Raw genomic sequence first — 288,358 nt, forward strand, 5'->3', positions numbered from 1 at the left:
CCATGAGGACGGACCTGACACAGGATAGCCCCTTCAGAGTCCAGAGGACCATCGCTATGACTTTACCAGCTGAGGATGCGGTTTGAACTGTTTCTTCGGTGGAGTCGCGCCGTGGCACCATCCATGGATTGCCGTTTTGTTTCCGGTTCGAGGTGACGAACCCACTATGTTTGACAAAAAATTGTCGAGATCGCCCTTGTAACGCGCTAGCAATTCCGCACAGATGGTCCTTCGTTGCTCTTCATGATTTTCTATTAGCCGGCGAGGAATCCAGCGGGCACACACCTTCTGAGTACCCCAACTGGTGGGCTACCAACAGACGTCCAGTTGTGCAGCAGCGTGTTTGATAGCGATCCGTTGATCACCTCGAATGAGAGCGTCCACATGTTGCAACATAGCAGGAGCCGCAGCTGCGTGCGGCCAGCTGGCATGTCGGAGATCGGACAGGTTTGCGCGACCTCGTTGCGATGATGACAGACGCGTCGCCCAACGACTCATCCGGCTTTTGTTCACTGCCAGGTCTCCGAAAACCTTCTACAAACGCCTATGACTATCTGCGAAGCTCTGATTTTCCGCTGAAGGAAACTCAATGACAGGTGTCTGCTTGGAAGTCACCTCCGTATAGACCCCATTCCGATGATTCCGTACAGCGCTGCCATCCATGAAGCTGTAGGGGCTGAATCGGGAATATTCCACGACGTGCAACAACAAATTACGCATTTTTTTCAATCGAAACTGGCTAAGAAAGAAAGTGTTGCATTTACTTATTGAACGCCCCTCGTAAAAGATTTTTCTGACCCTGGTTTCGGCGATGCAGATATTGTCACGTACTGTAGTAGTAATTTCTCTCGAAATGACTACGCTACACGCTGCTGACTAGCTGGATAGACTGAAGGTAAGCGAAGGCAGGAGAGCGAGTACTCACCGAGCATCTTGCTGAGATCCGCGTTGTGGAGGTCGGGGTTCTCGTCGGCCAGCTTCTTGCGCTCCACCTTGGCCCAGACCATGAAGGCGTTCATGGGCCGGCGGATGCGCTGCTCCTTGAGCGCCTTCTGCTGCTGCTGTTGCTGCTGGTGGTGGTGGTGCTGATGGTGCTGGTGGTGGTGGGGCGCCATCTTGGCGACGTCGGCCACCAGGTGGTACTGGTGCTGGTGTTGGTGCTGGTGCTGCGACAGCCAGTCCTGGGGCGGCGGCAGCACGCTGGGCAGCATCTGCGCCACCTGCGCCTCGTCGCCGCCGCCGCCGTAGTGGCCGTGCGCCTGCGCTTGGGCCTGCGCGTGCGCCTGCGCGTGCGCGTGGTACAGCTGGTGCTGCAGCTGCTGCAGCGACGGCGAGCCCGCCGGCACCGACACCGGCGACAGACCGCCCCCGCCCCCGCCACCGTACACGGGCGGCGAGCAGCTCTCCGGCTTGCCGTACTCCTCCATCATCCTGCGAACGAGAGACCAGCTCAGCACCGCTACAGGTCCACACCTGCTGGCACAATTAAATGACATGTTTCGGATGGTTATGAAACAAAGTGAATCCCGATGCTGGCACATTGCCTGCTGCCCAAAACATCTTATCTCCAACTGATGAATTAGTCAGCATCCACTATGTCAAATATTCACTATCGAGAGACTCTGTCAACCACAGGCCGTTAGAGATGGAATATATGGGATCCCTGGCAGACGACGGTATCGATCTACCAGCCATTCACACACCACCGAGGTAAGGAGACATTCTTTTCGAGGAGCGCTTGTAAGTAGGCTGTTTAGGTTTTTATGTTGGTAACGCCACGTAGCGCTCTGTTTGAAAATCACTGACTGTGCTGTGTGCAGTCTGTGGCTGGTTTGCATTGATGGAATATTTGGTATTGTTGTGTTGGGCAGCTGGATGTGAACAGCGCGTAGCGTTGCGCAGTTGGAGGTGAGCCGCCAGCAGTGGTGGCTGTGGGAAGAGAGATGGCAGAGTTTTGAGAGCGGACGACCTGGACGTGTGTCCGTCAAAGAAACGAAATTTGTAAGACTGGATGTCATGAACTGATATATATATATATATAAAATACATTGTTTGTTCTCTATCAAAATCTTTCATTTGCTAACCATGCCTATCAGTAGTTAGTGCCTTCAGTAGCTAGGCTCCTTTATTTAGCTAGCAGCATTGGCGCTCGCTGTATTGCCGTAGTTCGAGTAACGAAGATTTTTGTGAGGTAAGTGATTCATGAAAGGTATAGGTTATTGTCAGTCTGGGCCATTCTTTTGTAGGGATTTTTGAAAGTCAGTTTGCCGTTGCGCTAAAAACAGTGTGTGTCAGTTCAGTGTTGATCAGAATAAGTAAAGAGCGAAATGTCTGCGTACGTTCAGTTCTGCTCAGCTGTTTGAAAATCAAATAACGTAGACGTTTTCCAGCACAGTAAAATACAAATTTTCCTAAGGGGATGTTTCACACTATTCAGAAAATTTAAAGAATCGGCATTTGAAGATGACTGCAGAATGATTCTATTGCGACCAACGTACATTTCGCATAAGGGCCACAAAGAAAGAGCAATTAGGGCTCATACCGAGGCATATAGACAATCAGTTTTCGCTCGCTCTTTTCCCGAGAGTAACAAGGAACGAATTGACTAATAATGGTACAAAAGCAACCTCTGGCACACTGTAGAGTCGATAGCGGAACATGTACAGAGATGGAGGTGTAGATGGAACCAATGCGGACACAGGATGCCAGCCCAGGGGAGTCTGTCTGGTCCGCCCGTGAATGAGTGGCTTTAGCTGAAAGCTGAAGGCCTCTATGGACAAACTTTCTCGTGCTCTAAGAGCGGAGCTTCCCCACCCACTGAGCCCAAGCTCGTTGGTAGGCTGCTGCTCCTATGGTAGTTGTGTAGCAGGCACCATGTTAGCGAAGCAGGGTGACTTCTTCATACAGACTGGATAGGAGTCCGCGGACAGGCCACAGAAAACAATCTGCAGCATTATGGAATAAAGAAACTGCTGCAACTGTGGGAGACCTTTCTTTACACACTGCCCTATTCACCCAAACTACCCTCTGTTGTGCGTCTGGTAACAGGATGGTCGCTGGTCATAAGAGAACAGAGTGCAGCTGAACGGTATAGAAAATAACATCTTGCCAAATCCAACGAAGTGTACATCTAGCCGAATATTGGCCTGCTTTTGAAAACAGCCTGCGCGACTTTTTGTCGCTGGGGGACAGAGTTTGCTGACCAGACTTGCGATGTAGAGAGCAGTACACAGTACATACATTGATCGAACGTTGCCTAAAAGAGTAGACAGGGAGGAAGGCCACGCGCAGTTTTCCGATAAAAGAAAGTGTGGAAAGAAAGTGTGGATTTGCTCCCACTGGTTTGAGCCGCAATTTTTTCCGAGAGTGGAAGTTTCTAACAAACTGTTAATATTTTGTTTGTCCTGGAAAATTTAGAGATTGGCTAGTGAGCAAATAAACTTTTCGGAAGAGAGAGGGGAAAGGTTTGTTGCACAGCTTGCCACTGGAAGTTCATCTAACAAACTTTCTGAGTGGCAAATCGCTATTTTTTGCGGGTTGTCTGCGGGGAGGTCGGTGAAACATTGTTTCGCATAACTTTTTCTTAGCGTCGTTGTGCAGGCATTTCATCGTTAAGATTAAATGAGGATTTCTTCGTAGGCATCTACGCAAACTCTTCCGCTTGGGCCTCTGCACGAGTCTATGGCTTAGTTTCTGTGGTTGTCTTGGTGACGGAGACTTCTATGTAGGCTCTTCTAGATTTCACTTCGCGTCTTCATCTACCAGGGCTGTACTCCAATTCCCCTTAACACAGAATTACGCTAAGTAAGTGAGGAACGAGGGTGACGAGACGATGGTAGGAGCTTTTCTTTCGAAAGTTCAGGTGACCTTTGAGAAGTGCCTTCTGGTAAGGCACAGAGGATTCTCGTCATCAAAGCATCTTCCTTTCCTCTCTATTCTCCATTCGGTAGCAAATTTTTCCACAAGTTGTTAGGAATTACGTTGTGTTCGATGGCTCACTATTGATTCAGGTATTTGGAGTTCCTGCATGTGTTTTCATTTACACCACGAAAGTCGATGAAGTCATAATGTCCGAAATGGAACCGAATGTTTGATAACAGTTGTGTGGAGAGCAGGTGAATTACCAGATTCTTTTCTCTACCGCTTCCCCTTGGACTTCGCTGCTCAGTGGTTGTATTGAATTAAACGTGTTGTAAGTATTTTGTGTTCCAATTTTCTCTTATCTCCGTTAGTTTGGAGAAGTTACTGTTTCATATATAAATCATGTCTTTGTTTTACTTTTGCACCTTTATAACTACAAAATATGATCGAAGTCAACTTCTCTTGGATTTCAGCAGAACGATGAACACCATAAATCTATTACGAGTAATTGTGGCGAGGACCACACCCCAGATTAATTTGTCACGGCCATTAATTTCCAAGTCGAAAAATGGTTCAAATGGCTCTGAGCACTATGGGACTCAACTACTGAGGTCATTAGTCCCCTAGAACTTAGAACTAGTTAAACCTAACTAACCTAAGGACATCACAAACATCCATGCCCGAGGCAGGATTCGAACCTGCGACCGTAGCGGTCTTGCGGTTCCAGACTGCAGCGCCTTTAACCGCACGGCCACTTCGGCCGGCAATTTCCAAGTCGTTTCCGTTGAACGTCGTCCGTCTCATCACGTGACAGTGAGTCAGAGGGGGGAGGGGACGATCTGCGTACCGAGGATGTTCATTCGATACAGAACAGAGGCACTGTTTTCATTTAACCATACCCCAGTAGCAACTTGCAAGAGTCCTTAGTGTCTTTAATGAAGTCTGCAAGCATATCATTATCTCTCTAAAACCTGCCTCCAAGTGAGTTGGTGGAATGGTTCAGACTTTGGACACTGGACTATTATCCGAAAGGACAGGCGCTTAAATTGCCCTTCTGGCGAATTTGACTTAGCTCTCTCGAAGTTTGCCTGAATCACTTTAGTCGAATGTCAAAGGACGGCTGCCTCCATTCTTTGCTCTTGTCCACTTATAAACTGGTCAATCAGGGTGGATACTCAAATTTGAAAAAAAAAATCCCTCAGAATTCCAGGTATAAGGAGCAAGATGACGTAATAAGAAGTTCCAGACAATTATGGTGATTGAGAAGTGGAGGGAGACGAGCATTTCACAATAATGACTTGCCTCTCGGCTGAGATAGTTTTATTTACATGGAATAATATTCATTAAATTAACATACTTCCAAAATATGAAATATTTTAAATTATGTTATTTCGAAAACCTATGAAATTAAATTCCAGTGCTAGGTTAAAAACACGGAATTCCCTGAGGTTTTATAAAATTTTTGAAATTTCCTGAGATATCTCTGATTTTTCCAGGTAAAATGAAATTCTCTGAGAATCCAAGCATTCCAGAAGAATCGCCATCCTAACGAGGTATACATAACGTTAGACAGGTACATAACTCCTTTCCCTAACAAAGCAGAAAAGTGCTAATAGATAACCGAAAACACCTCTCTAACTTCCGAGACACAGAAATTGGTCCGTCACGGCCCATTCCATATTTATTTCAATCATCGTGTCTTGCTATGTTATTAAAATGTTTTACAGATGCTGATTAAGTGGTTGGAAAAAGAATACACTGGAGCAACTCTTCTTTTATTTCATCTAGATATCAGCAGCCTCCTTCCTTTCCCCCACCTCTTCTTGAATTATTACAGTAAAGTGTGGATGCATGAACCGAATGTATCGGTAGTCGTGAGGGAAGTTTCGCTTTCTCAGAGCAGTGTAGTACAAGCTTCGCTATCACTTTCATAGACATCCAGTAGTGCAGCTCGTTGACGATTCAGAGCTTTCATGCTCTTATAGCTCGTGCGACTGCCTAGGTCCAGGAACGGAAACCACCCCCACCATGCTAAAAAAATAGGCCCCGTTACCCAATGGGCGACTCTTGTGTCTGCTGCCGATCCGTTCCTCGAAACATAGGTTCGAAGTAAGTTCAGGTTGCTTTATAAAGGTTAAATGTTGATTACTGTTAGGAAATGACTCGCTTACCTCATTTACGTGCTCAGAAACGTTTTATGGTTTAAATCGCGATATTATTTGATTAAATCACAGTGGACGTGTAGTCGTGCTTGGTTTCCGGCTCAAACCTGACCACGCACTTTCAGCATTTCCTTTTCTGGCTTTAATAATTTCCTCCCAGCACAATAATTAATATGCACCAGTTCGAGAAGTTTTAAACTCATTGGTCCGAGTGATTTCAACGAAATCATCATGTAATCAGATTCGTATGACTTGAGTGGGTCCCTAGTGCTTTGTTCAGATTGCGGAAAATCTAGGACTAGAAACAAATTGCTTTCAGGTACTTATTAGTAGTTTATGTGTGCGCTATTTATTAAGTTTATAGTTGTTTCGTAGGCATTTTACCGTATCATGAACAGGTCCTCAGTGTCAGCTAATCACCACAGGTGCCGCGCGGGGTTGCTACGTGGTCTTAGGCGTCTTGTGACGGTTCGCGCGGCTCCCCCCGTCGTAGTTCGACTTCTCCCTCGGGAATGGGTGTGTGTGTTGTCCTTAGCGTAAGTTAATTTAAGTTAGATTAAGTAGTGCGTAAGCTTAGGTACCGATGACCTCAGTGGTCCCATAAGACCTTACCACAAATTTTCACCACAAGTAACAAAATTAATGGTTTTCTGTCGGAAAGTGATTTCATTGGATTGAGCAAATCATCATAAGTAAAACAAACCACTTTATGCTTGGTGGTACTTTAATAATCGGAATCTATAAAATTTAATTCATTTTTGCTGGAACACTCTGAACTACACTTCCCTCCATGTAGTTTCCACCTTTCAGACCACGTGCGTTTTTTTAAAATGAGTTAGTGAGCTGAAGCTTCCCATAATTCCCTCTCATACTAGTGATTCCGTAAACCAGGCATGGGCAATCTTTGGTGACCCGCACACCTGATTCATGCACTTACTTAACCTTGCGGGCCGTCTCGTCCCGAGCGACAGAAACGCTCCTAGAGCATAAGGCCAAAACTATAGCGTCCGTGACGCTAATTTTGATTGGATAACGCACGGATAAGAATTGCTTCCCTTTCCCGACACGCCACGCAAACGAATCACGTCTAAAAACACGTGTCTTTGAGAATATATTCATTTTATGTTACCACGAATTTCTCCCGCGGGTCGAATTGAATCCGACTGCGGGCCGGATGCAGTCTGCAGCCTGCCTGTTGCCCAGCTGTGCGGTAAACTGTTAATCAGAATTATTCTTCCCGTGGAGATTCCTGGAGTCCATACCGTATCCTAATCTTCTTGTGCAGACATTTATGCTCAAGAAAGTAATAAACGACCCCAACGTATGCGATGGGGCCGTTCATAGTTAATATTGTGGCTACCCATATCGTGTCAGGAGTGCTTATGAAGTAATCAAAATTTGATTGTGATGTGATCTGCTAAAGTTCTCGCTCTCCACATGATCCGATGATCCGCCTCCTTTTAGATTTCTCCAAAAGATCGTTAATCAAACCATTCAAAATCTTACAGACGTTACTTTTGTCAGGCAGTTTTGCAGAAAAGGAAAGATTATTCCGACGTGACAGATAAGATACCCAATGTATGAAACGCCACTGTCTAGCCTTAGCGGAACCGCGGCGACACTCGTTGTGTAATTCAAGAATGTAAGTTTTCTAAACTTCTGGGCTTGGTAAGAAAGTTCGCTACTGGCTTGTGCGGCAATGAAAACACAGTGAGCAAGAACCACAAGAAAAAATATGAGTAATTTCCCCCCTCCTTTTTGAAAGATCAGTGTCTAAAAAGTCCTAGCTATGTGGCAAAAAGAGGTTATTTAAGAGATTATAACACTCTTCATAACGAGACAGATCTTGAATAACTATGTTCATCAGGAACAATATACGACATGCCTCTTTTAAGACATACCTGCAATCTTGCAGACGAGAGAGAGAGAGAGAGAGAGAGAGAGAGAGAGAAAGAGAGACCCGAAATACCCTGCTTATATGACGCATGTGCTCACCTCCAAATCAGAAACTTACAGTGGAGGATTCCAGATAGCACAGTAATCCTCATTCTCGGATGAGAAGATAGGAACATAAGAATAGCTAAGTGAAAGCAGAAGAAAATGGATAGATGTCTAATGTTTACCAACGGGAGATATACGAAATACAGCGCCTTTAAAACTGAAGAAACTGCTGTTCTTCCTAATGATTGAAAAATTATTGTAACCGCGCCATATCGTGCAGTAAAAATACCGTCGAACTAAGCCAATGATATGATGATGGCATTGTTAACATTCACGATATACAGGACGCCACAAGAACAGTTGACGCTGCAACATCACGGTTAAGACTACAGAAACTAGGATTTGTACTACTCGTAAAGAAACTCTAAATGGCCTAATTATGCTGTCCGAAGAAAACGCGCCAAGCTGAAGCCTTCATACTTTACCAATTTCCCATGTTTCCGCGAAAAATTTCGCCATGAACCTTACTGTCTTCTTTTCAGAAGCTCTCTAATCCCGCTAGAAATAAGGCTATAGCATTTCATTCAGTATTCATAGTTGGTGCTATAGCTCGGTTCATAAAAGAGTTACAAATTTTAATGGTACAGAAAACTTGTCATATGTTCAGGTCCTTGCCGTTCAAAGCCTACATACATGGAGTCGTTTAAAAAAAAAGAGTCCGCGATACAAGGAATAGACTGTGTATTATTTGTTCGATAGCTAACGCCGGGAGCTCCGTGAAGACTGTTCACTCACAACGCTGTTGTATACATTACAATTCAGTCACAAAATGCGAGAATACTTGCAGAGGACGAGCTTTTACCTCGAAGATTGGCAGCTGACTGCGGCACGCAAAAATAGAAGTAAAACTCAGGCAAAGGTTTCCTACAATTTCGGCGATTAATCATTGCAGTTGGACTCAATCGCCGGCCTCTGTGGCCGAGCGGTTGTAGGCGCTTCAGTCCAGAACCGAGCTGCTGCTACGGTCGCAGGTTCGAATTCCGCCTCGGGCATGGATGTGTGTGGCGTCCTTAGGTTTAAGTAGTTCTAAGTCTAGGGGACTGATGACCTGAGATGTTGAGTCCCATAGTGCTTAGAGCCATTTGAACCATTTTTTGGACTCAATCATCAAGTATTTATAAGTACCCATTCGGAGCAACTGAAGGTGGAATACAGTTGTAAAGAAAGCAGATGCCGGACTGCATTTCGCTAGAGGACACATCAACGGAGAACGTCTCTTATACAACTCGGACCTGACAGACTCTTGAATTAATGTACAGAGAGCTGTCTTTCTGTACACGGGTTGCGCATTACTCGGTTAACTGCCAAAACCCCTGCTCGATATTTCCTCAGAGTTTTACGCGGCGCTGCGTAGTGACGTATTAATCAGAGCGCTCCCCCAGAGTGGCAGCAGCGGGGAGCCGGACGCAACAGGTGGCGTGTAATTAGTAGAGCGAGGGCGGCGGGGGCGGAGGGGCGTCACGCTGGCTGCCCCCGGAGGAAGCACCGCCTCCGCCTCCGCCTCCGGCTCGGCATGCAAATGCCGCCCCATCATCCTCTGCCGGAACAATGCAACAGTTACACGCCGCCCAGCACCGCCGGCCTGGGATCCAGATAGCCCCACTAAGTAACGACGGCCACTGCCGGCCAGCTGTTTGTTTTCCAATAAACGGGCGGAAAATACGAGCCTTGTCTGCTGGTACTCGCATTCGCAGGTCACATGCGCTTCCACATGTCACTAACATCAATCAAAATAATGCAGCCTTCACCTCGACGACACATAGTAAATTTTCCCGGCAGTTATTCATCATTGTCAAGTAAACAAAATACGAACTTATTGGTCGGCGAAGCTAAGTGATAATCTGGCCACGGTCGCACCACCATACTGTCATGCCCGAGAGACAGGGAGGCGGAAATAACACTGGCGTACACTCCTGTATCCTGACAAGTGGAGCGCTGTCACACGCCGCTCGTCTATCACCACGTTTACACGTCATACAATTTGCCGAAGGTGTAGATCTATTTTCGAAACACGAATGCGATGTTAGCTGTCGTGTTTAAATGTTATGCCTGGATCTATTTTGCTAACCCGATCAAATGCCGGTATCCAAGTGTCAAATGTCTAACGCTAATGGATTGTGCACGTAAATCGTTGTTCCGATTTAGTCAACTCTGTGAAGGGAGATTATCAGTGCTTTCGTAACATATCTTTCTAGAAGAAAGAGAAGGTTGTTCGAGAAGTGATGTTTAAAAATCTTATCCATGCGAGACTGTTTTATTATTCCTGCAGATCACGTGCATTATGGAAAATAACTGAGAAGCGATCACTGCCTGAACATTACTGTAATCAAACATTTTGGAAACTTAGAGCGACTAGAAAATGGGGAAAGACATTGCGAAGAATCAACAAAAAGTATTTCGCATGATGCTCTAGAGCATTAAAATTAGTAGCGTTACCTGAAGCAGTGGAGTAGCGTGACGAACTAAAGGTTGTGAGTTCGAATCTCCTCAAGTGCCTTTCTATTTTTAAATCTTTATTAAAATCACTTTATTTATTACTTTTATTCATTTAATGTAATTGCTGCGTCATTTTAATAATCGTATTAACTTTTTTATTTGTCCATCATCTTACAGACGATTTCAAAAAGTCGATCCCACTCCTCCCATTGTGAAGTGAATCTTTGGCACCAGCAAATGACTGCGCACACGAGCGTTTGCCAGTCAGATAAAGGGTAAAATAATTTACAAATTAGCTTGCTACGAAAGATAATAACGTTTCCGCCAGTTAGTTTCGTTTTGTCAATTTAGAAAATATTTCAGCTTTTGTGTAGCTTGCTTCGCCGAAGAAAGGAAAAATGTGATTCTGCTGAAGTAAATAAAGAACACTTCACCGTCCATTTCTGACATTTCTGAGTGACAGTTTCGGTTTTGTGTATGTGAATTGAACCCTTAACGAAAGCCATGTCACCGCCTACATGAACAACATTTAAAGGCTGACCGAAATTTTAATTCGCCGATAGTCCTTGTGCACTGTCATTTTGCCAACATTTATTTATGGTGTAAAGCTTGTAAATCCACGTTTCATCCAAATGAATTACTGACCGCTTTGTTCTCCTGCTTCATTCTTTCGTAAAAACCTACTGTAATATGCCCTTTATGGAACTGTCTCCTCTCGATCACACATAACAACACGTTTATTTTGACATCTTTTAAAACCAAATCTCATAGACAGAACCATTTTTCAATAAGTTTCCTTGCTGGGTGTAAATTTCAGTTCTGTGCGACAAAAGCTCTGTATTTTTCGCAGTGTTGATATTTCTTTATATTGTTCTTGTTAAGACAGGAGGGAATGACTTCCTCTTCATCTCAGAGTAACACTTGCAACCTACGTTTTATTGGTTTATTTCTGTTTTTCTTTCATGTCTCTGTTAATTACTTGTTCATATAATACAATATTATATTCAGAAATATGTGATACGAAAAGTCAATTCAATAATAAAATGAACTATGGAAAAGTGAAATGAAAAAATAAAACAAAGGGAAAAATAATTAATTTCAGAGATTCACGGTGCGTAGGTTGACTTTTCTAATCGTTAACCTAACCTCATCTCTACAATTGACATTATTATGGGAAGATATGACACTGTTTATTAAGAAATTCACTGCATTTATCTTGGAAAAAATTAGGGTATATTCAACGGTTTCGTAAATATTTCAGATCATAAGCTCAGTGTCTCACTCTGAACATGAAACGCTTCAGCTGTAATCAGACACAGTTCGTGGACGAATCAATTATGTACAGCGAGTTGCCGGCCGCTGTGGGAGAGCGGTTCTAGGCGCTTCAGTCTGGAACCGCGCGTCCGGTACGGTCGCAGGTTCGAATCCTGCCTCGGGCGTGGATGTGTGTGATGTCCTTAGGTTAGTTAGGTTTAAGTAGTTCTAAGTTCTAGGGGACTGATGACCTCAGATGTTAAGCCCCATAGTGCTCAGAGCCATTTTTTTGTACAGCGAGTTCATGTTGTAGAAAAGTGTTGCCAAAAGCAGTAAGGCTTACATATTTTCATAATGTACATGAAAACTAGCATATGACCCTCAAAATCAGCATGTTCTGCCGACGAATAAGCGTTCGTGACTGATCTCCGGTATATTCGCAGTGACATCAACACGCAACTGTTTCTACTTACTCAGCGGCAACAACGCAGCTGTATGCTGGGATAGGAAGTAGCGAGCTGCACACAGCACATTGAGTTAGCTGCAGTTCTTGTTGTAATACAATAAGGATTCGACAAAAATATGAATACGCCGAGCATACGCTTGAGCATAAATACAGATGTTAGCTAAACCTGCAGATTGTACCTGACCACGAACGCCACCTGTGCAATACATTAAATGTACTCCAAATTGCGAATATGGACAACCATCAGCTGTACAATGGAAGGGCGACAATGAAAATTTGTGTCGAGCCAGGGCTCGAACCCAGATTTCCAGCTTATCGCGAGCGGTCGCCTTACAATTAGGGTATCCGAATACGACGCAGAGCCAGACCCAAACATTCATAACTCGTCAACTATGTGTCTACAGCTTGCACTCATGCATCCATTATGTATTTTCTCATACAGGCGAGACATTTTACTCGAATGTCGCATCCCTGGTGTCGGCGGATAAATGCGACATTGCAGTGCCTGTGTTATTCCGAATTACGATGCGCTGTTCCTTTAACATGCATCCATTTTCAAAGAAACATCGCATAGTAATTCAGAATAATTCAGGCATTGCAACATCGCATCGCACCTGTGCAAGTCCTCAATACGCAGCAAACGTCAATCGTGGTCAGATCAATGTTCTGCATAGTTGTGAGTGTTACGTGATTTCGAACGTAAGCAAATTGTTGGTGCTCGTATGGTGGGTGATTCCATAATCAAGGTCGCCGAAGTGTTTGATGTTTGAAGGGGCACCATATCGGATACATGGAAAGCGGAAATACATCATCCGCTAAGTCACAACGCGGACGAAAGCCTTCGTAGTGCGAGAGTGGCAGACGGTTTTTGAAAGAGATTATGACAAAAATGGGGAGGAGGACAGCTGCAAAAGTCACTGCAAAACCCAATGACGCACTCGCGAACCCTGTCAGCATAAAGAGATACACGAAGTGGGCTCCATAAGCAAGGAACTGCAGGGACAACTGGAATTCCAATACCAGTAATCAGTGATACAAATGCCCGTAACAGGAAAATACGGCGCAGAAACCATAAAACCTGGACTATGGAACAATAGAAGAACATCATTTGGTCGGATGAGTTTTGTTGTACACTGTTTGTAACTTCTGGCCGAGTGGAATTGGAGATATTGCAATACAGATTAAGCCGCGCGGGATTAGGCAAGCGGTCCAAGACGCTGCAGTCACGGACTGTGCGGCTGGTCCCGGCGGAGGTTCGAGTCCTCTCTCGGGCATAGGTGTGTGTGTCTGTCCTTAGGATAATTTAGGTTAAGTAGTGTGTAAGCTTAGGGACTGATGATCTTAGCCGTTAAGTCCCATAAGATTTCACACACATTCGAACAATACAGATTAAGCCAAGCCTGGAAACAATATGAGGATCAGTGTCCAGTGCTGCCTCAAGAGTAGCAAGAGATTATAGTTCTTCTCCCCGCAATTACTTAATTTTTGTGTTTTTAAGGTAGATGACTGACATAATATGACGTTACATGCAGCAAAAGAAAGGAGCTTTAGTCAATGCCTTTGTTTATAAACAGTGGTAATTTTATATACGAATCGAAACACGAACAGGAGAAACATGCTATTTTCGCTGAAAGAAGCAATGAGAAGCATTGTCTCATTTAAGGCAGTTCAGTAAATAAGAGATACACAGACTGTTACTAATTAGCGAATTTTAGGCGGAGTTCCTCGAGAGAGTGTTTTCTCCGAGACTCACCATATCTTTAAATACGGCTCCGGTTTGCATGGATGATGATTCTTGGAATTCAAATTGGCCTGTAAACGGTGCAACGATTTTGATGCATATTTATTTAAATGTAAGTCTGCCTCTTTGCATGATGTAAGTATTATAAAATCAAAACAAACGTTTCGACTGACCTGCAATAGCCTCCTTGTGGCAATGAAACTGAAGCAGTTTTTCCGCATCGAATGGAGCTGGTGCTACTCTGTTGAAATGTTTAATTTTATTCCGTAGGTCTTCATTTCGCTTGTAGAATGACGTTGCGTAATGAACGAACGCATTTCGCTGGATCCAACACTGATAGCGATTGCCTACAGCAACTGAGTTACATCAGTACAGAGATGAAATCAAAAACCTTTGTTTCAATTAATTTAGTTAAAATCTTTCTTCCGATTTCTGTCTTTCAGGCGATAACGACTTACAGTAATACGATAAGGAAATGAAGTCGATGGTTGTCAAGTTGTACGTGTAGCTACACGTGTTCCGTAGGCTGTACATTCTATTCTTAACGAGCTGGCTCTGCTACTACGGTACACGTCTCCATTTATCAAGTGCGCTGTGCAGACCATGCATCACGCTCGAGCGAGCGGTGATTGCCTTTACATCGCATCTCGTCCGACTCGCCAGCTCGCAGTATTGTAAACGCATGCTGACCTGTGTGATCATGTGTCGTGTGCCAAGGGTCAGGCAGTAAGTCCGAGGTCTAGCTTTGGCATTAATTCTATTAATTTCTCGACATCTGGCAGAAGACTGATGAACTAATTTGGGGAAGGAATTAATGTGCTAAGTGGGCAGATAACTATCTGCAGTTCGAAGGGACTGTAGATTTTTTTATCTGCAAACCATGGGATGAGAGGTGTTTTCAGTTAACCTAAGCGACTTGGGAAAACAAAGTGAAATATAGAGTGTAAGATGGATTAGAGATGCTGAACTCCGCTGTGAATACGATTCCTAAGGTGCTATTGGTCCAGCCGATGTGTAGACGACGCAAATGGCACGCAGGTTTCAATTACAATTACGTCATTACTTACAGCCTCTTTTCAGTTCCATATACAAAATAATGAGACGGTGGGATATGGCTTGCTCATTTAGTGGTGCTGAAGTAGATAAGTCTGTAATGTACCAGGTGGTTATAACTAACGTGCAGCTACTCACAGAGGTTCAGTTTGGGCAATAATTATAGTTGACAGTGAACCTTAGTAGATATACTACTGCGTTAATATGGAACCGATTCATGCTGGAAAACATCAGTTCCAATTTTGCCCATCAGTTGCAAATATGGCGCGGTACAGCATCTCGTCCACGTCTCCGGTGCAAATATTGAACAAATTGTGAAAGCGTTAATAATAACATCAACTTTATGCCTTTCTGACTTGTTTGACCTTTTCTGTCCACGTCCCTTTCCTAATCCATCGCTTATGGAAAAATAGCTATGCGTCTTTCTTGCATACACAGCGTCAGACCTGCACCTGGTGGTCAACATTGGAACTAAATTTTTTCCAGTGTAACTCAGGCCTGCGTTACCGCATAAGAATATCTACCAATTTTCGCAGCCATACGGTAAATACAGCCCACGCTGGACCCCTGTGAGTACATGTACTTTAATGATAACCACCAGTATAAGAATTATGGTTTAAGAATTCAGTATGAACTTACGGAATAGTGTCACTTCTAGAATATTGTTTTCCTGCTGTAACCAGTCTGCAGAAGGCTCTGACCCTAATAATTAGAGTGTATTCTGCACGAATCATTGTTTGCTTTGATGTAAACGAAAATGCTTCGATACCATCGCGTCCTCTCTGTATTCTCCAGTTTCTAGATTATCTCGGGAAATATGGGTACGGCGTTTCATACATATTTTGGTTGATCTCGACACATTTCTGTCTAATTCCTCCATTTATCAGTATCTATCTAAAATTGAAATACGAAAAAATCGTAGCGAGTGCAACTTTTCGTGAGACGAATTTATTTTATCCTTCTCTTGCGCTAGAGATGATATTGCTTTGAAGGCAAAACGGGCAGCTCGAAGATTCTATAAATATTCTAAAGAAGTAATTTCCAAGAATTTTTTTACTTACTTTTCATACTGAAACCATAAAAATGATCAAGTCTACATCTATTATCATTTGACAGAATTCGATCTAATAGCTGTGAACGATCTGTTGGCGTGTCAAATAATTCGCTTTCATTTACACACACATGGGGTCTGTGTCACGTATGGATTCTCGAGACATATACACTGAAGCGCCAAAGAAACTGATATAGGCAAGCGTATTCAAACACAAAGATACACACACCAAAAAAAGTTTTGCATCACCCAGTTCCCAGAACTCCTGAAGACAGACGTTGGCTGTGGATACTGTATCACGAAGACAGTCCCTTTGACTGTTCAGAGATGTCACTAAACCCGCTCAAAGATGTAAACAACCATGCATGAGAAGCGCCTATTAGACGGAGGGGGTCCGACAGCCGATCAGTTCCAGTCATTCCACCAGGAAGGAGGTACACGGCTCATGTTGTCTGTAGTTCAACCATGCCTCGACGGTTGGAGTGGCACGTCTAGATACGACACTGACAGGTGACACGTACGTAAGCATTCTGTCTGATCACATGCGTCCATTCGTGTCCACTGTGTATTCCGACGGACTTGGGCAGTTTCAGCAGGAGAATGTGACAACCTACACGTCCAGAATTGCTACAGTGTGGCTCCAGGAACACTCTTCTGACTTTACCCACTTCCGCTGGCCACGAAACTCCCCAGATATGAACATTACTGAGCATATCTGGGATGCCTTGCAACGAGCTTTTCAGAAAAGATCTCCACCCCTTTGTACTCTAACGGATTTATGGAAAGCCCTGCAGGATACATCGGGTCAATTCCCTCCAGGACTAATTCAGACTTTGATCCATGTCACGGCGTGTTGGGGCACTTCTGCGTGTTCACGGGGTTCGTAAACGATATTAGGCAGGTCTACCAGTTCCTTTGGATCCACGGGCCCAGCCACTCGCAAGGTGCATTTTTCAGAGTGACACCATGAGCAGTGCGTGGGTGCCGTTTTAGTTCCCACAGATGCGACACTGCACGAATGGGGACAGGTGGGCAGTTGAGGAGAAGCAGTGTACGCCTCATCTCAGAGCAGGCAGGCCGCGGGCGCGTGCAAAACCGCGGCCAGCGCAGCCTCCCAATTAGCAACGGCTGAGGCTCGGCTGCGGCGCTTGCGAAAGGCGGCTGGCTTAATGAGAGCCGGGCCCGGGTCTGATTGCGGCACGTCCGGCACCAGAGGCTGACGCGGGACACCCGCCCCCACCCCCGCCTCTACTCGTAACCTCAGCTCTGCCTCCCTAATTAATACACAGCACTACCCCCCACCGTCTCCCCTCACCCGGGTCTGCCGATGGTGCCTTGCGCCACGAATGCGCTCAGCAGCGCTATGGTCCTCAGATACCACACGGAGGCGAAACAAGCGCTATATCATTGTACGAGGTGCAGAGGCGAGCGAGTGTGCTGGGGCTTGCCCCAGTTCACTACTAACAGCACCAAGCATTATAACGCGCCTGTGCTCAACATCCAAAGGATTTCACATTAACTTGAGAGTGAAATTAAAATAACTTTTCCAAACTTCGTCAGAGTATGCTCAAGTACACTCCTGGAAATTGAAATAAGAACACCGTGAATTCATTGTCCCAGGAAGGGGAAACTTTATTGACACATTCCTGGGGTCAGATACATCACATGATCACACTGACAGAACCACAGGCACATAGACACAGGCAACAGAGCATGCACAATGTCGGCACTAGTACAGTGTATATCCACCTTTCGCAGCAATGCAGGCTGCTATTCTCCCATGGAGACGATCATAGAGATGCTGGATGTAGTCCTGTGGAATGGCTTGCCATGCCATTTCCACCTGGCGCCTCAGTTGGACCAGCGTTCGTGCTGGACGTGCAGACCGCGTGAGATGACGCTTCATCCAGTCCCAAACATGCTCAATGGGGGACAGATCCGGAGATCTTGCTGGCCAGGGTAGTTGACTTACATCTTCTAGAGCACGTTGGGTGGCACGGGATACATGCGGACGTGCATTGTCCTGTTGGAACAGCAAGTTCCCTTGCCGGTCTAGGAATGGTAGAACGATGGGTTCGATGACGGTTTGGATGTACCGTGCACTATTCAGTGTCCCCTCGACGATCACCAGTGGTGTACGGCCAGTGTAGGAGATCGCTTCCCACACCATGATGCCGGGTGTTGGCCCTGTGTGCCTCGGTCGTATGCAGTCCTGATTGTGGCGCTCACCTGCACGGCGCCAAACACGCATACGACCATCATTGGCACCAAGGCAGAAGCGACTTTCATCGCTGAAGACGACACGTCTCCATTCGTCTCTCCATTCACGCCTGTCGCGACACCACTGGAGGCGGGCTGCACGATGTTGGGGCGTGAGCGGAAGACGGCCTAACGGTGTGCGGGACCGTAGCCCAGCTTCATGGAGACGGTTGCGAATGGTCCTCGCCGATACCCCAGGAGCAACAGTGTCCCTAATTTGCTGGGAAGTGGCGGTGCGGTCCCCTACGGCACTGCGTAGGATCCTACGGTCTTGGCGTGCATCCGTGCGTCGCTGCGGTCCGGTCCCAGGTCGACGGGCACGTGCACCTTCCGCCGACCACTGGCGACAACATCGATGTACTGTGGAGACCTCACGCCCCACGTGTTGAGCAATTCGGCGGTACGTCCACCCGGCCTCCCGCATGCCCACTATACGCCCTCGCTCAAAGTCCGTCAACTGCACCTACGGTTCACGTCCACGCTGTCGCGGCATGCTACCAGTGTTAAAGACTGCGATGGAGCTCCGTATGCCACGGCAAACTGGCTGACACTGACGGCGGCGGTGCACAAATGCTGCGCAGCTAGCGCCATTCGACGGCCAACACCGCGGTTCCTGGTGTGTCCGCTGTGCCGTGCGTGTGATCATTGCTTGTACAGCCCTCTCGCAGTGTCCGGAGCAAGTATGGTGGGTCTGACACACCGGTGTCAATGTGTTCTTTTTTCCATTTCCAGGAGTGTATATTAATGTTAGCACTTAAAGTTTCAGAATCATCAAATGAATATGCTAGGCAAAATATACGATCTTAAAATAAAAAGTTGCGCTGAATAATATAACAAGAAAGCTAAAAATTCGTCAAGATGCACATGTATGACGCAATTGAAAGTTACAAGTCTCAACTTGATCACAGAAATATTTTGGTTAAAATCGGTGTTTTCACAAAAAATTAAAGTCACTAAATATTAGACTCAGAAACCAGAAAATTCGTATGTAGCCTCAGTATCATGTAAAGACATTAAATACGTCATAACAACAAGCTACCTCTATAAGTTTCCAAGTTATTCACTAAAAGCCAAATTTAAAAAGAAAATGTCCTTATTCATGGTAGATTAAGTATCATTTGTATTTGTAACAGATTCTAATTACAGCACACGATTACAATCATGAAATAATACAGCTGTGCCAAGTTTCAACGTTGTACTGTAAATAAAAATGGTTACAAGTATTCTTAAATATACAGTTCAGAGGTGTGTCCTATTGTCGTTTCTGTTCCAAAAATTCTAGCCGGTAAACTTAAAATGCAATAGAGCTAAACTTAACTCTGTTTATACAAAAATTCAGAAAATAGTAAATTGTTAAACGACGGAGCTATTGATTAACGGATGTCCGAGAAAAGGCCATTTAGTTACTGCTACATGTACCTAGGGTGGTTGACAGCCAGAGTGGCTACGGTAGGACACACTTCGCATCCAGATCTGCGTCATTCAAACGTGCGCGTGCGTTCTGCCTCGGATGATGTCAGAGCTGCGCAGACTTGAATGCGTTTTTGATATAAGCACAAACTCACGAGGACTGTACACCGTTCTGGATGACTCAGATTTCACGTAAGTAACTGTTTGTGTGCCGCCCTTAATACTGACAAGATTATTTTCCACTTTTAAGGCGAACAGTTAACTTTTGATGATTAGAAGTCAGCGCGATGGACCAGTTTACCTCGAACTTCCCGTAGAGGTCGCCTCTGGATTGTTAATAGGGCTGTTTCCGATGGGGATATTAATTACAGTACTAAGACTTATAATTTTTGCATGTGAACTTTTACAGAATATCAATCAGTTAAAATTCAGAATTTTTACTCATAGTCATAGTTACTAATCGCGCTGAGTAAATAGCAAATAGGAACATTTTCTTTCAGTGACCACAAAGAGTAATGTGGACTTGTAGACTGGAAATTATGGTCAGGATGTTCTCCATAGCTTTCTGGTTGACCGCAGAAATAGTTTCCAGGCTCTTCTAGACGGCGAAGGTAGTTGGAAACCACGCACAGACAGTTTGAGTCTTTTCATAACGACTTATCGAAGTAATGACCAACTGATTATTACCCACCATCCCACAATACCTACCCATACTGCACCACATTTTCCACCGTTAGAAAGAAGCTGTCCCCGAGTGGTTCGGCCATGTGCAAAGCCCGCAATTCCGTAACGTGATTAAATTAGTAGCGAAAGAATCATTTTACTGGCTTCCGCCATTGCTGTTCTCAACAGCAGTCACCACACTATTTTTCATTTAAGCCTTGTCATTACAAGACTAAACGCCGTATCCCATCACTCGATCGGGAAATTTACCCCGCTTGCCGCCTTTCCCTAAATGCGTATTGCTTTCAGTCAGTTACTCAGAGTAACAGGGCGACAGTACATGCTCACACACTTGCAAATACGCTGGCTTCCGTACGAACAAAATGTTTCTTTCTGACTTCACTCAACTGGCAGTCATATATCTACATACATGGGGGAAATTGTAGAACGGATCGATAAATACGAGGAATTATCACATTGTTTGAGATTCATACACTAAGCTGACGAAAGAATAGGATACCTTCTAATATAAAGTCGGACCTCCTCGCTCCCGGCACAGTGCGGCAACTCGACATGACATGGACTCAACAAGTCGTTGGAAGTCCCCTGCAGAAATACTGAGCCAGGCTGGCTCTACAGCCTTCGATAACTGAGAAAGTGTTGCCGGTGCAGGATTTTGTGCACTAACAGACCTCTCCATTATGTACCATAAGTTTTCGATGGGTTCATGTCGGGCGATCTGGGTGGTCAGAGTACTCGCTCAAATTGACCAGAGTGTTCTTTAAAACAATCGCGAATATTGGGTCCCATGACGTGGCGCACTGTCATCCATAAATATTCCACCGTTGTTTGGGAGCGTGAGGTCCATGAATGGCTGCAGTTAGTATCCAGGTAGCCGAACATAACCATTTCCAGTTAATGATCCACGTAAACACAACCTACACCATTATGTCGAGTGGCTTAACGACAACTTGGGTCCATGGCTTCGTAGGCTTTGAGCCACACTCGACCCCTACCATCAGCTCTTATCAACTGAAATCGGGACTCACCTAATCAGGCAAGGCTTTTCCAGCCGGCTAGGGTCCAACCGATATGGTCAACAGCCCATGAGATGCGGGTGATTCCGTGCTGTTAGCAAAGGCACTCGCATCGATGTCTGCTGTCATAGTGAATCAACGCCAAATTCCGCCCCAAATGGATACGTTCGTCGTAAATCCCACATTGATTTCTGCGGTTATCTCACGCAGTGCTGCGTGTCTGTTAGCACTAACAACTCTACAAGAACGCCGCTGCTCTCGATCGTTAGAGGGAGACCGTCGGCCATTGCGCTGTCCGCGGGTAAAGTTAACTCCTGAATTATGGTATTCTCGCCACACTCATGACACTGTAGATCTCGGAATGCTGAATTTTCTAAGGATTTACGAAATGGAATGTCCCATGCGTCCAGCTCCAACTACCATTCCGTGTTCAAAGTCTGTTAATTGCTGTCGTGGACACAATCAAGTCTGAAACTTTTTCACATGAATCAGCTGAGTACAAATGACAGCTCCACCAATTCACTGCCTTTTTATATTTTGCCTACGCGACACTATCTCCATCAGTACAGCTGTGCATATCGATACCCCAGGACTCCTCACCTCAGTGTAGACCCTGCAAGGCTTTTGTCGAAATCTGTACGATTTGCAAGGTATTCATTCAGCTTGTGTTAGCATATACGCGTCAATGCACAGGTTTCATTAGGTTTCATCACAGTAATGAGAAAGTAAGGACTGGCGGAGGAAGTCCCATATCAGCAAAACGGCTCTCAGCAGTTCTACAGGGAATTTTTAGATATTCAACGAACAAGCAGTAAGTGTTAAACCAACATATGTGAAGCAACATTGTCTGTATTATTTGCCTCTAGTGTTGAAAAATATCAACACCGAATGGAGCAACTTAATAGTGCGAGTTCTAAAGTAGGCCACAAAATCAATTGGGTTTCGCACTGCTGAAGACAAAGACTGAGGAGAGCCGGCTCCTGCCGTCCATGAAGCTGTAATTGACGTTCTGCGTAACAACTTATCAAAGCACGGCAAGTACTGCCACATACAGGTCCGTGATTTGTACTCCCATTCACGTGAAATGCCTATAAGGACGATAAGACAGTTAATTACTCAAGACCTCTACAGTACTGCCTTCAGCTATGATGATATCAGACTGCATTCGACGAAAACTACGTATCCCTCCAGTGGATGAGTAATTATGCATACAATACATTCTCCACTTCACCTCTTGCATTGAAGCCTGTAATGTTCTCGGGTTTCAGAAAATAAACATCCCGGCATAATGGTTAAAAAGTGCGAGTGTCAAACAGTCACAAAGAAACAAGCCAATTGTTTGCTTAGAAAAATACAGCTACCACTCTCCATCCACCAAACGAAGTCGTATTTCTTTGTCAAAATACTTATCCAATTTTCCAATGGTCCTACAACCTGATACGTGGTAGTCGCCACGAAGTAACACACTCGCCTTCGGAAATCTGAGCGGCCAGAAATATCTCTCAGCTTCTCTCCACTGCTTACAAAACTAGCTCACCGGAGTCAGCGACGGAAAGAGACAGTGAAAAGACACTTCAGCGGACAGAGGTTCAGTTCCCCGTCCGAAAATTCTAATTTGGGTTCTCCGCGATTTCTCTAAATCTTTTGAAAATGACACAGGCGATTCCTTCCGCAGTCCGACATAGTGCTCCTTGTCTAATGACCTCATCGTCGGCAGTGTATTACACGCTTACCTCCTTGCTTTCGTTGGTTTCAGCTCTCCGTAGATCTTAGACCCACTCACCAAAATCTCGAGTCAACTGGAGGTAATTGTTTAAACATTCACTGTTCCATCTGCACTATGATTACACATTGATTTGTTATGCATAACAAATAACGATTCTCTTTGATTCTGTCCTGCCGTGTTCTGATAGGTGTTGAATCCGAAAACAAAAACGTGGAGAAAAGGTTCCACAGATATAAGTGAAAACTTTCTGACATCTACATCAACGGAGAAACTTTTGCGAGAATGTTCCCTGTGACGACTGGGAAGATATCCCGAGAGCCAAACAGCACTCAGCTTAGAAAAAAATACTTGCTTTCTACAAACGGTTGCTTACAGAGAAAGCATACCTGCTCGCAACCAGACCGAACGCCTAAAGTGTGGAAACGCGTGCTGCGGTATCTCTTAAGCCGTCGGCACACGGACCGTGCATCCGAACGTTGAGCGTTGAGCGTGCCTAGTTTCTGACGTCATAGCGTGGAATAGCACGTTCGGGAGTCTTTCCGAACGTGCAGAGCAATATGTGGCATGTCAGATATTCTGAGCGTGCGTCTGAGCGTTGACCAATGAGATGCCACAACGCCACCTACGTCACACGCACGCCGTCACCCTTCAGTACAGAGTTGTGAGGCGCCATATTGGCATTCATTTCAAGCCTATATGTATATATGCCGTTTCTGAGCACCAGCAAATTGAGAATCACTAAAAAAAACCGTTGTTAACTGTGTGATTCGCTCCAATAAAATAATGAGAAACATCATATTCGTGGCAAAAGAATTATTGTAACTTGCGTATTATGAGAGTAGGCTATTTGAAGCCAGCGACACACTGAAGATCTACCCAAAACGCAATGTTCTTGGTACAATTTGTTATAATTAAACTTCAATTAGTAACATATCTACGATTAAGGTTTTCTGCACGAGTGAAGATTCTATGATTAGATGTCTGGAGTATGTTATTGCGGTAGCGTAGTGACTAGCGTCACTGCCTTGAAGATTATTTTGATGGGGCGGTGGTTCGTGTCTTGCCACTTCCAAATTTTTTCCCTAACATTCGCGTTTTTATTGGGTTCTGCTACTTCATTATTAGTTTAATATAAGTATATACAATAATATTTGATGTTATGTAAATATAAATTCACCGTTTTTCGAGGGGTGACTTTGTTCGATTGGCTTAATCTACAGGACAGCTTGCGCTACTTGTATAAAGATATTTTGCTCCTTTTTCTTTTTCGCTTCGTAATTCATGTGTTGCAAAGATTCTGCTACTGCGTAGGAACACTGATCAAGTAAGACTGACCTTGGGGTTTTACTAAAATGTGGGAATGATGAAATAATGTTTATCTTATGCGGAGAAGTATTCCAAATTTGTACCGCACTGTTTGTAGTGGAACTTTTATAAACCTGTGTCCTTATTGATTGGACATTATACTTTCCTTTTCGGTGGACGATGGACGAAATGTGCGTTCTAATGGAGCTAACATGGGAATTTTACGCGCGCCCGTTGAGTAAACAGCGTGATTTACGAACTAGAAACATCCCTCAACTGCCGCTGGAGTGCGTCGCGATCGCGTTTACCACGTTCGGGCCCGCGCACCGTATGCACAAGTCGCATCGTTCCTGAGCGTTCAGCAGCACGTTGAACTTGACACGCTCGACGTTAACGTTCGACAGCACGGTCCGTGTGCCGACGGCTTTAGGCTGCGTTCACAGCGGCGCGGGCAACGGTCGTCAGACACTGTCGCCAGAAGTAGTCCGATGACACCGGCCGTTAACGTGCTCATAGTGCGTCCGATCTCCTCCGACAGTTTTTGGCAGGGTCGAGGAGGTGAGGTGGGGTTATGTTAGGTTAGCTTAGAATCTATTCTGTGTGTGAAGTGGCTTAGGGGTAGATACCACGATGCGTATGTGCTTGAACATGAGTGCTGCATAGCGGCTTCCTGCTATCAATGAGACGCCGAATGCATATGAATGAGCCGGCCGGGGTGGCCGAGCGGTTCTAGACGCTTCAGTCTGGAACTGCGGGACCGCTACGGTCGCAGGTTCGATTGCTACCTCGGACATGGATGTGTGATGTCTTTAGGTTAGTTAGGTTTAAGTAGTTCTAAGTTCTAGGAGACTGATGACCTCAGATGTTAAGTCCCATAGTGCTCAGAGCCATTTGAAGCATTTTTGAACCATGTGAATGAGCTTTCCTGTCTCGTAAAGAACGTGGCGAGCATTATACATTCTGTTCTCAGTTATCTGAATAACCAGACGAGTTTTACGAATACATGAGACGACGGGAGAAACGCACTCTTACATACCCGAGATAATTCGTGGTGACCTTGAAAAACAAATGATAAACCCTCTGCTTCGCTGTATTTATTTAAAGTTGTGCAGGAAGCGCAAATTAACCTTCAATAGCCGTTATGTAGCAGACGAGTGAAAGACAAGCGTAAAGTGTAGCCATAAGATACTCTGAAAACATATAGCTGCAAATACATATCGTACGCCACATTTACAAGCTACTTCATACTAACAGAAACATTACCCTAGTGGTACAAAACGCCAATATGGAGTAATAATAATTTGTAGACAACTAATGACGAGCTACCACAAAAAACATCCAATACAGTAGCTATAAGCATATAAGATACGCCACCCTTTTCACTTGAATAATTATTTTTTGAGGTTATAATCTATGCCTAAAATTTCCAATAAAGACTTTGTCTATTTGAGGTTTCGAATAAACCTGCGATTCCAGTCCATAGATTCCGAACTCTATACCGATTATGATATTTTCTCCGTAAGATGCCACAAACTCACTCTTTCGTGGACTAAACTTATTTTTTCACGCTCTATATTTCGTGTTCGAGAACGTCAGTCGATTTGACAGAAGAAAACTGATTTGAATTTCACCTATTGTCGTCCCAAGGCGGCACGTTCGGGATATAAGATCGGCTACAGTGTGACCGCGTGCGTAGTGGTGTACTGATTTGAAAATATTGGCCGTCTCAGGCCGATGTCGGTCGTCGGAGGAATCCACCTATATCGGAGTCACTGCCCGCGACGTGGCACTTTGTACTGCGTGGTCAGAAGTACGTCAAACGAGTCCCCGAATTGAACTGCCGCCCGGCAGGCGCTGGGTGCACGGGAAGGGAAGCTGACGCAGCGGCTGCGGCTGCGGCTGCCCTGCATACAGGAAGAGCAGCAGCGGTCCCAGTGAGTGGCGCGCTAAATGCGGCCAGGCTCGGCTCCGCATGCCCGCCGCGCCGCGTCCAGCGCTGCTTTTGGCGGACGGCTCACGGCCCGCTTCCGCTGTCCGCCGTCTGCTATCTGCCGCACGCGCCGCCGAGCCGAGACTTCACAGCCGTTGAGGAACAGCGAGGCACAGTGCTGCGCTACACACTGTAGCTGTACCAGGACCGAGAAGAGTGGCTGCCATTCTCTGACGACACCAAGCACATACGAGGGCAACTTGAAAAACGATTGGCCCGATGTACTTACTTCTCGAGACGTTCTTCTTCTACACTGAAGCGGCAAGGAAATTGGTATAGACATGTGTATTCAAATAGAGATATGCAAACAGGCAGAATACGGCGGTGCGGTCGGCAACGCCTATATGAGACAACATGTCTCTGGCTGTTGTAGATCAGTTACTGCTGCTACAATGGCAGGTTATTAAGATTTAAGTGAGTTTTAACGTGGTGTTCTAGTAGGCGCACGAGCGATGGGACACAGCATCTCCGAGGTAGTGATGAAGTGGGGGTTTTCCGTACGACCATTTCACGACTGTACCGCGAATATCAGAAACCCGGTAAAACATCAAATCTCCGACATCGCTGAGGCCGGAAAAAGATCCTGCAAGAACAGGACCAACGACGACTGAGGAGAAGCGTTCAAAGTGACAGAAGTGCAACCATTCCGCAAACTGATGCAGATTTAAAAGTTTGGCCATCAACAAGTGTCAGCGTGCGAACTATTCAACGAAACATCATCGATATGGGCTTTCGGAGCCGAAGGTCCACTCGTGTACCCTTAATGGCTGCACGATATAAAGCTTTACGCCTCGTCTGGACCCGTCAACATCGACAAAAAAATGGTTCAAATGGCTCTGAGCACTATGGGACTCAACTGCTGAGGTCATAAGTCCCCTAGAACTTAGAACTAGTTAAACCTAACTAACCTAAGGACGTCACAAACATCCATGCCCGAGGCAGAATTCGAACCTGCGACCGTAGCGGTCTTGCGGTTCCAGATCAACATTGGACTATTGATGACTGTAAACATGTTGCCTGGTCGAACGAGTCTCCTTTCAAATTGTATCCAGCGGATGCATCCTGCATGTCAGCAGGGGACTGTTCAAGTTGGTGGAGGCTTTGTATGGGGTGGGACGTGTGCAACTGGAGTTAAGAATATATGGTACGTATGTTACGTCTAGATACGACGCTGACAAGTGACACGTACGTAAGCAATCTGTCTGATCACCTGCATCCATTGATGTCCATTATGAATTCCGACGGATTTGGGCAATTCCAGCAGGACAGTGAGACACCCCACACGTCCAGAACTGGTACAGAGTAGCTCAAGAAACACTCCTCTGAATTAAAACACTTCCGCTGGCCACCAAACTCCCCAGACATGAACATTATAGAGCATATCTGGGATGCCTTGCAACGTGCTGTTCAGAAGAGATCGCAGCCCCCTCGTATTCCTACGGATTTATGGACAGCCCTGCAGGATTCATGGTGATATTAGGCAGTGTAGTTAAACTCCTTTCTTCCGTTGGTTTTTTTTTTCCTAATGCTGGTTGTGCGACTATGGAAATTTCGCAACACAGCCTTCACAGATGCTACAACTCGACACCGGGGTTTACTACCTTATATTTTCTTACGTCTGAAATGGGTGGAAGTCAGAAGGCGACAAATAGTAGGTCAGAACCTTTTCTTTTTCAGCTGCTGAAACATCTTCGTGGCAGATGAAGTGCTCTGTCCAAAAATTGTTGTTATTTCCTTTCGTTCGCAATCCATGACTTTCTTCTAATATTCTTTTATCTGCAAGTAGCTGGTGTAGTATTAACCAAACTTTTCAAAGTAACCAGTAGCAGAACTTTTCGTGCCTCAGAAAATAAAGGCAATAAGCATCCGACAGATGTCATAGGCTTAATCTCTTATGGTGCAGAGCCAACAATTTCTCCCTCTACTTTTCTGGCGCGATGTACAGAGACGGTGCATCATCCGCAGCAACAAATCGCAGTACAGAATCAGTTCGACTGTTTTTAGAATGGGTCAAACATTAAGGACGCAACAGTTTTTGTTTTTGTTTTTGGTCAGAGATCAACAAATGCGGGACTCATCTAGTACATAGCTTAATGGCATATGTATTGCTGATTTGTTCTCTAAACGTAGCGCGTCAGTTAATCTAACATTACTGCGGCGTCACCTCTGCAAATACGCCTTCAACCACAGACGTCCAAAACCGTCTCGTACAGATGGTTCAAATGGATCAATGGTTCAAATGGCTCTGAGCACTATGGGACTCAACATCTGAGGTCATCAGTCCCCTAGAACTTAGAACTACTTAAACCTAACTAACCTAAGGACATCACACACATCCATGCCCGAGGCAGGATTCGAACCCGCGACCGTAGCGGTCACGCGGTTCCAGACTGAAGCGCCTAGAACCGCTCGGCTACAGAGGCCGGCACGCCTCGTACATCTCCTCCATGTTTTCGTCTGTTGTTGCTTTCTTGAGGCATACTTCACGTGGATCCTTGACCCAAGTACGGCCACAAATGAGTTTAGCCGCAAGTGCGGTACTCTAGCTAACCAATCCCAACGGACCTACACACTAAACGATAGCTTTAGACGGTTGTGAAAACGTAAACTACTTCGTAGGCCAAGTCAAGAATTGCATTATTTTACCACTTGTATCAAAAAAATATAACATATTCGTTTCAACGTTACGTGACAATCGGTTTGGCACTTGAAAAGGAAAGAAGACCAGAGAACTTCTTACGTTGCGAATGATAATGAAAGTGAGACATGTTCGTAGGATCTCTCTATCTAGAAAAAGCATTTGATAATATAAAATGGTGCAAGATCTTACAAATTCTCACGAAAATATGTGTAACCTACAGGAAAAGACGGATAGTATACTACATGCGCAAGAACTACGTAGTAAACGTATGAAGAGGGGACCGGTAACAAAGTGATAGGATTGGAAAGGCAGAGAAGCAATCTTTCACCCCCACTGTTCAGTCTGTACAACGAAGAAGCGATGACGGAAATAAAAGAGAGGTTCAGGAGGGAACTAAAATTGAGAGGGGGAGGATGTCAATGAAAAGATTCGCTGATGGCATTACATTCTCATTGTAAGCGATGAAGAAATTCAGGACCTATCGAATGCAAGGAACAGTCGGATGACCACCCACTTTACAGATTTAGACTAAATGGAAATAAGACGAAAATTATGAGTGGCAGAAATGAGATAAATGACAAAGTTGATGTCAAAGCAGGGGATCATGAAGTTAGGGAATTCTGCTACACTGGAAGCAAAACAACACATGACGGACAAAAGTGTGTGAAATCTTATGGGACTTCACTGCTAAGGTCATCAGTCCCTAAGCTTACACACTACTTAACCTAAATTATCCTAAGGACAAACACACACACCCATGCCCGAGGGAGGACTCGAACCTCCGCCGGGACCAGCCGCACAGTCCGTGGCTGCAGCACCTAAGACCGCTCGGCTAATCCCGCGCTGCTGATGGACAAGAGCTATCGTTCCTATTTTACTGGTTGCACACTCCAACCGTCCAAAAAGGTACGAGGCTGATTTTGCTCCTGGCGGGTAAGATATGTTAGCGCAGTAACAACTTGAGCCAACAACTGTAAACAACAGAAGTGAGTCTATCAGTCAGTTGTGTACAGGCAGTGTTAAGAAGTAAACGCGCGACCGTACTGTGCCAACGTTATAACGTCACAAATTGCAATGGAGCCAACGTCTCCAAATAAAGTGTTCAAGAAATTCTCCAGAATGTTTTGAAGATAAGTGTGTGCAAACTTTGTACTGCACACTTTGACTTTACTGATCCGCAAAACGAGGGCAATTCTTTGTGGGAACAATTGTCACAAGATAAGACTTATTGTTTTTATTGTGAACCTACCACTAAGTGATAAAGAACAGAATTTCACATGAAGGGTCAACGCTTTGATGACATAACCGACATTGAAGCCAATGTGATACGCGAGTTGAAGATCATCCCACAGAATGACTGTTTCACGTGGTTGTATGGACGTCCTGTGCTTTGTACTCAAGTGGGGGAAGGCTTTGAAGATCACCTGAAAAAGCATAAAAATAACCATCAAACCTTTCTCTATGTTTTACTAATATAAACTCGAAACTTTTTGGGCTGATGGATTAAGGTTAATTAAACTCCAAAACGTTTACTATGTGTAGCTTCTTGGTAAGAATGCTGATTTGGGGCGACTGTGTATTTATGGAGTGTTTAGAAAGTTAAATTCGTAAAAATTGGAAATTTGTGGTAAGGTCTATGGGACCAAATTGCTGAGTTCATCGGTCCCTAAGCTTAGACACAACTTAATCTAACTTAAACTAACTTACCCTAAAGACAATACGCACATCCATGCCTGAGAGAGAACTCGAACCTCCGACGGGGGGAGCCGCGCGAACTGTGACAAGGCGCCTCAGACAACGCGGCTACGCCGCGCGGCAGCTAAATTCGTGCCAACAAATAAGATTCAAATCGATGTGACTGCTGTATGTTGCTTCTTAGTCACAATGCTGATTTGAAGCGATTGAATTTAAAAGTCTAAATTCGTGTCAACCACTAAGACTCAAGTCGATGCCTGCTTACTGTCAAACTACTCGAAGAAAGGGAGCTTCTATTCGCCACGAGCACTTTTGCCTATGTAAAATCGTGCGTGCAGCACTGGATACGTCATTCTGCGGTGGAAGTGTATGGGAGAGGGATTATCCCATTATTATATGGCATTAATTGAGATGGTTCCATTTGAACAATTCGATTTCAAGTTTCACAACATTTACAAGCAATTTACATCGCATTCAAATATCATATATTCGCTGTTGACGTATTAGGCCCTGCATGGTAAATATTATGACTAATTCTGCCTTACATGAACGGCAATTTGAATCCCGTTCAGTAACTCCCTGAACTACTTGGCGTTCAAATGCCACACAATTACTTTATCGCTGTGGTGACAGTAACAGAAAAATTTCAAATTCTACTTTGCCTAACCAGCAATAATTTGTATAATCACAAATTTGACATGCAGTTCTACTAGTTACAATATACCACGTCACAACAATAGAAAATAATAAGTTGTTTGGAACTGAGAATAAGCTCTTCGTTTCAGTGTCAAACTGTAAAGCCGTATTTATGTACGGGAATGTTTCCTCAGTTACGGGCTATGGACATGCGTTTGCTTGCGATAGAGAAATGCAGCGCTGTTTTGCATATCATATCAGTCACGGAATCCCTAAGCCTTGTTACCGACGAATTCCACGTAGTCGAGTCCCTTTGCTGACAACAACGGATTTACAGTGTGTGTGTGTGTGTGTGTGTGTGTGTGTGTGTGTGTGTGTGTGTGTGTGTGTCACACATAACTTTCCTTCTGCTTGCTTATTATTGGTGTTAGAAACGTAGCAGAGGCTTACACGACTAAAAGGGAGTGTGTGACGGCGTTAGAGTAATATGTCCTTCAGTTCTTGGGAAAATATTAGCATGGCTCGAAGAATACAATCTTCTTAGTTACTCAATCATGATATAGCCTGCTAAAGACCATAATTCCTCTACCTGTCGCAAAACGAGTAAATGCGTGCGTGCTTGAGTGCTGTTTATGCAAGAATGATTTTGATCTCCTAGATATGAGCAAAGTGACATGTCTATATCAGAGAACTCAAGAAATGAGGTTTGTCCACCTGTGGTTGTATGCGGATGTTTTGTGCGCCCGAATCGTAGAATGGAATGTAGTACCAATCTGAAGGTAACTTTCCGTTACACAGGTTGTACCACGTAATAGATTGCTCTAATATTTCTCAGGCGTTTCAACATATTGACGTGAGGTTTTACACGAGTTATGTAAAAACAGGGAAATATTTTATCTATTATCGTGTAACAACAAATGAATCTGTACAGTGAGTCATTGAGCGAAAACAGCCACAGAATGAGGATAACGCGAAGGAATGTTTACTGACTGACAAAGTCCCGTTGTCTTTGGAGTGCCATATAAAGAGCGTAAAAATTGCTCTGTATCGGCTGTCTTTCGACTCACATACATTACATGTCCCAAATCTTAGAGAAAAATTTCACTTTCGGTATTTATAATTGCTGTATCATTTAATAACCTATTTCTTCTTATCTCAATGGACATGGAAGTACTGTATAACAATCATACAGAAAAATACTTCTTACTTTAGGTTCTACCACGTCCTGAAAACCGTGTTTTAATACCTGAAACCATTCACGAAACGTTAGGTTGCTCATTTATGTGAAGCATGCCGTTTATACAATCGTTACGGAGCCTACTAAAAGCCTTTTCCTTCACTTCACGTGTCTGCTAATCAGTAATTTACATATGATCAATTTTTTAAGCTGTAGATAACTTTGCACTTGGTCAGTGAGGAATCAAGTGTGCGTCCGTGATTGGTACAGCATCTGAAAGTATGGCACACAATTAGCGCTGCTGTTTATTTAGTAGCTTAACCAAGGAATTCATATGTGGTGAAGTAATCATTGTCACACAGAAGTACACGACTCTTTACAAGTCAACTTTTGTTCAACATAATTACTATTCTGTTTTCCATCTTCCCTTCTTAACTTCATAACGCAACGATATAGAATTCAATGTTTCCACACTTTACTGAAAATTTAAGCTGGCACAAGTATTATACGCCACACATCCGTTAAATCAAGTAAGTGTATTCTACCCAACTCAGCCACAGTACGAGTACATTTTGTTGCACCTTTTCCGCGGCTTGTGCCTGCCACAAAAATAATCTTTGCTGATAATCCATTCGAGGACATACTTTTCAGCACGAAACCAAAAACGAACACTTTGCTTTATCTCGAGCAATTAAATATGCTTTTTTTATTTTCCTAGCGAAAAGTATGAGATCTACATCACATCATCGTATATTCTCGGTCATTACACACATTATTCAACTATCGTGTATACCATTCAGGAGCACAGCTTGCCCAACCGAACCGAATACAGAACAGTCTCACGTACATTCAGGTACGAGTGCCAGTACACATCACAATACAGAAAAAATACATAACGCAGACAGGGCATGAGGTAGCGATATCGTAATACTGAGATGATCTCCAATGAAAAGAAAAGAAATATATTTCTTGCTGATTAATGAATACTAACAATAGCATTATTCATATAACGAGCAGTCGTGGGAGTATGAGTAGCAGAGTAGTCGTAGTATTACTAGTTTTAGTAACTGTAGTCGGTGGACATAAAGATGCACAAACGTAAACTTCTTTGAGTAGCGTAAAATCTAACGCAAACTGCATTGAAACAGGCGACAGTCAGGCTATTAGAAGAAGGGAACGGGACGGCTTCGTTAGTAATAACTTGGCACGTCTGCACGACAGAGAAATGCAATCCGCCTTCAGGAATAAGATACAACTGCCTGAGAACTACGCCTGCTTCCACTCAGATCATCGGATATGGGTTCCAAGCTCATCAAGACTAGCACGTGAGCAAATAAAATCGCCTGCGGTCTCGTTTGAGAAGCGCTACCGGTATTATCCTGAAGTGATTTTGACAAACTAATGAAGAGGTTACTCCATACAATCACATCGCGAGTTCAATTGGTCACTTCCGACCACTTCTCCACAGCCCACAGCACCAACTCGTTCGTTTTTGGTTCTTTTCCAAGTTGTGACTCATGTTAATGGCAGCAGCACGCGCACCTGCAATGCTCGCGCACATGGCTGGTCGCTAAACGCTGGGCGGGTATTATTAATCGCTGCGGAGGCCTCGCAGCTAGGCGCTGGACAACGTTCAACGGAATTCCACGCACTAGTTTCATCCAGACGGTTATTAACGGTGCTATTTCTGCAGTTTGTACTTATCTGGTGTGTGCGATTAGATATCTGAGATAACGGAAATTGAATTAGCGTCCATTTACGTAGCCCTTCCATTACAAGTAGTTCATTAAGCCCACTTCATTAAAGTAATTCTCTCCTGCTACTTTTCGCGTGCTGTTACTAATCTCTCGCCTTCATCCAATATTTCGTTTCCCTGCCGCAAGAGCGTAAGTGGTGCTCGTCGTGATATTAAACTGGCGCGAAATGAGAGTCGAGCTAATGAACAGCAAAACGCAGTTCAGAGCTTGCGGCAAAAGAGACGAAAGAACGGCGGTAAAGCAGGGGGGGGGGGGGGGGGGCGAAGGTGGGGGGGGGGCACACCTGATTATCGCATGTCGTATACGGTTATCTGTTACTTTAGTCTTGAATGCACAGTTTGGTTCTCTTCCGGAGAACGTCATCGTCTTCGTGACGAAGTGTATTGACGCTTATCCGCAATGAAATATTCATAAGCTCGATCAGGCGATGTTGCTGCTCTTTCCTACGTCCTACGCCTTGTCTAACAAGACAACCGATTCTAATTTCAGGAGGAGCTCAGTTTCGCAATTTAAGGCAAAGTTACAAGAAAAGTTCTAGTGAAGGCTAATTTATCTCCATTTTTTTAATGAAATAAACGTGTGTTTATTGATACACCTTGGCCTGGGAACTTGCATGTGCTTCTTTCTCTGCAGCTATGTACTACATAACATGGATGCAGAAAAGCATGGAGCGCAAATGAACAACTTTACTTCAAGGAAACATTAGTTGGAAGTAACAGGCACTTAGTTTAAAGCAATAGTGTTGCAAAATACCACTCATTTATCATCGGAAGATGACTAGTGTTGTGATAATCTTACATAATTATTCTACGAGGCTCCTCTATTTAGAGCTGTTTGTCCACTTGCTCTCAACGTTTTGCTTATTAACTAAGATATCATCCGTTCTTATCCTGCATGAAATTTAGAGCATTAAGTGCATATAAAACCATTACTGAACTAAACTCTCGGCACACTTTTTGCCATCCGGTACGAGTTGGTCATATTAACAAGAGCGTATTTACTACTTTATAAGTCGATTTCATAGTTCGAAATAAGTCTTCGTCCTCATTCATTTCGCACAAATGTGTTATTCGTTAGTCTAGTCTTTCAGTAGATAAGATTCTTGGAAAGATCGGATTGTAAACCTCTGCCAATGAAAGTTCCATCTACTGCGGAAGAAATACGGTTTATGTATCTGATATCAGAAGCTGTGAGAATCTGAACAATAATGTGCCCTGTGAAAGGACGTTTGGTAAAGGTAAGTGAGTATTTTGTAGTACGTAGTCATCACTGAGGTGTGGAATTACCATCGATGAGCCGCAAAGTCACTAAACATTTCCGTAAAGAATGTATACGAATCTATACTAACACAGAGCGTTTGTGGCGCTTTTCTTTATATAAAATCGGAATATTGCCATTGGAAAATCGTTGTGGTCTTTCCATCTTAACTTGTTTCCGTGGGGGTAGGAGTATCCTGTCAAAATCCTTGTAAATCTGCGAGTAAGAGAAGAAAATGTTACTTTCGCTGGAGATCGCATGCTGCTTAATGGAGTCAAGTCCTCCTTCTCAGCCCTCGTCAGTAAGAATGTGTGTGGCCGATGAAGTGCTCCATGAACGCTTTACGCTGAGATTCTGCTATGTTCCATGTCGTCACTTTTATCTTAAGAGAAACAGGCCAAAGGTACTACTGCGCGAAACTGAACACTTCCTGATAAGCGCTCCGTGTATTGTTTTAGAAAAAAGGTAAATTATAGCTAACGCGCGCAAAACAACCAGTGCTTAGCAACTAGCGAACGCTCACTTTTTAACTCTTCATATCGAGAAGACAACAAGAAGAGGCAGCGTACTTTGCGCCTTGAAGTGTAAATCGTGTGTGGTACCGAGTCCCGCGACAACATCAGATATTCTCACTGGTCCTGAATCCCTTCATTTAATTTACTGATTGCCTTGTGCAGAGCTACGATGCTGATCCATTACTCAACAGTCTGAATTACCTAAAACTTGTAGCGGTTCAGCATATCGAAACGAGATTTTCGGCGAACGGTGAAACGCCGAAGGCACGTACGCTACTGTTGCTGCACGCTTTATTTTCTTAAGTCTTGCATCAACTGAGATACTGAACCGTATATAATGGAACTATATACTTCTTTAACTGTGTTGGAAAACTTTTCACGCAAGTGTCCGCGAGTTCGAAGTTCAGTGGCCAAAATGGGCTGTTGTAGCGTAAACTTCATACCACTTGCCGTCGCCGTATGCAGCATCGAGATTGGCAAACGGTACCAAGAGAAGACAACTGCCCCTTGGACCTAGTTTATACGACACATATAAAGGGTTACCTGTGATTGTTGTAAATGGAACCGAATCTTACCTTTTAGTGTGTCAGAAGGCGCTTAGGAAAACTATTGTAAATGTGTTCACGCACTCTCGTTCAAGGAAATAGCTTTTGTGGAAACAAGTAAACAATTGAAAGATTAATATTAGGGCAGAGACTGGAACGAAAGTCCCATTTTGTGTAATTTACACTGCAATAGCAGATTCGAGCCACTTTGTCTTTCAGTTTCAGCACATTAAACACAAATTTTTGGAGAAATTTCAACAACATTAACAAGCATTAAATTACTTCATTCTCATTATCAAAAGCGTTCGAATGCCTTCAAAAATAATAAGTGTACACCGTTTTATTAAAGAAACTAGCTTCAGTATCTCCATTGACACCAGAGCTAAGTTTATCGTCTATGTAACAAAATTACGCACCTTTCTGCTTAATATCAATTGGCGAAAACCTCGATTCGAAATATTGAACCTTCCACGAAACTGAAGTGCAGCAAGTTTTAGGCGTTTCAACCTGGATATTGGGGAGTTAGTAACTCCAGTGCAGGAGACAGCACTTGAAGTGGAACAAGAATAGTTTCGATGCTCCACACAATCATTTCCAGGTGTTTGGAAGTCACAATTAGTGCACTCCCCATTCTGTGACGTGTATGGTATCGTGACAGTTATTAACAGATAATAAGATCTGAGTTGAAAAGCAGGAGTGGAACCTGAATCGCCTAAACTTTGTGTAAAAATGAAATGAGGCATAAGGTTTGACTTTCCAACGATAAGGAAGTCGCTAAAGACTGTAGAGGGACGATGCGGAAGGAAACTAATGGGACTGTAAATCTTGACGACTGTGAAATGGCTTGAAATCCGCTCCTCCAGATTCTGACTGCCGTCCCTTAATCACTGCGCCACTAGCTCGATGTGTGTATAGCTAAGCTCACCGGACAAAAAATTAGTCACCCCTAGAGAAAGCATTACAAGCATCATTAAATACTCTGGACTTGATAACCGTCTGGATTCGGTTACAACGTAATTCCCCAAGGTTGTGCAAGTATGTCGCATCCAGGTTAACCCACTCGCTGAACATCTGATATGTAATTCCATCAAATTACGGGGATGCTGGTGTTGGCGCTTTACCCGCTGCTCCAATATGTCCCACATATATTCTATGGGGTTCAAATCGGGTGATTTTGTAGGTCAATCGAAATAATACGTTGGGGGAGTGTTCAGGAAACCAGCCAGATATTCTTCGAGCCCGATGAAATTTGCTGTTGTCATCTTTATGTGCCTGTGTGAGCAATGACATCATACGGGATGATCAACACCAAACGTTCATTGCATGCAGTTCCAGTTGCAGTGTTCTCTCGATAACAGGTTGGGATGCATCTTCATTCACTGCCTGCAGCAATTCCGATAAGATTTGGAAGCGATTTTGATACACAAGCCGTAAAACGCGTCTTCAGTGCATCTCAGTCAGGATCTCTCTTCGACTACGATTCTGATGTAGTGTTTCGTGGCCACGTTTGTTATACCACTGCTAGTAGTCACGTGGAACAGTGTGCCGCGATACAGCAACTTCACACACCATATGGCCATGGGCACGGCAACACACAGTCACTGTCTTTGCCACTCTGTCACGTCCTTACATTTACCCGTGTTTACGTGCGATGTATGTTTGAAACATAAATATCTCACTGATGGATACTGCCTTATGCTCACGTAGAGGCAATGCGTGAGCGGTTGAGAACGTGATTAGATGGTTGAGTTATGTGTAAAGGCTTAAAGGTTCATCCTTGCTTGTGCACTGGGTAGCCAACTTTTTGTCCAGTGAGCGTATTACACTGATTTGTGGATTGTGTTTCTCAGGCATCTACATCTACATGGACTCCCAGCAAACCACATTTAAGTGCCTGGCAGAGGGTTCATCCAACCACCTTGACAATTCTCTGTTATTCCAATTGCGTATAGCGCGCGGAAAGAACGAACACCTGTAACTATCCGTACGATCTCTGATTTCCCTTATTTTATAATGGTGATCGTTTCTCTCTATGTAGGTCGGCGTCAACAAAATAGAGTGTACCCACTCAAACCTCCCTGATTTCAAGAACCCACGAGAGAAGAACCACAGTAGATACGACAATGAAAAATGCACCACATTGCAGAGCATCTGAAAGAATTTATATTCCCGCGTCGGAAGTGCCAAGTATCGTCGCCAGAGTGTAGCATAGTCGCATGAAATGAAAATGGTGACTCCACAGCAGTGATCGCCGATTGCTGTGCAAAGAAATTATCGTTGTGTTTATGAATGTGATTCACCTGATGTGAAAACAATTCAGGAATGGCGACAGGAAGTGTACTGAAACATTCTGGAGGTGCATGTAACGGAGTTTCAGAAGAGACAGTGGAGAACATCAGACAAAAGTTTCTCAGAAGCCCACGTAAGTCAATTCGTCAAGCATCTAGGCAACTTGATGTACCTCCATCAACACTGCACCGTGTAGTAAACCAGCGTCTTCGTATCTGTGCTTACAAAGTGCGAATTCTGCAACATCTTGACACCGAACGACAAACCACGCCGACAACAATTGGCTGCGGATATGCTGCAGCGTATTGATATGGATGCCAGCTTCCTCGGAAGATGTTTATTCTCAGGTGAGGCAACCTTTCATCTACCAGGAAGGGTTAATAGGCATAATGTTCGGATTTGGGGTTCGCAAAATCCGCACGTTGTCATTGAACATGTTCGTGATAGCCCTAAACTAAACGTCTGGTGCGGGCTAATGCACGACAGGGTTTTTGGACCGTTCTTCTTTGCGGAACAAACAGTGTATCTGGACATGGAGCAGTTTGTGTACCCTCGGATACAAGACTTACAACCCAACATACTTTTTCAATAAGATGGAGCTCCGCCGCACTGGTCAACGGCAATTCGCAAGGTCCAGGATAGGAAATTTCCCTATCGTTGGATCGGACGCGGATGACCCATTGCCTGGCCACCACGTTCACCCGAGATTACGCCGCTTGATTTCTTCATGTGAGGATTCGTGAAAGACTGCGTGTATGCGACCAAAGTGGACGATATTCCTACGTTGCGACGTCGTATCACTAATGCGATTGCAACAATAACAAAGGAAATGTTACAAAGAGCTTGGCAAGAAATTGAATATAGACCCCATATTCTTCGTGCTACAAACGGTGGACAATTCTTTGAGATGCTCTACAATGTGGTGCATTTTTCATTGTCGTATCTACTGTTTTTTTTCCTGGGTCTTTGAAATCAGAGAGGTTTGAGTGGAACACCCTGTATTTTCGCATTCAGAGGAGAAAGTTGGTGGTTGGAATTTCGTGATAAGATTCCTCCGCAAAGAAAAACGGCTTTGTTTTAATGATGTCCATCCCAAATCCTGCATCATTTCAGTGACACTCTCTCCCCTATTTTGCGAAAAACGTGCTGCCCTTCTTTGAGCTTTTTCAATGTACTCCGTCAATCCTATCTGATAAGGACCCCACAGCGCGCAGCAGTATTCTAAAAGAGGACGGACAAGTGTAGTGTAAGCAGTGTCCTTAGTAGGTCTGTTATATTTTCTAAGTGTCCTGCCAATAAAACGCGGTCTTTGGTTAGCCTTCCCCACAACATTTGTATGTGTTCCTTCCAATTAAAGTCGTTCGTAATTGTAATTGCTAGGTATTTAGTTGAAATTACGGCCATTAGATTTGACTGATTTATCGTGTAACCGAGGGTTAACGGATACCTTTTAGCACTCTTGAGGAAGACCTCACACTTTTCTTTTTTAGGGTCAGTTTAGGCAGAAATGAGGGTTGCAGCCCTGCATTTCCTCCGCGACTGGAGCCACTCTAATACGTACAGCTCACAGCGAAATTACTCGCACCTAAAGAGGTGTTATTACGTGAACTGCGCGTAGCTGCGGTTACAGAGGCACTTGCTGCTACTGCCCCAAGCAGAAAGTGCCAGCCTTGCCTAGCCCCTGTACCTGTACCTGTCCGAGTCGCGAGCTCGCAGCCTGTGTAAATATCAGCGCAGGGCGGCGTGTCCAGCAACAGGTTTGCAGACTTTCGCAACAGCGCGGCGCGGCGCGGTGCTCATTTCTCACAGCTCGCCTGTTGCCGGAACAAGCGGAGCTGCTGTCCACGCCGCGTCCGCCGCGCGTCAGCAGACCAGTCCCGAGTGTCAGATGGAGACGCGTGACGTAACCGGTCCATCTCGGACTCGTACACCTTCCAGCTCTCCGCAACCGACTGGCCTGTGGCCCAGCAGCCTAGTTCAGAGTGTGATTCCAGACTTTCGAAATGGAAAATTGCACTGTAGCGCTGAAAGCTATTCCTCTTGAGCGATTCACAGCAGTTCATCGGGGAGCCGTCATCCTTTTCTGTAACCTTGTCTTTAAATACGAAAGATTCAACAAACAAATAGAGAGTTATTCAACTCATGGTGAATAAAATCAACTGCTGTTGTAATATCAAAATTCCTCTATTTCAGTATAGGCACAAACACAACACGGGTTTCATGACACTAAACCCATACTTCAGGCGCCACTGTAACAATTAGTGGAAAGTACGTAGGCCACTAAACAACATTAATTAACATCAGAAGGGCCGTTAAGTCTGTACATCAGCAGAACATACATAACGGCGTAAGACAAATGGTTCAAATGGCTCTGAGCACTATGGGAGTTAACATCTGAGGTCATCAGTCCCCTAGAACTTAGAACTACTTAAACCTAACTAACCTAAGGACATCACACACATCCATGCCCGAGGCAGGATTCGAACCTGCGACCGTAGCGGTCGCACGGTTCCATACTCAAGCGCCTAGAACCGCTCGGCCACATCGGCCGGCTGAGTATGACAAATCCGTACCAGTCACGTAGAAAAATTAATAAATGCATCCAGTAATATGAGAGAGCCTGTGCGAGTGAGGCATGAAAAATGTGGGTCGACCGGTAAGACTCTATATAACTGCGCCTGACTGAAAAACCAGGATTAAATTCATAAATACGAGTACCCACTCATAGAGGGAAAAGTATAACCTGACGACCTACTATGAACGAGCAGAAATGCGGCATTGACTCGAGAAAGCCATCAGGGCACAAATGTCATTACAAACAACCTAAATGCCAACTGCCGAACTGTAAAATGTAACTTAGCATACAAGCGCACAGGCAGCCGCATGTGGAGTAGCCCCCTCGTGCTCCATATACACTACATTACAAGGTTCTCACGTTTTGTCCTCTATCTCTAGGTGAACCGCTATTTTTTCGACACTGTATTCCATTGTGATTCACCAACTCCTGCCAACACCGTCGAATATTGGTATCTCTTCTATTCAAACGTCGAAAGATCCGCCGATTATTCCAATTGGCTTCTTTGAGACCAAATAGACGTCCTCTCTCAAATGCTGATATCTGAGTGTATTTAACTATCCAGCTGAGTACATGCAATTAAGCTCACAACGACTTTATGCCCTGCTATCGACATGTCCCCCGCTTACCATCCTAGCCAGCTGCTCGATGAAACTGTGCCGCAGCGTCACCCGTTCATCCATCTGCCGCCAAGATTTACTATTTTGCATTTTCCGTCGATACCTGTATGAATATCAATTTGCCACCGATTTACGTAACTTCTTCGTAGTGCGTCGTCTTTTTTGTTGTAGAGTCTGTTAAACAGCTACGCGAGTCTATCCATTTCGGTTCCCACTGATTCACTTCTCTTGAGGTTAAACGAATAGAAGTTTGAAATGCCGTATGTTGGATCGCGTATTTCATATCTGTCTCTCTACATCTGCGGGCACTTAGGAAGTCGACCTCTAGGAATTTTACAGGAATTCACCTTGTTGTTGTGGTCTTCAGTCCAGAGATTTGTTTGATGCAGCTCTCCATGCTACTCTATCCTGTGCAAGATTCTTCATCTCCCAGTACCTACTGCAGCCTACATCCTTCTGAATCTGCTTAGTGTATTCATCTCTTGGTCTCCCTCTACGATTTTTACCCTGCACGCTGTCCTCCAATACTAAATTGGTGGTCCCTTGATGCCTCAGAATGTGTCTTACCAAGCGATCCCATCTTCTAGTCAGGCTGTGCCACAAATTTCTCTTCTCCCCAATTCTAGTCAATACCTCCTCATTAGCTATGTGATCTACCCATCTAATCTTCAGCATTCTTCTGTAGCACCACATTTCTTAACTTCTATTCTCTTTTTGTCTAAACTATTTATCGTCCACGTTTCACTTCCATACATGGCTACACTCCATACAAATACTTTCAGAAACGACTTCCTGACGCTTTAATCTATACTCAATGTTAACAAATTTCTCTTCTTCGGAAAAGCTTTCTCTGCCATTGCCAGTCTACATTTTATATCCTCTCTACTTCGACCATCATCAGTTATTTTGCTCCCCAAATAGCAAAACTGATTTACTACTTTCAGTGTCTCATTTCCTAAACTAATTCCCTCAGCATCACCCGATTTAATTCACTACATTATCCTCGTTTTGCTTTTGTTAATGTTCATCTTATATCCTCCTTTTAAGACACTGTCCATTCCGTTCAGCTGCTCTTACAGGTCCTTTGCTGTCTCTGACATAATTACAATGTCATCGGCGAACCTCAAAACTTTTTATTTCTTCTCCATGGATTTAAATTCCATCTCTGAATTTTTCTTTTGTTTCCTTTACTGCTTGCTCAATATACAGATTGAATAACATCGGGGATATGCTACAACCTTATATTTCAGTTTTTAATCATTTAGGCAATATTTCTCGTGCATAAATGACTGAATGCTTGAAGATATGTGGAAGTCAGGTGGGGCGATGCCACGAGAATGAAGAAGATGAGCACGGATTTGATAGCAGAAAGGGCCATTGCAGTTCTTAGTTCTATCGTCTATTCCAGAAATCACAGCGTCTCTAAGTTGTCACAGCCGTAATTACCGCCTCAGTAAGGAACTTCGTGAACTACTGTCACTCCTCTCGTTACTCCTACGCTCCAAGAACAGCGCGCAGGAAAGGCGTCCGTCCATAAGAGCCCCGCTCTCCACATCTCCACGTGGTGGTCATTTCGCGAAATGCGTGCCGGAGGAATTTAGACGCGAAACGCCTCTGTTGTGGGCCACGGCCCTGACGGGTGCAAACACGAGGGGAGCTGACCTCGCACAGTCGCCCCAGCAGAGGCCAACGACTGCAGTGCCGGCATCTTCATAGCTCACCGCCGGTCTCGCTTTCCCACGGAATTAAGGAATGGGCAAACAATGAAGCGCGTGGCGACAATGGCACCTGCCCCCGTCCCACGCGCCACCGCCGCCTCCGCCTAGCGCGGCCGGGCATAAATCGCGGCCGGACAGTTTTGCGTGAACTCGGCAGGTACGCCCTGCTGCCGCCGCCGCTGCGCCGCGCACGTCAGTCGCCTACAGAAACCACGTCGCGAGGAGCTCCACCGCTCTATCGAGGTTCAGGAGGGCCGATACAGCCGAGAACGTTAAAATTTGCCTTTGAGACGAAAGAAAACATCCGGTGCTAACACGCTGGAAGAAACCCGTTCCCTCGACACTCTTCATACCGATGCAACTACCACGTCCTAATGTAAAATCTGATACAAACTTAAAGCAATGAAGAGAGAGAGAGAGACAGAGAGAGAGAGAGAGAGAGAGAGAGAGAGAGGGAGAGAGGGAGAGAGAGGAAGGGAGAGAGAGAGAGAAAGGGAGAGAGAGAAACAAACGTTAGAAGCTCTTAGCTTTGTGTTTATGTTGACAGTTCCTCTACACATTTATCAGACCTCTTTTGGTAGGCTTCGTACTCAGGTCAGTGTGCGTAAAATGAAAAGAATCATCTCGTAGAGTATGAGAAACGAAGTTATATCAGCCTCGAATCAGTATTCTTGCAATAACAATATTACATATACTGGGTGACAATTACTGAACTACATGAAATAAAATCGTCAGAACTTCTGAACGGTTTGCGTTAGGACCTTCAAACTGCAAGGTTGGGAGCGTGGCATAATGGAAATTAGTATGGTTTTGTTTACCGGCGAAGCCCACTTTCATTTGGATGGGATCGTCAATAAACAAAATTGGCGCATTTGGTGGAATGCGAATCCGTATTTCACGATCGAGATGTCTCTTCACCCTCAACGGGTGACTGCGTGGTGTCCAGAGCCCAGTCAAGGAATAATCGGTGCGATATTCCTTTATGGCACGGTGACTACCGAACGGTACGTGAAGGTTTTGGAAGATGATTTCATCCCCATTATCCAAAGTGACCCTGGTTTCGACAAGATGTGGTTCACGCAAGACGGTCCTGGGCCCCATCGAAGCAAAGTGTGTTTAAAGTCCTGCAGGACTGGCTCTGAGGTACCCAGAGGAAACTGGCATGGGCCTCGATTGGCCGCCATATTCTCCGGATCTGAACACACTGGCTGCCTTTGGGGATGGGGGGTAGCTGCTTCCGCTATGCACTAGCATGCGCAGAGACTGGTGGCTTCGTATTTTTACAGCGTCGGCCGCGGAAGTCTGCCATGGGGCGCGCGGGAACTGTGTAGCAGCGGGCAATTAATGCCGTTCCCAGCGAGGCTGGTGATGGCGGGATGAGCCCGGCCGCTCCCACGCCAGTTTCCACAGCCGCGCCGCTGCTTTCGCGAGTCGGCGGTCTTTCCCGTCCGTCAGCCAAGGCGGGTGGTAATCACCACTCACTCTCCCAGTGCGCGCAGGCAAGTGAAGGCCGCTACGCTCTCTTTAATCCCTATACAATGAGATTGCTGAAGTCGTGGTATACCTCCTAATATCGTGTCGGACCTCCTCCTGCGCGGCGTAGTGCAGCAACTCGACGTGGTGTGGACTTCACTAGTCGTTGGAAGTCCCCTGCAGAAATATTGAGCCACGCTGCCTCTATAGCCGACGATGATTGCGAAAGTGTTGCCGAGTAAGGATTTTGTGCACGAACTGACCTCCCGATTACGTCCCATAAATGATTGATGCGATTCATGTCGGGCGATCTGGCTGGAAAATCGTTCGCTCAAATTGTCCAGAAGGTGCTTCAAACAAATCACAACTACGGCCCGATGACATGGATCATTGTCATCAATAAAAAATCCTTCACTGTTCGGCAAAGTGAAGTCCACAATTGGCTGCAAATTGTCTCATAGTTGCCGAACGTAACCATTTCCTGTCAGTGCTCAGCTCAGTTGGACCAGACGACCCGGTCCATTCCATGTAAACACAGTCCACACCATTATGGAATAACCACCAGCTTACTCAATGCCTTGTTGACAAACTAGGCCCATGGCTTCGTGGGGTCTACTACACACTCGAACCTCACCATCAGCTCTTACTATCTGAAATCGGGAATCATGTGACCAGGCCACGGTTTTCCAGTCATCTAGGGTCCAACCGATATGGTCACAAGCCAAGAAACGGCGCTACAGGCGATATCGTGCTGTTCAACAAAGGCACTCGCGTCGCTCGTCTGCTACCATAGCCCATTAATGCCAAATTTCGCCGCATTGTCCTAACTGATACGCTCGTCGAACGTTCATCATTGATTCCTGCGGTTGTTTCACGCAGTGTTGCTTGTCTGTTAGTACTGACAACTCTACGCAAATGCCGCTGCTCTCGGTGGTTAAGTGAAGGCCGTCGGCCGCTGCGTTTTCCGTGGTAAGAGGTAATGCCTGAAATTTGGTATTACCCACACACTCTTCACAGTATTGATCTCGGTATATCGAACTCCCTTATGTTTCTCGAAACTGAATGTCCCATGCATCTAGCTCCAGATATCATTCCGAGTCTGTTAATTCCCGTCATGCCGTTATAATCATGTCGGATACCTTTCCCACACGAATCACCAGAGAACAAATGGCAGTTTCGCCAATGCACTCCCCTTTTGTATCTTGTGTACGCAATACTACCGCCATTCGCTCACGTGCATACCTTTGTCCCATAACTTGTGTCATATCAGTGTACATCCACATCTCTATTGTATGGTCTGTCGCGGACAGTATGTAGTGCACCAGTTTACGTTTTCCCTGTTCCTGTTCCAGTCGCAAAAGGAAGGTACGCAGGAAGAAAGACTGTTCGTACTCTTCTGCACGAACCCGAATGTTTCTAATTTTGGCATGGAGATGTATGTTGGGAATTAGTATGCTTCTCGACTCATTTTGGAAGGTAGGCTCTCGGAAAAAAAAATACCGTATAGTGGCGGAAGTCAAGCTGTCAGGACGGATCGCGGCCTGTGGCTGGATAGCTCACTGGGTAGAATGTTCTCTCACGAAAGGCCAAGTGTACGAACTCTAATCTCGGGTTTAATCTGTCACCCAGTTTCGTGCACCTCTTTGGAAACGTTTTTATTTGTATCGATCACAAGGTAAGGGTTCCAGGCAGACCGACGGAGATGAACCTTACATATGCATGACACCTTTGACGAGCCACAGCTGTACGAAATATTTCGAAATTAATTCGCTGACTGCGAATTCCTTGATATCAGCTGTGTTAAGTAGTCTACAGATTGCTACCCAAAAGTGTCACACGAAAATTTGTGCCGGGTCGAGATTCAAACGCGGATTTCCCGCTTATAGCGAGCGTCGCCTTAATCACTTCAGCCTTCCGAGCACGCTTCCTGGACCGACTAAAACTACCATATACCACACTGTCTAGATCCTCATATAGTAATCATGGTCAGGCATAAATTTTCATGTGCTAATGGATACTAGATCTTTACCTAATACAGCTGATATAAAAGAATTCATTCTCATCCAATTAATTTCGAAATATTTCGTACAGCTGTGGATCTTTAATAGTGTTTTTTCTTTCGCACATGTATGTAAGTATTACCAGGCTTAGGCGGGCACAATGATAACAATATTGATCTCGATTCTTCGTTGTCTCTTTCTCCGTGTTGCGGTAATCCAAGTAATGTCGCGAACAGTAGGTGAAGATTTAATGGACTACTATATAAGGATGCCTACAGAGTAACATACGGAAGTTTGGGTCCGTCCGGGGACCGCTTACAGATAGCGGGGGTGGTTAAGGCGACTCTTCTCGGTAAACGGGAAATCCGAGTTAGAGTCCTGGTCCAACACAAATTTTCATACGTCATGTGTAACTAATACAGGCGATGTCAAGAAATTACCAGTCAGCGAATTAATTTTGAGACAAGAACCTGCCGAATAAGGATTCTGTCAGCAACGTCTTTCGCCACTTCCAATACATTTCAAGTCTGGCATCTGCCACCCCAAGGTTACATTTATATGATGATTTTACCTTCTCTCAAAACCTTCACTCATCTATCTTCGACAGACTATTTCAGTGGAAGAAAGAGGTTAAACTATCTACTTCAGATAACTAGTTTCACACACAAGATCACATTTAAATTAATATAAATAAATTAAAACACTGCTACACAGTATGCATTATTTTTGCTACACCTTCCTTGGGCAATCTATGATTTCAGACTATCATTCTTCAGCTCAAATACTAGCGTTTAGTACGCTTAACAATCACATTACATCTAATTTTAATTCTGGTAAAATAACGGCAATTTTTTTCATGTTTTATCACTTACACCCTCATGTCAGTACGGTTCAACCCTATAAATGCGTTGCACGCAGGAGAAACCACTTCATCAGCGACCACTGTCGTGATTGTGATGCACTGAATCATGCACTAAATTAGCTTGCTGCCTAAAGTAACGAAATACAAAACATAAACTGAATTAAAAGTCGTAAGTATATTGTGTAACACTTACGTTTCTACTTATTAGTTGTAGAATATACCTCAACCGATAGGGGCAGTACGTGACAAGTGTTACGCGTGGATCTGACTAAGTTTATACACCAGAGTGTAATATAGCACCTCAATTCTCAGCCTGTTTTGTAGCTTTGTCTCTGTTTGATATTTTTATTCGAATATTTCCTTCCCTTTATAATTGTATCACTCTGGTTTACAGGCATATTTATCTGACAGATACTGTTACCATTGTTGTTGCTATTAAGACTATGTTTTACTGGCTGACTCATTTTTACAAAGTGTTTATACATTTGTGACTGTTTAAACAACACGTTCGCAAGTGCCACATGTTACGTCAGGGATATCTGTTAGGAAGGTTACTTGATGAGTTTTATTGATGACTGTTATGTCAGGTTGGTTGAATTGGACCCCAAAATCTGGTACATTATTTTGGCAACCTCACCACACCTTTTCATACATTCTGTTGGTGCCACGGTTGTACACCCTGATGTAATGTGTAAAATCATCTCCATCTTTCCGTTGCTCCTTCCAGTATTTTGACTACTGTTGTTATTGATTGGGGTGGGAGTGGCCTGGTTCCTTGTCAAACTACACATCCAAAGGCACGGTGTTCAATTCTCGGTCTGTCAAGGAATTGTTTCTGCCATTCATTGCTTCTTTCCCCCTTGGCAATGATTTGTTTATCTGAAAAACGGCGAGTTGCTCCCTGGTCTGGAGTCCACTTTAAACTGTAGGGTTAGTCAATTCAAAGGCCTGAGGTAGGCAACAGTACACCACCACCGATAACACCCTGTCCGGTAAAGCACTGAAGTGTTTGCTCCAAGAAACTTTTGTGTTAAGGGCAGCGTTACCTTTCACGAAGACAATGATATCCTGTGCCTACTTCGAGTTGGCAGGTAAAGAACTGTACTTCGTAAGGAGTACATTAATAAAACTGTTATAAATTTCCAGCTTAATCTCCTGCTTCTACAGCAACTTTTGTTTTCACCATGCAATGCAAATTGAATATCTTTGCCTCCATACGACGTCCCTTTGCTGACGTACCTCACTACTGGAAGACAATATTAGCCTACTAAGTAACGGAAGAGAGGATGGGGGAATTCCAGAAAGAAACCAGCAATATTTAGTTTCAGATACGTCATTGTACTGTCGGAGTAGAATTGTTGCTAAACATCTCACACAAACCTTTAGAAATATAAATTCACAATCAGACTGATGAACAAGCTGTATACATAAAATATACAGACTTGATTTTTACTTTTCGTATGTCATTTATCAAACTGATTTCAAACCTGAAAAACATTTTGCTCTAACACTTCGGGTATTGAAGAAGTAGACAAAATTCTATTTTTCAAGCAACACTGTTCAAACAAATTTTTCATCGTTTATACAATTTTTCATGCGGAATTCCAATGAAACCTTACTCTGCAATGGACCCACGGCCTGACATCCAATATTTTTGTACATATTCATCTCATAAATAATGCTGGACCTCAAGACTTCGAACGGGTTCTGGCACTAAAAAGGACCAAGCAGAAGTACTAGGTTCACGTCTTGAAGAACTTAATTTTCTTACAATGGGTACAAAAACTCCACACTTTTGGTAGAGACACAAAGACCTTTCGCTGTGTTTTGCAATGAATGGCACTAGTTGCTACTGCACAGATACTGTGTCATAAGCTTTGAGGTGAACATGGCGTTGAAGCATGGCGAACGTTCATCGACTTGTGAAATTTGAACATTTTGTTGATGTGGGACCAGCAACACTTTTATTTCATGAAGTGTTTATTACAGAACTGTCATGGCTGCGGTACACATGTTTTGGCGATTAGTCTCGTTCCGACTGGTTGATTCTCAGGCCTGACCTAATGAGGCTGCACTGAAAGTGCCTGATCTTAATGACAATCATCTAAAACTGACAGTACATGCATCACACAGTGACAGCAGATAAATGTCACAACGTACATATGCTAACTACACAAGTCAGAATCAAACACATATTGTGGCATTTACCTACGGTCACTGTGTGATGCCAATTTTAGATGGTTCTCATGATGATCACGCCCTTTCAGTGCAGCTTCAGTAGGTCAGGCTTGATAACGAACCACTCGGTTCGAAAATAGTCGCTATAATGTACGTACTGCAACTGTGGCAGATCTACAATAAAACTGTTCAACGAGTTATCTGAGCCGATCTTCAAGACAGTATTATTACACAACGGAAACTATGCGCCACTACTGGCTGGTTATTCTGTCCGAAGAAGACATACGAAAGCTTGATACTACTTCTTGAGCATATTGAGAATAAATGGTATCGTCAGTATAATTGGCGTATCTTTGATGATCTGAATCTAATCACAATTTCCATGGGAAAACAGATAAGGTGCAACGAGTACTGTTGTTTTATCTGCAAGTGATACAGCAGAGATAGAAAGAACAAACGGTCGAACAGATGAGGAATGCAGCCTGGAAGTGTACTGTTTGTTTGAGAGCGGCAGTCAAGCACCACTTTATGTGAAGCTCGACTTCATGAAGAATGTCGTAAACGCACTAGACAAACATCAAGCAGTTTTTCGGAAGCTGATCAATAACTTTCCTGAGTTGAGCAATTCGGAAGTGAAAGAAGATGTGTTCACAGGTCGACAAATAAAGAAGGTCACCGCTGATAGCCATTTCCAAGGTTTTCTGACGGATGTGAAAGGCATGCATCAGTGGCACACAAATCAGTAGTAGTCAACTTGTTCTAACATTACATATCTGCTAACTGTGTAAATATTGTGCAGAAGTGTATTGATGCAGGACTGCAACATAACATTCTAAATTCATCTCGGCGAATCACATTTTGAACTCTTCCCCAAGAATCAAGGCTGGATAGCGACGACACTGGCGAGCGTTTTCATGCATTACATGCATTAATACTTGTTCCATAGACCATGAATACCACATTTCGTAATGATGTGGAACGTGTCACTTTAACATAACTTTTCTTTACACAAAACAATTAATTTTTTTACTGTTACTACTTCATATCTAAAACTTCATCATTGAATAGGAGGAATTGTCAATCAGAAATTCTTTTAATTTGTTTTTAAATGTTGGTTGGCTATCTGTCAGACTTTTAATGCTATTTGGCAAATGACCAAAGATTTTTGTGGCAGCATAATTCACCCCTTTCTGTGCCAAAGTCAGATTTAACCTAGAATAGTGAAGATCATTCTTTCTTCCTAGTGTTGCAGCTGTGCACTTCGTTGTTATTTTTTAACTGGGATGGGTTATTAATAGCAAATTTCATAAGTGAATATATGTATTGCAAAGGTACTGTGAATATCCTGAGTTCCTTAAATACGTGTCTGCAAAGTGATCTTGGGCGGGCTCTAGTTAGTATTGTGATTACATACTTTTGAGCAGTGAATACTTTTTCTCTTAATGATGAATTATCCCAAAATACGAGGTGCGACAGTAAAGTAATAAGATTTATTTTCTTTGCAAGATGTGGCAACCCTGCAGGCTTGCATAGGCACAATATCTTTGACCTTGGTGTATAAGTTGCTTCTAGTCCAAGCGGCACATCAATGCAACTGCTCAGTGGTGAGTTGTGCTGTAATAAGTTAACATGTGTTTGTGTCTCTCGTCACGGAAATGGAACTGCATAATACTGCGCAACGGTATGCCATTTCTTTTTGCGTTAAATTGGGTGAAAACGTGACAACTTACGGTTAGCCTCAGAAGGCTTTTGGAGTGAAGGTTATGTCAAGAGCTCAAGTTTTTCGTTGGCATAAAATGTTCAGTGAAGGCAGAACGAATGTTGAAGATGAAGGCCGCAGTGGACGACCATCAATCTCAAGGACGGATGTCAACTTGGCCAGGATGTGTGAACTCGTACGATCTGATCGAAGATTATCCGTGAAAATGATTGCAGAAGAACTGAACATCAATCGAGAAACGGTTCGTCTAATAATAACTGAAGATCTTGGTATGAGAAAGATTTGTGCAAAAATCACGATACTGCGCCATCCCATACTGCTCTGTCAGTACAGCAATTTTTAACCTCAAAACAAATTTCAGTACTACCACAGCCACCTTATTCACCAGATATCACTCCATGTGACTTTTTTCTATTTCCAAGAGTGAAAACAGCGGTCAAGGGACACCATTTTCAAACAACTCAAGATGTCCAAAAAGCTGTGATGAGGGTCTTGAGGGATATTACAGAAGATGAGTTCCAGAAATGTAACCATCAATGGCAGAAGCGCTGGGAAAAGTGTGTGCAATCAGAGGCGAACTACTTTGAAGAAGACAATACTAAACTTGACTAAAACGGTAAGCAACATTTTTTTTCACATCAGTCTCGTTACTTTATTGTTGCACCTCTTATGATGTCATATGAAAGCAGTGAATGAAAATAGGCGTAGTTAGCTAATTTACTGATATGTTTATCACCAAAATTTGCAATAACCCTAATAGCATAAGTAGCTGAACCTAACCGTTTCAACAGATCATCGATGTGTTTCTTCTAATTCAATTTCTCATCAATGCACACACCCAGAATTTATGAATATTCTGCCTTATCAACAGACTTTTGTTCATAGTCTACATTTATCAATCGTGTTATGCCATTTCCTGTACAGAATTGTATATACTGTGTTTTCGCAAAATTTAGTGAGAGTCCATTTGCAGAGAACCACTTAATAATTTTGTGAAAGACTTTATTTACATTTTCCTCAGCTGATTCTTGTTAGGTGTCATTACTATACTTGTATCATCAGCAAAAAGAACTATCTTTGCATCTTCATGAAGCGAGAGTGGCAAGTCATTAATATATATTGAGAACAATAAGGGACCGAGACTGAGCCCTGTCAGAGGAGTCTGCCGATTTCCGCAGGACATGTCGGTGGTGGAGTCAGGCTGTCAGGGTCGGTGCCTCAGTGGACTGTAGCGAAGTTGGCTGACTACTACTGGACATTTCAGCGTGACATGCTATATGTTCAGCGCAAACGCATTACTACAGCTGTTAACGAATTCAAACCAAAAACATCTAAAATTAGGGAAGTATGTTCCATGCAAGAATGTATGTACTTTAGATGTGTATCATACATTAACCTATTTTCATTATTACTAGACATTGCATTAATTGAGTGTTTCGTCAGTTCTTGATTGAATATTTTACACATTATGAATGAAAGAACACAAAACACTGATGTACTATTTTACAGTTGTAGAATATTACAGGAGTGTCGTGAGTTTTTTCTTTCATTGATCTAGTGGAACTACTGCCTGTGTGCCATTTGCCTCGAGACGTTTTACGCATGTGCAGGGTTATTTTACTGAACAGGACAAACTGCAGGGAACGATCATTAGGAGTGATTTAAAATGGAATGATCATATACAGTTGATCGTCGGTAAGGCAGATGCCAGACTGAGATCCATTGGAGGAATCCTAAGGAAATGCAATCCGAAAACAAAGGATGTAGGTTACAGTACGCTTGTTCGCCCACTGCTTGAATACTGCTCAGCTGTGTGGAATCCGTACCAGATAGGGTTGATGGAAGACATAGAGAAGATCCAGCGGAGGGCAGCGCGCTTCGTTACAAGATCATTTAGTAATTGTGAAAGCGTTACGGAGATGATAGATAAACTCCAGTGGAAGACTCTGCAGGGGAGACGCTCAGTAGCTCGGTACGGGCTTTTGTTGAAGTTTCGAGAACATACCTTCACCGAAGAGTCAAGCAGTATATTGCTCCCTCCTACGTATATCTTGCGAAGAGAACATGAGGATAAAATGAGAGAGATTAGAGCCCACACAGAGGCAAGCCGACAATCCTTCTTTCCACGAACAATACGAGACTGGAATAGAAGGGAGAACCGTTAGAGGTACTCAAGGTACCCTCCGCCACACACCGTCAGGTGGCTAGCGGAGTATGGATGTAGATGTAGAAGATGTAGATCAGTGACAAGATAAGCAGCAAAAGAGCGTCATATGGACATATGGCCGGAAACGCTTTTTAAGGGAGGTACACCAACGTGAAGGTGGAGTTGGACAGTGACCCTGATAGCAGAACCAAGCAAGTGGCCCGGCGGCATAGAGTGAGCCAGACGACCGCGTGGAGAGCTGTCGCTATCCGTATCACTTGAAACGCGTGCGGGCCCTATTACCTACGGGCTTGCCTCCGCAGCAAAGGTTTTGTCGTAGGTTTGTCGCACTGCCCACCCAAGTTTTTGGATTTCTGCCATCCATCCTATCCACGGGTGACGTTCACTTTACGAGGGGCGGTCATCGTCAACCTTCACCTCACTCACCCGTGGGCTACGGAGAATCCCCATCATGAGGTGGCAGCGAACCATCAGCACTGTTCAGCCTCAGTGTGTGGACGGGGATTGTTGGCGATCGCCGATCGTCTTTCAACAACATCTCACAAGCGAAGAATATCTTCACCTTCTGCGAGTAAAACTGCGTCCTCTGCTGGAAGACGTGCCTTTGGTGGTACGAAGGCTAATGCTGCTGCCGATACAACACGAAGATGCTCCAACTCGCTGACCTCACTGAGTGTGGGGATAAAACACTAGTCTAGGCAGAACATTCCCACTTGCTGTTGTGTTCTCACGTGTGCTTTCTATCACTGAAAGCTACAACTGATCTTTTGTCTCAACTTCAAGTGGCTGTACCTCCCTTGTAACTCATACGTCGATATGACCTTTTTTGCTCCTTATTCTTCCTGTAGTTTACTCCTGTTGGGAAAATCTTGCTGCATGATTGGTTAATGCCATCTATTTGGAGCAAAATGGGCTACATATTGAATATTAGCGTGATTCGACTGTCTGAGAAGGACTGCTAGATATCAAGATACTGACCGAAAACATTTTTATTTATCAGTATCATCAGGCGATTCTAGGACTTTTATAAAAATTCTATATTTTTTAGTGGGAACTATCTGATCATATTCCTGGGAGCAGTAACACTCGGATATAAAAGAGGTAGCATTTGACAGAGAATTCAGCAAGGAAGTTGAATGTTCTGAAGTAAACCTGAAGATGGTTGGCTCGGTGGGGACGCAACTGTCGTTGCGTGGGCGAAGCTTCCGTTACGCAATGCAGTCGCGACGTGGCGCAGCAGGGAATGATGAGCAGTACGTCGAGATACTGCCGTCCAAAGGGCGTCGGCGGGCCTACGTAGCTGCTACCACATCTCGACGTTTCATTCGGTATTCAGCGTACTCTCAACACAGAAGTAATCTGTCAGAGATTAACTAACTCTTATCACACAATGAAACACACAACCGGACGAGGAAATCGGCAAACCTTTTCTTCAGAATCGTTTTCTTTTTCTATATTAATGCTTCATAGATTACAAACACAAGGTCACTTACACTTAGACGAGGAAGAATTTGCTATTAAATATTAGCGGTTAATTTAGAATGTGTTGTGGAATTTCTTCACTGAGCTATGCAGGAAGAGAAGACTTCCAATAGTTACGACTAACGAATATCATAGCGCTATCACTAGAAATATGCCTATTTTGCGACATTTTGGATCGTGTGATTACATCTCCTGGTGTAAGTCCTTTGTTCACACAGTTTTACTTCTTCTTGAGCGAGTTAAGTTCGTAAGAATTTGTTACAGAGTGGATCTTAACAAACTGCGATTAACTGGATAAGAAAGAAAACTTCTCGTAAAAAGCAGGATCCATGAGAGCTCGCTTATATCTGTAATCGTTTCCTCGACTGTTCAAAATGTCTGCGTTCGTTTTTCGTTCAGGACCTCTGCCGCTTATGTCATCTACCTATGAGATGATCAACCTTGATGAAACTTGCTGTTGTCGTCTTCAGTCCGAAGACTGGTTTGATGCAGCTCTCCATGGTACTCTATCCTGCGCTAGCCTAATCGTCACCGAATAACTACTGCAATCAACATCCTTTTGAACCTGCTTACTTTATTCGCCTCTTGGTCTCTCTCCACAATTTTTACCCCTCACACTTCCCTCCAATACGAAATTGGTGATCCTTTAATGTCTTAAAACATGCCCTAAGAATATTTTCCTTGTTTTAGTCAAGTCATGAGACAAATTTCTTTTCTCCCACATTCTATTCGGTACCTCCTCATTTGTTACACGATCTTCAGCATTCTTCTGTAATTTCAAAAGCTTCTATTTTCCTCTTGTCTGAACTGTTTATCGACCATATTTCACATTCATACAAACAATACAGACATATACGTTCAGAAAAGACTTCCTAACACTTAAATCTATGTTTTATGTTAACAAATTGCTCTCCTTCAGAAACGTTTTTCCTGCCATTGCCAGTCTACATTTTATAACCTCCCTACTTCGGCTGTCACCAGTTATTTAACTGCTCAAATAGCAAAACTCCTCCATTATTTTTCGTGTCTCGTTTCCTAATCTAATTCCCTCACCATCGCCTAATTTAATTCTGCTATATTTTAATCCCCTTCTTTTGCTTTTGCTGATGTTCATCTTACACTGAAGAGCCGAAGAAACTGGTACACCTCCCTAACAACGTACAGGGCCCCAGCGAGAGTGCGGAAGTGCCACAACACGACGTGGCATGGACTCGACTAATGTCTGAAGTACTGCTGGAGAGAACTGATTCCATGAATCCCGCAGGGCTGTCCATAAATCCGTAAGTGTACGAAGGGGTGGAGATCTCTTCTGAACAGCACGTTCCAAAGCATCACACATACACTCAATAATGTTGTCTGGGGAGTTTAGTGGCCAGCGAAAGTGTTTAAACTCAGAAGAGTGTTCCTGAAGCCATTCTGTAGCAGTTCTGGATGTGTGGAGTGTCGCATTGTCCAGCTGGAATTGTCCAAGTCCGTCGGAATGCACAATCGACATGAATGGGTGCAAATGATCAGACAGGATGCTTACGTACGTGTCACCTGTCAGAGTCGTATCTAGACGTACCAGGGGTCCATATCACTCCAACTGCACACGTCCCACACCATTACAGAGCTCTACCAGCTTGGACATTTCCCTGCTGACATGCAGGGTCCATGAATTCATGAGGTTGTCTCCATACCCGTACACGTTCATCTGCTGTATACAATTTGAAACGAGATTCGTTCGACCAGGAAAAATGTTTCCAGTAATCAACAGTCCTATGTCAGTACTGAAGGGACCAGACGAGGCATAAAGCCTTGTGTCGTGCAGTCATCAAGGGTATACAAGTGGGCCTTCGGCTTCGAAAGCCCATATCGATTATGTTTCGTGAATGGTTCGCACTCTGACGCCTGTTGATGGCTCAACACTGAAGTCCGCAGCAATTTACCGAAGGGTTGCATTTCTGTCACGTTGAACGATTCTCTTCAGTCATCGTTGGTCCCTTCTTGCAGTATCTTTTCCCGGCCACATCGATGTCGCAGGTTTGATGTTTTATCGAAATCCTGATATTCAAGGCCGGCCGAAGTAGCCGCGCGGTTCTGGCGCTGCAGCCTGGAACCGCGAGACCACTACGGTCGCAGGTTCGAATCCTGCCTCGGGCATGGATGTGTGTGATGTCCTTAGGTTAGTTAGGTTTAACTAGTTCTAAGTTCTAGGGGACTAATGACCTCAGCAGTTGAGTCCCATAGTGCTCAGAGCCATTTGAACCAACCTGATATTCAAGGTACACTAGTGAAATGGTCGTACGGGAAAATCCCGATTTCATCGTTATCTCGGAGATGCTGTGTCCCATCGCTCGTGCGCCGACTATAACACCACGTTCAAACTCACTTAAATCTTGATAACCGGCCATTTTAGCTGCAGTAACAGATATAAAAACTGCGCCAGGCTCTTGTTGTCTTACACAGGCGTTGCCGACCGCAGCGCCCTATTCTGTCTGTTTACATATCTCTGTATTTGAATACGCATGCCTACACCAGTTTCTTTGGCGCTTCAGCGTATATGCTCCTTTCAAGACACTGTACATTCCGTTCAACTGATCTTCCAAATCATTTGCTGTCCCTGACAGAATTATAATATCTTCGGAAAATAGCAAAGTTTTTATTTTATTGTTCTTTGGTTTACTTTACTGCTTGCTCCATGTATAGACTGAATAATATAGGAATCATTCCCGTCTTAATTACTGCTTCCCTTTCATGTCCCTCGACTGTTTATAAGTGCAACCTGGTTTCTGTACAAGCCGTATATAACCTACCGCTCCCTGTATTTCACCCCCGATACAATCAGAATTTCAGAGAGACTGCTCCAACCATCATTGTCAAAAGCTTTCTCAAAATGTACAAAAGCTATAAAAGTAGGTTTGCCTTTTCTTAATCTATCTTCTGATATAAGCAGGGGATGAGTATTGTCTCACATGCTACTGCAGTTCTCCGGAATCCAAACTGATCTCCCCCGTGGTCAGCTTCTACCAGTTTTTCCATTCTTCCGTATATAACTCATGTTAGTATTCTGGTACATTGTCTTATTAAACCGATAATTCGATAACATTTACAGCTGTCAGCGCTTACTTTCTTTGGAGCTGGAATCGTTACATTCTTCTTGAAGTCTGAGGGTATTTCGACTGTCTCATACGTCTTGCACACCAGACGGAATAGTTTTGTTGTGTCGGCTATCCAAAGTAATCAGTAGTTCTTATAGAGTAATAATATAGTTCGAAGACCGAAAGCAATTGCTAAGGTTTTGCGATATTTCTACGGAGCACCTGCTCGTCGTCTTCAGGTAACGGCATCGACTGTTGGAGGGAGACAAAGCAGATCATGGGGTACACATGGCAGGAGATATCGAACCAATTCAAACGGCTCTGAGCACTATGGGACTCAACTTCTGAAGTCATTAGTCCCCTAGAACTTAGAACTAGTTAAACCTAACTAACCTAAGGACATCACAAATATCCATGCCCGAGGCAGGATTCGAACCTGTGACCGTAGCGGTCTTGCGGTTCCAGACAGCAACGCCTTTAGCCGCACGGCCACTTCGGCCGGCCAAGAACCAATTCAGAGACATGCTGCTAGGGTCTCGACAGGTAGTTATAGCACATACGAATATGTGTCGGAAATGATTGGGGAACCTAAATGGGAACCCTTGAAAGAATGACAACTTAGTTCTCACGAAACCCTGTTGAGTTAATTTAGAGACCCTGTACTCTAGGAACATTATGCGACTAGTATGTCGTTACCATCATATAACTCGTGTAGGTATAATGGGAACAAGTTGAGAGTGATTAGGGGGCATACTGAGGCACACAGAGAGTCATTTTTCCTTTGCTCAACACGCGAAAGAAAACTGTTAATATTGGTGTGATGAACGTTTTGCCACGCACTGTGCAGTGGCTTGTGAAGTGTTCGTATAGATGTAGATATAGTTGTCACCAACCACGTGTACGCATTCACCCAGTAAATGCCTTCAGCTGATAACAATTTACTTATCAATGTACTTCGTAGAAAGATGCCGATGTAGACCAATATGGCGGCCTATCGAGGCCTATGGCAGTTGCCTCTGGGTACCCCAGAGTCAGAATGCGGTCCTAAAGTGCTCCTCCAGGACACACTTTGATTCGATGCGGTCCAGCTCCGTCTTGCATGAACTACATCTTGTCTAAATCAGGGTGAATTTGGGTATGGAGGATGAAACCATCTTCCAAAACCGTCACGTACCATTTGGTAGTTACTGTGCCATAAGGAACATCGCACCGATTATTCCGTGACTAGACATTGGACTCCACAAAGTCACTCGTTGAAGGTGAAGCGACTTCTAGATCGCGAAAAGCGGATTCTCAGTCCTCAAAATTTTGCATACCGACGAACCCATACAAATGAAAATGGGCTTCGTCACTAAACCAAACCAAATATGCGCATGCCAATTACCATCATGCCTCGCGGCCAACCGTGCAGTTTGAACTTCCTAAAGCAAACCGTTCAGAAGTTATGACGATTTTATTTCATATAGTTCAATAATTGTCACCTTGTATGTTCAGACGCAAGAGTAGTTTTGGGCATACCTCAAAGTAGTTTTATAGAACCATTGCTGCTCACGATATTCATAAACGATATCCCAGTTCCATGAGGCTGTTCGCGGGAGATGCTGTTGTATTCAGAGAAGTCGCGACGCTAGAAAACGTTAGCGCATTGAACGAACGTCAAGGACATGGGGAAGAGAAATACTGCAGAATCCATTCAACTAAAACACTTTTAATGTGCTGCTGCGGTACATCATACCATTACATACCGGTACCATTACCGTTACCAAAGGGGTTCAATATGGTGCCCCTCAGTGTCCAGAAGAGTCTGAAAGCGAAGGATTGCATTCCGCACAGCAGAACTAAGCATGTACGTAGATATGCTGGTTATCTCTCTTGATATGCTTGAGATCAGCAAATGTGTGAATGTTCCCCTGGTAAACCACGTCCCTCAGGTAGCCCCATAACCAGAAATCACAGGGAGTGGGAGCAGGTGATCGTGCCAGCCAAGCATTTATTTATTTATTTATTGTTCCGTGGGACCAAATTAAGGACAAGTCTCCATGGTCATGGAACGAGTCAATACATGAAATTATAACACGATAGTAGAAACAGATAAAATGAAATATAAAAAACATATTCAGCCGACAAGTCGTAAGTTTAAATAAAGAAAATCAACAATCTAACACTGGAATTTGCTTAATTTTTCAGCTCTTCCAGGATCTCCTCGACACAATAGAAACGACTGGCCGATAATTCGATCGTTTCCAAATGTATTTCGGAAAAGCAGGTGAACCGCACGAGCGATGTGCGGTGGGGCCCCATCTTGCATGAAAGCTGTTAAGAGTTCAATGCGTCTCTTTCCTGCAGGGCGGGTATGACATGCTGGCGAACCATATCGCAGAATCGCTGGCCACTCACACTGCTTGTATTTGGTTCTTGAACGCCAGTCTGTTCAAAAAAGAACGGGCCAATGATGAACATAGCCGTGGTGCCACACCATACGGTGACACGTTAACCATACAGAGGAACTTCATGCACAGTGACTGGAGGTGAAGATCCCCACACTCGGCAATTCTTTGTGTTCACCTCTCCCGTCACAGAAAAATGAGCTTCATCCATCCATAGGATGGCCCAGGGCCAGCCCTCGTCAACTTCAGTCCTTGGGAGAAAGTGGAGAGCGAAGTCAACAAGTCGCTATGCGTCCAGTGGACCACGTGATGTTAAACGGTCGTGACAATGCAGGCACACAGCCTAACGATTGGGCATTGCGCGCAGCATTGTCTGCCATACAAACAACGATTTCATCAACCACCTGTGGTGCAACCTGTCGTCGGCCTCTTCCCAGAGCGACACAAAGTTACACAGTTCATTCGAACTTCTTCATCATGCTACGCACAGCAGGCGGAGAAATAGGACCCTTCAGTAATCCTTTCAGCTGGCGATATTCTCGAAGTGTAGCAGCAGCACTACTGTTGTCTTGATAATAGAGCTTCATCAATAATGCCCTGCTCCTTTTGTCCAATCTCATGCTGACACGTCAACATGTGCACTGCGACTGGTCAGGTACGTGAGACTATGAATCACGCTGACTGACACGGCACCTGGTGGCCGTAGTTGGAACTGAACGGTGGCGCTGTGACGCACGGAAATCGTGCACCCCATACTCTGGACATTAATGCTATCAACTTTGGTACTCGTGCGGTAATTAGTTTCCGTGTAGTAACGTGTTTAATTACAACCACGCGGTAGATGTAGAAGACGTACTGTTCGCTTAAAGAAATCACTGCAACATTCCGAATCGCAGAGTTCCGGCAGCTATTCCGTCAGTCGTGCTTGAGTGTCTGCTTCCCTCGTTGGTTACATACTATACCGTACGGCGAGCTTTGGCGCCGGCGCCTGGTTACGCAAGTGCGGAGCGGCCCAGCGCCCGACTGCGGCTGCCACCCTCCCAGCCTTCAGAGGCTGCCCCGTGTTTGCCGGCGGATCAGCGCGCTTTGCCCGGATTTCTCGTATTCCCAGAGGCCGACGTGCGTCGCAGGGGCTTCCCAGGCTGGTACTGCTGACGCCGTGCTCCGTGCATAACTCGCAAATCATAGTCTTACGTTTATTTATCGATCTGGCTCTTGTTATCGTGAGCGTAAGCCATCCCCATGAAGTACAGGGTGGTTCAAAAAGAGTGCCAGTTTTGATACATCAAATAAGAAGTTTATTTTTACAAAAAAAGTAAACATAAACAAAATACAAAAACATGTCTATCTAATCTTCCCACTTCTTGTATGAAAAATTAGAGGCATATGACCTCCTCCAGTGGGCTGGCATGCAAGAACTCTGCCCATGGAATTCACTATGACTGCATGACAGGTTTCCACATCAATTTCACTGACAACTAGTCGAATTTCCTCTTTCAAGTCATGGATGTTTCGGAGGTTTAGTGGTATACACCACTGCCTTAAGATGACGCCAAAGAAAAAAGTCACAAGGAGTTGAGTCACATGACCTTGGTGGCGATCGGGGAACAGCTCATGGAGAAACTGAATTGTTTCGCGAGGAGTATGGCAGGTGGCACCATCATGCCGAAAACATACTCGCCAGTGTCCAAAAGATAGCTCTAAGCGCTAAAGGACTTAACATCTGAGGTCATCAGTCCCCTAGAACTCCTTAAACCTAACTAACCTAAGGACATCACACACATCCATGCCCGAGGCAGGATTCGAACCTGCGACCGTAGCTCGCGCGGTTCCAGACTGTAGCGCCTAGAACCGCTCGACCACTCAGGCCGGCCTGCTTATTCACAAAACCATTTAAGTGGACGTGTGCATCATCACTGAAGATAATTTTGTTTGCGAAACTACCGTCTTCCTGTCGTCCTCTCGGAACTCAGTCAACAAACTGTCGTCTCTTCTGGTGATCCTTCACACGTAGCTGCTGCATCAGGTGAAATTTATAGCGGGGGAAATGGAGATCAAAATGCAAAATTCTCCGTTCTGAAGAAAAACTTACGCCCAATTGTTGGGAACGGTGACGAACTGATTTCACTGGGCTAGCAGCCGCACTGACACGAATGTTCTGCTCACTTTGGCCAGAACGACGACGCCAAGGACTGTTAAGATTTACTGTTGACCCCGTCTCAAAGAACTTTTTCATAACTTTGAGAACTTTTGATTCATTCGGTGCTTCATTACGTCCTAGAATCGCGCACAGTCGCCTGACACCTGTTGCATAATTTTCTCCATTCTGATAAATCGTTTTCACGATTACCGCACAAGTGGACTGCTCCATGGTTGGACACCTAATGCGAGAAAATGAAACTAAGTAATGCACCGCACTTTTTTTCTTCAACAGTTCTTCATCGAACATAATGAGAATTACAAACACGAAGAAATGGTATTTTATCTATAAATCCTATTTTTCCACGTAATCTCCGTCCCGTTCTATGGCCTTCCTCCAGCCCGAAATAAGGGCGTGTAAGCCCTGTCCTTCCCAATCCTTGTGCAGGTTGGGGAGCCAGTGCTTCACTGTGTGAATCACCTCCTCATCGTCGTCAAAATGTCTTCCACGAATGGCATCCTTTAATGGCTCAAAAAAGTGGAAGTCCGAGAAGGCTAGGTTCAAAATGGTTCAAATGGCTCTGAGCACTATGGGACTTAACAGCTGTGGTCATCAGTCCCCTAGAACTTAGAACTAGTTAAACCTAACTAACCTAAGGACATCACACACATCCATGCCCGAGGCAGGATTCGAACCTGCGACCGTAGCAGTCGCGCGGTTGAGAAGTCTAGGTCAGGGCTGTAGGGTGGATGAGGTGACACTGTCCAACCCTGTTTTGCGATGTTTTCAGCAGTCCTCAGACTTCCTTTGCTGATTGACAGATGCAGCGCCAACTGCCTAGTAGTAAAGCGTGTGTGCACGCGAGTCACAACATCAGCTCGCTGCAACATGTCAGATGTGATAGCCGTGAATGCCCTCCCCGACCGCTGCAAACCTTAGAGCTCCGCCGAACCGCCGTCTGACGAAATGAAATGATCGTGTGGCATTGTTGGCCGGGAGGCCTTATCTGCGGAAGTTCGGCCGCCGAGTGCAAGTCTTATTTCAGTCGACGCCATATTGGGCGACTTGAAATGATGATGAGGACAAAACAACACCCAGTCCACGAACGGAGAAAATCACCAACCCAGCCGGGAATCGAACCCCTTACCACTTCGCTAAGCAGGCGGGTCGCCTTCTGATGACCTCACCCTTCGTGCACAGTGACTGACTGTACTTCTGTCGACAGCAGACGCTCCATCGACTTTGCACAAGCGTTTGTGAATATTCCTCACAGTTTCTTTCCCTGCAGTGAGAAATTCAGTGACGTGCATCATCTACAGACGCCATTTTGATACTGTCCTGGAGCCACGCTATTTGTCGGAAATGACGAAAACTTGATGCGATCCCTGATAAGACTTTAAATAATACGTACGGTACGTAACGTTTCGCATTCGTAGCATTGTTTTCGGCTGAGAAAAAAAAATGCGGTGCATACTTTCTGGGTAACACTCGTATTTAGAGAAATTACGAAAAACTTGTATGGCCGCACGGAGATCTAAACCGTCTTCGTCACTAATGCGAGTCCAGTGTACTAACAGCTACGCCTCCCCACTCTATACGATGTAGTAACGTCCCAACAATAGCACTTTGTAGAAGTTGTTCCGTCATCCTATCAGTTTCCTTCATGCCCAAGAACTCACTCGCCTCTCAAGAGGCAAACAAAGACACTTGGTTACATCCATCATTACAGAGTACCTGAGAAGCTTTCCCTATTTACTTTATATTCTATTCTTTGTATGTCTCCACTGCGGCTGCCAATTTATCTATTTGTATATGTCATGCGGTACGTTAAACTATCTGTCCTTTCATCTGTTAAGGTTCTTCCATAGAGTTTTCTCCTGATGTGACCTTTTTAATACTTCGGGAATGGATTTTCTCTCTGCAACGGAGTGTGCACCGATTTGAAACTTCCTGGCTGTATAAAACTGTATGCCAGCTCGAGACTCGAAGCTTAGTACCTTTGCCTTTTGCGGGCAAATGCTCTACCGACTTAACTATCCAAGCACCACTCACGACCCGCCCTCATGGCTTCAATTCCTCAAGTAAATCATCTCTTGGGCATTTCAGTTCTTAGAGCACTTGCTTGAGATTGGCGAAGGTCCCAGTTCGAGTCCCGGTCCGTCAGCCAGCTTTGATCTGCTACGAAGCTTTTACTGCCTCTTGGTTTATCTGTCCACTTGATTTTTAACATTACACGAGGGCTCCACATTTCAAATGCTTCTAGTATCTTTTTTCTGTGGATTCCGCTTTCGCTCCCTTATGATGTCGTGCTCCTGGCGTACCCACGCAGGAACTTCTTGTTTCCGTATTAATATCTGATACCAGTAGCGCTTTCTTACTGAAGAAGGCTTTCGTCACGAGCAAACCACAGAGTAGAGCACCTAGTCCGGCACTTGTTTCCGTGCTGGGGGGGGGGAACGTCCTGAGGAGCTGCTGACACGTGTGTCTGTGTCGGGGAGCGGCGCCTTGTATTTTATGATCTCCTCGGCTCGCCGGTAGCATATCTCGGCCTTTTTCCTGTAGCAGATAAGGAAGCTGGCTGGCTTGCTGTTGCTACGACCCCTCGGAGAGCGTAATTACAGGCCGCGTGCGAAAAGAGACGAGACGAGACGAGAGGAGAAAGCAAGCAGCGCTGGGGCCGTCTTCCTGCGCACACAAGAAAGAACCGGCCCCCGCCTCGGCAGCTCGTTCGTCCGCCGGGCCCCACGTCCTCACAGGAGCGGCCGCAGGACCCAAAAGCAAAGAGAGCATACAAACACATCTTCGCGGTCGGTCGTTCATCTCGCTTACCGTCCCGTAAAACGTAGATGAGACGTGACGCTTTATGTTTATAAACGCGAACTCCCTCGATAAATACTTTGTCACCTAAGAAAACGTCCAAAGGAACTAACGTTCGCTGTTTTTGAATCCGTTTTCTCCTTCTGACTGGCAGTTTCTGATAAATTCAACGACATAATCACTCTTGTCTCGTGCGTACAGTGTTTGCTGTATACGAGTCACCTAAGTTTGAAATGGTTCAAATGGCTCTAAGCGCTACGGGACTTCAAATCTGAGGTCATCAGTTCCCTAGACTTAGAACTACTTAAATCTAACTAACCTAAGGACAGCACACACATCCATGCCCGAGGCAGGATTCGAACCTGCGACCATAGCAGTCGCGCGGTTCCAGGCTGAAGTGCCTAGAACCGCTCGGCCACAGCGGCCGGCTCCTAAGTTTCACTGGGGAAGAAAACACTCACGCTCATGAAAGGTTCTGCATAATAAAGCAGTTGCCAAATGAGCAAAATATTTCAACCAGCTATAGTTAATATGGGTACAGACACTTCATCTGCGTAAGATTGTTATTTTACAGAACACACTTTAGCAGCAATGCAAAAGGTAGTTCTCAGATTAACCTACGTACAAATGACAAAATCTGTAATAATGATTACAAGCGCAAGAAGAAGCATACGGAGCAGTACCACAAGGCGAACATTATACTAAGCGAAAGCACACAGAAGTCACAGAAACTATGGGATACCTCCTAATATCGTCTCGAACCTTCTTTGGCCCAGCGTAGTGCAGCAACACGACGCGGCACGGACTCCACAATTCGCTGGAAGTCCCTAGCAGAAATGAGCCATGTTCCCCCTATAGCTGTCCATAACTGCGAAAATGTTGCTGGTGCAGTATTCTGTACACGAAATTACGTTTCGATTGTATCCTATAAATGCTCGTTGGCTGGCCAAATCTTTCGCGGTCATTGTCCAGAGTGTGCTTCAAACCAACAGCGAACAATTATGGCTCGATGACGTGGCACATTGTCATCCGTAAAATTTCCATCGCTATTTGCTGTTTAGGCCGTCGGCCACTACGTCCTTTGTGAGAGGTAACGCCTGAAATTTGGTAGTCTCGGCACACTCTCGACACTGTGAAACTCGGAATACTGAATTTCCTAACGATTTCGAAAATGTAATGTCCTACGCGTCTATCTCCAACGACCACCGAGCGAGGTGGCGCAGTGGTTAAACACTGGACTCGCATTCGGGAGAACGATGGTTCAATCCCGCGTCCGACCATCCTGATTTAGGTTTTCCGTGATTTCCCTAAATCGCTCCAGGCAAATGCCGGGATGGTTCCTTTAAAAGGGCACGGCCGACTTCCTTCCCTATCCTTCCCTAATCCGATAAGACCGATGACCTCGCTGTCTGGTCTCCTTCCCCAAAACAACCCAACCCAACCCCAACTACCATTCCGCGTTCCGAGTCTGTTAATTCTCGTCGTGCGGCCATAATCAAGTCGGAAAACTTTTCACATCAATCACCTGGACACAAATGACAGTTCCGCCAATGCACTGTCCTTTTATACTTATGCACGCTATACACCGCCAGCTTTATATGTACATATCACTATCCCAGACTTTTGTCACCTTAGTGTGCATCAGTCTGCCGCGACGAGTGTGACATAGTGGGCGTTGAGGCTCGTTGCAGAGTAATGTTGGTAATGAAGCAAAAAAATTAGATCAGACTACGCCAACATTTTCACTGCAAGTGGCAAACTAGCTCACAACCGTGGGAACATTCAAGATCTGAGTTACAAGCCAAATGGGGAAGAATTATTTCGTTTTGAATTAAAGCTCGCAGTGACAGATGTTAACACTTCGAGTGGCCGAGAAAACGTTTTGCCGTTTGAGCACTTGAAAAAGACCAACGCTGAGTGCAAGTGAACGTAAAAGCAAGAAAATAGAAAAGAGTACCTTAGTGTGTAACTCCTAGGAGTGAAAACTAGGGCGTCGGCTAAATTATAAATTGCCGCCTAAGATAGGACCTATCCCATATTCTGAGAAGTGATGGGGCCATACGTGACCATAAGTGTAACTGATGGTACAGGAAGAGTGTAACTGATGGTACGGGATGTAGGAGGACAATCCGTGGTCCCTTTAGCCAATGCGTCACGGCCTCTCAGCAGTGAGTGTGTGTGTGTGTGTGTGTGTGTGTGTGTGAGAGAGAGAGAGAGAGAGAGATGGGGTCTCAGGTGTGGTGGTGGTGGTGGTGGTGGTGGTGGTGGTGGTGGGAGGGGGGGGGGGCGGGGGGAAGCAGTGAGGCAGAGAATGATCAGCCACATAGAGAGGGCGACTGCTGATGACTCGCCTTTCCGCCTTTTCGAGAAGGCCTGGCGTGAATTATGCATCAGCTCCAGGGGCGGACAGAAGTCGACAGCGACACTGGCATCGACACCGCGCCGTGGCTCCCGTACCGCCTCCTCCCTGCCCCCTCCCCCCTCCTGCTGAGATCCATATGCATGGCCACCTAGTGGGGATTCCTTACTCAGCACCACAAGGCAGTTCTCTCGTTTTGAAGGACTATAACTACCCATCAAGCCAGGTCGCTGTGCTCCAACGCGCAGTAACCTCCTTCATAACGGAGCTGTGCTAGTCATCTGCTAACATTCGTTTGAGTTACTCCTACATTTACCCACGCCGTTTTGACACCAGTTTACTAACAACGCGCCACCAACTGCTGTTATTTCGTACATCCTTAAACCGATGAGTAGCTCGGTTGAAGCATACGAATGGGTACTCAATTATCATCCAGCTAGTTTCATGGCGTTAGAGCTACATCTCCAGGAGCACGTATTTACTTCATAACTCAGCTCTAGCGATAACCAGTAAACGACGCAATATTCTCCATCCAATTTTAATAAAATGTTCAATCGTTCAAGAGGCCGGTAGTCACGTTATAAAACGGAAAATGGAAATGAGCGTACGGCATTGTGGGCCGGGTGTCCCACATTCGGGGAAATAATACGGCAGAATGCAGGGAACATCGTTCTGATAACAGAAGCCTTTTAACATTCGTTTTCCCAGTTCTGTAATTTGTAATCCTGGCCTGAGTGATAGGGAATGATTCTTTGAAGGTGAAGCTGCTTCTAGATTCATCAGTATCCTACAAAAGTGCCAAAACCACAGTCCTCTGTGTCTATTCACACGACAAAAGTTAGATAATAAATAAACATTTATCTTAGAGATGAAGCGGTCATGACAAAATTTTAAGGCTATGGATGCCCATACTACAAAATTTCCTGCGGAAAGCGTAGAATTGTAAATCGTTAAAATGTAAATAATACAAATAATAATATCTAAAGGGATCAGATAATATTAGCAGGGCTACCAGTTACTGCATTACAGGGAGATACAAAATATATGGAAAACATAGAAATCATGCCGAAATGTCTACAACAAAAATTCTATCTCAACCAATGTAAAACTCAAGTCACTAAAATTCAGTGATAAAACTAGAAAGTCTATATGCAAATGAATGCATCACTTTCAACAAAAGCCGCTGAGGGAAAACCTGGAAGAAAAAGGGGTAAAAATTTCGGAGCACCTAAGAATCAAAGGCGAGAATACAAATACGACAAAATAGAGAATCATGTCAGATAGCTGAGAAATTCACAGCATCCTTTATGAAGAGCAGACAGCTCTTACGGGAGCGTGGAAAGAAAGCTACATGAGAAATGGAAGGTAAATAAAAAATCACCTCATTATTTATGAAGAGTAGACTGTTTCTATGCAAACAAATATAAAATCTCACTGGTGAGAACAGCTACGAGAAATCTGGATTACACAGCTGGCAGGAAGACACTAATTAAATGGCTGAAAAAGGTAAAGGACGAACATCACACTAGGGAGGCAGTAATCGACAGGAAAGAATATACGAATATTATCAGCGACACGAATGATTCAAAGGCTGACCGTGCTCGAAGAAGATACGAATTGCCTTGTCGAAGGGCCACAAAGAAACCCATTCAGAAATAATGAAGAAGTACTGCGCTGAAGGCGGAATGACAAATAAGAAATATGTCCCACTAATGTGTCCTTTCTTTTGGCAAGAATATTCCTTAAGCTTCTTTCCTCATTTATTATTCCTAGTACGTTTTGATTTAATTTCTTTATCTGTTCATCTCGTACGTAACATCACTCTGTATTGCCACTTCAAAAGGAAAAAAAAATACTTTTCTCTGGTTTTCCTACGGCTTATATTTCTTTAATTCTCCACGTTAATAAGATGTTCAGTACGGTGTTTTAATAAGATACGTGTAATGCGAGGAGCGGGTAAAAATGTTCTCCGATTTAAATACGTATTTAAAACCTTCTCGACACTCTTTTCCATTTTCTGTGTCTTTTGGGTCCCAATCAGCCTATCATATTTCGATTCGTCCAGCTTTTCCTGAAATGTCTCATTTTCATCTATGAGCAGCAGGATATGCGCATCGTGAATAGCTAAGCGTCGCCCCTATTATCTAAGGAAAGCATCTTTGCATCCTAGACAGCGTAATGTTATAAGCAGCTTTTGGCCAGATGCGTGTTATACGGAACACGGTCTCTACGAAGTACCTCCGTCTAAGGGCTCCACTAAGGTGTCAAGTAATGTCATAAAAAGTCACGGGACCTACACCGCTAATTACAGTACTTAAAGACATTTCGTTCAACCTTCGTTTTCTCCTCCTACGAGATCACGCATAATCGTATGACACCAAATCACGCGGTGCGTGTCGTTAGGATGCCTATCGACTGGTCACGGATATTGCCTGATTACAATGTAACGCGCATCGCTGGCGGAGAATTTTACGCCGGAAGAGGACGCGGCCCGCAGACCGTGACGTCACGCAGTCTCCGCCGGCTGCAGGCCTACTTTGGGGCGCCGGCGCTGTCACAGTAATGGAACGGCGGTCGCTCGTACGCCGAAAACTGAGCCGCTTCCCCCGCCGTGCCGCACTTCTTTGTCTCTTCGGCTGGCGGACCGGTGCGCTCGTAGCAAGGAGAGCGTTTAGTGCATAATCTGCATACTCATTATTCGCATACGTCACGGACGTTTCTCGCATGAATATTTACGACGAGAGACAACGCTCCCCTGTTATTAATCGTGCAATAAATTCAGAAAATACCTCGACTTTATCGGCAGTACCATCAGAGGTTATCATGTGACCACCTCCCCTCCTTCTCCTCCACCCCCTCCACTTCCAAACGAAGCAGGAAAAGGCGGAAAAGAAAAACTATGCCCAGTAAGGAAAACACTACTTAAGACGCGAATATTACCATACTTTATTTTGTACGTAGCGGTAGATAAGACTTTCGGCCCTCGTAAAGGCTTAAGCGCGCAAAACGTGCAGAAAGAAGGGAGCGCGGATCATCCAACAAAGGCTGTAGGAACTGAAAGCAAACAGCGAAGGAAATCTGAATACCACATGGAAAAATATTACTATAATACGAAAGCAGTAATTTACAGTGTAATTCTGCAGTGAACGCACTGTAAATTTTATATTCCGCGACTTACTTTTCTTTTTCGTGGGACATGTGGGGTACATGACGTAAAAAGTAGGCTAATTTCGTACCGACAAACGTCCGAAAGTAGCCGGTGTTTGTAATATAGTAGTAGTAGTAGTAGTAGTAGTAGTAGTGGTAGCGTTTTTCATCCGTAGATGTCTTTTTACAAGGATATGGGACATATCAAAGTATTTACAGGTTTAGACCAATTTAAAATAAGCTAATTCGTATACACATACATTTACAGACTTCTAATTAGAGACAATCATTAGATTTACTCCTGGTATACTTTTTTTTACAAATAACTTATTAAATAATGTAATGCCACACTGTTCACTCATATCTCACTATCAGTCACTGCACACACTATACACACATTGTTTCATAACACCTCACTCACTAAACACACAAACACAGACACAGACACCCTGGTGATTTCTGGGCCATTTTCTGTACCACAACTTCCCATTTGCTATCCCGAAAAACTGAGTCAGTATCCCTCTATAATGAGTGAGATATTGAGCTCAGAAAGAGGAAGAGGTGTTAGTACTGTGGAATGCATAGCTTAGGGGTAAGTTTTTCTAGAAAAGGAAAAAAGAAGGAAAAAACATAGTGTGAGAAGGTGTTATGTGAAATGTTGGATGTTTTATAATCATTATAATTATTTATTTGTATAACATCTTTTTTTACGAAACCCCTACTCCGTTTCATCTAAGTAATCCTTCAATGTATAAAATGTATTGCATAACAGGTACTTTTTAGCTGCCTTTTTAAATAAGTGTATTTTTACAATTTTTTTTATCTCTTTTGGTAAATTATTGCGCAGTCTTATTTCTTGGTATAAAATGCTGTTTTGAGTTTTATGTTTATTTTTTCTTGGCAGATGTAAATTGAGTCATGGTCATGGACAAAACTGTTTGTGCAGTAATTACCAATGTTAATTTTGATGTGTACAACTAACTGGTAAATGTATTCACACGGAGCAGTTAAAATCCCCAGTGTTTTGAACAGATTTTTACAATGAGCTCGACTACCAATTTTGGTTACGATTCTAAGGGCTCTTTTCTGGAGTTTGAAAATTGTGTTCATATTTTGTGCATTTGTTCCCTAAAAAAGAATGCCATAGCTAAGAATTGACTGTACATACGAATAGTATGTAACTAAAAGACACTGCATGCTACACACTGATGATAGGATCCTAAGGGCATAACATGCTGATGACATTCTGTTTGCAAGTAACCTTGTGTTTTCACACCACTTCAACTGAAAATCAATATTGATTCCTAGAAATTTTGCATTTTTTACACAGTTCCTTCGTAATTTTGAGAGTTAAATGCGAATGACGTAGAGAGAAGCCTCTATTATGAAGCGCCATAATATTGGTGTCAATAACTGTGTTGTGTTTGTACTATGTTTTATCGCAGCACTATGTTGAGATTTGTCTAGTTTCCTAAATTGAACGTTAATACAACGAGTTCGTCTATAATATAAGAGTAAAATTAATCTTTAAAAATTAAAACTCCTACTTGCGCTCTTCAGCTTCTGGACTCTTTTACAGATTGAACGTGAAAGTAAACACGCAAGACAAAAGAAATAAGAAAGTGCTAGAGTGTGAAATTACTACATTCTTGTAAGAAATCATGGCAACGCAGCAGAAGACACATGTGTTTCCTTTGACCACAGGTGATAAATAAGTTAATTAATACTTAAGAAGTAATATAACTAGTGACTCAGCAGGGTTCTGTTATTAATTAATTATAACATTAATATCTCAAGGCAATTATACTTTTAAATTACGGCGGAGCTCCATAACTCATTTTCCTGATGTTTCAGTGGCAGCAACAAGCTACGTCTTAAGTCCTCTGCGACGCGTTAATTGTTCGCTGCTCGTGACTCGATGTCGTAGCTGGAAATCCTTGGCTTTTATCCCTCGAGCACCCGCTCGGACTTTACGAGACAGGGGACAATAAACTGCAACCTGATGCAGGAGTTTTTCGTGTGAAACCACACGCGCAAACAATAAGTGAGTGCTCAAGGAATATGGAGTCAAGTTACTGTCTTACGCGACATCACACAACATGTGAACAGTAGCACCGAAGTATCGCGATACCACATCTTTCATCCACGTTACAAAACCATTGTCACAGAAACTTTATGTAGGAAGGTTATTGTAAATGTTTGTCGCAACAGCGTTCAATATGTTGATGTTTTGATACAAAAGGGAGATTTAAAGCTTCAGTGATAATCTGAAACAGCTTTTGCTGCATCAGGTATTGTGTGTGTGTGTGTGTGTGTGTGTGTGTGTGTGTGAGAGAGAGAGAGAGAGAGAGAGAGAGAGAGAGAGAGGGAGAGAAAGTAAGAACGAGAGAAGCCAAGACGTATCACGCGTTTCGAATGCAGGCTCATAAGTAAGCGTTATTTACCAACTGTAAATTTCTCTAACATCCATTTTTTAAATTACTTTTGTAAGCAGAAATAATTTTGGATCGCACAATGAGATTTCGAAGAAACTACCCACAAAATTAAATTCCTGATCAATCCAATGGAATCGCACTATGCAGGGTTACTGTTACTAGCCTTTCTAAATCAAATCTGAACTGCATTTCAGGTGCACGTAGTAGACTTAAGGGCTGTTCCGGTCACTAATGTCAGCTTTCACAACTATACGATTGATGCGAAAGTCAGACACGTTGACAGTTCATCTTATGAAGGCGGAGGGAACTACTTGTCACTGATATAAGTAGAGACCTAAGCAGAGTGTTTGCAATGACTCTGTTACAATTTGGGTAGAAAAATATGTACTAAGCAAGACTACAGGTCCAGAAAACAATGAACATATAGATTGTTTAAGATCCTTTACGAAAAGGCTGCTATTTCAGTATCTCGGCGACTTTTACCGTTAACGTTAGAGCGCAGATCATTGCTTACAGCGATGTTATCCAGCTAGGCTCTTCTCAGGAAAGATCAGGGCGACTGCCAACTGGATGTGAATGCCTATGTTCGTTATATTTGCGATGTTAGACTATTTTATCACATTTCATTATCATACGCACAGCTATCCTGCATGCGTGCGGACAAGCGCAGAGATTTCCATGTCCTCATGGCTTCTTATCACCGTACACTGTTCCCCATATCTATCCTCGACATTAACGCTCTTGTCTCAACAATATGGCAGAAATACCCGTTCCCATGAGAGCAAAATCCCGTCTGTCCCAATCCATCGCTCAGTCACTTTCCGGAAGTCCTTCTCAGTAGCAGGAACCTGACTCTTGAATAACTTTGCGTGTTATATTAGAGAATTGAATAACATCTCTAGCTTCAGAAGGCAGTTAATGTCATATTTACTTAAGCGACAATAATGATTACCATATTCACTGTACGTACTCGTTACCCCTGTACATTCTTCTTTCCAATCAGATCTTCCACGTTCCCCGGGAATCTTAGCCGGTGCAGTCTCCTTAAAGTTCAGAAAATATATATCAGAAAACATATTTTGTACACCTATAAATTGTTTTGCCATGATCATTATTGTTATCATTGTCATTATTATTACTATTATTATTGTCATTGATATTATTATTATTGCTGCTATCATTATTAGTGGCAGTGGCATCATTAGTACAAGTACTGCCAATATTAACTTTATTAGTTCGTAGTTAGTATAATTTACTCACATTGTCACTATGGACACTCAAATCATTTTAATACAAGTTGCCATATTAAAATTGTTATTTCTTAGGTAACTATGATGTAAAGAAAGGGACTGTATGTACGAAACCCTGGTCCTGTAAGAGAGGGCCCTAATCAGATCACGTTAAATAGATAAAATAAAACTATTACCTGTGTGTTTTCGTGTCTGAAGTGGCTTATTTTTGTTCTAAATAAAAGTCACTGCTTGAAGTTATTCAGATATATTTTCACGCAAATTTTTTTCTGGTTTTGTGAGTATGGTGTATTATTATTATTGTGCAGGCGTCTACATGTAATATGAAAAAATAAAACAGTTAACTCGGAAAACAAACGTACAGATCAAAACTTAAGAAACCAAATCAGTTTACAATAGCAGCAACGTATAATCTCAACAAAGAATTCAGGGTGGCCGGTAGGCAACACTGCTGCGGCGAAGAACTGCTTAAAGCAAGGTACACTGACAATTATTTCGTGTATTTTGTTTGCATTTTTGGCGTGTTTCTCTTGAGGTATCCTATTGAAATACAATGCGATCAGTAAAACGCTGTAAAGTTTCCAGAAAAATGGTGGTATGATAGATTTTTTTAGGCAAACTAATGGGAGTTTGGAGGAAGCAGAAAATTTCTACGAAAACAAGGCGCGCACTTTACAATCAAGAACGCGAAACTTGGCAATGAAGACCATGACACATAGGAACCCTGATTTTGAAGAAACAATTTTCGATCGGATCAATAAATTGCATGTGAAGGAATATTACGCAAGAACTCCCAATAACAAAGCTGTAGCCAGTAAGAGGGAAATTAGCGGTCAGACATCTGCTGCAACCATTTTTTTCTTTTTAATTTTCTGAGGCATTGTGCATACGCGACGCTGGGGCTGTGGGGAATTCAAGGATGAAGCCTCGCAAGTTTTGAGACGAACACCTGATGATCGCTTGCTGCTTGATAACACCGCTCCTTGGTTGGCTTTAAGGCCCACAGTCAACGTCGTCTCATGATGATGATGCACACATACTTGATCGAAGTATTGTCACAGTTTAGGGTTTTCTGAGGTTACCCTAAATTATTCAAGGTGCACGTCGGGATGGTTTGTTTGGAAAGGTCACGGCAGTGTCGTATCGTAATAGAGTTCAACTTTGTGCTTCACCCCTAACGGCCCTCTCATCGACGTGACTTTATACCTTGAACTTCCATTCTTCTTCCAAACGTTATGTAGGGATGCAAAGTCCTAGCGAGTCATCAATACAACCTGATAATCATGGACACAAAATCAGCAGTAAACTACTAAATGTACTTGCAGTATAAGTAATGTGGTCAAGAGAAAAATGGAAGGTTGAATGCTTCTAATGAGAACATTTTAACAAAAACTCCTTTAATCGCTCGCTTTCGCCTACCCGCAACAATGTAAAACATTAGTATGCAAGGAGATATCCTATGTGATAGTAGAACTTTTGTTTCATGATCTTGCTGCGACTCATCCTAAAAAACACAATTTTTGTGTGAATGTATGTAGGCAGGAACAGTGCTAGGCAGAAACGGGATACCGCAACTGCAGAATCTAATTGGCAACTAGTACAAGCCACAAGATTCCTTCCTAGGTAAGCTCCATATATGAGAAAGGACGGTTGTGCTGGCTGCATAATGACGCCTACAGCCAAAGGTACGTCTCAATTAAGGAACGGGAAACGTGATTTGTTTCCAACACAAGGATCTTCGGCATCTTCGATTTCGCTGGCTACCATTCCATTAATAGAAGCCTATTCTGTCGAGGAGTTCCTTGAAAAATTAAACCGATTCTTGTCGTATTGTTGATTGCTTAAACTTATGGCTTGGCTTTTTTCAGGTTCATAAACATTTTATTTTTATCTGTTATTACTTTTATTACTTTTATGTCGTAATTTTATGTACTGACACGTTCCATGACATTGGAAATTTGCTCCTCAATTTGGTCCTACGGAACTTGACGTGTAAATAAAGAAATACATTAGCGCTGCTCTTTAAGACCCGTTTTTAAAAACAAAATATTTTATGAGAGTAGTACAAAGATATGTTGACTTACGTTTTCGTGTTTGATTTGATTAAACTTTTCTCGTAATACATATTAATACTTCTATAAACTAGTTTCTAAATTGTTTTATGTGATGATGTGCCTTTGCAGTTTTACTCTCTAAGCCTCGAAAAAGCCCGCATAGCTCGCATGCATCATAGAATATATGAATCGACCACAAACATGACAGAAAATGTTCTGGGCGATTTAAAAATGATTCCTGAGTTTTACATACAACACAGTAAACAACGTTTGTTTGCAAAACTAAACTTGAAGAGCAGCGATAAGTAGACAAATGCGAACGAAGATTAGTATTCAGAAATCGCTTATGTAACGCTGCACAATTAAAATGTCTGTTTGAACACAAATAAGTCTATATAATATTATATCAGCATGATCTTTGCCACGAATTAACACAGGACTGCAAAGACAGATATAACTTGGTAATACATAAGGCAATCAGCACGAAGGTCAACTGTGTTAGCATAGTAGTGGTGGACTGAAGCAACGCAGTTGCATTCCGACTGCGCCATTTGCACTTCCACATTTCAGACAGCTTTACGTTTCAGAGTAGGACGGAAATTACTGCTGTAAAATGGAGAAACAGCTGGAAAGAAACCAGATCAGATTTTAGCGTTCGTCAGATGACCAAGTCATTAGGCATGGAGCACAAGTGTCGAACTGTTGGAAGGAAACCGGTTGTGTCCTTTTCAAAATGACCATCCCGGTACAAGCGATTTCAGAAACCACTTAAAAATAAAATACAGATGGCTGAACGGAGAAATTAATTGCCGTCCAGCCGAACATGAGTCCGGCGTCTTAACCGATGCACCACCCAACTCGATAAGACAGCTGGGGAACACAGCTTATTCTAACGCCAACGGGGAGTATTGATGGAACCATTTCAAGACTGGAGGAAGATCAAACTCAGAAGTGGCAAAGAGCTCGTCGTTCTTTTGGACACAGTCTGTGACAATAGCCGATTCGACAACTGGATCCAACTGACAACGGGAAAAGTCTACGAGGGACGCTGATGGCCGATATTTGTTGTTGTGTATCTTACTAGAAATAGTAGGTCTGCTGTCACCTCCCCATTACAGACAGCGGTTGTTGCAACCACCTTCGTGGTGAGACAAGTAGGATTCATGGGTGTGGTATGGACGTGGAGCGAACTACCACAGCCGAAACGGTCGTTACACGATTCTGCATTTCAAGTGCTGAGCCAACGTATATACATGACAGCTGATAGTAGATGGCATTTCTCTTCAGTTATGAGTTCCGGCTGGGAAAGAGGCAGTACGTGTGCTTTAGTGTGTGAGTATCCATCACACATACGCCTTAGGGATGGCTTTGGAATAAGAAAAGTTGAGTGACTTTAGATGGTAAGGGGCGGCGCTGGGATGGTGCAGAATTAATTAAATGCTTAATATATATGGGAAGACAATTTTTTGTGGTACTAAGGGCGGTCAAGATGTTAGTTTGAAAATCCTGAAACAGAGTTTCAACAGAGACTTCTTTTATGCCCTGGAAGAATGTAATGGTTTAGGATCTACACGCACGGACAAGTCAGCCAAGATTAAGCACACATTGCCTGAAGCAGCTCTTACGCAGAGGTCGAAGAGCGCGCAGATCCAATTTCAAATTTTACGCTTTCGGCGCATATTAATGCAGCCTCCATTTATTCATTAAGGCTGGTGCGTATTAGCATCACTCGCTATGCGTGTCGTGGCGGGGCTGGGCCGGGCCGGGGTGTTTTCAAGTGGCGCATGCGTGGGACGCCTGGAGACGCACGACGCGACGCTGGAGGCAGGCAGGAGCCCGGCGGGCGGCACCGGCTGTCCACGAGAGCCGGGCCGGCGCTTGAGCAACAGGCGAGGGCCAGGCGATGCGCCAATCCCCGTCACCCCGGACAACAGCGTCTGGCTGGCGCATCTCTCAATCACGGCGCATCTTGCTGCAGAGCAATTAACACACAGAACAGCCCGTTCCCTCTGCTCAAACTGCGGCTTGCAGGAACTTTCACGGTATACAAAACCTGATCTATTTTTCTATAAATCAACGTCGTCCGGCAGACTCCCCTCGTGTTCGTCATTCGATTTCTGGTTAGCATACTCATTTTTGTGAATTATTTTACAAAGGATGCCAACGGCCTTGCCGCGGTGGTAACACCGGTTACCGTCAGATCACCGAAGTTAAGAGCTGACGGGCTTGGTAACACTTGTGTGGGTCACCGTCCGGGTCTGCCGAGTGCTGTTGGCAAGCGGGGCACATTCAGTCCTTGTGAAGCCAATCGAGGAGCTACTTGATTGAGGAGTAGCGGCAGCGGTCACGAAAACTGACAACGGCCGGGAGAGGGGTGTGCCCGGCTACATGCCCCTCCGCATCCACATACGGTGACGTCTAAAGGTTGAGGATCACACGGCGGCCGGTCGGTTCCGTTGGGCCTTCAAGGCCTGTTCTGACACTGTTTGTTTTATTTGATTGATTTTACTTATTCTATGTTAAGATAAGTACAGTTTCTGGAGGAGGGGTCGGAATAGGAGGAAACAGGATACAACATATCACCTTTCTTGCATAAGGGTAGACTGAACTCTACGACTGAGACTGAACAGTTATTTGCATGAGGAGGAAACAACCATTTTTCAGGCAAAAGGCAAGTCTGCGCCTTTCAAACTTTCAGAGATCGGACAGGTTTATTTTATTAGTGTTTTGAAGCATGGGACCTAGATCTCCAGTGGTTCGTTAAACGGTGTTCCCTTCAATCTGTCAACTCATCCACCCCCGCGGTCGTACTGCGCCGATAGTTAACTGCACACGTCCAAATGCGTGTAATGTGTGCCACGTTTTTGAAGACTTATCGTCTCCTTGGTTTCCTGACTAGGCCCCTCACTGAGCGAGGTGGCATTTTGCAATGCTGTTTCAAATACTCGTCCGCTTAAACAGATTTAAGCATTCTGTGATTTTTCCCCAAGTCGTCCAAGACAAATTCTGGAATCATTCCTTTTACGAGGATGCTGCCGATATCTTTCGCCATCATTTACAAATCTAATCCTGTGCTCCGTCTCTGACGATCTCCTCGTCGACGGGACGTAAAGCGTAAAACACTTAAGTTGCCTCTCTTCTTCCTAGCACCCTGATTTGCAATCCGATAATGGCTAGATGGTGTGCAGGAGCAAACAGCGGAAACGTATAAATTAAATGTAACACACAAACTTACAAATAAAAGTTTCTGCGTAATTCACTCGTTATCTTGTCACTTCGCTATCGATTGTACATCAACAGTCGCAGTCCTCATAATGCCGTCTCTTTTGGACGAAATATTTACACAAAACTTGTAATTGTTCGATATGGAACGTAACAATTCACAATTGTTTTTTTCCTCTTTTTAGATGCGATATGAAGAGTGAAGATCGCACGTAGATAATTAAGCTAGCAAATGGAATGAATTACTCTGTAACGAGTTATTAGAGAGCAAATCATATCAAAAACTTCGTAAACTTGACCAAGACAAGGCTAGTTACAACCTACTCTGTAGATAAGTGTGTCTGTCAAAGCAGTTACGAGAAGCCAGCTAGCATGTTCAGAAGACTGCTGCACGGGAAGGCGCAGAGAGAACTACGATTTCGGAAAATTATCACCGCACAAACGCATGGTACTAACTACTACTAAAGCGAAAAAGAAATTACAGTGACTGGAAATATGCTGTAAACAAGCATCTTAATATGTGCATCTGTACCGTCAGCAGCTATATATATAAAACATTGTTTTGACACTAAGATTACAAGAGAATGCATAGACCTCCGGAAAACAAACATAAAAACATACGTGCAACCAACGTAGTTCTCTATAGATACAAACATAAGCTGATGAATACTTAACGACATTCAAATACTACCGCTATTACAAGCGCACCAAACTGTCCACCAGCAGCGTCAACACATTTCAGATCACGACGTAATGCTGCTGAAAAAAGTTTGTTGAAGCACTGACTACTGTCGACGAAAATCTGTTTTAATCACATTTTGAACGTGATCCACGCAGTTGGTTTCCCGCAACATCCTTATGCGTGCTTGTAGCCTTAAGATGCGAACTGAGAAGCAGGTTGGTTTTAATGTGTAGCATATGCTGGTTCTATCAAGCCCAACGTCTTGTGCACATTGCTTGATCGACTTTTGAATTGGAACGGGTCTGCACCTTTACACATAATATTTCTACGTCATTTATTTTTTATTCCTACGGAATCTGGATGGCTACCAATGGTAGGTACGCGGTAGTAGGTCAAGAAATATCTATCTACCTGTCGGAAGAACAAGAAGGATATATCACTGACCATCAACAATGGGCTATGTCAGCTGCCCGCGTTACTAGTACTTGGTTGCGAGCCGTGATGTAGTGTAATTGTGGGAAACTGTTATGCTAGCCAACAATTAAAATCTGAAGACCATGGCTGAACTGAATTGTAAAGACGAAGTCACGTGGTCTACATTTTATGTGTGAAAACGTTTAAAAGGTACCTTGCAGCACGCAGTCCACTGTATTTTTTCGTGTGTTTCTGAGGCTCTGGCTAATTGTCCGTGACCTAATACGTTAGAAGTTCTTATGTTCGAACATTATCTCAGTCTTTTGTTTGCGAGAAACAGAAGGGATATCAATTTTTTTCAAATTTTTACCCATCACAGACAAGGAAACTGAATTTACAATTATTCGAGCACCCTCTTATTTTCCACAAACCGAAACGCACTTAGTATCACGAGTTAAGAATTTATCAAATGATTGAAACTGTTAGCCGCGCTGCTGCTTCGGTTACAAACACACGTCATTATTATCCGTGAGCTAGGACAACATTATCAATTTTCTTTTAAATCGCTTTGTGCTGCTCGAAATAAAATGGTGGGTTCTTTCTATTGACTGATTATCTGACACCAAAACACCAGCTGACTGTATTTAAGAAACATTTGTTAGTAAACCATCATACTATAAACTTATGATGTATTTGAGTCCACCTGTGGAGAATGAACTGTTTGGCATATCACGGTTAGTGATGTATGGTGACTGGTACCTCCGGTTTGCAGAAAGGGAACTGCTGTGATATGTACCTACGCGTCAATGCGATTCTGTACACTGTTCTACCAGCAGCAGCGACCAACAGCTGGACAATTAACATCTCCCAACAACGTAGCCTATTGCACAAAAATCTGATACAGCCAAACCAAGGACTTATCCGTTACTACAATAAATGCAGTATAATTCATAGTAATAGTGAAATTATGTGCAGAACTAGGACGTTACAAGACAGTTTTCTTACTGGTACATCTATCTGCCTAAGTAACCATGTTCAGCGGAACTAATTCTTCGGCCGTAAAATATGAAAAGTAAGAACCAAATTCTTTGGAAAATGTATGGTCTCACCCACAACAGTTGGAAATCTAAATCGCAGAACGTAATACACGTCGGAATTTTACGACATGTTTACAAACTGATCAACAAAACATTATTCTAAGATTGTTAAAATAATCAGTTACCGATAGCCAAGATTAATTTGTTAAACGGGACTACAGGATTTATGAGGAATGAACACTGCTAAAGACATTTATGCAAACCGCGTAACTTTTATAACACTAGTAGCTAAGCACAATTTTCCGGAAACTATTTAAAATAAATCCTGAGAGAAATAGAAATACGGAAGAAATGAAACCTATCGCCTCAAGTGGATGTTTGAGTGACTATTTTGAATAGGAAAAACGCAAATAATAATAATAATGAAATATTTCTAAGTGGTTTAATGATTTCAGTAAATCTACAAATGCCCACAAACAATATTTCGGCTAATTGACTGCCTGATTTCTCAGAATGATACGACAGCAGTAATCACAATATGCCAGCATTTGCTGACGGAATCCGGGTGGTTACTCTTTGCTGAAAAAATAGTTTTGCCAAGTATTTTTCATTGGCGATCAATGTCTTGGCGCATTCCTGTATGAGCTTATTCGTATGTCTACTGAACTAAAATGCATAAACATTTCTTTGAATTAAATTTAAAATCTGATTAATGATTCATCCAAATTTCAATAGTAAATGTCATCTCTTGAGAACAATGTAGAGAAGGAAGAAAGGGGTGAAGATTATCGGTTAGCTTTCTGTCGATGGCTAGATCATTAAAGACGGAAAACAGTCCAGGAATAACAAAGGAATTAACCTGCAATGTCTTAGGAAAGACAAGGGAAATCTAAAGCTAGACACACACACACACACACACACACACACACACACACACACACACACACACACACGCTCGCACGCGCACACTCACACATACACACGCGCAGCTATGTTGAAAGTAGAACCAACATCATAGCCAACGTAAATGGAATTCTATGCAGCTTATCTGCAATCAAGGAGCTGCCAGGGTAAATTAGACTGCTACAAGGTCGGCCACGTTCATCGCAACCGCTTCAGATTTCTGGCAGATAGCGCGTTATCAAGGAGCCAGATGTAGCCATTTATTAAGGCTTGTGTGCAGAGCCTATGCCCTGTTTTTGCTGACGCCGCATCGAGAGAGATAGCACATAGAACTGCGGTATAGCTACTTGTACGGCACGTGACGTTTCTGCCACAGAGACTGTAATACGACTAGTATGTAGTGCTGTTTATTGCATACCTCCGTTATGCGATGTTGCTTTGCTCTAATTCGAAATTTCGCAATTTCTAAACACACGATACAAGGACTTTTTGTCCGCAATAGTTCACATGCGGAGCACGAAGTTTCCACGACTATTTTAACAATGAAAAATGTGGATCAGCTGCAACAATCATTTGTTTTACATTTTCCAAAGATAAAACCATACTGTTAAGAAAGCACGCGGTTATTCATCAAACTATAAATGAATTCTGAAGTTTTAATTTCCATTTGGCCGGACTAATTTCCATATGGCCGGACGATGCAAAATTAAGAAACAAAATAATCTGTGTGTCAGTGAGAAAACAACAACACTTGTGTATGGGAAAAGGAGACAAAAGCAAGTCATTTATTTAAATTTCGGTATCACTCTTATTCAACAATACCATCAATTTAAAATCTTAAAAAAGGGAGAAGAAAGAAATGTGATGTGCGTCATAGACTTCAACTGTAGTTATATGGAAATCGTCGAATCGAACGGTAAAGACGACACAGATTTAGCATTCATCTGAATAATACTATTTCCATTCGCACAAGGAAACAGCTTGAGACATTTATAACTATTTTTTGGAAATATCTGGAAAACTACAAATCGAATTAAAAAAAGGTTGGAATAATTGTTCGTTTCGAAGACTGGCATCCAATGCCATCAAACTCGAATCCTCTGCCCAACCCCACAGAAGACGGGAGGAGGGGTGTGGGTGAATACTTCGAAATCTTAGACTGGAACCCTCATTTTTTATTTAGGATTCTGATTCTCTGCGAAAAGGTACATAACTATTGTACTGGTATTTAACTTTTTTTCCGTTGCGTGACAGATGGAATAGTGATAGATAAAAATCAAAATGAGTTAAAAACCTTTGAAAAATTATAGCATCTCAAGGAATACATCAGATTAGGATCTCAGAATGTAAGAAACGCAGTTATTCTAAAGTCTTTAATGAGGAACCGGTTTTTATAGAAAAAAACGTGTCTGCAGAACATATTGTCTTGTCTACATTATTGGTGCAGTTTTCTTCAAAGTTACTGCGTAACGCTAAAATAGTTTTCAGTTCATTGATGAACAAACAAATGAATTGTTTCAGCTGCTTTCCAGTTCAGCGACAACTTTGAAAGCAATTACACCAATAACGTGGACAAACAAATGTGTTATTTCTGGAGAATCAAGTCTGTTTGTTACAAACACGTTATAGATTTTAGGAAACTGCTTTTCTAACTTCCTGGGATTGTAAAATGATGTGTTTTCTTGAGATATTACCATTTGTCAACAGTTTCGGACCATTTTGAGTTTTGTCGATTTCAACGCCATCCATCACGGAAAGAAAGTTAAATACAAAAGTTATGTATTTTTTTCTTGGATAATCGGAAACCGTAATAAAAAGCTGAGGTTCCTAGTTAAGTTTTCGAAATTGATCCCCGTTCTGCCCCTGAGGGTGGGGCAGGGGGGTCGAATATGGTGTCATTGGATAACCCCTTAGGAAACGAACGACTTTTATTAAAACCTTTTTTTTAATCCGATTTGCAGTTTTCCAGATATTTCCAAAAATACTTTTAAATGCCTCACAATGTACATTGAGTGACAAAGGTATCGGATACCGACATGAACATATACAGATTGCGGCAGTATCGTATCACAAGGAATAAAAGGCCACTGCATCGGCGAAGCTGCCATATGGACTCAGCTGACTTGGATAAAAATTTCCTACGTGATTATGGCCACATGACGGGAATTAACTGACTCTAAATGCGGAATGGTAGTTGGAGCTAGACGCATGAGACATAAAATTTCGGAAATCGTTATATAATTCAGTATTCCGAGATCGACAGAGTCACGAGTGATTCGAGAGTACCAGATTTCTGGCGTTATCTCCTACTACGGGCAACGCAGTGGCCGACGGCCATTTACTAAACGACCAGCAAAACTGCGTGAAATACTCGCAGAAATCAATGTGGGACGTACGACTAACGTATCTGCTAGGACAGTGCGGCGAAATTTGGCGTTAATGGGCTATGGCACCAAACGATCGACACGAGTGCCTTTGGTAACAGCCTACATCGCCTGCAGAGTTTCTCCTCGGCTCGTGACCATATCTGTTGGACCCCAGACGACGGGAAAAACGTGGCCTTCTCAGATGAGTTCCGATTTCAGTTGGAAAGAGCTGATGGTATGATTCGAGTATGGCGCAGACTCCACGAAACCATGGACCCAAGTTGTCACAAAGGCAGTATGCAAGCTGTTGGTGTCTCCTTAATGGTGTGGAGTGTGTTTACATGGAATGTATTAGGTCCTACAGCCCAATTGAACCGACCATTGACTGGAAATGATCATGTCGGCTATTTAGAGACCATTTGCAGCCATTCATGATCCTAAAGATGTCACGGGGCCACAATTGTTTGCGACTGGTTTGAAGGACATTCTGGACAGTTTCAGCGAATGATTTGGCCGCCCAGATCGTCCAACATGAATCCCATCGAGCATTTATGCGACATAATGGAAACGTCAGTTTATGCACAAAATCCTGCACCGGCAACACTTACGCAATTATGGACGGCTGTACAGGCAGCGTGGCTCATTATTCCTTCAGGAGACTTCCAACGTGTTGTTGAGTCCATGCCACGTCGAGTTGCTGAACTACGACGGGCAAAAGGAGGACCATCACGGTATTAGGAGGTATTACATAACTTTTGTCGTCTCACTGTATATCAGAAGGCGAGCACTGGAATGAAGATTTGTACACAGACAATGCGCTAGTACGATAACAGATTAGTATGGTCTTAAAACAAACTAACTTTCGATGAGAGTCTAAGTAAAATATGTGCATTCGTATCAAGCTGTCGATCCCAATGGTTGCGCAGACTTCGTTTCATTACGAAATATCTTTACAACATTTTAAGTTACCTCAAGTGGCGGAGAGGATCGATGCGTAACCGGAAGGCTATGCTGTGGAATTTGCATTGTATTAAGAACGTAGAAGCTGGAGTGTCTTCAACATACAGCGCGTAAGACGGATAATTTAACGGCATATTTTATTTTTGGTGTCTATACTAGCGAAACATTTATTAATGTGTGTTTAATTTGAACACTGTGGCTTTAAGGAATAATGTCGTAACGACGAAATGCATCTCGCTTTGCTGACAACCCAGGCACCTTTCCAAAACGGTAGAGCGTTTATATGGGTGCAAGTATCGATTGTCGAAGAGGAAATCAGACAACTAAAACAGCGTTTGCAGGATCTATATTAGAGTGACATCGTGAGCAACCGTTTACGAAAACCGTTCTTGGGAAGCGTCATGTAAACGCAGTGTTTGGTTTCCCCACTGTTGTTTCACTCACCTTAATGAATTTCTGGGATCTGTTCAGGAACATCTGCCCACTTTTTCGACCATCATGTATCCTCTGTCGCGAAGTTGTTTCCACCAACTCCGAATTGTTGCCGCAGAAAGTGTATGTATATGTGTTTGGATCTCATGGGCCCTCAACGGCGAGGTTATCAGCGCCTGCTGCATAAGGAACACGGCGTCCCAGTTGCTTTCTAAATATAGTACCTGTTGAATCTTTTGGCGGGATTGCGAGCACATATCATTTACGGTCAGTCAGAAACGTTATATTCTATAGCAGCAGCGACAACACCGACAGCAACGACAGACAAATGCGTAAGTTTCCTGTTGATAACAAATGCAATAACACAGAAACTGGGGACCGATGACCTCTGCAGTTTGGTCCCATAGAACTTACCAGAAATTTACAAAAACATAGCAACGTCGAAACTTCAGCCATCCCTCGCGGGTGCCATTCGGTGAGGTATTTGGAGCTAGACGCTTGGGACATAACACTTCGAAATGCCGCCAAACAGCTTGCAATGTTGGAGGCGACACGGCGTGTGCAGGGCGCAGTGCGTGCGCTGCTGCGCTCGCAGTAAGTACAAGCCGAAGCGAGCGACTGCAGGTCCGGGACGGCGTCGTGGCCTCGCCGTGGCGGCGTCTGCGTTGTATGCGGCGCGGCGGGCGGCGTGGCTCAGTTGCCCAAGAATTTTTGCCGCCCATAGTGGGACGGCGCCGCGGACCCGCGAATACCAATGTCCTCATGTTTCTAAACGCTTATCGTTACATAATTCCAAAACGCTTCTCGCAACGAGCGACCAACCAACCAGTGGCCCACCCCCTTTTCAGGACCGCCATCACGCGTATCCGGCTATGGATTTAGCGCTGCATAAACATACGCCATCAGCCAATTCTTCCTTGTCGCGTGCGCTCGTACAAGTGAGACATTCGCAGCTGTTTACACTTATGCGTGACAAGAATGAGAAACGTCCAGCAAATTTGCTGGTGGTTCCTATAATACCGCACGGTGTAGTGCTATTCCTTGTCGAATTATTTTGCAACCATATTCAGTTACTGAAATGGAAGACTGTGTGTGTGTTATGTTGGTTCCTGTAATACCGCACGATGTAGTGCCCAGCTCTGAAACACCTGCACCAATTCAGTCATATTTGGAACACATGCGACTAAAAACAAAACAAAAAAAAAATTTAAAAAAAAGAGAGAGAGAGAGAAAAATGGCCTATAACTTAGAACTACTTAAACCTAACTAACCTAAGGACATCACACAAATCCATGCCCGAGGCAGGATTCGAACCTGCGACCGTAGCGGTCACGCGGTTCCAGACTGTAGCGCCTAGAACCGCACGGCCACTTCGGCCGGCCATGCGACTAAAAACCTGGGAAATAAATAGGAATAACAAAAGTAACACATCAAAGATTCGTAAGGAGCTACTAATTCCTGAACCCCTAGAGCGGTTTCAACCGCACTTGCTCGATATGTGCCTCACTCACATGCAGGCGTCGAAGTGGCAGTGGGAAGGTGTTGATAAGTAAACTAAATCGATTTATATCTGTGTATGAACAATAGTCTTGGTGGCTGGCACGCGGTTTGGTGGCCGTTGCAATGATTTTTGAACTCAATTGTCGGTAAACGGAACAAACAGAACTTTGGTACAATGTGCTGGAAATTTTTGGAAAAAAGTAAAAAATCTGCCAGGAAGTACTAAGCCTACGAGAAATCATTTTCCTGTTCTTTTATGTTGTGCCCAACTGCCATGAATAGCCGAGGAGGGGAACCTCGTCCGGTATAATACTGAAATAAACCGCGGCCGTTGACGTTGCCGGTAGAGTTGAGTACCAAAATCTCTTGCGATGTGCCAGAGTTGGTAGCAGCGTAACTGTCATTGAGGAGGTGTCAAATGATATGGAAAATCTATTCTGTAGGCGCAAGCGAAATACAAGCATTTGACCCCTTGATTCCGTACATAACGTAATTTACAGATTGTATTTTCCACATTAAAGGATGCCGTGGATTCAACAAGATAATATACTTGCGGATGTAAACAACTTTTGCCTGAATAGGGAGCCGTGAAAGGTTTCGAAATCACCGAGCAAGGTGGCGCATTCGTTATCACTGGAGTCCCGTTCGGGAGGACGACGGTTCACACCCGAGTCGAGTCATCCTGATTTAGGTTTTCTGTGACTTCCGTAAATCGCTGTAGGCAAATGTCCTTTCAATGGAAAGTAATTCGATGGCACTGATGACGTCGCCATTTAGTCCCCTTGCCCCAAGCAACCAACGAACCAAGCTTCGAAAATGACAGCAAATAAAGTAAACAAAAAACACAGTTAAATGGAAAATTAGTATGAAAGCAGCCTTTGTGCTCCACAACAAAAGGCTACAGAAGCTTCTCCTGTGAAACAATGTAAGAAATTATGTGCGAACGTTTCTACGTGATTCATTCACTTTAATATAACGTCCTTGAAAAAAAACGTGCAACGTTTTTCCTCCCAGAAAGATAGCTGAACATATTTACGATTAATCTGAAAATACAAGACCCGACATAAAAGAAATCTCACCGCCATTATTCCTAAGGAATTATCTGGCTTAGCCTACTGGTCCACGACAGTTTTTTAGACCTTCAATTTTTTTTTTTCTTAAGCCACGGGAAGCTGTTTCATGCACGATGAACTATTGATAGTAGATATGTTCACGTACTGCTGGTAGACTTCAACGTAGCACCCGTTTGAATTCACACACAACTGCTCAGAACATTCCGCCATGTCTCCAGAATGAGATTTTCACTCTGCAGCGGAGTGTGCGCTGATATGAAACTTCCTGGCAGATTAAAACTGTGTGCCCGACCGAGACTCGAACTCGGGGTCCCGAGTTCGAGTCTCGGTCGGGCACACAGTTTTAATCTGCCAGGAAGTTTCATTCCGCCATGTCATTTTCTGTACGGATGCGGAGGAAGTCCCCCGAATTTTCGATTCTGATAAAACCTGTCGCGGTGTGAAAAAGCATCTGGAGGTCGAGAAATGATCACCAAGAAATATTACGGACCAATGGTCAATTAGTAATGGGATCAGTGCCGTTTATCTTTGTCAGAGCTGTTAATAATTAAGGACAGAAATTTCGAGGGTCGTAGGTACCTCCCGTTCCGCACAATTAGACGGGTTGTAGGGATTTGCCTATGATAATCAATGTGTCCCAGATTACAAGGGCAGACATTTATCACCCAGATAACACAATATTACAGATGACGATCACAAGTGTGGTGATTTCAGACAGCAGCAAGAGTCAACGTGAATAGTCAATATGTACCCAGCCGCAGGCGCCGTCTAATTCTACCAGCGTATTGTACTCGTGAGAAAATACGCTTTAGGTTTAGAAGAATCCTATAAGCGCAAAATAACAAACAGCATATGCCAGAAAAAAGTGCAGTTATCACTAGTCATTACGAAAGCTACTCTGTTGTAATTTTGATAATTTAATGTAATCTGTGCAGGGGGTACTGCACAACTCCTAAATGATTGGAAAAATATGTCATATTTAAGAACCATCAAGGACTGCTAATGAAATAAACCTTTACTACCTACAAATTTTGGTCAGCCTATCATCATCAGGAACCACGTGATTGTTTATATCAATCTCTATGGCATATTTCTGCCTGTGATGCCAAAAACTGGGTTGCTGATATTGCTGCCAGTAAAATGCAGTATGCAGCGTGTACTTCACACAGGAGGACGGGACATGGGGCAGTGTACTAAGATTATTTAACTATACTAATGCATTTTCCTTTTGATTATATTAACATTAGATTACTAAACACTCGTAAAATTTACAGTTGTACTTGGTACCACGTGCGACACATGCTCTTGACTACTTTAATGGCATACAATGTTGTTAACAATGGCTGAATTATTTACTGCCTGACTCCAGTGGTTTGCTGGCAGTGGTACTTTTGTCGCAAATATTACGAATTTCTTGTAAATGTGTGCTTGTCGGTATATTAGTCTTATCACTCAGAATTTATCTCAGGGTGGCATCTTATGTGGAGTAACAAGCAGCCACAGTGCTACTTTATATCACATTCGCCCTCTTCAGTGCTAATCTCGTCTTTTGCTACTGAAGTTAGCGCAGTATTGGTGGTACAGAGTTTGATTTTGACGCTAACATACTGTGTGATTTGCTTGAAGAACTTCATCTGAGTAGCAGCAGTAAATCCTGCAAAAACAGCATCAAAAGAGAAAAGTAAGCTATTTTTGTCCTTCGAGCAAACGAAGAATGACGACGACACTTTGTAACCACTGTTTAAGAGCAATTTGTGCAGAACACCAAGCTAGGTCATGCTTAGATTGTAATAATAGTGTCTGAAGCTGAAGACTCTCTACCCGTATTGTGTGTAATGCACTCTTGGAGTTACAGTAATTATAATAATTTGTAACTAATGCATAACATAAATTATGACTTCTTTTTCGATACCATTGAGAGCAGTAAAACTGTCGTTGTAGGATATAAAACATACCATTGGAGACGTAATAACTGTAATTAAATAGTGCATAACATATGAATTACGACTTCCTTTGAGTAGTAAAATTTATGATGGTTTAGTAGCAATGTAACGTTTCCCCATATTACTGCTCTAGGGTTAATGCATTTTTGTTATTGACTGTAATTTCAATGAGGCAGAACGGTTATTTTATCCTTTGACGTCACACTAAGTAGGACACCATACAAGCCGATTTAAATAATTAAGGTACATGATGGTCATCGGTTGATCGAAAATGGTAGTATACAAAGATTCAATTAAAGAGCAGATCTTCCTTCAGTAACTTAATGACAGCACAGGTTCTAGGTAGCGCAAGTGTTCGGAGTTTCGCTTTCCTAGCAGTATTGTAAACTGTCTAGCTTTTCTTTTAGTTCAAACGGCTGTCCTCTGCAAAGCACTTAAGATTGCCGCTACCAACTTTTCAGGAATAAGAAAGATACGGAAATAAAGTAGAAAATAGACCATGTATAGGAGTATTTGAAGTTTTTAACAGAGGAGAGAGAGGGGGGGGGGGGAGGGGGATGGGGAACGACGCTCGCGGAACGTCACAGCGACTCAGCAGAATGCGTGTGGGCACAATCGTCACATAGCGAACTTGCGCGGCCCTGACCTTATGCACGTAATAGGACGGCGGAAAAACCTAGGCGCGGGGAGGTAGTCCCGGAATGCGAGCATTCCGCGTGTACTGTTAACTGGCGAGCCTAAAAATGCGTTTATATTGCAACATAATTATGAAATTGCGTCGTAATGGCCGGCGCCGCGAGCCGTCCAAGTAACGGGCTCGCGGTTTATAGGCTGCACCGGCGCGGCGCGGCGGACGCATAAAGCAGAGTTTCTTCCCCGGGGGTCGTAAATGCTATCGGCAGCGCGAAAATTACGATTCGCGGAGCCGACTAGGAGATAGCCGCTCCGCTTTTCACCGGAGACCCCTGCGCTGCTGATTTTACGCTGCCTCTCTGCAAGTCCGAGTGTTGCCCTCTGGCTCCGCCTTCGTAGAAAAGCCGTGGCAGTTTTGCGGCCTTACTTTCAGTCTTTCACGTAGCTCTGAGAAGGAACGGAGGTTGACATTATCGTCCTGTCGACATGGACGTCGTTAGGAATCAAGCACTAACTCAGGCGGAAATGGTAGATCGGCTAATCAGCCACGACCATTTCATTTTCCCTCGAACTATTCGTGAGTGACACTAAACGGGGCTGAAATGACAGTAGCCCACTTGTTGGTTACATGTTCCACAAATCATTTGAACGATTCTTTTATCGAAATGATGTGGAATGAATCAGTTCGTAGGATATGTATACATGATTAGTGTTAACATTAATAAACATATTATTATTTTAGTCCCACTCATGTAATTGCACTTATAAAACACAGTTTTCTTGTGTTGCTGGTGGTTTTCCTGACGGACTAGTTGCAAATATGGTTCTCGGGCGAGACGTCATATATCGTTCTGAAAATTCCACAATATTTCATCTTGTCCGAGAACCATATTTGCAAAGTTTTCTTCCCTTCTTTTTTTTTTATTAGCTGCTAGTTTTTATGTAGAAATTCAGTCAGTGCAACAGGATTTGTGCTGGAGAAATGATTTTAACTTGGATTTAAAACTTACTTTGTTACCTGTCAGACATTTTATGTCACTGTCTAAACAATTAGCTCAAAACTTTTTGCTACTGCATACTGAACTCGTTTCTGAGCCGCTGACAGCTTCACTAATGGGTAATAAAGGTCATTTTTTTCCCTCTAGTGTTGTAGGTATAGATATCACTTGTCGTCTAAAATTGTGAATGTATGACGAATTTTACGAGCGAATATGTCTGTTGTGACGGCGCAGTTAAAATGCCTAACTCCATGAAGGGGTGCCTATATGACGACCGTGGCTGAACACACATTATTCTTGCTGCTCGTTTTTATGCAATCATACTTTCTTTGTACTTTCTATGCACACCTTTCCACATACCACGTGGTCCCTTGTGAAGTATAGATTTATCACTATGTAGGCTCGTAATGCAAACGTTTGGGACCTGTCCTCACTGGGGGAAATTATTTTTTGCTACTGGCTCTCGACGTATGTCTATCTTCCATGGCGGTATTGAACTGGTGTGTTCACTGCGTATTGATTTCACTACCTGTTCCCTCGCCACCTCCACCTGTGAATGGAAGAATACCTTTCCTTCTCGCAGGAAACGAACGAGCTCTCACGTACAACACGATCTATACTATGCACATATTTTAACTTGGAGCATACCTTTGTTGCATCGCCGCGCGGGGTAGCCTCCCCCGTCGGAGGTTCCAGTCCTCCCTCGGGCATGGATGCGTGTGTTGTCCATAGGGTAAGCTAGATTAAGTAGTATGTAGGCTTAGGGAATGATGACTTCACCAGTTTGGTCCCATAAGACCTTAACACAAATTTCCAGATTTGTTGCATCTGGCGAAATGTTCAAATGTGTGTGAAATCTTATGGGACGTAACTACTAAGGTCATCATTCCCTAAGCTTACTCACTACTTAACCTAAATTATCCTAAGTACAAACAGACATACCCATGCCCGAGGGAAGGCTCGAACCTCCGCCGGGACCAGTCGCACAGTCCATCTGGCGAAATTGAATTTTAACTGCAAATGAGTGCCAAACGATCAGGATGTCTTAAGTGATGAAAACCGCCGGCAGATGGCGCAGCGTATCGGAAAATGAGCGATACGTTTGCTTTACAGAAGAGCCAATGATTATGACATACGTCAGCGACCTGTCCAAACTACTTCTCGTGTTACGCCTGATCTTAGCAGGACGTTCTAACCCTGGTGAAACAATCACGTCAGGTCGACGGGTTGACAGATGCAACGTCCTAGCTGTGTACAAGCATGTCAAGATCTGTGTCGCAGGGACCTTGGGGCCAAAACTACACGACAGACTCTACTGCAGTTTGCCGTGTCGAAAGCACCATCACCGCCCTATCAGTGCACAAACATTTTTTTCTATCAATTGAAGGTTTACTTTTTTATGCTTTTCTTGGGAGGCGTGGGGGATGGAGAAGTAAGTGAAGGAGGTTCCGCATTGAAGCAATTGTAAACAACGTCTCCAACGATTTTTTCGTAATTATAGTCGTTCTCTTAGATTGTTATCCCCTGGTTGTTACTATCGTATGGTCTGTAGTTGCTTTACAGAGGTGCAATGTTGTCGACTTATGTGATGGACCTTTCCCCACTACTTCTTATATTAGAGTATGAACTTAACACGGTGTTACAAACTTGGTGTGTAGGGAGAGAGTTACTGTACCTCGAAATTCCACCGGCAAATTCGACAATTCACGCGGGAGGCCTTACTGCCATAACTTCGTTGCATTCAACGTGTGTGCATTACGGATTAGGAATACAGAGCAGGTGATACATCCAAGCACATCCTGTGGGAAAGCCATAAAACTCTGCAGCTTAATTGTGAAGCAGCAGCGGGTACGTGCCGGACAGGTCTACGACGTTGTAAAAGACGGAACAGCGGATAAGCAGCCGAACGCCGCTACAGAGGCCGTTCTGCACAAATATTGTAGGGCGCCGCGTCATTGCGCTAACTACCGGCGCGGTACACGAGTGTCGTGCTGCTAATGGCCGGAACACTTGGTAGTTAGACGAGTACCTGCATACCTTGTCAGCTCGTGTTGGACGCACTGTTGCACAAACTGATCAACATTGTTGTATTCTGAATGTCACGTGCCTTAAAATGGGCACAGTAAGATGACAGCCGGCCGGTGTGGCCGAGCGTTTCTAGGCACTTCAGTCTGGAACCGCGCCACCGCTACGGTCGCAGGTTCGAATCCCGCCTCGGGCATGGGTGTGTGTGATGTCCTTAGGTTAGCTGGGCCTAAGGAACTGACGACCTCAGATGTTAAAGTCCCATAGTGCTCAGAGCCATTCGAACCATTTAGTAAGATGGCATGTGTATCTACAAGGTGCTGCTGTCCTAAAAAGGTACCTCAAATCACAACAGAATATGAACAAACAATTTTCATTTCGAGAACTGCAGCTCGGCTACTATCAGTTAATTTCTTTAAGAATACGAACATACTAAGGGAGCAATCGCTAGAAGTGCGAGGATCGAACGTATTATGTAAGTAATATCCATTTTGGTGTCAGCGACATGAGACCCATGTCCGTTCCCTAGTTTTACTTTGTGGAGCCACCGGACGGGGGAATAATGTCTGAAAGGAAAATGCCTGGAACTGTCTGGAAGATCACAAGCAGACGGAACAAGGAAACCAAAAATCCTGCACCAACATCTGTATAGGGAGCTAGCAAAAGAGGCAGCAGTTTGGGTTTAGAATATCACCGTCGCTCGTGAAGTACCTTCCAGACTGCTTTCGGGTGTTGTTCTAGAGACACAGATAGAGTTGACGCGACGACTTTGAACAGAGCCAACATGTACGGTATTGCAGTAAGTTTGTTATTCCGAATTACGATGCAATGTTCCTTCGGACATGCATGCGTGGCCGAAGCAACGGGCAGGCGACGACTACGGCTGTTATGAAATACGTGAAATGTATTCAAAGTTGCAAATATGGGCAATCATCAGCCGTATGATGGGATGACGACAACGAAAATTTGTACCGGACCGGGACTCGAACGAAGATTTCCAGCTCATTGCGAGCGGTCAGCTTACCATTGGACTATGCGAGCCCGACTCTAGGGCAGACCCAAACTTCGATACGTCGTCAGCCATGAGTCTGCTTCTCCAAAGGAATAGTGCATCGTAATTCGGAATAACACAGGCACTGCAATATCGTATTTATCCGCCGACATCGGGCACGCGACTTTCAGGTAAAATATCTCGCCTGTACGGGAATATACATAATGGATGCTCGAGTACAGGGTATAGACACATGGTTGAGGACATATGGAAGTTTGGGCCTGCCTATGAGTCGTGCACGGAAAAGCTTATGGTAAGGCAACCGCAGCGGGAAATCCAGGTTCGTGTCCCGGTCCGGCACAAAGTTTCATTCCATTGTCTCTATTCGCAACTGCGAATGCAATTCATGAACCACCATGTGACAAGTTCCCACCCTATTGGCGATATTTGTTTTATGGGCATAGTGTCTTGGACCACACCCTAACCCCCACAAAACAAATGTCAGCAATAATGCAAATGCTTGCCATTAAAGCCTGCACTCCCAACGTAAGTCTCACTGAGATAACAGTTAATTGCATTCCCGTAGTTTATGTAATTAACATGGTCTAGTGGTGTAATAAATTTAGAAGAGTAAATAATCGTTATCCTCAAATCACTACCAATCCAGTTTCCGTAACGTATCACTAGAAAATTAATTTAATTCAGTCATCTGGTCTGTATTGGTACAGTTAGAACGCTTCCTATTCAGTTAAGTTAAAAGTGGCCACCATTCACAGGCTCATTGTGGAGTTTAAGTGGCTGCAACCTGTACATATTATTGAGACTCCCTTTCAGTGTAAAGTTTCTGTACCATCACATGGACTGTTCGATTGGTAACAGAACCAGATCCATATATTTTCCAAACTGCCGTATGAAAGTGACCGTGAGACAAGAAGATTCTGTAGCAATTTCATTTTGGAACAAATTACTATATTTGTTGTTCTCTTCTCTTCCATTAACGACACGGAACAGTTTTGTTTAACACCAATTAGCATGATGTTACGATCTGTTTAAGCTATTGTCTGTTCAGTACCTTCTTAGAACACAATATTTAAATGATTAGATGTACTACAAGTGTAATAAGGTGATGCATGCACTATGTGTCAACAGTCGCCACTCAAAAATAAAAAAAAGTCTCCATTTATCAGTAAATCAGACCTATGCTCATGAGAATCAATAATATAATTTAGACAAACTAAAATAAGTAATAATAAGTAGCGGAACGGAAATTAACAATGAGCTAAGCATAAATATGGCCGAAGACGCAAAATAATTGTGTAAAGATGTTAAATCAAATCACAATACGTGAATGAAGTGAAGCAGATACCGAACTTAGACTGGAACCCTCGATCAAGTGGAACGTCATGCTGAGGATAGATCTCAAGATTCAAATGGCTTTAAGCACTATAAGACTTAACATCTGACGTCATCAGTCCCTTAGACTTATAACTACTTAAACCTAACTAACCTAAGGACATCACACACTTCCATGCCCGAGGCAGGATTCGAACCTGCGACCGTAGCAGCAGCGCGGTTCCGGAATGAAGCGCCTAGAACCGCTCGGCCACAGCGGCCGGCTAGATCTTAAGAAATTAAGTGACCATATAAAGAACGAAATGAGAGGAAGTAGACAGAATCAGCGAAGTAATGGTTGTATAGAAAGGTCTTCCCAGAGTAAAGGAAATGTCGGTGGTCCATTAATTTAATGATAGTTTAGGAAGCACAACAGCTGAAAAATATAGATATGGATAAAGATATATAGTATGTGCTATTTTCAGTTCACGTAGCGTAGCTGTCTGCAGCGATGAAAATTTAGGGCGGGATACAAAAATCAAAACATCCAGTGGAGAATGTTAATAGATTTTCAGATCATCAGTTATTGTGACGCTGTAAAAAACAGCCATGCACCAAAAGTCAGTTGAATAGCGTGCTATAATGCATGATATTGTCCTGTTGGAGGTGTTGCAACTTTTTCCTAGCACCTTGAATAATGATAGGGAACTTTTCATGATGTGGGATGAAAGGATGTGGAATCCACAACGCGGTGGCGCTTCGCAGATTTAACCAGTTCACTCACCAGGTATGCAGGAACCAGAACGTTCTGGATTACAGGAATACACATGCGATAGAAAATCAACCACTCAAAACTTGAACCGTGTTGGGAGTAGTATTGTCCCATGTAGATAACAGATAATTACATTTAGGCTGTTAGCGAGTCGACTTCTGGTTCAGCAGAATATGCGCAACTCGTCGTGAGCGTATTTTTGAGAGCAAGAGTGACAACAGCTACGAATACCTTAAATAAGGTATGCGGCACTGTACGGAAAAAATTAATAATACCTCAAATTCTAATAACGAAAGTTAATTTGATGTAGTGCTTCTCCAAAACTTTTTAACTTGAAACTGCGCGTCGTCTTACAGACATAGGAATAATTATTCAAGCCAAATGGACTAAAAACTAACAAAAGTAGGGTATTTCAGGTGTTAGATTTTTTAATATACTTCTGGTAGCAGAGGAGTGATTAGGCTAGTACAAATTCATAAGCTAAAACATATTTCCTTTAACTATAAGGAAGGGAGCTTGGTGAATGAATACATAGCAATGACATTACAAAGAAATGCCTATTTACAAAAAAGAACAACAATCGGAAATACAAGTTATTTTAACTACCTAAATCGTTATATGCGTCGTGAGGCAAGAATGAAGAGAATAACCAAACAAACTCTAACCTAGCAGTAAAACAATAGCACATACGGTTACAAACATGGAAACTCCACGGAAATTCAATAAACTCCATTCTGTACCAACACATTTACATAGAAACAAAGAACGAATGTCGGCCAGTAAGATTTACATATTCTAGGAAAGGATACGAAATCTGTCGAAGGACATTATTTTTATGAAATAACAATAACCTGAAAACTTACTCGATGTAACAATGCTGTGTACACGTTTTATAACTGACCGTAATTTCATTAAGCACGATTTTGGTTTTACCTTTCTGCATTATATAGATGTTTATTGAAAGTGTTGGTTATACGGACATGCTCCCAGGTATACAGACGATGCACGGTTTCAATACGCTACATGCTGACATATATTTTACCAATGGGTAAGCTGAGGATACTTGCTTTCTCAACTGAAACTAGTCATCCAAATTCAATGCTTAATAACGTACACAGTCTAGAAAATTATACATTTTTTTTCAATTTTAAGAGACTGAAAACAGTTTCCCAATCGCTGTCAGCTAATCCATATATCAAATGGGCATCTGCCAACTCTGCATTTGTCAACACTGCCATTGCACAAGCCAAGTCTGTGGTTAATTCTACGTAGTAACCCGTGTGGTTCCAACTGTCGTACTGATCGCTAGAGCAGTTGATGTTACCTGTAAACACGACGTAAGTCGCACGTCAACAGGATATGTAAAACAAAACACCGGCGGTGCACAACGTAACCAGACGTCACAAAGAGTGCATGTTCCCCATGATTCTAACGTTCTGTTCAAATGTATGTGAATCCCTAAGGCGCCAAACTGCTGAGGTCATCGGTCCCTAAATTGCACACTACTTAAACTAGCTTAAAGTAACTTATGCTAAGAACAACACGCACACACACATGTCCAAAAGAGGATTCGAACCTCCGGCGGAAGGGGCCGCGCAATCCTTCACATGGCGCCTCAAACCGCGCGGCTAACGTTCTGTGCTTGTTGGTTTCCCATGATTAATGAGTTGGAGAAAATGAGTTGTAACACAGAACGAAGCATTTCCAGACCAATTTTCATATAACATAATTTCTTCGTCTACGTGTGAGGAATATGTGCGGCAATTTGTGCCGTATATTTTCGCTACACCTTGTATTTCTGTCAGCAAAGGAACGATAAGAAATTCAATTCTTTTGTTGCAAATTATTATTTAACTGCAATGCTTTACGAGGGTAATACAACCTCCTAGCAAATGTAATTAAACATCTAGTCGCTGTTCCACTGCGTGGTATATTTTATCACACTTAGCTTTTGGCTAATGTTATAGGGATTTATTCGCTTTTCTGCCAACAATAAGAGAAATATGGAGGATATAAGGAGTACTTAATTAACTGTACTGTAGTTCTAGCAGTGAATCAAATCATAGAAAAATCTCATTGTGAAGTCTGAATCCGCACATTGCTCGTATTTTCAACATTAAAAACTTTTTTCTGAACATGTTTTGTTGTCACAGATTATTCTTTCTAAGCCGAACATTAAATAGGAAATTACTATCATACTATCCGTAATTTTCGATGTTTCTTTTGCACTTTTACTAGAAATTATTATCCTTGGCAGCAGTTGATCGTTGCCAGAGAAGGACGATGTAAACCGAAACACAGCTCAAAATTTAGATGTGATACAATAAAGCAATTTTTTTCTTTCAGCCTCTGTTGGAGTTTGTACTTTAATATTAGGCTGCTTTGTTCAGACCGTTTGGAAGTAACAAAGGAAGTGAAAAGATATGCTTTTTAATGCGGCAAAAATTTATCAGCAATGCCAGGGAGTCTTAATTTATGTGTCTCTAAGTTTTCTCCAAACAAGTAGCAGATTATTTTTCCACTGCTTCACCCACTGAAACAAGCCTGGCTGTACGGTATAACGTTTCTCCTCACCAACGGCCGTCGCAGGAAAGTCACTAAGCATGACTGTTAATCTGTTCTCGGCGATCGGCACTGCGCCTCATGGCTTCCGTTCGCTCCCTTACTAAATCGTTTTGACTGTGCCAGATAACCCGTAGACGTCACATACGCATGTGAGTACATAGATGGCAGTTATAGAATCAAATATAAAACAGCATGCAGTACACATCTAAATAGTGTAAGCACCACCTTGGAATGTCATCTAGCAATCCGTAGCTCCCCATAAAGTTCAATCACATAAAATATGTGTTATTTTACTTTTCGCGTCATGCTTGAAATGTTCGAAAGGAACTTTGTAACACTGTGTAATTAACCGCGAAGGAAACCCACTGTAGTATGGTAACATCGTGCAGCTGCCCGATTAATATCATGACCAGACATCTTAAATGTGCTCTGCAAGTACTGCTAGATCCCTCATCTTAAAAAAAGAATACGTGCTGTTTCCACTCCTCGCGCCGGGTCACGGTGGACTGCTTGAGATCCTGGCACACCTTGCAGCTCGTATCTCTTCAACAAGATCCCAGCTTGGGGCAGAGAGTGCCCGTTTGGAAACGTTTGACAGCGAAATTCCAGTGGCGCACTTTTTCTGACAGCCAAGGGAAAGGACCCCGAAAGCTAGATGTAACTGGTGGACTGCCGTAGATTTTAATTTGTTCTTGAAGAACACCTTACCGGTCAAAAATCTGTTAGCCTACTGTCACCATAGGTATAATGTATGTTTGTGGCAAAGTGTTAAATCGATTCCTTGCTTGACATGTGCTGTAACTTAACTGCAAGTCAATGAATCGACTCACAATGTAAAATCAAGCCTACTGAAGTTCAGGTGTGAACCTAACACCTGCTGGAAGAAAAAGCCAGGACAGAAGGTGGATATTGGTATTGGATTCAGCTAGAACATAAAAATTCGTCGACATGTCTCGGCGACATTTTAAAAACATTGTAAAACATTATGAAAGAATTAAGTATTTAAAACATCTGAACCAAATGCTGATGCCCTATACACAAGGGTCCGAACACTTCCTATTTTAGTCGGAGGAAATTCCAGTCCAGCCTGTGTGGTGTTGCATCGCAGTACATAACCCCAAGAAAGCTGCAGCCTGGGCAGATAAGCTACAAGATCTGTAAATAGGACGGCACAAACTACACAGACAACAGCTTCATATAAAGAAGGGAGGAAGATGCGAGTTAAACGTCCTCTTGCCACTGAGATCATTAGAGACGGAATACAAAATCGGTTTGTGTAAGCATGTTGAAGGAAAATGGCCGGTTACAGAAACCAAAAAAAATGGCTCTAAGCACTATGGGACTTAACATCTATGCTCATCAGTCCCCAAGAACTTAGAACTACTTAAACCCATCTAACCTAAGGACATCACACAACACCCAGCCATCACGAGGCAGAGAAAATCCCTGACCCCGCAGGGAATCGAACCCTGGAACCCGGGCGCGGGAAGCGAGAACGCTACCGCACGACCACGAGATGCGGGCTACAGAAACCACAGAAAACATCAATTTGGGTGGCCGGGCCGGGATTTGTTTATTTCCGATGTCTAGAATTCCTACGAAGAGAGTGGAATGCAGAAGTAACGTCCCAGTAGCTGCTGTTCAAATCAAACTAACGAAGTCGTGGCCAAGGACAAAATCGTCTTTAATGTGTTGCTCCTTCACAAGAGGATAAATCTCGCCAAGTAAACACTTGCCGCCCTGTCTGAAGTAAACTGGGAACTCCGAAACGTCTGCCTGTTGACGTGGCCAGGGCTAGACTTTAATTGTGCAGGTTGAAATTTAGGAGACCAAGATAACATGAAAGAGAGGGAATAGCGGAAAATTACGAGCGGTGTTTAATATAGGACACTGTTCAGCTTCCTGCCCATGTAAAGCGTCATGCGTCGTGACAGTCAGTGGAGACCATTCCAGCCGGCTAGAGGCACTCGTCCATAGTCTGCTGACCGTACCTGCCGTCTGTTAACACCAAATCCGACTTCACAGAAAGTCTAGAAGAGCAAGGCAGAGACACACACTAGGAAAAATTTAACAAGCGGACCGACTTCCTCGAACGTAGGCAGAAATCACCGAATGAATCAGCTTTCCCCTCATTCATACTTTCGGATAGCCATAATTTACTCATCTCTCTTCACAGTCGAAGAGTCGAGTCAAATACCGTTAGTGATGAATGTACATTTCAGTTTTATATCTTGCAAATTTTAAAGCTGTTAATGTTATCATAGTATGCTGCTGTTGTAGTTCTCAAAGTACTTCCATGACATGTGTGTTTTTAAAATATTCGGATGAACGCTTTCCATAAGTGATATTTCTCTGAAATGATATATTTTGAAAGTTACGCCAAAGCGATGTAGTAAATCGCTGATAACCTAGGAGTTGAGCGCCCGCAAGCTCCTTCCTCCTCTGATGAAGTAAACACTGATATAAAATATTTAGATTATTATAACTAATAAATTAAAATATTTTACATTTGTTACTGAGACATGCATCCCCCTCCTACTCCCTGGAACCGAACTCCGGATCTGCTCCTGCGTATGATGGAGACAAACTGAGCAACACCTTACAAACCGTTCTGAATGTGCTAATGCATTTTCAGTGGAGCATCTTACTGATGCAAGGACATGAACATTGGAAGTGGACATATTCTGGTTAATTGTTGCAAAACTTGATTGGTCTTATTCGTATTTTACCCAACAGTAATCGCTCTGCATGATTTAAAACTATTTCTACACAACGTTGTACAGGTTGTACAAGGGGCTTCCTGGACAGAGTTTTGCGCATGGCCCCGTCTACAGGAAAAACAAAATTGGTCCATATTTTTAACTCTCGTGGTAATTCGTAGTCGCATTTTCCGTAGATCGTTTGAACGATTCCTTTTTTCTAAATGATGTGCAGCGGCCAATTTACAGTATAGGTATACATGTTTGGTGTAAACATTAATCAACACATTATTTTTTAGCCATATACATGCGACTTTGAAACGTTTTTCCCTCAGGCAACCACTTTTTAAATAGAAATTCGGCCATGGAATAGAAGGAGTTTTGCAAGAGAAATGGGTGCAGTTAAAAACGCTCAAATACTTAAAGAGGCAACTACATGACATTTGCGGGTGAACACTCATTATTCTTACGGCTTGCTTTTGTGCAATCAGTACTTAGCTTCTATGTAATGAGTTACCCCTGAAAATTATTCCCTACCCTAGAACATTGTTCCCTAATACATTGCTAAGGGTAAATACGCAAAATATGTCAGGAGGTTGACTGGTCTGTGTGCAGTACTAGCAATTATATGAAGGACAGGCGGCCGGAGTGGCCGGCGGTTCTAGGCGCTACAGTCTGGAGCCGAGCGATCGCTACGGTCGCAGGTTCGAATCCTGCCTCGGGCATGGATATGTGTGATGTCCTTAGGTTAGTTAGGTTTAAGTAGTTCTAAGTTCTAGGCGACTGATGACCTCAGAAGTTAAGTCGCATAGTGGTTCAAATGGTTCAAATGGCTCTGAGCACTATGGGACGCAACTGTTGTGGTCATAAGTCCCCTAGAACTTAGAACTACTTAAACCTAACTAACCTAAGGACAGCACACAACACCCAGCCATCACGAGGCAGAGAAAATCCCTGACCCCGCCGGGAATCGAACCCGGGAACCCGGGCGTGGGAAGCGAGAACGCTACCGCACGACCACGAGATGCGGGCTAAGTCGCATAGTGCTCAGAGCCATTTGAACCCATATATGAAGAACAAAAAAGTAGCTGAATTTCATTGTTTCAGGAGCACAGTAATACGTATCTTCCAGTTCAAGTTTTCATCAGCATGTACATTCAAAAATTTGGAGCATTCTGCCTATTTACTATCGGTATTGCGACCACCACTTTCTGTTCACAAATCGCATCCACTCGGTAATTTACAATTCACGCAAGCGAAATGTGATTCGCTACCGCAACACACGTAACTCGCGCAATCGGCTCTTCGTCCGACTGGAGAGGGACCTGTTGAACACAAAACTCCTCACAGCAGGAGGAACCTGGGGCTGGGACAGTCCAGTCCGGGCACCTCGTCTTCCCTGGAGTGTGGCGCCCGACACCGACTGGTCCCGGGCGCAGCTGCAGACCGTGGTCAGCCTACAGCGCACTAGAAAAACGTAGAAAATATCGACTTCTTAGAGTGACGTGTAGACTGACGTTTCCTCGCAACACGGAGTCTATCTACATATTTCCGAACAAACGTTCGTATGTAAAATGTTGTCTACTTCTTGCCACCTGCAACCTGCCGAAGTGTGGAATACGAACTGTAAAACACACCGTACATCCATTTTTGCACTTACGTATTAGCATTCAGATGTAAGATTCAGCTGGGAGAAAAACAAAAAACTACCTAGGTTCATTATGAGGCTTAATATAATTATCGCTACTACTATTGTTTTGATGTTTTTAATGTATAATGCATATGTAGATAGCATCATTTACATACTTTCTTATCTCTTCTCGGATGTAAAACCTGCGCTCAGCCAGAGCCGACAGGTGTATAGCTTCAATGATTCTCCTCTTTGTTTGTCCAGTATAACTTACAGATCAGTACGTCAAGTGGGTAAGACCATAATTACACCTGTATACTGCTTCGGAAAGTCGATGGTGCGGGTCTTGTACGTTATCTGTCAGCACAAGTGGACAAAACAACGACACGCAAGAAGTCGTAAAACAATTTTCTTTAAATTCGCTAAGACTAATGTTTACTCTTTGGTTTCACGCAATGGAATGGCTATTAGTGCGATATCGAGACGGATGTACTAAAAAAATTATGTTTCGTGTATCTGAAGATGGGTCGTTCCTCACTCAGCACTAGCATTGCATTATAAGCAAACAACAGCAAAACGGGACATAATACTGTATTTCACGGGCCTGAGTTTTCTTCAAGTCCATAATGTAAGAAAATAATTTAAAAGAACTTCAACTTCACCAGCAGAAATTCAGGTTTGTCCGCCTCGGATGCGACGCAGATTGCCAAGCGAAGGGGCCCGGATTCTATTCTCGACCGGGTTGGACACTATCTGCGCTTGTGGACTGGATGTTGTGTTGTCCTTACGTTCGTAGCGTCATTAATTGGTTTTAGAATTTTGAGATAACTATTTGAGCACGTCCCGAAAGACAATAAAAAGAAAAAAAAAGAAATTTAGTTACGTCTTATGCTCTGGACGGTTCTGATAGCTTTTTTAAGCTCGCCACATCACACTGAGGAGTGTTTAGATGTTGTTGTTGTTGTTGCGATCTTCAGTCCAAAAACTGATTTGGCGCATGTACTCACGCTACTCCACCCTGTGCAAGTCTCTTCATATCTGCGTAGTTGTTGCAGTTTACATCTATCTCTTTACTGTACCCAAGTCTTTGTTTCCTTCTACAGTTCTCACCCCCATACTTTCTCCTATTACCAAACTGCCTCAGAATGTGGGCCACAAGTTTCTTTTTTACCCAGTTTAATTCAGTATCTCCTGATTATTTATTCCACCTACCCATCTAATCTTCAGCAATCCTCTGTAGCACCACACTTAAAATACTTTTAATTTCTTCTTGTCCTTATTGTTTATCGTCCATGTTTCACTTCCATAAAGGTTACACTCCAAGTTAATAGTTCCGAAAAAGAATTGCCCAAGTTTAAATTTATGTTCGATGTTAACGAATTTCTGTTTTTCAGTAATGCTACTCTTGCTGTCGCCAGTCTGCATATCATATCCTCTCTGCTTTGACCATCATCAGTTACTTTGATATTCCTAATCTAGTTCCCTTCATATCGCCTGATATGTTTATATTATATTTCATTATTCTTGTTTTACTTCACACTCTCGATTCCGTACAACTGTCCTCCCAAATCTTTTGCTGCCTAGGACAGAATTAGAATGCCATAAGCAAACTGCAAAGTTTTAATTTCTTTTCCACGAACTATAATTTCCTTTTCAAATTTATCCTTAACATCCTTCACTGCTTGCTATATGTACAGATCCAATAACGTCGGGGATAGGTTTACTACCCCGTATCACCTCCTTATCAACTACTGGTTTCCTTTCATACCTGTCGACTCTTATAACTGCATTTCGGTTTCTGTACAAGCTTTTCGCTCCCTGGATTTTTCCTGGTATCTTCAGGATTTCAGACAGTGCAGTCAACTGATCGTTGTCAAAAGAGTTTTCTAAATCTACAAATACTATAAGAATAGGTTTGCCTATCATCAACCCCCCAACGTCCGTAGGGCGGATAGTCAACGAAAACATGTTGGGCGAGGGAAAACAAACATTAATATATAATTAACAACATGATGGAGAATACGCAAGGCCCAACCTCCATAGTTGAAACCATAACTATGGAGATTAGGCCTTCTATATTGTCCACCATGTAGTTAACGACGTTTTATTGTTTACGTTTACTCTGGCCCAACGTTTTATTTACTGACTACCCGCCCTAAGGAAATTATGGCCGGCCGAAGTGGCCGTGCGGTTAAAGGCGCTGCAGTCTGGAACCGCAAGACCGCTACGGTCGCAGGTTCGAATCCTGCCTCGGGCATGGATGTTTGTGATGTCCTTAGGTTAGTTAGGTTTAACTAGTTCTAAGTTCTAGGGGACTAATGACCTCAGCAGTTGAGTCCCATAGTGCTCAGAGCCATTTTGAAATTATGGTTTTACTAAGAAGACTGGGCCTTCTGTGTTCTTCGATGATGTGGCTGTAAGTCACGAAACCGGTATGGCCTTAATAAAATTGGTTCAAAATACAGCTGTTTGCGGAGTTTTTGCTACAAATTGTACTACTACAGCTGCGGATGCCCCGACCAGGGAGTCGTTTCTTGAAACTATCTTCTAGGATAAGTCGAAGGGTCAGTATGGCCTCTCTTGTTCCTCAGTTCACCGGAACCCAGAATAATCCTCCGCGAGGTCGGTTTCTACCAGCCTTTCCATTCTTCTGTGAATAATTCGTGTCAGTATTTTACAATTATGGACTATTTAAGTGATGGTTCCGTAGTATTCACACTTGTGAGCAACTGCCTTTTTTGGAACTGAAATTATTACATTGCTTTTTGAATCCTGAGGGTATTTTGCCTGCCTCATGCATCTAGCACGCCAGATGGAATAGTTTTGTCCCGATTGGCTCTCCAAGGATCTCACAAGGAGACCGTACAAAGTTCCCGCACCGACTTGATTCATATTGACAGGATGTGTAGAGCACTACGATTCAATAAATGTAAACAGTAAGACGCAACTCTCAACCGTTTTCGAGAAAATCCAGTTTGAAAATTATACACGTGTTTACGTATTTAGTACGTTCGCTCGTACCGAAGAATGTCGCAGTCGCGCGTGTTACGCGGTTAGATTCAGGAGCTTCCTCCGACGTAATTATTATGACTGTGCAAACTGTCATTTTTGATTGATTCGTTTATTATTTTCTTAACCTTTATCTTGAAAAAACGAAAGATAAAACGTAGTGGAACTGGAAAAAAATGGGTACACAAGAACTTTCTATCAAATCATTATGGTCGATTTATTTATATTGCTTTACTACATGTGCGGCAGTTATAATGTGTAACCTACGGAGCACTGTACGAATCAAGATGATAAATCTGGGAAACAATAATTATTATGACATACAGCATTTTTAATGAACGACGAATCTTTGCATGTGCATGTTTTTTTGTATTTCTACTGCAAAACAAACTTTGGTTACATTTGTAAGCCGTGCTCGGTCATCACACAATTTCGCGGTGTTTTACGTGGGAATGAAATAAACAAGGAGTACCGAAAGCAAAAATCGATCCACAGACCTCTCAGTTATGAAGCTATACGCTTTCTCGATTGGCTGCGGAATTCTTAATTAGTGGCGACCGTACGAAGTGTGCATGCAAGCGTACAATGTTCAAACCCGATTTTCTCGAAAGCGGTTGAGAGTTGCGTCTTTATACTTACATACAAGGTGATCTCAAAAAGTAAGGTTACTTTATATTTTTATGAAAAAAATATTTATTTATTCATCAATACTCATGTTGTCCCCTTCAAAGTAATCCCCCTTGGATGCAATACACTTGTGCTAACGCTTCTTCCAATGCTCGAAGCACTTCTTGGTACAGCCTTGAGTACTTCCAGCGATGCCGTTTTTATTTCCCCCAATCGTTGAAAATCTTCGTCCTTCCATAGGTTTCTTCAGTTTTGGAAAGCAAGAAAAAGGCGCAGGGGGCCAAATCCGGTGAATATGGTGGCTGAGGAACGATTGTCATGTTGTTTTTGGCCAAAAAAATTTCTCACAAGCAACGATGAATGAGCAGGTGCATTGTCGTGATGCAAAAGCCATAAATTGTTGTTCCCCAATTCTCAGAAACGGCGCATAACGTCAAGGTAATACTTCTTACTGACCATACGATCTTCAGGCAAAAATTGATGATGCACTACGCCACGGTAATCGGAAAAAAAAACAGGGAGAAAAACTTTGACATTTGATCGAACTTCGCGTGCTTTTGTGTCTTGGCTCTCCGGGATGCTTCCATTGGGACGATTGGGCTATGGTTTCGGCGTCATAGCCGTAAAAACATGTTTCGTCACCAGTTATGACCCTTTTGAGCAAATCAGGATTATCACTAATGTCATTCAAGAGCTCCTGAGCGATGCTCATGCGACGCTTCTTCTGATCAAAACTGAGAAGTTTTGGAACAAACTTCGCTGACACACGTCATGCCCAAACAATTTGCTACACAGCTTCGACATTATCATCTGTTGTCGATGTGTTGGGGCGTCCAGAGCGAGGTTTATCACTGGCATTCTCTCGGCCATCTTGGAAGACGTTGTACTACTTGCAAAAATTTTTTTTTACTTAGAGCAGACTCACCGTATGCCACTATCGACATTTCAACTGTTTAGAAAACTTGATTCCATTTTTCACACACAATTTGATGCAAATTCTTTGCTGATTTTTTTATAATAATCGAAAATCGCCGAGCACACTAAAACGCGTCTAACCTTTCTGTCTGCCAAAAGCAAACGAAGTGTGCTGTACACTTGAAACTGTGAATATATGTTGGGGCATGTGTACCAACAGTAGACCATCCTCGGAAATTCAACTGCGCGTTGAGCAAGCTCTGGATGACTGCTGATAGCTGACGGCATCACACTGACGAGTGTTCGGCCCAGGGTCTGATGCACTGGGAATGGGCCGCAAGTAAACGGGAAGAGTTGTTGGTTCCCCGGAGATCAGCAGTCGTTGCCGTGGTTCCCGAAGCACAGGCTGCCCCGGCCCGTGGACGCCGTGGCGGGCAGTCTGCGATCGCTTCCTGGAACGCGCAGCAAAAACCCAGCGCGCCGGCCACTCGCTACCAACAGCACACACAGCCGGGCCGTTGCGCATGCGCCTGTGCCTCGGCCCGCACTCGACGCCGTGTAAAAACGCCGCCCAGCGGACGCTTCGCGGAAAGCCCGTATTCCCTCACTACTGCTGCGCCACTCCGTTTCCAAAAATGCAATTTCAATAAAAGCGGCAGAGAAATCACGACGCACGAGTTACCAGAGTGTGCACACTAATGGCTCCGGGACTGTTTTTAGGCACTAACCCCTTGCGACGGCGTTTCCGAAAGACAGATTTACCTGCGGTCAGAGCAGCAATTGGAATTACGTGGCGAGATTTATTTTGGTTACGTAGAGATCCCACCGCAACGAAAAGCAGTTTATCATCGCTGCTGCCTTCAACCGGCGGTAAAAACGGAACAAGTCAGCATAAAAGCGAGACATTCAATAGCACCATTTATCTTCGTAAGTGGTCAAACGCTGCATTTACATTTCTCAATTAGCTTTTTTCTGCATGTGGTACGAAACGCTCAGTTAGTTCGAAATCATAGAAAACAGTCGTGCGGCGAATTTATTGTGTTTCAACGTCTGACTTTAGACAGATTAAAGATCAAGCTGGTTTTACTAGACAGAATAGTACTACAGTTAAACTAGAAGACGTAAGCGTGAGTGTAGAGAGAGGAAGTGAGCATAATCTAATTTTGTTGTCTGTGATTTCCCGATGGTGTTTGAGTTCATTTCAGAATCAACAATTGTAAGATAAAGATACCGATTTTTAACAGCATTTACAATAATGTTGTATCGTTAATCAGCTTGGAAGAGTGGAACATTATGAACAGAGTTATGAAACAAGGCTCTATTCTACCGAAACTATTCCCTACTCCTGTTGAAGATATTTCTAAGTTACAAACAGCATAGAAGAAGGTAAACCCATCAGCAGATCTTTGAAACACATTCAATTTTCGGACTATATCATTTTGTTTCCGTTCACTGCAGAAAACCTCAACAGAGATTGAAGTAACACAGCAACAGAGGAAATCCGAGAGAAAGCCCGAAAAACTATCGCAGTAAAACCGAAAAAAATGTATTATCCGCGTACCAAATTAAACACACTTAGAATTAAAAGTGACACTGTTGCGCCACTTGAAGTATTCATGTACTTGGGGCTGTTGTAAATAATGAGCGGGTGGCTACCGATGGAAATAAGAAGGAAAAACAATATTGTTTGCAGTACATTTCGAAACTGAATGCCTGATGCAGTGCTTGAAACGAGAGCTTCTTAACCCGTGTTTATCTTCCAGCTTATCCCAGAGTTGTGGAAATGAGTTTGATGACAATGGAAAGAAGCGGCAAACAAAATTACATGAGGGAAGAGAATAAGAATGTCAGTGTGACTTAAGAGTAACAAATGGAAATGACATGCAGCACGATGAATTGATGGCATATAAATTTTGGATATTCTCTGCTGCAATCCTCACTACAATGGGTGTTCCAGGAGGAATGGTCATTACTCAGCGATATGACAGAACGTATAAGCGTGTGCTCCAAAAAGCATAACTGAAGAGCTATGAACACTTCATCTTTGATAATGTGAAATAGATATCTTCCATTGCAAGCTCTAGTATGGACGAAAACAAGAAAAAATTTGTCTGCAGGCATGGGTTCTGAAATGCATACAATAAGGGCTATGAGCACTTGTTCATCAGAAGAGATTTGTTACAGAGGATCCATGATGAAGTGCTGATAGCTCTTAAGTTATGCATTTTGGAGCCCACGCTTACAACACTTTTTGCCTCGAATGATCATTCGTGTCATGTGCCTGAATATTGACAGTTGCTCCTGAGACAGCTTGTACGAAACAACTTAAAGATTATGCGATGGATGTTATGCAGTCATCATCACATACCGCACAGAATGAAGCTGGACGCGTGAAGTTGATGACTGTAATTTGACATGTGACCGCGTCTGGAAGGGATGAAAACTTGCTGTTATATGCGATGGTGGTGATAATAAACGTGGTAATCAAGGCAAAAATTGTAAGGCCTATACAATTTTAATCAAACCGAATTTGTGTTTATGTAAGTTAAAAGACTCTCTTCAGAAGAAAAAGGCAGTCTGGTACAGATTCCGTCGCGCCGTTCTGGGTTTCTGTCTTTGGTTGGAAGCGGCTCCGCGTTGCCTCATTCCGACCTAGTTACAAGCAATTGCAGTGGGAGCATTAAGAACCGAGTGTGCCGCGCGCAAGTGCGCCGCAAGAAATAAATATGCTGTAACTGTGACAATTCCAAGGACGGTGATTTCAGAACCAACGTTATAGAGTAGTTTACTTCCTGGCAATAACAGTGGCATCTGCTACTTTTGTCGAGAAAGTGGAACTGGCGATGTCAAACTGCTTCATGTATACTGGCAGTATTATATCCGATCTAACTTTACTGTTGTTACAAGTTACCTGGTATATGGAGAAGTTTGCAGTTGGCCCCGCCTACTGCGGAAAAGGATGAAAAACATCCGATTATTATTTGCAAAATTCCTTTAGTTGAATCCTGAAGACATACTGGAAATCCATTGTTCTTACAGGCAGAATAAAGAGATGATAGCGACTGTTTTACATTAGCTATGAAATGTCGGCATTATCTATTGGCTATCTATTGGCTGCATCATATTGAATAGAACCGTATTTCACAACAGTCTAGAACTTGAGACGTAATAATACATTTTATTTCATAATTTACGCAAGTTTTATGGTATTCTTAATCCATGAATAATGCCAGAAATGACTGCCAGAAGTGATTGCTTTTTGATTCTTCTGTTTAAACTTTCAATCGTTTATGAAATATCCTGGAATGTAGGACAGGGAGCCGTAACTCATTTTCACAGACTCAGTCATCTGTCTGAAAACAGCGATGTCATTTTCGGTATTTGGGTCAACCCCGCAACTAATTTCTTACATTGAGGTCGTGAGAAACCACTATAAGCTTAAAAACGATTTTGACGTGCAATGACAAACACAATTTCCGAGTATCAAAATTTGCGTCCGTACGGAACTAGCAGCTTCAGGTAAGGTCGATTACGAGAACAGTATGTACACTAAATACAAAGTGCACCACTATAGAAAACAACAGTGTTCCATCATAAAACACCGTGAAAAGATAAAGGCTAATGAAGCGTTCTGGAGATGGCCATATAGGGAAATAGACTATGGTGTACACAAAACGCAAATCCGAGTCTGTTTAGTGTTACGCGTAATACAAAATTCACGGAGCCTGCATCACCGAATACGAGAATAATTATCTTTGCAACTGCTATCTGTATCCTGAAAGGACACAAAAAATATTTACCAACGCACAGTGTTTTGATTTGTGTCTCAGAAACAGAAAGTATCTGATTGTTTCGGAATGAAGTACAAAGTTTTCTGTAACGTTTAGCGCCTTATCTCCAAGTTATCTAAATATTAACGTCGAAGAAATAAAGACTGTAGTGTGGATAGCATGGACGTGGTATCGACACATTTAGAAAACGCTGGTCGTTGCCTTTAGAAAAATGGTGGCAAAAAGTTCTTTGCAAACCTTTCTCTTTCTCTCAGTTAGTTGATGATTATAATATTTACATTTCAGCGTCGAAAGCTTTCCATTCGCTTGTCTTAGTGTTTAAAATGTTCAATCGTGTGTAAAATTTTAAGGGATTTAACTGCTAAGGTCATCAGTCCCTAAGCTTACACACTACGTAACCTAAATTGTCCTAAGGACAAACACGCAGACCCATGCCCGAAGGAGGACTCGAACCTCCGCCGGAACGAGCCGCACAGTCCATGACTGCAGCGCCTAAGACCGCTCGGCTAATCCCGCGTGGCCCTTAGAGTATAATTGTGCCACAATTGCAGCAGTGGACTTTTGATGGCATCGGATAGGTTACACTTGACAAACTAAGACGAAACAAAAATTAATGGCGTTTGTAGGAAGAAGCTGATCAAGAATTAGGATAATCAGACACACCAAAGGGATTAAGGTGTATTAGAATAGGATAATTGAAGTAGGTGGTCTAAAACATGAACAGGTGAACTGTGGCGGAGAACACTGCTACGGAATTAAACTCACTTTGACGTTAAGTATAGTATATGATGTCACTGGAGTCATCGGTACTTGTCACTATCACACGAGTCCACTTCTTACGAGCAAGCCGTCACTGCATTAGCCAAGAGGTTGCCACCTCCTCCCGCTGCAACGTTCCAGCCGTTAAGTTTCGCGTGTAATTAAATTCTCGTCCTCGGAAGTCGACGCAGATGGCGACATGCGGCACGTCCGCCGGCGGGAACTCAGCTTTCGATGTTATCAGGTCTCCCGGAGCTGCTCCTTGGCTGTCCCTGCCGACTGCTTCAAACAGGGAGACCACAGCATGGTGACTGCGCGGTGTTCGTGTACAATTCGTGGCGGATTTATTCCTCTGCTTGTGTCAGCGCAGCGCAGTTCCCGGGAGGCTGTTGCTTTAGTCATAACGTTATCATGCACCACCCGACCTTCAGTTTAGAGGCTATAATACTGTTGTCAACAGTAGCGCGAACCGCATTCAACTCATTTTCACCGTAATTCTCTATCGCCTTCCTGCACAAGTTGCTCCGTGTCACTCACTGTCTCTACGTGTTACAGTTTCTGCCTGTTACCAGCGTGAAGCATTGTACGGAATAAATATCGTATGTCTGAAAGACCTACATTACTTCAAACAGATTGCGCAAAATGAATGTGACAGAAATTTAGTTTATGTCTTTATATTTATTATAAAAAACTTGCGATAAAAGAAATATTCAGGATTTCTGCTGCCTTGAAGTGAACGTGGTGGAGATGGAGATCTTTCCCCCTTTCATTCGGCGATCAAATACTGTGGCGAGCGTCCATTTCGGTAAAGCACGCTATTATTCTAGTTTTGGTCTGTCCGTTCAATAAAATCGTTCAAATGGCTCTGAGCACTATGGGACTGAACTACTGTGGTCATCAGTCCCCTAGAACTTAGAACTACTTAAACCTAACTAACCTAAGGACATCACACACATCCATGCCCGAGGCAGGATTCGAACCTGCGACCGTAGCAGTCGCGCGGTTCCGGACTGCGCGCCTAGACCACCGCGGCCGGCGGTCTGTCCGTAAATGGATACTCCAATGAAACCGACCGAGCGAGGTGGCACATTGGTTAGCACCCTGGACTCGCACATTGGTTAGCACCCTAGACCCGCATAAGAGGACGACGGTTCAAATCCGCGTCCGACCATCCTGATTTAGGTTTTCCGTGATTTTCCTAAATCGATGCAGACTAATTCAGGGACAGTTCCTTTGATAAGAGTACGGCCGACTTCCCTCACCATCCTTTCGTCTTCCAACTTGTGCTCCGTCTCTGATTACCTCGCTGTTGACGGAACGTCAAACTCTAATCTTCATTCCTCCTTTTTCTGCAGTGAAACGAGATGTCAAGGATGTTTCATAGCCAGGGAAACGAGTGTAGTTACAACTCTTAACGCTCGGAAGGAAAAGGCTTTTACGCCTGAGTAACTTCCCAACTTCAAGTTTGCTGTAACTTGTGTAGTGTCAGAAAGCAACTTCCATTTTGTACATGTTCGAGCAACAGCCGGTTTCTTGGAATAAAAATATTTAGGGTTTAACCTCCCCTCGATGACAAGATCATTACAGACAGAATTGAAATTCGGATAATAAAAAAATCGGGTCCCGTTTCCTTTTTGGAGTAACCACCCTGGGATGTGGCTCGCGTTATTTAGTTCCTTCATAGTGTTCTCATCCACTATAACTCCGGATTATTGGCCAGATTCCGCGGACTACGCTCACTTTTGCAACCTTCTGCCTTTTTTAAAAATTTGATTGCTGGTTACTGTTACGTTCTCATCCAAATTCTTACACTATGAGATGTGTATTCTTCCCACGTACGTCTATCGGCAAATCAGTTGATGATACCGCGGTTCATGCAGGATTTTAGGTTTATCCGTCTAAAAATAAGCGAAAAGTTTACTTCTTTGGCGTGTAAAATATTTCTAGTGTTATTAAACAGCTCTCTTACGAGGTTCAATCATACAGGTAAGTCTATGTGAAATACACCGGAAATTTATAGGCATGAACACTGCGATAGAAAAAGAAAACTTTCATTTAATTATATTTTGCTGACGAGACTGGGGTCACCAGAAGGTCTCTACACCCCGTACATAACACACTCCACTCAAAGATATTAGTAGATGTTTACTTGCTAATGCCACGCTGACAACTTTTGATGTGTAGCGATACATCTTCTACAGTCAGTCGTGTACCAAGTTAACTTATCGTTTCCTACAAACTGCCAACTCTAAGAGGTCCCGCTTCGACTTTGAAGCTCATTAGGATTTTACTTACGTTATCTAAAGTTGTCAGTTTTGTATCACGAACAGAGTTCTTTGCTCAGAGAATACAAACGATCTCAGCCGTTAAAACCCAGACATTAATATCCAGGAATTATCATAATCGGGCAGAAATAAACATATTTAGCTGCATAAAAATATGCAAACCATTCTCTGAACGACCATGATGGCTAGGATTGTAGAAGTTATCTCTCCAACAGCTGTGGCCGAGAGCGGCTTCGTTTCACCTTTAATAAACTAGATACAATGGTGCCGGACGTTCCTCTGTCGATAAAATGCAACTGAACTAGCCTGAATCGGTATAAAACTGTAATATTTCTGTAAAATATACTGCAATTAATTCTCAGGATTTTCCACTTTAAAGAAGTGAAACAAACCATTCTGCAACTTAAAAGTATTATTTTGACTCGAGTTCTTTAGCTCTTTATGTATGTTTATAATTTTAACATCATGTAATTTATGTTAAGTACCAGTTTTATTCCATGTACTCCATTTCAGTGTTGTAAAATATTAAGTATTTTAGATGTTTATTTTATAAAATGTTTAAAACATTATAGGTACTTTCCTTCTGGAGAAGATACGTTTAGTGGTACTGAAACCTGGTCAGCATTTTTGCAATAAATTTTTGCAACCGGTTGGCTGTATATTTTGTATATTGAAAATGTTGCTTTGATATTATGACTCTTTTAGACTGTTATGAATAAGGCCATGTGGTGGAAAAATGAAAACGCTGTTCTTGTGGCTTTAAGAAACGCTGCTCAAACCTCCTCTAAATATCCTGATTTAAGTTTTAACTTGATTTCACTGAGTCATTTGAGCCTAATCTTGACAAGCCGTGTTCACGGCTGATTCCCTCGTCACACTTTTACAATTCCCATTCGACGAGAAAGGTGTTCGTAAAATTAAATCGGTTTTACGGACTATCATACAGAGCTGCCAAGGAAAAATTTCGGGAGGTCAATAATTCTTACTTAAACCTACTTGCAGTGTTACAAAGGTGGTATGGGATACGAAATAACTTTCCCTATTCACAAAACCATCGGGCGGGGGAGGTGGGAGGGGAAAAACGAACTACTATAAAATTAGAACGCCTATGAAGTAAGTGTGATTTTACTTTCCTACTAATATTTCTAGCATTTCCGTGGTGAGTTGTGGAAGAATGTAGAATTTCATAAATTAGTGTGGTATAAGTCGAGTAGTTTTACTAGAGTTCCGTCTCGAATGAAATCGTGTCGAATGGAGAAAGAAGGCAGACGAAGACTTACAGCCCTGTATCGAGACGTCAGCGGTTTTCGTGGCACTCTCCAAATATTTGATGTAGTGCTGTCGATGCCGCGCGTTTCGAAACATTCCGGGGACGTGACGTCATCGTTTCTCTCCTTTCTTAACTGAGGATTAATGAAGCTCTCTCCACCAACGCCAAAGTAAACAGTTCACTGAACTGACGCACTGTTTCTACGGACTTTCGCCGATGTGACAGATGTCCAAGACCCTGCGTTGGAATTCCAGCTTCAAAATGTATATTAGCGTTTCTTATGTCAGATAGAGAGCTTTGTGATGTCAGTCATCAAGACAAGCATATTCTATTAGAGTTCGAAATACGAGTAGACCACAGTCGCAGAAGAACGGCAAAGTCATAGCGGTGTAAGGCACTTTAATGGTTTTGTTTCCTCACTGTAACTTGTCCTGCAATCGGGCCTTTTCATTTAATTGTGTGCACAAAATTTAACTGAGTCTCGTGAACTCTAAAAATGCATAATATTAGCGTACACGTCACCAGTGTCAGGCGCTTATTTTTAGCAATGATCACGACTGTTTGAGGATGGGAAAATACAACTTGTAACGTACTGAACATAAAATCACTGAATGTATCTTCTCGATCAGTCTATTGTCTATTCCTATTGCAAACGCCTGCCTAGCTATTAAGTTTCGCATAGCTTACTCCGTGGAACAGGAAGGATACGACATATTATGACTGACTGTGAGTATATGAATAGCTTGTAACAGAATCCCAGTGGATTCAAAACACAGGTACTCACTTCAGGGCAAACACGTTAGAACTAGTGTGATACATGGTCACGGTTCACGTGACCACGTTCCCGGAGTTCATCGACACCATAAACGGGGCTGAAATGCGTAAAAGGTTTTAATTATTCCCAAACACAAAAAAATCCAAGGTTTTCAAGTTGGGTCGGGGAGGCCATGGTATCGGTGGGGTGTGACTAATACACTTGTCAAAATGCTGTTTATTAGTACTTAGGAATCCGGAATGATGACACAATTAAAAAAGAGGGCAGTTCACGTCTTTGTGATTTAGCCTCACCTGCGGTGTTTCGAAATAAATGCACCTAAGACATTTCTGTAACATTAGCAGGGCTCCAGTTGTGCATATGTCTATGGGTGAAACCATTCTTTTCTGGACCTCTGTTTATTTGCATTATCTGCTCGTTTAGCTGTCCTCTACTGCCCCCTTTATCTGTACCTATAATAATCGAACATACAGTTTAATACCTGCCTGGAAACTGCCGTTGCTTAACAATTATTACCGATTAAGGCAGCCGTAACAGAGCATTGTCAAGCGCCTGCAAAAATATTTTCACCTAACTACGGGACGGAAGAACAACACACTGTTTATTAACCATTTGAGTACCAATGGTTTCTACCTGAACTCAGTTTTATTCATTTCTTTTAAGTACCAGTCTTTTCGCGTGAAACCACCGATGCTATTGCCAGACAGATAATTTTAATGGTACATGAGGTTCTTCTACAGGTGTAGTCCATTATAGCAGTCAATTATAGTGTTCAAAGCAACAGTCGGTGCCGAAATTATGTTACGAGTTGTAGAAGATTGTCATATGTGGTTTGTTTTTATAGTGATCATATTGAGGAGATCATTGACAGTGGAAGTGAATCTGAGTGTATACTACAGCTGTTATCAGTGGCTTCGAAATTCACTGGAGGAGTACGTACTTTTGATATAAATTTGAGGCCCATTTTCGCTTTTTGTTTTAGACGTTAGGAGTTCATGGAAGTTTCGAGGTCTGGACAGTATCTAGGAAAAATGCGACATTGCTTTCAAATACATCGCAAGAAATAATGGGGGGGGGGGGGGGGGGCTGAAAACTTTATCTCCCAATGGTTCCAAAGTGAAACCACAACTTTAAAACAATTGATCGTTTTCTTCTTGCTTATCATGATAGTAAAGATCAATTTTGTGAGAAATTTAAAATTTAATTTTTTGTATACTGTTGGGACTCAAACGGTTAGTATTAAAATCACAGTATCTTTTATTTAAGAAATTCGAGAGATACCGCATCTATTTCTGATTTTATAATAAGCTCTCAACAAAAATGAAAGAAACACCTTTCTTACTGGAACATGTCCCTCGTAAGATTAGCTACGGAGTAAATCGTGCCTTGTCATTCGGTAGTCAGGTGTACATGGAAGCTGGTTTGGTGACATTTTTGTCCGTAAAACTGGAGAATTACATGACTGTATGATTTCGTGACTTGTCAAATTAAAAGCCACAGGTAGAGACTTCATAGATATTCATCGTCACGAGGAATTTTTCTGTCATTAGCTCTTTTTATTTTGTATGGTAATGATCAGCCCGGTCCTAGAATGGAAAACAGTTCTCTTCTCACTCGTCGTGTTCCCCTAGGTTTTTTAATATCTGTCCCAACTTTATACAGATAGCATCTGTATTAGCCACAGCAAGCGACGTTCGCAGTACCACCGTTCAAGAGCATGGCTGTTCAAATATCTCTCTCTTAGTCCCTAAATCGCTCATGGAAATTCTGGGATAGTACCTTTCGAAAGAGCATGACCGAGTTCCTTTCGCATTCTTCCGTCCTTCCGAAATCCGAATTTGAGTGTCATCTCTGATGATCAGGTCGTCGACGGGACGTTTAAATCTGCTCTATCTTCCTTCCTATCACGTGACATTAAACTGATGACTAATCTTAGGGTGCATTTTTATATGTCATTGCGTTATTCAGATTTGTGGTACACTCCATAACAACAAAAATGTGTGTAATACTGTATTGCCATTTTGCTCTCTTCCATCTGCAAACTGATGCAGTATAATTACAAGTTCTGAGCTTATTTAGTCAGGCCTGACTTTTTTAGAGTTCACAACAGACGCTAGTCTGCACTGTTTTAACACATAAAGAAAAGTTGGAATTTTTATGTATACTGAAATAAATTTTAAAATTAATTTCTCTTTGATTATTTTGATTTACTTGTTAGATTTTCCTGAAGTTGTTTCACTAACGTCAGATAGCAGTCATGATGACTGATACTGTAATAACTGGTTTGTTTGCAAAATATTCTTTTCTTTTTTTGCTACCTGTCGGAATTTTCTTTTGATTTATTTTTTGCACGACCCTTTTCGGGAAATGATTTTCGTTTTAATTTATCGCGTATTATGATATTTATACGTGATGTTTTCGGTGCTTCTTTGTACTGTTGCTCTCAGGTTTTCTTACCCACTTCCACTTACCCATGCAGGATCAGAGGCATATTAAACATGTCACACAATGTACTGTTTATGTTCTTAAGTTTGCTATATTATACACTGTAATTGTGAGACAGATGTTTAATATCCCTGTGTGAGTTTCAGCGTAAGTGGAGTACACGGAAACTTAAGGTCAACAGAAAGATGCAGTATCTCACATACACAAAACATTACGCATGAGTGGCATCAAACACGAGAAACTCATTTCACTCGAAAATCGGAATCATTTCTCGAAACCTGCCACGCAAAATATTAATAAAACCAAACTCGTGACTAGCACCAGACAGTTATTTTGTAAACAAACCCATTGTATTACAATCGCAGGACTTCACGGTCCATTTCTAATGCATACCATAATAAAGATACTGTAATAGCCTGAACAGCAGATAGCTTACGGCAAATTAATTGATAAATATAAAGTAGAAGCCAGGAGATCACATAAACATAAGGGTACTTCTATATTTGCAAAGCACGAAAGACTATCTGGAATTTTACCTCTGGTTAACGCAGCAGCCTTTGTTGTATTTTCCTTCTTTTTTTCCAGTAAACGACGTGAAGATACAAGATACGGTGTCGGTAGCCTGTCTAGCTAGTGTGCAATGTCCGCTTTACTTTCTGGCTAAGCAGCCCGATGCTAAACCGATATGCACACGACTGATCTACATGGCGCACCTCGACTTAACCCCAAGCTACAACGGCATCTCGCTTCTCTATACACTTTTTGAGAACAGCCGTAGGGAGCTAGAGCATCGCGGAAGAGGGAACTTGTCTGTAACACTACGAAGCTTTTATGTAATGCCTAAGTATAATCTACCAAGAAGAAAAAGTATAACACGAACTTGTTAAAAACTAAGGTATCTCAGTCAGGAAAGAAAAAAAAAAAAAAGAAAAAGTTCTTCCTTTAGTCATTGCTCTTTTAATTTCTAAATTTTTTCAACAACTGGTACGATATATGTAAAGAAAATGCATATTTGATTCCAAGGGCAAATTTGCAAGAAAATAAAAAAAAAACGACCAACAAAATCAAAATATTTTCTACTCACAGTTATCAGAATAATCTCACGAACGAAGCTATCTTTAGTGCTCGTATTCTTCTCACGACGCAGTAATGGTAATTAAATTCAGTTGTTTAGGTGAGCAGAACATTTGTCTAGTTCGAAAAGCAGAAGCCCCGTACTTTTAGAAGTTTTCCACGTGGCAGCTTAGTAACTAGGATGAACTTGTTGAAGAGTGTGCTTTTTCTGGACATATATTACCTTAAGCGGCGTTTGTCTTTAATCACCTACGGCCAGGTGTAACCAACTTATCACTATGCTCCCATGAAATTTACAAAATGCTTCACGAGAACGATTAGATCTACTATTTTATTCATATGTTGTAAAACTTGTTTCGCTGTTAGCAGTCAATCTTCAGGAATAATATCTGTAGCAAAGGGCATGCATGAATTTAAGCTTCAGAGGGAGTTGTTGAACGTGAAAAGACAAGAAGAATATATCTTCCGATTCTACACGAAACCCACCACATATTCTGTACATAACATAAACTAAATAATAAAGGGATTTTATTTTTAGATTATTTATGTATATTACACTTAATTCAATTTACAATTGTGAATGGAATAAAATGGTGGTTACGAATTAACATTACACACGGGGACTTGTTCTGGAACGTCAAAGTGGATGTAGCTGTTCCGACTGATACACAGATCGCAGAACAATGTAATCTATCCCTCATATATTACACTTTTGGTAGAAAAAGAGGGTGATAAAATGTTGGGCAGCATACTTAACATATATATCCTAGAAGTATGAAAATAAACTAAAGCTGCAGTTAAAAGGAAAAAAGAGATCACATTAACTAAAATCGTAATTTACTATAAAATATTAGAACATCTAAGTCTCGTCACATTACATATGCAGATGGTGCGAATACAGAGAATAAATTAATAATATTCACAGATCCGTGTCGGACAATAAATGAAAGCATGCAAACAAAGCCCAAAAAGACATGACAGAAATTTTATAAGGGTGTTAATGTATGGTAGCAGGATATGTGCCAATGCATACAAGACAATTCAGGCCTCAGCAGTGCGATTTCTATGAGCAGCGCTGACGGCATTTGGAGTTGTGACATAACGTTAAAGAAATAAGATCCACGAACACAGATCAAAACTTAGTGAATATATATCCATGGAACAAGTAGTAAAAGCCTAGAACAGCATAGGTATCATAACAGGCAAATTTCTGATGCTTTAAATGGAGAATAAGAAGAAGATACCATTGTGCGGATAAACAGTTTATTATTAGTTACCAAGACACAAAATTCTCGAGAGAAATAAAGATGACACTGAAATAATTAAATTCCGTTAGATCGTAATTTATGAATTACAGTAGATCTAATTTGCCTGTTGTTATTTTTGCTTGCGACTTTTTGTAAGTACGAAAGCTACTTCACACATGTAGTAAGATCATTTCTGTGTCACAAATATAGCTAATATTACTCTCATCTGATTTAATTCTGTTTCTTAAACTATGTAAACAATCTGGGAGCTTGAACTGGAATTTAATTTGTACAAATGACGTTTGTTTACAAATTTCAGCGCGGAATAAAGAAAAGGCAGATGTGAAACTGAACAAAGACAAATCATTCTTTTTCCTCAGGGAAGTTGGAAGCGACTGAAAGTTGCCCTTGTGTTTTCCCATACGATTCTGGCCGAAAGTCTATGATACTGTAATACATGAACTCGCAAATTACAGGCAATTTCAAATTTTCGCATGAAAAAATGAGTTAAATCTCAATTTTTTTTCTTTGACTTTTGGGGAGGAAGACGAATAATACAAACACATTTAAAAATTGAACGTAAAAGAATTAAAGAAGCTGTGCTTCTTAGTTACCGTTTCAAATTAATAAATCAACTAGTTTACACAAACGAAGAATAATGAAACAGTGTTTCTGGAAACAGTTTCAAAATACTGGCTTCATTCATGTGTATAAGCAAGAACTTAACTTAGCTTCTCATTGTGCTGCTTATGCTGTAACACTGACAAGTAAGAGTAACAGGACTGATAGGGAGGTACAGTCTACCCCGAGCTAATTTTTCGTGGAACTAAGTTATTTGTTGACGGCCGTGAACATGAAACAGTAATTAATAGCAACATAAATATGAGTTACAATTGACACTTTTAGTGTTCTAAATTGATAAAATAAAGGTAGGTCATCTTGTTACTATCGATTCTTTCCTTAGTTTTTTTTCATGTCATTTTTGTACTAAGACCGCTACGGTCGCAGGTTCGAATCCTGCCTCGGGCATGGATGTGTGTGATATCCTTATGTTAGTTAGGTTTACGTAGTTCTAAGTTCTAGGGGGCTGATGACCTCAGATGTTAAGTCCCATAGTCCTCAGAGCCATTTTAACCGTTTTGTACCAATGTCGGTAAGAACCTGCTGCTCAACAAATGCTGTTACTTTCTTTTACATACATTTACCACGAAATACAGAGTTTCTTGATAAATACAGGTCATAAATACACAAACAGCAAGCGTGGAAGTCAAATACTGTGGACCATAGTAAATCCTTGTACAAATTGCCATACAAGTTAGCCAAAGGACCTGAAGCTGGTGTAACAAAAATTTAAAAGAGGTATTATCTCATGTAACAGTAAACGTAGAAGGAAATATGAAAATGTTTTTGTCTATAAATATGAAGTTTTTCATTTGGAAATATTTGAAAGGAATGGAAGACGGACTACACTGACGGAGGGTTTTGGAAAAGATTCTATGTGCAAGATGTGCATGTCAAGAGTACGCCAGAGTTGCTTTCAGAATGAAATACATTATTTCTCTCTATCACAAAAGTATGCCTGGTGCGCTCTCTAACGAAGACCGAGAAGATATTCAGATGTTCGTTGGATGCTCTAGTACCGATCAGAATGACAACATCTCTGCGAGAAATACTGATTACCGAAGTTAACAGCGAACATGAAACTGTTTTGCCCGTCAATTCAATATTTCAAACACATGCCGAGGAAATGACGCCAATTAGAAAATTAAATTTTGCTGCAGAATATTCAATAAGGTAGCTAACTTGTTCAGACTATCCACTGTTTAATTTATAAAGGTACGCAAATTAAGTGCAAGGTCTGTTGTACAATTAACTTTCCGCAACTTGTCAAACAAGCGTAAAAACGTTTCCTGCTGATGCTTATCTCGCAAACGAGATATCTGCTTATATACACAGAAACGCAGTGCGTAAATTACCCTTCATTAGTTGATGTTGAACATTTAATTAGTAAAGTAGCTAAACAGGAGCTATATCGGATACGCACGAAAATATTTTAAGGATTACCAATATTATAATCGCTGGTACAGGACTCATGACTTAAAATTACAAGTGAATAGTTGTTTTCTTTGTGTGTGTTGATTATATCGTATCTGATGAGAGCATGAAAGCACTTTACGAACGTTGCATGCTACCTTAATAGATCTGTAACATACCTATTCCTGTGTTTCATAAGAAATGTTCTTGAGTTGTTAACTTTCGATTACTCGAGATTGGCCTTTATTGTTTTCTTCATGGTTTATTCCTACTAAAATTTATATAGGAAGGCTGTTTTTTAATTCCAAACTCTTTTCAAACTTTTGTCTATCCGACTGGGGTATAAAGACCTATAAATGCGAACATTATCAGACGGAAATTCGCTCTTGCCTGGCAATGAAAGTAACATCACAAAACTTCAGTCAGGAGAAGTTAATAGTATCCGGCTAACGGAAAGCGCACAGTTTTCTACGGTAAATAAGGGAGATGATATTCTAAATTATGTAGTTTTTCCATGGCGAGTCCAAGAATAAGTGGCCTAGCAAAGAACTGCCTCCTTTGTAGCGAAAGAAAATCATCCTTTAATTTTCTTTGAGCTAGTCATCCCGAATGTTATATAAATCTCCACTGAATTCAGAAATGCAACAGTTCCCTATTTCAGCATAGCTTTATGTTGGACTTTAATCTGGCTATTAATTTTCAAGAGATGAACAGTGGCAAAATTTGCAAGATGAATTACCTAATATACTGAGATTCTCTATCAGACGTTTAAATGAGAAAACAAATTCATTCTTTAGAGACAAGTTTCTCAAATATCTGGTAAGGAACGAACGTATAAACAGCGCAAAATTCACAGCATTTGAACGGCCACGCTACGCTAGCAGTTATTTCTATTTCAAATTACTGTTTGCCTTGCACTTACACGGCCGTTTTATGAGGAAGTCCTCCTACAACGGAAGACAATTTTTGAATGACGAACGCCACAGAAAGTTATTTATTTTCCTTCCAGATGTGCGGAAATGGTAAACGGAAATGAGCGGTTTTCTGTTAGTGGCTTATGATATATCTTCATGTAGCGACAAATGTATGTCCAAATCCTTGGATCCGTGTTACATGTGCTTGTTCTGACTGAACCATCGGTACATAAAACATGATTGCTTGAGTGTGTGGGGATCATGCTGACAGGACATGAATACCTGAAGTTTTGTGATTCTTGAGTTTCTCCCGGCGTATTTGATAATCAAAATATCCACGGGTGTACTGCCGGTCTATAGTGTCCAACGGGCACAATATTTCGGCGATCATACATGTCGCCATCATCTGACGATGGCGACGTGTATGATCGCCGAAATATTGTGCCCGTTGGACACTGTAGACCGGCAGTACACCCGTGGATATTTTGATTACCTGAAGTTTTATTAATATTAGTTCTTTGATGAGACAGCCCGTACGCGTCACAATAAGAAACAGAGTGATCTAACAAGTTGCCAAGGAAGGCATAGAAATGAAACAAGGAAATGGTGGGGCGGTCGATAACTGGGATCCTACCGTCTTTTATGCAACTTATAAATTGCCAATGGGTATGGAGATTTATTCGCATAACGTTTTTAGTAATGAAATGCCTCTTTGAAACTCTGTGCGGTCACAGACTTCCTGCCTGAACGTTCAGCCGTTATTTACCCGAAAAAAAAGCTATGCTATTTATCACTTACTCACGAGAGACCAACTGGTATAAGTTCGACGAACTGATTAATGTCTCACATACTACGCAGACAGCAAATATTTCCGAAATGTGTTATATACATGTGTCGTCATTTCTAGTTCGTTTATTAGCTTATGATAAACAACTCGGAAAGATTAATTTTTAATTATGTTACCCAGAAGTTGTAACACAACATATACATGTCATATTAATACACTCACATTTCACCTGATGAAAGAGGTTTAAGCCTTTGAAACCCGCTGTGGAAGTAAATAAACAGTGGATTGTAACAATAAACTTCTTGTTCCATTCGATATATAGTTAAATAATTATCTTTTGTTTTGTGGATTACTGATGACACGTAATACGAATAAGTGAATCGTATTTAGTAAAAGGAAAATAAACATGCACTTGCAAAAGATAGAAATTTGTTAATATCTTTATGATAAATTTGTTATTATCCTTACGATAATAACAAATTTCTGTCTTTTGCAAGTGAATGTTTATTTTCCTTTTAACTAAACACGATTCACTTATTCATATTACGTATCATCAGTAGTCTACAAAACAAAAGCCAGTTATTTAACTATATATTGAATGCAACAAGAAGTTTATTGTTACAATCCATTGTTTACTTACTTTTACAGCGCGTTTCAAAGGTTTAAACCTCCTTCTTCAGGTGAAGTTTGTATGTATTAATATGACTTGTATGTCTTGTGTTAGAACTTCGGGGTAACCTCTGGCACCCTCTAGTAGAGGAATAGAATACTATTTCAGACCACGGCTCTGTGGAGGTCTATGATTAAAAACTTAAGATAAAGGAAATGTAAAAATAAAACAGCTAAAATAGAATACCTTCACTGGTCACAGGCTTTTTTCTCTACTGTAGTGTGTTTCTTATACAATCTCACACTTTGTAAACAAAGAAGGTGTCTAGAAACTCCGAGGCGCAAAGAACACATAGCAAAAAACAGAAACAGTATTTAAAAGTACAAAAGGAAAATATAGCAAAACAAAACCGGTAGCTCGGAGTAAGTCTGAAAGCATTGTGGAGATCTTTGGTTCAGATATGTTACAGGAAGAAATATGTTACAGTAAATATCTCAAGTGGTACACGAATCCTTTTCTGTCAAGTTTATATAGCTTAAACTTTGTACTCATTTATGTAATCAGGTGAACTGTTGAAAACAGTAAGTGTAATAATAATGTTACTTACTGTGGAAAAAATATGTAATAATTTAGGCCAGGATTCAGAGACGAAGGATGAAAGGAGTCACAAATCGGTAGCAAAATTTTGGTTATACCAGAGCTGCGGATTGTTAAGGTAACATGTTTATCTCTTATAACTAAGTAAAGGCTGAAGTAAAACATTCATTATGCCTTAAAATAAAATGCAGATATACTATTTACTGTATCCTCTCATGTGTATACTCCCAAGCCGACAGAGGGTACAAATGGTTGGTGTGTTGGTTTATTTGAGAGTACGGCCATTCTGTTGTTCATTTGGGACATATCATAGAAACCTAACTAATTTATAGTAATTGTGAAGGGGGGATTGACGCTCTCTCTCTCTCTCTCTCTCTCTCTCTCTCTCTCTCTCTCTCTCTCTCTGTGTATGTGTGTGTGTGTGTGTATGTGTGTGTGTGTGTGTGTGTGTGTGTGTGTGTGTGCTAGCACGCGAAGCAAAATTAATAATTTAAGCTGCTGGTGTTAAAAACAGAGATAATATTCTTGTATATTTTGTCGTTTATGATGCACTCAGGTTGTTTCCTTTGGTGCTTATATTTCTGAAGTGTTTTTGCCTTTACGTTGGGTGTGTAGGATGCTGATACTTGTGTGGCCAGCATGGTGTTCTGTTTCCTGCATGTGAGTGACTATTACAGCTGTGTGGAAATTTTTGTTTTTTAGTGCTACCATGTGCTCCTCGAACCTAATCTCGAGTGATGTAGCTGTCAGGACTATACAGAAACTATACATACGTATTTTGGATGAAACATTTTGTGCTTCCAGGCAACAGGTTTAGATTATCTCATAATTCACAGTTATAGGGCTCTGATTATCACTTTCGTTTTCGCTATTCTTTTCGTGTGTCCATTGGTGTTTCATGTAAGTACTAGATGAACACAGTACAGGTTTCTAATTGATAGTATGTCATATCTATGAATTTCACTGTATATAACCTACGTTGCTGCACACTATACGTGGCCGGCCGGAGTGGCCGTGCAGTTCTAGGCGCTACAGTCTGGAACCGAGCGACCGCTACGGTCGCAGGTTCGAATCCTGCCTCGGGCATGGATGTATGTGATGTCCTTAGGTTAGTTAGGTTTAATTGGTTCTAAGTTCTAGGCGACTGATGACCTCAGAAGTTAAGTCGCATAGTGCTCAGAGCCATTTGAACACTATACGTGGCCTTGCTGTAGGGTTGACTCTAAAGCCTACATAGGAACCAGTTACGCACGAGAAGAGTGTGAAACATAAACGCCACTGATGATCCGTAATATGCATAAGTGAAACGTGTTTTTAACCAAACAAAATGTATATTCAGCTGCAAAAGACAGGTAATATTTGCTCCTGTCGACGTCATAAACATAACAGAAGTGTCACCTGAGGAAGAATGTCTGCACATATTACAAGTAAGTTTAATTTCAAATTTAAAACATGTAAATAAATTAGGACGAACAAATATTCGAATAGACTGTTTGGCCTTTGCAGACGACTTGGTTATTCTAACGCAGGACATCCAAATTGCTCAGAAACAAATAGAAATTCTTAAAGAAACAGCAGAAAGAGTAGGTCTCCAAATCTCATTTGAAAAAACACAGTATATGACTAGCAACAAACTGGCACCCAAACTTTTGGAAACTAAGTATGGAAAAAATCAAAAGAGTTTCGTAATTCAAATATTTAGGTGAAACAATCGCAGAGACTGGTCTAGAAAAAATTGGAAATGAAATTCGTTGTCAAAAGATGGAGACAGCTTTTAGACTTACAAAAGACATCTACAACAAAAAATGTCTCTCGAGGTACTCTAAATTGAGACATTACAACACGGTCATAAAACCAGAGTGCCTTTATGGGGCTGAAACGCTAATTTTAAACAGAAAAAAGGACATTCAAGAAATCCAAAAAAGAGAAAGAAAAGTAATCAGAAAAATTCTAGGTCCAAAATATACTGAAGAAGGAACATACAGGCTAAGAGCAAATAGTGAAATTCAACAATACACCAGCATATATTCGGATATGAAAAAACGCAGATTAAAATTTTATGGGCATATTAAAAGAATGGATGCTACCAGACTAACTAAACAAGTAGTGGAATTCTACGAAAATCGAAGTAAAGCTAAATTTGAGACAATAAAATGGATTGCTGCTATAAAAGAGGACATGAAAGAGGCAGATATAAAACAAGATGAAATTCAAGACAGAAAATTATTTAGGCAAAAAATTCATGACTGGGTAGTTGGTCAAGCTGAAAAACCAAAGAAAACTGGAACCACATGGTCTGATGAAAGGAAAAGAGCTCATTCCGAGAGAATGAAAACAATTTGGGCAGAGAGAAAGTCTAAAAGAAAATAACTGAATGCCCCGTGATTGTACTTCGCGTGGTCCAGTAGGGCCCAAACGTGAATAATAATAATAAATAAATACACGACCAACCAAGTAAGATGAAAAGTTGGTAAGGGAGTATACTTAAATTGGCAGCCACTATGTTTCACAATACTGTAGTGGAAGACAATGGTTCACACGACGCATTATTATTGTTACTGGTAAAACTGCTGAAGCCGGCCGGGGTGGCCGAGCGGTTCTAGGCGCTACAGTCCGGAACCACGTGACCGCTACGGTCGCAGGTTCGAAACCTCCCTCGGGCATGGATGTGTGTGATGTCCTTAGGTTAGTTAGGTTTAAGTAGTTCTAAGTTCTAGGGGACTGATGACCTCAGATGTTAAGTCCCATAGTGCTCAGAGCCAAAACTACTGAAGCCGACTTATCCCTCACCTTTCACGAGCCTATGTCACGGAGACCGGCACCCACCGTGCACCCATGCAGCACCTGCTGCCCTCCACGGCGTTCGCACTCGCTGATTCGTTCCGGGTTTTCAGGAAGCGTTTGCCATGCTAAAGAGTGGAGGAAATGACCGGACCGCATGGCCCACTAATTGTGATGGCCTGGCCGGTTGTCGGTTACGCTGCGTGCCCGCAACACACTCCCGTCTCGCGCGATCCGTGCATATCAATTAAAAAATCCTCCGCAACGTTTCCCCCCGAGAATTACGGAAACACAGCACCGGCGGAATAAAGAGATTCAGACTGTGCATCCGCGTAGGGACTCATCTGCATGAAGAGCCGGTGGAGTTGCTGCCACAGCCAGAGTCGTTCCTCCGTACTGCCGGCTTCAGAAAACGGAGAGGTGGCGAACGTCAGTAACAAAACAGTCCAGATCCGAAAAAGTGGGTCCTCAGCAGTGACCTCTCTATCTCTTTTTTGCTGAACAAAAAATAAGTACTATCTCACAAGAAACTAGAGTGTCTTAGATCTTCTTTGCAACAAAACATAAAGCACATTTTTTTAGGTCTTCTTTCTACTTGTTTGATGCGCAAGTTCTTAGAAACATTACATTTCAGAAAAAGAGGTATGGAACAATATGACGTCACTGGCTGTTCTTCTGGAGGAGTGAGCTTCGAATTCCAGCCTGGACCTTGTAATGGTTCTTTATTTACGTGACCATTACGGCACTCCAACCCCATTTCTCGATACCAGTAATATCGTACTGCTTTTCTGAGAAGTAAGGGACATATTTTTGTGACAATATTCGCATTTCGTTTTATTAATGTATAATTACTCCGATGTATCGACATATTACAGTGATTTGGTTCTTGTGTGTATTCATTTCTGTGAGACTGTCATAATCTTTGACTTACATGTAACAGTTTTGGTGCGAATGCGCACAGAGCAGTCTTTGTTTCACTTTGCAGAAGTTAAGTTGTTATTTCGCTTTTTAAAAGATCAGTCAAGTCTAGTGTTTGGTTGAAGTGGAAATTAAATATATGAAGATTGATACAAAACTGTTTTCTTGATGATGTGACAATTAAGAAGAAGCATATGTGAACTTACAAGAAGTTTAATAAAAATGTGGATCGTGAACACTAGGTCAAAAATTATTTCTACCATATCATTGTTCTGATCTGGGATTGTTTGATCATTAAGAATTTTCTGAAAAACGCATTTGTTAGGTCTTCAAATGTTGCGAAAATACAGATCTGGACCTTCTAGCAGTCAAAATGGAATCACCCTAGAATCAACAAGATGAGCCATAACAACTTCGACGAAATCTACGTGGGAATCCATTCAAGATAAGTGCCAAAATTAATGACTTTTCTACAGTGACTTCATTATTTCCATTCTAAGGATACCATCCACAGTCAATAACTTTGTTGTTGCCCGATAAAGCAAACATATGCTGCGTGAGCAACATTATTAATCTGATTTATAATCTACTTTGCAAGGGGTGGTATTGTTAGAACCTCTAGGTTTGAATGATCCGTAGTCTTCCTAAATCACGTCACGCGATTTCTGAGATGGTCCCTTCCACAACAGCATGGTCAATTTCTGCACGCTACACACACCAGCGAAGGGTCGCATTGATAGAAGTGTGCGTATCTAGCACACATACAGAAATATGCAAGAATTATTTTCTTTTCGCGCAGCATCCGAGAGTGTAATGAGAAAGGAATGAATATGACGTGACGAGTGAAAATCTGAGTTAGACATGAGCCCGAACGCAGACATCTATCTTACCCTAAGAGCAGTCACCTCGACCACCACTAGACTGTCTGAACGCGCCTCCAGATTTGGCTCAAAACTGTGTTTCCACCTATGATTTTTGCACGCTACTGCTAGAGGTTCTCCCACTATGGTCTATGTGTCAATAAAATAGCATCACTGCAGACCGGAGACTGTGGTGACCACAGCTTATATACTATACCAGTCATCCCCACCATTCTCTCTTTTCATTACGGCGAATCTAACGGAATTGTATGAGTATGGGCCACAACTAATATAGCTCCAAGTCGCCTTTCATGTAAGTGTACAATAGCTTACATAGCACTAATGTGAATAGTTACCACGCTGATGCTTCAAGATGTCTACTAATCACTGTGGTAACGAAAAACATCGGTCAGTGTAGGCACCTAGCCACGATTTTGAAATGACAGAAATTTTAAGACATGTAAAGTGGAGCGGCTTCGCGAATTTATCGAAAACAAGGACACCTTTTGAGAGTGCGAATTTATATCTGCACAGATAACCGCGTCCGGCACAAGTGTTATCTACTTAAGAGGGCGGACAGCTGCCCTTTATCGAGATTATCTAATAACAAGATACAGGCGGCGAACGCAAGACGCTGTAATGACGAGTGAACCGAGTGATGCGTCATCTATTTAGCTTCAACGCGAGGATATAAAAAGTGAGCTAGATCAAGTACATGGACGTGCGAGAAACAGAGCTCCGATAAAAGCATATCATTAGGTCATCTATGGATAAAGCGGACTTGGGATGATACGGTGACCAGCCGCAAAAAACGTTCGATTGCTGTATTTCCATAATTTTTTTCCATAACTCCCTTGCTCTTTCTGCTCCCTACAAATTAGCTCGCCGCCGGCCAGTGTGGCCGAGCGGTTCTAGGCGCTTCAATCTGGAACCGCACGAACGCTAGTGTCGCAGGTTCGAATCCTGCCTCGGGCATGGATGTGTGTGATGTCCTTAGGTTTAAGTAGTTCTAAGTTCTAGGGGACTGATGACCTCAGATGTTAAGTCCCATAGTGCTCAGAGTCATTTTTTGAAATTAGCTCGCCGAATTCTACACGTCAATTTCGCTCCGTGGCTTAGCTTAAGATACATTTCGATAGTAGAAAATAAAACGAACGCTACGTCTAGATCTGCGCTCAACATGTCAATCGTAAGAACATCATAGGTGTAACGCAGACTCATAAAAATTCTTTGAAATGGGAAATGTTGAAAAAAAAATATCGGAACAACTTAGCCTACATGAAAGTATTAGAGACAGACAGACAGATACACACACACACACACACACACACATACACACACACACACACACACACACACACACACACACACACACACACACACAGAGAGAGAGAGAGAGAGAGAGAGAGAGAGAGAGCGCTTGTGCAACATGGTCGCATGATTCTCAGTGTCTGTTTAACATTCCTAAACGTGAGAAGCATTATCTAATAAAAAGTGGTTGTTTCCACTATATTCATGTGACTGAGACTGCAATGACGGTCTGCACCAGCAGAGGTAATTCTTTAAATGTCCTACGTAACACCTGTCTACAACTCTTCAACAAGTGCCTTTCAGTCTCTATTGAAGTCAGCCACAGATGTTTCTCACACTTGAATGATAACCTGTTCGTAGCAATAGTCTACTGAACATAATAATAAATAAACAATACTAAGGTTAAACATGTGTCGCTACTGGAGTGCCAAGCCGACGCATGTTAATAACTGAGAACTACGCAAAATTTAATTTTTTGAACAGCAACATTTCTTAATTGCAAATTCCGCACTGTAAATATTCGAATAAGTGGTAAATGCCTCATGTATCATACAAATCATAACGTGTGAACCATATTTTCGCAATAACATTTCTTTTGTTTGCGTGTTTTGGGTTCTTTCTCGTGTTCTGTGGATCTAGGTATTTCAGAACAAGTTCTCACGATCGTTTTTAAAGGCTGTAGTGACAACAAAAATGAAAAGCATTGCTAACAACCAAATTTTCATCGAATAGAAAATCTATTTGACTGTGTTAATCGATATGCATATCTCGTGCACTTAACGTATACCCTCTACTGCTTATGAAAACATACATTGCTTTACTAAAAACACAAACTGATTAAATTTATCGCATGTTTCTCTCCGAAGATGGGCTTAGGCTCTAAATCAGATACAATAGCACAAATCATTCACTCTGCGAAATTCTGTTAGGCGGAAACAGTTTTTTTAACTGTTTTAAACAATTTCAGACTTTTATAGCCAGTCATCATGCGGAAAAAATATGAACATTTCATTCTGACCTTATCATAGGCATGGAATTAAATTCTGGACTGCGCTCACTACCAATACCAGTGGATGAAAGTTCTAACAGGTGGTATTTGCGGCCTTGATGAGTATGTTTGCAGGGTCTCATACGGTGGTCCAAGGCACATTTCACTGTCCAACGTTTCGTCCCCTAATGCTGGAGACGTCATCAGAGGCTATAAACAAGCTCGGCAAGCCGAACTGTTTTCATGTACCCGCCTTGAAACACGGCCTAATGTCCAATTAAAAAAAAAAAAAATGTCACGAAGGGTGCACCACACTGGGAGCTGTAGAGCCACTGTGGGGATTCCGACTGTTTTGCCACTTCCGCTGTGCAAACCACTCTGCCTGATAGTTGTCAAGTAGGAAACTTTTTTGAACAGGGAAATTTCGACCATTTGAATAAAAAAAATTAGCCCTGCCCTAACTAAAATTAAGAAAAATTTTTGTCCTTCCTGGAAACTCTATCGATATTTCGGAATTTTTTAGGAGATTTAGACTTTAAACATCATAATTACTGCGAACTCAATAGTGACAAAATTACAAAGAAAACCGTTTTTGAAGGGAAGTTTGTAGATAGCAAACGCAATGCGGTAAGCAACTTTGGCAAAATTCGTTGCTATCGAGCTATTTTGGTAATCAACGAAAAACTAAAAATATTTTAGTGAGTCCAAAAGCTTACAAGATAAGTATTTTAAGTGCTTTTCCCCGCAGAAAAAAAACTTTTTTTTAAAAAAAACTGTGCTCGCGCATTATCTAAAATTAAAAACAGAATTTTGACGTTCTGAGAGACATTTGAAGAGATGTATTAATGTATTAGGTTGATGGATAAGCTGGTGGTAGGGTTTTTGTTTTGCATGTTGGTATTAGGGTTGCTATGGGTTTATTTATCATCCTTCATTTTTTGTTTATAGTTCACTGTTGCTATAGGAGTTTACATATCGTCATTGTGTCACTTGTAAACAGCGAGTGAAGTTGTGAACACTAGAAATTGGAGTGCCAAGTGGAGAAATCGGAACATTTCCGGCGTATTGTTCTGTTCGAGTTTGTTACAGGGGTCACAGCAGCAGAGGCAGCTGGAAACATTTGCGCCATGTGTGGGGATAATGCCATTAAACAGGGCACTGGAAGAAAATAGTTTTCTCTTTTCAAGGACTCTGCGTTCTGGAAGAACTTCGGGCTTTGATAAAGATTTTTAAAACACATTAATCCACAATGATCCACGTCAGTGTACTCGAGAACTGACAAATTTGATGAATTTTGATCATTTCACCATCCTGCGACATTTGCATGCAATGGGGAAGGTTCAAAAATCGGGTGTATAGGTACCGCATGCTCTAAGCGAAATTCACAAAAATCAGCGGTGTAGCCGTATGTGCCTCTCTGTTTGCTCATCAATTGGCTCGTGAACAACACCGACCATTCCTACCCCGTATCGTTACTAGTGATGAGAAATTATGTTTTTATGCAAACACAAGGAAAAGAAAGGAATGGATGAGCCCAAACATAGAAGCAACTCACTGTACGAAGACTAGCGCGCATTCGCAAAAGATAATGTTATGCATCTGGCGGAACAGCGACGGTGTAATATAGTACGAACTGCTTTTCCGAGGTGTAACAATGACTGCTTGCATTTATTGTCAACAACTGAGACATCTTGCAGACGCCATCAAAGAACAACGAACAGGAAGACTGCGTGAAGTGCTGCTACCCCACGATAACGCCAGCCCACTTTCTACTAGATTAACAAAAAACACCATACAGGAGTTGGGTTGGGAAGTCAGTCCGAACACACTTTATTCACCTGATCTTGCGCTCTTAGATTCCCACCTTTTCCGCTCTCTATCGAACAAACATCAAGGGACTTCCTCTTCTGATGAAAATGCGGTCGATGAGTTGTTCGCCTCAAACCGACGTGTTGTCTACAGTCGCAGAATCGAGAAGTTACCGCAGGGAGCGGTAGGCTATTTACAGTTTGTACAGGAACCAGATGGCATTTATAAGAGTCGAGGCGCATGAAAGGGAAGCAGTGCCTCTGAGCACTATGCCACTTAACTTCTGAGGTCATCAGTCGCCTAGAACTTAGAACTAATTAAACCTAACTAACCTAAGGACATCACACACATCCATGCCCGAGGCAGGATTCGAACCTGCGACCGTAGCGGTCACGCGGTTCCAGACTGAAGCGCCCTTAACCGCACGGCCACACCGGCCGGCGAAGCAGTGGTTGGGAAGGGAGTGAGACAGGGTTGTAGCCTATCCCCGATGTTATTCAATCTGTATATTGAGCAAGCAGTAAAGGAAACAAAAGAAAAATTCGGAGTTGGAATTAAAATCCATGAAGAAGGAATAAAAACTTTGAGGTTCGTCTATGACACTGTAATTCTGTCAGAGACACCAAAGGGCTGGAAGAGCAGCTGAACGGAATGGAAAGTGTCTTGAAAGGAGGGTATAAGATGAACAACAACAAAAGCAAAAAGAGGATAATGGAATGTAGTCGAATTAAATCGGTCGATGCTGCGGGAATTAGATTAGGAAATGAGACGCTTAAAGTAGTAAATGAGTTTTGCTATTTGGGGAGCAAAATAACTGATGATGGTCGAAGTAGAGAGGATATAAAATGTAGACTGGCAATGGCAAGGAAAGCGTTTGTGAAGAAGAGAAATTTGTTAACATCGAGTATAGATTTAAGTGTCAAGAAGTCGTTTCTGAAAGTATTTGTATGGAGTGTAGCCATGAATGGAAATGAAACATGGAAGAAAAATAGTTTAGACAAGAAGAGAAGCTTTCGAAATGTGGTGCTACAGAAGAATGCTGAAGATTAGATGGGTAGGTCACATAACTAATGAGGAAGTATTGAACAGAATTGGAGAGAAGAGAAATTGGTAGGTCATATTCTGAGGCACCAAGGGATCACCAATTTAGTATTGTAAGGCGGCGTAGAGGGTAAAAATCGTAGAGGGAGACCAAGAGATGAATACACTAAACAGATTCAGAAGGATGTATGTTGCAGTAGGTACTGGGAGATGAAGAAGCTTGCACAGGATAGAGTAGCATGGAGAGCTGCATGAAACCAGTCTCTGGACTGAAGACCACAACAACAACAACCACCCCAGTGTTGGCAGACTATTGTAAACAGTGAAGGAAAATATGCTATTGATGACTAAAGTCTCTGTTATCAGTCATGTTTATTAAACTGACGGAAAAATAGTACGAACTTACGCACCAGCTAACGTGACCTTCGGACTTGTTTTATTTTATTTTGGTTGGAAGAGACAGAGAGTTTAAGGCGATTTCTTATAGTCGTGGAGAACAGATTGCTGTGATAGTTGCCCGCGGGAACTCAGTACTTGTCACGACAGCATCGCAGCGTTAGATCTTGATGCCAAGTAATTTAACTCAAACAACAGTTGACGGGGCCAGTGTGGTTTTTGTCGTGTTCAACTGTACGTTAGCAGCTGGCTACCGATCCTCGCCCGGCCCCAGACGTGAGCCCGCTTCCTCTGGTATCGAGCGATTCCTCCCGCTCCCTGCGCCTTCCGCAGCCCTTTCCCACCCTCCGATCAGCATGCCCGGCGCGACGTCGAGATGCGGCGCCGCCGGCCCGACAAATTGCCCCACACTGCAGGCAGGCTGCAGCGGGGAGCGATCACGTGGAGCGTGACGATTGACGATCGCAAACGCGCGCCTGGCCGTGTGACGCAGCGATCGCTTTGGCTTGCGACACCTCTCTGAAACCGCAGAAGGCCCTGGGGGCTTTTTCACCTCGTCCTCGGAACAGCTGACTGAGAAGTGTCCGCTTTTTTACGCGGCTCCTGACGTAGAAGGCCCAAATGATTTAACAGGTAATTTTACGCCACCCTCGAGACACGGAGAGAAAAAACAAAAACAATAACGATGCACTTTAATTCTCAGATTAACACGAGCTTTTATACAAGAAATAAAATCAAGGTAATTAGGTTTTATAATGCTCGCGCCAGTCACAAAATATGCTTAAATTTGTAGCTAAGCATTGCGATTTGAGCCTCATAGTGAAGCAGTCTTTCAGATTACGTCAGTAGATGACTATACTGTGTTTATAGCCTAATATTCTAATCGTCGTTGAAGTTCGACTTCCCTAGCCCGAGTGACAGCGTAAAAATGTAGATTCTTAATGCTGGTTAACTTCAACATTGTCTTATATATTGTTGCTCGGAACATTTATGTTAAAAATTTGAGCATTACTATACAGTTTTTTATGGGAAGTTTCACTTCGTACTTAAAGCTCTGAATAACGAGAAACCTTTAATTACTACGTTCTGAAGTGTCTGCGTGATCGTGTGAAAGAACGAGTGCAATTAATTCATGACGTCTAAAATGAGAACATGCCCCTATGAGGAGTTCAAAAAACGACATTTTTATATAAAAAACACGCGTAAACCTAATGTCAAGACAAATCTTGCGATAACAAACAAACTTTTAGTTTGTCTACACCTACATGTTTCAAATGGCTCTGAGCACTATGGGACTTAACGTTTGAGGTCATCTGTTCCCTAGAACTTAGAACTACTTAAACCTAACTAACCTAAGGACATCACACACATCCATGCCTGAGGCAGAATTCGAACCTGCGACCGTAGCGCCAAGAACCGCTCGGACACTCCGGCCGGCGTCTACACCTACATCTATATCGACATGACTACTTTAAAATTAACAATTGAGTAGAGGAATCATCGAACCACCATTAATCAACTTCTCTATCGTTCCACCCTCGAACAGCGCGCGGGAAAATCGATCACTTAAATCTTTGTGTGCGAGCTCTGATTTCTCTTATTCTCTTATGATGATCATTTCTCGCTACCTAGGTGGGCCCCAACAAAATATTTTTACACTCTGAGGAGAAAGTTGGTGTGAAATTTTATGAGAAGGCCCTACCGCAGAGAAAAACACTTATATTTCAACGACGGCCACCTCAATTCGTGTATCATATCCGCGGCACTCTCGCCCCTATTTAGCGATAACGCAAAACGTGCAGCCCTTCTTTGAACTTTTTCGATGTCCTCCGTCAGTTCTATCTCGTGCCGATCGCACACCGAACAGCAGTCCTCCAGAAGAGGGTGGGCAAGCGTAGTGTAAGCAGATTCCTTAATAAACCTGTTACATTTTCTAAGCGTTCTGTCAATAAATAGCAATCTTTGGTTTGCTTTTCCCCACAGCATTATCTGTCTGACCGTTCTAATTTAAGTTATTCGTAATTTAGTTGAGTTTACAGCCTTTAAATTTGTGTGATTTATCATGTAATTAAAATTTAGTGGGTTCCTTTTACTGCTCAAGTAGATGAAATCACACTTTTCATGATGTAGAGCCAACTGCCACTTTTTGCACCATACAGATATCTTATCTAAATCATTTTGCCATTTGTTTTGATCATCTGATGACATTACATGACGGCAAATGACAGCATCATCTGCAAATAATCTGAACGGCAGATATTACTTCTGATTGTACTCGAAGACTTTCCGTCAATTACTCTACTATTCATAACACCGCAATTGTAAATGTCGAGAAAATTAGATCGAAACACTAAAAAAATCCCAATTTTTCATTTATATTTTTATGTCTGACTCAAAATAAATGATTGTGTTTTAAGTACGTAACACAGCTAGAGACACTTCAGAGCTATGAGCAAAATGGGTACAGAATATACTCATAAATTTTAAATTACAATTAAAAATGTCAAAGCAGTCCAGTACACAGGGTAAATTGTTCCACTCACTCACAATACCTGCTGTAGAGCACAATTTTTTCCGGCAATTTTACTTGAACGTTGACAGCGGTACACAGCAGTTTGGTAAACTCTACTGATTAAGAGTTTGCGATATGCACCTCGTGTATGAGTCTATTGAAAACAGTGGAAGAACGTCAACTGCTCTATGCTGAGCGGTTCTCGCAGACACGGTAAACGCATCACAGTAGTTTTACCTCCGTGAATAGGCACGTAGAAGAAAATTGATCTTTCCGCGTTATAGTGATTGAACATTACATGCTTTTTCACTATTGCGAAGTTATTTTCAAAGAAACAAAGATTAACAAACCGAATAATTACACTATTTTCCAATAACGAGTCACTGGAGACCATAGATCCTTTACACAGAAATACAGAGGAAATATCCAACCATCTCCAAAATTTTGTGGAGTTCGTATTCACTGTATAAAAGAAGTGAGGGACACACTTGATTTTCCGAAAAATTAATAACGCTGCCTGTATAGAAGGAGAAGGAGATGTCTAAGACGCATCACTAACGAAATTAGTAGAGTAACTGCACCTATTTTTAATCCTAATGGCCCGGGTTCGATTCCCGGCTGGGTCGGAAATTTTCTCCGCACAGGGACTGGGTGTTGTGTTGTCCTAATCATCATCATTTCATCCCCATCGACGCGCAGGTCGCTGAAGTGGCGTCAAATCGAAAGACCTGCACCAGGCGAACGGTCTACCCGACGGGAGGCCCTAGCCACACGACATTTCCATTTCCATATCAACGAAAATTGCTTTGAATTACACATTCCGTGGTTCACTAGCAGAGTATATTTCGAAAACACTTAATACCAGGTAAGAAATCCGATTTAATAGTCGTCAGAGATAAAACCAGCGTTTTTGATAAGGACAATGTTCTACAGGAAGACTGTTCTGCTGCAATTGCTGTGTAAGGTAATAAGTAACAGTTTTTAGCAGAGAAGTACGATGAACATATCCAAATCATTGAGAGGAAACATCAAAGAAACACAAAAAAGTTGGAAGAGAACAGATACAGACATAATAAAACTGCACATGTACCGTGCAGGGGAGACATTTTGAGAAGGAAACAGAAGATACAAACTCTTACAAAAAAAATTTAAGCAGTGGACGAAAAAATGCCCTTTTAGGGCATAGAAAATTTAATGCAAGAAACTGCTTAATGCAGAAAATGCGAAGAGAAAGTAGTATCTGTATGTCTGAGGTTGCACCACAGCGCTAATACAGTCATTGCTGTGAAACTGAATTTAATGGAAGTACAATAATAAATTTGACGTTGAAAATATGACAGTTTTGCAAGTTGTTTATGACATCTACGGATCTCTACAGTTGCAACCAGTCTCTTGCGAGAGCATTAGAGTCCATGTCACACTTGGTTTTATCAGATAGAGCGATCTAAACATTATGTCTGCGAGATCTCAACGAATGACTCATTGAAACTGTCACCATGCAAGACTCGATAATTATTCTGAAAAATAAGGGATTATGAATACATTAATAACGAAAGGGACAAATTATCTTGCGTTGCGACGGGTTCTCGCTAACTGTAAAACACATATTGCAATACATTAATTAGCGCACCTACATATGCTTTGCTACCGGATCTTTTCGACGAACACGCGTTATAAGTAATCATGAATAATTAAAAAACTGTTTTCGTAAACGCTCCTATTTCGAAACGAGAGTCACGTCGCACGCTGCAAATGCAATATTTCTGAAGAACAAAGTAAGCAACGACAGTGACAGCTCTTATACTCAAAAAATATAAACAGAAAATGTATCTCATGCTCTTTAAGAAGATACTGAGTCCCTACTCGAAAAACTGAATTGCAGAAAGAAATAATTCATACATATTTTATTTTGTAGGAAACTAATCCTCGTGCAACTGAATGTTTGCAAAATCTAGTAAGTAGAGAGTGGTTTACCACGCCGAGCGAGGGACAACATACGTAAATATAAGAGGTGAACAGACGTGTTAGGCTCAAAATTACGTCTACAATCGTGCAAGGAACGAAACTCATAAATATTGAAGCACTAGAACACAAAATTTTCAAGGCAGTTGTAATGAAAGTGAAACTTGCAAAAAAGGAGAACTATTAATTGTTAGTCGGCAGGAAAGTGAAAAGCTATAGGTTATAAAAAGTAGGCGCGGAGTATCCTTTAAGAAAAGTTGGTTTTAAAAAAAAATCAAGGATAGTGCACAATAGGAAAATCAAAGTACTTTTTTAATAGGAGCGTGCAACTGTGAAAGGTAAAAATTAGAAACAAAAAGCAGTTGCAGTGCTTGGTAATAAAAATTAAGTGATAAGCAAAGATCAAAACAATACGTTAAAAAGTCAGAAATTCAATAATCTTTTCGTAATAATGGCGCTTTCAATGGTAACAATACAAACGACGCATAATTAGTTTTTCTAAAATTTAGGCGTTTACACTGAAATACGAATTAACCTGATCGTGAGGTTGAACGGTGCTGTTCTTGCATAATACTGGAATATTACAAGGAGCGTGCAGTGAACACTGCTTATAATTACTTGTTAGTCTCACGCGGGACCCGAACCGAGAAAAATGTTTATCTGAGACAGACAAAAAGCGTTTTTGTTGGTGCGGTACTCAGAGTAAAAAGAGAAAAAAATATTCTGTGAAGCAAACTAGTTTGAATTAATTTCGTTTGAATGGGAACACCTGGTTGCATAAGTTCTCGTTTATAGCTCGTCAGGAGAGAGGGTGATAAGAGAAACGTGACGTGAATTTTGTATTTGTGTTTACACTGAGATACGCGGCACAGTAGGCAGACGAAAGCAGGCTCACCAACATACTGCCCGCAGTCCTTTTAACGTTGCACGGCGAAATAGCGGGCGCAGCTATCATACGCTGCCTAACACAGGAAAAGCCTCTTCCTGATTTATCGGTGTAACCAGACGTATTGATTTATTATCATTGAACTGGTTCTGTCGGTGAACCTTTGTGAAATTTCGAAGCGAGCTGATTTTATTCTCAGAGAAAAGACGTAATAAATTCGCATATAGTCCTCTGTCGCGAGTGTGCGTGGTGGGTGAGAGAGACACCTGGTGGAAACACATGACGGCAGCCGGCAGTGAAAGTTCGTGGCATTAACGAACAAACAGGACACAGCATAAGGCGCGTCTCGTTTGGTTTCTTATACCCCGCACAGCGATTGATTTCCCACTCCACTACTTTGGAGCAGCTCACTTCACAAACTACAGTGGTAACTTTCAAATTGTTTGCGGTCGGCGTTAAAACACTGTTTAATTCTCCAACACGCTTAAAGAGTTAAATACAGATTGCGTTAAAATGGTGATTTCACGCGACAAAGGCGCCAGGCCGATGTTGTTGTACTTAAAATATTTTCAGATTTATAATTCGTACCTCGTAACATATCGCGTAGTATACCGTCTTGTGTCAATGTGGAAGCAGGGCCGCTAACTTATCATCTGGACAGCAAACAGGTAAATTTTTCGCACTCCTATATTTACTTATTTTTGTAATAGAGTCATAACACTTTAGCGAAGTGGAGCCTTCCTTTTGCGGAGATGGTTGTACAGAAGTATAAACGTATGATGTTCCTACTAGTACAAACTTGTTGGTTAACCAATCGAGATTTACACCGTTGAAACAAATAATTTGAAGGGAACTTTGTGGTGCTACTGACAGCGCACTCTGCAGTACACTGATTTTTCAGACAATGTAGCAAGAAAAAAAACGGAGTTGAAAGTAACTAGATTCTACTGAGAACCTTAAGGCACTGTGACGGTACCCGTTGCAGCCCATGTGCAACGGACCGCGTCTGTCTTTGGCAGATGTGTGTCTGCTCTACCAAACACAGTTGCTTCCAACTGTGCCACATGTAGACTATGAAAGGTGTTTTGGATATTTTGGTCCGAAAAGGTGTTTTGGATATGTTGGTCCGAGGGCCGCCAAAAATGGTGTAGGGACTCGGCAAATACTACTGTGACAATTGCAGGTATGAAACCACTGTAATAGCAATGCATCTACATTGTCAGTATTATTACTCCTTTAAGGAAAGGGAGTGCTGTTTGGGAAATCATGACATTTATCATACACGAAGCACATTTTGAGTCGTTGTTCTACGCCAATAGCTAAACGCTTGTGGTCCAAATCCGTCTTCCCTAATATCGTTTTTGCAATTAGCTCTGGGACTTAGTTTTTTTCCCACGCTACTACCCCTTTATCCCCCTCTCCCACTTTTGTGCATACATGCTAGATCTCAAATAGACTTCCGTCTACAATGATCACACAATAGACGGCTCCCCCTGACTTTCCATCGCTGCATATCTATTGTCGAATATCGTAAGCAGTAAGGATGTGAGTTTAACCTCGCGTGTGCCAGGCACTGTCGGTTACTCAAATTCACATTTTAGGACGCAATTCTGACCACGCGAGTAGACCGGCCACCAGTAAACAGTCCCTACCAGCGATCACGGTGAACATGCTTTTCTTCTGTTGTGTAAGCCTCTAGAGAGTCTGCAGTTCTAAAATTAAAATTAGGTTTCATAATACCACTGCCCGTCACAAAACACGCATCGTTATATGTTGAGTGCGATTTGTTATTATCATTAACACTGACATTCAGTATTGCACACAACCTCAATCCCTTTAGCTGTTTCTTCTTCTGCGTTCGTCACTGTTTAGAACTCAGTTAAACAATGTATTCCGATCCGTTCCAACTAGGTGCAAACAACCTCATATCTGTGTATACGCAGTTTATACATGTAACTCGCCACTATCTGCATTAACATTACACTTGCTTTTTAAGTGCACTTTTTATATTAACGCAGATAATGGCAAATGTAGCTTACATTTTTATTGTTCTGAAGTTCAACCCAGCCAAAAACTATATGAACGTACAATGCAATTGCTATGTAAACAGATAATAAAGTTACTGAAAAAAGACTAATTTGTCACGATGCGTTTCTACCTTCGGCTCATCGTCAGAAGAGTTTTGATTGTATTAGAATATGTCCACAGTTTGATTATAATCTTAACTCCGAGGTTCAGAGACGTGTGGCTGTTAATATCATCTGCCAGTGGCCCAACAACTGACACGCGTTGCAACTAAATAAACATAGTATAAAACACAAATATTTTAATTCACAGTGTCTGTAATTTTACTAAACAGTGTCCTTTAGACAGACAAAAAAAAAGTGTATTACAAGTCTCGAAGGGACAAAAACACGATAACTTCTCTTCCTGTTGCAAGAAGCACATACTGTGGCGTTAGGGGATGTGGACAGCGTGGCTTATGCAGGTCGGGAGAGCGTGCACGGATAGCCGATGTGGTTAAGTCGGCTGCTCGCGATATATAGGAATACGGGTTCGAGTCCCAGGCCGACACAAATGTTCATGTGTTACTAATAAACAGTACAGCTGACGTCAAAGTGATTTTGCACTTAATGAATAAAATTTCATATTGTCCGAGACTGATGCAGGTCTTCCGATACGGTCCCTTTTCAGCCTCGGAGGTATAGCGAACCCCGCTGCAGACCTCCCCAAGCAAAACGGAGCAGGCTCTGGAAATTATGTCAGAGACCAGCGATTCAACAAACAACACGTCACAAGCGCTTATCGTGTACTGGAAAAAGAAACGGAGAGTACAGTCACGAATGTTTTGTGAGTGGTATTGCAGTGTGAGACTTAATTAATTGGCTTCGAATACTGGGAGACGTAGATTCCTTTGAACACGCGCTTGCACTCTCCGCAGATCAGTGTGTCACCAAGTGTCGGGTGTATAGGTGTGAAGAGAAGGAGTGTCGGCTTACAGGAAGGCGGAGGCGGCGTCGTGGCGCTGGTGCAGCTGCAGGAAGAGCAGCGGCGCGCCGCCGGCGTCCAGAGGCGTCGGCGTCGGCGTCGGCGTCCCGCAGTCGGCCGCCAGCCTGCCCGTGGCGCGCACTATCGCTCACCGCCGCACACACGGGCACCTCGGCAGCCCCGCTTCCTCTGGGCCTCTCGCTACCTCTGCGCCTCTACCTCGCTATCGCCAGATAAGCCGGCGCCGTCATCTCGATAACGACGCTTCTTATCGGCAGTGCCGTGTCGCGCCGGGCCGCCTCCTCCGCTCCTGCTATTTCTTCTTCTAACCGCCGCACTGTCCTGTACCGGCGGATCGCCCCAGCCGCGCGCGAAATCACCCGGCACACAAATCCTTTCTTTTATTTTGTTCCCGACACGAAAACAATCCTCACAACAACACGACAAGCTGGCGAGCGGACGGTCTCGAACACACGCGCGTCTCGTCGCCCCGCCGCCGCTGCCTCGGCGCTGCTGTAGCTGACACCTGGGCGGCCGCGGTCGCACTGGCTGGCGCTGCCCGCCTCACCTGCCCGCGCCCACCGGCCGCCTGCCGGCAGCTTCCCCGCGCTGCCGCCAGGGGCGCTGCTGCTCGCTGCTGCCGTCGCCGGCGCCACACGGCTCCGCGCCGGCCCCCATCCATCTACATCTACACACAGCACTCTACACTCAGCATGGCACAGGGTATGTCCCGTTTTACCAATTATTAAGGCTTTTTCCTATCCCATTCACGTGTAGAGCGCGGGATGAATGCCTGTTTAATGCCCCTGTAAGTACTGTGACTATCCTGATCTTGTCCTCACGAACCTATGGGAGCGATGTGTACAGGGTTGTATTACAATAATCAGCAAGAACATTATGACCACCCGCCTGACAGCTGGTATGTCTACCTTTGGCGTGTATAACAGCGGCGACACAACGTGACGTGGAAGCAATAAGGCCTTCGCAGCTCGCTGGAGGTAGTTGGTACCACATCGGCACATACAAGTATGTAAATTCCGGAGAGGGGAGCGATTAGCTCTGACGCCACGTTTGATCGCGTCCCAGATGTGTTCGATTGGGGTCAGACTGGTGAGTTTGGGGGCCAGCACATCTACTGGAACTCGGCATTGTGCTCCTCGAACCACACCATCACACTCCTCGCCTTGCTACATGGCGCATTATTTTGTTGAAAAATACCATGCCATCGAGAAACATGATCGTCATGAAGGGGTGTACATGGTCTGCTGGTCTGCAACCAATGTATGATACTCCTTGACCGTCATGCTGCTTTGCACGAGCTCCGCTAGACCCATGGAATGTTCCCCAGAGCATAATGGGCCGCCGCCAGCTTGTCTCCGTCCCGCAGTACAGGTGTCAATGAGTTTTTCCCCTGGTAGACGACGGATTCGCACCCTCCCATCGGCATGATGAAGGTATCGGGATTCATCAGACCACGCAACGCTCTATCACTACGCCAACGCCCATTTCAGCTGTAGCTGCCGATGTCGTGGGCACACTCAGGCGTCGTCAGCTGCGGAGACTCAATGTTAGGAACGTTCGGTGAACTGTGTGTTCAGACCCGCTTGTACTCTGCTCAGCATTAAAGTCTGATGTTATTTTCCGCCACAGTTCGCCGCTTGTCCTATTGAACAGTCTGCTCAGCCTACGACGTCCGACATCACACTCAGATAAATCACGCGCCTTCCCCATTCTACACATGTATAGTACGCTCTCTGATACACCGTGAGTGTGTCTGACTACCAGTCATTCCTCGCCACGTGACGCTGGACGGGTTCATGTCGACAGCAGGCCGGTGGCCATACGTTTTGTCTGATCAGTGTACGTTCCTAGAGTTATCACTGAAACCTCATTGTTGAGACTGTGTAAGTAAGCTTTCTCGGGGTAGTTTACGTCCACTTTCTGTCAGTTCACTTCTTCCAACAACTCTGTGACACTCATCCTTAGATCCAACAGACCTGTGACTTTTAGTGTTGCTCTTCTCTGTATACGTTCAATATCCCACATCAGTCCTATCTGGTATGGGTCCCAAACACTTGAGCTATATTCTAAAATGGGTCGCACGATTGATTTGTAAGGCATCTCCTTTGCAGACTGATTGCATTTCTTTAGTATTCTACCAATAAACCGCAGTCTGCTATCAGCGTTACGCACGACTGAGCTTACATGATCGTTCCATTTCATATCCGTACAGAGTGTTACACTCGAGTATTTGTATGATTTTATAGACTCGAATTGAGGCTACTACGTTTTCTCGTTTTCTGAAAGGCTCAATTTTACATTTCGAAACATTTAAAACAAGTTCACAATCTCTGGACCACTTTCAAATCTGTTCAGTATCTGTCTGGATATTTGTGGAGCTTCTCTGAGACTGTACTTCATTACAAATAACTGCATCATCTGTGTAAAGTCTGAAATTACTATCAAAATTGTCCCCAAGACAATTAATATACAACACCACCAGCAAAGGACCCAAAACACTTCCTGTGGTACACCCAAAGCTACTTCTACGTCTCTCGATGACTCTTCATCCCCGATAACTTCCTGCCTACTCCCTACCAAATAATCATTAATTCAGTCACAAACTTCGCTTGATACCCCATACGACAGTACTTTTGATAATAAGCATAAGTTTGGTACTGACTCCAACGCTTTTCCGAAGTTGAGAAATACTACATCTTCCTATCTGCCTTGATCCACACATATATATACGGCACAGTTCGTAGTAATTGACGGCAAACTATCTCGTAGATCAAAAGCCATATCTAGCGTTCTTCAAGCGTACTTTATAAGACCTCTGCTGTTCTTCATCTATATAACCCTTCAGGAGACATTTGCTTGCAGATGATGCCGTCGTTTAACGTCTAACAGTCACCAGAATATTAAAATGAACTGCAAAATGATTTCACGAGATTATGTGCAAGATGCGAAAAGTGGCAACTGGCCCTCAACAATAAAAAATTCCGTTACATTCCGGAACCACGACAACTCACACAATCCCAGGGTCCACAATTAGAAATAACACAAATTGGAAACTCCACGCAGAAAATATTGTGGGAAACCCGAACCAAATATTGCATTTTATTACCGGAACACTTAAAAGATGCAACAAATCTTCTGCTTGAGGCTGCTTTCACTTTTCTTATCCGTCCTCTTCTGGAGCAGCCCAGCGCGGTGTGGGATCATAGCTGTTTTGATTGACGTCGAAGAAGTTCTGAGAAGGGCATCTAGTTTTTTATTTCACGAAGTAATCCAAAGAGCCATGAATATGATGAGTGATTTGGGGTAGTAATCACTAAAAGAAACGCGTTTCTCGCTGCCGAGATATTTCCTCAAGAAATAACAATCGTCAAATGTTTCCTCAAAATGCCAAATATTTTGTTGACCCCTATTTACATAGGGCGAAATAATCATAGTAATAAGACAAGAGAAATCACAGTTCGCACAGAAAGACTGATCGTTTTTCCCGCACGTTGTTCGACAGAGGAATGGTAGAGAACCAGTTTGAGTGTTCCATGATGTTTCGGACCTGCAGCCAGATAATGCTGACTTCTGCAACGATATTTCGGCTGACAATCATTCAGCCATCTTCAAGTGAGTGTTTTGCATTGGAGGTTGCTACGTTTTTTCCTTTATAGTTATTTTAGTTCCTCACAGCTGGAGCGGGCTGGTAGTAGACAAAGCTCTCTTCAGCCAAAGGTTACAAAAACCGTATTGAAAAATGATTAAAACATGTAAAAGGTTACAATAAGAGATGATTTGATGAAAAATACATAGGTGGACGATAGTGACGATTTTTACATAAAAACAAGTAACAATAAACGAGGATTTGTAAAATACACGTAGTTAAAAATACTGATGGTTATTAAAACTCGTATGGCGATTTTATATTAGAGTTAAAAAACGTCACTCTTGTAGGCGAATGATGCCTTGGTGTAATTTTCATGCGAATTTTAGTAGTTTTAGTCGGTTTCGAGCTTTGTGTTGGATGGTAATGAGGTGTGCATTCCGTGTTAGTTTTCTGTTGGGAGTATCCTGTCTCGGGCAAGGATGTGTGTGATGTCTTTAGGTTAGTTAGGTTTAAGTAGTTCTAAGTTCTAGGGGACTGATGACCATAGATGTTAAGTCCCATAGTGCTCAGAGCCTTCTGTCTGGAATTAGTCCTAAATACTTTGTTAGTTAGAGGAATGGGTTGGTTGCAGCTGGAGAGACGCAAATCTGGACAACGGAAACGCCGAGTGGTACTACCAAAGATGGTGGCTTGGCTTTTCTGTGGATTGACTTGAAGTTTCCATGCATTACACCAGTCGACTAGAAGATCAGGTGGCGTTGCAGGAAGGCATGGGAAAATGCTGCAGCAAGGTGAAAGATGCGGAAGCAGGCATCGTTGATTGTGTGTTGTGGTATTGAAGGAAGGATGCTATAAGGCGAACACGGTTAACTGGGAGTGCATAGATTTGTAGTCTGAAGAGCAGTCCAAAATGCCATACCCGGTCAAAGGCTTCTTGGATGTCAAGGGAGACAAATATGGCGGACTTCCGTTTATTCAGTAGATGGGTGATTAGTTGGGTAAGGTCTTCAATGGAGAAGTTACTAGGTCATGTCGCTATCTTTATACCAAAAGTACACACGGAGACGCAGGCGCAAAGGCAGCCGTTACGTGAACTACCTCTCCGGCGCGTTCTCCTCGAATACTGTTCTATGTATGGCATACAGACGCTTGCGCTCTCTGTTGGAAAGCTCACTCGCGGAGTCAAAATTAATAAAATTAAATGTTACTGGGCGTGTCATCGGCCATAAAATGTTTTCTTCTTGAAGAAATAAAAGAAATTTCCGGGCCCCACGCCTTATCCAGTTGAAAGTCGCTGCCACGATTAATAAGATCTTTTGCTGTACGTATTTCCACCAATTCCTTAATAATCGAATCCGAGAAGGACCTCGTCTAGGCCAAGATTCCCGTGGCAGAGTAATCCATGGAATGTCCCGTCGAGATACAGTGCACCGCTATGGCTGACTTACTGTGCTGCGAAATGAGAGTGTGGCGCTCATGTTCACCGCATCTGTCACAGATTTCGTCCTTCGCCCAACCGCAAAGGGCACCTGTCTTTGTGGGTGGGCGGAGAGATTACTTTGATATGATGCTTTCTTAAGACTATACCTAATTTTCACGAAATATTACCGACGTACTGGAGCAACGCCCTGGACTTAAATCGCTCCTTCTCCTCTTGCTCTTGTGGTTGGTCATGTTTCTGCTTCCTTACAGCAGTGCTGATTTCATGTGGAGAATATCCATTATCTTTGAACACTGATTGTATGTGTTCCAGCTCCTTTGTGAGGCTGTCTCCATCAGACGCAACGGTGCACCAGTGTTCGAAGAACGCCCATAGTTTGTGGTGTGTGGTGCTAGCTAGACGCTTCCAAACACAGGTCTGTTTGTCTTACGGCAGACGGAATGCCCCAATAACCCATCCGCTTTCCGTCTGACCAAGACGTTCAGAAATAGCATACAACCACCCTTCTCCATTGCCATCGTAAATCTGATAATATCGCGGATAGAATTCATATGCTACAAAAAGGCGTTACAGTTCTTCTTCACCTTGGGCCACACTAGAAAAGTATCATCCACATATCGCAAAAAAACGTTTGGTTTAAGTTCTGCTGAATCAAGTGCCGTCTCCCCAGTGTCCTCCATAAAAATGGCTACTACCAAACGTCAGAGAGGACTACCTATGGCAAAACTGTCATTTTGCTCAAAATATTCACTGTCAAATAAAAAGTAGGTTGAGGAAAGGGCATGGTGAAACAGCGCTGTTATATCGGCTTTAAACTTAATTGCTGTTAAGTGGCAATAAATTCGTGAGAGACCCTACTGATGAGTGAGACAACGTCAAGCTTACTAATAAAGTCTCGTTCAGTGGAAATACCTTCATTCTATTAATAAAGTCACCGGAGTTGCGAATATGATGTGAGCACTTCCCCACGAAAGGTCTCAACAAAGACGCGGGACGTCTAGCTAAGTCATGCGTTAGAGCGCCGATATTGCTCACAACAGGACGCAATTGAAGACTTTCTTTGTATTTTTGGAAGACCATAAAACCGTGGTGGAACAGAGCTGTGAGGTCTTAATCGTTGCGCAAGTTCTTGGGAAAGGGAAGAAGAATTCAGCAACGCTCTTATTTTTCTTTCTACTCTCCCTGTGGCATCTTCATCAATCTTCCGGTACGCTGGTTCACTCAACAACCTTTTTCATGGAACACTTTGAGGAGGGTCTGCTTGATTCAGCAGAACATAAACCAAAAGTCTTCTAGCGATACGTGGATGATATTTTTGTAGTATGGTGCTCGGTGCAGAACAACTGTCGCCCTTTTTGCAGCATCTGAATTCTATCCACAATAGTATCGGATTTACAATGTAAGTAGAGAACGGCAGCTGTCTGCCATTTCTGGACGTCTTGGTCTGACAGACAGTGGATGGATCGTTGGTGCATTCCGTCTACCGTACACCCACACAAACAGACCTGTTTTTGCAGGAGTCCAGCTGCCAACACTCATCACAAACTATGGGCACATGTTGTGTCTGTTGCAGAGAGCCTCGCAAAGGTACAGTGCATGGAAGATGCGTTGAACATCATCGCCTCACTCACCTTTCCCAGCACACTAAGTCAGCCATAGAAGGGACATTCCATGGACTATTCTACCAAGGAAATCTTGACCACGACGAGACCCTTCTGGGATTCGATTGGTAAGGAATCGGTGCAGATATGTTCATCGCTAGATCTTATTAATCATGGTGGCAACTTTCAACTTGATAAGGTGCGGGACCCGGTGATTTCTTTAATTTCTTCAAAAAGAAAACTTTTATGACCAACGACACGTCTAGTGAAATTTAATTTTATTAAATTTCGAACTCCGCGAGTGCGCATTCCGACAGACGGCGCAAGCGCCTGCACGCCATACATGTTGCAGTATTCGAAGAGCGCGCGTTAACTCAACAGAGATCGTTCACCCAGCGGCTGCGTTGCACATGCGTCTTCGCGCCTGTTTTTTTTTATTTAGGTAGTGACATGAACTAGCAATCTCCAGTGCAAAACATTTACTCGAAGACGAATGTATGGCTATCAGCCGAAATATGGTGTCAGGAAGTCGGCTTTCCCGGCTGCAATCCCGAAACATAATAGAATACCGTTTACGTTGGAAAGATTTCAAGAATCAGTTTGAATGTCGTTCTATTAGCCCTCTGCAATAAACTTAAGTCCGAACTGGAGAGTAATCATGTGCATGTAGGACTTGTGGTTATAAAATATCTGGGCTATTGATGTCAAACATATTTTTCAAAAACATATATATTTAATTACTGTCCCCCTCTACATACTCTCCTCCTCTGTCCCTACGACTGTGCATGCGGAGATTTTTTCATTGATGGAAACAGTGCCAGAGGAAGACTTCCTCTGTGAGCCCCTTGTGTTGCGTGCCGCTTTTCTTCCTTTTAATGCAGATTTGACCTTGGGGAATAGACAGAAGTCACATGGTGCTCGGTCACAAGAAAAAGGTGGGTGGTCCAATGCGTCGCTAGAAACCTCTTAACAGACAATATCGTATGAGCCGGCGCGTTATGTTTTGCAGAGCCCATGAGCAGTTCTTCCACAATTCGGGTCGTTTTTTTTTCTTATTTTCTCAACGAGCTGAGCAAGAACCTCAAGGTAGTAATGTTGATTAATAGTTTGACCTACAGGAACCCAGTGAAGATACACAATTTCACGTATATCGAAAAAAAAACAATTATCACCGCTTTGAGTTTTGATTTGATCATTCGAGCTTTCTCCACTGTCGGTGAAGTTAATGCCTTCCATTGCATGGATTGGAGCTTCGTTTCTGGACCATAAATGAATAACCAAGATTTGTCACATGTTATATTTCTTTCCAAGAAATTAGGATCATTTTCAGTGGTATTCAGATCGTCAGAAGACACATTTTCACGAGCTGCTTTTGTTCCATAGTGAGAATTTTCGCATCAGTTTCGCACACACTATTCTCATACCAAATGTGTTATGTAAAATTTGCCTTACGCATTCTTTGTCGATTCCTACAGTTTCAGCAGTCGATCGAATACTCAACCAACGGTCAGATAGAATGAGATTGCCTACTTTTCGATATTTTTATTCGCTCATGATGCTGATTCGGATTATAATGGGTGTAAGAGAGGGATGTAGTCTATAGCCCCTACCGTTCACTCTGTACATCGAAGAAGAAATTGTGGAAATAAGAGAAAGGTTCAGGAGTGGCATTAAAGTTCAAGGTGAAAGAGTATCAATGATAATATTCGCTTATGACATTGCTATCCCGATTGAAAGTGAAGAATAATTACATGATATGCTGAATAGAATGAACCGTCTAATGAGTACAGAATATGGACTGAGAGTAAATCGAAGAAAGACAAAAGTAATGAGAAGTTGCAGAAATGACAACGGCGAGAAACTTAACGTCAAGATTGATGGTCACGAAATACACTCCTGGAAATGGAAAAAAGAACACATTGACACCGGTATGTCAGACCCACCATACTTGCTCCGGACACTGCGAGAGGGCTGTACAAGCAATGATCACACGCACGGCACAGCGGACACACCAGGAACCGCGGTGTTGGCCGTCGAATGGCGCTAGCTGCGCAGCATTTGTGCACCGCCGCCGTCAGTGTCAGCCAGTTTGCCGTGGCATACGGAGCTCCATCGCAGTCTTTAACACTGGTAGCATGCCGCGACAGCGTGGACGTGAACCGTATGTGCAGTTGACGGACTTTGAGCGAGGGCGTATAGTGGGCATGCGGGAGGCCGGGTGGACGTACCGCCGAATAGCTCAACACGTGGGGCGTGAGGTCTGCACAGTACATCGATGTTGTCGCCAGTGGTCGGCGGAAGGTGCACGTGCCCGTCGACCTGGGACCGGACCGCAGCGACGCACGGATGCACGCCAAGACCGTAGGATCCTACGCAGTGCCGTAGGGGACCGCACCGCCACTTCCCAGCAAATTAGGGACACTGTTGCTCCTGGGGTATCGGCGAGGACCATTCGCAACCGTCTCCATGAAGCTGGGCTACGGTCCCGCACACCGTTAGGCCGTCTTCCGCTCACGCCCCAACATCGTGCAGCCCGCCTCCAGTGGTGTCGCGACAGGCGTGAATGGAGGGACGAATGGAGACGTGTCGTCTTCAGCGATGAGAGTCGCTTCTGCCTTGGTGCCAATGATGGTCGTATGCGTGTTTGGCGCCGTGCAGGTGAGCGCCACAATCAGGACTGCATACGACCGAGGCACACAGGGCCATCACCCGGCATCATGGTGTGGGGAGCGATCTCCTACACTGGCCGTACACCACTGGTGATCGTCGAGGGGACACTGAATAGTGCACGGTACATCCAAACCGTCATCGAACCCATCGTTCTACCATTCCTAGACCGGCAAGGGAACTTGCTGTTCCAACAGGACAATGCACGTCCACATGTATCCCGTGCCACCCAACGTGCTCTAGAAGGTGTAAGTCAACTACCCTGGCCAGCAAGATCTCCGGATCTGTCCCCCATTGAGCATGTTTGGGACTGGATGAAGCGTCGTCTCACGTGGTCTGCACGTCCAGCACGAACGCTGGTCCAACTGAGGCGCCAGGTGGAAATGGCATGACAAGCTGTTCCACAGAACTACATCCAGCATCTCTACGATCGTCTCCATGGGAGAATAGCAGCCTGCATTGCTGCGAAAGGTGGATATACACTGTACTAGTGCCGACATTGTGCATGCTCTGTTGCCTGAGTCTATGTGCCTGTGGTTCTGTCAGTGTGATCATGTGATGTATCTGACCCCAGGAATGTGTCAATAAAGTTTCCCCTTCCTGGGACAATGAATTCACGGTGTTCTTATTTCAATTTCCAGGAGTGTAGATGAGGTTAAGGAATTCTGCTATTTAGGCAGCAAAATAACCCATGACGGACGGAGCAAGGGGGACATCAAAAGCGGGCTAGCAGTGCCAAAAAGGGCATTCCTGGTCAAGAGAAGTCGACTAGCATCAAACATAGTCCTTAGCTTGAGGAAGAAATTTCTGAGAATATTCGTTTGGAGCACAGCATTTAACCGTAGTGAAACGTGGGGTTTGGGAAAACCGGAACAGAAGAGAATGGAAGCATTTGAGATGTGATACAACAGACGATAGTTGAAAATTAGGTGGACTGGTAAGGCAAGGAATTAAGGAATGAGGACGTTCTGTGCAGAATCGGAGAGGAAAGGAGTATGTGTGAAAACACAGACAAGGAGAAGCGACAGCGTGATAGGACATATGATAAGACAGCAGGGACTGACTTCCATGGCACTAGTAGGAGCTGCAGAGGGCAAAAACTGTAGAGGAAGACAGAGATTGTAATATATCCAGCGGATAATTGAGAAAGTGCGTTGCAAGTGCTACTCTGAGATCAAGACGTTGGCACAGGAGAGAACTTCATGGCGGGCCACATCAAACCAGTCGAAAGACTGATGACACACAAAAAAGTGCTGAAGGATGCCCCAGACGAGTGTCATCTTTAACGCCTTGTCGGCCATCTTGGAAACGCTTGAACTACTCGGAAACTCGCATACGTGATGAACAGACTTTGTCATTCACTTCTTTCGGTAAAGCACAGGTTTCAATAGCAGTTTTTCGATGTTTCATCTGAACTTCACGGCAGTTCGTTGCTCTATTATTACATTTATCATTTTTCTCGCAAAACAAAGTAACAGGTCTTACACAAACGAAGCCCATGGCCGCACCGATTTGTCTATACAGGGTGTTACAAAAAGGTACGGCCTAATTTTCAGGTAACATTCCTCACACACAGAGAAAGAAAATATGTTGTGTGGACATGTGACCGGAAACGCTTACTTCCCATGTTAGAGCTCATTTTATTACTTCTCTTCAAATCACATTAATCATGGAATGGAAATACACAGCAACAGAACGTACCAGCGTGACTTCAAACACTTTGTTACAGGAAATGTTCAAAATGTCCTCCGTTAGCGAAGATACATGCATCCACCCTCCGTCGCTTGGAATCCCTGATGCGCTGATGCAGCCCTGGAGAATGGCGTATTGTATCACAGCCGTCCACAATACGAGCACGAAGAGTCTCTACATTTGGTACCGGGGTTGCGTAGACAAGAGCTTTCAAATGCCCCCATAAATGAAAGTCAAGAGGGTTGAGGTCAGGAGAGCGGGGAGGCCATGGAATTGGTCCACCTCTACCAACCCATCGGTCACCGAATCTGTTGTTGAGAAGCGTACGAACACTTCGACTGAAATGTGCAGGAGCTCCATCGTGCATGAACCACATGTTGTGTCGTACTTGTAAAGGCACATGTTCTAGCAGCACAGGTAGACTATCCCGTATGAAATCATGATAACGTGTTCCATTGAGCGTAGGTGGACGAAACTAAAATTTAAGCGTTTCCGGACACATGTCCACATAACATCTTTTCTTTGTTTGTGTGTGAGGAACGTTTCCTGAAAGTTTGGCCGTACCTTTTTGTAACACCCTGTATACGCCAGAGATGCCGCGTTCGTCTTAGAAGGCTTCACGCTTTACATCTACTATTGGTCGTTCATCTTTGGCGCATGCTTGTGACAGCATCAGTCCCGTTTCTTAGAGCCACACCACATAGATACAGAAAATTATAACAATACACTGTTGCCCATTAAAATTGCAATAACAGGAAGCATAACATCAGAAGCTACTTTCATGCGGCTACATTCTTTGATAAAAGTCCTTCTTTTCTTGCCGGTCACAGTATAGTTGTTTGTAACCATCAAGATTCGAACCATTTCCACTGTCGTAATGACCAGGACTGTACTGTCGTGCTAATATGTAGTGTAAGTCTGATCGAAGTAGGTCACGGAAGGTGATACAAATATTCCAGAAACACATTTCCGTCCAGAGTTGCCGAGCGATTGTGTGCCTTTTGAAGTGTTGACAGAAGAGCCAACACTGTGTTGCTAGAGGAGGCCGAAATGCACGCGTTTAATTACACGCTGACTGGCGTGAGGTCTGGAACAGTTAAGGGAATTAATAGTAGCAAATAAAGTACGTAGTTGATATAATACTTAACTTTAATCCACAATTGGTGTACATCGCTCTTGATGGCACGTGTTATAATCTCAATATGAAATGCTATGGCGCCTTGCTAGGTCGTAGCAAATGACGTAGCTGAAGGCTATGCTAACTATCGTCTCGGCAAATGAGAGCGTAGTTGTCAGTGATCCATCTCTGGCTAAGTCGGCTCTGCAACTGGGGCGAGTGCTAGTAAGTCTCTCTAGACCTGCCGTGTGGTGGCGCTCGGTCTGCAATCACTGACAGTGGCGACACGCGGGTCCGACGTATACTAACGGACCGCGGCCGATTTAAAGGCTACCACCTAGCAAGTGTGGTGTCTGGCGGTGACACCACACCTTTCTTCTGGAAGGGACGCCCCGCGTTAGTCGCTTGGCACCTGCTGATTAGCGCAGTTCGCTCGCCCTCGTTGCCATCTGTTTACCACGTCGAGTGGTTCCGCAGTCTTCGCGCACCGTGTGTGCAGGGATAGTCTTTAATCTGGCACGCTTCACTGCATGCAATGCCAGTAAATTTATGTCGGAAGAGGTACACGAGAAAGCAAAAACTTCTTTAAAAAGCGTGCTTGAGAAGGTTGCAGGAACCGCTAGCTACTCCGCACAATAAAAAGAATAAAGGCGAGAGAACACATAGCTACAACTACTTCCCAAAGCCTCAGTGCTTCAAGAGAGACACGGAAGGAGCAGAAGGAAATGTTGTAATATTGACGAACAGGTTGTCAGGCAATTGACAGATAATATCCATGTGACACATATTTTTTTACATTGCTTGTATTGTAGTAATCGACGTTGTCCTCTACGCTACATTGCTACCCCTTTTTGTTTTAGATTTCCTTTTGACAGTATGTGGTTCGGTCTTGTATTGTTGTGACTGAGCCTTTGTTTAAGTGACTACTTTGTTTTCGGTGTTGTAGGTGATAAACTATTGACATTAAACGTCTTAATTTATCAATTATTGGTCGTAAGGCCACAACCTGTTGTATGGTTGTCTGCAGAACCGCTAGTTTTAGTTTATACGTTATGCAAGGTATACGTTCGTGCAGAGGCTTCAATTGTCGAACTGCAGGTCCCCTACTGCGTGATGGTCGTTCAGAAGGAGCCCCCCATCACTCAAGGTGTCTCCTCTCCTATCGTGCTGTCTGCACAGGTATGGGCAAAGTGCACACCCTACGAGAGATTATGTCCATATCTGTAAGGGAGGGACATTAGCACTGATGACGGTTCAAATGGTTCAAATGGCTCTGAGCACTATGGGACTTAGCTTCTGAGGTCATCAGTCCCCTAGAACTTAGAACTACTTAAACCTAACTAACCTAAGGACATCACACACATCCATGCCCGAGGCAGGATTCGAACCTGAGACCGTATGGATCGCGCGGTTCCAGACTGAAGCACCTAGAACCGCAGGGCCACACCGGCCGGCCAATACTGATGATGATTCAGCTAGATTCTGAATAATACAACTCCAGTAGGTGCACACCGGGGATAAGATTTTCGTTTCATCAAACAATCATATGTTTGTTGTGAAACTGTGTTCAGCAAGGTCACATTTATCAAAATCACAATATTTACTGTGGCAGCGGTTCTCTGTTCAGCGTTCCGAAATTGTATGTATCTTCTACCGCATTCACTACCTTGGTCTGTTTCCCTGGAATTCATAAAATCTTTGTGAGCATTTTAACGTATGTTGAGTGCCGATTTTACGATGTTCCTATTTTAGGATTTACCAGTCTAATAGAAATAATAAAACAGAATAAAATATTTACTGACTTTTCGTTCCAATCTGCAGGAGACATCATCAAAGAAAAAGTAGCAGCTGTTTCGAAAGCTCAAGGTGCCTCAAATTTAAAGGCGAATTATCACCTGTATAGGGAGCACCGCAATACGTCACGCAATCCCAACAAATTTCGTTCAGATAACCAACTGTTAACAGTCATTTTCGTGGTTCCAACGAACGGTAGTGTCCTCTATGCACAGACCATATGCTCCTATAAAATAAGGGCACGGTGAGCTCCCGAAGTCGTCTCAAATCTCGTCTCTGAAGGTCCGCGGATGTGAAAGACACGTTGGTAAATAATTTTATAAAATAACTGTCGCCTCTCATCCCACACGTTTAAACGAAAAGAATAATAAGTTTCTCTTTCACAATTATACGGCAGTTATATGATCACGCTCAACTGAGGATCGCGACAGAACTTATTTAGTTAACAGAATATGCTTTTCTTTTTTTTTTTTTTTTTCATCTTGCGGTTGAATTTTTCTACTCCGTTGTTCTTTTGTCGAAATTCTGTTTGTTACAGTTCTCTGTTGGTAGGCCATCAGATGATTATCGACAAATATTTCCCAGCACTTTAATCTATATTCGATATTAATAAATTTCTCTTCTTTAGAAACGCTTTTCGTACCATTGCCAATCTACACCTTATACCCTCTCTACTTCCGCCAGCATCAGTTTTTACTGCAAAATAGCAAGTCTCATTATTACTCCTAGTGTCTCGTTCCTAATCTAATTCCCACCGCTTCACATGATTTAATTCTACATTCCATTATCTTTGTTTTGCTTTCGTTGATGTTCGTCTTATATCCTTCTTTCAAGATTCTGTCCATTCCGTTCAACTGCTCTTCCTAATCCTTTGATTCCTCTGACAGAATTAGTGTCATCGGCAATCCTCAAATTTTGTATTTTTTCTTCTTGAATTATAATTTCTTGCCCAAATTTTCTTTCGTTTCCTGTATTGCTTGCTCAATGTACAGACTGAATAACATCGGGGATAGACTGTAACCTTGCCTTACTTCCTTCTCAATTACTGCTTTCCTTTCATGCTCCTCGACTCATTGGTTCAAATGGTTCAAATCGCTCTGAGCACTATGGAACTTAATATCTGAGGTCATCAGTCCCCTAGAACTTAGAACTACTTAAACCTAACTAACCTAAGGACATCACACACATCCATGCCCGAATCAGGATTCGAACCTGCGACCGAAGCGGTCGCGCCGTTCCAGACTGATGCGCCTCGAACCGCTCGACCACAGCGGTCGGCTCTTCTGTAAAGAATCCGTGTTAGTATTTTGCAACCATGACTTATTAAACTGATAACTTTCAACTCCATCTGAACAGACCTCGTATGGACCAAAAGTATCGACTGACCGCCGTGTCATCCTCAGGCGATAGGCGTAACTGGATGCGGATATGGCGGGGCATGTAGTCAGCACACCACACACGGGTCTAATGTCAACAGAGCTCGGCAAACTTGTCCTGCACCCATTCAAGTTTTAGCCAGCCCCGACAGCGCGTAACTTCGGTAATCTGACGGGAACCAGTGTTAGCATTGCGACAACGCTGTTGAGTTATCAAACTGATAGTTCGGTAATATTCATACCTGTCAGTACCTGCTTTCTTTGGAATTGAAATTATTACGTTCTTGTTTAAGTCTGTGGGTCACTAATCCTATAACACTAATAACTGCCGTTTTAGGAATCCAACCACTTTCACAAAGACTGTCAGGTCCGACTACTAGACTGGAACACGTACACTACAAACAGTAAGAGCACCGCCTCAAACTAGATCTAGCAATTCCCGTCGATAACTTCCGCCATAAACAAAACAGGATAACAATTCAAAGTCAAAAGGTAGCAAGACACTCACACAAAAACACTACACTTTTAGTTTGCACGGGAACAAATGCATTTTGTTTCCTTCAGTTGGGCAGCTTCGTTCATTGAACACCACTTCAGTCAAGGTAAAGGCCCCACGCTCTCCTTCGATGCGTCTTCCTACGGTCAATGATCTGCGATGTTCGCCGAGAAAACCGGCAGAGTAAACAGAGCTCCATCTCCATGCCCGTGAACGCACGAGGTAACTATTTTCAAGCTCTCCACACGGGCATAATAACAACTTTACTGGTCACTGATGGCGCGTCGCTTCCAACTTGATACACTCAACAGCCTTAAAGCGGCAGTTCCGCTCTACACGTATCACAACTCACCTCCCAGCCTCAGAGCAATGCCGGCTGACTCCTGATGTCGCGACCTCCAAAATCGTCCGCAAAACTGTCTGAAGATCAATGCTTTTCAGCCACCGAAAATAACCAGCAGAACCCTTGAGGCATTTTCGTTGAACATTTTCCACTCCCAATAATAGCATTCATTGGTGAAGTGCTTCTTCCAACAGGGCGTGGAAGGCACTTACCACCGTGGGAAAAACAGTGGCGTTTAAAGCATAATAGAGTCTAACCACAACGCAATTACAGGGATTACGAAGAGAAACAGTCTTCGTTCCCCCCCCCCCTCCTCGCCGTACACAATAGCTTAGGGTGCAGCTCAGTGACGCGGACAGGAACTATATGTCACAACGCAAATACTGATCACTCGTAACGTAGTGTATGGCGAGTAAAACAGCCAATAACAGAAGTCTCTTTCTCTTTCCTGGCGTTTATCCTCTAGTACAGGGTCTACTGTTTTCACAATTTGCCCAGCGTGTCGCCACAGTCGTTAGGTAACCTGTGGGAGAGAAGATTGATTGCTGAAGGGTGGAGGGAAGTCGTGTGCGCGATCTGTCTGTGAATAGCGTGAACTTCGTTCTGTGTGCCATCGTATTTTAACTGTTTGTCTCTCGTATTTTCCCTTATATTTTAACCATGTGTGTGTACGGTTGTGTGTATGCGTGCGTGCGTGCGTGCGTGTGTGCGTGTGTGTGTGTGTGTGAGAGAGAGAGAGAGAGAGAGAGAGTCTCTCTAGACGCTGTTTTCAAATCCACAAATACAATCACCGTGTCTTTGGGTTTGCGGATCTGGAGGGTAGTTTTAAGAATTAGAATCTGTTTAGTGACTGATCTGATGTAGTTAGTGGTCACTGTATTTAAACTTCAATCTATGAGTACAGGGTGTACATAAATTATGCGAATACTTTCAATTATTTATTGCACAAGAACCAAACATTGTACAGATATCGTACATATGTCATTTTGAAGAGAAACCCTGAAAGTTTTTTCTTTTCATGTATACCGCCATAGTGTAGTTAGATAATTTGCCGATAGCGCTAGCCCCAAACGTGGCGAGTTCAGGTGCGGAGCGAGCTTTCTGTGTGATGGACACAGCTGTTTCATGAAATGGCCTTCCCGACCACCAGATCTCAATCCGTGTGACTTTTTCTTTGGGGACACATTAAAGATCTAGTGTATGTACCGCCTCTACCACGTGATGTAGCAGAGCTCCGGGAGAGAATACGGGAAGCGACTGCCGCAGTCGACGATGCCGTGCTGGGACGCGTATGGCAAGAATTCGATTACCGTACTGACGTCTGCCGGGTCACTCATGGTTCGCAAAATTCAGTATGTATGACATCTGTACAATGTTCAGTTCTTGTACAATAAATAATTGAAAGTGTTCCCGCACTTTATGTACATCCTGTACTTAACACATTATGACCCCAGTTTTAGTGTCCTATTCTCCTTTTATATCAAATATGACGCACAAATCAACAAAACACGTGATCTAACTAACTTCAGTGAATATGCTGTGCCGAATCGAACTTTCTCATAGCACAACGGAATAATTAAAGGGGCATTTAACATCGGCTAAAATAAGATAAACTGAGTCTATAAACTTTACAAATGATCTAATGCAACCTATCAGTGTTGGCGAAACACTCATTACAGAAGCGATTCCTGCAATGCACGTCGACCTGCACATTGTGTTCTACAACACTCAACAAAATGAAAATTACCTCTTCACTAGTAAGGTCTCAAAGACTCCGTTGCTACAAAACAGGCGTCTTAAAGATCCACGGCGACACACATTCACCCTGTCATCTGAAAATTTCATTTAAAACAATATTTACTATTTCTGTTGAAGTCTGGCCCCGGTAGCTGAGTGGTCACCACCTGGAGAGGCTGGACTTGGTCTAGTGAACGTGTATGAAAAGGCACGGGCGTTATTCGTCAGTACGATTTTACGACAGTGGCGCGGTCAATTTCGCAATATCTCGGGTCCGTTGGCCGATGTACTAGCGCCCACTTCAATGCTGCCCCCAGTCAATGTGGGCCATATTTCACCGAAGCTGTCACATTTCAAGTCTTTTTTTTTGGAGCTTAGCTATGTCAGAGATTCCTTCCCAACAACACGACTTTCGACGACGCGGGATGTATACCAACTCTTACTGCGCCGGTGCCCCAGGAATACCCTGGAAAAGAAGTACCCAGACAAGAACTGGCGACAGATATGGCGCGTTATACGGAACGTTTACCTCCCAACGTCGGTACGCTCAACATGGTATGTGGTGGTAAATAAGAAGTTCGCAACGAATCTACGGCGGCACGCGATTCATTTGGCAGACACTCCACTATGTTTAGGCTGCGCAACAGTGGACACTGATGAACATCCTTTGGCACGTAGTGGGACGGCTCCAGTGTGGCACTTGGCACAACAGATATTGGCGTCCCTGCTACGCTCCGCCCCTCACATAATTTCATCAGACACACTTTTTTTCCCCCAATAATCTTATTTTCCGGTCCAAGAAAACCAATGCAGTGACATGGATACGGGGAATAGTGGTGAGCTACGTGTATAGCGAATCGGAAAAGGACAAAATTGATTTTTGGCATTTTCTCCTGGATGGTAACACGAAGCTGCAACAGCATAAGAAATATGGGCAAGACTTCGCTAATTACTTGCGACTTACATTTACCGACCCGCCGGCCAGATGGGGTGTGACGGGTGAGAGATGAGATAGACGAAGAAGCCGAGATAGACATCGATCACACTTACGGACCCTTAGTTAATTTCGAGAAGACGACCCAGTCTTACACCAACGTCTGGAGAACGAGTCGATAGATAGCTCTCTTGCTCTATCGAACGTCGTGTCGTGAGCAGGTGTCGCCCCCGACACGAATTTCATTTCATTGCTAGAGGACCATGTTTCTTTTGTGTTTGTACAATCCGCGATGTCTTCATGTCTTTCATTTGGACATTTTCAGTTTTATTCATTTCCTTACTTAATTAATTTTCTAATTAGCCACTACTTAGACATTGTAGACACTATTTATGCGGTAGTACAACAAAATGTATGTCAGCAAGGCTGGTAAGCCTGACATTGGAAACACAATTAAAAAATTTATATATATAACAAAAAAAAGTGGTCAGCGTGACGGAATGTCAATCCTAAGGTCCCGGGTTCGATTCCCGGCTGGGTCAGAGATTTTCTCCGCCCAGGGACTGGGTGTTGTGTTGTCCTAATCATCATCATTTCATCCCCATCGACGAGCAGGTCGCCGAAGTGGCGTCAAATCGAAAGACCTGCACCAGGCGAACGGTCTACCCGACGGGAGGCCTTAGCCACACGACATTTCATTTCATTTCTGTTGAAGGCAGGTCATATTCTTTCATGTCTGAAAATATTGCACGCCACTTGGTCTTTCATGAAAAAACTTTAAATGAGCCTATCTGCGTCTTTTTGAATAATGAACAGAGAAATGAAAAATAATACCGTAAGAAACCCAAATTATACGGAAATTGAATATACACTGCTGGCCACCGTAAATGCAACACCCTGAAGGGAGCATCCGAATCAAGTGAAATTTACACCATGGGTTTGCAGCGATGAGATATGCAACTGATTAGAATTTCAGCGCAGACGCACATCACGCGCGCCTGTGACGCCACCTCATAGCGCCATTTAAGGCTTGGCGATTTCGACGAGTGTACGTTCGGCACGTGTATTTATCTTGTGGTTGTTTCACAAGACGATCAGTTATGCCTCGTAGACAACAGCGAACATCGTTTGATCAAGTATCCGAGTTCGACAGAGGAAGGATAGTGGCTTACCGAGATTGTGGATTATCATACAGAGAAATCGCTAGTCGTGTTGGACGAAACCAAACAACTGTAATGCGGATATGTGACCGTTGGATGCAGGAGGGTACGACGGACCGACGTGGTCGATCGCATTCACCTCGGTGCACCACTGCACGTGCTGATAGGCAAATTGTGCGCAGGGCAGTGACGGATCGCTCAGTGACATCCCGAACCATAGCACAGCACATTGCGTCTGTAACGCATCATCCAGTGTCTGCGCGTACCATTCGACGCCGTTTACAGCAGAGTGGTCTGTCCGCAAGACGTCCATTGCTTCGTCTACCATTGACGCAGAACCACAGACGTCTCCGTCGCCAATGGTGTGATGACAGACGGATGTGGACGGCAGAATGGAATGACGTTGTCTTTACTGACGAGGCACGCTTCTGTCTGCAGCACCACGATGGTCGAATTCGAGTGTGGAGACACCGTGGAGAGAGGATGCTGGACAGCTGCATTATGCACCGCCACACTGGTCTTGCACCGGGTATTATGGTATGGGGCGGTATTGGATATTACTCTCGCACGCCTCTAGTACGCATTGTCGGTACTTAAAATAGCCGGCGCTACATATCCGAGGTGCTGGAGCCAGTTGTCCTTCCTTACCTTCAGGGATCGGCCACAGCTATATTTCAACAGGATAATGCGCGACCACACGTGGCACGCATTGTCCAAAGGTTCTTCGTCAATAACCAGATTGAAGTGCTTCCCTGGCCGGCTCGCTCTCCGGATCTTTCGCCGATAGAAAACATGTGGTCCATGGTTGCTCAACGAGTGACCTAGATTACATCCCCAGCTGCCACACCAGATGATATTTGGCAACGTGTGGAAGCTGCTTGGGCTGCTGTACCCCAGGAACACACCCAACGTCTCTTTGACTCAATGCCGAGACGTGTGGCAGCGGTGATCTCCAACAATGGGGGCTACTCTGGCTACTGATTCTGGCAGGAACCACATGTCACAGACGTCTGTAAACGTAATCATTTGACACTTGGTCAACATGTTATCTACAAAATAAATTTTGTTGTGCTACCTCTTGTCTTTCTTGGTGTTGCATTTACGGTGGCCAGCAGTGTATTTTGTGATACTGTTCAGAAACTGGATACAAATCCTCATGAATAATACACACAAATGTGCTTCAGCGGACCACGTGTCTTTAAAGAAACATATATTCACAAAAGACAGAAAAATGTCCTCATATTCACACAAGCGCCTGGAAATTATTTGATGAGTAGGAACATAATGATATTCGCGGCCTGTATGCTCGGATGATCGAAGAGAAACTGACCCCCATGAGTTCTAACATGCGAATTCGAACAAAGAACTAGCATTGCATGAAGTGAATGAAAGACATATACCAGTTTTTTGGAGACTACCTCAGTATGATGCATGTTCGGTAAAATTTATTGAAATATTTGTGTCAGTTGAAATTCACCTATTTCATCAATGACCCAGACACTATTTTAATATTCTACAATATTTATTACTTTGCTTTACAAACTAGTTTTCGCTATTACGTCATAGTCAGGTACAATGATAAATATATAAAAACATCTTTGATTCTAAAAAAATTTCACAACACACACATTTATCTCTGTACCTGACGACGGCGTAACAGAAGAAACCGGTTTGTAAAATAAGAGAATAAATGTTGTGGAATATTACACCCTTGTCGTACTGAATAAAATTCGAACTTTATAACATGTTTTGTCAAGAGCCGACGAAACAATCAATCAATCTACCTATTTTCATTATTTCACATTCTCGTGGCGTCTTACGGTTTTAAAATTAATTTAGTAATCACACTGTCAGAAGTACGTATTCCACTGGGTTTCTGGCCACTCCGTTTTCAGTGTCCCCTGGAGATGATTTCAGATTGCTTTTAACTTAGAAGTCATCTTTGTCCGTACTACCGCCGTAAACGTTTATTGATCTCGCATTTTCACTGCTTACACACAATAATTAGGAACGTCAACATTTTCATATATTTTTATTCCGCTGTATAAGGGCAGCTCGTGGTCTTGTGGTAGCGTTCTCACTTCCTACGTACGGGATCCCGGGTTTGATTCCATGCGGGGTCAGTGATTTTTCCCTGCCTCGAGATGACTGGGTGTTGTTGTGTCGTCTTTATCATCATCATTTACCCCATTACGGTCGGAGAAGGGCAATGGCAAACCACCTCCGCTAGGACTTTGCCTTGTCGGCGGTGCGGGTCTCCCGCATCGTCCCCCTACGCTCCTCGGACTATGGGATCTCAGCATCACCATGAGAGCAAAATTCTGATCGGAAGTTAAGTGTGAGTGATAACTTATCAGGAACTTGTGGTTGATTTTGGTAAAAGCAAGAAATGTATTTAGCACTATAAATTGACACATTGACGATCGTTTAAAATATGCTGGTGGAAAACGTCGGCTTAGCGATAAAATAATTGATGCGTTATTGAATTGAGCGATAAAATAATTGATGTGTTATTGAGTTGGTGTATCACTTCGGAACTATGCCCAACGCAACCGATCACTGAAATGTCGGTTGTGCCACTGTTGTTTACAGATGACTGTCGGTTTTGATAAATTCAAGAGAAATAAGAACTCCAAGTCGTAAGACAACACAATATTGTTGTGCGACGTGGTCTGCTTATAGCTCGTAGTAATTAAAGGGTTATGCCACGCGGAATTAGCCGAGCGGTCTGAGGCGCTGCAGTCATGGACTGTGCGGCTGGTCCCGGCGGAGGTTCGTGTCCTCCCTCGGACATGTTTGTGTCTGTTTGTCCTTAGGATAGTTTAGGTTAAGTAGTGTGTAAACCTAGGGACTGATGACGTTAGCAGTTAAGTCCCATAAGATTTCACACACATTTGAACATTTGAATTAAAGGGTTACTCTTGTAGCCGACGTACTCGGATCTACTTCTATGGAATCGAAAAGGGTTATAAAATGTGAAATACATACAATCTAGTCCGACAAACAGATTTTGTTGGTTAACTGAAGACCGTTCTCTCTACGGGTCAGCTCCGGTTTAGCAACGAACATGTTTTTTAGTAGCCATGGTGGCTATTATTGGCGATACCGAGACACTGAAATGAATTAAAAACTAAATAATGAAGTCCGTGTTGTGTCTTTCCAGTGGCATATTATTAGTCGCTAGGGCAGAACTTCATTTTCAGTCCTATGGCTTGCTAACGAAGGGTCTTAACTGTGATGTGAGCACTAGAACATCGCGTATCTGTGGATTTTGCTGACTTCTGCTACGTGTGAAATCGCAGTGAAGTATCTCCCAGATGTTGATTGCAGTCGTCTGTGAACATACTCGGCTTTAGAAAAAGATGTCATCTGTGTAGGTCTTGAAAGCAGGAAACTTGTGCCAGACCGGGACGCGACCCGGATTTCGAGCATATCGCTTTGCCCACTAGCCACACACACACACACACACACACACACACACACACACACACACACACACACACACCCCCCCCCCTCCCCACGAGCACGCCTCCATGTCCGACTCTGATATTGGAGAGGTTGTCTCACGGGGTGTGTGTGACCAGCAGAGCACTGCGCCAGAGGAGTCGGTGACTCACTCTGACAAAAGGGATGTACATTGATCAGCCGGAACATTATGACCACCTACCTAACAACCTGTATGTCCACCTCTGACATAGATAAAAGCGGCATCGCCTCGTGGTACGGAAGCAATAAGGCCTTGGTAGGCCACTGGAGGGAGTTGGCACCACTTCTGCACACACAAGTCACCTAATTCCCGTAAATTACGGGGAGGGGGGCGACGAGCTCTGACGCTACGTTCGATCTCATCTGAGATGTGTTCGATCTGGTTCCGATCTGGCGAATTGGGGGACCAATACATCACTTAGAACTCGCCACTCTGTTCCTCGAAGCACTCCATCACACTCCTGGTCTTGTGACTTGGCGCATTATCTTTTTGAATAATGACACTGCCGCCGGGAAATGCCATCGTCATCAACGGGTAGAAGTGGTCTGCAATCAGTGTATGATACTCCTTGGCCGTATTGTTCTTTGCACAAGCTTCACTGGACGCACTGATGCCCAAGTGATGTTTCCCAGAGCATAATCGGTCGCCGCCAGCTTGTCTCCGTCTCGCAGTACAGGTGTCAAGGAGCTGTTTCCCTGGGAGACGACGGATTCATGCCCTCCCATCGGCATGATGAAGAAGGTATCGGGATTCATCAGACCACGTAACACTCTGTCACTGCGCCAACGTTCAGTGCCGATGGTCACGTGCCTATTTCAGATGTGCCGACGTCGTGGTGTTAACATTGGCACATTTATGACTCATCGGCTGCGGATGCTCATCGTTAGGAGTGTTCGCTGTACTGTGTGTTCAGATACACTTGTACTCTGCCCGCATTAAAGTCTGATGTTAGTTCCGCCACAGTTCGCCGCCTGTCCTGTTTTACCGGTCTGCCTAGCCTAAGGCTTACGACATCTGTAAAGAGGAATGGCCGGCCAACACCACGACGTCTGGAACGTGGTTTCATCTTGGTTTCGCCACGTGTTGAAGGCTCTCACCACAGCACTCCTCGAACACCCGACAAGTGTAGTTTCCGAAATGCTCGTGCTGAGTCTCCGGGACATCACAATCTGCCCTCGGTCAAACTCAGATCGCCCGCCTTCCCCATTCTACACATGGACAGTATGCTCACTGATACTGCATGCAAGTTGCATATGTCTGACTAGCAGTCAATCCTCGCCAGATGACGCTGCTACCACTTAGATGGATTTATATTGATAGTATTGTGTATTAAACCGGGGATCTAGAAACGACGGAGAAGCTTCGTCCGGTCGTAGCCCTCAGTGGTTCACAACCCCACAACAGGCCACAGTAGTTCACCCACCCCACGGTTATTGTGCGGTTCGGCTCTCAGGTAACCCCCCACGGGAACGTCTCAAAGCAGACTAGTGTATCCCCTGATGTTTGCGTGGTAGAGTAATTACGGTGTACGCGTACGTGGAGACATTGCTTGCGCAGCAATCGGCGACATACTTTAACTAAGACAGAATAAGAGGAACTAGCCCGCATTCGCCGAGGTAGATGGAATACCGACTTAACAACCACCCACACCGGACCTCGACACTAATCCGCCGGGCGGATTCGTGCCGGGGACCGGCACGCCTTCCCACTCGGCAAGCAGCGCGTTACACCGCGCGGCTAACTGGGCGGGCATATCGATAGTTGGTCGGTGGTCATAATGTTCTGTCTGATCAGTGAATTTCGCATCGTTTGACGGTACCGCTTGGTGCCCCTACAGCAAAAAAGGATACCATGTGAAAAGTGTTTCTGCCCACCCATTGCACGACTGTTGTATCGTCATTAGAATAGCAGCAGGTATTGAACCTCGGCCTAACTTTATGAGAGCTTTGCTGTTAATCACTTTACTATGTGAATCATGCAGCCTCTTCGACCGTGTAATGTCCAGCCTATGAATTTTCTTTTGCTTCAGATATGAAAGCAGTGGGATCGTTGTGAATAAATCAGGAGTTAACTTGTAATTCTTTTCTTCTAGCCCCTGGCACATTTTTACAATTGTGTTCCCAACAGCACCAAAGCTGGGGCATGGTGTGGTATTCTGGTCCTGCCTTTTCCCTTGGTACATCTCAAAAAATGTGACATATTCATTTGAGCTAATGCGTAAGCGTGCTTTTACTCCCAAATTTTTGTGTTCAGACTTTTATTACTTTTTTCCCCTGCTTCTACCCTTGAAGGGGTTAGGCTATCATTTCATCTACAGACTGATACTCAATAAGACCTGCTGTATCTGACGTTATGTTGCTTTTTGCACTATGTCTACAATGTGCACGTGTGTAAACCATCGATGTATATGAAGTAGTGCCCAGATATCATGGTTTCAACAGCAATTCTACAATAATAAATGTTCAAGACACTTAATAAAAATTATTGAGGCAAACTTCGCCTGCAATAAAACATAAATTATGATTTGAAATGCACGCGCTGAACCACAGCAGTCACTGACTATCCTCAGACATCAAACCATCTTTCTCCATAACAGGTGAAGATCGTGGACTGGGAACAGGAAAGCCAACGAATGAGAACATAAGGACCACAAACATAAACACCGTCTACTGTAATATCTCATGTTCCCCAATACATTCAACGTAAGATTAATGGCCACATACGTATACCAGTATCCCTAAGTAGGTTAAATGCACTGAACTGAAATCAGTGAATCGATGAGGATCAAATCAATGATGACGAAAAGACGCAAAATGTGCATTACATGCTCTTAAAGTGTGGCATCAGGCTTTTTGACACTGCAGAGCAAAAGGATGTAAAAAATGCATCTCGAGAGGGATATTTTATGACTACCGATAACTGCTGAAAAATGTACACTTAAACTACATGAGTATGGATATATTGAAATCCCATATTACAAAGAATTAGCTATTTAAAGATTCTGTTTAAAATGTAACATTTTTAATATTACTTGTAAAGTACACGCATATGACAGATATTATTGTTTATTACTGCACTCTTAGGCGTTTTCCTGAATTTATTTGGATTCGTTTGTACTCTTACCAAGATATTACAACACTTGTGTATCAAAAGCGATTCAAGCACAACTCTAGGAGCATAAAGTAAACAGTGCATTGGACCTACGGCACTAACAGAGGGAAAAATGAAAATGGGAAGATTTATGTCCGTACAAAGCTACTTACTAATCTGTGCTATCTGCATTTACTACTCTTTCGTTGTAGGCTTTTAATTGCTATACAAGCCTTTTTTTTTATCTACCTACCATTAGTTATTCCTCAGAAAGTCCATTAACTTTCCAGATTAGTTCTCTGCAGGCATCAAACGAACAATAAACATTCGGTTGTCCCGACAATCACCTCAGTTATATATTATAAAACAATAAATTTTATTTAAGGTTACATGCTGCTCCGGTGTAAAGCGATTTGCTTTAGCGCTGAAACATGCCCTGCCAACATAAATTACAATAAATATCAGCAGTTTCTCATACACAATTGCGTCAACTTGGCTGTCGCTAAATGCATAACAGGCAAAGGAGTAGACTAGTTTTTTTAAGATGACAAATTGAAAACTGCGATTTACTAACAAGCTGAAGCTCTTTATCTTCGAAAGCCAAGTACCGGTTCTACCTTCATGCATAACATCTGCGAAAAAACTAGTCCTCATACGTTTATTCCCCCCTGGACAACATTTTGGAAACGTAAAACATAAAAAGTTTCCTACCACCCATTGTGCTTTAGACTAATCTGCTTATCACACGCTTATAGTTTAATGGATCGCGGAGAAGAGGAACAATTTATTTGCTATAAAGAAAAATTTATTTGCTATAAACATCGAGGTAACGTAATTTGCAATTCATATGGCATATGATAGAATCTGATTTCGTTTACAATTTGATTTTCTATTACATTAGTCTAAATATTTATTTACTTTTATTACTAATTTGTCAGCTTCTCGTCGTAAAACAATACCAATCTAATTAGAGTTACCACTTTTGTCAAAACTGTTATAGATAATATAGTAGATAGGTTTACAATACCAATGAAATCACTTGAAATATTTATCTTGTATCTTTTAAACGATAATGTGATGAAAGTTGAGCATTACCACTTTCCTTATTTTTCATTTACCGTCCTCATGGGGTACCTAAAGTTTGTGTAGAATTGACATGAACATCTGTCTCATACTCCAAGTTTGTTGAATGATTCCAACCGTATGAAACAAAAAAATTGCAATTCCAGGCGGTATAGTGTTATTAAGAAAATCCGAAAAAAAGAAAGAAAGAAAAAGAAAATTATCCTTGAACTCAGTAACGGAATAACAAACTAAGAAAAACCTGGATATCTTTTTATCATCTCGTGGGCTTCGAAAATTCTGAGTGGCAAAATACTCAGAACTCCGTGGAAAGTTAGTATGTGAAAAATGAGACAGCGACAGACGAGTAAATAAACAGTATAGAGGAAGGCCTACTGCATACTTTCTACGTCGAAGAGACTATGAATGCACTTTACATCACATTAACATGCTAAAACAGAAAATGCCAACACTAAAGTTCTTAGCTGTCTTAGTCCTTACATTCTATCAGTGTGAGTCCGATACGGTATCGTACTTCACTTAAAATCGTACTAAAAATTTGGTGAAATTATTATAAGATCGTTGTGATGTCACACTCTTCTGGATGAACTAGCTTTACTAAAGCGGAAAAAACAGACTGCATGCTACGTGCAAAATCTGACTGATGAAACGAGGGCTATCGGAAGCGAGAATAATGGCTTGCCAAACGTTAAACTTGTGGAAACACCGTTGAGAAAAAAATATTGCCTTGATACAAAAACAAGTATGGTTAGGCGAGGGAAATACGAAGGAATTAAAGAGTGGAATAGCGCAAGCGAGTTTCCTTCAACTGAGGAAACTTGCTGGGTGAAAAACTATATGGAATAGTAAAAGAACGGTTGAATATCGTAGGAGGTAGCACAACATAATTAAAAACTGAATCTGCTGAAGCATACCGGAACATGGACACTGAAGAAATATGAACGAAAGTCCCTCGTAAAAGATTAGGCATGTAAGAGGCACTGGTCCTAAGCCATCTTTGGCACTGGAATAGAAAAAGGTTGGGGCGGACAAGGGATGGAAAATAAGGAAGAAAGAAAACAAGATTGGCATGTAATGGCTCGTCGAAGACACATCATTAGAGATGAAGCACAAGCCAGGGATGGGAAGGAAATCGGTCGTGTCCTTTCGAAGGGAAACACCCCGATTTTCGCTGTAACACATTTAGGAAAAGAGAAAAAAGCTAAATTTCAATGGCCGGATTCGCTAAGGCAGTATCAAAGAAATCGAACGAGAGAGTTAACTATCCTTTGGATGAGGACTCAGGCATTGGGAGAATGCTTTCAGTCTCTGGAGACGACTGCAGCCTGCGAACGGGCGAGGCGGCGCTTTTAGAACACTGGCAAGGTCAGGGTTCAAATCTCCGGCTGTTTTCCCATTACTCCCTTGAGTTTTGTGGCGACATGTAGGTCATATGTCGATGAATATTGTACTGTGAGAAAAATCTCTCGCACAGCAGGCAAGCAATACAGTTGACCGAATGTTTACCTATAGTGCGAGCTAAGAAGTGTACTGAGGGAGAGTTAGGTGACGTCTGCAGCTCAGCAAACGAGCCATGTGCGGGGGGGGGGGGGGGGGGGGGGGGGAGAGCAACATCCGCCCTAGCGCCTGGGTTGACAGTGTTCCCAGAAGGTCGGCTGAATTGGAATCATGTCACCTTTATTTGCAGCTATCATTAACTTAAATGAGCTGCATAGCAAAAATTAAAAATAAATGTAATTCCAGATTTCGGATAATCGTTTTCAAAATCGGAGAAATCGTTCCCAATACTATTGGAGTTACTATAGACTGTATACGGAAGTTAGAAAAAAAAAAAAAAAAAAACCTTAGTAATCTACACACACACACACACACACACACACACACACACACACACACACACACACACACACGCACACAGTTGTGTAGAAGTTGTGATACTAGCCGTCGGCTTTGACCAGTGACGTAGTGAACATGAGACGAACGATGTAAACGACAGGCCGGCCGAAGTGGCCGAGCGGTTAAAGGCGCTACAGTCTGGAACCGCACGACCGCTACGGTCGCAGGTTCGAATCCTGCCTCGGGCATGGATGTGTGTGATGTCCTTAGGTTAGTTAGGTTTAAGTAGTTCTAAGTTCTAGGGTACTTATGACCACAGCAGTTGAGTCCCATAGTGCTCAGAGCCATTTGAGCCATTTTTGATGTAAACGACAAGGCGACTATACACAGACAGTTTTGACTATGAAAATTTGTTACATGTAGGTAATATAGTTGGAATTATAACAATTATGATCAATCACATATTCCGATAAATAAGAGAATCATTTCTTGGAGCCGGCCGGAGTGGCCGAGCGGTTCTAGGCGCTACAGTCTGGAACAGCGCAACCGCTTCGGTCGCAGGTTCGAGTCCTGCCTCGGGTGTGTGTGATGTCCTTAGGTTAGTTAGGTTTAAGTAGTTCTAACTTCTAGGGGACTGATGACCTCAGCAGTTAAGTCCCATAGTGCTCAGAGCCATTTTTTCATTTCTTGGGATGAAAGCGAATCAAATATCGTGACAACATTTCTACGGCTGTAATGGAACACAATACGAACTAAAAAATAAATATGCTAGTACCTAAACTGTAGCTAGTAACGAAAATTATTTTAGCTATATAGCTCAAGAGGAGACTATAATACGCAATTTCGAATATATGTACTTTTGAGTAGAAAATCGAAAAGTGCTCGACAAGAACTTGTAACTTCGATACCCATCACGAACTCAAAACAGGTGTCATTAATAAATCAACGCTATTATCTAAAACTACACTTTAGCTGTATAATTCAAGTGGGGATTGCGATTATGAGTATATATTACACACACACACACACACACACACACACACACAGAGGCACATCGAAACTATCGCAAAAATAGCTTTAACTATTTATCGGAGAGAAAACGAACAGTGTGGTGAAGAAAACCACTGCTATAGTGGGTCTACTATAGACAGTACTAACTGAGAAATAATTATTATAAAAAAGACTGATAAATTGACTAAATCAGGGCTTCGCAGCAAAGGTGTTGCGCGAGCAGATGGTGAGCGCAGGCCTGGGAGTAGAGAGTACTTTACCTCCTTCATAACCTCAGGGAATAGCGGTTTGAAATGTGAAGACATTGTTGGTGTTACACAATGGTGAATCGCCAGTGCTACTGTTAGGCTGCGTTCACAGTGGCACCGACAACGGTCGTCAGACGAAGTCGCCGGATAACAGACGACAGCGTGGTCACGGTGCGCTCGATCTCATTCGTCAGTGTTTGGCGGGGTCGAGCAGGTAAGGTTAGGCTAGAATGTAATCTATACGTGAAGTAGTGGGATGGATACCAAGACGCGTTTGTGCTGAGAGGCGAGGGCTGCTGTGCGGCGTTTGCTATTAAAAAGAAGCCAAATGAGCTATATATTTCACGAAAAGAACGTTTCGAGTACTGCACACTCTGGTACTCAATTATTGGAATTACCAGAGAAGTTTTACGAAATACCCATGTATTACGAAAATACTTAACTAAAGATCTCTTCAAAACACGTTGTTCAGAGTATGGTTTATTACGCTACAATGGCGACTTCGATTTATAAAGGTTTTGCCAATGAGATTAAGTGCACATAATGGTTAATTTGTTTGGTAAAGGTAGATGAATGGACAAAATTTGTAATTAATGAAAAGCAGATTTGCGGCATTACAGCAGCTCACTTAATTCTAAAAACGGTGTATATTAAAGCGATGCTGGCAGTAGGTATATTCAGATAATCAGATTTTAGTACTGTACTTGAAACTTCACTGTCCTTTAACCACTTGCCCAGTGGGTCTGAGGAAGTACGTAACAAGATTTTTGGTGGCAGTATTGTTTCAGACTGAATGCAGTTTTTAATCAAGAAAATCAATTGTAGTATATTACAGTGTCTTTTAGCGCACTTGCACGAAGCATAGCTCCAAAATTCGACGTAGAGTAAATTAAAAGTTTCATAGTATTTGGGGTGCAAAAGTGAAAATATTGGCTTTTAAATAAGTACTTAGGGCATGGTAAGTAACTTTGAAACTCTACTTTTCAGATGCGGTAAAGGCCCAATCATTGGAAAGATGTCATCGCCACATGTCAAATATCAAAGTGTCTCTTCTAATTTAACTTGAGCCACAATTGCATCTTTCATGTGAGTATCGGATATTTAACAGAGCTCTAATCACACTCTAGGCAAACACTAGAAACCTGTTTTGCTGAATATATTTGAAGTTGTGCAAACATATGTCAGTTATCCATCAACAACTTTCATTCGGCATACGAGTGAAAGACAAATACTAAGTGTGGAATAAGATACACTGCACATTTAAAGCACTGTAAAGTTAAAAGACATATGTGCATCACATTTGCTAACGACTTTATGAAACAGAATAACTAGATAATTGGCATCAAAACGCCACTAAGCAGTGACAGTTTGTAGACAGCTAATGTCCACTTACCACAACCCAACGAGATCCACTACAGTAATTTTAATCGTAAGATACACCATCTGTGTCATCTGAACAAATCATTGTTTTAGGTTCTAATCTACACCTCAAATATCCGATAAAGTTTTCGCCTACTTGTGGTTTTCAATAAACCTGCGATTTCAGTCCCTAGAATCCGAGTTACATCTCGATTATGATATTTTTCATTCTCAGGATGTCACAAACTATTCCTTTGACTAAACTTATCAGTTTCCCATTGTCCATGTTTCGTATTGTGGCGGCCATTATGACCGAAAGAAACTGACTAGAATTCCTCCAACAGTCGTCTTTCGGCCGATGAGATCGGCTACGTTGTGACCATGCCATGTAGTGGGGTACTGATTTGAAAAAATCGGCCATCTTCGGACGATGTCGGTCATCGGCGGAGCCCACCGACATCGGTGCTACTGTGACCGCAGCCCTAGACTGCACCACTGTCAAAATTAAAACTGACGCCCCCCCCCCCCCCCCCCCCCCCACACTCACAATTACGCAGCCACTGCTCCTTTCGCGAGCAGGAGCTTTGAGCGGGCGCAAACCGCTCACGCCCAAAATTAGCGAGTTGTAGAACCCTGGACTACATGATATAATTACCCCCGAAACAGAATAGAGAGTATTTTGTTTCTCATACGTAGCAGAGATTAGCTGTTACCATTACTTCAGTGGTCGAAGCCGGCGATTAGTACCGCAAATCCCTTTTGATCCATAACGGTTATATGGCCATCCGTATTAAATCAAAAGTCGTACAAGTTCCTTATCTAATCGGAAATTCTATTACATGATCCGTCTAAAAGGTATACGAAGCCCCGCTGTCACCAATCAACAGCCAAATACAAATATTTCGCTGTGTATGAATGTTCCACCAATGAGAAACACTGCTACGTTCTGATTGGGCGAAAGGGGGTTTGCCAATGGCGGACGCTAAAGTGCCCATATACTTCATTCGAATTCAGTGTTAGTACTTTTCAAATAAGTAGCCTTAGAAAACCATACGCACTAAAAGGAGATCCTGCAAGCCTACATACACAGTTAAAGACATGCATCAGTAATCGAGTATACTGTTTGCGACAGGCTTAGATTTTATATGAACAGCACACTGTAGATACCATTCGAAATTCACATAATATTCTTACTGAGATTCTGACTTCCTTAGAGGAACGCAACACATTTAAATGAGCAAAGCAGGCTACTGTTGAGTGACAACAACGAATTTAACACTAACATTTATTCAAAAGAGACGCAAATTTTAAGTTTCTAGCGGAGGGAGAGCTTCCTAACCATTTAAAAGTTCAGTCACTTACCTGTAGCAGATAAGCTACGAATTCCCACATTGTTGTCTCTTAAACAATCACCGCGTACCATTTACATCAGTGTTGATGTTCTTTCTGTTGTCTTGACTGTAGCAAAACGCAAGTAATCAGCAACATCTGCAGTTTTCACAGGGTAGCAGTAGTCGTTGCAACGAATTATTAAAGTGCGCGTCATATATCTTGGCGGCCGAGTTTAGGTTCATTCTGCGCATCTGACGTCACAAAACACAGTCAGCCAATGAACAGAGAACGACGTTGCCAGATCTCGACAGCAGTGCAGACCACGGACGAGTGTCTTCAGTTTTAGAAACGTTCAGTCATAAATAAACTAATAGAACAAAAGCAATGTCTTGATAGCAGACTTTCTTTTACAGAAAGTTTGGAAAAGTATTCTTTATACCAATTGCTTCATATTCTATTAATTAATTAAACCAAACAAGCAATAAGACTCCTAATTCAGGTGTTTGTTTCAATCTCACGAACTGCTTTTTCGCAATAAAGAACAGCGGTAATTGTTTATTTCCTATTGTACTTCGACGAAGCGTGGGTAATTGATAGTCATACCAACAGTGTTTATAAGTAGTTGCGTGAGGTGTTAGAGTCAGTATGGAGCTACACTGATTGATGAGTTGAGGTAGGGGAACGGTTAAGGTATTGGGCTGCCAAGCCAAAGGTTATGAGTTCAAACCTTGTGCAGTGCTTAATATTTTCTTTATTTAAAAACAATATTGGAGTGCCTTACTTCACGAATTTTATTCGTTTTAATGAAATTTCTAGTGCTTTGCCTCTTCATTAACTTTTTCGCTGCTGCAGACAAGTCCTCCCCGCATTCCGCGCTCTGCGCGGTTTTGTCATCACTGCACTTCTCGCCTGTGCAGACACATAGTGTTCCCTCTGCTTTGACACACTTATCATTCGATTTCACAAAAACTATTTGGCCAAAAAATTTGATTTTTACACGTCTTCTTGCCTGATACCTTCCCCCCATAAATGATTTAATTTTGTTTTGATGTGCAGCATTAAATGTAGTATACCATTGCACGAAATTTTGAAGAGTTTGCAGAGGTAAGAGTCCATAGCGTATACTTTCCGTATGGTCGATTTTAGTTGCCACAATGTTGAGAAGGAAATGTGGACGAGATACCTAAATTTCATATAATATTTACTGTATAACAATATCTCATTTAATTTAAGTATCACATGGGTGTCGTATGTAATATTGAGAAATATTCCATCTTTCGCGACTGTAATAAAAGTTTTATATACAAACAGCGCGTTTGGCTTTATTTTAAAGCACTTCCATCGGTGAAAGGCATGGCACATACACAATGGTATTCATGTTCTATTTCTTGTTTTTGTTCCACAGTCGCAGTTTTACCAATGGTACTGAAATATATCCCTCTTCTGCAACTGTAATAAGCGACTTATTTATACCAGGCGCGTTTCTCTCTTTTGAAGCATCACAAGAGGACTGTATTTTGTGTCCTCCATTGCCAAGTCACCTTTCGTAGTTTTGTGCTGCGGTAGCACGATATTCAACGTTTGTGTTGGCTCATCAGTGTTTTAGCAAATAAATGCTGTTTGTGTGTGCCACACACAAAATTATATTTGACATAGCTCTGAGCACTTCACTGACAGACGGTATATTCAAGTGCTAATGTTTTTGTAAGTTCACAGTTTTGTTTAATGTATTTTGTTCTACGACAAGTATTCTACAAGTCTGCCTTCGGCAGGGCAACAGAGCGGACGCGTACGTGTTGACTTCGTGCGGCGCGTGAGCTCGCCTTGTTTACTTTCTGACGGCCGTTGCTTAAGTGCCGGCTTACCTTGTACGATCCATGGCGAACCGTTACCGTAAATCAACACTCCGATTTACTTTCTGCAACGATTATGCCCGACCCAAAGCACTTGAGGTGGAGCGTTTTCTGCGAGAGGAAGTGAAGATCCCGGCGACCGATATTATAGGCATACATTTGTCCATCGTGAGCAGCACGGTCTATGTGAAAATCATTAACGACGCGGCGTGCGAACGCATACTACGTGAGACCAAACAGGGGCTCCGCTTCTGTCACGCTGATGGCAATGTGGGAGAGGTAACCGTCGACCACGCAGGCTTAGGTATGCGAACGATACGCATTTTCGAATTGCCATTCGAACTTCCAGCTGAGGAAGTCGTCGCGGCACTACGCCCATACGGCACAGTCCACGGCCACACTGCGGAGAAGTGGACACAGTTTCGGACGTATCCTGTCCTAAACGGGGTCCGACAGGTCACCATAGATCTCCGAAGCCACGTCCCGTCCTACTTACAGATCGGCGGATGCCGTGCCATAATTATATACGATGGCCAGCCTCGGACCTGTTCCGGGTGCGGCAAAGAAGGCCACCTTAGATCCGAATGCCTACAACGGCGTATTACGCAACTTCTAGCTGCCGAAAAACCACCCACGTCGCAACCTACAGTGCTACCGGTGACCTACGCCGCTGCTCTGGCTTCTCCTACCACTTTGCAACGTCGCCCGGTCACCACAAACGACGCCACCAACGAGCCCGACCAGACACTGACGGAGAGCGCCTCGGACGACCCGCCGCCTCGGCCGGCCATTGACGCCGCTCCGAAGATGCCGACGCCACCAGACGCTGACCCTGATCTCGGAAACACGATGGAGATCGACTCGCTCATCGTTCCTACAGCGGCCTTTCTGCCAGAACGACGTGACTCCCTTCCGTCGTCGGACACGGAGGGTCGCACAAGGAAACAACGTTCCCCGAAACGTCGCAAGCGAAGACGTCGCACCGTTTCCGGCCAAGAGGAGACGTTACAAGTCGAGGAGGACGTACCCGTCGACCAGCACGAAGCCTCAGAACCCGCTACTGCTGACGAAGACGTCATGAGCGCGGAGACATCTATCGGTGTGCCTGCGCCCCGTGCTGACGCTGAACTAAATCATGAACGTCTCACAGGCGACACGACACCACGCACAATTACAACATCTTCTGAAGACAAAATGGACGATACACCAGTTTCCGCTTCCACGGCGTGGCACGAGGAGGAGGTCACGGAGCAGGCGCCGTTACGGGACCCTGCGCCGTCACGGCCGCACCACTAATCATACTCTCCCCAGACTTCCCTGCGGGCCAGCGGGATAACGTTCCGCTGCGACGCCCACACCCTTGCGCGGACGGCGGAGTGGACCAGCCACCAGCAATCCGACACCAGGCCTACCGGATAGCAACCATCAACACCAACAACATCCGTTCCAGGGTGAAAATCCGCCTTATGCAGGAGATGTTCTGGGCTTCGGATATTGATTTCGCCCTTCTGCAAGAAGTTCACTTGGCTAGTCTCCCGGATATTAATGGCTATACCGCCCACGCCTCCGCGAGTGATCCTATGGGCCGCGGGGTGGCCATCTACGTCCGCCACGGGATTTCTGTGACCGATGTCGCCTTCCTTCCATCAGCTCGGGGCATGGCACTCACTGCCATGGGGACACGCATCATTAATGTCTACGCTCCCTCAGGCACCGAACGACGGCATGAAAGAGCCCAGTTTTATTCCGAGGAAATCGCTCCCCTGTTTTTAGGGCGTTATGACCATTGCCTACTAGGAGGTGACTTTAACAGCGTTCTGCATCCTAAAGATCAGATTCCCCACTATACTACATGCCAGGAGCTACGTATAGTGGTGCGAGACCTCCTGCTTCACGATACCTGGGAAGTACAACACGGCGACCTTTCTGGCCATACCTTTCTTACAAGTCATTCCGCAAGCCGACTAGACAGGATATATGTCTCACAAACTCTTAGATCTGCGATACGGGGCGCCGAGCGCTGGCCGCTGGCCTTTTCCGACCATTGCGCTTACATCTGTACGGTCCTCCTTCCGCCGCAATCAGTATGGCGCAGCCGTGCGCCATGGAAACTCAATACCTCACACTTGCATGACCAGGCGTGTCGCCAACAAGTCACTGACACGTGGACAGCCTGCGAACGACGCCTTCCCCGCTACCGCTCGACATTGACATGGTGGTTGGACTGCGCCAAGCCGGCGATCCGGAGGACACTGATGAGATACGGGAAGGACATGGCCGACTGGCATCGCACCACTGTTGACTTCTATTACGCGATTCTCCAAGATCTGGATGCTCAACCGCCAACCCCGGACAACCAGTTGGAACGGCAAAGAACTAAGGCGAAGATAATTGCGCTGGCACGCCGGAAATTGCAAGGGGTCGTGATACGGACGCGGCGCCACGATCACGCGGATTTAGAAATTCCATCCATGCATGATATAGTGTCCGACAACCGAAGGCGTCGTCGGCAGATCATCAGCACTTTGACAACGCCTCATGGAACGCAGGTGACCACTCAGAATGACATCGTCCGCGCATTCGTCGAGCACTACCGTCGTACTTATAGTGATGACGACTCTGAAACTGCAGCAGACGACTCCATTTTGAATTACGTCACGCGCACCCTCCCCCACACGGAGGCGGATGCTTTGACAGTGGCGGTCACGCTAGACGAAGTCAACAACGCAATCGCCAAAGGTGCAGTCAACAGATCGCCCGGCATTGACGGCTTACCGATTGAGTTTTACCGTACCTTTCGGGACCTCATGGCCCCACGGTGGACGACTATGTATCAAGAACTGATAACATCTGACCAAGCAATCCCACCCGCCTTTGCTGAGGGCATCATTATACCAGTCCACAAACCAGCCCGTGGTTCGATGGTCACGAGTTACAGACCGCTCACCCTCCTCAATGCCGATTACAAGATTTTCGCGCGCTTACTGGCAATGCGGCTCCGAACTACACTCCCTCATATCCTCTCGCCAGAACAAACAACGCCTGGCGGACAGATTAACATACAGACTGCCACAGGGGAATGCCGCGACTTAATTGCGATAGCGGCGGCCTGCAGGCTCCGGGCAGCGGTCGTCGCTATAGACTTCGACAGCGCCTTCGATAAAGTGCGTCATCTTTTCCTGTTTTCGGTGGCAGCCCGAATGGGCATCCCCCCTCCGTTTCTCGACGTCATCCGGCGTCTTTACGACAGTGCCAGTTCACGTGTCCAAGTCAATGGACGTATAGCAGGGCCGGTACCTATCTGCCGTTCGATACGGCAGGGGTGCCCCCTCTCTACCCTCCTGTATGCTATTGCCCTTGAGCCCCTTATTGGGGGCTTGACGACCAAGCTTTCTGGCCTCACCCTACGCCAACACACTTTTCGCTGTCGGGCATATGCTGATGACCTCCTCCTCCTCATTCGCTCCGGCTCTGAGATTCGGGATGTCCTCGACTTGATTAGCCGTTATGGGGCTGCCGCTGGCAGTGCCATGAATGTCGCCAAATCTTCTGCAATGCACATTGGACGAGGCCTCCAGGAGGGTGAAGTGGCACCACTGCCGCTTGTGCGGACTTTCCGGTACCTGGGCATTACCTTTACCCCCACGGTCACACGCACGGCGGCAACGAATTTCCGTCGCCTGTTACACGTCATCCGCAACGACGTCCGCCAGAACCTCTTGCGCCGCCAGGACACACTTCAAAGGGTTGCGTTTATTAATCTTTATGTGGCATCAAAATTGGTTCACATCGCGCAAGTTCTCCCTCTGCCAACTGCAATTGGGCGCAACCTTCAGGCGGCTTTTGGCTATTACCTCACGGCTGGTTCAATGTTTAAAGTCCGTTATGAGACACTTACCCTGCCCACACGGTATGGTGGCGTCGGGCTCGTCAATGTCCGTATGCGATCTGCAGCCTTGTACATGAGTACCATGAGAAAACAGTGGATGGGCCAGGGTACATCTCTAACACGCAGATTGCTTGAGGTCCTCCTACCAGCTTCCACCTCACCACCAGTGTCTGTCGGCCATATCGTGCCTCATTTGTCCCATCTTTCGACCTTTTTCGTCGACTACAGTTATATACATACCAGTCTCCCAGATACACGCCCACCTAGGACTAAGGATTTTTACAGCCTGTTGCTGCGCTGTGTTCCCCGGAATGTGATGGAGACCAAACACCCCTCCATCCAGTGGCCCATAGTGTGGACTACCGTCCACCAGCCCTTCCTCCCTACGAACGTCCGGGCGCTGTGGTATCACATAGTCAACAGGAAATTTGCCACGAAGCAGCGCCTGCACAACATTGGCTTGTCAGAATCCCCTCTTTGTCTCCATTGCCAGCAACTGGACACTGATGAACACCGTCTGACATGCGCCTCATCGCAAGATGTATGGCGCTTCGTGCAGCAAATCATTGCCTGCTATCTCCGGGTGCCACCAGACACAGTCGAGCCTCGAATGTTTCTATACCCGGAGGACCGACATTTTCCCGCCGCCAAATGTCGTGCTATTACGTGGGTCAAAGGGCGGGCGGTCGCTTATCTCTTTAATGAGGGACCTAAATCCCGCCTCGACTTCTGGACCTATTTACGAACAGCCCATGCAGCTCTCGAAAACACGCCACGTTACCGAACATTATTTGCTAACTATCTTCGAGCGGTCCTTGTTAGACCTCCACTGAGTTGGGGGGTGCCTGGCACAGAGGGCACCCTCCCCTCCACCCCCGGCGGTGTCTGAGTTTCAACCGCCTACGATCTATTCTACTTCTGACGTCCGCGGATGGGAGAGCGCGTCGCAGATTGCGCGGATTTTATTTCTTTTTGCTTTTCCTTTTTCCTTTCTTTTTCTTTACCTAGAATTTATATTTCTTTTATCTTTCGCATATGTGTTCCCATAATTTCATGCTATTAGTGAATATTACAAAAACACATGCAAATAAATAAATAACAACGCCTTCCACTACTGTTGATTCCTGTTTCTCACACTTCCCTAAGCACCACAGGCTCGGTGGTGGTGCGGGGGACACTGTGGCCAGGCCTCAGGTTTCGACCCCTGCCCACTTTGCCCCCCGAGCCCCCACCGGTCCACTAAAAGAAAAAAAAAAAAAGAAAAAAAAAAAAAAAAAAGAAAAGATGATTAAGTGGAGCCACGTACAGCATAAGAAAAAAAAAAAAAAAAAAAAAAAAAAAAAAAAAAAAAAAAAAGAATAAAAAGAAAAAAAAAAAGGTAGGGGAACGGTTAAGGTATTGGGCTGCCAAGCCAAAGGTTATGAGTTCAAACCTTGTGCAGTGCTTAATATTTTCTTTATTTAAAAACAATATTGGAGTGCCTTACTTCACGAATTTTATTCGTTTTAATGAAATTTCTAGTGCTTTGCCTCTTCATTAACTTTTTCGCTGCTGCAGACAAGTCCTCCCCGCATTCCGCGCTCTGCGCGGTTTTGTCATCACTGCACTTCTCGCCTGTGCAGACACATAGTGTTCCCTCTGCTTTGACACACTTATCATTCGATTTCACAAAAACTATTTGGCCAAAAAATTTGATTTTTACACGTCTTCTTGCCTGATACCTTCCCCCCATAAATGATTTAATTTTGTTTTGATGTGCAGCATTAAATGTAGTATACCATTGCACGAAATTTTGAAGAGTTTGCAGAGGTAAGAGTCCATAGCGTATACTTTCCGTATGGTCGATTTTAGTTGCCACAATGTTGAGAAGGAAATGTGGACGAGATACCTAAATTTCATATAATATTTACTGTATAACAATATCTCATTTAATTTAAGTATCACATGGGTGTCGTATGTAATATTGAGAAATATTCCATCTTTCGCGACTGTAATAAAAGTTTTATATACAAACAGCGCGTTTGGCTTTATTTTAAAGCACTTCCATCGGTGAAAGGCATGGCACATACACAATGGTATTCATGTTCTATTTCTTGTTTTTGTTCCACAGTCGCAGTTTTACCAATGGTACTGAAATATATCCCTCTTCTGCAACTGTAATAAGCGACTTATTTATACCAGGCGCGTTTCTCTCTTTTGAAGCATCACAAGAGGACTGTATTTTGTGTCCTCCATTGCCAAGTCACCTTTCGTAGTTTTGTGCTGCGGTAGCACGATATTCAACGTTTGTGTTGGCTCATCAGTGTTTTAGCAAATAAATGCTGTTTGTGTGTGCCACACACAAAATTATATTTGACATAGCTCTGAGCACTTCACTGACAGACGGTATATTCAAGTCCTAATGTTTTTGTAAGTTCACAGTTTTGTTTAATGTATTTTGTTCTACGACAAGTATTCTACAAGTCTGCCTTCGGCAGGGCAACAGAGCGGACGCGTACGTGTTGACTTCGTGCGGCGCGTGAGCTCGCCTTGTTTACTTTCTGACGGCCGTTGCTTAAGTGCCGGCTTACCTTGTACGATCCATGGCGAACCGTTACCGTAAATCAACACTCCGATTTACTTTCTGCAACGATTATGCCCGAGGTGGAGCGTTTTCTGCGAGAGGAAGTGAAGATCCCGGCGACCGATATTATCGGCATACATTTGTCCATCGTGAGCAGCACGGTCTATGTGAAAATCATTAACGACGCGGCGTGCGAACGCATACTACGTGAGACCAAACAGCGGCTCCGCTTCTGTCATGCTGATGGCAATGTGGGAGAGGTAACCGTCGACCACGCAGGCTTAGGTATGCGAACGATACGCATTTTCGAATTGCCATTCGAACTTCCAGCTGAGGAAGTCGTCGCGGCACTACGCCCATACGGCACAGTCCACGGCCACACTGCGGAGAAGTGGTCACAGTTTCGGACGTGTCCTGTCCTAAACGGGGTCCGACAGGTCACCATAGATCTCCGAAGCCACGTCCCGTCCTACTTACAGATCGGCGGATGCCGTGCCATAATTATATACGATGGCCAGCCTCGGACCTGTTCCGGGTGCGGCAAAGAAGGCCACCTTAGACCCGAATGCCTACAACGGCGTATTACGCAACTTCCAGCTGCCGAAAAACCACCCACGTCGCAACCTACAGTGCTACCGGTGACCTATGCCGCTGCTCTGGCTTCTCCTACCACTTTGCAACGTCGCCCGGTCACCACAAACGACGCCACCAACGAGCCCGACCAGACACCGACGGAGAGCGCCTCGGACGACCCGCCGCCTCGGCCGGCCTTTGACGCCGCTCCGAAGATGCCGACGCAACCAGACGCTGACCCTGATCTCGGAAACACGATGGAGATCGACTCGCTCATCGTTCCTACCGCGGCCTTTCTGCCAGAACGACGCGACTCCCTTCCGTCGTCGGACACGGAGGGTCGCACAAGGAAACAACGTTCCCCTAAACGTCGGAAGCGAAGACGTCGCACCGTTTCCGGCCAAGAGGAGACGTTACAAGTCGAGGAGGACGTACCCGTCGACCAGCACGAGGTCTCAGAACCCGCTACTGCTGACGAAAACGTAATGAGCGCGGAGACATCTATCGGTGTGCCTGCGCCCCGTGCTGACGCTGAACTACATCATGAACGTCTCACAGGCGACACTACACCACGCACAATTACGACATCTTCTGCAGACAAAATGGACGATACACCAGTTTCCGCTTCCACGGCGTGGCACGAGGAGGAGGTCACGGAGCAGGAGCCGTTACGGGACCCTGCGCCGTCACGGCCGCACCACTAATCATACTCTCCCCAGACTCCCCTGCGGGCCAGCGGGATAACGTTCCGCTGCGACGCCCACACCCTTGCGCGGACGGCGGAGTGGACCAGCCTCCAGCAATCCGACACCAGGCCTACCGGATAGCAACCATCAACACCAACAACATCCGTTCCAGGGTGAAAAACCGCCTTATGCAGGAGATGTTCTGGGCTTCGGATATTGATTTCGCCCTTCTGCAGGAAGTTCACTTGGCTAGTCTCCCGGATATCAATGGCTATACCGCCCACGCCTCCGCGAGTGATCCTATGGGCCGCGGGGTGGCCATCTACGTCCGCCACGGGATTTCTGTGACCGATGTCGCCTTCCTTCCATCAGCTCGGGGCATGGCACTCACTGCCATGGGGACACGCATCATTAATGTCTACGCTCCCTCAGGCACCGACCGACGGCATGAAAGAGCCCAGTTTTATTCCGAGGAAATCGCTCCCCTGTTTTTAGGGCGTTATGACCATTGCCTACTAGGAGGTGACTTTAACAGCGTTCTGCATCCTAAAGATCAGATTCCCCACTACACTACATGCCAGGAGCTACGTATAGTGGTGCGAGACCTCCTGCTTCACGATACCTGGGAAGTTCAACACGGCGACCTTTCTGGCCATACCTTTCTTACAAGTCATTCCGCAAGCCGACTAGACAGGATATATGTCTCACAAACTCTTAGATCTGCGATACAGGGCGCCGAACGCTGGCCGCTGGCCTTTTCCGACCATTGCGCTTACATCTGTACGGTCCTCCTTCCTCCGCAATCAGTATGGCGCAGCCGTGCGCCATGGAAACTCAATACCTCACACTTGCATGACCTGGCGTGTCGCCAACAAGTCACTGAAACGTGGACAGCCTGCGAACGACGCCTTCCCCGCTACCACTCGACATTGACATGGTGGTTGGACTGCGCCAAGCCGGCGATCCGGAGGACACTGATGAGATACGGGAAGGACATGGCCGACTGGCATCGCACCACTGTTGACTTCTATTACGCGATTCTCCGAGATCTGGATGCTCAACCGCCAACCCCGGACAACCAGTTGGAACGGCAAAGAACTAAGGCGAAGATAATTGCGCTGGCACGCCGGAAATTGCAAGGGGTCGTGATACGGACGCGGCGCCACGATCACGCGGATTTAGAAATTCCATCCATGCATGATATAGTGTCCGACAAACGAAGGCGTCGTCGGCAGATCATCAGCACTCTGACCACGCCTCATGGAACGCAGATGACCACTCAGAATGACATCGTCCGCGCATTCGTGGAGCACTACCGTCGTACTTATAGTGATGACGACGCTGAAACTGCAGCAGACGACTCCATTTTGAATTACGTCACGCGTACCCTCCCCCACACGGAGGCGGATGCTTTGACAGTGGCGGTCACGCTAGACGAAGTCAACAACGCAATCGCCAAGGGTGCAGTCAACAGATCGCCCGGCATTGACGGCTTACCGATTGAGTTTTACCGTACCTTTCGGGACCTCATGGCCCCACGGTGGACGACTGTGTATCAAGAACTGATAACATCTGACCAAGCAATCCCACCCGCCTTTGCTGAGGGCATCATTATACCAGTCCACAAACCAGCCCGTGGTTCGATGGTCACGAGTTACAGACCGCTCACCCTCCTGAATGCCGATTACAAGATTTTCGCGCGCTTACTGGCAATGCGGCTCCGAACTACACTCCCTCATATCCTCTCGCCAGAACAAACGACGCCTGGCGGACAGATTAACATACAGACTGCCACAGGGGAATGCCGCGACTTAATTGCGATAGCGGCGGCCTGCAGGCTCCGGGCGGCGGTCGTCGCTATAGACTTCGACAGCGCCTTCGATAAAGTGCGTCATCGTTTCCTGTTTTCGGTGGCAGCCCGAATGGGCATCCCCCCTCCGTTTCTCGACGTCATCCGGCGTCTTTACGACAGTGCCAGTTCACGTGTCCAAGTCAATGGACGTTTAACAGGGCCGGTACCTATCTGCCGTTCGATACGGCAGGGGTGCCCCCTCTCTACCCTCCTGTATGCTATTGCCCTTGAGCCCCTTATTGGGGGCTTGACGACCAAGCTCTCTGGCCTCACCCTACGCCAACACACTTTTCGCTGTCGGGCATATGCTGATGACCTCCTCCTCCTCATTCGCTCCGGCTCTGAGATTCGGGATGTCCTCGAATTGATTACCCGTTATGGGACTGCCGCTGGCAGTGCCATGAATGTCGCCAAATCTTCTGCAATGCACATTGGTCGAGGCCTCCAGGAGGGTGAAGTGGCACCACTGCCGCTTGTGCGGACTTTCCGGTACCTGGGCATTACCTTTACCCCCACGGTCACACGCACGGCGGCAACGAATTTCCGTCGCCTGTTACACGTCATCCGCAACGACGTCCGCCAGAACCTCTTGCGCCGCCAGGACACACTTCAACGGGTTGCGTTTATTAATCTTTATGTGGCATCATAATTGGTTCACATCTCGCAAGTTCTCCCTCTGCCAACTGCAATTGGGCGCAACCTTCAGGCGGATTTTGGCTATTATCTCACGGCTGGTTCAATGTTTAAAGTCCGTTATGAGACACTTACCCTGCCCCGACGGTATGGTGGCGTCGGGCTCGTCAATGTCCGTATGCGAGCTGCAGCCTTGTACATGAGTACCATGAGAAAACAGTGGATGGGCCAGGGTACATCTCTAACACGCAGCTTGCTTGAGGTCCTCCTACCTGCTTCCACCTCACCACCAGTGTCTGTCGGCCATACCGTGCCGCATTTGTCCCATATTTCGACCTTTTTCGTCGACTACAGTTACATACATACCAGTCTCCCAGATACACGCCCACCTAGGACTAAGGATTTTTACAGCCTGTTGCTGCGCTGTGTTCCCCGGAATGTGATGGAGACCAAACACCCCTCCATCCAGTGGCCCATAGTGTGGACTACCGTCCACCAGCCCATTCTCCCTACAAACGTCCGGGCACTGTGGTATCACATAGTCAACAGGAAATTTGCCACGAAGCAGCGCCTGCACAACATTGGCTTGTCAGAATCCCCTCTTTGTCTCCTTTGCCAGCAACTGGACACTGATGAACACCGTCTGACATGCGCCTCATCGCAAGATGTATGGCGCTTCGTGCAGCAAATCATTGCCTGCTATCTCAGGGTGCCACCAGACACAGTTGAGCCTCGAATGTTTCTATACCCGGAGGACCGACATTTTCCCGCCGCCAAATGTCATGCTATTACTTGGGTCAAAGGGTGGGCGGTCGCTTATCTCTTTAATGAGGGACCTAAATCCCGCCTCGACTTCTGGACCTATTTACTAACAGCCCATGCAGCTCTTGAAAACACGCCACGTTACCGAACATTATTTGTTAACTATCTTCGAGCGGTCTTTGTTAGACCTCCACTGAGTTGGGGGGTGCCTGGCACAGAGGGCACCCTCCCCTCCTCCCCCGGCGGTGTCTGAGTTTCAACCGCCTACGATCTATTCTACTTCTGACCTCCGCGGATGGGAGAGCGCGTCGCAGATTGCGCGGATTTTATTTCTTTTTGTTTTTCCTTTTTCCTTTCTTTTTCTTTACCTAGAATTTATATTTCTTTTCTCTTTCGCATATGTGTTCCCATAATTTCATGCTATTAGTGAATATTACAAAAACACATGCAAATAAATAACTAACAACGCCTTCCACTACTGTTGATTCCTGTTTCTCCCACTCCCCTAAGTACCACAGGCTCGGTGGTGGTGAGGGGGACACTGTGGCCAGGCCTCAGGTTTCGACCCCTGCCCACTTTGCCCCCCGAGCCCCCACCGGTCAAAAAAAAAGAAAAGAAAAAAAAAGGTGGCGGAACGGTTAAGGTATTGGGCTGCCAAGCCAAAGGTTATGAGTTCAAACCTTGTGCAGTGCTTAATATTTTCTTTATTTAAAAACAATATTGGAGTGCCTTACTTCACGAATTTTATTCGTTTTAATGAACTTTTTCGCTGCTGCAGACACGTCCTCCCCGCATTCCGCGCTCTGCGCGGTTTTGTCATCACTGCACTTCTCGCCTGTGCAGACACATAGTGTTCCCACTGCTTTGACACACTTATCATTCGATTTCACAAAAACTATTTGGCCAAAAAATTTGATTTTTACACGTCTTCTTGCCTGATACCTTCCCCCCATAAATGATTTAATTTTGTTTTGATGTGCAGCATTAAATGTAGTATACCATTGCACGAAATTTTGAAGAGTTTGCAGAGGTAAAAGTCCATAGCGTATACTTTCCGTATGGCCGATTTTAGTTGCCACAATGTTGAGAATGAAATGTGGACGAGATACCTAAATTTCATATCATATTTACTGTATAACAATATCTCATTTAATTTAAGTATCACATGGGTGTCGTATGTAATATTGAGAAATATTCCGTCTTTCGCGACTGTAATAAAAGTTTTATATACAAACAGCGCGTTTGGCTTTATTTTAAAGCACTTCCATCGGTGAAAGGCATGGCACATACACAATGGTATTCATGTTCTATTTCTTGTTTTTGTTCCACAGTCGCAGTTTTACCAATGGTACTGAAATATATCCCTCTTCTGCAACTGTAATAAGCGACTTATTTATACCAGGCGCGTTTCTCTCTTTTGAAGCATCATAAGAGGACTGTATTTTGTGTCCTCCATTGCCAAGTCACCTTTCGTAGTTTTGTGCTGCGGTAGCACGATATTCAACGTTTGTGTTGGCTCATCAGTGTTTTAGCAAATAAATGCTGTTTGTGTGTGCCACACACAAAATTATATTTGACATAGCTCTGAGCACTTCACTGACAGACGGTATATTCAAGTCCTAATGTTTTTGTAAGTCCACAGTTTTGTTTAAAGTATTTTGTCTACTTCCTTTTGATTGATTGAAGTGCTTTAAAATAAAGCCAAACGTGCCCAGTGTAAGTAAAACTTTTGTTACAGTCGCGAAAGGTGGAATATTTCTCAATATTACATACGACACTTATGTGGTACTTAAATTAAATGAAAATTTAGGTATCTTGTCCACATTTCATTCTCAACATTGTGGCAACTAAAATCGACCATACGGAAAGTATACTCTATGGACTTTTACCTCTGTAAACTCTTCAAAATTTCGTGCAAAGGTTTACTATATTTAATGCTGCATAATAACTGCGTTGAATATCGAAACAAAATTAAGTCATTTATGGGGGGAAGGTATCAGTCAAGAAGATAGGTAAAAATCTAATTTTTGAGCCAAATAGTTTTTGTGAAATTGAATGATAAAGAGTGTCAAAGCAGTCGGAACACAATGTGTCTGCACAGGCGAGCAGTGCAATGACAAAATCGCCCACAGCGCGGAATGCAGGGAGCATGTCTTCGTAGCAGCGAAAGGGTTAATGCGGCCGTGGTGGCTTTACTTCATGAACTGCGCGCTCCCCCCTACACGTAAGCTTGCGAACTATGCTATGCTATGGCGCTGCTTCTATTGGCGCGTGCGTCGTGTGCAACTGGCAACGCAGCAATCTCCAGCGTCTGGGCTGGCATGCGCGAGCCGCCAAGATAAAAGAATTGAACTATAGCATATGATTACTTGCATTCACTATCCATAGTATGGGAAACACTGCACAAAAATCACATTTCAGTACCGTGGTCCTCAAATGATAATTGTGAAAAAATAATTCTTTGCTGGAATACACTCGGTTGATCGTATTTACGTAGTTTTAAGCATTTGTGGTTTCAGCTGAATCACACACCAATCTTGACCAGCGATTACTACTATTCACACTTTCGGAAGGTCTTTGCTTTGACTCTGGTAAAAATCGACGCTTCACTTTCCTCGCACAAAGTAAATATAGCAATAAACAAAAGAAATATTTTGTAACACGGACTGAAACATTTTGAAAAATAAATTAATATGTTTTGAATATAAAAGACAGTAGCTCAGAATAGAGCGAAGCTTTTCGCAACCCTAAACATACAGAAGGATGTAGGTTGCAGTAGGTACTGGGAGATGAAAAAGCTTGCACAGGATAGAGTAGCATGGAGAGCTGCATCAAACCAGTCTCAGGACTGAAGACCACAACAACAACAACAAACATACAGAAATAAAAATACCCGTTGCACATCTCAAATACGCTAATTACGAGCTACCTGCGCTTACCTCGACAGCATACAGCGCAGAAATTTTTCATTCGTCTACAATTGTCTCCAAAACACATACGAGGCCGCAGCAACGACCGTGATACGGGGTAAACAAGATTCGCCTGGAAACGCCATTAGCTCTCAGCTGAAATGCTACGGTTGCGTAAGTTTTGGAGCATTAAGTATGCGCAGTCAAAGAAAGCTGGTTCCACCTCTTTCTAGGTGTTCTGCCGAGGCTGCTTGAAGCAGGGAGAAGCGTGTTGACGTGGTGTTTAATGGGGCAGTGCAGAACACAGAGGGCAGTGGACACTCGCCGGCCCCTGAAAGAATCGTTACTATGATGACATTCGTGTAACGTCTCTCTAAGTGCAGTTGAATGAAACCAAGTTTTATCATGCCTTATACCATTTTGTCGTACGTAATAGACATTGCGCTTTCAGCTTAGAAACAGTTCTGACAGGGTTCAGAGTTACCACAACGTAATAACAGTCCAAATTTTTACTACAGTCCAAATCTTTACTTACTTGTCTTGTAACTGATTCTCTACATGTGTGCACGCTTTGCTGGTTTTAAAGCTGGTGTTCTGCTTCCACTCTCTCTAATTACCAATCGCACAGCACCGAAAATATGAACACGCGTTACCTTCACACTTTGCTTTGAATGCTGTTGCCAAGCACTGAATGTTATTATTACCTGTTCATATTGTAATTGCCGATGGTAGAACGCGTAACTGGCTTTGTTCACATACTGACTGTGCCGGAGGCGTCCGACAATACTCGACAGTACACGAATAGCGCACGTGGCTCGGTATTGTAGTCACGTTATTGTCATAGGGCGATACTGCTGCTGTGAATTCTTAGCGTCTGCTAAAATGGATAGTGATGGCGCAAATATACGTTATAGAAGAGTACGCTGAGACGGAAAAGTCTTGATTAATAACGTAGATCCGTTACGTCGAGAAGAAAAACGGAAAGGATGTTAAGAAAGCCAGAGGGAGTGGTCAGAAAATAGTGACACCAAGGAATAAGAGGAAATCGAAGTGTCTTGACGACTGTGATAAGAATTTACTCTAAAGAAAGTTCTTGGAATATTCCAATGTTAAAAAAGAAATAGCCTGCACGAAAGCTTTACTACTAGGTGAAAGAGGGCACAGATATTAATTTTGGGGGGAAACGAACCACTTACTGTAAAAGTTTGAAGAAAATGGGGTTTAGTTTTAAAGAATGTAACATAGAGGTACATTTCTGGTTGAGAGGGATGACATTGTAGCATGGCGTGTACACTTTCTAGGAACTTTGAGGGAAAACGAAAAATATGCAAAAAAAAAAAAGAAAAACCGCCGTGTATGCTGTTGAAACATTGCTGCATACATACCACCTGACAGTGAATGTTGGCAGCATAGTGACGTACCAGTGTGCGGAAAAATGAAAGTTCCGCACAAAGAGCAGTAGTGGGAGGAGAAATGGGATTAACTAAGGCTGCAGAGCTCATCCATGATTCGAGATCAACATCGGAAGATTTTCACAACGAAATTAACAGTGAAAATTATATAAAATGGTTGCAAGAGCGTCTGATGTCAAATATTCCAGGTGGAAGTATTCTGGTACTGGCAATGCACCCTACCATTGTGTTACGAAAATAAAGCGCCAAATACATTTTCTCGTAAAGTAGATATACAATCATGGCTGAATAAGCCCTAGAATTCTGTTTGGTGAGGATTTAACAAGCAACGAGCTCTTATAAGTTGTGAAACGTTACAAACCCGACCCAGAACATACAGTAGACAGAATACTTAATCTGGGAAAGGACATTGTTACGCCTTCCACCCTACATCTGTTATCTGAACCTCATCGAACTTATTTGGAGTTTAATGAAACAGACAGTTTCATCGAACAACGTCAGCACCGTTACTCTTTACCTTTCCCAATTAAAACAAGTGACTAAGGCTCCAATACAGAGCATTACGAAAGAAGAGTGAAAGCAGGCGTGTGGTAAAGTGAAAACTATTATGGACGAATACTCTCATCAGACGCACTGATGGACGAAGCCACTGAGAGCGTAATTATTCAACTTCAACCAGATAGTGACAGCGAAATTTCGTCGTGTGGTTCTGAAAATATATCGGACGACGCAGATTCAGCCTCGAGAGAGACAACTACTTCGGACATCAGCAACAGCTCTACCGAGTCAGCTCATGAGGCAGCATTGTGTACCGAAGAGCTAGGTAGTTCAGCCCATACGTATGGATAAAAGATTGTTGAAAACATTATTTTAGCTTTTTTCACTAGATCACATTTTTCGTTCCTGTCTTTCTTTTTTCGTCTGGAATCCTTGTGTATGCGATTTTAATTATTTTTATTTATCCATCATAAGATTTAAACATTTGAAAATGCTGATGTATTGTTTAAAAACAACTACTGGTTGTGCAATGCTGTCAAGATTTAATAATATAGTGATCAAAGTCATTTCGATAAAGATTTGAAAATAAAAATAAAAAGCTACAGCTCCTGACGAAATTCGAACCCATAACCTTTTGCACAGTAAGCACACTTGTCAATTGCTCTACTTCAGCTGGTAGCTGTCCTCATTATTTTAATAGCATGAAATATCGCGCGAAATTCCGAAACTTTTCTTCTTTCGTCTATTACTTGCAAACCAGGGGTCAGTAGGATGAATCGCTCCATGATGTGATACCTGGGATCCTAGCTCACACCACCATATACATGGTTTCAAAAGTCGATCCACGCCCAGTGAGGATCTCTGTTAGTTATTAGATCGTACAGCAAAATTTCATTTTCATTTGTTATGCTTTCCTGTAGAATAATGTACTAACAGCGAATTTATATTTATCTGCTGCATGCCCAACTCAAGTTATTACATCCAAAAACAACAGTTTTACTTTAATTTCGCATGATTTTCTGTAGAAGAATGTGTTGATAGCAAATGTATTACGCGTTCGCTGCAGTTATTAGATCGTAAAACAATAGTGTTTTTTTCCCATTTCCTACGTTTTCCTGAAGAAGAATGTATTAAAAGTGAATGTACTGTTGTCCTCTAAACACACACACACAGCTGCATTGTTCAACCGTAAAACAACAGTTAAATATTACTACTGTTCATTTCGATTGTTTTTCTGTACAAGAATGTGTTAACATAATGTATATTTGATTTATATGCTGCACGTATACCAAGTACAGTTCACGAACCGTATTCCATTTTCATTGAGCGCAGTTATACCGTTCGTCCATCATCCGAAAAACCAGTAGCAGCACCCGTCAACAGTTCGGAGCGCACCCAGCTAAAACGGCAATCATAAAATGAACTGGTTACACCAACCGTCGCATGTGTGTTTGTAATTTTGTGGTTTGTCAGTGTGTGTGCGTGTTGTATAAGTTTTTTTTATAGTCAGTTTTTTTTACTATTTAGTTCAACTATCAAAACAAAACATGAAGGAATATTTAAGCATTAAGAGGACACAGTGAGACAGATTCTGGCTCATAAATTAATAAATTCAGAACAAAACTCCCGCAGCGCTAATCGTGCGAGGACTTTCTATGAATTTACAAGTAAAGGGCCGATTCTCATTTACCAATCTGCAGTGGAATTAGAGGAGGCTAAGAAAGAAATGTGTTGACTTTACAGCTACTATGATCGAGTTGTATGCAATTAATCGTTAGTCTCCGAAACGTGGTTAACCACCAAAGTTAATAAGTTAATTCAAGGGTAAGTCGGTAGAAAATTTGCTGTGAAAACAGAGGACCTCTCCGTGGAGTTGCTGTTGTTATGTAAAAAAGAATATAATCTGTTCTCTCGTAGTATCCAGTTTAATAATAATGCAAGCATTGATATTTTATCATTTGACATTATGAACTCGCGAGGTGTAAGGAATATTACGATCATGTGGAGTCATCTACTCACTGTTTCCGAAGAAGTTTTTCTTCTTTTATTTTAATTTATGGCCTTCGGACGCGATCCACTCAGCCAGAGATAAATTCAGTCACACACACACACACACACACACACACACACACACACACACACACACACACACACAATGTGATCAAAAGTATCCGGACACCTGGCTGAAAATGACTTACAAGTTCATGGCGCCCTCCATCGGTAATACTGGAATTCCATACGGTGTTGGCCCACCCTTAGCTTTGATGATACCTTCCACTCTCGCAGGCATACGTTCAATCAGGTGCTGGAATGTTTCTTGGGGAATGTCAGGCCATTCTTCACGGAGTGCTGCACTGAGGAGTGGTATGGATGTCGGTCGGTGAGGCCTGCCACGAAGTCGGCGTTCCAAAACATCTCAAAGGTGTTGTATAGGATTCAGGTCAGGACTCTGTGCAGGCTAGTCCATTAGAGGGATGTTATTGTCGCGTAACCACTCGCCACAGGCCATGCATTATGAACAGTTGCTCGATCGTATTGAAAGATGCAATCGCCATCCCCGAATTGCTCTTCAACAGTGGGAAGCAAGAAGTTACTTAAAACATCAATAGTGCCACGCGAAACAACAAGGGGTGCAAGCCCCCTCCATGAAAAATACGACCACACCATAACACCACCGCCTCCGAATTTTACTTTTGACACTGCACACGCTGGCAGATGACGTTCACCGGGCGTTCGCCATACCCACACCCTGCCATCGGATCACCACACTGTGGACCGTGATTCGTCACTCCACACAATGTTTTTCCACTGTTCAATCGTTCATTGCTTACACTCCTTCCACCAAGCGAGACGTTGTTTGGCATTTACCGGCGAGATGTGTGGCTTATGAGAAGCCGCTGGATCATGAAATCCAAGTTTTATCACCTCCCGCCTAACTGTCACAGTACTTGCAGTGGATCCTGATGCAGTTTGGAATTCCTGTGTGATGGTCTGGATAGATGTCTGCCTATTACACATTACGACCCTCTTCAACTGTCGGCGGTCTCTGTCAGTTAACAGACGAGGTCGACCTGTACGCTTTTGTGCTGCACGTGACCCTTCACGTTTCCACTTCACTATCACATCGGAAACAGTGGACCTAGGGATGTTTAGGAGTGTGGAATTCTGGCGTACAGACGTATGACACAAGTGACACCCAATCACCTGACCACGTTCGAAGTCCGTGAATTCCTTAGAGCGCGCCATTCTGCTCTCTCATGACGTCTAATGACTGCTGAGGTCGTTGATATGGAGTACTTGGCAGCAGGTGGCAGCAGAATGCACCTAATATGAAAAACGTATATTTTTGTGGGTGTACGGATACTTTTGATCACATAGTGTACATTCATAACTCACAATCCAAGCAAATGATAAAATATTTACCTTGGGTTGTAAACACATTAATAAAATCATAGTGAGGTCAGTCGCCAAAAATTTGCAGGAAAATGTTTCTTTAGTCTCGATCGAAACACAGATTTATGTAAATGGGTAGTGTCTGTCCTTTCAGATACACCCGAAAGAACGAACACCACGCATTTATATAACTGATTCGCCCAGATGGGCAGTGGGTCCACCTTCTTCAGTGCGGAATCTCAGAGTAGGGAGCGTGGGGGAGATGGACAGGGGCTGCAGGTAGGTGACACTTTGTGGGAATGTGGGTCGGCAGTGAGGCTTACCAAGCTATTACGGTATATTAATAATTTATACTGTGTGGAACGTCTGACAGCAATTGAGTAAGTAAAAAGTAAGAAAACAAAAGTAAAAATTATCAATATACCGTAATATTAAGGCGACTGAGGAAGACAGGACTACAGAAGTTGAAGATGGCTTACCAAGATAGTCCGCGCAGTTGCGACAAGCACAGTGTCCTGGGCGGCTTAGTTAGTAACGCACCTGCCTAGTAAGCAGGAGATCCTCGGTTCGAATCCCGGTCCCGCACACTTTTTCACTCGTTGCTGCTGATTCCGTGTAATGCCCAGATGCAGCTGACATCACTAACCCCTTTGCTTTCTTCCCCCTCCACCTTCAATTTAGGTGTGACGAAACACAGATAATACCCCATGGTGCGTTCATATAAATAACTATAGTTGGATGGAACTAGCGTGTTCCATTGATCATTCAGATTTAACTCGCGTAACGTAATATGGCTTACCGGTTTAGGCACTCTATTTCAATGGCAGTCTTCTCCTGAGATATTAGAATCTTCTATGTTATTTCTAAAATACCGGTGGATACCACTCTTTGACTAGTTTGGTAGCGATCGTTTTGCCATTAAGATTTTTATGACCATTCCTGTTTCCCATCACCGTTCGTACAACTGACAGTAAACTTAAATGCAATGGTACAATTGGTACGGGTTCCACACAACAATCACCGGCCTTTTCCAACCATGTCTACCTCGTTCCGACTTGCGTACTGAATTTGAGAAAGCTGTTCTTAGAGCAGCCTATGACAACACGTCCAAGAATGCATCAGATGACTGTAGGTGTCACTATCGCAAGCCCAGATGGCACAGACGGTTTCAGCGGCCTCTCGGGGCACCAAGCTGTGAAAGTGCAAGATTTTTAACCCTGTGGCGCAGTTGACTATTGCAGTGGAAGCTTTAATGTCGCTTCTTTAGCGATTTCAATCAGTCCTGAGGCTGATGCACGCAGCCCACTTAAATGGACACTCCCTACTGGTACTGTGTCCAGCGTGCTTTTGTAACCTCAGGAGTGATTGAAATTGCTAAAGAAGCGACATTAACAGCTGGCCACCGCAGTGGACAACTACACCTCAGAGTTAAAGATCTTACCGACAGCGCAAGGATGGGCAGCTGGGGAAAGCAGATTGAAGGGGGGGGGAGGGGGGGGGGGAGTGTGCCGCCAAATGATACGTGTCGAAGAAGTTCTCGAAGCGGCACTGCCGGTCGATTTCTAATGTTCTCAGCGTTTGCAATAAGGGCATTCAAAGCCTATTCAAATTATCACAACTTTACAATTGTGAGTCGAAAATGAACTCAGGCCACGAATGTGGTAACAGAAGCAAACAAGGAATGTTGAATCTCTTTTTCTCAGGGACAGCAGCGAATATTTCATCTCTGACGTTTTCATGGAAAGTTATTTTTTAAAAGAAAGATAGTATGCGAGGAAATAACACAGTTCACACAAGTAGAGAACATGCAGACAGATTCATGGATGTACTAGCTTCAGCCTCCATCTCACGCAGTCTCTATTAAATAATTTCCAGCAGCTGTTTGTTCACAACTCTGCTTCAAATTAGACAAACCCCATGGTTTGAATGGGCTGTTCTGTAAAATATATTCACAGACGGAACCCCTGGATTGAAAACCGTTACGTAATCCATGAACTTCAATCTTTAGTGCAATTTAAAATTTATACTTCCAAAATTACTTGTTCCGAAACTCTTTTGTACCTGAACTGTTAAGGCAGGTATGTATAGTACCAGTTCCCATACATGGTACGGATCGAGATTCACTCCATTTATAGGGGGCGATCAAAAGGTTTCTGTTCGAAGCGCTTGCCTACATGTCGGTGCTTATATACCCACATCGGAGTCGCATTGGTTTACCTATGCGCTGCAACAACGTCCTCAAACGGAAACTTTTTGATAGCTTCTTATATTTAACACCTTGTTTCTGCAAGGCTACGTCCAACATGATTGAGAACAGACTAGTTTGGTTCGTCTAATACAGTAACATGCTTCCCAGCAAGGTATTTGGTTTCCGTAATAATCTCAGCACGATTCATGCTGTCTGTACATTTGTAACTGATGTGCACCTCAACATATATGATAATTTCCGCATAATCGCAACTTTCTTATACCTTAAGAAGGCCTATGACAGCGTTCAAATTCCTGCTATGCGACAAATCTTTAGTCATATGGGTTTACCAACCAAACTGGTCAGTTCATTCTACCGCTACCAGCAGTGTACGACTGGAACAACAAGAACGGTGGGTCGTCAGATGGTTTCCAGAGTCCTGTAGAAATGTTTAACACAAGTAAATCCTTTTCACTCGCTACACTTTTCCCTGTACACCGCGCACATTAGTAAAAGATAACAGTATCGTCTCGCCTTCCTGCAGTATGCAGATGACTTCATGATATATGCTAAGAACAAATTCGAAGACCGAGGCATGATCCTTGCATGTACGCAACCACTATATCTCTGAAGAAAAGAGATACCAACAGCCTTAATTTTATTTACTATCGTACTGCAGTGCCCGTATTGTTATAATGTACTTTGCGATGTTCTTGAGACATGTATGCACCATAGTGCAGCCAAAGTTTAGCAATATTCGCAAATGGGAATATGATTCACTTAATTAATTTTATTTAACAATCTTATTTAGGTTCCTCACTGGCACCATCTTCAGGCGCCTAGACACGAAACTAGGTAAGTCATCCAGTCATCCAATTGTCGTTAGACGTGTGAAGAGTCCACATCCACCGAGAGGGTTTTGAAGTTTACGGAAACCAGTTGGATATAGCGGTCTCTACAATAACACAAATGATTAGATGACTTACCTAGTTTCGTGTATGGGGCCTGAAGATGGTGCCAATGAGGCAGCGAAACTGATATCAAACTAAAATTATCAGAGAAAATTACAGCTGTTGGTATCTATTTTCTTCAAGTGTTCGACCACCTGCAGTCCTGTTCCATCACACAAGATTGAATTACAGGAACACTAATCCCGGTGTCCGTGCATGTTAAACTTTTAGGTATGTGACTCTCGAAATCTGACAACGGCCGTGAGAACGGTGTGCTGACAACATGCCCCTCCGTATCCGCGTCCGGTGTCGCATTAGGACTGATATGTATGAAGATAGTAACTGTTCTCGAAAGAACAGATACCACTGATGACAGGTGTTGTTGATATACCTCGATGGGGACAGTTGAAAATGTGTGCCCCGACCGGGACACGAACCCGGGATCTCCTGCTTGCATGGCAGACGCTCTATCCATCTTTTCTTTTGCTGTTCTCGTTTTGTTCGATGTTGTTCGCTGCATTTGTTGGGTGCGGATGTCTCAGGACACCCATTCAGCTTCAGTGTTGAGCCGTTGACTCAGTTTTTTATTACAGAGGACAGTTAACCCTCTGACCGAACACGATGAGCGACCATGCCTGCATCCATCTGAGCCATAGAGGACACAGATGAACAGCGCGATTGCAGGGACATATCCCTTGCACGCTGTCCCCGTCGAGTTATATCAACAACACCCGTCGGCAGCTGAGGGCTTCAATTAATTATCATTTATTGTAGAGAGTCTGCACGGTCATCAATGGTATCAATTCTTTCGTGAACGGTTACTATCTTCATAAATACAGTTAAAGGCTACCCAGCCATTGTCCTTCGTCTGTGCGAATGCGCACAGGTTGCCCGAACTCTTACGTGAATCGACACCTTAGTGTGCGCGAGTGATGAGTGGAAGGGCAAATGTCTATTACGTACATTACGTATGTATCCAGAATGAGATTTTCACTCTGCAGCGGAGTGTGCGCTGATATGAAACTTCCTGGCAGATTAAAACTGTGTGCCCGACCGAGACTCGAACTTGGGACCTTTGCCTTTCGCGGGCAAGTGCTCTACCAACTGAGCTACCGAAGCACGACTCACGCCCGGTACTCACAGCTTTACTTCTGCCAGTACCTCGTCTCCTACCTTCCAAACTTTACAGAAGCTCTCCTGCAAGGTAGGAGACGAGGTACTGGCAGAAGTAAAGCTGTGAGTACCGGGCGTGAGTCGTGCTTCGGTAGCTCAGTTGGTAGAGCACTTGCCCGCGAAAGGCAAAGGTCCCGAGTTCGAGTCTCGGTCGGGCACACAGTTTTAATCTGCCAGGAAGTTTCATTACGTATGTAGATTGTGGACAGTTGGGAATGTGGGTCTCACGGGAAGCGTGGAAGGGATAAGTCCCTGCAGTCGCGCTTTTCATCTGTGTCCTCGGTGGCTCAGATGGATAGAGCGTCTGCCATGTAAGCAGGAGATCCCGGCTTCGAGTCCCAGTCGCGGCTCACATTTTCACCTGTCCCCATCGAGGTATATCAATAACGCCTGTCGGCAGCTGAGGGTTGCAATTAAGTATCATTCATTAGGACTGAGGATGACACGGCGACCTGTCGGTACCGTTGGGCCTTGAAGGCCTGTTCGGACGGTGTTTTTTCGTGTGGCTTGACTTCATGAGTCGCAGCCAAAAATCCTCAAGCTTCACTTGGTAGTTATTGGGGAGCAAACCGTGCGACCTTCTTATGCCTTCCAGGTGTTTGACCTGCGGCAAGATGAAATATAGCTTAATCCTGTACGACCTCTTCCTTTGATCGCCTAAATCCGCTACTCAGTGCGTCCGCTCACAGAACATGGCTATACCTCCGCTCACCCCCAGACGGAAACTTTTGATGCCAAGGTTCACGTTGAGGGTAACATCATCATTAAACTGTGCCTTGCAGTGGCAAAGGCACAGAAATACGAACCATTGTTTTCAAAATCATACTGTCTGATAAGGCCTTGGGATATTTGGCAGTCTGTTGTCAATTTCGTATTTTAGTAAAGCAGATGGCCAAGGAATCTACTGTATCCAAAATTTATCGTGATATCCAGTTACCATTCACAAACTTCTTACATCAAGTAAAAATGAGAGTCGGATCCCAGCGTGAAGAAGATCGGGAAATATATCAGGGAAATAAAGAAAAATATTATGGATGGGCCAAAACCCCCATAATTCGCTTTCCCTGGTTCAATAACATGTCAGTACACCACAGAGCTATCTCTACAACATCTCGGATGAGAGTCAATCACAGCGGCTTCCCAGCTCTTTTTCACAGCTTAAAACCATGAAATTCAGACACGATAGCAATAATTCAGACTTTGCCGATGTTAATCATTTAATAATCTTTTTCTACGATTCTAGCAACACACGCACAAATATCTCTCAAAATTGTGGAAACTTACGGTATCATTCCATACAGGTATTAGTGGTCTTCTAAGAAATAAGGCAGTTCTTGGATGTTTGGTAAGATTTATTTTAGTTCGCAATTTTAAAATCTGACCACAGACCTACAGAGTATTTACAGCCGCAATTTTTAGTGGTTGATTATGAAATTGTGTGTATCTGAAAGTGTTATGCCTTTATAAACATGTTGGTAAAGATTTTTGTAGAGAAAAAATTAATTGTTAATTCTGACTTTAGAAGCGAGATAGCACTCCGTCTTCAAGCCACAAGTGGCCCATCGGGACCATACGACTGCCGTGTCATCCTCAGCTGAGGATGTGGATAGGAGGGACGTGTGGTCAGCACGCCGCTCTCCCGGTCGTTAATGACGGTTTTCTTTGACCGGAGCCGCTACTATTCGGTCGAGTAGCTCCTCAGTTTGCATCACGAGGCTGAGTGCACCCCGAAAAATAGCAACAGCTCATGGCGGCCCAGATGGCGGCCCATCCAAGTGCCAGCCACACCCGACAGCGCTTAACTTCGGTGATCTGACGGGAACCGGTGTATCCACTGCGGCAAGGCCGTTGCCAGAAGCGACATAGCTTCTCCTATTTTGCTAGTATCGCAGAAATATTGTTCAATCACTTTGAGGTATGACATTCTCTTCTACGTTAAAAACATTTAATTCTTTTGTAATCGTTGACGGCTTTAGTGTTGTTATCCAGAAAACCAAATCAAAAAAGAAAAATCTTCGCGTGGAAACATGATGCTAATTAATCAATATCCAAACTCGCGTTCATTATTTTGTAAAGCAACTGTATCTACGAGAGACCTACGACTCAAACCTGTTTAAATCACGTTGCTTCCGGAAAGGCCGGCATAAAATATTTGCAGGATGATCGACGACATCGACCGTCTCTTCTGGAGCTGCATTCTACACTACGGTGACGTAGGTGGGTGTGGCCGATCCTTCTTGTCACCCACAGAAATGTCCGTGCGGACATCTAAGTTATTAGCTGTCTTACACATCACACACTATACGCAATAGAGCTCACATTCTTGATGTGTAGTTTCTATCCCATAAGTACTCTATTACCCCTTACAAGAGTAGCTTCAGAAAAAAAATGTTCAAATGTGTGTGAAATCTTATGGTGAAAGGGTACAGTACCGCTCAACATTGAAAATAGGTACAACATACTTCATTATTCTTGTCAGAACAACACATTTTTTGTAAAAATAACTCAATTTCAATTAATACAGCGAAGCCGGATACCAGTGTGGGAAAGAATAACAATTTATTTATGTAATTGATCACATGTGCACTCCCACAAAATAAATCCCTACATCCAGTTTGGTGAGCTCTGTGAAATGAATGAATGTATGGTCGTCTGCTAACTGCAGATAGTGAATGTGAATATATGATCATCTTTGAGACGATCCTTTGGCCACCTTTGGTGGAACCAAAGAGATGAAACTTACCGGAGCTTTGAGCGCCTGAAATGTGGCTGACCAATACGGTAGCATGGTCTTCCCCCACCTCGACAGAGGTGCGAGATGACCTGAAGAACGGCCATGTTTCAGCACTCTGCCACTGGATCTTGTGTTGGTAAGACCTGTCTTAGGCGTGCTCCGTAAAGACAAAAGAGTGGAGACATGGTATGCATGTGAAATACTTAAGAGTAGTTTAGAATAATAATTTCTCTATTTCAAGAAGTTTTGTGGGGAGAATTAAATGTCAGGCAGGTAATATTAAGGGGACCGTAGTAATCTTCGGAAATGACCAACGGTCACAATGAAACCACGTGTAGCAATAAGTTGAAATACTTCCGAGTGCTTAAGTTAAGCTGAAAAAATAGCGTGTGTACTATAAATTGGAAATATTTAAGAAATGGCGTGTGCAGGACTTGAAATTAGAAACGAGTACTTCCACGTGGTGAGTACTGTGTGAGTCTCAATCTGTGTATGAGACAAAGGATAAAGAGAAGTACTCGTCCATGGTATCAGTTGAGGACTCGCGTGTGTGATGAATATGTTCTTAATATTACTTTGCGTGCTATGCTTCCGTGTGACGCTTGATTCAAACTATAATACTCTAAGAGAGAAGCAAGGTGAGTCAGCCGTCTATCCAGCAATGCCACTTGGCTTGCATTGCACAGGAAGACGTGCATATATCGTCCAGAGTTCGTAGTAGGAAAGAAAAGTTACGAAGTGGGGCAGTGTCATATGGAACGGTGATGAATACTAATTGAAGTGGGAAAGCTGGAAGTGATGGGATTATAATGTTGCGACTATTCCTATGTTGTATTCCATGTTGCAGTGTGGTGTATGTCATGTAATTTAAGTATGTGTGGTTTGCATGGGAGAGTAGCAAGGTAGTTTCAGAGGTAGTGGGTTATGCATGTTCCTTTTGTACCGCTCGGTCTGGAGGAAAGTTTCGTGATGATGGTTGTGAGAGTCGAAGTGTGAGATATAGCAAAAGATCCACCATCCTATCCAGAAAGTGCACTGTAGCATTAAATAATTACGAGACCATAAGATAGAGAATCACCACTTTAAAGCCATGCCCTCTGGGCGGAATCTCTCATGTGTTATTGTTGTAGGTTATAGAATTTGTGTGTTTAGGTTATAGAATTTATCGGAATAAATAAGACAGTGAAAAGAAAAAGATTGGTGGCCTTTTCCTTCGAATTGTATGTTGTCATGATATCCAGAATTTATAATGTATGCGCCATTCATATTCAGTGCGATGGCCATGTGTTGATAAAAGCCGTTAAATAAAAAAAAGGGGAGAAATTGTGGTATTGCCAGTGCGTAGTGAACAGTCAGAGTAGTGTAAATTACTAATAGTCAGATGTGCGTTTCCGTTGCGTAATATTCATACAGGAGAATAATTTGTAACTTAATTGTGAGTACTAGAGTTCATGTTACTCGAAAAATAAGAATGAATCCACTCGCTTGGCAGACCACTCATCTTGCAGGCCTGACTGCTTGATGTCATAGTATGAGCAAGGCATGTGGGTGCCTCTCAATGGAACTTAACGGCTTAGCTCATCAGTCCCTAAGCGTACACACTACTGAACCTAAATTATCCTAAGGAGAAACACACACACCCACGCCCGAGGGAGGACTCGAACCTCCGCCGGGACCAGCCGCACGCAGCTTCAGAGAAAACTATTAATTATTTAAACCAGGGCATCAAAAGATATTTTACAAGACAGAAATATCTCCACAAATCGACCTGTTTCCAGCAGTAACTGGACCGCATCGGCCTAAGGGGCAATGAACGTACAGACTAGCTTGCCACAACGTGCAATTAACGCCAGTTACAACATTCCTTGAGCACTGTGTGTTTCATAATACGGCTTGCAGTTAAAGAATGACGATTGTTACGTAATGATGGGAATGGGCTGTTCAAAAGCAAGTACCCCATACTTTCTTGGTTCTGGTCTTAAACGGGGAGATTGTCACTATTAATAGAGTAAGAGCGGGTCACGTGGCTATTATATTAATTTTAACATATATTAATTTTCAAATGGTTCAAATGGCTCTAAGCACTATGGGACTTAACATCTCTCATCAGTTCCCTAGACTTAGAACTACTTAAACCTAACTAACCTAAGGATAGCCGGCCGGGATGGCCGAGCGGTTCTAGGCGCTACAGCCTGGAACCGCGCGACCGCTACGGTCGCAGGTTCGAATCCTGCCTCTGGCATGGATGTGTGTGATGTCCTTAGGTTAGTTAGGTTTAAGTAGTTCTAAGTTCTAGGGGACTGATGACCTCAGAAGTTAAGTCCCATAGTGCTCAGAGCCATTTGAACCATTTTTAACCTAAGGACATCACACACATCCATGCCCGAGGCAGGATACGAACCTGCGACTGTAGCAGCCACGTGGTTCCGGGTTGAAGCGCATAGAAACGCTCGGCCACAATGGCCGGCTTATATTAATTTTAAAAATATCGGTACATACATCTTGTCTGTATAAAGTAGCAACAGAAATGTACAGTTGCTGAGTTTAATAATATCAGTATGCACACGTCGTGTATATAAATTAGCTGCAATATGTCTCATGTGCCTGAATTTTGTATTTGTCTCTGTGGGACCTTTGCCTGAAGCCATTGTGAATAAAATAGATAAAAGAAAATACTTTACTCCTTCAAGTACTGGATGTATGAAGCTTGCAGCAGTTAGGCCTAATTAGAGATGACGATATCTCTGTATGATAAATTATAACAGAGAGCTCCATGAACCAGTCTTTAGACTGAAGATGACAGCAACAACAACAACCATTGCTATATAACTTGGTGTTTTACTTGGAAAAAATTCTCAGTATACGTACGTAGTGAATTTGCCATTCCTTCACTGCCTTAGGATAAAACATGGTACCGCAACTGAATGAACTGCAAAAATGCCGAGCGGTGTGAAGATAAACCTCTGAAGGAAACCTGAGTACGATGCAGGAACTTAACAATGTCCAATCGTATTTCGAAATGTAATGGAACTGGATCCTCGATATGGCGAAATGAATCTGAAAATTTCGTTCTGGCAGCTGATAAGACACTGCTAACAATAGAAGTCCTCGCATATCCAAAAGTAACTGCTCACACTCTTGTATTCTGGTGAGCTCTTTTGTAACAAATCAGTGTGTTTCAACATTAGATGTAAGATTGTATCTCCGAGTATGAACTTAATTATCTGTGAAATTTCCGATATTTTTAATATCACATAAGAGAACTGATATTCAGTCTCCCTGCTTCTTCGAACCTCGCTGTTAGAAAATTGTATGATTCTTGTATCATGAATTCTGTTGTGAAATAATAACGTCTTTTACAACTTTGTTCTAATATCTGAGTGCATTAGGCTGACACTTCCGTAAAATGAAAAGTTTTGTTTATTTTTTTTTAGCCTTTCAATTTAGTTAGCAGTTGTCAGTTTGGTGAAGAAACGATTGTCTGCCATAAGCTCAATTTCAGCGTTTGTAAATGGAAACTGAAATCTACGTTTTTTAACGAAGTGCGATTGTCGCTATTATTATCATGCAAACTATTTATGATGTACTTAAGATCCGGATAATCATCTCATACGCTACTACACCCGGCCTTAATGCAACCTGAGAATGATTTGACATGGTTATAGGTGATACCCTTAGCCTTAGGGATGGTATACATTTCATCTTTTTCTTCCTTTCCTTTTTATTCTATCGATTCCACTTGGTATAATTCTGCATAATTGTATAGGACTTATATGTAGGGAGATAGACTTTTGATTTGATCACCGACAACAGAGCCCATAATTGACTCTCCCTGAGTTTCATCTCTGCTGACATGAACCGCTGGCTATGAAGTTTTGGCACAGACAGCGAGCTGTAGATCAGGTTAGAGCATAGGTGGAAAGCACAAGCGGCTGCCTTCTGTGACAAGGGTATTGGAAAGTTGGCACAACGCTACGACAAATGTGTAAATCGGAGCGGTGACTTCGTAGAGAAGTAGCTGAAAGGTGTAGCTAACTGTTGCAAATAAAACATTTTTTATTTTCACGGTGGTTTCCATTTTGCGACCGGTCGGACCTTACTTACGAATAGGCCTAGTAGGTAGTTACCAGACCAAAATTACTGCACCCTCGCCAATAATATCCACGGAAATTGCGTTCATTGGATACCGACAGTTTCATTGTTTTGGTCCTGATGCTCACGTTAATTCTCTGGAATGATTTTGAATTAATATTACCTGAAGGGCAGACTAAAAGGGAGACAGTTTCTTACATAGGAAGTAACTTGGCAGGAGAGGCATTTTGTTGGTCAACAGACATAACGCTGGAATAAGGAACTCTGGCTGAATTTAGGCCGCCTTTATCAAGGAGCACTGGTCCCGAGCAAAGAAACGATGGTTTGAGCTGGTTCTGGGTTTTGGGCGGCGGTAGGGGGTTTGGGGAGGGGGTAGGAAGTTTAATCATGGGCTAGAACTTGCAAAGGGCTTCTCTACAAAATGGAGTGCTAAATTATTCTATTTGTCAAATGAACTGGAGCTTGAGATTAGAGAACAATTTACTGGAATAAGAGACTAACTTCAGCGTTTTGTGATAGTAGTAACAAGTTGATTTACTTGTTGAAGTAGGTAGAAATGCTTGCCAGGGAACAAGAAGGGCAGAACACAGAGTGTGTAAATCAGTATAGAAAAAGTCACCAATGGAACGTAAAAGTGAGGCGGCTGCATGTTCAAGAGGAGACGGAATGAAGTAGCCAAGGCATGGTGGTCACTTCAGAGCGCTGCTGCAATGGAATAGGACAAGGAACTATGAGACCGGAAGAGATCTTGCAGTCAGGCGAAGTGAGGAGAAACTCCACTATTCGTCAACTGCAGGAGTAAGGAATACTCCCGCAGTGCGCAAGTAAAACCATGAACCGTCCAGAAGACAGCTGGCGCGTCTGGGACGACTGCTTTATTGCCGGCAAATGTTATGGGTTTACAAGTAGAACAACTAGAAGAATCTCTGGGATAAGGTAACAACAGAGTGATTAATGTCAATAAAAACTGTAAACCAGCCTTCTTAGATGAGTATGAAGGACACTTTGTGATAAGTGCATCTAACGTGGAGGACATTCACAAAAATGTTGATAGTTTAGATGAGCCGTGGTCGGCTCGCGTAGATGCCGTTTGTTCTTTGGCAGTTTGTCGCAATCGAGTGGCGCCACATTTCTCCCTGAATTACTACCATAACGAGGTGCTGACTTGCCTTCGTCAGTGGCAGCAGCAGCACTTATCGATACTGGTACTGCTGTACCAGCTTTGGTGTGGCCGCTGTATTTCCGTGTGGTGGTGTGTGTGGCAGTCGGTCGGTTGGGACAGAGCAGCGAGGAAGTCTCCGCGGCGTGGGGTCAGGCCGGGACCTCTGCTGGCGTGCCCGTGCAGTCAGATTGTGAGGCGCCAGCTGCGAGAGCTACGAAGTCCGCTGCCCACCGAACCTGGACACTGAGGTTGAGTGTCCTGTTATGAAGCCTCAACTGCTGTGACATCTCTTCATTCATTGTCGGCTGTTGCTTTCTGAGCCATTCCGGCTAGCAGCAACATATGGTGTATTGGAGTTGGCGAAATTTTGCAGTCCTCTTCCATGTGGTCTTTAACTATTAAACGGTTGTTACTTATCAGTGAAGTGCACCAGCGGTATTTTCTGCCTTGTGGCCGCTAACGGCTCAGTTACCTGTCCTGGTCGTTAGCTTAGTTTTCCAGCAGTGTGTTTTTCCTCGCCGTGTTGATGTTGCCGGCGTGCAGTTCGACAGCCTTTTAGTTCTTTGTACATATTTTTTTCTTAAGAGTGGTTATTGTGCCTTGGCTGTTTTTAGACGCCAATTTTGAAGACGTAGTACGGCTGGTATCTTCGTCCTCAGCTGATATTTTCCGATGTCGTACCGTTGGTCGGTCGGAAGGGAATTGATTAGGTTGTTGGTCAGTCCTTCAGCCGTCCCTGGGCCGGGTTTCCATTCGATTATTTAATCTTACTCTCGGCTGCTTGTCTCACCTCACCTTACGTTAGAGCTACCTCCTCAGGTCGACCCTTGGAACACTTCTGAGTGCCCCTGTTCTGTTGGTTTTAGATTGAGATTTTCATTTTAGTCCGATGTACTGTGCGAGGCCTTCAGCAATCGATTAATTTAGTTTGTTTTAATTTTAAGATAAGGCCTTCAGCTGACTTAAAGTTTGAAGTTTGACTCATTTAATAACTAAAATTTTGAAAGTTTGTTCTATCTGAAATTCTTGTTATCCAGACACTAAGTCCTGAGTTGTTCAATGTCTAGCATGTGGCCTCCTGCCGAGCTCTTATGTGAAATATTTTTAAAATAAGGCCTCCAGCCGTCTTCATTAAAAATTTTGAAAATTGATTTGCTAAAACTATTTTTTTTTTAAATTTTCTCTATCTCAAATTCTTGTTATCCAGGCCCTAAGCCCTGAGTTGTTCAATGTCTTGTGTGTGGCCTTCAGCCAAGTGTTTACGTGACTTTTTTTTAAGTAAGGCCTTCAGCCAGGTGTATTCTTTAAAGCAATTTTTTATAACCTGTGTTCAGGCCTTCAGTCGTTCTTGTTTTCGGCGTGGTTTTGGGCCTTCAGCCCAGGAGGTATCACAAGTTTTCTTAACAAGGCCTTCAGCCGTATTGTTTTAATTTGATCCTTTTAAGGCAATGTGTAATTAAGTGGTTCTTAGGAATATAAAAGTTTGTGTGTTTTGTGCAACTAACAGTAACTGATTACGGCCCCCTTCACAACCAAAACCTGATCTTCTCTGTCCTGTGAAACCAGATTATTGGAGGAGAAAGTTAAGTGCAAATCAACGTTGAAACCCGTTAATGTGAATGTTATGACGACAGATTCAGACAGTTGGGCGTGTGATAGAAGCTGAATTGTACAAAGTCTGTTAGACGAAGTAGACCAATCAGCTAGGGATATAATTTGTGCTGCAACTAAGAAATTCGTACAACTGTATTACTACCCGTTTAGAACAATAGCGAAAACGAATGAAATCACCTACCGGCCGGCCTCGGTGGCCGAGCGGTTCTAGGCGCTACAGTCTGGAACTGCGCGACTGCTACTGTCGCAGGTTCGAATCCTGCCGCGGCGATGGATGTGTGTGATGTCCTTAGGTTAGTTAAGTTTACGTTCTAGGGGACTGATGACCTCAGATGTTAAGTTCTATAGTGCTCAGAGCCAATCGCCTACCGCTTAGCATACACAATATACAATAAGCCCTATGGTCGATGTAATGTGGCTGACTCAAAGAAGTATAACTGTGATTGAAGAGCGTCGCCAGCTTGCGGTTCTTTCGCTAGTATGTGCGGTCTCAACTGGTGGAACTTTCTTTTCAATATTCTTATTTCTTAATCTATCTTGTTATGTAATATATATACTTGGAGTGTGTGAAAGCGTATTCTTTTACTATCCAAACCACAACGATTTTTAACATACCGGATTTGGAGTACAGTGCGAAGTGCGTAACTGCACTTTCAAGGTGCAATGTATGTTAGCTACTAGACGATGCACACTTACAGCATGAGGCAGGAGGTTTATTTTCCCCAGGATATTGCTACCTTATTTATTTTTGCTTGAAGTTTTGCTGTATATTTTGCATAAGTTGTTTGTTGTGTTCCTGACCACACAAGTGTTCAAGTGTATTTGAAATGATTTGATGATTTTTTACTGGCTTTGTTAGATATTGGTTGATTATATGCACAGGCCATGCTTTGGTTGTTGGTATCATTTTTCGGATTATTTATTTTGTTTGCTTTTCGTGATGTTGGAGTTGTGAAAAAGAACAGTTACCTTGTGTTGTAATACGCGAGGAGCGATCACATTATCTTGTTGTAGAGGCAGTGTTATCATCAGGTGATTGATGGTATGTGCAGTCATGACAATAGGAAGTTAGCGTGTTTACTTTGGCCCGGTACCTGACGTCGATGTTACGTAAAGCAATATGATGATTATTTTGTGGGACGTGTAGAAGCAGTTTTCTATCCAGCGCAACACTGGAAAGGAAAGTAGATTGGCATTCAGACAGTGTGCGTGTAAATTAGAACGTACGAGCAAAGGAGTAGTAGAGAGAGCCTGTTTTGATTTTGAGAAAGCGACGCCGCTGAGCGCACGGTGTGTTGATGATGTGGAATACTGCAGAAGGCGTCCTCCTGCTTAACAGGGTAGTAACGTGCTCGCCTCTCATGCAAGCGGGCCCTGGTCCGATTCGCGGCCGGGTTGGAGATTTCTCCGCTCGGGGACTGAGTGTCGTGTTGTCCTAATCATCATTTCATCCTCATCACCGGCGCGCAAGTCGCCCCATGTGGCGTCGAATGAAATAAGATTTGCACTTGGCGGCCGAACTTGGCCGAATAGGGGCCTCCCGGCCAACGATGCCGTACGCTCATTTCCAGTTACCGCAGGAAGCGGCCCACGGAGGGTGTCTGTCCGTGGCGGATAGCTGTGTTAGACAACCACGGCGGCTAAAGCAGACGCGACATGTTGAGGAGCTGCTGTTTAGGGAGCCTTTGCCGTTGTGTCAAATATACGTGGTGTCGAGGAGCCATGGAAGTGAAAAGGAATTGCTAAATAGGAAACAAAAATTGTCATTGTAAAGTAAAAGCTGGAAGAACCATAGGCATGTGTGATGACTATCAGAATTATACCTCCCCTCATTGTGGCGGCGTGTGGAGGATGCTGCACTTTTTTTTTTTTTACAAACACGCGAAGAATAAAAACTTAATTCAGATTGTGGGAAGAGCTATTATAATATCAACTGAACAATTGTCAATATGCCGGGAGTATTATGTATGTAATGTATAAGTGAGGTACTTACTATGTGAAGATATCGATGGATAAGATGTGTGAAATTTCACCACATACGATAAAGTTACTTTGTGTACTGAAACCAAAATTTCTGAAGCATTTGAGAGAGAGCTCAGATAGCCGTTTTGTGGATATGCTCTGTAGTTACATAGAGTATATTTCAGTGTAAGTTCATTTGAGTGTATTTTATTTGCGGAATTTTGCAAGAGCATTTCAGTCAAAATTTCTAATTTCGTGCTTCATTAAAAGAGGAAGAGGACATTTTTCTTCTGTTGACTGATTAATTGATTAATCTTTGATCTTTCCTACTATAGTAATTTGAGTATTTGTTTTGGACGTAGTATATTTTGAAATTTATTTTGATTTCAACTAAAGAGATTTGCACAATATTTGTCTGTAAACTCAATATTCGTTTCGATATTATTTCTGTCATAGGCACTCGTTGGTGTGTATAGGACATTAAGTTAGGGGAACCCTAATATTTTGTTCCTCCCTCCCCTTTCCGCATACGCCTTACTGATAAGAAAAGACATCACTAGACTTATAGAATTGTGTTTGCTGGTAAGTAACATCGAGACCCCATGGACTAATGGCAAGGCAAGCTCAGAGAAGAAAACACGCCATACATCTACTCTAAATCCTGATTTCGAGGTACGATGGGGTCGGAGTCTGCACGACCAAACGTGGATGTCCTTCATTCAGCCCCACCCTCCACCCTTAGCACCCTCAGTGAACTGTTAAAGACAACGGTACTTCGATTTTCTCATTTTCCAAGGTAGCGAGTGATTGTAATTTGTGGAATAGGAGTGCCTGCAGATACAGCGATAAACCGGCCGGTGTGGCCGAGCGGTTCTAGGCGCTACAGTCTGGAACCGCGCGACCGCTGCGGTCGCAGGTTCGAATCCTGCTTCGGGCATGGATGTGTGTCATGTCCTTAGTTTAGTTAGGCTGAAGTAGTTCTAGGGAACTGATAACCTCAGAAGTTAAGTCCCATAGTGCTCAGAGCCATTTGAAGCAGCGATAATAATTTCGTAATCTTTTAGTTCCTTATGTTTGATTTGGGAGTGTCACTTGAAAGCGTGTAAGTCAGGCAGCATAAATCGGACGCTTATAGGGAGCTGAAAATAGACTGAGAGAATAGACATTTGTAATAGTAATAAAATAATAGGGACAGCACCCCCGCACTTGAACAATATTTCTACTTGGTCTAATAAATGGAAGCTCTCTCTAAATATGATAACGCCTATAAAAAGGAAAGAACCTCACAGAGTCCGGTTAGAGGGTTAGTGGTGGACATCTTGAGCATGAACCACCGTTTAAGCACGTAGGGGTAAAACTAAGAAGCGGAATGAAAAGCGACCGTTAGGAAAAATCAGTAACGGAAGGCGAATGAAATACTTGGATATTATGGAAGGGTTCTGAGGAAATACTATTTATCTTCAAAGTAAACTGCGTACAAGCCACTAGTGCATCCAACTCTAGAATATTACTCCAACATTTGGAGGTCTCATCAGGTAGAAATAAAATCGATCGAATTCAGAGACGCACTTCTAGGATCTTAGCAGGATGGTGCAGCTCATACGAAAGTGCAACAGAGATGCCGCTGGAATGTAAACTGGAATCCTTTGAAGAAGAAAGATGTAATTTACGCGAAACCTTGTTGGGAAAATTTAGGAAAGGTGCATTCGACGACCACAGAGTGACCATTGTGCTGCTATAGCCGATATCTCGCTTATTGACATCGAAAATAAGAATGAAAATTATCTTAATAAATAAAAAAGATAAAAGAAGATCATGTGCATGTGCAAGTGTTTGCTTTACTTCTGGATTATGTCTTTCTGAACGTACTGGGACTTGAATAATGTTGTAGGATAATGTGAGTTATTCTCTAAACAAAAATTGTCCTGAAGAAACTACATTTAAAAAATATCAAAAAAGTTCTTGACAGTATTCCATTTACAAGATTTCACCATTGAAGGCTTAGCAAGCAATAAGAAGATATTTCATTACAAGTTACAATTACATAAGCTCAAGAGAAATAAAAAAATATAACTCAACATCAACATTTATTCTAACACAAAACTAATGATTAAATTCTTTTCATCTTTCCAATTCTATTAACATTGAGACAAAACTTTATAGAAGTAGCAAGAATTTCCTGACGTGAATGTCTGTGTTGAACCAAGGATACCTAACTGCCGCAATGATGTAAAATATGTTGATTTGTTATCTAAACCCAAATCTTCTCAAAATATTCATTCAGTGCATAATAATATTATTCCTATTGTAATATCTTCCATCAGATCGAAAGAAGGACTCTCAAGAGCACCAGGTTCTGCGTTTTTCCTGTGCAATCTCGCTGCCAGAACACCCGCTACAATACCCAGTCTCTCTCCTCATGATCAACACTTAACAGTGTTGCATCTTCGCAGAGCAAAGACGTCCTAACTAGTCTGCGGGGCCGGCCAGTGCGGCCGAGCGGTTCTAGGCGCTGCAGTCTGGAACCGCGAGACAGCTACGGTCGCAGGTTCGAATCCTGCCTCGGGCGTGGATGTGTGTGATGTCCTTAGGTTAGTTAGGTTTAAGTAGTTCTAAGTTCTAGGGGACTGATGACCTCTGATGTTAAGTCCCACAGTGCTCAGAGCCATTTTTTTTTAGTATGCGGGCAGTGCAGCGTCTCAGACAAGACTGCGCGTGCATAACCAAACGATCCAAATTTTACGTGAGCGTCGTAAGACATACAAAAACAAGAAAACTGTCTGTAAAGTTATATATACACACACACCTTTCAAGATAATAGAGGTTAGAGCAGATACGAAGGCATGTATGTAGCCATTGTTCCCTCACTCATGAAAGAATATTGGTACGATATAGCCTCTGCCGTGTACTGCACAGTGGCTTGCCGAGGATGTACGTGGATTTACACTGATTACCTCCCATACCCCTGCCCAAGGACAGCTTAAGTTGCGGCTCTTATGAACTCGCGACGTTAAAGTCTAATCTTCCCTCTCCATCCCTTGTTCCACGCGACAGCACACGCTCGTAGAGAGTAGGAATAAACGTCGGGATTATCCCCGAGAATCTCGGTGTAAGTCGCAGCGTGCGGAGGCGCACGCCGTGCGTACGTCAGCGTTGGGACGGCGGCGTCCGCGGCTCGGGTGCCGCTTTCCTCAGCAGTGTGCGCGTGCGGCCGCTGCTGCTGAGGGAGGGAGAAATCTGCATCCGCGCCGCGCGGTTTCTCCGGCACTTATCTCCGCCTCCAGCTCCAGCGGCTGGAACGCTCCGCTAACCAGGGGGCTGCTCTCTGCTCGTGGCGGCGCTCAGCTGCCCCCCTGGACGTCCTGGTGCCTCATCGACCTCGCATAACGGGGGGCGGCAAGAGTCCGCTAACTGCGTCCACGTCCCGATGTGCAGCCTTGAACTTCTATCTGATCAAAAGTCCCCGGGCGCCCTATGTAATGCAGAACTGACCACTAGGTGTCACCAGAAGCGGACTCCCCCATTATAAAAATGGTTCAAATGGTTCTGAGCACTATGGGACTCAACTGCTGAGGTCATTAGTCCCCTAGAACTTAGAACTAGTTAAACCTAACTAACCTAAGGACATCACTAACATCCATGCCCGAGGCAGGATTCGAACCTGCGACCGTAGCGGTCTTGCGGTTCCAGAATGCAGCGCCTTTAACCACACGGCCACTTCGGCCGGCTCCCCCATTATAGAAGGAGGCGCGGGGAGTACTATGTTGACAGTAGAGAAGCCGTAACAGCTACTTCGGTCGATCAAGAGAGCTCCGTGACTTGGAACGCGGACTAGTCATTGGATGTCATCTGAGTAACAATTCCATCAGGGACATTTCAGCCCTTTGTAGCTGCCGGAGTCGACTGTTATGATGTGGCACTGAGGTGGGAACGCGAAAGAACGACCACAGCTAAGTCAAGTGTGATATTCCTGGCTGTGGCCACCAGTATTTTGTTTTGCTAGAAGCTCGCCCTGATGCAGCTTGATACACATGAAGTAGCGTATGGTACAAAAGTGGAGTGAGGTACAAGTGACAGATGGTACAGTATGTACCTGTCCCGTAGGAGAGTCCGCCATTTGTACTGAACTTCCTCCTGATTGGTCGGCACGTTTGCGTGCTAGGCGCCAAAACGCCTAACTTGTCTAATTAATTATTTACATGCTTTTCATTGTATTTATCCCTGTTTTTAGTATGACAATCCCTCATGATTACCCTACGAGTCTGTTGTTTTTGTTTATTAAATGTACTGGTTTTGAGAAAGATAAGAGTAACGATATTGCAGCCGAAATGCTTCGGACACCATCGGATTGCTTTGGCGCGTGTCGAAGACGAAGTACTTCGGCTGCGCTAGTCACCCTGTTTCGCGTGTTCTGGAGGGTCGGAGGCGTATCTCAGTATCGTGCGTTACTTAGATGACAATATGCCGGCCGCTGTGGCCAAGCGGTTCTAGGTGCTTCAGATCAGAACCGCGCTGCTGCTACGGTCGCAGGCTCGAATCCTGCCTCTGGCATGGATGTGTGTGATTTCCTTAGGTTAGTTACGTTTAAGTAGTTCTAAGTCTAGGGGACTGATGACCTCAGATGTTAACTCCCTTAGTGCTCAGAACCATCTGAACCATTTTTCGAGTGTTGTGTAAGACAGCGTAAATGTGTGAATATTTGAATAATAAACAAACAGGATAAATTAATGAGAAGTGCCGCCTACCATCATTGTCAGTACTACAGATCTTGCCCTCTGTAGGTACAGAGACAAACCTGGGCAAGCGGCATCCCATAAAAAGCACGATCACGGGTTCGAATTGACAGCGTAGCAGTCTCCACCGAAGAATATCCCACTACCGACGAGCTGCCTTCTGCGCTGGGGACACAACTTTAGAAGACGACAGGTTTGTGGAAAGAACGGTCAGAGACTCTTATTCAATCTCTCCAGATCTCTCCAGCTTCCAGATCTGAATTCCAAAGGGACACATAATTTACACAAGACCATGCAAATCTCATGTATTGACGGACAGGGACGTTACGGTATTACGGAAGGCTTTTGTAAAAAATCACACGAAATCAGAGGAAAGAATCACGCGGCAGTTGCAAAGTTGCTGAAAAAAGCAAAAAGTTATAATCCTAAATTAGAAATACATGGGGAAATGATTACAAACTCCAGACATGTATGCGAAGAATTCAATAGGTATTTCATGAATTGTAACGAAATTGATGAACTCCCTCCTCCACACTTAAGTTCTAATATAATGTGGCACAGATAAAGAGAATTCAAAAATACTCATGTATCTTGCTATGAAGTGGGTAGTGCGTAGAGAGCTGAAAGGAATGGGGCGCGTTACTGGAACAGCTCTTCGAGAGGTGCGCTTTTCTGGAGTCAATGGTAAGTTCATTACTCAGACGAAGTGTTGAGTGCTATGTCAATAAATCATTTCAAATTAATTCTGTATTTCTAGATTCCTAGAATCACAGAACATAGTAGCGACGGAAACTCGTCGAGTAAAATAGAAGTGATTTCTGGCGTTCCCCACGGTAGTGTTATCGGTCCTCTGCTGTTCCTTATCTTTATAAACGATTTAGGAGACAATCTGAAGAGACGTCTCAGGTTTACAGATGAAGTCAGGGTCACCAGAAGATCAAAACCAATTGCAAAACGGTTTAGATAAGATATGTGTATGGTGCGAAAATTGGCAGTTGAGCCTAAATAATGAAAAATGTGACTTCATCCACATGACTGCTAATAGGAATTAGTTAAACTTCGATCACACGATAAATCAATCAAATTTAAACACCGTACATCCAAATAAATACCTAGGAATTAAAATTACGAACAATTTAAATTGAAAAAAAAAGTCGTTCAAATGGGTCTGAGCACTATGGGAATTAACATCTGAGGTCATCAGTCCCCTGGAACTTAGAACTACTTAAACTTGACTAACCTAAGGACATCGCACACATCCATGCCCGAGGCTGGATTCGAACCTGCGACCGTAGCGGTCGCGCGGTTCCAGACTGAAGCGCCTAGAGCCGCTCGGCCATACCGTCCGGCTAAATTGAAAAAAAAACACACAGGAAATTTTGTGGGAAGGCGAACTAAATACTGTATTTTATTCGCAGAACACTTAGAAGATGCAAAAGATCTGCTAAAGAGACTGGCTAAGCTATGCTTGTCTGTCCTATTTTGGAGTACTGCTGCGCGGAGTGGGATCCTTACCATATGGGATTAACGGAGTACATCCAGAACGCTCAAAGAAGGGCAGCGCTTTTTTTACTATCCAGTATGGGAGAGAGTGTCACGGATATGATACACGATTTGGGACGGACATCAGTAAAAGAAAGGCGTTTTTCGTTGCGGCTGGATCTACTCACTAAATTTAAGTCACCAACTCTTCTCCGAATGCGGAAGTATTTTGTTAAAGCCGATCTACACAGGGAAAAACGATCATCAGAATAAAATAAAGGAAATCAGAGCTTGCACGGAATGATATAGATGTTCTTCTTCTCCGGGCGCTGTCCGAGAGTGGAATAATAGAAAATTATAGTGAAGGTGGTTGATGAACCCTCTACCAGGCACTTAAGTGTGAATTGCAAAGTTGCCATGTAGATGTACATGTGTAAAAAAACGTTTGACATATTCTAAAGAGCGACGCCAATGGACAGTGGATGACTGGAAAAGAGTGATTTATAATCGTGAATTACGTTACACCCTGGTGGATAGGTTTCCTTTGGCGAATTCGTGGTTAGTGTGGTCCCCTTAACAGAACGCTACATGCAAAAGGACACGCACTCATTTTACTGTACTGCCTACAATAGAGGAGCGATTCATACACGATGACAAGCACGACAGTGCACCCTGTGATAAAGCGACATCTGTGAGGTAATAATTTGTGGACGGTAAAATTCCGAAAACGGACTGACCTATCCAAAGCCACGGAATGCTATGTCCTTGGAATAAGTTAAAATGTCGACTTCACTCCAAACCCCAGCGTCCAACATCACAACTTTCCAAGGTTACGGCCTGTGAGGAATATCGGGCTGCAAATACTCCACTGAAATTCAAACAGCCCATTGAAAGTGTCTCCAGTAGAGTTCAAGTCGCCATAAAGGCGGAGGGTGGATACACTCCACATTAACGTCCGCTAATAGGTGTCCAGATACTTTTGATCAAATAGTTTATATCTGTCTCACAAGGGGAGGCCGCCAATTGTGAAATTCAGATTCGATTCATACTCCGCATAATAAAAGCTCATGGCCAGAGGTGTAATGTGGCAAAGCACCAAGATGCACTTCTCAGCCGTTGTCGAGAAAATCGACAGTTAAAAGAAACCGTTGCGGTGAAGTACTCCCTACGATTAACAATTCTCTACAGCGTCGTGGCGCAGCGGTAAGCGCTCGGGTTCGTAATCCGAAGGTCGCCGGATCGAATCTCGCTCCATGCAATTTTTTTATTATTAGTTTATTGTAATTCAAATATATATATATATATATATATATATATAAAGTATTAATGAATTGCTTATGCATGTTGGTGAAGGCGGATCGCTCTCCAATTGTACCGCCTCCATTTTTCCGTTTTTTTTTTTTTTTTTAACAGGGTGTACCAAAGCTCTCCCGTCCGCACTGATTTTCGACAATGTTATAAGTTGCGCTAGGGACCGCATCTACCTTCTTTCGAAGTTAGCAGGCAACTACGCTGTTATGCGGCGGCTCGTTTCGGCCCATTCAACATCTGTCATTCAAGTGTAACGAGCGAGTAACGGAGTCTATACTTCATACCTGCCACAGCAAATTTGTGTTCGTGGAATCTCTATTCTAATTCGAACGTTTGACTTACGCTATACTTATTCGTTTCGGAATATCGTTTCTACGTCTTCCGTTAACTATACGTGGTTAACATTATGAAGACAATTAATAACATTTGTGAAATACAACTTTGTTTGCGGAAAACACAATGATGTTCGAAGTCGCCAGTTTTTCCACGACAAACGACTTTCAACAACTTATTATATGCATAATTGTTGCAACTGATTCCCAGGAATTATATATATATATATATATATATATATATATATATATATATATATATATATATATATATATATATATATATATATATATATTTGAATTATAGAAAACAAATACTAAGAAAAAGTGTTACATAGCGCGAGATTCGATCCGGCGACCTTCGGATTACGAACCCGAGCGCTTACCGCTGCGCCACGACGCTGTAGATAATTATTAATCGTAGAGAGTATTTCACGGCAACGGTTTCTTTTAACTGTCGATTTTCTCGACAACGGCTGAGAAGTGCATCTTGGTGCTTTGCCACATTACACCTCTGGCCATGAGCTTTTATTATGCGCAGTATGAATCGAATCTGAATTTCACAATTGGCGGCCTCCCCTTGTCAGTTGCGTGCGCGTTCTGTACTAAAATCGCTTATACGAGCGGTATGTAGCGTAGCGATATCTGTTGACGATTAGGAAGCGATTAAGAATCGTCCAAGTGCCTGCGATGCCATACAGAACGCGTTGCCTCTCTGGGAACTTTACCATCTGTCGTTCTTGTGATTGCGGGCTGGTTGCAGGTCCAGCGACGCGCGTGAGCTTTGCAGATCGCTTAAATAACATACCAATGACAGTTGTTTATCTTACATGAATCGAAGTGAAATTCTACAGGATCATTCAGAATAGTAATAGTTAGTTCACTGTTGCAGGAGGAGACAGGAGGAGCAGATTAGTGTTTAACGTCCTGTCGACAGCGACATCATTAGAGACGGAGCACAAGCTCAGAATAGGGAAGGATGAAGAAGGAAAGCGGCCGAGCCCTTTCGAAGGAACCACCCTGGCATTTGCCTCAATCGACTCAGGGAAAGCTCTGAAAACCTGTATCATGTGGCCGGAACCAACTTTCTCCCGAAAGTGAGTCCAATGTGCTAACTACTGCGCTTGCTTCTTAACTGTCGTAATTTCCCATTAAAAGTAACATCCTGACACATTAATATGTTTTTAAATACATCAGATGATGACTTGAACTCAATACTGTTGCAAAAAACTTAATTAAGCAGTATTTTGTTACGTAGTGTTCTAGTTTTCAGGGACTACGTATTGTTTTCAGTTGTTTCACATAACTTTTTTAATTTGTTTTACTATCAATGTGAGTGAGGGAGTAAATGAAGCATATATGCGACGCATAATTCTTGAAATTTGTTAAAATTCATGAATAATGACTGTGTGAACTGCATGGCTTAGACCGACTCCTAGCTGAACCAACAGCGCGTCTGACTGCCTTGGAGCGGACCCGGGTTCGATTTCCGGGCGCCGGCCGGAGTGGCCGTACCGTTCTAGGCGCTACAGTCTGGAACCGAGCGACCGCTACTGTCGCAGGTTCGAATCCTGCCTCGGGCATGGATGTGTGTGATGTCCTTAGGTTAGTTAGGTTTAATTAGTTCTAAGTTCTAGGCGACTGATGACCTCAGAAGTTAAGTCGCATAGTGCTCAGAACCATTTGAACCATTTGATTTCCGGGCGGGTCGGAGGTTTCCTACGCTCGGGGACTGGAGGTTGTGTTGTCCTCATGATCTTTTCATCATCACTGATGTGCAAGTCGTCCAGTATGGCGTCAGCTGAAGAATTGCGACTCGGCGGCCGAACTTCCCCAGGTGAGTACTCCTGCCTATCAATACCAGACGATCATATAATTTTCATTTCCATTTCAAGGTGTAATCGAGCAAAGAGTTACACGCATGTTATGATGTGCTTAACATAAAGCAGTCTGTTTAAGGATCTAGAAGAAAAATCTTTAATTCAGTCCATAAGACAAGTAAACGTAAAATTACTTTCAGTTTACTTACTTTTCGCAAATTAGTTTGGAATCTGATTAAAGTAAATTCGGAATTGGAGATTGGTCAAGGAGGGAAATTATCAAGTTGGTGATAAACTGTGAAGCTGGTTCGCTACAGTGAGTTCCAGCCACTTAGAATAGAGAACGTTCCAGCGTTCTGTAGGTAGGGGAGGAATCGTAACTCGGCTAAATTAGCGACCTGAACTATGTTTAAGGGGTCCAGCAAAAATGTTGTAATTTACTTTGTATGAGAAGCAGAGTAGTTCGAAAGATGGTGAGATCACGTATAATCAACGTTTCCGGAATTTTGAGATTTTTAGACAATTTTGTGATTTTCTACAGACAAGCTAAAAAGTTCCGCGTGGCGTGCCATGTAGTTGTAGTTCATAATATCAGATTACTGAATGTTGGTGAACTCTGTACTACCTATCGGGCATACCAAAATTGATAACCATTGTTCAACTATCAAATTTTATATTGGTAGTTAAAAGCTGCAGTTCTTTAGATAGCAGGTCACGAGTTCCCTGCTTACATCTATACAATATGTGAATGAAAGTGAGAGAGGACACTGTGAGTAAGTACTAGATTTTACGTCAAGAACTGTGTGTTGGTAGTGATTTAGCAGAAACTTGTGTACTGTGAAAATGAAAATTTATGACAAATATTTTAGACCACAAATTGTGTTAGGTCAATAGCCTCATTTAGATTCTGGATGGAGAACCCTCTTTATAGCAAGAAACAGACATTTTTCTGAACGCTGTTGTCACTTATAGAGCAGCGTATCTTTTAAACAGGTTTTCCAAGCTGAACCACATTCTAGTTCCCACAGATCCCGCGCTGTTGCATTTGGTTCTTTAATAGTGGCAATAATTTATTTACAACTATTAAATAATTATAATAAAAATAGGAGAAAGAAAACTGGCATTCTACGGATCGGAGCGTGGAATGTCAGATCTCTTAATCAGGCAGGTAGGTTAGAAAATTTAAAAATGGAAATGGATAGGTTAAATTTGGATATAATGGGAATTAGTGAAGTTCAGCGGCAGGAGGAACAAGTCTTTTGGTCAGGTGAATACAGGGTTATAAATACAAAATCAAATAGGGGCAATGCAGGAGTAGGTTTAATAATGAATAGAAAAAATAGGAGTATGGGTAAGCTACTACAAACGGCATAGTGAACGCATTATTGTGGCCAAGATAGACACGAAGCCCACGTCTGCTACAGTAGTGCAAATTTATATGCCAACTAGCTCTGCAGATGACGAAGAAATTGATGAAATGTACGATGAGATAAAAGAAATTATTCAAGTAGTGAAGGGAGACGAAAACGTAATAGTCACGGGTGACTGGAATTCAAGAGTAGGAAAAGGGAGAGAAGGAAACATAGTAGGTGAATATGGATTGTGGCTAAGAAACGAAAGAGGAAGCCGCCTGGTAGAATTTTGCGCAGAGCATAACTTAATCATAGCTAACACTTGGTTTAAGAATCATGAAAGAAGGTTGTTTACATGGAAGAACCCTGGAGATATCTAAGGTTTCAGATAGATTATATAATGGTAAGACAGAGATTTAGGAATCGGGTTTTAAATTGTAAGACAATTCCAGGGGCAGATGTGGATTCTGACCACAATCTACTGGTTATGAACCGTAGATTAAAACTGAAGAAACTGCAAAAAGATGGGAATTTAAGGAGATGGGACCTGGATAAACTGACTAAACCAGAGGTTGTACAGAGTTTCAGGGAGAGCATAAGGGAACAATTGACAAGAATGGGGGAAAGAAATACAGTAGAAGAAGAATGGGTAGCTATGAGGGATGAAGTAGTGAAGGCAGCAGATGTTTAAGTAGGTAAAAAGACGAGGGCTAGTAGAAATCCTTGGGTAACAGAAGAAATATTGAATTTAATTGATGAAAGGAGAAAATATAAAAATGCAGTAAATGAAGCAGGCAAAAAGGAATACAAACGTCTCAAAAATGATATCGACAGGAAGTGCAAAATGGCTAAGCAGGGATGGCTAGAGGACAAATGTAAGGATGTAGAGGCTTATCTCACTAGGGGTAAAATAGATACTGCCTACAGGAAAATTAAAGAGACCTTTGGAGAAAAGAGAACCACTTGTATGAATATCAAGAGCTCAGATGGAAACCTAGTTCTAAGCAAAGAAGGGAAAGCAGAAAGGTGGAAGGAGTATATAGAGGGTCTATACAAGGGCGATTTACTTGAGGTCAATGTTATAGAAGTGGAAGAGGATGTAGATGAAGATGAAATGGGAGATATGATACTGCGTGAAGAGTTTGACAGAGCACTGAAAGACCTAAGTCGAAACAAGGCCCCGGGAGTAGACAACATTCCATTAGAACTACTGGTGGCCTTGGGAGAGCCAGTCATGACAAAACTCTACCATCTGGTGAGCAAGATGTATGAGACAGGCGAAATACCCTCAGACTTCAAGAAGAATATAATAATTCCAATCCCAAAGAAAGCAGGCGTTGACAGATGCGAAAATTACCGAACTAACAGTTTAATAAGTCACGGCTGCAAAACACTAACTCGAATTCTTTACAGACGAATGGTAAAACTGGTAGAAGTTGACCTCGGGGAAGATCAGCTTGGATTCCGTAGAAATATGGGAACACGTGAGGCAATACTGACTCTACGACTTATTTTAGAAGCTAGATTAAGAAAAGGCAAACCTATGTTTCTAGCATTTGTAGACTTAGAGAAATCTTTTGACAATGTTGACTGGAATACTTTCTTTCAAATCCTGAAGGTGGCACGGATAAAATACACAGAGCGAAAGGCTATTTACAATTTGTACAGAAAGCAGATGGCAGTTAAAAGGGTCGAAAGACATGAAAGGGAAGCAGTGGTTGGGAAGGGAGTGAGACAGGGTTGTAGCCTCTCCCCGATGTTATTCAATCTGTATATTGAGCAAGCAGTAAAGGGAACAAAAGAAAAATTTGGAGTAGGTATTAAAATCCATGGAGAAGAAATAAAAACTTTAAGGTTCGCCGATGACTTTGTAATTCTGTCGGAGACAGTAAAGGACTTGCAAAAGCAGTTGAACGGAATGGACAGGGTCTTTGAAAGGAGGATGAACATCAACAAAAGCAAAACGAGGATAATGGAATGTAGTCAAATTAAATCAGGTGATGCTGAGGGAATTAGATTAGGCAATGAGAAACTTAAAGTACACTCCTGGAAATTGAAATAAGAACACCGTGAATTCATTGTCCCAGGAAGGGGAAACTTTATTGACACGTTCCTGGGGTCAGATACATCACATGATCACAATGACAGAACCACAGGCACATAGACACAGGCAACAGAGCATGCACAATGTCGGCACTAGTACAGTGTATATCCACCTTTCGCAGCAATGCAGGCTGCTATTCTCCCATGGAGACGATCGTAGAGATGCTGGATGTAGTCCTGTGGAACGGCTTGCCATGCTATTTCCACCTGGCGCCTCAGTTGGACCAGCGTTCGTGCTGGACGTGCAGACCGCGTGAGACGACGCTTCATCCAGTCCCAAACATGCTCAATGGGGGACAGATCCGGAGATCTTGCTGGCCAGGGTAGTTGACTTACACCTTCTAGAGCACGTTGGGTGGCACGGGATACATGCGGACGTGCATTGTCCTGTTGGAACAGTAAGTTCCCTTGCCGGTCTAGGAATGGTAGAACGATGGGTTCGATGACGGGTTGGATGTACCGTGCACTATTCAGTGTCCCCTCGACGATCACCAGTGGTGTACGGCCAGTGTAGGAGATCGCTCCCCACACCATGATGCCGGGTGTTGGCCCTGTGTGCCTCGGTCGTATGCAGTCCTGATTGTGGCGCTCACCTGCACGGCGCCAAACACGCATACGACCATCATTGGCACCAAGGCAGAAGCGACTCTCATTGCTGAAGACGACACGTCTCCATTCGTCCCTCCATTCACGCCTGTCGCGACACCACTGGAGGCGGGCTGCACGATGTTGGGGCGTGAGCGGAAGACGGCCTAACGGTGTGCGGGACCGTAGCCCAGCTTCATGGAGACGGTTGCGAATGGTCCTCGCCGATACCCCAGGAGCAACAGTGTCCCTAATTTGCTGGGAAGTGGCGGTGCGGTCCCCTACGGCACTGCGTAGGATCCTACGGTCTTGGCGTGCATCCGTGCGTCGCTGCGGTCCGGTCCCAGGTCGACGGGCACGTGCACCTTCCGCCGACCACTGGCGACAACATCGATGTACTGTGGAGACCTCACGCCCCACGTGTTGAGCAATTCGGCGGTACGTCCACCCGGCCTCCCGCATGCCCACCATACGCCCTCGCTCAAAGTCCGTCAACTGTACATACGGTTCATGTCCACGCTGTCGCGGCGTGCTACCAGTGTTAAAGACTGCGATGGAGCTCCGTATGCCACGGCAAACTGGCTGACACTGACGGCGGCGGTGCACAAATGCTGCGCAGCTAGCGCCATTCGACGGCCAACACCGCGGTTCCTGGTGTGTCCGCTGTGCCGTGCGTGTGATCATTGGTTGTACAGCCCTCTCACAGTGTCCGGAGCAAGTATGGTGGGTCTGACACACCGGTGTCAATGTACTCTTTTTTCCATTTCCAGGAGTGTAGTAAAGGAGTTTTCCTATTTGGGGAGCAAAATAATTGATGATGGTCGAAGTAGAGAGGATATAAAATGTAGACTGACAATGTCAAGGAAAGTGTTTCTGAAGAAGAGAAATTTGTTAACATCGAGCATAGATTTAAATGTCAGGAAGTCGTTTCTGAAAGTTTTTGTATGGAGTGTGGCCTTGTATGGAAGTGAAACATGGACGATAAATAGTCTGGACAAGAAGAGAATGTGGTGCTACAGAAGAATGCGGAAGATTAGATGGGTAGAACACGTAACTGATGAGGAGGTACTGAATAGGATTGGAGAGAAGAGGTGTTTGTGGCACAACTTGACTAGAAGAAGGGATCGGTTGGTAGGACATGTTCTGAGGCATCAAGGGATCACCAATTTAGTATTGGAGGGCAGCGTGGAGGGTAAAAATTGTAGAGGGAGACCAAGAGATGAATAGACTAAACAGATTCAGAAGGATGTAGGCTGCAGTAGGTACTGGGAGATGAAGAAGCTTGCACAGGATAGAGTAGCATGGAGAGCTGCATCAAACCAGTCTCAGGACTGAAGACCACAAGAACAACAACAATAAAAATAGATACATAAAGAAATAAAAATAATGATAAAAATAAATACATAATAAAACAGAGACATGTTTCAAAGCTTTACCGTCCTTCGAAGTAGCCACCGTAATTGTGTACCCCATGTTGCTAGCGATATGGAAGTCATAAGATACTTTTAGCAGCGCCAATTTTATTGATATTTCGAATGAAGCAGTCTGTCGCCCGACGAATCACTGTAAAGGTTCTGTAGCGAATGCCGTGAATTTCTTCCTTCACTACAGGAACCAAACCTAAGTTACAAGGGTGTAAGTCTGGGGAGTGTTGTGGATGGTGAAACACTCCGCGACCAATGATCGAACAAACCAGTCACAGCTAGCGGTGTACGCGCCCCGAGAATTGTCCTGCAAAGTGATGGATGGGTTCTGCAGAAAATGTCCCTCTCCTTTCTCAAAGTTAGATTGTTTTTCAAAAATGAACAGCTATGCAGCACATCGTGAGTGTGTTATTGGGGAATGGTATGCGTAACACCATCAGATTCGTATACGAGAATCATTATAACTTTCACATTGCGGGCGTTCTGAAGAACTGTCGACCGCCGTGGTGGCCCATACTGATGCGATCCATTTGTTGAGCGTTTCCGGTACGACTGGTACGATGGCTCATGTGTCATCCTGCGAAAAGATACGACACAAGGCAGCCCTCCTTTGCATCCATAACGTTCCAAGAGTGTATGGGCAGCGTCGTGCCGTGACCGTTTCGGCATTTTCGTCAAATCGCATGAAACCCATTGTGATATTTTTCTCAAGTTCAGGCATTCCTTGGGTATGTGGCGCGCAGTTCTACGAGCTAATCCCGTCTCCTGGCCCAGCACAAGTAGCTTATGGTGATGATTACAGTCCAGTAAAAAGGTAATTCTTCATCGAAGTTGGAATGATCTGGTCGACGAAAGCCTGCCATCTAATTGGTGTCCATCGTCGAAAAAGTTTTTACCCACCATGTTCTTCTTCTATGAGAGTGCGAAGATTCCTCGCAAGCTCCTGAAAGATTGTGATGATATTGACATGTTATAAGTTATCCAACTCCGCTGTTTCGAAAACATCGTGACAGCACTAGATTAGACAGTCCACACTGTTCGTCTTGTAACTGCACAGGAACATTAAGCCAGTTTTCTGTACCTGCTGTTGTTCATGGCATCCGGAAGCACCCACTCCACATCTGGAATGTGTTGTGTTGGCAGAAGAGCCAACACCGTGTTACTAGAGGAGGCCGAAATGCACGCGTGTTAGCTCACGCAGGCTGGCGTGAGGAGGGAAGGACTATACTGACGTGAGGTCTGGAACATGACAAGGAATTAGAATTCAGAAAGCGGACGTAATTAGTTTGATACTTAGCTTTAATCTATTAATGAAGAACGTCGCTCTTGACGGTACATGATTCACAATATTATCTGTTTAGAATACATTCTTGAAGAATATGGCGCCTTGCTAGGTCGTAGCAAATATCGTAGCTGAAGGCTATGCTAAACTGTCGTCTCGGCAAATGAGAGCGTATGTAGACAGTGAACCATCGCTAGCAAAGTCGGCTGTACAACTGGGGCGAGTGCTAGGGAGTCACTCTAGATTAGACCTGCCGTGTGGCGGCGTTCGGTCTGCAATCACTGATAGTGGCGACACTCGGGTCCGACGTATACTAACGGACCGCGGCCGATTTAAAGGCTACCACCTAGCAAGTGTGGTGTCTGGCGGTGACACCACAGAATGACTCTCCCCGGAATGCACACAGAGTGCACACTGGTCTTCTTCCCCTCCTTGGCAGCCGTATCCCATTATGCGCCTAACGCTGGATCTCGCAACTGCCGATAGTCCTACCTTCTGTGACTTCCCAGGTCTTGCAAGCCCCTGAAAGAGGACAAGCGAATTCATCTGGCTCAGCACATTTATCAGAAATAAAAAGGACCCCAGTAAGTATTTCCTTGCTTGCCACACTTGGAACGACCTCCCACTCGACCACAGGTGAGGGCAGTAATCGAAGTGGCCACTGTAGTGGACTGATCAGGAATGTGCTGGGTGTCCTTTGGATCCAAACTTCAGGTTCCTCACAGTGACGCCGATTGGATACAACCTCAAGCTGTGACCAAAGCCAGCACCACCTGTATCTGTGAGCGAAGGATCACCAACTCAGCTTGCATCTGAACACAGCAATCAAAATGCCTGTCAGTGCTAAAGGCGGCAGAAATATTCACTAGACAGTTATTGAAAGATGGAATTATGCCTGATATATATACAAACATGTAAGAAAATTAGGAATTTAGTCCGAAAAGCACACAGGAAAATCGAAATAAGTCGGTTCTTATTACACGCTGCGCCAACTCACAAACTAAACAGTGGGCTCAGATGCGCTTTCTCGGGGACGGAAGCTGCCATCGAACTGAAGTGTCAAACAACTGTACCTGGTTCTTCAAACAAAAACTAATATCTGTAGCGACGCAAACCACTGGTTCTTCAAACAAAAACTAATATCTGTAGCGATGCAAACCACTGGTTCTTCAAACAAAAACTAATATCTGTAGCGATGCAAACCACTGGTTCTTCAAACAAAAACTAATATCTGTAGCGATGCAAACCACTGGTTCTTCAAACAAAAACTAATATCTGTAGCGATGCAAACCACTGTGCTGTGCACTACATCAAACAGAAACAAACACCTGTCATGATCCAAACAATGATACTATGCGTTACAAGCTTGTTCAAACGCGGAACTGTCTGTGATAAATACATGAACACGCTAGAAGTTTAAGAACTTAAACTAAAAAGCACCCAGGAAAACCAAAATAAGTCACATCTTATTAGAAGCTGTGTAAACTCAACAAGCGAAATTGTGGGGTCTGAAGCGCTGCGGCAGGGGCGGAAAATACCACATAACTAATATACGGTACAGTATTGAAGGTGCCGCGCGGGATTAGCCGAGCGGTCTCAGGGGATGCAGTCATGGACTATGCGTCTGGTCCCGGCGGAGGTTCGAGTCCTCCCTCGGGCCTGGGTGTGTGTGTGTGTGTGTGTTTGTCCTTAGGATAATTTAGGTTAAGCAGTGTGTAAGCTTAGGGACTGATGACCCTAGCAGTTTAGTCCCATAAGATTTCACACACAGTATTGAAGGGACCGAGTGAGAGAAATAAAAAGAAAACTCCTAGGTTTGCTTGTAACTAATTATATAATGGACGAAGAAGCAGAGGATTATTTCCTCCGGACTTATGCAAAATGCAGAAGAACACAGTCAGCAATATGTCTTTGACTCTATATCAATTAAAAGTTTACTTTTTTCGACACTGAAACGCACCTTTTGGTTTTTAGCACACTTTGCAGCAATTTCGCAAACTAATTGCAGCCACTGCTTCGCTAGAATGCAGCATACAACGCATTAGACTCGTCCAGAACCAGTTGCCCTGTTAACGCCTGTCGTAAAGTGTTGGCACACTAAGCATTGCGTTCTGCCGGGAAACACCTCCAGTATTTTGTTACTGTCGACGAGACGATCACTGCGACAGGCGCATTACGCACTACGCGGCGCAATGTTTCTTCTCCTAGGAAAACCCAGTTCTGTGTGGGAAGGGGAATTCATCTGCGCCGGCCGGTGTGGCCGTGCGGTTCTAGGCACTTCAGTCTGGAATTGTGTGACCGCTACGGTCGCAGGTTCGAATCCTGCTTCGGGCATGGATGTATGTGATGTCCTTAGGTTAGTTAGGTTTAAGTAGTTCTAAGTTCTAGGGGACGGATGACGACAGAGGTTAAGTCCCATAGTGCTCAGAGCCATCTGAACCATTTGAATCCATCTGCGGTGACGTAAGGCAGATGTATGTAACTTACGTATGGAATAAGTGACGCTATTTGATTCCTTTGTGTTGCGACTCTACGGCACCATTTGCCACTATTTAAGGTTCAACCCTCGCGTGCGGCGGGAGTCGCTACTAACATAGGAGCGAATGTCGTATCTATACCACTGACGTTTTCACGCAATACGATTATTGCCGAACCAGTTGTCCTCCCGTGGCTGTTATCGGAAACAGGCGATAACGTTTCTGGTCGGTTGTGCCTACAGCATCAAGTGGCTGAGCATGTCTTCGTGAAATGTCGTCAACAGCGCAGCGCCGTGTTATCCACAATTAAAAATACAGCTGCGAGTGGAAAACAGAAGAAGATGTCGCGAAAGTTGACATATTATGGCGAAAAAGAGCTTACATTCAAAGTTGCATTATTTTGCCAGGAAGCAAAAAGCAGAATCAGGCAATTATACCTCTACGGTTCTACAGAAAGCATTTTTGCGGGCGGCAAAAATTATAGGAAAGCCGGAGAGATCAGTAAAATATTATATGTGAGTGCATGCTTTCTCGGCGAGTTTCATATATGAAGTGTTCACCGGTTGTCAGCCGAGTAGCGTCGTCGTCTCGTAGCAACGTTTCGATGGAATGCGTCTCCATCATCTTCAGACCAGAAGATGATGGAGACGCATTCCATCGAAACGTTGCTACGAGACGACGACGCCACTCGGCTGACAACCCGTGAAGACTTCGTATATCAGTAAAATGAATTCGAAATTAAGAAGCGGGGAAAAAGTTAGATCTGGAAAATGAAGGCACCCAAGAAAAATAGTTTTTCTAGATAACTTCGATAAAGCAATTATTCGAGAAAATGTTTGGAGTATTATGAGCAAAAGGTGTTCAAAAAAGGAGATACGTTTTCAGCGGGGTAGGGAAACTTTTGGAAAATTTTGATAGACATAGGATTTAGTTTTAAAACTTGTAAAAACGAGAGAAGAAGCCTAACAGAACGTTTCGGCACTGTTGCAAAGTGTGGGAAATTCTTGAGAGCAATAAGAAACAATGAAAAGGGCCCAAATAAACCAGTGATATTCACGGACGAAACGTGGGTGCATATCATGAAGAAGAGCTGGTACCATGAAGTACCTGGTGTAACGACTGTTAGTATTGCAGGCCAAAAGGCTACTGTTGTCCACACTGGAGGAGCAATGGTTTCATATAGGGAGCAGATTTAATTTATGATTCGAAAACTAAATCCCAAAATTATCACGCTGATATGAATGAGGATTATTACCACAAATGGCAAGAAGAGAAACTGATTACTAAGATCCCGTATGGTAGTATCCTTGTTCTTGAAAATGAACCGTATCATACTGCTCAGGAAGTAAAGATCCCGCTACTGTACCTCGCAAAAAGGACGTAATTAAATGGCTCATTCAGAACAAAATCAATTTTGAGCCGAGATTAACAAGTAATGAATTTTTACAAACTGTGCGTTGTAGTAAGCCAAAGCAGATGCAGTTTTAAAGCGTAAGAGAAGTACTATTGTCAGGCTTTCATCACACCCTGATAAACTACTATAATGAGACAAAATATTGCAGCAGAAAACGTTTCTTCCATTAATTTCACTAACCTCAAACAAATAACCAAAGAGACTTTATCGAAGATTACTCAACATGATTGGTCAAAGGCTTACGAATATGTGAAAGGAATTTAAAATGTATATTGACGCAGAACTGGGTTAATGGCAGAAACAATAGAGAATATAATAACCAATGTTGATCTGGGGAGTGAAGACAGAAATGTAGCACATGACAACCACAGTGATATTGAAACTGACACGGCAGATGGAATTGGAACGGATTCCAGTGAAATAGATACAGGAGATGAAGAAATCGTCGTCTACACCTTGTGTGATGGATCATCTACTTCATAACTCTAATCACAAAAGGTTACTGCAGTTTCCATTGTAATAACTATAGTGGTACCGCCCTTTCTTCTCTCTGCATCCCCGATTTCCGGCTGATTCACAATAAGCCGACCGTAGCGTGGTGGTGGTGGTGTGTTGGGGCTTATGGGAGGTCAACATCGAGGTCATCAGCGCCCTGACACACATTAAAAGGAACGAATGTGGACAGACCTAAGAAAACTAAAGCACACACTCAAAGAAAGCAGGAAAAGAAGGAAAATGCTACATAAGAAAGTAAAACCTAAGGAAAGGGGAAACACAGCAACAAAAATGTCACAGGAAATTGTTATTGGCTGGCCACTTACATAAAATATGGGCGAGCTTGTCACACAGTGAGCAAATTAAAATCCTCTCCCTAAAATCTTTGTAAAAAACAATTGACAGGGCACAGAACTTTAAAATTTTAACCACATTCGTCCGAGTGTTGCCTAAAAGAGATGGCAGGTCCGCTGGCAAGTCAGCCGCGACCCGCTGGTCAGAAAATAAAACGCAATCCAATAAAACGTGGCGCACAGTGACCTGGACGCCGCAAGCACCACACATTGGAGGATCCTCTCGCCGGAGCAGGAAGCCGTGCGTCATAGGGCTGTGGCCTATTCGAAGCCGAGTGAGGAGAACTTCGTCCCGTCGATGGGGCTGAAAGGAAGTACACTACACACGCGTTGTGGGCTTGACTATACGGAGCTTATTGTCAGTCACTTCCAGCCACTCATCCTCCCACCGACGCATGACCCGTGAGCTCAACAGGGGATAGCACACTGAGATACTTGTGGGGCAAGACACGCCTCCTTGGCTGCGAGATCTGCCCTTTCATTCCCAGCAATGCCGACATGCCCCGGAACCCAGCAGAAAGCTACAACCTTCCCCAGTCGCTGTAGTCGGAGGAGGGCATCCTGGATGGTCTGGACAATTTTGTCTGCCGGATACAAACGTTGCAATGAGTGAAGGGCACTGAGTGAATCGGAACAGACAAGAAATTTAGGACAGGAAGAATGTCTCATGTGCTCCAGTGCCCGCAAGATCGCAAACAACTCTGCATCAAAGACAGTAAAAGTCTGAGGCAGTCGGACCTTGAGGACACGATATGGAAAAACAACTGAGCAACCAACAGAGTCCCCTTGTTTCGACCCATCCGTAAAAACAGCTACATAGTCGTGGTGCTCAGAAAAAATGGCAGAAAATGCTGCATTAAAAACGGTGGCAGGAGTGCAATCTCTCTTGTACTGAAATAAATCTAAAATCACTCCGGGCCTCTTCAGTAACCAGGGTGGCAGGCGGTTAAAACCTTGGATTTGGGGTTGTACAGACTCCACACCGAGGGACTCTAGTACACGTTGCACACGGATCCCAAACGGCAACGTAGCCCGGGGACGGCGGGAAAAAAGGCGGTCCAGAGGTGGATGGGCAACAAGATGGTGAGCAGGCGATCTGGGAGCTGCAAGAAACTTACAAGCCTGGCGCACCAGCAGGAGCTGCCGCCGGATGGTAAGTGGCGGTTCGCCAGACTCAGCACAGAGGCTGGGAACGGGACTGGTCCGATAAGCACCTGTGGCCAGCATGGTGAACAGCGTCAAGGATCCGCAAATAAGATGGCCTCGCTGACCCAAATACTGTGCACCCATAGTCCAGCCGTGAAGGCACGAAAGCTCCATAAAACTGAAGGAGACGCGCCCTGTCCGCGCCCCAAGATCTGTGGCTGAGGCACTTGAGGATGTTCAGTGCCTTCAGCGTTGCGCTCTCACTCACTGGTGCAATAACATTGTGGGTGACTAACGCGAGACTAGATCTGCAATACTTCATGATGTCGCTAATTGCACTGATACGCAAATTAACATTGTTCGCAGATAGCAGAATGACCTTTATTCTAGCTTCTCGCACGGGAAACACTGATGTCCCAGAAGACACGCGACCACTATGAGGCGCCTCAGATCCAACCACGGCAGCAACAGGAAGGATCTACATCGCTTTGCAGTGGTCGCAGACTCAGTGTGCGGCTGCGGTGAATAACAGGATGTCAACCACATCTTTCTTGACCGCCCAACCAGATACAACGCTACAAGCCACGTACTACGCTGCCTGGTCACCATCCAATGAGTTGCACATTATGACTGTTGTGTGAGTACTGTTCAAATGCTAAAATAAAAATCAGAAGCTTTATCAGATGCCTTTCGCACCTTTTGGTGGGACTGAAGTGTAGGGGCGTGTTGCGAACTAGTTTGCACACGTGTGCGAGGCACCTTATGGTGTGTATGAATGGTCACTTTCTCCGTTCACTGTTCCAGTCGCAAGTGGACAGCAGGGAGAACGATTCTCCAAGTCGGTTCGAATCTCTTTATTTATTTATTTATTTATGCATTTATTTTACCTAGCAAGATTAGGGCCTTCAGGCCCTCTCTTACACCTAACCAGGCATACTCAGATTCAACAAATTTCAGTGTCTACAGAAAATTAGGACATATAACATGTTATACAGTATTAATGTTAAAGAAGAAAAATAGAGATTATAAAAGTAGTACAATGATAATTATAACAATCAAGAATAATAAAAATAATAATAATAATGATAATAATAATAATAATAATAATAATGACTATGTATATGAATGTAAACATATTTTTCCTTTATGAGTGTCAGTCCTATTGCTAGTTGGGAATTTTCTCGTTATATTCTTGCAGCTTGTGAGTTATTCTCATCAAGCAGAGACATAAGACGATGGAATGGGGTGAAAGAGATATAGAAGAGGTAGATAGGTTAGAGGAAGAGAAATAGAATGGTAAAATTCGAAGCTATGATGGAGAGGAGAAAGAAAAAGATGAGGGGGGGCACAACAATGGTGGCTATACCGTCCCTAACATGTAAGTCTTAAGTTCCCTCTTGAATGTTGAGTGGTTTTGGATAAGACGCAGATCACAGGGGAGCGCGTTCCATAGTCGTATGGCTGAGATGGAGAATGACACGGAGAAAGATTTTGTGTTATGTAAAGGTACAGCCAAGATGCTAGACGTATCCGATCTGGTATTGCGGTTGTGGAATGATGATGGGTGTTTAATGTGAGAAGATAAGTATTGGGGGCACCAGTGGCTAAGAAATCGATGAAGTAAGTACATCGTGTGGTGATCGCGTGCCTTATGTGGGCGTATCCAACCTAGCTGGGAGTATGAAGGACTGATATGATCATACAACCGTATGTTGCATACGTATCTAACACAAGCATCTCGAATTTTCATTATTTGTGCCATGTTGAACTACATCACAGTAGTAAAGATTAGGCAAGACTAGTGTTTGGACTAATTTTTCTTTAACGTGGGTTGGAAATATTTTTCTAAATTTTTGAATTGCATGTAGGGAGGAGAGCGATTTCCGGCAAGCTGTGACTGTTTGTTCTTCCCAGTTTAGGTGTTCATCCAAGATTATTCCAAGGTCTTTTACTGTTTTTTGGTATGGTAGTTGGGTTAATTTTACACGGATGGTATTTTCACGAGATATGCAGCGTGGGGCAAATAAAAGTGGCCAGGCTCGAGTTCCAGGATACAAAGTAACACAGCAGGGGAAAGGAAAGACAGTACTAACCCAACTATAACAGATGGTGAAAGAGACCATCATTCCTTTCTTGGCACTTTTGGAGCTGGTTAGCATGTTAGTGAAGGCGGATCGAACGTAGACTGCTGGAATTGCTGCAGCCTCGTCGGAAATGTTCTGCTAAAGCTCTTGAAGATCGAGAGATCTGTTGCGATACATCGTAGAATTGAGGGTTCCCCACACAAAGTAGTCGCACATCGACAGATCAGATGACGTAGGTGGCATCTAGGCAGGGATGCATGTGCAGGCCCAGGTGGAGTATTCGTCCGCATGATCTGTCTGATATGCCGGTCTCTTGCGACAAGCGTCGTGTTGATTTGAGAGGACTCTGAAGTACTGTATTTTCTGGTGAACTGCAGGCACATTTTCTGGTGTGCGGGCGTGTTTCGAAATGTTTTTTGACCAGTTCAAAACAGATCCTGTCTGACGCCAACCGTAGCATGGCATTCTTTGTTGGCACTTTGAGATCATTAAACTTCTCAGCAAACAACTGACCACATCGTTTTCATGACTTTGTTGCCACTTAACTTTCTAAAACGAACACCCGCTTCTCCACGGAGTACCATCGCGCCCTTTTCACCGCTCCACTCAAACTGACTCAACCCCCACTACGCTCCGAACCGGAGTGGGTCACGTGGTGTGCTCGTCACGAGCTGCAGTTGTGTGCATACATTCACGTCCAGTCGTATCCACTCGTACTTAGGAAGAAGCGATGTATTGTGTGACTCTTCTAGAAACGTACGCTCTCAGAATTTGAACAATCAAGAAGTACACCACGAAGCACAACGCCTCGCTTGTAGCCCCTGTCACTGGGGTTGGCCGAGCATCTCTGTGATGCTTTCGTGCTTACTAAATGAACCTACGACTAAAAGCGCTACTCTTCTTTGGATCTTCTCTTTTATCACTCCTTTCTGGTACAGCTCCCAGACTGGCGAACAATATTCAAGCATTGGTCGAACGAGTGTTTCATAAACTACCTCCTTCGTCGATCGACTGATGTCCTGAGGATTCTTCGAATGAATTTCAAGCTGCCTTACGTATGATAATTCTTATGTGGTCATTTCATCTCAAATCGTTCTGCACCCAAACCACAGATACTTCATGGATGTGACTGCTTCCAGTGAATGTTTTGCAACTGTGTAGTCATACAATAACTCATCAAGCCACACCAAAGTTTTCCGAGTCAAAACGTGTAAATATGGGTTATTTGTGATTTCGACTCAAGAAAATCCTGCAGAGGCCTGTCCAAGGAACTGAGGACACTGGCTACTGTTCCCAATGCATTTACTCCCCAGTCAAATTTATGGTGTATTATGTATCTTTTTTAGACAATCTGCTCTTTTAATTGAATCCATACTAGGCATCTCAACAATCTTCACAAAGATCTAGTCACTTACTGCAGTCCAGGAAGGTGTCCGACATTAGGGAACACACATTTTCAATTACTTGCCAGGAGCCGTAAAAAGTTGAACCAGTCATACAGTTTAGGTTAAGAGCAGCCTAAGCGATTTATTAGTAGCCAACATCTACTATTACCGTCCTTTTTCTTCGTTTTTCGTCGTTACTTAGTTGCTTCAAAATTCATGGATGTATGTTCCGTCTTTGCAACTAAATGAATGGCGCAATTTTTTTTTTTTTTTTTTTTTTTTTTTGCCATGCGCCTTTCGCTTCTTTTATTTATGAAGCATCTTCAGTGGCCTGTAATACATGTTTGTTTTTGTATCTATTATGTATATATTATGTATCAGTTACGTACAGGGTGTTACAAAAGGTAAGGCCAAACTTTCAGGAAATATTCCTCACACACAAAGAAAGAAAATTTGTTATATGGACATGTGTCCGGAAACGCTTACTTTCCATGTAAGGGATCATTTTATTACTTCTCTTCAAATCACATTAATCATGGAATGGAAACACACAGCAACAGAACGTACCAGCGTGACTTCAAACACTTTGTTACAGGAAATGTTCAAAATGTCCTCCGTTAGCGAGGATACATGCATCCACCCTCCTTCACATGGAATCCCTGACGCGCTGATGCAGCCCTGGAGAATGGCGTATTGTATCACAGCCGTCCACAATACGAGCACGAAGAGTCTCTACATTTGGTACCGGGGTTGCGTAGACAAGAGCTTTCAAATGCCCCCATAAATGAAAGTCAAGAGGGTTGAGGTCAGGAGATCGTGGAGGCCATGGAATTGGTCCGCCTCTACCAATCCATCGGTCACCGGATCTGTTGTTGAGAAGCGTACGAACACTTAGACTGAAATGTGCAGGAGCTCCATCGTGCATCAACCATATGTTTTGTCGTACTTGTAAAGGCACATGTTCTAGGAGCACAGGTAGAGTATCCCGTATGAAATCATGATAACGTGCTCCATTGAGCGTAGGTGGAAGAACATGGGGCCCAATCAAGACATCACCAACAATGCCTGCCCAAACGTTCACAGAAAATCTGTGTTGATGACGTGAATGCACAATTGCGTGCGGATTCTCGTCAGCCCACACATGTTGATTGTGAAAATTTACAATTTTATCACGTTGGAATGAAGCCTCGCCCATAAAGAGAACATTTGCACTGAAATGAGGATTGACACATTGTTGGATGAACCATTCGCAGAAGTGTACTCGTGGAGGCCAATCAGCTGCTGATAGTGCCTGCACACGCTGTACATGGTACGGAAACAACTGGTTCTCCCGTAGCACTTTCCATACAGTGACGTGGTCAACGTTACCTTGTACAGCAGCAACTTCTCTGACGCTGACATTAGGGTTATCGTCAACTGCACGAAGAATTGCCTCGTCCATTGCATGTGTCCTCGTCGTTCTAGGTCTTCCCCAGTCGCGAGTCACAGGCTGGAATGTTCCATGCTCCCTAAGACGCCGATCAATTGCTTCGATTGTCTTCCTGTCGGGACACCTTCGTTCTGGAAATCTGTCTCGATACAAACGTACCGCGCCACGGCTATTGCCCCATGCTAATCCATACATCAAATGGGCATATGCGAACTCTTGCATTTGTAAATATTGCACTGACTGCAAAACCACGTTTGTGATGAACACTAACCTGTTAATGCTACGTACTGATGTGCTTGATGCTAGTACTGTAGAGCAATGAGTCGCATGTCAGCACAAGCACCGAAGTCAACATTACCTTCCTTCAATTGGGCCAACTGGCGGTGAATCGAGGAAGTACAGTACATACTGATGAAACTAAAATGAGCTCTAACATGGAAATTAAGCGTTTCCGGACACATGTGCACATGACATCTTTTCTTTATTTGTGTCTGAGGAATGTTTCCTGAAAGTTTGGCCGTACCTTTTTGTAACACCCTGTATATGTTACTATGTTACAGTCTCTTATGTTTTTCTTTTTTTTCAGATTAGGAACAACTTTTGTAGCGAAATTTTCGTCAGGTTAAATTATCGTTTGATGTTACTTACAATTTCCAATATCGCTAGTCCAAGTTTGTGGTCCTAGAGAAGTTTTCATTCGGTCCCCATACTCCAACTGCCCGATTTTCGGCGTTTTTCTCATCCATATTTATTACATTTCACTTGCACTTCTTATTGTGTGATCAACCTATCTGTGTGTGTTCACAGTGTGTAGTGTTACCAACTGTCGCTGTACGTTTATCTTTCGTCTTTTGCTTGTATTGTGTGTTTCTTCTGATGTTTTTCATTTGTTGTGTGTGTGTGTCTACTTTGTTCCGTATTAATGTGTCCTTACTTGTGACAATGCTTGTTTTTTAAAGTGTGAATGTGTTATACTTTATGTGAGTGGTGAGTGGGTAGCTGTGTGTGTGTGTGTGGGGGGTGGGGGGGCAGGCGGGCGGAGGTGGGGGGGGGGGGGGGCGGAGAGGGGAGGCCGGAGGAAGACCCATCAATTATTTTTTCTGGTTATGTTTCATATATTTGTTTGTTATTATTTTTCTGGTTAACATAGTAAGTAGCTGGCAGTGCTATGTACATTGGCAGTGCTATAGACCGTGTTAATATCATTGACTGCGCTCGGTGCCCTCAGCAAAAGATTCTGTGGTTCGACAGTTCAGCACTTAGCGAACGGATAGGGAAGTATATGGACATGATGTTCTTAGTGGAGACTCTTTAGTGGTAGTACATGCATTGTAAAGTGAGACGCAAGGAAATGTATGAGGATGGATGTATATTTCATAGTATTTGGGCTGTGGAATTATTGACAACTATATAATTTTTGGAATTGGATGTCACATGAATAAGATAAAATTTTCTAGATCCATTGTTTGCTCTACAGAGTAGTTAGAGCCTAAAGTAGGTAGAATTTTGTATTTAGCTGGCCGTTGTTGCCACTTGCTATAATTGCTGTAGTTCATGTTATGAAGATTTTCAGTGAGGTAAGTGACTTATAAAAAAAAGAATGGGCGTTTTGCACTATCGGGATTCGTGATTGATATGAGTTTAGGCAATTAACAGAGTTCGAAGTAGTTTCACATGTTTTTTGGAATTGTATTATTGTTAGAATCTCTGGCAATTCAGGGCCATTATTTGTGTTAATTATTATAAGTCATGTTGTCAATGTATAGCAGTCAGATTGCATTGGGCTTCTATATTGTGGGTAATAAATGAATAGGTTAGGTCTGAGATGTCTTTGTCAGGGAAAATTTGGTAGGTCAGTGTATAATAAAATAATTAAAGACTTAGTTTTAAAATGATCAGTGACTTACTGCTTATGTTGATTTCAATATTAATTACTCTCTTTTTCATTCCAAGGCTTCTTTGTATATGAAAATTTTCCTCTAATATCAGGAGTTTTTCTTGCAATTGTTCCATGTTGGATGGTTCATGCCCGTGTTTTATCAGGTGTCCAGCAAAGGTAGAGTGGCTCTTTTAATACTTCCAGCTTCTTATATGTTCTTTATACCTAGTTTTGAAATTCCTGCCTATCATCCATAGATATTCTGACTATTATTTTCCTAGTTTGTCTATTGTTGTTTGTAGATGTGACTGGAGTGTGTTTCTTGTCCTGCAAACAATGTGTAATCTCAGTTTCTTTAGTATATTTGCCATTCTGTATGATAATGAAACAATCAAACCCTCTAAAGCAATCACATCCCAAAATTACTTTCTGTTTGAAAAGGAATTTTACTTACAGAAAGATGGCCTTCCAGTGGAATCCTCAGTATCAGGAGTATTGCCAAACATGTTCATCAACGACAAGGAAAACACAATCTCATTATAGTCATCAAAAAGAAAGAATACAAAATTGTTTGCTGGTACAGATATGTAGATGACATAATCTCTGTGGTAAATGAACCAGCAGAGAAAGTAGATGAACGTTATACACGCATAGATAGTACACTTAATAATTTTCAATTCACCATGGAAAAAGAAACACAAAAGCAAATAAATTTCTTGGATATAACGATAAAGACAGCAATAAGCACGTACTTGACATCTTCACAAAGCCAATAGCCACGTATAGCATTATACGTGCTACGTCTATCCACATCAAAAATTGGCGACCCTACGACACATCTTACACAGACTAAATAATATCCCACTCAGCAAAGAAAGCTATGAAACAGAATTACAGACAGTACAACTCATAGCCACAAACAGCAGTTATAACACTCATACAGTGCAAAGGCTCAACGAAACAATTAAAACACAACTAAAGAAAAATGAAAACAAACACCTTACCACAGAACCCTACAGACACTACTGCACACACAGAAACACAAAACAGTAACACTCATGCCATGATTAACAGAAAGAAATGACACACATTAACATACAAACACAAATCAGAGTAACAAATGTACTAAAGAAAAAGGGATTACACGTTACTTACAGAACAAGAAACACACTTCAGTCACATTTACAAACAACAATGGACAAACAAGATAAATACCAAAGTGCACCTATATACCATTTAGAATGCCAAGAATGTGAATCAGAGTATCTGGCGATGCTAGCCAGGAATTTCAAAACTAGATGTAAAGAACATATAAGAAGCTGGAAGTATGAAAATAGCCATTCTATCTTTGCTGAACACCTGGAAAACACTAACATGACATGGAAAAAGACATGAAAATAATTAAAGTGAAAAATTGCAACAAAAAACTCGTGATGTTACAGGAAAACTTCAATATACAAAGAGACCCTACAATGCAAACGAAAGTAAATTAATGGTGAAATCAACGTAAGCAGTAACACGCCGATCATGTTGGCCACTAAAACAATAACAAACAGAAATGTGAAACATAACCAGAATAAATAATTAGTGAATCTTTCTCCCCTCCCTCCCTCCCTCCCTCCCTCCCTCTCTCTTTCTCCCTCTCTCTCTCTCTCTCTCTCCCACACACACACAAACACACCCATGACTGTCCACTAACATAAAGAATAACATATTCAAATTTTTAAAACAAAGTACTCTCACAAGGAATGACGCATTCACACAGAATAAAATACACACACACATGTACATACGCATAAACACACACACACACACACGCGCGCACACACACATATACACACACACACACACACACACACACACACACACACACACACACACAACAGAAATGAGAAATGTCAAACTACACACATCAAACACAAACAAAAGACGAAAGATAAAAACACAGCGACAGTTGGCAACACTATATACTGTAAACACACACATGTTGATCACACTATGAGAAGTGCAAGTGAAATATTGTAGTAAATGTGGGCGAGGAAAACGCCGCAAATCGGCCAGTTGGAATATGGCGACCGACTGAACACATCTACAGGATCACAAACATGGACTAGCAACACTAGAAGTCGTGACACCAAACGTTAATTTAACCTCGAGAAACTTATGCTACAAAAATTGTTTCTGATCTGAGAAACAAGAGAAAAAACATGAGAAAACGTTACATAGCAACATACTTGTAATTACTACATAATATATTTACTATACTGTATATATAAAAAAATTGTATTACAGGCCACTGTAGGTGCTTCATAAATATAAGAAGCGAAATGCGTATGGCGAAAAAAAAAACTGTCTTTCATTTAGTTGCAAAGACAGAACATACCTCTGTGAATCCTTCTACTCCACGGTGTATACGTGTAACACACTCATGCTCGTAAATTAAGGATAACTGCAGAATGTGGTGCAACACAACGTGGCGCTAATAGCATAGGCACGTAGGGAACACACACAACACAGATCTGTAAGTCCACGGTATTGGTGATAAGGTGAGAAAACTGTCCCGAAACACATGTGCTACAAAACGCCACTGTTTCCTGCGCATGTACCCCGACATCAATATGGGATATGATCACCATGCACACGTACACAGGCCGCACACCGGGTTGGCATACTCTGGATCAGGTGGTCGAGCAGTTGCTGGGGTATAGCCTCCCATTCTTGCACCAGTGTCTATCGGAGCTCCTGAAGTGTCGTAGTGGTGCAGCGATACGTCGACCGAGAGCATTCCAGACGTGCTCGATGGGGTTTAGGCACTTCATTCCATTCGCCTGATATCTTCTGTTTCAAGGTACACCTCCACAATGGCAGCTCTGTGGGGCCGTGCGTTATCATCCATCGGAAGGAAGGTGGGACCCACTGCAAACGGGGAAGGCGGACATACTGGTGCAAAATGACGTCTCGCACAACCGACCTGTTACAGTTCCTCTGTCAAAGACATGCAAGGGTGTACGTGCACCAATCATAATCCCAACCCACACCATCAAACCACGACATTCATACAAGTCCCTTTCAAGGACATTAATGGGTTGGTATCTGGTTTCTGGTTCAGGTCAGATGAAAACCCGGCGAGAATCACTGTTCAGACTATATCTGGACTCGTCCGTGAACATAGCCTGGGACCACTGTTCCAATGACCATGCACTATGTTCTTGACATCAGGCTTTACAGGCTCTCCTGCGACTAGGGGTCAATGGAATGCACCTTGCAGGTCGCCGGGCGAATAAACCATGTCTGTTCAGTAGTCCGTAGACACTGTGCTTGCAGACAACTGTTCCAGTGGCTGCAGTAAGGTCCCGGGCAAAGCTACCTGCAGTACCCCGTGGCCGTCTGCGAGAACTAATGGTGAGGTATCGGTCTTCTTGTGGTGTTGTACACTGTCGACGTCCCGTACTCTAGCACCTGGACACGTTTCCTGTCTGCTGGAATCGTTGCCATAATCTTGAGACAACACTTCGTTTCACACGGAGGGCCCGTGCTACGATCTGCTGTGTTTGACCAGCCTCCAGTCGCCCTAGTATTCTACCTCTCATTACGTCATCAATATGTGTTCTTTGAGCCATTTTCAACACACATTCACCATTAGCACATCTGAAAACGTCTACACACTTACTCGCTGCACCGTCTCTGACGTGCACTAACACACCTCTGCATGTGTGGACTGCTGCCAGCGCCACCAAGCGACGACAGCAGGTCAAATGTACCGCATTGTCATACTCCGAGGTGATTTAAACCCGCAAACCACCCACCAGAGGGTTGTTTCACCATGTATTAGCATTATCCTCGATTTATGAGCATGAGTGTAGTATCAAATAATGCGAGTATTATGTAATATCAGACTTCTAGTGCAATAATGTGACTTACGTAAATCAGTGTTGTAAAATGATTTTTCTCTTTGATGATGCATGGCTACAATTGTCTAAGAATTATCATATACACCTCTGTGTATTTTACATTTATATGTTGTGTGATAAGTTCTTACTAATTTTGAATGAAAATGTTACAATTTTTTTGACTTACTCGATATCCAAGAGGACCATTTCATTTGTGATATGTGGAAGGTATATCAGCATTTTTTTATCTTTGTAATTATGTGTTATGTATCCCTGTTTCTGACCTCCTTGAGCGTCTCATCACTACGGATCGAGATGTACATCTATTTTAATCTACGTCTGTCTAGTGCCAGGTGAGGGAAAACTGAGCCGTGGAGGGTGAGCCCATAGCATTATCCAGCCAATTCCGTGATCGTTTCTACGACGTCAGTGAATGTTCTTTTCCGCCTGAACGAAATGGTTCAAATGGCTCTGAGCACTATGGGACTTAACTTCTGTGGTCATCAGTCCCCTAGAACTTAGAACTACTTAAACCTAACTAACCTAAGGACATCACACACATCCATGCCCGAGGCAGGATTCGAACCTGCGACCGTAGCAGTCGCGCGGTTCCGGACTGAGCGCCTTACCCGCGAGACCACCGCGGCCGGCCCGCCTGAACGCTGCCCGTGCACATTGTCTAGTATCGCGAACAACAGTTGGTCACATGTTCAATGGACCTGTCCCACAGGGCATGCGTGTTTTGTGGTGAGACGTACGGTATTTTGTCCATTTAAGCTTTACTGGCAACATATTTCAACCAATTAACGTGGAGTACTATGTCCAATTATGACGTATAACGAAACTTCCTGGCAGATTAAAACTGTGTGCCGGACGGAGACTCGAACTCAGGACCTTTGCCTTTCACGGGCAAGTGCTCTACCAACTGATGAAGTTTCATATCAGCGCACACTCCGCTGCAGAGTGAAAATCTCATTCTGGATGACGTATAACGTCCGATATCCCAAGTACACTGACAGGAAAAAAATCACAACATCAAAAAGTAATTAATGTGGAGTAATGAAATTTAGGGAATACATTTGTCTAGGTAACATATTTAAGTGATTAACATTGCACAAGATAAGCCATTGCAAATGTAAAATGCGAACGTGCTTGCATTGTGTCGTACAGGTGCCGGATGTCAGTTTGTGGGATGGAGGTCCGTGCCAACTGCACTCCGTCTGTCAATACAGAGACGGTTAATGCTGTTTGTGGATGACGCTGGAGTTGTTGTCTGATAATGTACGATATCTGGTCGATTGAAGACAGATCAGGTGATTGAGCAGGCCCAGACAACATGTCGACACACTGTAGAGCATGTTGGGCTGCACCAGCAGTGTTTGGACGAGCGTTATGCTGTTGGAAAATACCCCCTGGAATGCTGTTCATGAATTGCAGCACAACAGGTTGAATTGCCAGATTGACGTGCAGATTTGCAGTCAAATGGTTCAAATGGCTCTGAGCACTATGCGACTTAACTTCTGAGGCCATCAGTCGCCTAGAACTTAAAACTAATTAAACCTAAGTAACCTAAGGACATCACACTCATCCATGCCCGAGGCAGGATTCGAACCTGCGACCGTAGCGGTCGCCCGGCTCCAGACTGTAGCGCCCAGAACCGCACGACCACTCCGGCCGGCTTTCGCAGTCAGTGTGCGTGGGATAACCACGAGAGTGGTCCCGCTGTCACACGAAATCGCATCGCAGACAGTAACTCCAGGTGTAGGTCCAGTGTGTCAAGCACGCAGACAGGTTAGTAGCCGGCCCTCAGCTGGCCTCATTCTAACCCACACACGGCCATCACTGGCACCAAGGCAGAACTAGCTCTCAACAACAGACCTCCACCCTGCCGTCCAATGATCTCTCGCTTGACGCCGCTGAAGTTGCAAATCGGGGTGGTTTGGGTTCAGTGTAATGCATGCAAAGGGCGTCTGTGTCTGAGCTATCCTTGAAGTAATCGATTTGTAACAGTACGCTGTGTCGCTGTGGTGCCAAATACTATTCAGATTGCTGCTGCAGATGCAGTACGATGCGCCACAGCCATATGCAGAACGCGATGGCCTTCCGTCTTGGTAGTACCATGTGGCCTTCCGGAGCCCCGTCTCCTTTCGAACGTAGATTCTCGTGACCACCGCTGTCAGCAGTCAGGTACTGTGGTTACATTCCTACCAAGTCTTTCTGCAGTATCACAGAAGGAACACCCAGCTTCTTGTTCCTCTATTACACGCGCTCAGTGAGGTATTGACATAGGCTTCTCTGTTACCTTAAAGGTATTGTTGACTCACATCAACGCAATTACACGCGCTCAGTGAGGTATTGACATAGGCTTCTCTGTTACCTTAAAGGTATTGTTGACTCACATCAACGCACCACGTCCAATCTCAAAAATGGTTCAAATGGCTCTGAGCACTATGGGACTTAACATCTATGGTCATCAGTCCCCTAGAACTTAGAACTACTTAAACCTAACTAACCTAAGGACATCACACAACACCCAGTCATCACGAGGCAGAGATAATCCCTGACCCCGTCCAATCTCAAAGGTAACTAATGCTCACGACCGGTTACAGCCTGTATTTTAAGCAAACCTGATTTGCATCCTCATAGTGGCGGTACTAACGCAGTTCATATGTGGCAGAACCATAATTTGAATTGACGTCATCTTTCAGATATAGAAACACGCCTACCAACTTTGGTTAATGTCGCACAACTTTTTCGTGTTGCGACTTTTTTTCGTCAGAGTATGTTGCTTTCCACAGCCGTAGAACAACTTGGGATTCTGCCTTACGGCAAGTCCTGTCATACGGGAAGTCTCGGCAGATAGGTCCACCGCATGAGTGTTCAAACGGTTCAAATGGCTCTGAGCACTATGGGACTGAATTTCTGAGGTCATCAGTCCCGTAGAACCTAGAACTACTTAAACCTAACTAACCTAAGGACATCACACACATCCATGCCCGAGACAGGATTCGAACCTGCGACCGTAGCGGACTCGCAGTTCCAGACTGTAGCGCCTAGAACCGCTCGTCCACCCCGGCCCGCGAATGAGTGTCTACGGAAGTGATTCCATTGGTGGTTTCCCGTTGGCTTCCACTGATGATGATGAAATGATAATGAGGACAACACAACACCCAGTCCCTTAGCGGAGAAAATCTCCGACCCAGCCGGGAATCGAACCCGGGCCCCTTGGCGTGACAGACCGCCGCGCTGACCACTCAGCTATCGGGGCGGACTTATAGCTAAAGGGGTGTACGTAATGTGACGAAGTTGCTTTCTAAGACAGGGTACCTGTAAGTGTGGAACTGTGTTATAAAGGTGTGCATGTTATAACGTGTGAGTGTAACTTGACGCGTTTGGCACCATTACTTTATTGTGCTTATTTCTTTCCAGAGTATCGGCACAGTATGTGGTGCCGCCGGCGCTGCTGCAGCACGTATACCGCCGCGCCGGGACCCCCGGCTTATCCGAGCCGCACGCACGTGGCACGTCCGGCCCAACCCGACACCGGCAGCAACGACGACGGCTCCACTTGCTAAACAGAGGTCAGCTGTTCCCAGCAGCGCCGTCCTCCCGCGTCTGCCGGAACTCAGACGGCCTTCAGGGGCGCTCTGCTCCCGCTCTTACGTGCCCTTACGTAATGCAGCCCGTCTGTGACAGCGTTCTGATTGCTGCAGGGGAGCAAACAGGATTCGTCGAGAGGTGAGGACAGTTCCACCTGCGAAAGAAATCGTTTTTAAAGGGTTTATCTGTAATAAAAGGTAACATGGTCCGTAGTAAACTGTAATGCAATGTCCATTTAATTGTGCGATTAGCTAATTTCGACTAAGCGTCATTGTCAACCACATGTAAAACCAACATGAAATCAGTACATTGTCCGCAAACATCGCCATATACACTGAAGAGCCAAAGAAACTGGTGCACCTGCCTAATATCGTGTAAGGCCCCGACCACGCAGAAGTGCCGCAACACGACGTGACAGGGACTCAACTTATGTCTGAAGTAGTGCTGGAGGGGACTGACACGATGAATCCAGGAGGGCTGTCCATAAATCCGTAAGAGTAAGAGGGGGCGGAGATCTCTTCTGAACAGCACGTTGCAGGACATCCCAGATATGCTCAATAATGTTCATGTCTGGGAAGTTTGGTGGCCAGCGGCGGTGTTTAAATTCAGAAAAGTATTCCTGGAGCCACTCTCTAGCAATTCTGGACGTGTGGGGTGTCGCATTGTCCTGCTGGAATTGCCCAAGTGCGTCGGAATGCACAATGGACGGTAATGGATGCAGGTGACTAGACAGGAAGCTTACCTACGTGTCACCTAGACGTATCAGGGGTCCCGTATCACTCCAGCTGCACACGCCCTATACTATCACAAAGCCCTCACCAGGTTAAACAGTCCCTTGGTGACATGTAGGGTCCATGGATTCATGAGGTTGTCTCCATATCCGTACACTCCATCCGCTCGATGTTTGAAACGAGACTCGTCCGACCAGGAAACATGTCTCCAGTCATTAACAGTCCAATGTAGGTGTTGACGGGTCCAGGCGGGGCGTAAAGCTTTGTATCATGCAGTCATCAAGGGTACACGAGTAAACCTTCGGCACCGAAAGCCCATATCGATGTTCTTTCTCAGAACGGCTCGCTCGCTGACACTTGTTGCTGGCCCAGCACTGAAATCTGCAGGAATTTTCGGAAGGCCTGCACTTCTGTCACGTTTAACGATTATCTTCAGTAGTCGTTGCTCCCGTTCTTGCAGGATTTTTTTCCGGCGGCAGTCATGTAGCAGATTTGATGTTTTACCGGATTCCTGATATTCACGGTACACTCGTGAAATGGTCGTACGGGAAAATCCCCATTTCATCGCTATCTCGGAGATGCTGTGTCCCATCGCTCGTGTGCCGACTATAACACCACGTTCAAACTCACTTAAATCTTGATAACCTGCCATTATAGCAGCAGTAACCGATCTAACAACTGTGCCAGACACTTGTTGTCTTATACAGGAGTTGGCGAACGCAGAGCCGTATTCTGCCTATTTGCATATCTCCGTATTCAAAACTACGCATGCCTATACCAGTTTCTTTGGCCCTTCAGCCTATAAATAACGCTTTACACAAATCATATTAAGATAAAACATTACTCTACAAATTTCTTATTTACATTTGTAACATCTGTATTTAATGTCATTGTCAAATCACTCTTAATTAAAGGAAAAATGTAGCCCTATTCTGTCATTTTACTAAAGGATCCACACTACAGTGACTCGTTTTAAGATCGTATTCTGAACTTTGCTCTATGTACAGCAACATGGTAACTGACAGCAGCTGGTAATTTGTTGTCACAGACACATATTCATCCAAAGACTTTAAGACTCTCGATACCACATATCATAGGCTGTTACATATATTGCTGGTGTGCCAGAATTAGCTGATGTCGTGTATAACAAACAGTAAGCGATCAAAGAATACATTAAGAACGTACAAATGGACATAACATATTGTATACAGTACATGGCACATCATCGAAAGGGAACAAACTACGTTATTTTAAATATGATATTAACAAAATTATGTACGAGGTACGTACAAAATTCCACAAATGTAAACGCCGTGTGGCTAGGGCCTCCCCTCTGGTAGACCGTTCGCCTGTTGCAAGTCATTCGAGTTGACGCCACTTCGGCGACATGTGTGTCGATGGGGTTGAAAGACAATAAGGACAACACAACACCCAGTCCCGGAGCGGAGAAAATATCCGACCCAGCCGGGAATCGAATCCGGGCCGTTAGGTATGACATTCCGTCGCGCTGACCACTCAGCTACCAGAGGCGGATATTCCACAAATAACTGAAGTACAAAACTCCATCAGTTCCTGGTATGCCAAGTATAACAATTGCCTTACAAGTCATCAATGTCTGAGAGCTATTTCTAGACATATAGAAGCCATACCTGCCTATTTGTACAGAAAGTTAATACACAGGATATTTTCTTTTAAGTAATAAACAATATACAATGAGGGCGGCAACCAAATGTCACCTGCGTTATATAATCTAACAACCAGTGCTGGGAGTATCAAGTACTTCATGACTTACGGTGTATGAAGAGAAATAACTATAAAAAGAACAGGAAGGATTATGTGGCCCCTTAAGGTAAGCATAACACCAAAATATAAAATGTGTAAAAATTAATATCATGCTCCTAAAAGAAGAGCAGTTTGTTACAACAGATATTCAACATTCACTACATCGTACATTACTGGATATGTAGGGATTCCAAAACATTGTTCTCACAATCATATACATGCCTCTAATAATCAGCAAATACAAGGAAACGCATCACATTCTATGAGGAAAGATATATGGTATCAAAAGCAGTATTAAGAAGAGAACAGGTATAAATTAATGCAAGACGCACATCAAGTAAACAGGTGACCTAATACACACTACGTATTAACAATAAAAAGGTGTTAACAATTGTGAAATGTAGGGAGGGGCAACAAACACACGATACTTGCAACAAGAAGTTTAGGAGCCCGCACTGGGTACACACTATAACAGCTATATTATTGTCATTATAAAATTCCTTTATAAAATTAGTCGAATTTAGCGAATCGCACGATTAAATAAACACCGTATTATTGCCTACTACGCATCATGTTTGCGCTTATTAAGCATCTGGAGGCTGTGGATCCCCACAAATACAATATTTTAACTTATCTGTAACTTTGTGGTTGACAATACTCAAGCCTATGCTGTTTTCTGAACAACTTGGCGTTACATTTGTTTAGAAAACATTTGCTATTAATCTATAATTTTTAAGCAAGACTGCCATATTGATTGGCAGTGCTTTATTACTTTTAATCGGCTGTTATAGTATCTCTGTTTGACAGTTTACAATTCTCATTTATGAGAAGGTGTAGAATAAAGTTACTGTGTCGTCTGTCGTTACGCCGCACATTCGCAGTAGTGATCACCTCTTGTGGCTATTCGGTGGAATGACAGAAATCATAAACTACTGAATCTCGCACGAATTATGAACATCTGCATGATATATACCCTCCAACTGCGCCATGCCGGAGGATTCGTTTGGTGTGTTGCTGACAGTCGTCAGCTTAAATCTTAATTACTTTCTGTGCTTTGCTCATCCCTATGGAGCGGCCTTAGCTTGCAATGACAACAGTTTAACAGTTTTGTAGAGTACGGCATGAAAGGCTGCTTTTGTTAAACCATCAACTATTTAATCATTTTTAATCTCGACGTATTCTTTGATCGATATGAAGTTTAGCATTCTCTCGGGGTTTTTGTTTTCTGCGGTAGCTTTGGTAACTTCCATTACCATTGAGGTAGATTTCTTGCCATTTATTTATTCATTTTTTTGCTGTTTTTGTAACTGATATTAACTCTGAAAGCCACTGCACGCCGTGTTTCACAGTTATTACTATTATTAATAATATTAACCTGAAGAAATAAAATCGTTTCCTACCATTATAAATAGTTAACTATACAGCCTTGAAATCCATCACACTTTAATTTTTGGAAATTTGTGGTAAGCTTCTATGGTACCAAACTGCTGGGATCATCGGTCCCTAGACTTACACACTACTTAATCTAAGTTGAACTAACTCACGCGAAGGACAACACACACTCCCATGCCCGAGGGAGAACTCGAACCTCCGACGGGGGGAGCGAAAAGAAAAGTCAATGAAGAGAAACAGATCCAGAAAAGGAAGAAACATGGGAAGCAGAGAGCAATGCTGGCCTGTATCGCATTGAAAGCGATACAACCCGGATGTGTAAGAACAGATATATTAGCTTTATAGGCAGGAATTTTAAACACAAAGACCTGGCCAATTATGGGTCAGCTTTGAGAATGCGTTTGATTGACAGCCATCATCAGCTGCAGCAAGTTAGCGATAACTCAACTGTCTTACATACTGTAGAGAAAGGTTGGATACCCAGTGTTCTGGAAGAAATTGAAATCTTAAGGCGTCTCCGTTCCCACCCTCTTGATACGATTAATGGAGACACTGACCTGTATCACAAAAATATTTTAGTTAATTATGACATTATTCAGGCAAGTCACGGTGTGCATTTAATGTAATACGTTTCCTTGTTTTCAGATGTACGGGCTATCCTCCTGTGATGGTTCCGTCTCCTTTCTGCTGTTGCTTGTCGCTTTTCCGGCTCAAATAGTTTACTAGTCTGTCTGTTTCATATCTCGCCTGCGCTGGTTGTCGTTTGCGTCCCCTAAGCTCACGGCTAGCAAGTCTTTACTGTCAGACAGCTGTCATGGTAGTGTTGACGGGCGGGCGGCAAAGGGGAAAGGTTTCTATAGAATTTATGTAAGTAATACGATACGTGTTTTCTCTTCCTGTCTTTATTACATCTTATATGTTTTATGATTCTGGTGACTTTCGGTGTCCGGTCCTGACGTCGGTTCTTTCGGATTTTTTAGGTCCCCCTTTTACTCTTTTGACACGGGACTGGGATGAGGATTTTATCTGTAAGTAAGGTTCCCTTCTTTCTACTATTTTATTTTAGCCATTTTATCTGCGCAGTTCCTTATTTGATATAAAAAATCTTGAGGAGCCCCTTCGAAATTTTCATTATTAGAGTTTACACCAGATGATGAAACTGTAAGTTGTAAGTAACGCGAATAAAAGGTCGCTATGTTTAAGGTGCGTGAAGCGCACTTTGAATGTATCCTGATGGGTTAAAGAGCCGCGGGCACTATGAATAAGAAAGTGCTATCTGACATTGAAATCAACGTGAAAGATTGGGTCGCCACCAACTCCAGCCACATCGACAGATAAGAAGTTGGGCTGAGTCGGAAAATTAATTAATTTGTTCATAAAAAACTCATAAAAGAACATTCATTGCAAAGTCACTCATAAAGAATGCGATGTAATTATTATTATGATCCAGGCATTGTTCCCCCTGAATCAAATGTTAAATAAAGTAAAACGTGCATGGACACTGTGCATAAGAGCAGCTTGAAGCAACACTCCTGAAAACAAGATCTATTCTAAAGCATTTGTTTTAATTAAAAAGCGAACACTAATCATTGGACCTGTGCGCATGGAAACGCCATGGATGGGCTAGTAAGGAAACTACATGGTAAATTGCGTTCGTAACAGAGACGGAACATAGGTACACAGGATAAGGTTGGCGGCAAAATTATTTATTTCTTAAGACATTGAGGTAACGCATCTATACAACTGCTGCTGCCTGGTAACTAAGTACAGTTTCTTGTGAAACGGTACACGTTTCACAACACACTGGTATGCCCACGTGGTTTGCGGAGACACAGTTTCTACGTGCAGTGGCCAAGTTTTAACAACATTAAACCACGCAGTCGCGAACAGTTAACATTTTTCAGATAGCACATGTGAACATACAAAGGGTAATGGCAGTGGACCAACAAACTCTAATATTAAACCACGTGGATGACTTCCAACGGACGTAAGGTAAACGAGACAAAGAAAATTCGCGAAGATGCAAAATTATTAAGGTGCAGGAAAGGTTAGAACGTATACAGTTGCAGGCAGACAAACATTCACACTGAACCGAGGGCGCAATTCTTGCATATGCAATCCCTTTGTGTTACGTTCTTCCTACGGATCAAAGTCTGCACTGGGAATCAAATTGGAAGTCTGCAAAACCCTTGCATTCCTTGCTGCGACAAGGTTAAACAATCTCTATGAGACGAAACACGAAACCAAAAGCCCCCCTCTCGCTACGAGACAAGGCGCCACACGGTTAAACCAACTCACCCTCCTTCGAAGCGAGCTCGGCTGTAGACCAACGGCGAGCTGGAAGCAGACTGACCTTCTCACACACTCCGACGTCTCCCACGCGACCCCGTAGCCAGGAAAACCCAGAGATGAGGCTTCCGCCACCAACTTAACGCCGGTAACTTTCACACGTGGGGAGCAAGCCTCTTTGCCTACCTGAAAACTACATTCTGTACAACTACTGCCGATTGTCTGCAGTAGACTAAACCACTGTATAGCAAAATGAAACACACCCACATTCATTCACTCACGCATGCCAGAGACTTCTGTATCATTGGAAAGCAAACAAAATTATTTAACTATATATGACGGTAGTATCTGTTCCCGAAAGAACAGTTACCGTGGATGACCATGCAGCTTTGCTAGAAATGAAATGATAATTAAATAGACACCCTAGCTGCAAGCAGGCGTTGATAAACACATTTTCAACATGTCCCCAATGAAGTGTATCAACGCCTGCTTGCAGCTAGGGTGTCTATTTAATTATCAAACAAAATTATAATGAAAGGGGACTACAGGACCCTTTCAAATTGTTCTGAAAACGGTCCTATATGCAATAAAAGATTGTTGATTCGGCAATTGTTGTGCGATTTCTTCATTCTACTGGAAAAGAGAATAAAACTGACAAAATCAGGGGCTATGAAACTACAAACAGATGTTATACATAGTCAAAAGAGGGAACCAGTAGTGCCCGCATCTCGTGGTCGTGCGGTAGCGTTCTCGCTTCCCACGCCCGGGTTCCCGGGTTCGATTCCCGGCGGGGTCAGGGATTTTCTCTGCCTCGTGATGGCTGGGTGTTGTGTGCTGTCCTTAGGTTAGTTAGGTTTAAGTAGTTCTAAGTTCTAGGGGACTTATGACCACAGCAGTTGAGTCCCATAGTGCTCAGAGCCATTTTTTGAACCAGTAGCGGTAAGAAATGCAGGTAAAGTAATGAGTGAGATAACACTAAGCCTGAGAAATAATTGTTCGTTTTTGTCTCAGAAAATCATCATCTGCATATGATCAAGGGCAGTCCGCCGGTCGCCGTCTCCAGCGCCCTTTTCACTGGTAAGGTGTGGACTCGTTTGCTCTTGCAGGTGCTCACGTCGGTCTCCACGATTCCGGCTCAAGGAACGTAACCCACCGGATGTGACTGATGTCCTCTCCTCCCGCCGCCGCTAACCAGGCTGAAGTGCCGTGCCGTGTCCCCTTCCTCAGCTGGGGTCCGCACCAGACCGGAACCGCTGGTACTCGTCAGCAACTCAGCAGTCTACATCTACATCTACGTGACTGCTCTGCAATGCACACATAAGTGCCTGGCAGAGGGTTCGTCGAGCCATTTTAACACTCCATTTCTCTACCACTGCACTCTCCAACAGAGCTTGGGAAAAACGAAAATTTAAATATTTCCGTTTGAGTTCAGATCTGTCTCACTTTATTACAATGATCATTTTTCCCTATGTACTTGGGTGTCACCAAAATATTTTCGCATTCGGAGGAGAACGTTGCAACTGAAATTAAGTGAAAAGATCTCGCCACAACGGAAAACGCCTTTGTTTCAATGATTGCTGCCGTATCACGCTATCATATCCGTGACACTCTCTCTCCTGTTTCGCGAGAACACAAAACGAGCTGCCTTTCTTTGAACTTTTTCGATGTCCGCGGTCAGTCCCATCTGGTAAGAGTCCCACTCCACACAGAAATATTCTAGCATTGGACGGACAAGCGTAGTGTAGGCAGTCTCTTCAGTACAGGTGTTGTATCTTCTAAGAGTTCTGCCAAAAAAACGCAGTCTTTGGTCTGTTTTCCCCGTAACATTATCTATGTGATAGTTCCAATGCAAGTTGTTCGTAATTATAAATCCTAGATATGTAGTTGAATAGACTGTCTTTAGATTTGTGTCATTTATCGAGTAACCGAACTTTAATGGATCCCTTTTGCTACAAATGTGAATGATCTCACGTTTTTCATTATTTAGGGACGTTTCTCACTTTTCGTACCATAGAAATATCTTGTCTAAATAATTTTGAAATTGGTTTTGATCTTCTATTACTTTACTAATCGGTAAATGGCAACATCATCTGCAAATAATCTAAGATGGTTACTTATATTGTCTCTTAAATCATTTATATAGATTAGGAATAGCACAGAGCCTATAACAATCCCTTGGAGAACGTCAGATATCACTTCTCTCTTACTCGATGACTTTCCAGCAATTACGACGGACTGTGACCTTTCTGATAGGAAATCACGAATTCTGTCGCTCAACTGATACTCCATAGGTACGAAATTTGATTAGGAAACGCTTGTGGAGAGCAGTATCAAAAGCCTTTTGGAAATCTAGAAACGTGCAATCATTACTTGGAATAAGCAGCTAGTTGTGTTCAGTTGAAACTTCCGGGCTGAGAGGCCGTGGTCGATGTATAAAATTTTCACCTAACGTTTCGTCTCCATCTGCGGGAGACATCTTCTGAGGTCGCAGTAGCCGGACTTACCTTTCACAGCCCAACACTCGGCACCGCTTATGATCTGTAGGTAAAACGGATATATTCCAAGTACCGCGAAAAGCCATTTCATAAACATTGTCCGGTAGGCACTAGTGATCGTTGCCTTGTACCGTTTGTAGGATATGAACAGAAAGTCTGAATGCCCACACAGTGGCTATACAGGTAAGTTTGTCACGATAAACTTTAACAAGATTAAGTGGTAGCTCAAATTTCGTACGTAAGCTTGCATGGTGTCCACTTGCCCTGATTAAAATGGTTCAAATGGCTCTAAGCACTATCGGACTTAACATCTGAGGTCATCAGTCCCCTAGACTTAGAATTACTTAAACCTAACTAACCTAAGGACATCACAAACATCCATGCCCGAGCCAAGATTCGAACCTGCGGCCGTAGTAGCAGGAGCGGTTCCAGACTGAAGCGCCTAGAACCGCTCGGCCACAGCGACCGGCGCCCTGATTATAGATGTCCTCCATGCAAAGAGAATAAAAACCAAAGAAAATAATAGACATATCAAAAAAGTTTTGCATCAGCCTGGTTCCCTGATCTCCTGAAGATAGACGTTGACTGTGGATATTGTATCACAAACACAACACTCTGATTGTTCAGAGATGTCACTAAACCCGCCCTAAGATGTAAACAACCATGCGTGAGCAGCACCTATTAGACGGACGGGGTCCGACAGTCGATCAGTTCCAGTCATTCCACCAGGAAGGAGGTACACGGTTCGTGTTGTCTGTAGTTCAACCACGCTTAGACGGTCGATGCGGCGGGTCGATCGCGTCCGCATTGTTACTTTGTGCCAGGAAGGGTTCTCAACAATTTAAGTGTCCAGGCGTCTCGGAGTGAACCAAAGCGATGTCATTCGGACGTGGAAGAGATACAGAGAGACAGGAACTGTCAATGACAGGCCTCTCTCAGGCCGCCCAAGGGCTACTACTGCATTGGATGACCGCTACCTATGGATTATGGCTCAGAGGGACCCTGACAGCAACGCCACCATCTTGAAAAATGCTTTTCGTGCAGCCCCAGGACGTCGTGTTACGACTCAAACTGTGCGCAATAGGCTGCATGATGAGGAACTTCACTCCCGACGTACATGGCGAGGTCCATCTTTGCAACCACGACACCATGCAGCGCGATAGAGATGGGCCCAACTACATGCCGAATAGACCGCTCAGGATTGGCATCACGTTCTCTTCACCGATTGTCGCATATGCCTTCAACCAGACAATCGTCGGAAATGTGTTTGGAGGCAATCCGGTGAGGCTGAACGCCTTAGACGCACTCTCCCGCGAGTACAGCAAGGTGCAGGTCCCGTGCAGTTTTGGAGTGGCATTATGTGGGGCCGACGTACGCCGCTGGTGGTCAGGAAGGCTGTGCGATACATGAATGCCATCCTCCGACCTATAGTGCAACCATATCGGCGGCATATTGGCGAGGCATTCGTCTTTATGGACGACAATTCGCAACCCCCATCGTGCACATCCTGTGAATGACTTTCTTCAGGATAACGACATCGCTCGACTAGAGTGACCAGCATGTTCTCCAGACATGAACCATATTGAGCATGCCTGGGATAGATTGAAAAGGGCCGGCCGGCGTCGCCGAGCAGTTCTAGGCACATCAGTCTGGAATCGCGCGACTGCTACGGTCGCAGGTTCGAATCCTGCCTCGGGCATGGATGTGTGTGATGTCCTTAGGTTAGTTAGGTTTAAGTAGTTTAAGTTCTATGGGACTAATGACCTCAGATGTTAAGTCCCATAGTGCTCAGAGCCATTTGATTGAAAACGGCTGTTTATGGACGACGTGACCCATCAACCACTCTGAGGGATCTGCGCAGAATCGCCGTTGGGGAGTGGGACAATCTGGACCAACAGTGCCTTGATGAACTTATGGATAGTATGCCACGACAAATACAGGCATTCATCAATACAAGAGGACGTGCAGCAATCTGGACCTACACCTCTGAAGGTCTCGCTGTATGGTGGAACAACATGCAATGTGTGGTTTTCATGAGCAATAAAAAGGGCGGAAATGATGTTTATGTTTATCTCTATTCCAGTTTTCTGCACAGGTTCCGGAACTCTCGGAACCGCGGTGATGCAAAACTTTTTTTTTATATTTGTATCATTACACGATATGACTATTCTCTGGAATAATTCGTCACAGACACGCATAAGTAATGCAACGGAAATTCTTTTGGCGTCTGAAATATTCTGCTATTGAGTTTGACCTAGTTGGGCAACACAGATCATAATAACGAGGCGAAGAAACAATTATTGCCCTGGAACTCTCGATGAAATCTTATCCTCCCTGAGTTGAAAATAATGTGCTCATACTAAGAAATGCTTGATGTCTAAATAAGTGGCTCCAAATTGAATTATCGATCGAATCAAAGAGCGAGAATGTTTCTGCTGTTACCTCCGTGCAAGCCAAATGACTGTTCGGTGCCACTGTCTTGCAGAAGTAGTTAAATGACTTTTAAGTAAGTAGGTGAAAGGAACGAAGTTGCAATAAAGATACAAAATTTTCTTTTTAATGTAATCGAAAAAGCACAAGGATTATACACAAAACAATCAAACTAATGTTACATAATTCACGAGTAACCGAAGCAATCGTGAATAACCAGAAGTCTATCAGTGTGCCATATACGAAGAGCGTTCAAACATTTTTATCTTGGTCAGTTTTGGCTGAAAAAATGTGGACTTCGTGGTGGGACATAGTGGAATGTATCCTCTACAGCCGCTACACTTTCATGAAGTTTTGTTATGTGGTGGCAGTATAAGTAGCCTTAAATGGGCTTCTGCAACGGTAATGCCTTCCAAGCAGAGGGCTGTCTCTGAGCTTCTTTTGGCGGAAAACCGTAGCATTACAGGTACTCACAGGCGCTTACAGAATGTCTGCGGAGACATGGAAGTGATCAAAAGCGCGACGAGTCTTTGCGCGAGCGTCTAGTTATCATTCCAACAAGATCGCGCAGACCTGTCCTGTGTGTCGCGTGCAGGCCGACCGCACACACCTTCAGGAAATTGAAGAAACGACTTCAACGTGTTCGTCGCACAAAAATGCAAGATAAAGTCTCCTTCTCCACGACAACGTAAGGCCTCACACAAGTCTGCTTCATTGTACTGTTCTTCCTCATCTACTCTAAAATCAAATGGTTTAAATGGCTCTGAGCACTATGGGACTTAACATCTGAGGTTATCGGTCCCCTAGAACCTAGAACTACTTAAACCTAAGGACATCACACACATCCATGCCCGACGCAGGATTCGAACGTGCGACCGTAATGGTCGCGCGGTTCCATACTGAAGCGCCTAGAACCGCTCGACCACACCTGCCGGCATCTACTCTATGGCTCGAATCTCTCACCTTCCAACGTCCATCCGTTTGGCCCAGCGAAGGATGCTCTTCGGGGGAAGCAGTACCTGGATGATACGTAAGTTCTTGATGCAGCAGGACGTTGTCTCCGACGTCGACCAGTAGAGTGGTACCATGCGAGCATACCGGTCCTCGCAGTAAGGTGGCGTAAGGTCATCACATTGAACGGAGTATTTGTTGAAAAACAGAATCCTTCAGTCAAAAGAGTAGGGAATAATATGATGTATTGGGATCCTGAGTAAAACCGACCCACTTTCAGAAAAAAAAGGTGTTGAATTACTTATTGAACTAAATTCGTATATAATAGCAAAGACTAGTCGTGAGACAGAGTTACGTAAGATATAATATGGTTGATGGTCGTTATGATGGATTATTTCCAAGTTTAGAGGCTTTCTCACAGACTTAAGAACTGTGAGCATTGTACGACCGCTACACTGAAGCGCCAATGAAACTGGTGTAGGCATGCATTTTCAAATACAGAGGTATGTGAACAGGCAGAATACGGAGCTGCGATCGGCAGTGCCTATACAAGACGACAAGTGTCTGGCGCAGTTGTTAGATCGGTCACTACTGCTACAATGGCAGGTTATCAAGATTTAAGTGAGCTTGAACATGGTGTTATACACTCCTGGAAATTGAAATAAGAACACCGTGAATTCATTGTCCCAGGAAGGAGAAACTTTATTGACACATTCCTGGGGTCAGATACATCACATGATCACACTGACAGAACCACAGGCACATAGACGCAGGCAACAGAGCATGCACAATGTCGGCACTAGTACAGTGTATATCCACCTTTCGCAGCAATACAGGCTGCTATTCTCCCATGGAGACGATCGTAGAGATGCTGGATGTAGTCCTGTGGAACGGCTTGCCATGCCATTTCCACCTGGCGCCTCAGTTGGACCAGCGTTCGTGCTGGACGTGCAGACCGCGTGAGACGACGCTTCATCCAGTCCCAAACATGCTCAATGGGGGACAGATCCGGAGATCTTGCTGGCCAGGATAGTTGACTTACACCTTCTAGAGCACGTTGGGTGGCACGGGATACATGCGGACGTGCATTGTCCTGTTGGAACAGCAAGTTCCCTTGCCGGTCTAGGAATGGTAGAACGATGGGTTCGATGACGGTTTGGATGTACCGTGCACTATTCAGTGTCCCCTCGATGATCACCAGTGGTGTACGGCCAGTGTAGGAGATCGCTCCCCACACCATGATGCCGGGTGTTGGCCCTGTGTGCCTCGGTCGTATGCAGTCCTGATTGTGGCGCTCACCTGCACGGCGCCAAACACGCATACGACCATCATTGGCACCAAGGCAGAAGCGACTCTCATCGCTGAAGACGACACGTCTCCATTCGTCCCTCCATTCACGCCTGTCGCGACACCACTGGAGGCGGGCTGCACGATGTTGGGGCGTGAGCGGAAGACGGCCTAACGGTGTGCGGGACCGCAGCCCAGCTTCATGGACACGGTTGCGAATGGCCCTCGCCGATACCCCAGGAGCAACAGTGTCCCTAATTTGCTGGGAAGTGGCGGTGCGGTCCCCTACGGCACTGCGTAGGATCCTACGGTCTTGGCGTGCATCCGTGCGTCGCTGCGGTCCGGTCCCAGGTCTATGGGCACGTGCACCTTCCGCCGACAACTGGCGACAACATCGATGTACTGTGGAGACCTCACGCCCCACGTGTTGAGCAATTTGGCGGTACGTCCACCCGGCCTCCCGCATGCCCACTATACGCCCTCGCTCAAAGTCCGTCAACTGCACATACGGTTCACGTCCACGCTGTCGCGGCATGCTACCAGTGTTAAAGACTGCGATGGAGCTCCGTATGCCACGGCAAACTGGCTGATACTGACGGCGGCGGTGCACGAATGCTGCGCGGCTAGCGCCATTCGACGGCCAACACCGCGGTTCCTGGTGTGTCCGCTGTGCCGTGCGTGTGATCATAGCTTGTACAGCCCTCTCGCAGTGTCCGGAGCAAGTATGGTGGGTCTGACACACCGGTGTCAATGTGTTCTTTTTTCCATTTCCAGGAGTGTAGTAGGCCCACGAGTGATGGGAGGGAGCATCTCAGCATCTCCGAGGTAGCGATGAAGTGGGGATTTTCCCGTACGACCACGAGTGTATTGTAAATATCAGGAATCCGGTAAACCGTCAAATCTCCGACATCGCTGCAGCCGGAAAAAGAGACTGCAAGATCGGGACCAACGACTACGGAAGAGAATCGTTCAACGTGACACAAGTGCAACCATAACGCAAACTGCTGAAGATTTCAATGCTGAGGCATCAAAAAGTGTCAGGGTGCGAACTATTCAACGAAACATCATCGATATGCGCTTTCGGAGCCGAAGGCCCACTCGTGTACCCTTGATGGCGTTTCATATTGTATCTAGAGGATGGACGTGAACGGGTATGGAGACAACCTCATGAATACATGGACCCTGCATGTCATCAGGAGATTGTTCAAGCTGGGGGAGGCTGCAATGGTGTGGGACGTGTGAAGTTGGAGTGATATGTGATACGTGTAGATACACCTCTGACGGGCGACACGTACTTAAGCATTCTATCTGCTCATGTGCATTGTGACGGACAATTCTAGCAGGACAATGCGACATTTAACACGTCGAGAATTGCTAGAGTGGCTCCAGGAATACTCTTCCCCTGGCCACCAAACTCCTCAGATTCCTTGTACGTTGCAAGGATTTATGGACAACCCTACAGGATTCATGTTGTCAATTCCCTCCAGCACTACTTCAGACATTAGTCGAGTCCATGCCAAGTCATGTTGCGGCACTTCTGTGTGGTCGCGGGGGCCCTACGCGATATTAGACGGATGTGCGAGTTTCTTTGGCTCCTCCGTGTATTTGGAAAGTAAGGTCGAATCTGGCGGGAAATGGAAACTATAGTGAAAATCCGATGAAGCTTTGGACAGATGCGTTGGACAGTGTCTTTAGTATGCCCGTCGACTGCGTCACTTCGCTCTTTTCAATTCTGAGCGGCCAGTGAACACGTCCGCAGTCCGCAGGGGCAATGAAGATGCTCCTGCTGCATTCCGGATGGAAGTGTTTGACCACCCACGGTACAGCCAATAATTGGTTTTCCCAGAGTTTCATCTCTGCTTACAGAAACCGCTAGGTATGAAGACAGCATTTTGGCGCAAGCAACGAGCTGTAGACCAGCGCACAGAATTGGCGGAATGGACAGGCGGCTGTCTTCTATGACGAGAGTATTGGGGAGCTGGGTACAATGCTACGACAAATGTCTAAGACGGAGCGACATTTATGTAGGGAAGTAGCTGGAAGGTGTAGCTAACTGTTGGAAATAAAAATTTTAATTTTCACAGTGGTTTTCATTTCACTACCGATCAGACCTTGCTTTCCGAATAGCCCTCGTAAGCCCTTCTCTCGTCGGGATGTATCCACAGATATCTTGAAGAAAACTTCATCAATCGATTCCGCTCAAATATGTGGATCCGTGTGTATGGTAAAATGTACAATAACGGCTACGGATTCCGCATTGTATTTCTCAGGTAGCTTTGTAACCAGATCTAGGACATAAGGGTGCATCTCCTAGTTTGTTCTTTTCTGTAATTTTTGGGCTGTCTGTATTTCGGTTGTTGATACTAAGTACTGGAACATTGTTATAGTATGTGCTAGCAATAATACGTCTGAGAGGAAAAGAACATCGATGATATACAAAGAAGAACAGAGCCCAAAGCTCACAGGCTTCTTTGACCGACCAGGTGTCACTGAAATTCTGGAATACCTGTATTTACAGCAACTCGAAGAAGCATGTCTAATGTATCACAGGAATATACTCGGAAAATGTAAAACTCAAGATTGAGAAACTTATGAATATTTTTAAATCTCGTTGCTCGTGAGGCTAGGTAAACGATATTCGACAAATAACATGTCGAAAGCGACATAAGCAATTGGACTTTTGGCATTCGACTAGTGAGCCCAAGGTAGGAAACTTTAATTGCACAGTAAAAAAAGCAAGAAATCTTTTTAAAAAGCTGTCGTATTTCACGTACAATACCACAGCTCCTTCGCCATATGTAAATACACATTTTTATTAGTGATTGCAGACAGTGTACTGAACATTATATCAGTATTTACTTCATTTGCAGACTAATAATTGCAGCTGCTAGTAGTAGTATATTTTTATGTTGGTTAGTACCACCAGTGCACGTGTCAAGGGAAAGCCACTAACTTTCAATTTTCCCTGGGCAGCAGGTCATGAGTTGACGTGTTGTAACGTATGTGTAACCAATATATAACGTAGCTACAGCTAATATTTAACATATATACAACAAATACTACCTATGTTCGTCTGTGAAAATGGACTCGATAAGCAACTAGAGCCATCAGTAAACGGAAGCTAATCTACATAACACTGTGTTCATGTTGTATGAGTGTCAGTTTCATTGTCATTTAAGCCCTCAGCAGATCGTTACATGAAAAACTTGAAACTAACATTTCGGTAAGCTATCTGACAGCGTATTTGAATAAGAATTTTACAAGCGATATAGAATCTGAGGTGTGCAATGGAATTTACTGGATTAGAGTACTTGACATGTTATGGTGAGTCAATGTCTCTGTTTTGACCCTAAGTTTTGCACTCACCTATTTTGATGACTGCCTTTTTCCATGTGGTTTGCAGCAATTCGCGGCAACAGCAGCTAAAGCTTATTGTTACTAAAACTGAATTTAATAGAAAGGAGTTTGCTTGGGTCCTGTTAACTGCTAAATAACTTGTGAGAAGGGATTTCATAAATTAAGTTCAGAAATCATCATTACGAATTATTAATTATGGCGAAATGCCTCAGAATGACCATATAACTATCAATAATGACTTAGTGCCAGATGAACAAATTATTTCAATTTCAAAGTTACATTAACATTTATATTTATGAATGAGATGTGGAGAATAATTATTATTATTATTTGGAGATGAGGAGGCTTCTTTAACTGACAAGGCAAAACATGGGATTATTGCAAACTCGGACTAACAATCACGAACCGAACACTGCAACTGGTTTAGAGCTATGCTTGCAAATTTTAGCTTGAATTCCATCTTCAAGCGTAGTTAAGCCATCTAAATCTCTCCTGGCTGTATAAATGAAATCAGGTCTTGAGTGTGGTGAGATCTGCCATCACCGACGTGAGGGCAGCGTGACACGTCTTCTGCCTCCGAGCTCTCTACCGACACTGCTACTTCCACTCTCGCAAACAGACCTCGACTCACAATAATGATTAGAATCGCGCTCCCGTGTTTCGCCCTCAATTATTACTATCGATATGTGAGTGCTTACACAATGCATAGAATAGCGTTAGGTTGACTATACTGTGGCTCTGAGCACTATGGGACTTAACTTCTCAGGTCATCAGTCCCCTAAAACTTAGAACTACTTAAACCTAACTAACCTAAGGACATCACACACATCCATGCCCGAGGCAGGATTCGAACCGTCGCGGTCGCGCGGTTCCAGACTGTAGCGCCTAGAACCGCTCGGCCACCCCGGCCGGCCAACTATATTGTGTGCAATGTAATGGAGAGTTCTGACACATTCCTTACAGTGTGGACACTGGCCACGTGGACGCTAAACGTTTTATTTACTGACAGGCATAGTCCACCTGGTGGTGCAGTTACGAGCATGCAGAAAACACGAGGTCGTAAAGTTTGTGACGTGTTTATGGGAAGACCGTTCGACGCAGAGAAAAAACAATCATCACACTAGTATGTGTACATATTAAGGCTCCACATATAAAAATATCTGCAGTTATAACCGTTACTGTATAGTGTCCTATCTACATCAGTTTAATGCGAGCGATGAATACTTAGGTAGTACAGTTCTGTGATTCTATTGATGGTGACGGAGGGAGAGGGTGAAATACGGTAGCAGCGCACAGCCAAGCAAAGAGGAGCATTGGTGTCTCCTAAATCAAGGTCCCAATCCTACGGACGTCTCGGTATTAAAAATATTACACTGTCTCACTCCACCAGACACACCAAAAGAATCTGGACCCTACTTTAAAAGAATGCTGTTGAAACCTGGTTGGTAGGTACTCAGAGAGCGCACAGGATAAGGTTACGATTATGGATGGAGCCGTAAAGAGTTACTGTGAGTTGCGCAATCACACAACTTTATTTTTCTAAGATCCACTTATTTACACATTGCTTTAAAAGATCACAATTAGGCGATACGGCTGAAGGCCTAGTTAACGAAAACTTGAAATGCTTTCTGGGCTGAAGGCCCAAAACCACACCAAAAACAAGAACGGCTGAAGGCCTGGCTTAGAAATCAAAAACAATTAAAAATAGAAGATAAAAATCTTTTCTTAAAAAACATGCAATTGAAAGCAGTTAGCGGCTGAAAGCCTACAGTAAACGTCCGAATGACAACTCTAATTAAAACACATTAATAAACAATTTTTTCTAACTAAGAAATTTATTTTTAAACTTACAACAGAACGGCCGAAAGCCTAATTAAAGAACTATTAACTTATTGCAGGGCTGAAGACCACAAATAAATTTGAGACAACGGCTGAAGGCCTGAATAACAAGTCAGACAAACAATTTAAAACAAACTCCTTCTTTCTTATAACAAATTTTCCTTTAAAGAATACACACAGCTAAAGGCCTTATTAAAAGAGGTTCACGTAAATCCTCGGCTGAAGGCCACAACACGTGAAAGACCTAATGGCTTAGGGCCTGGATTAAAAACATTTTCAGATAGAATAAATTTTAACGAACTTTTTAAAAATAAAATCAATCTTCAAAATTTTAATTTAACACGGCTGAAGGCCTTTATGTAAAATTTAAAAAGAACTGAACTAATGTACAGCCGAAGGTCTCGCACAATACTTCAAACGAAAATGAAAATCACAATCTAAAACTCAGTGCTCAGAAGTATTCCAAGGATCGGCCTGAGAGGGTAGCTCAAACGTAAGGTGAAGTGAGACAGGCAGCCGAGAGCTGAAGTTAAACAATCGGATGGCAACCCAAACTAGGGACGGCCCAAGGACCGACCAACAGTTTAACCAATTCCCTTCCGTCCGACCAATGGCACAACGATGGAAAATATCGGCTGAGGCCAAGGAACGAACAGCACTACGTCCTCAGAAACTAGCGTCTAAAAACAGCCAAGGGAACAATAACCACTCTAAGCAAAATATGAACCAAACAACTTTAAAGGCTGTCGAACTACACGCCGTGTCGGACAGCATCAACACGACGAGGAAAGGCACACTGCCGGAAAAGTACACTAACCACCAGGGCACGTAACTGGGGCGTTAACGGCCACAGGGCAGAAAATACCACTGGTGCACATCGCTGGCAAGTAACAGTCAGTTTAATAATTAATCACAATATAGGAAGACAGCTGCAAGATTTCGCTGATTCCAACACATCATACGTTGTTGCTAGCCTGAAAGGCCCAGGGAGCAACAACCTGCAAATGAACGAAGAGATGTCACAATAGTTGAGGTTTCATAACAGGTTAACTGATCACTCAGCTTCAGCCATGGAGACTTCGTCGCATCTCCCGTCCCGACCAACTGACTACCACACACACCACCACCACCCGGAAATACTAGCGGTCACACCAAAGATAGTACTAGTATCGATAAGCGCTGCTGCTGCCACTCAAGGAGGCAAGCCAGCAACTTCGTTACGCCAGTAAGTAAGGAAGAAAAAAGACGCCACTCGATGTGATAAAATACCAAAGAACAAACGGCATGAACGCGAGCCACACATGGCTCAGCTATATAGCCTTTTACTGTATAGAACGCCGACCACAGAAGCAGAGTGACAGCGCAGAAGACCAGACCAGGCCGTTGTGCCGAACAAACACCCTTCTAAAGTTATTTGCGCGAGAGGAGACCACTAGGTGTAGTAGGCCGAAGGTGTTAGTTTCAGGGCAGCGAAAAAGCCCATTAGTCAACTGCTACCGAATTGATGGTACGTATGAAGGAGAACGAACTTCCGTAGCATGAGACTAGATTGAACACATGTATTGGCCTACCCGTAGTGTGAGCAGCGAGAAGGTGGTTACGCCAAACCAGAATTTTTTGCCACGCTCACCAATCTACACTACTGGCCATTAAAATTGCTACACCGAGCAGAAATGCAGATGATAAACGGGTATTCATTGGACAAATATATTATACTAGAACTGACATGTGATTACATTTTCACTCAATTTGGGTGCATAGATCCTGAGAAATCAGTACCCAGAAAAACCACCTCTGGTCGTAATAACGGCCTTCATACGCCTGGGCATTGAGTCAAACAGAGTTTGAATGGCGTGTACAGGTACAGCTGCCCATGCAGCTTCAACACGATACCATAGTTCATCAAGAGTAGTGACTGGCGTATTGTGACGAGCCAGTTGCTCGGCCACCGTTGACCAGACGTTTTCAATTGGTGACAGATCTGGAGAATGTGCTGGCCAGGGCAGCAGTCGAACATTTTCTGTATCCAGAAAGGCCCGTACACGACCTGAAACATGCGGTCGTGCATTATCCTGCTGAAATGTAGGGTTTCGCAGGGATCGAATGAAGGGCAGAGCCACGGGTTGTAACACATCTGAAATGTAACGTCGACTGTTCGAAATGCCGTAAATGCGAACAAGAGGTGACCGAGACGTGTAACCAATGGCACCCCATACTATCATGCCGGGTGATACGCCAGTATGGCGTTCACAGCGATGTCGCCAAACACGGGTGCGACCATCATGATGCTGTAAACAGAACCTGGATTCATCCGAAAAAATGACGTTTTGCCATTCGTGCATCCAGGTTCGTCGTTGAGTACACCATCGCAGGCGCTCCTGTCTGTGATGCAGCATCAAGGGTAACCGCAACCATGGTCTCACAGCTGATAGTCCATGCTGCTGCAAACGTCGTCGAACTGTTCGTGCAGATGGTTGTTGTCTTGCAAACGTCCCCATCTGTTGACTCAGGGATCGAGGCGTGGCTGCACGATCCGTTACAGCCATGCGGATAAGATGCCTGTCATCTCGACTGCTAGTGAAACGAGGCCGTGGGATCCAGCAGGGAGTTCAGTATTGCCCTCCTGAACCCACCGATTCCATATTCTGCTAACAGTTATTGGATCTCGACCAACTCAAGCAGCAATGTGGTGATACGATAAACCGCAATCGCGATATGCTACAATCCGACCTTCATAAAAGTCGGAAACGTGATGGTACGCATTTCTCCTCCTTACACTAGGCATCACAACAACGTTTCGCCGCGCGGGTTTAGCCGAGCGGTCTCAGACGCTGCAGTAATGGACTGTGCGGCTGGTCCCCTAGAACTTAGAACTAGTTAAACCTAACTAACCTAAGGACATCACAAACATCCATGCCCGAGGCAGGATTCGAACCTGCGACCGTAGCGGTCTTGCGGTTCCAGACTGCAGCGACTTTAACCGCGCGGCCACTATGGCCGGCGAGAGCATTGTAACGTACTTCCCCACACACAAGGTGCCTGTCAGTGAGTTCTGCGAAACTTTACCAGTACTGTTCCACCGTATTGTACTGTACGTCTTTGAATAGCACTGAGTAACGAATAGGTCTGACGTCGAATCATGGCACATTCTGTCATGGGACACTGTAAATACGATACAACAGAGCCACCTCATGAACGAGTAAACAAAACCTGCATCATGACTTTCTAGTAATCAGGCTCGTCCTCCTTGTTTCCTTGCAGGAAATAAGGAATGTACATGTAAATAAACAGCACAGGATTGTAAACTGGTACGCATGTTAATTGTAAATAAGGTGGAAAACAGTAATGCTAGACAAAACGGTAGACAAGGTTACTTCCATATCTCCTCAAACTGGCTTCTGTGACCCCAGTTTCGCTATCTCAAATTGTTTAGTGGAGCTTTCTCTACGTCCTGTTACATTTTTGCACCCTCGTATGGAAACACCCTGTGTAACTTGAGTTATCTTGTGATGAACACCGATGCCCAACCGGATAAAAATGAAATAAATCAATATTCAAGAGATAATTCCTCAGCTTCTTCAAACACATTTATTGACAGAATAGTCCATTGGTGTACTGGCATACCTGTCCTGTCAATAATTAAAATGTATACCGCTAAAGGATAGAAGAAATCCATATCAGGTGTCATCACCGTCCGCCATTGGATAGACATAGCCTCCCATCCGGTCTAACAACTGTATTATGCACATTAATGCCTGAAGACCTAAAAAGAATCTGCTGACGAGAATTCGAAATTTCATTTTCTCAGCGATTCATCATCCGCGGTCCTGCTGGAGATGGTATGGCTTTGCTTCCTTCTGGCCAGCGAATCACGCATGTTAGCCTCTTACGACGGGACCTGCTATTCAATCTGGAATACGATCCGTACTGTAGCTCGTCAATTGCCGCCTCCAAAAAGCCTCTCCAGAGATGCAAATATCATTACATGGGAGGACTGTCTGTCGAATTCCGAGATAGGCGCTACCCTGCTCGTGCTTGACCAGTCCGCCTGTTGTGCTACATTGTGTGCGACTGAAGGGCAGATGACAACAGAGTCCTCTGTAAAGAAGTCAGCACACGAAGTCTTGTGCGGCGCTCCAGTGCCTCGCCCCTGCGCCCCGTGTGTTCCGCCACGTGTCAGTCTGCCTCTCCCCCTCCTCCCCGCCCCCCTCCCGAGCCGTTCCACAGTCTCACACATCTGAGTGAAGCCAGAGCGGACACTTCCTCCTCTTACGCACTCGCGCTGCTTTCTCGCGTTCTCCAACTGTCGCCCGCCGGTGCTACGCCTGTGGACGATTACGCCGAGTTGTTGCAAGTAGCACCGACTGGTCCTCAAACGCGTGTTTTGACTGCCACGCAGCATATATTCACAAAATGCCCCTCCCCTCCACCACGAACGCAGGCTTTCCCACAAACACTCGAACACCCTCTCACATGATACCTCTTAATTTCACACCTATTATATAAGAAACTACTTTACATTGTGCGTTCTTAACTTCTCACGGCGTAATGGATAATCCATTAAATTTCGGGTATGCAGCCGCGCAAAAATAAAATTTCCTCAACTGATATTTCGGCCGCGCATCGTCCGGCCATCCTCGGAGTGAATCACAAGACTGACGATAAGATTATTAGAACTACTTAAACCTAACTAACCTAAGGACATCACACACTCCCATGCCGGAGGCAGGATTCGAACCTGCGACCGTAGCGGTCGTGCAGTGCCAGATTGTAGCGCCTAGAACCGCTAGGCCACCCCGGCCAGCGACCAGGCGGTGCTCGTCGGTGTCCTGAACACTGCAGGCGACATACAGGGCGATGCCGCTAGCGTGTAGCGGCCCGTGGACGGCGGAACAGGTGTCGGAACAGTAGGCGTCGGCAGTGGAGGGCAATCGTGTGCCGTAGATCGCTTGCGAAATCGATTCCTAAGCATCGGATAGTAGCAGCTACACGCAGTGGAGCAGAGCTCTCCACAGGAAGTGCCGCACCTGTAGCCAAGGAGCTCGATTTGCAGATGTTGAGGCAGCTACCAGAAGCTTCGACGTAGGTGGTAACCCATGCCAGCGACTCCCTGGTCTCAGCAACGCTACGAAGAACGATGACAAGATCGTTCGCATAAACAGTGCAGCAGAGTAAATGGCCACCGAGAGACATCCCAGACAGGCGTTGACGAAGGCCCTAGAGCAATGGTTCCACGGTGAGAGCATGCAACAGTGCGGACAGCGGGCGCATTGACGAAGTGGACGGCGGATCAAGATGGAGGGAGTGAGAAGGCCGTTATAGAGTAAACGGCCGTAGCTCGACGAAGAGACGCATTATGATGGCAGTCGTGATCGACCCGATCAAACACCTGGCTGAAGTGAGGAGCTGCCTAAAGGCCAGGCAAACGGCGAAGGTGAGAAGAGCGATCATGTCTCGTTAGCGACAAAGGGCAGTGTTGGTGTTATTAGCACCTACCAAAAAAGTTTGATCAGGGGAAACCACACACTGGGCTGTCCGGTTAGCCGTGTAGCCAAGAGTCGGGTAAACATCTTCGTGTCGCTGTTGAGCAACATCAAGAGGCAGTAACCACAAGTCCGTGATGTATCCCGAGGCTTGTGGATTGCAATGAAGAGACCATTGAGGCGGCCTGGGATCTGCGCGAGAGGCGACCTAAGGTGTCGACAAATTTCCGTCCACACAGGCGCCATTAGGGAACGAAACGTTCTATAAGGCAGCCAGGGCCACTCAACTTGTTCGTAGAACTGGCGTGGCTAGCTAGCGTCATGGGCTTCGTCGTCTGCGACGTCGGAAAGTAAATCCACAGTTGCATCCCAAGAAACTGAGGCAAGGAGAGTCGGGAGAGTGTTGTAATGATGGCCGGAGGCGACGTTGTATAGAGTATAGCATAGCATAAAGTGCATGGAGGGCAGACTGTATATGGCGTTGAGTGTCTAAGCACCATCCATCATCACTCGTAAGAACATTAATCAAAGTTCTCCGAATGTGGCACCGTTTTGCTATCACTTAATACATAGATGGATGCTCCTGCGCTAATCCCTTGTGTGCGCCGACCCTGACATAGCTCGTTCCAGGTGACGGCGAGAGAGGGATGTGAGCTGTACCATGGCGTGATTCACCTTCACCTGGCGCTCTGGCAAATAAGGCATCATAGTACATTTCCGAAGAATAGTGAAGTATAAATTCTGGGTTCCTCGCCTCCACGTCGCGACTTCCCTTCCGGAACCAATCAAAGGCCTTGTAAATGTGTATGAATTTCTAAGGGACCAAACTGCTTAGGTCATCGGTCCCTAGACTACCCACGCTACTTAAACTAACTTATGCTAAAAACAACATGGACACCCATGCCCGAGTGAGGACTCGAACCTCCGGAGGGAGGGGCCGCGCAGTCAGTGACATGGCGCCTCTAACCGCGCGGCCACTCCGCACGGCAAAGGCCTTACAGAGGACAGGATTTGCACAGAGCTCCCACCATGACAAGGCAGATTGAGACGCATCACGGCGTCGACGACAAGCTGTCCATGTGGTCTCCATGAGCTGCTGGCAGTTTGGCGGAGTAAGATGGCTCGTGTTAAGTTTCCATAGCCCCTGGCTGTGTCACGCCCTTCGGTGGCAGAGCCTGTCGGCAGACATATATGGATCGTGGTCAGAGAACGCAACGGGACAGACTTCAGCAACCTGCACGTCAGAGCGACTGGGAGAATCGCTAGTGAAATATATAAAACCCAGACGATCGCCATGAACATGCTCCCGAGAGTTCACAAGGTTGAGGTGCTGAAAAACTGCTGCTAGCACCGCGCACGGGGAGTTGCGCGGCGACTGGGTGGTGTTGGTTGCCTCTCATGATCCATGCATCCTGCCGACACAGGAAGGGAGGCCTGATGGCGCACCAAACGTGAGAGTCATACCTCTGGCATCAAGGAGATAGATAACTGTATAAGGGAGGATACCGTCACGTGTATCTTCACCATACCACCACTATGGGAAGCATGGATAAAGTGTGCCGTAAAGCCACGGGGAGCACAAAAGGTTGCAATAGGCGCGATCTGAAGGAGGAAAAGTCAACGTCTGCAGGATCCAGCATTTCATGGAATAGTGTCAGATTGCTACATGCGTGAATGATATTAACGTTGACTGTGGCTATGCGATAAGCTATAAAGCTGCCATCGTCAGGTGGACAGGCGATACAAACATGGAGGAAGCACAAGGAGCTCCCTGTTAGATCCCTGTGAAAGGGCACATGACTGTGACAAGGAGGAAGCCAACCCCACCAAGGAGAGGGGGGGGGAGGTGTTCATCGCTCTGTGCACGTCCAGAGTGTCCATCCTCAGCATCAACGTCGTCCGCCTAGGAGACACACGTCTCATTGGGCCGGTTCAGTGGTACATTATCAGAGGTGTGCCCACAGGTAGCGTCAGACACAGAAAGGGAGGCAACCGCATCAGACGCAGGCAGGGGAAGACGGGTGTCTGTAGGTGGATGCAGAAGGAGACAGAGGTGGGAAGAGATATCGCGTCTTCTGGTGGCAGGGTGTCAGAGAACAGCATCGATATCCTGTGCATACATCTGATGGAGGCAGTCATCAGAAGGGGTACGGTGTTGTCTTTTGTATTTCCACGGCGACCGTTGCTTCCTAACATTTTGTTCCGTGTCGGACGGCGGGCGGCTGTCGTCTGACATGCGGCCAGACGACAGAAAATCGGAGGTCAGTACAGCTTCGTGACCAACAACCATGGATTTCGCAACAGATGGCTTGCCTCTGCTGACGGACATCATTCGCTGTTACTGCCTCTGGCGGCAGGATAATAGAGACTGGTAAAATGGTCCATCTCGTTGTGGAATCGACGCCGGCGCTGACTGATTTTGGAATGGGCGGAGCAGGCAGCCCCGCAGCGGACGCTTAAGATAGTGGATGCCGCAGGGAGAGCGAGGCCTCCGATCGGCATCTGAACGATACCTCGTCTCCTACCTTCCAAACTTCACAGAAGCTGTCCCGTGAAACTTGAGTGACTAACACACCTGGAAGAACAGGTACTGTCGAGACGTGACTTAGCCATTCTACAGCGGAGCGTGCGCTGATATGAAACTTCCTCACAGTTTAAAACTGTGTGCCGGACCGAGACTCAAACTCGGGACCTTTGTATTTCGCGGGCAAGTGCTTTACCAATTTTTTTTTCTCGTTTACTTGTCGGTAATTACAATATCTGTTGCGATAACCCGGCCAGGGTGGCCGAGCGGTTCTAGGCGCTACAGTCTGGAACCACGCGGCCGCTACGGTGCCTCGGGCATGGATGTGTGTGACGTCCTTGGGTTAGTTAGGTTTAAGTAGTTCTAAGTTCTAGGGGACTTATGACCTTAGAAGTTAAGTCCCATAGTGCTGAGAGCCATTTGAACCATTTTTTGTTGCGATAATAAAAATTAGAAAGCAACCAAATAACACCGGAAATTCAATAAAAGTTCACACAAATACACGTATCTTTTCATCATATTACCTTTCAAACGTAATATGTGTGCAATATTATCACTGGAGTTGAGAAAAAAAAACATAAATAAATAAATGAGTGGGAGTCGAGCCAAAGTTCCACCGATTACGGAGCGTTCTTTAATAATTTCCATTTTGACAAAAATATACAATTTTAATGTAAGTAAAACAAGAAAAATTTGCTGTTAAGAAAATTCGAAACAAAGACCCTTCTACACTCCTGGAAATGGAAAAAAGAACACATTGACACCGGTGTGTCAGACCCACCATACTTGCTCCGGACACTGCGAGAGGGCTGTACAAGCAATGATCACACGCACGGCACAGCGGACACACCAGGAACCGCGGTGTTGGCCGTCGAATGGCGCTAGCTGCGCAGCATTTGTGCACCGCCGCCGTCAGTGTCAGCCAAATTGCCGTGGCATACGGAGCTCCATCGCAGTCTTTAACACTGGTAGCATGCCGCGACAGCGTGGACGTGAACCGTATGTGCAGTTGACGGACTTTGAGCGAGGGCGTATAGTGGGCATGCGGGAGGCCGGGTGGACGTACCGCCGAATTCCTCAACACGTGGGGCATGAGGTCTCCACAGTACATCGATGTTGTCGCCAGTGGTCGGCGGAAGGTGCACGTGCCCGTCGACCTGGGACCAGACCGCAGCGACGCACGGATGCACGCCAAGACCGTAGGATCCTACGCAGTGCCGTAGGGGACCGCACCGCCACTTCCCAGCAAATTAGGGACACTGTTGCTCCTGGGGTATCGGCGAGGACCATTCGCAACCGTCTCCAAGAAGCTGGGCTACGGTCCCGCACACCGTTAGGCCGTCTTCCGCTCACGCCCCAACATCGTGCAGCCCACCTCCAGTGGTGTCGCGACAGGCGTGAATGGAGGGACGAATGGAGACGTGTCGTCTTCAGCGATGAGAGTCGCTTCTGCCTTGGTGCCAATGATGGTCGTATGCGTGTTTGGCGCCGTGCAGGTGAGCGCCACAATCAGGACTGCATACGACCGAGGCACACAGTGCCAACACCCGGCATCATGGTGTGGGGAGCGATCTCCTACACTGGCCGTACACCACTGGTGATCGTCGAGGGGACACTGAATAGTGCACCGTACATCCAAACCGTCATCGAACCCATCGTTCTACCATTCCTAGACCGGCAAGGGAACTTGCTGTTCCAACAGGACAATGCACGTCCGCATGTATCCCGTGCCACCCAACGTGCTCTAGAAGGTGTAAGTCAACTACCCTGGCCAGCAAGATCTCCGGATCTGTCCCCCATTGAGCATGTTTGGGACTGGATGAAGCGTCGTCTCACGCGGTCTGCACGTCCAGCACGAACGCTGGTCCATCTGAGGCGCCAGGTGGAAATGGCATGGCAAGCCGTTCCACAGGACTACATCCAGCATCTCTACGATCGTCTCCATGAGAGAATAGCAGCCTGCATTGCTGCGAAAGGTGGATATACACTGTATTAGTGCCGACATTGTGCATGCTCTGTTGCCTGTGTCTATGTGCCTGTGGTTCTGTCAGTGTGATCATGTGATGTATCTGACCCCAGGAATGTGTCAATAAAGTTTCCCCTTCCTGGGACAATGAATTCACGGTGTTCTTATTTCAATTTCCAGGAGTGTATTATCAAACTATGACGTTTTTCGCCTTTTTTGTGACACTATTGCATTTTATTAACAAACAGCATAAATCAGAATACAATCAAACTGAGTCTACGCTACAGTAGTACAATATAAGAACCACGACCACTCGAAAACATCAGAAAATAAACACTGTCTGGTCACAGCTCCACACTGTTGGGACTCGCGTATATCTTCTCGGAATACAGTCTTGTTCAATTGTCCATTTTGACATTCAGATCAGTGTCTACCAGAATGAACTTTTCTTAGTCGATACCACTCAGCTGCGAGGGGAGGCGAGATCCTTGAATACACTGTTTAAGTGATTAACAAGGATCTGACGACATCTGGAAATGTACTGCAATTGATCGTGTCGTTCCTGTAAGAAAGTCCAAAAGTCAAGCACCTCTGAGACCTTCCCGAAAAAGTAGTGCACAGAAAGTCCTATGATCCAGTTAATCGTATGTGTCTTTTTGGGGAAAGTAGATCTTAACCGGTAGAAGGAGCATTTCGGGTTCGATCGTGTGGGGCGGCACTCAAAAATAGAAGGCAAGCATCTTCTGAATCACAAGCCGCACATCCACAGAAGATCCACATTCCAGGCAATGTTAATTCGTGTCTATCACACGATAACACATGCCCATTGGCGTGTCAGATGGAGCAATGTTATGAATTCTTTGTTTTGTCGGAAACTTTTCGTTGACGATGAGGTATCAGGTGACGCGAATCTCCTTCGTAAAATATCTTCGGTGAGTCGCTCGCCACACTGCAGGCCCCGCCACTCATGGGTGGCGTCTTTCAACCGCATTCTGAGGATGGTTCACATAGCTACAATCGATGAAAAATGTTTTGATCTGGGAGAGCGCAACAGCGATGTGAGCGGGTGCAATAGGGGGCAGGCATGACGGAGGCGTCAGTTCATCAGTCAGGAGATTGGTGAAACTGTGTCGACAGTGGGTTCACATTTTGATCATGGTGTTCATGTAAAGGGCCGTCGCACGTGCTCGAACATTGATAAGTCCTAATCCTCTGCAGCGAGGGGTAGGGTTGTGTAGGGTCTTGAAGAGAACTCCATTGCTAACAAAGCAGCCAAAGACCGCCTGGATCTGCTATGCCATCACTGGAGTCATCAGTAGGATCTTCGCCAAATGAGGTATTCGGGACGCCATGTAGGTGTTAATGAAGGCGACCCTCTGCAGCACATCTAAAGCTTGGAGGAAGTGGCATCATACGCCCATGCGGAGAGCTCGTAAAAGGCGTTTGCGATGAAGTGCTGACGTACGGCGGACATCTTTCGTAAGTACAATGCCCAAACATCAAAATGTGTCCATCGTCCTCAGGGGGGCCGCACTCCCCTCCCGGAGCCCTCTGCCGATTTCCTTGCCACAAGACTTGACCACGTTCATGTTTCTGCCTGCCACATTCCATATCACTGTACCCATCCTAACACCATCCGGATCTTCTCCTCATAATGGGCGAAAAAGACTAGATCTGCACAAGCGCGGTATTGAAATGTGTGTCCCCTCAGCGTGATCCCCAAAAGATGTAGTTTCGGCCCACAAAGAAGCGGCTCTGTCGCTACTGCATAGATGATCATTGAGAGACACTGCCCCGTCGGAGAAAATGCAAGATGGGGAGTGTCCATCCAACCTACCATTAATCATCACCCTCGACGAGGCACCACGGAGAATGCGCATGATTACGTTGGTAAGAGCAGGTGGGAAGGCCATCCAATCCATCACTGCAGCCAGAAAACAATAGATCACATTATCAAACGTGTGACCGAAGTCCATGGGGACCAGGGCACAAAGCAACCTACAGGCCGATGCACGGGAACTCACACCTCGATGGTCACTCAGGGTTGTCTAGATGTTACTGTTATCCCCACAAAGATGTTTGTTCATAAGAAATAACTTGCCGCAATAATCGCTTAATTCTGATGAAGATCTTGAAATTACAGATGAGGAAGGTGATCTGGTGGTAATATTCGATCCGTGTATCTCTAGCTGGTTTGGACACTGGAATAACAAGACCTTCCACGAAAGCCGACGGAATGGGTACTACTATTGACAGCAATATCTGCATTCACCGTGGGGTTACCAAATAAAGGTCAGGCAGAATTCCAGTGGAAAACTTTCTGGTACTGCTGATTTATTAACAACCCCTTTGGCGAGAGTATCTGCAACATCATCGCTCGTGATATCCTTCAAAACTGATGCCGACTCAATATCATAAAGCGTGCGAGTGAGGATCTGGGGGACTGCTACCAAAGCTGTATCATTGTGGTGCACTTCCTGATTTGTCGGTGATAGTGGTCCACGAATGCGTGGGCGATGTCTACCTGGGTTTTCTCCCTGCTACCATCTGGGAGATCCAGGGTGTGTACCAATTTTCATCATCTTCGTTGTTCTGCTTCAGAAGGAATGTGGTATATGGATGGAGGTTTTTCGCCGATCCTGTCCTGGCATCTCGTTCGTACTACAACACCTTCAAGCCTATGGCAGGTAATGGTGAGAATCTTCGGCATGGCGCTATGGATCTCCGTCTGGCGATCGAGAGATGGTAGGAACACTGTAAGCTCTTGGAAAAACACGTAACAGAAGGCCATCGTTCTCAATTACAGAGTGATCTTTCCCTACCGTAATCTACCAGGGAACATCGTAAACCGATTTGACACATTTGAGCCACCACTGAAGCCTTGACAGATACGCAGCAATCGTCGTTCTCACGAGGCCCAGTTACTCACTACGAATTGCCTACATTCCTGATCCTGAACGACTGCTATATTCGGTTTCCATAATCCTCATCTTCTCCATAACATCTGCCGCTGGAGGTTGGCCATGCAAATGTATGCACTATGGCCTGAGAAAGTCGTGGCCCACCACTCTACTACTAGAATCGCTTTCGCAAGGTCAGAGAAGAAGTACATGTGATCGAGTCTGCAGGCGGAGTGTTTAGTCACATAAGTAACACCATGACAATCACCATGTAATACGTCCGAAGTATCAGCAAGTATCCCAAGTTGTTGTACTAATAGACGCAGTTCAGGGCTTGGAGGGTAGCTGGGTTGTTGGTCTTTCTGAGACAGCACATTAATAAAGTCTCGGCCAATAATGATGTGGCTATAGCTGCCCAAGAAGAGAGGTGTAAGTTCTACCGCATAAAAACCCTAACCAGTTTCGCCTTTCATCAGTCCCAGAAGGAGCGTAGACATTAACAACGCGATCCGCTTCACATCGAATGCCAGTCCTCTTGCCAGTGGCAAGTATATCACATTTGTTACCTCTGTTCCACCTCGCACAAGGACAGCTATTCCACTACCGCCCGTAGCAGCAGGAGTGACGTAAGTAGTAAACCCGTAGAAGTCTGGGAAAATCTCCAGTCGAACTTCCTGCAGCAAAGCAACATCCACGTCCGTACTGAGCATATCGCGCAGCAGTTGAAGTTTGATACGAGTGACCATCATGTTGAGATTGAGGGAGGCAACCTTGTAAGATCGCTGCTGGTTTTCAGGAAGTGGGACGTTCATAGCAACAGGGGAAAGAGGTCTAACCGCAGCATCAGATCAATCACGCTGAGTCGCCCTTCACCACCCAACATATTCTCTCTTTCTGTGCGTCCTCGGTCGAAGATGTCATCGTGTGAGTGGTAAGGTCTTCAGAGATTCCCCCCCCCCTCCCCCTTCGCCCTTCCCCCTCCCCCCAACGGACGCGGTGGCTGCTGGGGTACTGTTCTTGACACAGGGCGTCGTACGTCGGCAATCAACGGCTGCACGTTCGACAACAGCGAATCGGCGGACAACCCGGTGGAAGGACAAGCGTCGGAAGCCGGCCTGGAGGCGTCAATCTGAAGTTATTTGTGGTGATGAAAAATCGATCCGTCGCCGACTGTGCCGTGGTCATGGTCTCATTGGCTTCTTATGCCTCTTTGGCGACCGCTGTTTCCGAGAGTGCGTCTCTGTATCAGATGACAGGAGTGAGTCCCGGCAGCCAGGCGCAAAGGCTGCCATGGGAACAACCATCGAATCAACTCCCAAACCTCCATGGGGCTTCTGTTCACATCAATCTAGAGCCGGCGCGGCGTGAGGTGGGACTGTGTTAGGTGACTGCTGTCCCTCGTCTTTCCGTCTTGACATCGCCGGTTGTGGAAGATCCTGCAACTGGTCGGACCCATACATTTGACTAGGATCCGTCCAGAGCTCCGGTACATACGTGAGAAGTAAAGATGTCGATGTGATGGACGGCATCAGATCCATTGGTCGGAGATGGGCAATCTGTCGCTGCAGTCACTCTGAGAAAACGTGGCCCTCTTTCCGGAACCAGAGCAGGTCTATGATTTGCCGTCATATATGATGATCGCTGTGCATCCCCCGACGTGCAAATAAGACGGAACATGCTTACAGAGTTAAATACGTATCTGTTGCATTCAATACAGGGTGGATGATAAATTGTGCCCACTCTTTCACGACGTGGCTGTGAATCTACATTTTCATCATACTGCGCAAGCCACCTAATGGTGTGTGGCGGAGGGAAATTTCGGTACCACTGTCTGATCCCTCCAACCACGTTCCACTGGCGAATAGCGCATGGGAAGAATGATTGTCAGTAAGCCTCTGTATTGGCTCTAATTTCACGAATTTTCTCGTCATGGACAATACGCGAGATATATGTGGGGGGAAGTAATATGTTGTCCGACTCCTCCTGAAAAGTGTTGTCCCAAATTTCAACAGTAGATCTCTCCGTGATGCACAATGTCTCTCTTGTAACGTCTGCCAGTGGAGTTCGTTTAGCATATCCGTAACGCCCTCTCGCCAGCTAAACTATCCTGTGACTAAACGCGCCATTCTTCTTTGGATCTGCTGTACCTCCTCTATCAGTCCTGCCTGATAGGGATCCCAGATGAATAAACAATACTCAAGAATCGGGCGAACAAGCTCCTTTGGAGCCACTTCTTTCGTTGATACATTTCCTTAAGATTCTACCGAGGAATCTGAGTCAGTCTGGAACCTGCTTTCCCCACTGTCTGTTTTATATGGTCATTCCACTTAAGGTCGCTCTAGATAGTTACGCCTAGATATTTTACGGCAGACGTTGCCTCAAGCTGTTTGTCACCAGTTGTGTAGCTGTAAACTAGCGGATTTCTTTTCCTATGTATGCGCAGTATGCTACATTTATTTACGTTCAGGCTCAACCGCCAGAGTCTGCTCCATTCATCAATTCTCTGCAGGTCGTTCTGCAACTTCTTACTATCTTTTGGTTTTGCTACTTTGGTATAAACAACTGCATCACCTGCGAATAGCCTTAAAAAGCATCCGACGTTTTCTACTAGGTGATTTATATCCAGGGTGATCCATTGATCGTGACCGGGCCAAATATCTCACGAAATAAGCGTCAAACGAAAAAACTACAAAGAACGAAACTTGTCTAGCTTCAAGGGGGAAACCAGATGGCGCTATAGTTGCCCCGCTAGATGGCGCTGCCATACGTCAAACGGATATCAACTGCGTTGTTTTTAAATAGGAACCCCCATTTTTATTACATATTCGTGTAGTACGTAAAGAAATATGAATTTTGTATTTGGACCACTTTTTTCCCCTTGTGAT

At 43.9% G+C, this 288,358-nt stretch overlaps 1 protein-coding gene and 1 pseudogene across 1 annotated transcript; both read right to left on the bottom strand.

The window, feature by feature from the left end:
* Positions 1 to 783: 783 nt before the first annotated feature.
* On the bottom strand, positions 784 to 147,690 carry LOC126416155 (putative transcription factor SOX-15). Its single transcript, XM_050083709.1, has 2 exons — positions 147,171 to 147,690; positions 784 to 1,431 (listed from the first exon to the last, which is right to left on the bottom strand). The coding sequence occupies exon 2, from the start codon at positions 1,428 to 1,430 to the stop codon at positions 858 to 860; it is 573 nt and encodes a 190-aa protein (XP_049939666.1). The 5' UTR covers position 1,431; positions 147,171 to 147,690; the 3' UTR covers positions 784 to 857.
* A 59,952-nt stretch (positions 147,691 to 207,642) lies between these two features.
* Positions 207,643 to 207,760, bottom strand: LOC126417395 (5S ribosomal RNA; annotated as a pseudogene).
* Between the last annotated feature and the right edge of the window lie 80,598 nt (positions 207,761 to 288,358).

The sequence above is a fragment of the Schistocerca serialis genome, chromosome 8 (genome assembly GCF_023864345.2).
Source record: "Schistocerca serialis cubense isolate TAMUIC-IGC-003099 chromosome 8, iqSchSeri2.2, whole genome shotgun sequence".
Taxonomy (NCBI): domain Eukaryota; kingdom Metazoa; phylum Arthropoda; class Insecta; order Orthoptera; family Acrididae; genus Schistocerca; species Schistocerca serialis.

Excerpts from the sequence above, each read along its gene's own strand:
- LOC126416155 (XM_050083709.1), bottom strand. The coding sequence starts at position 1,430 with ATGATGGAGGAGTACGGCAAGCCGGAGAGCTGCTCGCCGCCCGTGTAC.